The 287,231-nt window shown below is 40.4% G+C and overlaps 6 protein-coding genes and 1 long non-coding RNA gene across 18 annotated transcripts; 4 read left to right on the top strand and 3 right to left on the bottom strand.

Annotated features, from left to right (window-relative positions):
- Positions 1-57,090: 57,090 nt before the first annotated feature.
- LOC113015815 (NLR family CARD domain-containing protein 3-like) lies at positions 57,091-77,877 on the top strand. Its single transcript, XM_026158160.1, has 8 exons — positions 57,091-57,141; positions 65,356-65,399; positions 66,239-66,523; positions 68,646-70,443; positions 72,414-72,587; positions 74,185-74,358; positions 75,790-75,836; positions 76,009-77,877. Exons 2-8 carry the CDS (start codon positions 65,360-65,362, stop codon positions 76,548-76,550), a joined length of 3,060 nt encoding a protein of 1,019 aa, XP_026013945.1. The 5' UTR covers positions 57,091-57,141; positions 65,356-65,359; the 3' UTR covers positions 76,551-77,877.
- LOC113015820 (uncharacterized) lies at positions 64,372-64,902 on the bottom strand. Its single transcript, XR_003271163.1, has 3 exons — positions 64,719-64,902; positions 64,499-64,644; positions 64,372-64,416 (listed from the first exon to the last, which is right to left on the bottom strand). It is a non-coding gene; the product is annotated as an uncharacterized LOC113015820 (long non-coding RNA).
- A 7,058-nt stretch (positions 77,878-84,935) lies between the features above and the next one.
- On the bottom strand, positions 84,936-93,042 carry rfc4 (replication factor C (activator 1) 4). The gene is made up of 11 exons (XM_026158165.1): positions 92,859-93,042; positions 91,350-91,479; positions 90,277-90,355; positions 89,727-89,806; positions 89,465-89,584; positions 88,895-89,038; positions 88,686-88,806; positions 85,789-85,914; positions 85,605-85,685; positions 85,407-85,520; positions 84,936-85,290 (listed from the first exon to the last, which is right to left on the bottom strand). Exons 2-11 carry the CDS (start codon positions 91,463-91,465, stop codon positions 85,198-85,200), a joined length of 1,074 nt encoding a protein of 357 aa, XP_026013950.1. The 5' UTR covers positions 91,466-91,479; positions 92,859-93,042; the 3' UTR covers positions 84,936-85,197.
- Positions 93,043-93,851: 809 nt separating this feature from the next.
- On the top strand, positions 93,852-210,346 carry mcf2l2 (MCF.2 cell line derived transforming sequence-like 2). Of its 7 annotated transcripts, none has more exons than XM_026158154.1 (35): positions 93,852-94,858; positions 132,436-132,519; positions 137,476-137,590; positions 137,890-137,980; positions 138,475-138,588; positions 139,651-139,767; positions 139,878-140,027; positions 140,591-140,715; positions 140,824-140,938; positions 143,660-143,779; positions 143,980-144,171; positions 145,157-145,348; positions 145,436-145,622; positions 145,819-145,916; positions 146,870-146,958; positions 161,184-161,250; positions 161,798-161,913; positions 162,670-162,739; positions 164,172-164,264; positions 164,644-164,736; positions 165,925-166,047; positions 169,051-169,131; positions 172,128-172,268; positions 173,344-173,436; positions 174,941-175,019; positions 181,624-181,660; positions 181,840-181,937; positions 188,450-188,545; positions 189,697-189,795; positions 194,121-194,192; positions 194,627-194,737; positions 198,580-198,689; positions 200,833-200,948; positions 207,727-207,800; positions 209,729-210,346. In XM_026158154.1, exons 1-35 carry the CDS (start codon positions 94,780-94,782, stop codon positions 209,815-209,817), a joined length of 3,726 nt encoding a protein of 1,241 aa, XP_026013939.1. In that variant the 5' UTR covers positions 93,852-94,779; the 3' UTR covers positions 209,818-210,346. The 7 variants fall into 7 exon arrangements, with proteins under 7 accessions (XP_026013939.1, XP_026013938.1, XP_026013942.1 ...); XM_026158153.1 differs by having other exon boundaries at positions 138,475-138,594; XM_026158157.1 differs by lacking the exon at positions 93,852-94,858 and adding an exon at positions 98,910-102,127 and having other exon boundaries at positions 138,475-138,594.
- On the top strand, positions 114,922-123,065 carry LOC113015813 (uncharacterized). The gene is made up of 3 exons (XM_026158151.1): positions 114,922-115,348; positions 115,816-122,545; positions 123,013-123,065. Exon 2 carries the CDS (start codon positions 116,126-116,128, stop codon positions 120,833-120,835), a length of 4,710 nt encoding a protein of 1,569 aa, XP_026013936.1. The 5' UTR covers positions 114,922-115,348; positions 115,816-116,125; the 3' UTR covers positions 120,836-122,545; positions 123,013-123,065.
- LOC113015818 (lactosylceramide 1,3-N-acetyl-beta-D-glucosaminyltransferase A-like) lies at positions 146,968-161,177 on the bottom strand. The gene is made up of 2 exons (XM_026158164.1): positions 160,138-161,177; positions 146,968-150,854 (listed from the first exon to the last, which is right to left on the bottom strand). Exon 2 carries the CDS (start codon positions 150,503-150,505, stop codon positions 149,312-149,314), a length of 1,194 nt encoding a protein of 397 aa, XP_026013949.1. The 5' UTR covers positions 150,506-150,854; positions 160,138-161,177; the 3' UTR covers positions 146,968-149,311.
- A 10,163-nt stretch (positions 210,347-220,509) lies between the features above and the next one.
- Positions 220,510-258,503, top strand: ect2 (epithelial cell transforming 2). 6 transcript variants are annotated; one of them, XR_003271160.1, is made up of 27 exons: positions 220,510-220,870; positions 221,475-221,616; positions 223,337-223,416; positions 227,233-227,325; positions 229,810-229,992; positions 230,694-230,783; positions 231,030-231,137; positions 232,800-232,873; positions 234,413-234,543; positions 234,836-234,951; positions 235,819-235,881; positions 238,241-238,463; positions 238,648-238,809; positions 239,881-240,005; positions 240,879-240,998; positions 241,077-241,145; positions 241,345-241,455; positions 242,970-243,066; positions 243,324-243,405; positions 244,542-244,620; positions 245,167-245,286; positions 246,888-247,026; positions 247,752-247,906; positions 248,544-248,651; positions 250,301-250,435; positions 252,182-252,764; positions 257,871-257,934. XR_003271160.1 is itself a non-coding variant. In XM_026158161.1 (26 exons), the coding sequence occupies exons 2-26, from the start codon at positions 221,484-221,486 to the stop codon at positions 257,958-257,960; spliced, it is 2,886 nt and encodes a 961-aa protein (XP_026013946.1). In that variant the 5' UTR covers positions 220,510-220,870; positions 221,475-221,483; the 3' UTR covers positions 257,961-258,503. The 6 variants fall into 6 exon arrangements, 3 of the variants coding, with proteins under 3 accessions (XP_026013946.1, XP_026013947.1, XP_026013948.1); XR_003271161.1 differs by lacking the exon at positions 227,233-227,325; XM_026158161.1 differs by lacking the exon at positions 252,182-252,764 and having other exon boundaries at positions 257,871-258,503.
- Positions 258,504-287,231: the final 28,728 nt, after the last annotated feature.

The raw sequence follows: 287,231 nt of genomic DNA, 5'->3' as shown, positions 1-287,231 counted from the left end.
AGAGGGGAGTATTGTGTGGGCTATAATTATGTTTGTATATTAAATGGTAAATGGCCTGTATTTGTATAGCGCTTTACTAGTCCCCTAAGGACCCCAAAGCGCTTTACACAACCAGTCATCCACCCATTCACACACACACTGGTGATGGCAAGCTACATTGTAGCCACAGCCACCTTGGGGCGCACTGACAGAGGCAAGGCTGCCGGACACTGGCGCCACTGTGCCCTTTGACCACCACCAGTAGGCAATGGGTGAAGTGTCTTGCTCAAGGACACAACGACCGAGACTGTCAAAGCCGGGGCTCAAACCGGCAACCTTCCGTTTACAAGGCGAACTCCCAACTCTTGAGCCACGATCGCCCAAGTATAACACTTGCTGGTGAAAGGAAGAAAGCTTTATGGGGAGTTGTTTTAATGTCAAAATCGCATCTAAGTAAAAGATTAATACCGCTTAGATCGGAAAATATTTTATTTGGAATATGAAACCATTGGCTATTTTGATTTCTTAAAAATGACCTGAGCCAATTTATTTTTTGGGTGCCATTTAAACTGTCAAATTCAATAGCTTGTGATCCTCCATCTTTATATTGTTCGACTAAATTACCTAAGATAGTGGGTTTTTCACTTCCATATAAAATCAAAGTTTAGCTGGTTAATAGATTTGATTGCTGATTTAGGTACACCTAACGTATATATTCTGCCCAGAATGGATAAGTCTCTTCACTGAAAAAATCCAAAAAATTAGACAAGCAATTGGTACATCAACAGCAGATCCAGGATATGTACTGTGTCCACCAAAAAACTGTTTAAACACCATGAAACAGTTTCACCCTATTAACAGCAAAGACCTGGAGGACATCTTAGGTAAACTGAACTCCTCCTCCTGCTGTTTAGATGTCCTGCCAACAAGTTTTTTCAAAAAGGTCTCAAAGACTTTAGAGTCAGACCTGTTACAGATCGTCAACTTTTCTTTATTATCAGGTGTGTTTCCAGAATCACTAAAAACTGCTGTAATCAAACCTATACTGAAAAAGGACAATCTTGACAAGACACAAATGAACAACTACAGGCCGATCTCAAATCTCCCGTTTTTAAGTAAGATAATTGAAAAAGCAGTTTCTCAACAGCTCAGTTACTTCTTAAAACAGAATAATTGCTACGATGCCTTCCAGTCAGGTTTTAGACAGAACCACAGCACTGAAACCGCTCTGACCAAAGTGTTTAATGACATATGTCTGAATACAGACAGTGGAAAAATGTCAGTCCTAGTTTTACTGGATCTCAGTGCAGCATTTGATACAGTTGACCACAACATATTACTCAAACGACTGGAGAACTGGACAGGTCTTTCAGGAACTGTACTAAACTGGTTCAAAACATACGTAGAAAACAGGAAATACTTTGTATCAATAGGTAACTTCACATCTGAGCAGACAAGTATCACATGTGGAGTTCCCCAAGGTTCCATCTTGGGACCCCTTCTGTTTAACATCTACATGCTCCCACTGGCACAGATTATAAACAACAACAAAATAAACTATCACAGCTATGCAGATGACACACAAATATATATCACAATGTCACCAGGAGACCGAGGCCCTGTACAGGCTCTTGGTAAATGCATTGAGGAAATCAATGACTGGTTGTGCCACAATTTTCTCCAGCTAAACAAAAACAAAACTGAGGTAATAGTCTTTGGCGCCAAAGAAAAACGATTACAGGTCACCAGAGAACTTCAATCTATACATCTAAAAACCACAAACCAGGCGAGAAATTTGGGTGTAGTGATGGATGCAGACCTAAACTTAGAAAAACACATTAAGACAATAACAAAGTCAGCTTACTATCACCTCAAGAATATATCAAGGATAAAAGATCTGATGTCTCAACAGGACCTGGAAAAACTAGTCCATGCATTCATCTTTAGTAGGCTTGATTACTGTAACAGCATCTTTACAGGTCTACCTAAAAAATCAGTCAGACAACTACAGCTCATTCAGAACTCTGCTGCTCGAGTCCTCACTAAGACCAAAAAAGTGGACCACATCAGTCCAGCTCTGAGGTCCTTACACTGGCTGCCTGTCCGTCAGAGGATAGACTTTAAAGTTCTGATGCTGGCCTATAAAGCTCTGAATGGTTTAGGACCAAAATACATCAATGACCTCCTGACCCAGTATGAACCATCCAGATCCCTCAGGTCATCTGGATCCGGTCTTTTATCAGTTCCCAGAGTCAGAACCAGACACGGAGAAGCTGCATTCAGCTTTTATGCTCCTTATATCTGGAACAAACTCCCAGAAAGCCTCAGATCAGCTGAAACACTCAGTTTATTTAAATCCAGGTTGAAGACTCACCTGTTCTCAGCTGCATTTGAATAAAGCACCAAATCCACACTTTAAGCTTAAATTTCAAAACTTACATTTAACTACTGATTTTATCTATTGTTCTGATTTTATCTGTTTTGATTTTATATACTGTTTTGTTTGTTTGTTTGTTTGTTTGTTTGTTAATTAGTTAGTTAGTTTATTTGCTTGTTTTAATCAATTTTAAATCATGCTTTTTATTTGTTCTTGTTTCTAATGTCTCTGTAAAGCACTTTGAATCACCTTGTTGTTGAATTGTGCTATACAAATAAACTTGCCTTGCCTTGCCTTGCCTCTGTGTGCCCACTTATTTAAATGAGTTCTACAATTTTGCATTTTCTCCCAAACATTAAGGTTTTCTAACTCAGTCCTATTTTTAGTTATATACATACCCAAATATTTGACGCTGGATTTTACAGGGATATTAAAAGTGTTAGATATACAGGGTGGGCCATTTATATGGATACACCGTAATAACATGGGAATGGTTGGTGATATTAAAGTCCTGTTTGTGGCACATTAGTATATGTGAGGGGCCAAACTCCTCAAGATGGGTGGTGACCATGGTGGCCATTTAGAAATTGGCCATCTTGGATACAACTTTTGTTTTTTCAATAGGAAGAGGGCCATGTGACACATCAAACTTATTGGTAATGTCACAAGAAAAACAATGGTGTGCTTGGTTTCAACGTAACTTTATTCTTTCATGAGTTATTTACAAGTTTCTCTTTGTTCACAGCCATTGACATGTCGAAGAGGTTAACACGTGAGGAGCGGATCGAAATTGTGTTGATATCTGGTGAACACAGTAACCGGGTCATTGCAGCAGATTTCAATGCAAGACACCCTATGAGACCACCCATCTCCCATGCTGCAGTTAGCAAACTGCTTGCTAAGTTTCGTGAAACTGGTTCAGTGTTGGATTTGCCAAAATGTGGATGCAAGAAAACTGTCACTAATGAAGAAACATCAGTGGCTGTCCTAGCTTCATTCAGCAAGCGCCCACAGCGTAGCACTCGTCGCATGTCACTGGAGAGTGGCATTAGTCGAACATCCCTTTGGCGGTAATTAGCTACTTACAAATGGCACCCTTACAAACTCCAGCTACTGCAGCATCTCATCGAGGATGACCCAGATCGGCGCACAGAATTTGCAGAATGGGCAAAACAAAAATTGGAACAGGACACTCAGTTCACGCAAAAGATTTTGTTCAGTGATGAGGCAAACTTTTATGTGAATGGTGAAGTTAACAAACAAAACCACCGCTATTAGTCTGACACTAACCCACATTGGATGGATCCCTCCAAGACCGTTGGAACAACAAAAGTGATGGTTTGGTGTGGTATATGGGGTACAACGATAGTGGGTCCATTCTTCATCAATGGAAACATCAAGGCCACTGGATATTTGAAATTGCTACATGGAGATGTGTTTCCCTCTTTATGCACTGAAGCTGGCACGTTCCCTGAGTTTTTCCAGCAAGATGGTCACCACCACATTATGGGTGCCAGGTCCGAGCATTCCTAGATGAACAGTTTCCTGGAAAGTGGATTGGTCGTCGTGGGCCAGTTGAATGGCCCCCAAGGTCTCCCTATCTGACCCCCTTAGACTTTTATCTTTGGGGACATCTGAAGGCAATTGTCTATGGTGTGAAGATACGAGATGTGCAGCACCTGAAACTACGGATACTGGATGCCTGTGCTGGCATTTCTCCTGCGGTGCCGCTATCAGTGTGTGAAGAGTGGGAGAAGAGGGTTGCATTGACAATCCAACACAATGGGCAGCACACTGAACACGTGTTATGTGGTCAGAAACTTGTAAATAACTCATGAAAGAATATAGTTACGTTGAAACCAAGCACACCATTGTTTTTCTTGTGACATTACCAATAAGTTTGATGTCTCACATGGCCCTCTTCCTATTGAAAAAACAAAAGTTGTATCCAAGATCCCCGACTTCTAAATGGCCACCATGGTCAACACTAGTGATGTGCGGATCGATCCTGAAATATCAATTCATCTGATACCAATGATTTATGTTCTAAAATCGATTCTCACATTAAAATATCAATTTTAGTAATTTAGGGTAAATTTGTAGTTTATCACTTACAGGAACACAGTGGAAAGAAACTATAACATTCGGATTGTCTACATTCAAAGGAACTACTTCCTCTTCCGCCTTTCATTGTCATGTGCGAAATACGGCTGTATAAATGTCTCGTAGCCCCTTGGCGTGCGCGCTCACGACAATGGCTGAGCGTAACTGTGCGGACGTATTTGACCTCCACGAACAGCTGAGACGTGGTTTGCGATACATGTGGCAAAAAAGTGAGGTGTTGTGGCCATACTTGCCAACCTTGAGACCTCAGAATTAGGGAGACATTCAAAAGGGCTGTTGGGGGGTGATAAATACATCTTACAGTGTTTATTTAAAGGATAAAATACGTTAAATGTCACCGTTATTATTGGCCGGCCCGGAAACAGCGGGGGTGTCCAAATTCAGAGGCTGCTTCCACCTGAGGACCTGGCCTTCGCGGTCTAAAGAAAGCCGGGTAGTACGTCACGAGCTCCCTCGGTGGAGTGAAACTCTGCCGTCTGCTCCTTACGGTGGCCCCTAGAGACAAAGCACGTACAAACTCCAAAACACTTTCAAACTCCAAAACACATACAAACTCCAAAACACATGCAAATTCCAAAACACTTGCAAACTAAAAAACACATGCAAACTCCAAAACACGTACAAACTCCAAAACACATGCAAACTCCAAAACACGAACAAACTCCAAAACACTTGCAAAATCCAAAACACTTGCAAACTAAAAAACACATGCAAACTCCAAAACACATACAAACTCCAAAACACTTGCAAAATCCAAAACACTTGCAAACTAAAAAACACATGCAAACTCCAAAACACGAACAAACTCCAAAACACTTGCAAAATCCAAAACACTTGCAAACTAAAAAACACATGCAAACTCCAAAACGCGTACAAACTCCAAAACACATGCAAATTCCAAAACAGAACGGAAGTGCTCCAGGACGCTAGGGGCAGTGTTGAGCTCGATTTGCAAAATAAACGGCAAGTTTGTCTGTATGGGACGGTCTAGTCTCCGTCGCACGTCATACAACTTGATTTGACAGAAATGAGGGAGAACATATTTTGTTCATTTGAATGTTTGTTTCTACATGAGCTTTGTGTGATTTGATAAGTATCTCAGGCTGAGACCACAGGACAGTAAAACATGATTTTTGGGCTTCATTTCTGTACTGAACAGTTATTTCAAGATTAGTTAGTAAATAAGAATTAGCTCATGTTGTTCATGAGACTAAAGTCATATCACTTTGGTAATGTAAATATAATATGGCCAATATTATAGTTATTATATTACAGTTTTTCTCGATTGCTTAAACACTATAACCAGGCCTCTAAACTAAAATTTCAAAACCGTAACGCTATTGTTCAAAAAGCTCACCCATTTCCCTGAACTATAAACACTATTCCCTGCTTTGACACATGACTCAAATTTGGTGAACTGTTACTGCAAAACTCTACACACAAATCCCTGCATTTTACAGTGCTTACACCATGTAGTCATTTAGAAAGCACTAGCATGCAATAACGTTAACTTAAGTCAGCATAGCTTGAGCTCAATTAGCACAAAATTAACCAGGTGGAAACACTAGGAGTCAAAATTTAGCACACACCAATCAGAACCTGCGATGGATAGATAAAAGGGCCAAAGTCAGCTCATTCAGGTTTGAAACAATGGATCCAAAGAGATGCAAAGGAAGAGGACGTGGTGAAGGAGGAGGACGTGGTGAAGGAGGAGGACGTGGTGAAAGAGGAGGACGTGGTGGAAGAGGAGGAGGAGGTGGTCTAGGACAACAGGAAGGTGGTGGAGGAGGAGGGAGAGGTGGAGGAGGAGGAGGACGTGGTGAAGGAGGTGGAGGTGGAGAACGACGGCGACAAGGAAGGGGAAGAGCAAGGGCAAGAAGACAGTCAGTCTCGGATGAAATTCGAGCCACTTTAGTTGACCATGTCCTTGTCCATGGGATGACTATGAGGGAGGCTGGGCAACGAGTACAACCAAATTTGAGTCGCTTCACTGTTGCCTCCATCATCAGAACCTTCAGGGAGGAAAACAGGTAGGTGTACTTGCAGTAAGACTGCTTTGTACAGTAACGTTTAAGTTACTGAACTTATGTGTCTTGCGTTTCAGTATGTTTCCATTATTTGCCTGTAAAATGAATGTGTGACAGTTACAGTAATGAGTGCTTCTATTTTTGTAGGACACAGAGACGATCACCTGGTGGAGGCAGGTTAAGGCTTTTGTCGGAGGAGCAAGAGAGGGAACTTGTAAACATGGTAATTGCAAATAATGTAATCCGCCTGCAAGAGATTCAAAGGAGAGTGATTGAGGATGATCATCTTTTTCGAGGCATAAATGCCATCAGCCTCTCCACAATTGACCGCATCCTCCGAAAGAATCAATTCCGGATGAAACAGGCATACCGAGTCCCTTTTGAACGAAACTCTGACAGAGTGAAAAACCAACGTGTGGAATATGTTCAGGTATGAGTTTTGATACTGTATAAAGTATTGTGTACCATCACAGCATGGCAGTTTATGCTGCCATTTCAGCACTCTTGAACTGTGGTTCAGGGTACCGATTGACTCTACTGTGTTATGTGTTTTGCAGAGAATCTTTGAGATTGAAGGACGGCCTGTTCCCCATGAAATTGTCATGGTCCTGGGTCGGTGACCCAGCGCTTTTAGTTTATCATTTTCTAGATGATTGTTTAAGTTCTGTGTTATTTTCGATCTGCCTCTGAGTCTGCGTCTGTATCTGTCTGTCTATGGTGTCTCCCCATCTGTTTGTGAATCTGTCTGTTTAGTTCAATGTCTTGTCTGGTTCCATGTATCTGAGTTTTCTGTTTTATTGTGAAGGTCCGTGTCGTATGTGAATGTGATCAGTTTACGTTTCCCCTGTCCCGTCAGCCCAGATTCCTCCCAGCTGTGTTGCCCTCCTGTCTCTCATCCCCTGATTACTGGTGTGTGTATTTAAGCCCTGTGTGTTCTCCTGCCTGTTGCCGGTTCGTCTGTGTTCCTCCGTGTCAGTCTGTGTAACTCTGTGTCAGTCTGTTACCCTGTGTTCCACGGTGTCCTGTTCCTCGTCTGCGTCTCTCTGCTATTCATCATCCGTTGTCATATGCCCCCAGGTCTGTTATTTTAGTTCTCCCAGTTTAGGTGTCTTTAGTTGTTTGTTATGCCCCACTGTTTGTTTGCCACTACACCTCTGTAAATAAAACCACCGGTATCTCATCCACTGCCTGCATCTTGGGTCCTCCTTCTAAATCCACACGGCTCGCCTCGGCAGCCGTGACAGAAATAATCTTTGTGGATTTAGTCAGGTTTTAACCTGACTAAAAGAAGGAAAAGGGGGAGGAACATAATTGGCCATAGGGCTATTGTAAATGTCCCTGGTCAGCGTGGGGGGAATGTCACTATGTGCGCAGCCATCAGCCAACGAGGGGTACTCCACCGCCATGCCGTACTAGGACCCTATAACACTATGCTTCTCCTTGCTTTTCTTGATGGTTTAAGACAACATATGTTCCAGCTGGACTACAGGGAACCAGCACAGCCAGAGCAGCCAACACCACTGTGTCGTCAGCAAACTTCACAATGGTATTGGAGCCATGGGTGGCCACACAGTCTGAAGTGTAGAGGGAGTAGAGCAGTGGCGAGAGGACACATCCCTGAGGTGCTCCTGTATTAATGGTGATGCTGTTGGAGAAGCACCTGCCCACCCTCACCACCTGAGTTCTGCCAGTGAGGAAGTCCAACACCCATGCACACAGACGGCTGTTAAGCTGTTAAGACGGGTGTAGAGCTTCATTTTGACCTGGAAATAGGATGTTTGGGAAATTGAGTGAGATGTTATGGATTTGTGTTTACTCCCTCTAGACTGATATATGAAATATTCCTTTATTGGGTGAGAAAATCAGACCATGTCATAACTGCTTTAAGTCATACAGAATAGATATCAGAGCCTTAAACAGGCTGGCTTCTGCTAAATGGGTCAAACTGGGCAGAAAGTATACAAACACATAACATCCTTATAGAATATGATGTAACACTATAGATCAACTTACCTCAGAATATATAAAGCATATAAACAATTACAGCAATATGACGCAACAAACACAGCAGTGCTACTAATCCAAAACACTCAAAGCTTCATAGAACTGAAACAAACATTTATTTTTAGCTCCATTCTGCTGCTGATACATACTTTAGGTTTCTGAATATTAAACTTGTTGCTGCCTTTCATAGTGTGTAACTTGAAGGCCCTGAGTACTTTCTCCCACACTGAAAACACTGGAATGATAACATTATTTGAACATTACCTAATAGGACTGATTCAGGACAGACAATTAGTTATTTTAAACTTTTCTAGCAGTCCTTCACAAACAGGGAACAGTCTGTCTATTCTCTCCATCTGTCAGCTGCTGCTGGCTCTTCCTCCTCCTCTTCCTCACACACTGTTGAGTTTGTCCTGGTGGATCATTAGGGGTGCAAAGCCTCACAGATGATGTGCAGCAGTGGGTCCCTCAGTCTGTCCTCACTCTGGACACCTGCAGTTGTCACACATGGAAATCAAATGTGTGGTAAGCTGCAGGATTCAAACACAAGTGTAACTTATAAACACATGTTCATACTTTTATTACACAATCAGAGAGAAAGAAACAGAGAGCGAGTGCAGGACAGACAGACAGGTGGCAGTCTCAGGTGTATACACTGCTATAAAACAGCACAAAAGAAGGAGGATTTAGTGTTTGTGTTATTACGAAACAAGAAGAGTTCCCAGATGGTGCAGTGAACACATGTGTGACTCCTGTGATTAAAGCATCTTTCTTTCAGCTTAACGAGTGAACCGTCAGCTCGTTCAAACACACGTTAAACAGTGCAGTGGATCCTGCTTGTGCCGTGATATTCAGGACTGCAAACCGAGCAGCATCACTGACTTTCAGCTTGTTGTGTTTGTGGATATATGACTGACTTTAATTATCCACAAAATCATCACAATCTCTGTAAGATTAAGGTCGACTATATATATATTTTTTAAAGTAAAGGCTTTAAAACCAAGTTAATTCTGAAAGTACAGACATCACTAATGTAACATAACTTTCCCGACATGTGGCCAACAATTATGGTTTAATGTTCTTCATTAAAAAAATATTTGCACATAAATAAGTGACATAATATTCAGTACTTACTTCTGAAAGTTTACTCTTCCTCCGCTCCGCTTCCACCATTTTTTTTCGGCAAAATTATCCACACCACCACCGCACTATGAAGTCTGGGATATGTTGGGCCATGAAGGCTACACCGACCCATCCTTAAAATTCAGGGAAATTAAGGACGCATTTGAGGGCCACATTTCGAGCAGCCTTTGAATTGGGAAAGCCTTCTCTTGTCGCTGTGACGTAATCGGCCTTAAAATGCGGCCTTTAAGGCTGCAAACCCCAAATCCGGTCATTGGCACTTCCTGGCTTGTGTAGTTACTAGGTAACAAAAGCTCAACACTGCCCCTAGCGTCCTGGAGCACTTCCGTTGTGTTTTGGAATTTGCATATGTTTTTGAGTTTGCAAGTGTTTTGGATTTTGCAAGTGTTTTGGAGTTTGTACGTGTTTTGGATTTTGCAAGTGTTTTTTAGTTCGTACGTGTTTTGGATTTTGCAAGTGTTTTGGAGTTTGCAAGTGTTTTTTAGTTCGTACGTGTTTTGGAGTTTGCATGTGTTTTTTAGTTTGCAAGTGTTTTGGATTTTGCAAGTGTTTTTTAGTTCGTACGTGTTTTGGAATTTGCATATGTTTTTGAGTTTGCAAGTGTTTTGGATTTTGCAAGTGTTTTGGAGTTTGTACGTGTTTTGGATTTTGCAAGTGTTTTTTAGTTCGTACGTGTTTTGGAGTTTGCATATGTTTTTTAGTTTGCAAGTGTTTTGGATCTTGCAAGTGTTTTGGAGTTTGTACGTGTTTTGGATTTTGCAAGTGTTTTGGAGTTTGCATGTGTTTTTTAGTTTGCAAGTGTTTTGGATTTTGCAAGTGTTTTTTAGTTCGTACGTGTTTTGGATTTTGCAAGTGTTTTGGAGTTTGTACGTGTTTTGGAGTTTGCATGTGTTTTTTAGTTTGCAAGTGTTTTGGATTTTGCAAGTGTTTTTTAGTTCGTACGTGTTTTGGAGTTTGAATGTGTTTTTTAGTTTGCAAGTGTTTTGGATTTTGCAAGTGTTTTTTAGTTCGTACGTGTTTTGGAGTTTGAATGTGTTTTTTAGTTTGCAAGTGTTTTGGATTTTGCAAGTGTTTTGGAGTTTGTACGTGTTTTGGAGTTTGCATGTGTTTTTTAGTTTGCAAGTGTTTTGGAGTTTGCAAGTGTTTTGGAATTTGCATGTGCTTTGGAGTTTGCAAGTGTTTTGGAATTTGTACGTGCTTTGTCTCTAGGGGCCACCGTAGCTCCTTGCTATCTAAAATATAACAGGGCGCTGGCGTAAACTCTCAACCGTCTCACATTTTGTTTAATTAGTTTTCTGTTTGACGTTTATTCAGCTGTGTGAAAACCCCGGAGGAACCCTCCCGAGTGATTAATAAAATTTAATTTAATTTAATCTAATCTAAAAACTTTAATCTCAGCCAAACCGATTTGCTCACGAACAAAGAAAACACTGAAAAAGCCAAACAATAACATTTTTAAGTTATCAAAGTGACTTATATATCATGTTTAACCCGAGTAGCGAAAGACCGTGGGGGTTTGAAAACGATGTGTCAGTCAGCTCAGATATGTGAAGTTTACACAGCTACATTCTCACCTGAAAATATGTTAAAAGTTTTTTTGCGACCCAGAAAGAGAAATAAGAGTAATATTAAAACTAAGTAGCTGCCGCCATTGTTGGAAACTGGAATTGGCGCTATGAATTCTGCAACATGGTTTTTCAATTTTGTTGTCCAGGTGGAAAATCGTGAGAAATTCGGGAGAATGGTGGCTCTGGGAGATTTTTGGGAGGGGCACTGAAATTCAGGATTCTCGCGGAAAAATCGGGAGGGTTTGCCTGTATGGTTGTGGCAACATCACTAACCTTGTCAAACACCTCAGAGTTAATCATGTCACAGAATATGATGAGCGTATGTTGAGATGAACTGAAGAGGAGGACAGGGATAGGTGCTGCTAGGGCGAGACAGACGTCTCTCACTGAGTCCTTTAGTGCTGCAGGCAGGCAAGGTGTTCAAATAGAGCACAACTTCAGTTTTTTATTTCTATATGATGAACTCTGCATTATTAAGTGATAAGAACAAGTAATCTGATGTCCTGTAATCATTATGATGCTATAATTTGAGATACAATAAATAAAATACGTTTTTGTACAAAGTATCATATCGGATCAGTATCGTCGATACCACCCTGAATATTACTTGGTATCGGATCGGAAAGGAAATCAGTGGTATCACACATCACTAGTCACCACCCATCTTGGGGAGTTTGCCCCCTCACATATACTAATGTGCCACAAACAGGACTTTAATATCACCAACCATTCCCATGTTATTACGGTGTATCCATATAAAAGGTAAGATCTAACATTTGTTTATGTTCAGTTTTAGCCCTGAAGCTTTTGAGAAATTTTCAATGATTTGTAGAATTTTGGGGATTTCATTCAAGTCTTTTTAAGAAAATGGTTGTGTCATCGGCTAACTGGCTGATAGAGAGCTCTTCACACACACACACACACACACACACATATATAAGTGTGCCCAGTGTTGGGGAGTAACGGAATACATGAGTAACTGTATTCTGTTACAGTTACCGTTTAAAAAGGTGGTATTTAGAATACAGTTACTTTGTTGAAATAAATGGATTACACGGCGGTATTTTCCTGTTTCATATTGTGGCGGGTCAGGACTGTTTGGGTTTTGTTTGACATCTACGTTCTGTTGTTCCAGGCGGCAGCGTTACGGTTGCCATGGTTACAGGGTGATGCTCTCTCCGAGACTGTGTGTTTCCTGGGTGAGAGAGCCCCTTTTTGTTGTTGTTGTCGTGCTAAGCTAATCCGGTCGTTAAGTCTGACGTCACTAGCCGTGTCTGGGCCTAAACTCCGCTGCAGGTCCATATATCAAACGATCACTATGGCATTACTGAGAGTTGAAAAACTGTCTAAAGTCTTTCATCTTTAATAAAATGATCAGCGTTCTGCTCTACCAGGTGTAACAATTGAGTTTAACATCCAGGCATCCATGAAAACGGAATTTATGACATTTAACGGAGTTAGAAGTTAGCAGGAAGTTAACTCGTTAGCTTCTATCTAAATACAATATGGCATGTCCTGACTGCGGGGTTTTGGAAACAAATTAAAACGTACAGCTCTGTTATCACTTCCAACATAAATGAAGACAGAATACTAAACAGCAGTGATGTTTGTAGGGTTACTGAAGTTTGGCTAGCTGGTATATAATGATGTACTACGTGACCGCTAGCGACACAGCTATGTTAGCATAATATAAACAAGCTAACTTTTTTCCACTCGATAAAAGTTAACGTGAGTGTTCTCGGTGGTCAGGAACAAATGTAATCGCATGGCAGGATGCTGTAAAAGGACCAAACTTCAGCCAGGAGAACAACTGAGATAATCCATCCACAATACGAGGTTAGTCATTCATATACTGCTGCATGGGCTGGGCTGTAGTTACATCCTAAGGTTTTAAAAAACTGAGCTTAAATAAATTATTAGCGGTAATAAAAGCCGAGGGAGGTAAACAGTGATCACTGACTGTTTTAGGAGCTTTTTGAGATTAAATAGAAGAAAATACAAAACATTAAACATGTTAACAACACAAAAGCCATATTAAACGCAGACTACTTTAGGCCCGGAAGTAGGATTCGTCATGTCATCACTTAACGACCGGATAGGCAGAATGCTAAAGGCAGACCTTCCCAAAGTGTGTGTGTGTGTGTGTGTGGGGGGGGGGGGGGGGGTGCGCAGAGCCATTGCATGGGGGCACGGCATGAAAAGGGAAAAAAAAAGCAACAACAATGCTTGGACACTGCTAGCACCCACACAAATGCAAAGCAGGAGATGAAGCATAGCTGAATATGTTTCCAAACCAACTTCATTCTAAGCCAAAGACTAGAAAATATGGTGAAGCATATCTTCCCTTTGGTTTCACCTGCACAAGTGCCAAGGTAGGTCTCCCCTGCATAATTGATTTTCCCTTTGTCAGGAGCATGCGCTGGGCTCTTCAAATCACAGACAAACAGTATCCCACATTCTTGATTTTTAGTTCACAAACACTTGTTGTAATGACTAACTAATCCTGACATTTTGGAAATGTTAGCTCTTTATACAGTAAAGTTACAGCGGGATACAAATAATATCAGGCCGTTCCTTCCACGATTTGTTCCTCCTGTCTAAATCATGGACTAACAGTATCCCACAGTTGTTTATTTTTAAACCCATTTTGCACAGAGAGGCATTTTTTGAAAAATGTATTGATAGCAATGTTGAATATTATTACACAGGAATAAAACAACTACATGTAAAATAATTACACCGTGACGCCTCTGCCTTCCTAAATGAAGGGACAGTAACTGCGTGTGTATATGTAAGCATTTAAAACCTGAAGATAGAGACAAAATACTTTTAATCTGACTATCTGCTATTCTGCAATTCATCTCATGTAAACAATAACGTGGCACACAGCATGACGTGAAAAAAGGAACATACCTTTGACATTGGGTGATGAACTCTGTATTACTTGTCCACACCTAAATGCAAAAAAGGAGTTTTAAAAAATCTCAGTTTTCGGTGATTCCAAACGCTGTTTACGTGTGGACGAAACAGCTGCGTTTTCAAAAATAGCCGTGTAGGTGCGGACGTAGCGTAAAAGAGTTAGTAGTTTATTTTCTTACTACCTGCAGATTACTTGTATTTGCTTAATTGTTTACTAAATGTTTGAGGTGTGAAATAAACCGCAATGGAGCAAAATATGGGTGTGTGTGGTTGGAGGATGTGTGCACGCGGGGGCGCGAACATTTTTCTTGTAAAACAAAGGGGGGCCCAGCAAGAAAAGTTTGGGAACCACTGCACTAAAGAGTCATCACAGACATATACATGAAGGAAAAACATCACAGTGAAAACTGAACCATGTTAATCATGATACAGTCTGACTTACATTCATGTGATCAGTCACAGCCTAAATTACAGCAGACAGTTCAGCTGATGAGCACATGACTGTACAAGGGCTGCTGGGTAATATAGTTCCATAATAAGGGGGCATTCTCTACAGTAACTTGCAAAGACCACCGAGTTGGGTTCAAACATGTGTTTTTACACCAGAGTTCAGTCACAGAGCATGTTAGAGACAGAGGAGAAAATCGTTCACTTCTCTCATTAGTCTGACGTTTCCTGTACAAAAGTACATGTCTTATGATCTGAGGCTGGTACAGACTCCCTGTTAGACCTTTAAGTCTAATTTTAGAGAAGGTTTCACACACCACAGATGTTCTCCTGGGCCTTCGTCCAAAACCGGAACAGTGAAGAGAGTGACATCATCATTTAGGTGGAGCAGGAGAGGCAGAAAACCAATCAAAGATGAAGACTTCATTACGAAAAGCTCAGACCGGCTATAGAGGACAGCCTTCACTGCAGCTCTTTGAATATTGGAACTTCCTCTTCTTTATGGCTGACCAATCACAACACAGACAGGAACAACCCACAGACCAGACTGATCACATGATCTGCTCACTGCAGGTACTTTTTTTAAGGTATAGCTAAGTTTAAAAAAATAGCATATCACAAATAACATTTACAAATGTAGGAAACAGGCTGGATCTGTTTTATATAATTAATCGATCACACACCAGTGTCCCTCACACATTTAAATGTGTTAATATTCTCTTGCTATATTTGATGCACAAAAATAAAATCATGAAAAATATTGTAAAAATATGTAATGTTCTAATAATACTAATTATTACAACAAACTAAAAGTTCACATTTACAAATCACAAATTGTGACAGTGTGAACAACACAACCCTATGACTGACCTGCATAACCGCTGAGGTACAGCATCTGTAGTACATTAAAAAACTATGTTTATAAAGTCATGGTGCCATCTCACTGTCTCGCAACCACAGATGCTTAAAGCTCAGGCATTAAGGAAACAAAGGCTCTAAAATGTTTTACATTTTACTGGAAGTGTTGACAGAAAGGAATTTAAATATCAGTTTCAGTCTAAAGAAAAACATGTGAGAGGTTTTCAGGAAAGAGAAACTTTACTGACATTAGACTAATCAGCGAATCATGCAGCAGTAACTCAGTGTGTTCACTGAGTTCTGTAGACAGAACAAACAGCCCACTGAGAATCAAACCGAGCATAAGAACGGGGAAGATATTGTCAAGTGAATACCAATAAAATTCTCTGAGGAGCGTTTCCTTCCTGAATCTACAAAGAATTTTTTTAAAAGGGTCCAGCCCGGTACTATTATACTATTAGGTACATTAGGTGTACTTAATGAAATGGCCAGTGAGTGTAGTAGTGATGGCTTGTTTGTAAAAGCCAAACCGAAAACAGAAAACTTCAGCATTTTCCGAATAGCTTTGGGTCTGCTGATGATAAAGATGATGATGATTATCTAAGACTGTTTAGTTCATGGTCATGCGGGTGGATCTAACACCAGCTGTCAAAGGACAAAATAACTCACCTTGATTTTAACTCTAAAGGAAGAAAAGTGAATTACAGAGTGCTGAAAGCCTTAATCTGTGGTTGTAGTCTGTACACGTGGACGTTGCTGGAGAAGCAGAAAGCTTTGCAGCACTGTTCTATGAGTTTATTCAGATGAAGTGACTTCATAACACATGCCAGGAAGTACAGGCTACTGTAAGACAGGTATTAAATTCAGTTCTTTGCATTCTTTTGCGGCAAAGAAAGACTGGGCTCAGGGTGGTCAAAGCTCAAAAAATGATCTTTATTTTACATTCCCGGGAACGGAGAGCTCTTAGGCGCTATCATGCACCCAGCTCTGAAAACATCACAAGGTGAATGTGTATATGTCTAGTTCGGCTACGTCACACCCTAAGTTTCGATCAAAAGAACTCCTAATATGGTACCAGTTCCTCTTTCTTTGTGTCTCACTTCCTTTGCAGCTCTGCACTAAACTTCCCCTTTCTAAAGTCTGTTGCCAGGGCGACCTGTCACCCTCTGATGTAGTTTACACTCAAAGTTGGCCCTCTCTTATTAAAATACATAAAACAATATAATCAGAAAATAAGCATTATGAATATATATTTAAATCCCAACAGACCCCCTTTTTAACTAATTTTCTTAGTTAACCTAATTAACTGACTCCCTCAATAACTAGTGTGAACTAAAAACAGATATAATTAGCTTTTTCTTGTAAAAGGTCCTACATTACTTTTGTCACTCTTTGGAAACAGACTCTATAGAATTAACCCGTTTCCTCTTTAAAAAATTTACTCTTGGTTTCTTCACCCCCTTTAACGGGTAGCTCATATCCGGCCTTAACACTTTGTTTGGGCAATTTACATAACATAAAAATCCTACCAACTATTACTTAACATCTTTCAGACAATGCTCAGGTTTTTTATAAGTCTGTTGTGGCCTGTGCTGTCCTCTTTGCTGTTGCATGTTGGGACAGCAGGTTGAGGGTCACAGATGCCAACAGACTCAATAAATTGATCACAAGACCAGTAATGTTGTGGGGGGTGAGCTGGACAACCTCAGGGTGGTAGTGGAGAGGCGGAGAGTGCCTGTGGTTATGTCTTTACAGCTCCTCCATCTAATGCACAGTAACCACTGCAATAGTTACACCCTTTTGCACATGCTCTACAGATCAGAGGGACACCACAGTGTTAACCAGATATATTTGTGTAATATAGTGGGATATTTATAATTAGATCTATTTAGATCTATTTTGTACCTTTGTAATTAATTGTATTATTTAATTCAGTTAAATAAAGTATTCTGATTTTGATTCTGAATCAAGAACAAGACTAAATACACTGATTCAGTAAGCAAACCTGGACCTCAGGATATTTAAATAAGCATCACCGGGATTCAGCACTCCTACAAATTCAATTAGTCATAGATTTTAGTCATTTAAAAAGTGGGATAACTATTTAATAAAATAAATGTGTGTATGTACTGTACTGCCAGGCTGGAACTCATTACAGGTTTCCGCCCTTGGCCCATGTACCTGCGATCTATTAGTCTCCTGCTGCTCATTAACTTGATTTTAAGTGTGCCTTATAGTGCGGAAAATACGGTACACAGAAACATAAAAGAAACAAACTAGAAACTTAAAAAAAGAAAACGAAAGCATAGATAAGCATCTGCTTTTAAAATGACTGAATGATATCAAGTCATTTTGACATGTTAACAACATCACAAGGTAAAAGCCTCAATCAAGTTCTGGCAGGTTGTCTTATATCTGTCTTTTATTTACACATGAAACATTTATTTTTTTAAAAGATAGATTTGGCCAATAGGACAGCTGAAATTGCAACACCCATCTATTCTCTTCTGGTTATCACTATCAAGATTATGGGGGGCTAACCACCACGCCACCCTGACATATTTCAACAAATGCAAGATAATACTTCTGTGAAGACAATTCATGTGGCAAACAAGGACTGGATTGATTATAATGTCGATTCAATAATGCAGAGTAATACAGATATTTGCAGTCAGGTCATTTCTTTCTTTTACATATAACCCTGTCTTTTCCCCTTCAGCCTTAGAGGGAACATTCTCTGCCCGGTGATGTATGGTCCTGATTACTCCAGGTTTGTGTTCCAGAGGTTGGAGGGAGTTGGTCACTCTTTCGAGTATTCCAATGTTCACATTTTGGACAGAGATGACAGATGGTTTGAAAGAGGAGTAAAAGAAGGCATCTATGTCCACTGTGAACGACCATCTTTGAACAGAGGCGGTGGTTTACGACACCAACTGTCTGCCATCTATAATCCAGTTTTGAGATCCCTTCCCAGACACCTTAAGGCCCACTCACATCCTGGGCCATCTGACTGCAGGAAATCAAATAATAGGGTGGGGCTAGGTTTCACAATGAGCTCACCCAAAACCTTCCAGACACTTAATTTTAACCTCTTCAAGTCTAAACAGATTTACTAGCACTGACACACACAGACAGGTCTGATCCGTTTCAGTGTTTGGATATCACTCTAACCCTCCATAGTCCACTGGTTTATACAGGCTCTGGTATCACATGATCAGAGCAGCAGTTCAAACAGCACAGTAGTATACAGCACAGTAGTATACAACACTACTGTGTCCACATTAGTACTCACCGAGTAGGTTAGAAGCTGTATTTGGGAAGCTGTAAATCAGCGGTATCCAGGAAGAGAAGATCTGGCAGAATCCAAGCCTGTTTTTCCACTGTTACTGTACTGACACTGCTTTGTATCCAGATCTTTTTCTATTCTACAGACTACAGCAGCACCACCCACATAGCTACACTCTACTTTTAATGCAGGAATCCCAACTATATCACAAGTAAATTAGGACTAACAGTGTGAAACCTTCACACTGCCAGCTACACAGAGTTTCTAAAGGGCGATAAAGGAGGAGGAGGGAGGAGCTAAAGAGCTCTGTCTGTGGTAAACAGTCCGCTGATCTCTGCCTTAGACTGAATTATTTCTCACAGCTTTGCAATGAATTCTATTTTAAATTTGACAAACAGAGGGCATACCAGTGTAACTTATCTTATATTTATGTCCTTCGAGTTACCAATGAAGATGTTAAATACTGTGTAAAGTGATGAGTGGCAGACTATATCATAACACTTATTATAAAAATACATTTTGTTTATATCCCTGTATAACTTCTATCATGCATGCGAACAGGCCTACCATAAAGTCTTTTATTTTGAAAATATTTCAGACTATATCTAATAATCAGGGGATTTCAGATGATTTGTTAACTTAAGAGTCAAACAGACACATTTTTACTTTCTGTTTCCAGTTGACTGTTAGATGTCAGGTTTTGGTTATAAATACACTGAATGATCTACAAAAATTTACATCCAAAGTCCGAAAGTCCAAATTACTCCTTCCTCAACATTTGATCGTCAAACTGAAAAGGAGATTTGAAAGATAATTAAACTATGTAAAAGAGCCTAAATGCTGCCACAGATCCAACCCATTTGATTGTGTGACACCTCTTTAAAGACTTCCTGCTGGTCTTTATTTCATGTCTTTATTCTCTGTTTGTTCACTCTTTATATTTCCTTCATGTGTGTTTATCCATTTTTCTTTTTAGTTATACATCCACGGGTGTCTTGCTTTTACTTTTGCTTCCTCTTATCTGGTCACATGAGTCAGGTCAGCTGTGTCTTGTTTTCCTCTGATTACCCTCCTATTATCATGTATAGATCTTCGTCCTCATGCTCTTGTCTCCATGATGTAAAAATTATCACTGACAGAGTACAGAGCACTGTATAAATGCTCCACCTTCACAATAATAATAATAGTAATAACAAACTTCATTATTCAGCCTTGTTGTCTCGTGTGAAAGAATCAGAAACAGCATCAGGAATAAAAACACAGAAACACACGAGGAGAGTTATGTTCAGACTCAAATCTGACTGTTTCTAAAACCTCTTTGAGCTCTGTGTCGGAATAAATGGTAAATGGCCTGTATTTGTATAGCACTTTACTAGTCCCTAAGGACCCCAAAGCGCTTTACACAACCAGTCATCCACCCATTCACACACACATTCACACACTATAAACATACATATTTATAATAATAATAATAACAATAATAATGATGATGATGTAGTGATGATGAGCTCTGAGACTTTGATCCTCCTAACACAAAGCTGTACTTTAAATTAAGTCATGCAGGGATGAGTCCAGCGCTTCTGTGGAAACCAGATCACTTTATCTGGGGCCAGGTTGCAGGGGCAGCAGCCTAAGCAGAGAAGCCCAGACCTCCCTCTCCCCAGCCACCTCCTCCAGCTTATCCGGGGGAACACCAAGGAGTTCTCAGGCCAGCCGAGAGATATAATCTCTCCAGCGTGTCCTGGGTCTGCCCCGGGGCCTCCTCCCAGTGGGACATGCCCGGAACACCTCACCCAGGAGGTGCCCAGGAGGCATCTTTGTCAGATGCCCGAACCACCTCAGCTGGCTCCTTTCGATATGGAGGAGCAGCGGCTCTACTCTGAGCCCCTCCCGAATTGCCGAACTTCTCACCCTATCTCTAGGGGAGAGGCCAGCCACCCTTCGGAGGAAGCTAATTTCTGCCGCTTGTATCCGCGATCTCGTTCTTTCGGTCACTACCCACAGCTCGTGGCCATAGGTGAGGGTAGGGACATAGCTCAACCGGTAAATTGAGAGCTTCGCTTTTACACTCAGCTCTCTCTTCACCACGACGGACCGGTGCAGCGTCTGCATTACTGCAGCTGCAGCCCCAATCCGTCTGTCGATCTCCGGCTCCCTTCTCCCATCACTCGCGAACAATACCCCGAGATACTTGAACTCCTCCACTTGGGGCAGGAACTCATCCCCAACCCAGAGTGGGCACTCCACCCTTTTCCGGCTAAGAGCAACACATTCTCACTCCCAAAGCGTAACATTTTACGCTAGGTGACAAATCGTCACCATATTACGTTTTCGGCTACCCACCACGTTCCTAAATGACGACCTCAGAAAAAAGAGGAAATATGAGAACTGTCTGGACTGAATCTACACATGTTCGCTCTTTTTCTTCAAATCACTTAGAAACACGCTATTTAACACCATTAAAGTCCTGGTTAAGGTCAGGAATAAGGTTATGGTCAGGGCTAGGGATAAGGTTAGGTTTAGGGCTGGAATACAGGGCTGGAACGTCTATTACCGCGGGAGCGTCATTGCACTGGATTCCAGCCATAACCCGCCGCGTACCATAAGAACGCCGAAGGTCTCCTTTCGCGTTCCTCAGGAACGCCGCGGGATGTGACAAAACGTCGACATGTTACGCCTCGGGAGTGAGAACGCTCTGCTGAGAACAATGGCCTCAGATTTGGAGGTGCTGATCCTCATTCCCGCTGCTTCACACTCGGCTGCGAACCGTTCCAGTGCAAGCTGGAGGCCTTCACCCGATGAAGCCAACAGCACCCCATCATCCACGAAAAGCAGAGATGAGATTCTGAGGCCACCGAAGTGAAAGCCCTCCACCACTTGGCTGCGCCTAGAAATCCTGTCCATAAAAATTATGAACAGAATCGGTGACAAAGGGCAGCCCTGGCGGAGCCCACCGGGAACGAATCCGTCTTATTGCCGGCAATGCGAACCAAGCTCTTGCAACAGTTGTATAGGGATCGAATGGCCCATAGCAATGGGCCAGACACCCCATACTCCCGGAGCACCTCCCACAGGACACCCCAAGGGACACGGTCGAATGCCTTCTCCAAGTCCACAAAACACATGTAGACTGGTTGGGCAAGCTCCCATGCACCCTCAAGTATCCTTGAGAGGATAAAGAGCTGGTCCAGTGTTCTGTGACCAGGACAAAAAACCGCATTGTTTCTCCTGTATCTGAGGTTCGACTAGCAGACTAACTCTCCTTTCCAGCACCCTGGCATAGACTTTCCCAGGGAGGCTGAGGAGTGTGATCCCCCTGTAGTTGGAACACACTCTCCGGTCCCCCTTCTTAAAGATGGGGACCACCACCCCGGTCTGCCAGTCCAGGGGTACTGCCCTGATCTCCACGCAACATTGTAGAGGTGTGTCAACCAGGACAGCCCTACAACGTCCAGAGCCTTCAGGAACTCGGGGCGGACCTCATTAACACCAGGGGCTCTGCCACCAAGGAGTTGTTTAACTGCCTTAGTGACCTCGCCTCCAGAAATTGGCGGGTCATTCCCCTCATCCCCAGAGCGATTCCCAACCCCCTGAGCCACGGTCGCCCCATTAAAGAGGTCCTCGAAGTATTCCTTCCACCGCCTGACAATTTTCTCAGTCGAAGTCAGCAGCGCTCCGTCAGCAGTACATACAGTGCAGGTAGAGCACCGCTTTCCCCTCCTGAGACGTCTGATGGTTTGCCAGAATCTCTTCGAGGCAGTCCGAAAGTCTTTTTCCATGGTCTCTCTGCACTCCTCCCACACCCGAGTTTTTGCTTCAGCCACTGCCCGAGCTGCATTCCGCTTGGCCTGTCGATACCTGTCCCACAGGCTAACCAAGCCCGATAGGACTCCTTCTTCAGCCTGGTGGCTCCCTTCACCTCTGGTGTCCACCATTTGTTTCGGGGATTACCACAGAGGCAGGCACCAACCACCTTGCGGCCACAGCTCAATGCAGCAGCTTCGGCAATGGAGACGCTGAACATGGTCCATGCTGACTCAATGTCCCCAGTCTCCCTCGGAATGCTGTTGAAGCTCTGCTGGAGGTGTGTGTTGAAGATCTCGCGGACTGGGGCCTCTGCTAAACGTTCCCAGCACACCCTCACTACGCGTTTAGGTGCACCAGGTCTGTCGAGAGTCCTCCCCCGCCACCTGATCCAACTCACCACCAGGTGGTGATCAGTTGACAGCTCAGTCCCTCTCTTTACCTGAGTGGCCAGAACATATGGTCGCAGGTCTGGTGATACGATCACAAAATCGATCATCGACCTGCGGCCTAGGGTGTCCTGGTGCCACATGCACTTATGGACACTCTTATGTTCGAACAAGGTGTTTGTTATGACCAAACTGTGATTTGCACAGAAGTCCAATAACAAAACACCACTCGGGTTCAGATCGGGGAGGCCGTTCCTCCCAATCACGCCCCTCCAGGTCTTGCTGTTGTTACCCACGTGAGCAGATCTTCACTCTCCTAAACTCTGCAGTTTAGGGCCACGCAGGTGAGCAGTAGTGGGGGCGGAGCAATCCAAATATGGATGATATTGGTACCTGATGTTGAACTGGTATTGATCAGTACGAGTGTACTGTTGTTGTCAGTGGTTTACAGTTAACAAACGGTCAGGTGAATAAACAACACTGAGACACTTGTTACTAATAACGTGCAGCACGGGTGAAACTCAGACAGAGAGTCACCACGAACTGGAGCATTCGTTTATTTTTATAGGTTACATCGTCAATATGCAAATATAATCACATTTCCTGTTACGCAGGTCCTGATGCTGTCTGTGTGTAAGCTGTGTGTGTGTGTGTGTGTGTCACAAGTCAATTTCTAAGAATAATATAATGCAAGTCAACTTCTGCGGATGTGTATTTCTGTACTGGTCTCTTGCGGTAAATGTACACAGAGTCACAGGGTCAGCTTCCTGTTTCTACAGAAAACTGTGTCTGGTGAAATATGTATAACATAACATTTGAAGCATAATCAAATAAAACAATAAAAACTCCCTAACAGTTGTCAAGAGATTTATTCTAAATGACTCTTCTTCAGCTGAGAGTCTAAGAGTGAAGACACACACAGACGCTGCAGTTTTAACTTGCAAGGGCGTTTCACAGAGCGCTCACATCAGAGAGTGGGGCCCTGTGATCAGCGCCCTGTTCTTGCACTTGTCTTTTATTTATACAGAAGGAAAATGAAAATATTTGTTCAGTGGAATGCTGATACGTGAGCATGTGCGTATGTGATTGTGCGTGTGTGTGTGTGCGAGGTCAGAACTGCTTGTTCAACTTCTTACTATCGCTGTGGGAAGATTCAGATAGAAATATCAGAACACGTTTTATAAAGGACAATCAGTTCTAAGCAGGGAAAAGGTCATCATGCAGTATTCTATCACATGTAAACTTATATCATTAAAAGCTTATACTGACTACTAAGTACAATTTTCCCTTAACATTCCCTCCTGTTGTCAGTATAACTTTTAAGTGAGATATCAGTATGTAACATCTTGTTGTACATTTTCTGTCACATCATCATTAATCACACAAAGTCTTCACATTCCAGCAGGTCGGGGTCATCATCATCATCATTTGTCACGGCTACGTATGCAGCTACAGTGGAAACGATTATGCGGTTAATCATGAGTTTTAGACATGGCAGGATACATGTTCCAAAAACACAAAATAAAAGTAAAAATACTCCAACTCCGATGAGTAAGATAAGATAGAACTGTATTAATCCTATTAACTGTAAAATTTGGTTTCCAAATAGCACAGCACCGACAGAAGTTACAGAATGTGAGCAGAATACTATATATACACATATATAAATACAGAGACATATAAATAAGAGTGTACAAAAGGGATAAATAGAATAAATAAGAATACAAGGGAATTGCAAGTATTTCAAGTATTTCAAGCATTGAAGTCTATTGCACCATTGGTTATTAACAAAAAGTATTGCACAGTGAAAAGGCAGTAGTAGTCTTTTTAGCACTTGTAGCCAGGAGCCAGTGTAAAGCCAAGAAAACCAGTCACTTGTATCACGTACATAGTCCTGATTTTTGGCCTGCTGGATCCGTCTCAAGGCGTTCAGGGCGCCAGTCATGTTTGATGAGTGTACTTTGTCTGGTATGTAAGTGCAGCAGACGTTGTTGAAGAGGACGCAAAGTCCCCCTTTCTCTGCTAGTATCATGTCCAAAGCTACTCGATGTTGCATCACTGCGATCCGTAATGCATTGATTTCCTTATTCTGCTGTTCGTTGATCTTGCACGAAGCGTTCAAGAGGAGTCCAAAGCGGTAGTCCAGAGTTTCGATCCTCAGCATGTTTTTTCCGATTCCCACCCAGGGGAACAATGTGTGGAGTACTTTCCGTCCGGTAGTCCACAGTTTGAATTCCTTGGGTACTTTGCTTCCCCATATCGGGTCATGTGGATGAAGTTTAGGGAACGTTGATCTTCTTTTCCAGCGTGCTGTAGAAGTGGTGTTTACTGCGGTCATCCTGAAAGTGTGGTCTGACAGGAATATAGGAGCACATGTTCCTGTCCAGCCTGGGGGCAGTATGAAATATGCCCGTTGTCCACATAGCCAGGCCATTCCTTGCACCCAGTACGTGCCGTTAGAAGGTCCACTCATATTCACAGGGGCGCCCTCTCGGTGGCCTGCAGTTTGGTCACAGTTTGTGGTGTTTCCAAGGGGTCTGTTACCTTTCTCTTGTTTGTAGCACATGGAGTGGTTCTTCCCTGGGAGTTGGTCCAGAAACACTGGGAAGTGGATGGATGTATTCCAGTTTGTCACATTGAAATCAATCCAGAAGAGTTGATCACATGTTCCATTACTAAGTCAAGGCAAGTCCTCTTTATTTATATAGCACATTTAAAAGACATCAAGTGTCGGCCAAAGTGCTGAACAAAGGGATAATATAATAAAAGAATTAAAATAGAAAGAAAACATTTAAAAAAAAAAGAATTGTAAGACATGTAAGAGTATATAGCATATAATGTACATGCAAATATGCACATACATATACAAAACTGTACACATTCGTCTGACACTGTGGCCAGCAGCACAGGAGCACCACAGGGAACTGTGCTGTCCCCTCTTCTCTTCACCCTGTACACCTCTGACTTCTGCTACAACTCTGAATTATGCCATATTCAGAAGTTTGCAGATGACACAGCCATCATGGGGTGTATCTGGGATGATCAGGAAGAGGAGTACAGAAGTCTGGTGAGGAACTTTGTCGCATGGAGTCACACAAACTACCTGCAACTCAACACCTCAAAGACTAAGGAACTGGTTGTGGACTTCGGGAGGTCCAGAGAAGGTCCACTGCCGGTTCAGATAGAGGGGGAGGAGGTGGAGGTGGTCAACAAGTACAAGTACCTCGGGCTGTGGGTGGACAATAAACTGGACTGGTCATGCAACACAGAGCACCTGTATAAAAAAGCCCAAAGCCGACTGTACTTCCTCAGGAGGCTGAGGTCTTTTAACATCTGCAGGAAGCTCCTGAGGATGTTTTACCAGTCGGTGGTTGCTGGAGTACTTTTCTATGCTGTGGTGTGCTGGGGGAGCAGCACAGCAAAGAAGGACTCATCCAGGCTGGAGAAACTGATCAGGAGGGCTAGCTCTGTGGTCGGCATGAAGCTGGACACTCTGGTGACAGTGGCAGAGAAAAGGACACTAAAAAAACTGCTGGACATTATGAACAATGCTGGGCATCCTCTGCACACGGCCATTAACAACCAGAAGAGTCTGTTCAGTGACAGGTTGCTTCTCCCCAAGACAAAAACTAACAGACTTAAAAACTCCTTTGTCCCACACGCCATCAAACTGTTTAACTCCTCTCTGGAGGGGAGAGGGAGGGGAAACAGGAGGACAAAGGAGGGGGGAACAACTAAGCTGTAGTGCCTCTTTACTTCACTGTGCAATACCTTTTGTGCAATACTTTTGTTAATAGTCAATGGTGCAATAGACCTCAATAATTGAAATGTGCAATTCACTTGTATTTTTATTTTTATTCCTATTTATTCTATTTATCCCCTTCGTATATTTTATTTATATTTGTCTCTGTATTTATATGTGTGTGTGTGTGTATATATATATATAATATTCTGTAACTCTGTAACTTCTTTTTTTTTTTTGCCTGTCCCATTTGGTTCTTTAGCCATCAGAATTGTTGTCTGAAGACCAACAAGGATACCCAATGGATTTACTTTGCCAAATGGATCATCGTGGCATTGCCGTATTGGTCCATTTGATCAACCTTTGTTTTTATTATTTATTATATTTTATTTTCAGATGTTACAGACGGGACAGACATGAGTGAGGGATAGGAAAGGGAGAGAGAAAGAGGAAGGAAAAGAAAAACAGAAGGGGAGAGGGACAGTGAGAAGGGGGGGAGAAAAAAAATCTCCTGGATCACCTGTTGAGAGAAGAAGAATAGAAAACAAGCAAAAAAAAACCCAAAGCAACATACTAAACACAACACCATCGCATTAATCTAGCTAAGTGTAAACAGCAGTAAATACTAAATATTCAATGTTGTTGTGCAGCACGCAGGACAGACAGCGCACAATGTGCTTTGAAGTAGCAGCCAAGAAAGGTGTAATTTAAGTCTACGAGCAGTGAACATCCTTGTGCATACCTGTGTGGATCAGCGCGCTAGTATTCAAATGGTTTCCACATGTAATGGTCTGCAAGAGGATGTAGCGAGTGTGGAGATGAAATATTATTTTACATTCATAATCTATGTTACTATTCATAATCCTTATTATTACTGTTGCATCATTTATGATTTATCATTATTGTCATTTCATTGACACATTTATTGAAACTGGTGATGTTATATTAAAGTCTGTATTTCAGGTGTTAGCATAAGCACATAATAATCTTTCATTGCAGGTGCAACTGTAATCGTGTTATACATATATTGCATAATTAAAGGGTTGAAGCTCGGTTAAGTTAATTAATGGTTTGAAGCTACGGGCAGTGCGATGTCTGGCCGATCAATGGAGCAAAGTTCAAGCTGGAAGGATTGCTTATATATATACAATTTAACATACATTTTCTATGAGTGTTTAAGAAAGGAAATAAAGGCCGTGTGCCCTGTGTTATGGATGTTTGCCTGGTAACAGATGACGTAGAGGGAGGTCATGCACTTAGATTAACGACACAGACACATAGCCTGTCTGGGTAAACTGATTGCAAGTGTTGTCTAAGTCTAGACAAGTAGAATAACAGGAAGCATCTGGAGGAACAGAGGAAGTAGCGGTTCCTTTTTAGAATATGTCCTCGCTGGAGTTACTGGTCATCATAAGTATAAATATTACACCCACCTATTGTCAGGCGGGAGATGGAGCCTGATGTTTTGCAGAGCCCATTTTCACCACATATATGTGTTTTAATGAAATAATTTGTGTTGACCCACTATGGACTTTCAGTCGTATGTCCCTTCCTCAAAATTCGAACCACGACACGAGCCATAGCCCCGTCCCCCAGGGCATGAAGCAGGCATGGAGGAGATCCAGGCCCCAGACATCCAGAGGCCTCAGAGTGCAAGAGCCCAAGGAGGACCACCGGAGGGGCATCCGTGCCACCCTCATGGGAAGGGCTGAGGATCCCCAGACGAGGCGTCACCCAGTAGCCACCGAGGAGAAGCTAGAGGGGGCTGCACCGGCGTGCCCGCCGGCTCTGCCGGCAGCCAGCTGTGCCAGAGTGAACCGAGCCACAGGCCCAGAGGCCGGAGGCCCAAGGTCTGACCGAGCAACAGGCGCCAGGCCCCGCCAGGTAGCCACCGGGAGTGAGCCGGTACATACCTGAGTGCCCAGTCCCGGACACCAAGAACAACCAATGCACCGACCCCTGAGGGCATCAGTCACCGGCAGGGAGTGTGGTGAGGGGAGATAGGCCTTAGAGGGCCTGGGAGTTCCCAGAGAGGTGGAGTCTAAGACACAGACAAACAGGCACAGATAGACACAGACAAACAGGCACACACAGACACAAACATGCATTCCCACCCTCATGCACACATATACAAACACTCAGCACTCACCCAACGTAAGGATTGACATAAATGGACATGTACACACAATCACACTCCCCAAACATACTCTATACCCCGGGTCCAGGTACCCTCGCCCCCAGAGGGGGAAACAGAACCCAGATCCAAGAGATGTTACCCTTCCCCCCGTGGTGGAGGCAAGCAGACCGTCCCAGGCTCCGCAGCAGCAGGGAGGCCAATCGGACAGCTAACATCTCCTCCCAGCCCCCCCGCCCCAATGGCTAGCAGAGAAGAGAACTCTGTTACTTCTGTCGGTGCTGTGCTTTTGGAAACCGAATTTCCCAGAGGAACCCACCCCAGGGATTAATAAAGTTTTATCTTATCTTATCTTATCTTATCTTATCTTATCTTATTCACACAAAAGCACACAAATGTGAACATAGCGTATATACACATACAACACCATCCAATAAGATATGAGACCAAATAGACAGAATAAAAAAAGATATCAAAGAGATCCGAAAGCCTTGGAAAATAAGTAGGTCTTGAGATTCGATTTAAAGACTTCCAAGGATGAAGAGAATTTTATGAAGGGGGGAAGACTATTCCAGAGTCTCGGGGCGGCAATGGAGAAAGCCCTGTCACCTCTAGATTTGAGCTGGGAGCGTGGAACTGATAAAACCATCTGACTGGAGGAGCACAGAGATCGAGTGGGTAAGTGCAGGCTAACAAGATCTGAAATGTAACCTGGAGCCAAACCATGGAGAGCTTTAAAAATGAATAATAAAACCTTAAAATCGATTCTATGTTTAACTGGTAGCCAATGTAGAGATGCGAGTACCGGGGTAACATTCTCTCTCTTTCTAGTACCTGTTAGGAGCCTTGCGGCTGCATTTTGAACAAGTTGCAGGCGTGACAGGCTTGAGTGACAAATGCCTAAATAGAGAGAGTTACAATAGTCAAGACGTGACGATATGAAAGCATGGATAACAGTTTCCAGGTCTTTAGATGACAGGATATTTTTGAGTTTAGAAATGCTCCTGAGCTGGAAAAAACTGCCACGAACAACTGAATTTATTTGCTTGTCCAGCTTGAAAGTGGAATCAAAAATGAAACCAAGATTTTTTACATGGGGATGTACATTAGCTGATAATGGGCCCAAATTGTTTCTTATGAGACTAATAGAGTCCTGCTTACCAAAGATTATAATGTCGGTTTTGTCATGATTTAGTTTGAGAAAGTTCAGAGACATCCAGCAATGTATGTCGCTAAGACACTCTGAGACTTTCTGCAGTGTACTATCAGCACCTGGTTTTAGAGAAAGGTAGAACTGTGTATCATCTGCATAAGAGTGGTAAGAGATCTGGTGTTTCTGAAAAATGGAGCCTAATGGGAGCATGTATAAGGAGAATAAGACCGGGCCCAGAATAGAGCCCTGAGGTATTCCACAAGTTAGTGTAGCTGGGGAAGAGTATTTGTTAGCCAGCATCACAGAATATGTTCTGCTCTCTAGGTAAGAGGCAAACCATTTTAGAGCAGAACCTTGAATGCCGACACATGTCTTTAGACGGTTTAATAGGATTGTGTGGTCGACAGTGTCAAATGCTGCGCTCAGGTCTAAAAGGATTAAAACTGTACTTTTTCCAGAATCAGCAGCTAGAAGCACATCATTGAACACCTTCAGTAGAGCAGACTCTGTGCTGTGGAAGGCCCTGAAACCAGACTGATATTTGTCCAGAATATTATGCGTGTCTAAGAATGAGGATAATTGGTGGAGGACAATCTTCTCAAGAACCTTAGACAAAAATGGCAGCTTAGAGATTGGTCTAAAATTACCAAGAACTGACGGATCTAAACCAGGTTTTTTTTAGAAGCGGCTGGACAACAGCTTGTTTAAACAAGTCAGGAATAGTTCCATATGAGATATTGCCATTTACAATAGCAAGGATGTTGGGGCTGACTGTCTTTAGCACATCTCTGAGAAATGGTGTAGGTAACATATCCAAGGGGCATGTAGTTGGTTTCATGTGCATTATTATATCAGTGAGATGGGATAATGAAACCGGTTTAAATTCTGAAAAAATGAATGAAGATGTAGGTGGTTCAGAGGGGTCTTGGGATGGGAGCGGGATATGTGCTTGGATATCCTTAATTTTTTCAGTAAAGAATTTTTGAAAATCCTCAGACGTGTGTGGGGCAGTCTCAGATATGACTGATGTGGTGGGATGCAAGACAGAGTTGATTGTATTGAATAGAGCTTTAGGATTACCAGACTTCTTGTTAATGATCATGGAGAAATAATTTGCTCATTCTACCTTGATGGTGCGCTGATAGTTATTTAAGCAATCTCTAAACACTTGATAAGAAACGTGGAGCTTTAAGTCCAACAGCATGTGGGTTTGTGTCGTTGGTGATGATTCGGCTGTGTAGGAATCCAATGCCAGCGAAGTTAGCTGCACACTTTGCTTGAGTCTTGTTCAGGAGGGTCTCTCTGCTATTTTGCCAGCAGTTGGAGTGGTCAGAAGCACTTGGTATGGACCCTCCCACCGTGGCGAGCTCCAATTTTCCTTTGGAGTACTCGGACTGTCACGGCTGGGGCAGCAGTCGTGTTGTAGATGAATAAGGACCCAAAATGCAAGCAAGCGACTGATGAAGAGTGTGACGTCTATTTACAAGTGGCAGTGGCAGAAACAGACGACGAAGCATGAGAAATACTAACGGAAACTGTTGGAGCCAAGTCCAGGCCAATATTTTACTCAGTTACATCATGCCATATTTAAGTATTTGTCATGATCTTTAAGTTTCTATTATAATCTTGATCATTTTATGTTATAATGTAATATGCTGTGCTCCATAAATTAATCCTGCTTTATTAGTCTGTTGTTGTTGTAAAGTGTTGGTAGATGTCGTAAAGGGGTGTGTATTTGGCCCGCATGCGGAGGGGTGTGGGTAAAAGGTTAGGTAAGCAAGCAGGACGTGGAGCAACAGTTTTCTGACCGTCGCCGTTTTAATGTTATTTTTTGTTGTAACACAAAGGGAATATAAACAGAGCTCCCACCAGAGGCATTTGTTTTGTACCTTTCGATTTGTATGGAAAATAAATGTTTTGCCCCTTTTTTCCTTTGCCTGGTTTTTTGCTACCGGAAGGCATCCAAGCGACTTAACAAGAGCACGAGTCAGAAACTTTACGTTCTGCAGAAGCGGCAAAGAAGGACCGAAGGTTGCCGCTATATTAGTCAGAAAACTGCTCCGAAAGTGAGAGGATTACGCACGCGTCACCGGCGCACAGAGTTAATCGGCCCACGGCACGGCAAGGGAAAACTGGAAAACGGGACGTGAAAGAGGATGCGCTTCAGTCTTCCCGTGTTTTCCGGATCCTTTCGGCAGTAAGAAAACCCCGCATCTGAAAAGTAAGAGGCTGTGCCTGCTTTACGGTTTGTGAAAATTCCTGTATGGTTAAGTGGTACATGGCCTGTGTAAAGGATTAATTGCATTGAAAGGTTTATGGCAGCGCAATTAATATGGAGCAGCAGGAAAAAAGAGTTTCCAAGCCAACCTTTAAAGCACAAGAGGAAAAGCTTCAGCATCTTAAAGTGACAAGGAAAACCAAGTTGGGTTATCTTACTAGAAAGATAAAAGAGATTGAGGAGCTTATGGAAGATGACGGCAATTTTGAGGAAGTGTCTGTTAAATTAGCCACTGACTTCTCAAAAATATATATTGAGTTTTGTGAAAACAACGATGCAGTTAAAAATCACTTGACTGAGTCGGAACTTCTTCATGATCAGACACAGTGGTATGAGCCAAAGGCTAGCTATTTGAGAAGTTTTGTGGAGAAAGTTGAGAGATGGTTAAAAGGAGTGGAAATGCAAGCAGATGAAGCAAGAATGGTTGATGCTGAAGTTGAGCCTGCAGACAGTGCTTCAGCAATATCATCCAGATGCAGTAAAGCACATCGAAGCAGTCGAACCTCTTCTGTTGTGTCTTCAACCACATATTCTGCCAGGCTAAAGATTGAGGCAGAGAGGGCTGCTCTGGTAGCGCGTGCTGAGGCATTAAAGAAAAAGATGGAGATTGACAGACAAGAAGCTGTTCTTAAGGCAAAAAGGGAGGAATGGGAGTTGCAAACAGCTATTGCTGCAGCTAACGCAAAGCTTGAGGTGCTGACTGTGAAGGAGCCAGCCCATAACACTTCTGCTGACTTGGTCAACAAAATGGCTACCTGCCAAAGAGCTCCGGGCCAAAGTATTGGGGCCAGTTTTGGTTTGGTTCAGCCAGAACATGGAGTTGTCGGTCGAGAATGTGAGTCAGAGGTAATGCAGGGCTCAGAAAGGAGTAGCAGGCTTCCTCATCCATTGAATAAGAAGGATAATAGCCAGTCTATTACTAGTCAAGGCAGGATGGCTGATGTTAAAGACTTGTTGGATGTCATGAAGCAACAAAACGAGATTACAGAGCTCCTAGTAAAACAACAGAAAGCATCCACTCTCCCTCCTTTGGATGTTCCAGTATTCAGTGGGGATCCACTGGAGTTTGGGTTTTTTATGAAAGCGTTCGAGCATGGGATTGAGGAAAGGACAGACAGCAATAGAGATAGGTTGCGCTTCCTGGAGCAGTTCACCCAAGGGAGACCCAAGGTTCTTGTTTGTAGCTGTTCGCACATGTATCCTGACAGGGGCTACGCTGAAGCTAAGAGGCTTCTGCGCAAGCATTTTGGGGATGAATATACTATTGCCTCAGCCTACATTGAAAGAGCTCTAAAATGGCCTGTAATCAAGCCAGAGGATGGTGATGCACTGATGGAGTTTGCTATGTTCCTCACTACTTGCTGTAACACAGTAGATAGCATGGAGTACATTGAGGAGATGGATAGCCCTACTAATATGAGAACAGTCATCTCCAAGCTTCCTTTTAAATTAAGGGAAAGGTGGAGGGGTTTCGCTTGTGACATTCAAGAACATACAGCAATGAGAGCTAGATTCGCTGATCTGGTCAGTTTTGTAGAGAAGCAGGCAAAGATCGCTTCTCACCCATTGTTTGGTAACATTCAGGACACCGCTTTGTCTAGAGACAAGGGCAAAGCAAAGGTATGCAAAGAGAATGCTCTGAAATTCAAGGAGAGGGAAAGCATCTTTGCTACTAATACAGCACCTGTGTCAAACAGTGCAGAGCAGACAAAGAGAGAAAGGGAAAATGTAGGCTCTACAGGTGGAAGACAGTGTCTTTTCTGTCATAAGGGAGGACATAACCTCAGTACCTGCAGACTCCTCAAGCAAAAGCCTCACAGAGAAAGGCTTGATTTCCTCAAATCAAAGAGCTTGTGTTTTGGTTGCCTGTCACAGGGGCATCTGAGCAAAGGCTGCCAGCAAAGACACACGTGTGAGACTTGTTCTCAGAAACATCCCACCATTCTGCATAAGGAGCAGTACTCTTCTCCTAATAGTGACAGTAAAAGTATCAGAGAACCAGCAGCAAGTTTTTCTCCAGCAGCAGGCAGTGAAACATGCGGTTGTACCGGGGCTGGCGAAGCAGTCTGTGCACTCTCAATTGTGCCTGTGAAGGTCAGATGTTCAAGGAGCAACACAACAGTTGAATCATACGCGTTCTTAGACCCAGGAAGCACTGGAACCTTTTGTACAGATGAGCTGATGAGGGATTTACAGGTCACAGGAAAAAAGTCCAACATTCTGCTCCACGCCATGGGATAGGAAGCGACAATCAGTACTCATGTCGTTAAGGGTCTCGAGGTCAGTGGTTTGGATGAGGACAACTTTTTGAAGATTCCCCAGGTTTTCACACAGGCAGAGATTCCAGTAACAAAGGAGAACATTCCACAACAAAGCGATGTGGACAGATGGCCTTATTTGAAGGAGGTTCAGCTCAAGCAGATTGATGGAAAAATTGGTATGTTAATAGGCATGAATGTACCAAAGGCGCTTGAGCCCTGGAAGGTTATCAACAGTGAGGGCAACGGCCCATATGCTGTAAAAACTGCACTAGGCTGGACGATTAATGGACCTCTGCTAAGAGAAGAGGGTATTGCTCAAGGAGCTGTTGAGTGGTCACCGGTGATGGTGAACAGGATATCGGTGACAAAGCTAGAGGAGCTCTCGCAGCAGCAAATGAAGTATGACTTCCCTGAGCATGAGTTATCTGAGAAAATAGAAATGTCAGCCAGAGACAGACAATTTATGGAGTCTGTGTCACTGTCAGTGAAGCAGGTTCACGGTCACTACACCATTGGCCTTCCTTTAAAGAACAAGGGGGCTGCATTTCCAAACAACCGTGTTGTGCCGGTACAAAGAGCAGAAGGCCTGAAACGGAGGCTGTTAAGAGACAGTGAGTTTCATCAAGAGTACACAAAGTTTATGACAGAGACACTGGAAAGGGGCTATGCCGAAGAAGTTCCCGTGGCAGAAACTTGTAAAAGTGGTAGCAGAATATGGTATCTCCCACATCATGGGGTGTACCACCCAACCAAGCACAAGTTGAGAGTGGTATTTGACTGTGCATCCACGTATCAAGGCATGTTACTGAACTCTCAGCTGTTGCAGGGGCCAGACTTAACCAATTCCCTCATAGGTGTTTTGATGAGGTTCAGGCAGGAACCAGTTGCCTTCATGTCTGATATTGAAGGCATGTTTCATCAAGTCAGGGTTCCCGCTGAAGATGCTGATCTGTTGAGATTCTTGTGGTGGCCGAAGGGAGATCTTGATAAAGGCCTCAAGGAATACAGAATGGTAGTTCACTTGTTCGGTGCAACTTCTTCACCAAGCTGTGCATGCTACGCGCTGCAAAGGTGTGCTGAGGACAGTCAGGCGAGGTTGAACCATATTGCGACGAACACTGTTCTGAGGAACTTTTATGTGGATGATTGCCTGAAGTCTGTCAGCACTGAAGAGCAGGCAATCTCACTGATTCGGGACCTCAGGACTTTGTGCGCTGCAGGAGGTTTCAAGCTCACTAAGTGGATTTCCAATAGCAGAGCAGTGCTTGCGTCTATACCTGAGGATGACAGGGCCAAAGAAGTCAAGGAGCTCGATCTTGAAAGGGACTGCCTCCCTATTGAAAGAGCTTTAGGGGTCCAGTGGTGCGTGGAGTCTGACACGCTGAAATTCAGAGTTCTGGTTGAGAGCAAACCACTCACAAGGAGAGGACTGCTTTCGATGGTAAAGCCAGAAGCTCTGTCTCTGCAGTGGTAACAATGGGTCGGCAGTTTGCACCACTTAGCTAGGTTTGAGGTAGACAGATGTGTGAGACCAGTCAACCTTGGCAAGATCTCTTCAGCTCGACTTCATCACTTTGCCGACGCAAGTAAAAGGGGGTATGGCATAGCCACATATCTGGTTTCAAAGAACAATCTGAACCAGCCACATAGCGCTTTCATTATTGGTAAAGCCAGGGTTACACCATTGAAGCCAGTTACCATACCACGACTCGAGCTTACTGCTGCAGTGGTGGCAGCAAAGATGGACAGGATGGTAAGAGCCGAACTGGAGTTAGAGTTGGAGGAGTCTGTCTTTTGGACGGACAGCACGTCGGTGATTAAGTACCTCAAGAATGAAACAGCGATGTTTCGTATGTTTGTTGCCAATCGAGTTGCTGCCATCAAGGATAGATCAGCTGTCTCTCAGTGGAGATATGTGAACACCTCGGCCAATCCTGCAGACTTTGCTTCCAGAGGGCTCAGTGTTGGTGCCTTTCTCAAGGCAAAGACATGGATCACGGGTCCAGATTTCATTTTGAAACCAGAAATGGAGTGGCCAGAAATGCCAGACAGTGTATGCCAGCCAATCTGTAATGACCCAGAAGTCAAAGAAGCATCAGTATATGCTCTTGTGGTTGAAGAAGCTGCAGACGCCACCTCTCAGCTCATTCATCAGTACTCAAGCTGGCGTCGGGTTAAAAGAGCCGTTGCATGGGTCCTGAGATTAAAAGGTGTGCTGAAGCTTCTTGCTCAAAAGAGGAAGGATTTAAAAGCAAATCTCTATGATGGAAGGTTGGAGCAGGAGAAGCAAATGACACACTTCAAGGCTAACCTTCCCATCTTGCCACTTTCTGTGAGTGACATAGCTGAGGCGGAAGTGGAGATAGTGCGCTTCAGTCAAGGGCAGCGGTTTGGCAAAGAGGTTGCCAAGCTGCAACAAGGAAAGACAGTGTCAAAGGATAGCCCTCTTTGTCAGTTGTCGCCAGTTGTACAGGATGGCATTCTGAGAGTGGGTGGCAGATTGAGCAGATCTAGCATGCAAGAGGAGTTAAAACACCCTGCAATCTTGGCTAAGGATCAGCATATAGCCACTCTCATTCTCAGATCTACTCACAAAGATCTTGGGCATTGTGGCAGGAATCATGTCCTATCAAAGGTACGGCAGAAGTACTGGATACTAAGATCTCATGCTGCTGTCCGGAAGATTTTGTCCCGGTGCGTCGCCTGCAGACGGCATCATGGGAAAGCGGCAAGTCAGATCATGGCAGATCTTCCTACTGAAAGGCTCACGCCCGATGAGCCACCGTTCACAAGTGTCGGTGTGGACTACTTTGGTCCTTCGAAATCAAAAGGGGTAGGTCCATGATCAAAAGGTATGGTGTAGTTTTTACCTGCTTGACAGTGAGGGCTGTGCATATTGAGCTGGCAAATTCGTTGGACACGGACTCTTGTATTTATGCATTGCGGAGGTTCATTGCTAGGAGGGGACAGGTTCAGTTGATGCGTTCTGACAATGGAACAAACTTTGTAAGTGCAGAGAGGGAGCTGCGGGAAGCAGTGCGTGCTTTGGATAATGCAAAGATTCAAGAAGCCTTGTTGGTTAAAGGCATCACATGGATATTCAACCCCCCAGCTGCCTCGCATTTTGGAGGAGTTTGGGAGCGGCAGATACAGTCCATACGCAAAGTGCTCAGCTCCGTTGTGGAGCAGCAGATCCTTGATGAGGAGGGTCTGCACACACTGCTGTGTGAGGTAGAGGCGATTATCAATAGCCGCCCTATCTCAAGAGTCTCTACCGATCCGAACGACCTGGAGGCCTTGACGCCAAACCATTTGCTTTTGATGAAAGCCAAAACTCCGCTACCTCCTGGAGTATTCAGCAGGAGCGACTTGTACTCGAGGCGTAGATGGCGTCAAGTCCAGTACTTGGCGGATTTGTTTTGGAGACGGTGGATTAAGGAGTATCTGCTGGACTTGCAAAAGAGACACAAGTGGGCCCTTCCACAAAAAATATCAGTCAAGGTGATATTGTCCTCATCGTGGATGATTCCTCTCCAAGAAATTCATGGCTAATGGGTCGAGTGATTCAGACGTTTGAGGATGCCAAAGGTCGGGTTCGTCAAGCCAAGGTGAAAACCAGCAAAAACATTCTCCTACGACCTGTGGCGAAGCTTTGTGTGCTGCTAGAGTGTGATATGTAGCGCCCCTTCTACATATTACTCAAGAGACAGCGGGAAAGGCTGGTCTCCTACAGTGAGTCATGTGCTTGAACCTCTGACTCCATTTCCTAATCTCCCCAACATACACACATACTCGCATCCGCGAAGACATGTTCCAGCTTAAGAAGAGTTCCTGCTGTAACAAGACAAAATGAAGTTTCTGTTGGAATAAGGACATTAATGTGCCATATGAGCAGTTAAAGTACTTTGTATATTTGCCTGTTTGTTATCTGGAAGGTTTGATTTGTTGTTCTGAACAATATATAAATGTATGTGTAAGAGTAATTGTTTTGTGGCTCACAAGAACAATTAGGGGCCAGGATGTTGGAGCCAAGTCCAGGCCAATATTTTACTCAGTTACATCATGCCATATTTAAGTATTTGTCATGATCTTTAAGTTTCTATTATAATCTTGATCATTTTATGTTATAATGTAATATGCTGTGCTCCATAAATTAATCCTGCTTTATTAGTCTGTTGTTGTTGTAAAGTGTTGGTAGATGTCGTAAAGGGGTGTGTATTTGGCCCGCATGCGGAGGGGTGTGGGTAAAAGGTTAGGTAAGCAAGCAGGACGTGGAGCAACAGTTTTCTGACCGTCGCCGTTTTAATGTTATTTTTTGTTGTAACACAAAGGGAATATAAATGGAGCTCCCACCAGAGGCATTTGTTTTGTACCTTTCGATTTGTATGGAAAATAAATGTTTTGCCCCTTTTTTCCTTCGCCTGGTTTTTTGCTACCGGATGGCATCCAAGCGACTTAACAAGAGCACGAGTCAGAAACTTTACGTTCTGCAGAAGCGGCAAAGAAGGACCGAAGGTTGCCGCTATAGAAACCTAAACTGGGAAAAACTAAATAACAAACCTGAGAGCATATGTGGAGCAGGGAAATTATTTTACTGCTATTGTTAAATAATCATCATCATTACCATTGCATTAATAATATAATCTGCAGCATTGATATTGCATTCAGAGGTTTAAACAGTGTGTGTGTCTTTCAGAAAGACTAAGTTGCAGGAGTTGACAGGAAGTTGCAGAGAGTTTGCAGAAGTGAAAGCAGAGTCTAAGTTATTCTGAGGAGCAGGTTGGACGAGGCTATTTGAATTACTAGGTTATTCAAATTGTCTGTTATACTTTTATATTCTTTTATTAAGCTTTTAGTAGAGGTTCTTGATTAAAACATTTATTCAACATAGTGCATATAGTTTCAGTTAGGTTATTACACATAAGGATGAGCCTCTGGTCTGGTAAAAGGTCAGAAGTGCAACGGGTGAGATGAGAGAGCATGTAAGGTCAACACATACACACACACACATTAGTTAGACTCATTTATAGGTGAGAAGTTGGTCATGTTTGTCTCTGGAAAGAGGAACAGCGTCTGGCAGGATGTGGGGCTCGTGTTCCAGACGAGATAGAAGACAACGTTCTTTTAAATCGCGTTAAAAGTCATTGTGGTTTTGATTTGACGTATGTATATATTCTGTCTGTGACGTATGAAGGGGCGTCATTAATTCAAACCCTGATGCTATAAAAATCTGTGTATGCTTTGATTAAGTCGAAGATCAATCCCTGTCTGCGTACAGACTGGTCTTCCCACGCGTGTATTCATTAAAATCAATTGTTTGACCAAGATCTTCTGGACCTGGTTGTTTGTACTCTCCTTCCTCAATTATGTGAACCTTAACACATACAAAAAGGGCTGCGGAGGCAGAGAGACACAGAGACGGGAACAACGCACCATGGAACGCAGAGAAATGCAGAGCTACACAGATGAACTCGGACGAGCCGACAACGAACACAGACCGACACCCACTAAATATACACACACAAGGTAATCGGGTAATCACACACAGGAGGGGAGAACAGCCAGTGTTGGGAAGGTTAGTTTTAAAATGTATTCTATTACAGATTACAGAATACATGCCCCAAAATGTATTCTGTAACGTATTCCATTACGTTACTCAATGCGAGTAACGCATTCTGAATACTTTGGATTACTTAATATATTATCATGCTGTTTACAACTACGTGAATATACTATTGCTGTGATTTATTACTGTTACTGAAGGTCCGCGGCTCCGAACCGTAGTAAAAGGACCTCTGGCTAACACGTCGGGCTCGTAACCAAAAAATAGCTTTACTTTGTTGTGTGGGTCAACTTTTCTTGCGAGAGACAGAGAGAGGCGTTGAAAGGCTGCTCCAACGGAACTTATTGTTTTTGGAGGAAAACACGAACACGGTGTACAGTCGAGTCTTAATAGCATACTTACAACTGGGCTCATCAGGCACTCTTTTGCTCGATGACAGCTCGTACTTTTCCTTTTTCTCCCTCCCTCGCTCACAGACACATAACCGGTATGGCAGTCCATTCTCCCTGCAGCACGGACTACACTGCCTATGATGCTACATTCTTTAGAGCTATACCTGTAACATTCTGCCTATTAGCTTAGCACAACAACAACAAAAAGGCGCTCTCTCACCCAGGAAACATGCAGAGAGAGAGAGCTAACCATGGCAACTGTAACGCTGCCGCCTGGAACAACAGAACGTAGCTGTCAAACAAAACCCAAACAGTCCTGACCCGCCACAATATGAAACAGGTAAGTACCACAGTGTAATCCATTTATTTCAACAAAGTAACTGTATTCTAAATACCACCTTTTTAAACGGTAACTGTAACGGAATACAGTTACTCATATTTTGTATTTTAAATACGTAACGGCGGTACATGTATTCTGTTACTCCCCAACACTGAGAACAGCTGATCCTAATACACACGATGACTGGAGGACACAAGCTGAACACAATGACAACAGACACAGACCTTCAGAATAGAACAGGAAATCCAGAACACGAGCCTTCAAAGTAAAGCAGGAAACACACAGACTGATTTACAACACAACACGGGGACACAAACAGAGCACCGAGGACAGACACAGGTAGGGCTGATAAAACACTAAACTTCAGGTTCAATAAACACAAGGCACAAAAATGAACTTCAAGGAAACACAAAACACTGGGTCAAAATGACCCAGGACCATGACACGGACAAGGATCCAATCACCTGGCTTCAATCTGCAAGAAATAGGTGAAAAAGAGTCTTGCGGCAGTTTATTGTTCAAAACGACTTCTCTGTTTGTCAACAATTGAGTCATCCAATCTGCCAGGGTGGTTTCACAGATTGATTTATCTAGTGGCTTGCTAATAACTGGCAATGGAAAAGGTTGCCCATGTATAATTTCAAATGGGGACAGTTTGTTATTTCCTTTTGTTATTCTCATCCACATTCTGGCCAAGGTCTGCCAGTTTCTTCCATTGTTTTCCTGAGCCTTTGTTTTATAGTGCCATTTGTTCTCTCCACTAATCCTGCACTCTGTGGACGGTAGGCACAACGGTGTTTTAAACTGAAACCTAGTGCTTCAGATACTTTGCTGATCACGTCATTTACATAATGGGTTCCATTATCTGATCTCATCAGAGTAGGAATTCCATATGTTGGAATGAAATGGTTGCATGGACGCTTTGCAACTGAGATTGCGTCAGCTTTTTTCACTGGATAGATTTCTGGCCATTTTGAGAAAACATCTATTATTACTAGAGCGTATTTTTGAGCCCTGACACTCATTCAATTCAATGAGGTCCATGTGAATTGTATGAAATGGGTGAGGTGGTGTAGGAAAAGGTCCTCTTTTTGGCCTTAAGTTACCTTGGGTATTGTGTTTTTGGCAGGTCATTCATGTTCTCACATATTCTTTTGCTTAAGTTTCAAAATTAATAGCAGAGGTGTGGACTCGAGTCACATGACTTGGACTCGAGTCAGACTCGAGTCATTAATTTTATGACTTTAGACTTGACTTGAAAAAATGTTCTAAGACTTGTGACTTGACTTGGACTTTTACACCAATGACTTGGGACTTGAATTGGACTTGAACCGGTTTACTTGAAAAGACTTGATATTTTACCCCAAATATAAAATTTAACATGCATATTATATAGAGATTGAAAATGTGACGTCATTCACGGGTAGAACCGCAAAGGATTCTGGGAACTCGTGGCAAGAGGTACTAGCGCACGCAGGCTTTCAATTGAAATCAGTTATACAGCGATAAAAAGAAACACAAAAATGTCAAGAAGCTGTTGTATTATTAACTGCAATAGCCGGTCGCATGACAGCCACGGGAAGCCGACGGGTAAAGAGATCGGTTGTTATCGGATTATGTCGTTGAAGAGAAATTGTTCGAGCCATGTTTCCGAAGTAACAAAGACGCGACGGATGGCCTGGATTGCAGCCATTCAAAGATCAAATATAACGTCCCAGAACACTCCAGCTCACAGGTTAGTCTGCTCCAAGCATTTACACGAAGGTCAGTGTTTTTTAGTAGTTAATGCGTCATTTTCATAACATAATTGGTGATATAGGTTACAAGCAAGTCTGGCGCTGAACAGAAATTGTCGCGCTATGCTCCTTTGTTTATTGTGCATAAATAGTGAATTGTCCTGACACAATATTGCGTTTCGCTTCTGTTATTATGGTACATTGACAAAAACATATACTTTTATTCACAGGATAAAACAGGTTTTTTGTATCACTAATTGCCCAGTACGATTACAGCATACAATATTATTGTCACTGCTACATTTCTGTGATGGGTACCAGAAATTATTTCCACTACTAATTAATTACCGTTGAGCTCAAAGGTCCTATTAATAAACGGTTAACGAATGTGTATTTATGACGACAATTTGTGAGACTGGTAAACTTATGATACGTACGATGGTCTTTCGTTCTACACGGTGCATTTCAAGGTCCTGCACCCATCCGTCAGTAAACTGTACCTGGGCTTGTTGCAGTGACCGGAAGTTACTAAACTTCATGAGTGTGTGCACTCACTCCAAGAACCGTATGATTATAAATATGCATATAAATATGCTACGATGAGATAGCTGACTTCATCTAACTAGCAAATGTTGTCCAGGCTACGTTGGTGATACAGTTTTTTTTAATGTGTATGATATTTTTGTCATGCGATTTTAAAGCCGGTCCTACAACCGCATCCAAGAATAACATGCAGCTTATCTCAGAACCGTTGGTGAAAATTATTCTAGGAGCTAGGTTTAATTGAGCTGCATTTTAAAGAGGTGCAATTTCACAATTTGTGTATATTTTCTAAGTTCACTATTTTGTCATGTGTTGAGAAAAACACAGATTTTAAAATTACATGGTCTAATATTTACATTTAGCATAACTGCAACATTCTTTTTTCGTTTTTTTTTTTTTTTAAAGACTCGAAAGGACTTGAAATTCAAAGTTTCAGACTTGTGACTTGACTCGGACTTTTACACCAGTGACTTGAGACTCGACTCTGACTTGCCTGACATTACTTGAGACTTGACTTGAGACTTGAGGATAAAGACTTGAGACTTACTTGAGACTTGCAAAACAATGACTTGGTCCCACCTCTGATTAATAGTGTAAAATTGTCGGTTTATTATAAAGATCATTCCTCCCGTTGAAACATGGGCTAAGCTATGGCTCACTAGAGCGGCTGTTTTGTGTAATGATTTCGGAAGAATGGGTTTTCCTGCTACTTTCATTATGTCATCAGCGTCTAGTGCTGCTCCGTGTTTTGGCCATTGTTTTTGGTCTTTGGGTGGTGCTGCTTTTTGTTCATCCTGCAGTATAGATAGTGGAATGGTGTGATTTTCATGAGTTGTTGACAAGACTGTGGTTGCTATAGCTGCTGTTTTTGCAGCTTTGTCAGCAAAATTGTTTCCCTTTGTAATTTCAGAGTCATCCTTCTGGTGTGCTGAACATTTGCAAATTGCTAAATGTCATATCACATAAGGAGTTTCCTCCCATGTAAACAGATGTGTGCCATGATAAAACCTTCCTCCACACACTAGAAATAAGAAACTAATTTCAACCCTCTGTTACATCTTATTCACTTATGTTATAATCCAGTCATTTTTCAAGTCTAGTATCAATAAACAAATTTGCATATCAACTTATAATGCGCTAAGTTGACAGGTCAACAGAAATGCATGTTCAAAATATTATCACAAAAGAGAATTTCTTTCATACAGTAAATTACTTGTGTTGCATCAGTCAAACAGAAAGCATCTCACAATTTATTGTATTACCAACTAAATTTATTGTCTGATTATTGCTTGGTCATACCAGACTCTCTCTGTGTCTTTATTTTTTCTTCTCTGTTTTCACAAACGTTTCACCTATTGTCCTGCCCAGAATGAATAGAATGAATGAAAGCAGATAATTCACACAAACACATATTAAATGAAATAGAGAGATGCATAAAGTATATTAAGGGATATTGGCTGTCATTGTTCAGCCAAGGAAAGTGTGTGAAAAGGAAAATGTCTCCAGCTTGGGAAAGGGTGAAACTGCAGATCGCCCGCAGCCCTTGGTGGATACAAAATAAAATATTGTAATATACCATTGCTGTTATATAAAAAAATAATAGCATTAATAATGAAATAATATTAATATGAAGAGGCACCTCAGTAAGTTATGATGTGAGGTGATTAATTGCTAAAAGCAGTCTGCATTAAGCTTAAGTTTTGCTCAAACTCAATACAATGATATATGAGGTGAAGAAAATAAAGAACATATCTAAACTAATTAAGTGCATAGAGGCACTTGACCTGCTTGAAAACCTGTCATCCTAGATGAGACATTGTTGAGATATAGAGCACACCCATACTAACAACTAATAAGCTAAACCCTGTATACAACAGCTAAAGCTACAAAATTGAGAAGCTAAATTAAATATGTGGTCACTGCTAAGCTGATGAGCAAGTTTTTTAAAAACTTTTTTAGAGCACATTAAAGCACATTTTTTAGAGCAGGAGCTGCATGCTATTAAAGCTCAAACATGCAGCTGTCTGTGAGTTCAGTTTTTTTCCCCTCACACTTCAGATTTGTTTTTGAAAGCAGCCTTTTTGTGTGTGTCCTGACTTATGTGTGTAAAGCGTTCATGCCATCAGCAACTTGTTTTTTTTTTCTTTCTCTTTTTGTTTTGTTTTTTTTTTTGTTTGTTTGTTTGTTTTGTTGAATTGAAAAAATAAATAAATTTGTGATCACACTTGTGGATCACAGTGACACATAACGATTAGGCAATCAGCATTTTCAGTTGTGTCTTTACTGTTGTTCTCTGTGTAGTGTGCTGAGTTTTTTGCTTTTTGTTTTTTGTTTTTTTTGACGTGTTGCTTGAGTGAGGAGTACTGTGACTCCTGAAGTAGCTCTCACCATGCGACCTTGATGATGATAAGTTCAAAGCCAGCTGAGAGCTGGGTTGTCTGCTTTGTTTTAGGTGATAAGGCAGAAAAGTTCAAACTTAGTTTCTTGTTTTGAAAAAACAAAAACAAAGAGGTTTTGTGTTTCTCAGCAAAGAACAACTACAACTTCATTTTCTGTTTTTGAGAAAGGCGAATTTAAAATAATAATAATAATACAACAAACAAAGAGTGATGTTTTGTTTAAGTGGTGAAGAAAGCTAATACTGCAAAATACCGTTTAGTGCATGATCTGCGACCAATAAATGAAATCACTGAAACGATGCCACCAGTAGTAGCAAATCCCCACTCTCTATGGTAAAAATGGCCTGTATTTATATAGCGCTTTACTAGTCCCTAAGGACCCCAAAGCGCTTTACATATCCAGTCATCCACCCATTCACACACTGGAGATGGCAAGCTACATTGTAGCCACAGCCACCCTGGGGCGCACTGACAGAGGCGAAGCTGCCGGACACTGGCGCCACCGGGCCCTCTGACCACCACCAGTAGGCAACGGGTGAAGTGTCTTGCCCAAGGACACAACGACCGAGACTGTCCAAGCCGGGGTTCGAACCGGCAACCTTCCGATTACAAGGCGAACTCCCAACTCTTGAGCCACGATCGCCCTATGCTAAAGCTTTAAAGAAATCAATGATTTCCTGCCTCCTGCCAGCAGCAGAGACAGTTTCTACTCTACGTAGATGACATTTTAGTGACTGGCCACACAGAGGGAGGGTGTAAGCAAAATACTATGGCTGTGTTACGTCACTTGGCTGAGTTAAGGCCACAGGGTATCTTTAGATAAACGCTAATTATAAAGTCACATACTTAGGGCACACCCTCTCAGGTGAAGGCAGAAAGCTACAAAACAAAAGAAAAGAAGCTATACAAAATGCGCCACAGCCACAAAACTAAGCATTTACATTCTTTCTGTCAGTGAGCCTGAGTTATGACCTTGGCTCCCTGTTTTTCTGCCCCCGTGCAATGTGCTCTGTTGTCTCTACAATGAAAAAAAAAAAAAGAGAGAGGCCCTGACTCTTTGAACATAATATTCTCTTCATAACTTAGCAGTATGAAATGTCATGAAACAGTGGAACTCACTCACACTAAATCAGCAGTATAGGATAATACAAACCTATCTAATAAATCTATTATTTTCACATTCTTTTAACTCAGAAGTATGATGCAAACTAAAACTACATACTGATCACACAAGAAGTATGATATGGCCTACAGCAGTATCATGATTCACTCCTTTTGATTACAGGTATAATGTAATATATAACAGCATAATAATCTCAAGCACATTTACCTTTCCTAACACACGTGAGAGAAAGGTTAAGAAAATGCCCTTTTGGGTGAGAGAGGCCCAGAGGCCCTGAATGCACGCGTACTAACACACATACATGCAATGAAGAACAGCTTACACTATAGCACACACTATACATGCGCCTGTATCTCTCATTGGAGTTTGGTTATCAAATGCTGAATTTATCCACTGCTGACATTTAACTGTCCGGCTCGAAGGACCAAAATAAATGTCAAGAGATTTATTCTAAATGACACTTCTTCAGCTGAGAGTCTAAGAGTGAAGACACACACAGACGCTGCAGTTTTAACTTGCAAGGGCGTTTCACAGAGCGCTCACATCAGAGAGTGGGGCCCTGTGATCAGCACCCTGTTCTTGCACTTGTCTTTTATTTATACAGAAGGAAAATGAAAATATTTGTTCAGTGGAATGCTGATACGTGAGCATGTGCGTATGTGATTGTGCGTGTGTGTGTGTGTGCGAGGTCAGAACTGCTTGTTCAACTTCTTACTATCGCTGTGGGAAGATTCAGATAGAAATATCAGAACACGTTTTATAAAGAACAATCAGTTCTGAACAATGAAAAGGACAATCAGTTCTAAGCAGGGAAAAGGTCATCATGCAGTTGTCACGGTCCTGGGTCTTATGACCCAGTGTTTTGAGTTTCAGTTCATTTTGATGTTTTAGTTTATGTAGCCCTTCAGGTTCCTAAGTTCATTTGTAATCATGCTTAAGTGTTTCTAGTTCTTATTATTTCCCCCTCGTGTTTCCTACTATGGTAAATCTCCCCTGCTTTTCATGTGTTTCATGTCTGTGTCTTACATTGTGAAGTTTGGGTTGTCATGTCTACGTCTCATTATGTTTCCTGTTTTATTGTGAAGAGGTCTGGTGTTTCTGTGTTCAGTTTTACTCTTCCCCTGTGGCGTTGTTATGTTCATGTTGATCTACTGTGCCTTTCTGTTCCATGTTTCAGATCCCTATGTTCTGTCTCCCCCAGTCTGTTAAGTCCACATGTCTTGAGTTCCGTCAGTGTGTTTCCTGTTTTACTTTCACAGTCTGTTCTATGTTAATGTTTCTAGTTTTGCTTCCCTTGCCTCGTCCTGCTCAATTACTCTCCCACTGTGACGTCATTATGTTCATGTGTGCCAGCTGTTTCCTCATGTGTCTCCACTTCCCCTAATCACCTCCTGTGTATTTAAGTCCTCTGTTTTCAGTGTGTGTTGGTCAGGTTGTCTGTTGTTCACGCCATGTTCTCCATGCCATGTTTCTAGGTTTCATGTCCAGGTTTTTCCATGTTGTTTGTTTAGTCCTCCCAGTTTAGGTTAATGTTAGTTTTATTTCTGTTTGCCTTGCCCGTTATTTGTACCTTTTCTGCCAGCCTCATTAAACGGCTCGCTTTTTGTTACTCAAGTTTTGATCCAAGTTCCTTGGTGTCTGCATTTTGGGTCCACTCTTCACAATACATACAGTCTGCTCTCGCCAGACTGTGACAGAACGACCTGACCATGCTGGACCCAGCGGACATTTATTTCAGTGACTTTTTTGAATTCAAGATTCGTGTTACACAGCTTCGTGGACTTTGGATTATCTCCTGTGCAGGGAAGCAGGGGGAGGAGAAGGAGGCTATTCGGGCTCAGTTGACCCGGATAGCCACGGCTAACCCAGGTTTTATGGACTGCCTGCCTGCAGAGTTAAAGAAGTTTGCTACAGCCACGATCTCCTCTGCCTCACCATCATCGTCTGAGCAAGTGCCCAGTGTGCAGGCTGAATCACACCAGCCCTACGGTGATGCAGCTCTTCCTTCACCGGCTACAGGAGTAAGAGTCGGCTTATTCAGTCTCTCACCTGTCTCCATGTCCATGTCGCCACTGCAGCAGAGAAGTGCTGCGTTTCCCTCACCTCAACCGGTGGCTGCTTCCAGTGCTACATTCACCTCAGCTGTAGCGGCGCCGGCCTCCACAACCACCGCTTCCAGGAGGAGGCGGCGTCCAGGTCGTCACCACGGCTCACAGCAACATGAGGTGGGTGATTGTATCCTGAATCCACGCGTTTTTTCTAAGGACAATATTGGAACAAACACTGCCTTAAAGGTTCATGGGCATGTTTATGAAATGACTAAGACTGAAAAATCACCAGCCAAGTCTTCCACGGAATATCTTATCCCTCTGCACAACTACCTGGCATCCCAGTGTATTGATCATGCTATGAACTTTGCTTCCAAGAAGCCGAATTATAAGACATTTTGCACTGGAAGTGCTAGCCATGAGGCTCAGCTAAGCCACTGTGGGACCGAGATCCAGGCCAGGTTGGAGCCAGGGGCTGAGTTGGAGTTTGTGCAGCCTATGTCAGCGTCAGCTGGAGGGCCCGAGGAGCCCGTCCAGCCTCATGCCACGTCAGCTGGGGGGCCCGAGGAGCCCGTCCAGCACCACGCCTCGTCAGCTGGGGGGCCCGAGGAGCCCGTCCAGCCTCACGCCACGTCAGCTGGGGGGCCCGAGGAGCCCGTCCAGCCTCACGCCACGTCAGCTGGCGGGCCCGAGGAGCCCGTCCAGCACCACGCCACGTCAGCTGGCGGGCCCGAGGAGCCCGTCCAGCACCACGCCACGTCAGCTGGCGGGCCCGAGGAGCCCGTCCAGCACCACGCCACGTCAGCTGGCGGGCCCGAGGAGCCCGTCCAGCCTCGTGCTTCGTCAGCTGGAGGGCCTGAGGAGCCCGTCTGGCCACCTTCTGCTTCACCACCTGTGGCTGCCTCACTGTCACCTGGTTCTGCCTCTGCTACGCCAGGACCAGCTCCAGCCTGTGCTTCGTCAGCCGCAGCTCCAGCCTGTGCTTCATCAGCTGCAGCCTCAGAGCCTTCATCCTCGCCCGGTCCGGCCTCTGCATCAGCTGCTCCTGCTCCACCTGGTCCGGCTTCAGCCTCAGAGTCTTCGCCCTCGTCTGGCCCGGCCTCGTCAGAGTCTTCGCCCTCGTCTGGCCCGGCCTCGTCAGAGTCTTCGCCCTCGTCTGGCCCGGCCTCGTCAGAGTCTTCGCCCTCGTCTGGCCCGGCCTCGTCAGAGTCTTCGCCCTCGTCTGGCCCGGCCTCGTCAGAGTCTTCGCCCTCGTCAGAGTCTTCGCCCTCGTCAGAGTCTTCGTCCTCGTCAGAGTCTTCGTCCTCGTCAGAGTCTTCGGCCTCGTCAGAGTCTTCGTCCTCGTCGGGTCCGGCCTCGTCAGAGTCTTCAGCCTCGTCGGGTCCGGCCTCTGCCTGTGCTTCTGCTACGCCTGGTCCGGCCTCTGCCTGTGCTTCTGCTACGCCTGGTCCGGCCTCTGCCTGTGCTTCTGCTACGCCTGGTCCGGCCTCTGCCTGTGCTTCAGCGTCACCTGGTCCTGTTGCGCCAGCTGGAGGTTCAGCCAAGCCAGTCCAGCATCCCTCCACGCCATCACCTGCAGCGCCATTATCTGGTCCAGCCACGCCTGTGCTCGTCTCGCCTGCCACGACCCAGCCAGTGGTCGACGCCACGCCTCCGCTCGTCCCGCCAGCCAAGCCACCCGACGGGTCACGTCCACGTCCACGCTACCGCCGGCCGCCAGCCAAGCCACCCGACGGGTCACGTCCACACTACCGCCGGCCGCCAGCCAAGCCACCCGAGGGGTCACGTCCACGTCCACGCTACCGCCGGCCGCCAGCCAAGCCACCCGACAGGTCTTGTCCACATCCACGCTGCCGCCGGCCGCCAGCCAAGCCACCCGAGTGTGGCCAGCCATGCTTGCTTCGCCACTGCCTTCCGCATTGCCGGCCTCCAGAACTGCATTCGCGCCGCCGTTGCCGTGTGCACGGTCGGCCTCCTGAACTGTTTGCCCGTCGCCGCCGTTGCCGTGTGCACGGTCGGCCACCTGAACTGTTTTCTACGCCGTTGCCGTCCGCATGGACGGCCCCCGGAACTGTTCGACCATGGACTTCTGTGCCGTCGGCCTCCGGGCCGGCCCCCTGATCACACGACCTATGATTTTCTGGACCGTCACCCTCCGGGTCGGCCCCCTGAGGAGTCATGAACTGTTCCCTGTGCTCCTGTGATTTTGATGGACGTTTTGTTTTTGTGGCTTTGTTCCGGGCCCTCCGTCCTGGACCCCCGCCGCCCGCCCTTGGTGGGTTGTTTTTGTTTTTGTTTTTCATGGTTTCGGGCGTCTGGAATCCGCCCTTGAAGGGGGGGCTCTGTCACGGTCCTGGGTCTTATGACCCAGTGTTTTGAGTTTTAGTTCATTTTGATGTTTTAGTTTATGTAGCCCTTCAGGTTCCTAAGTTCATTTGTTATCATGCTTAAGTGTTTCTAGTTCTTATTATTTCCCCCTCGTGTTTCCAACTATGGTAAATCTCCCCTGCTTTTCATGTGTTTCATGTCTGTGTCTTACATTGTGAAGTTTGGGTTGTCATGTCTACGTCTCATTATGTTTCCTGTTTTATTGTGAAGAGGTCTGGTGTTTCTGTGTTCAGTTTTACTCTTCCCCTGTGGCGTTGTTATGTTCATGTTGATCTACTGTGCCTTTCTGTTCCATGTTTCAGATCCCTATGTTCTGTCTCCCCCAGTCTGTTAAGTCCACATGTCTTGAGTTCCGTCAGTGTGTTTCCTGTTTTACTTTCACAGTCTGTTCTATGTTAATGTTTCTAGTTTTGCTTCCCTTGCCTCGTCCTGCTCAATTACTCTCCCACTGTGACGTCATTATGTTCATGTGTGCCAGCTGTTTCCTCATGTGTCTCCACTTCCCCTAATCAGCTCCTGTGTATTTAAGTCCTCTGTTTTCAGTGTGTGTTGGTCAGGTTGTCTGTTGTTCACGCCATGTTCTCCATGCCATGTTTCTAGGTTTCATGTCCAGGTTTTTCCATGTTGTTTGTTTAGTTCTCCCAGTTTAGGTTAATGTTAGTTTTATTTCTGTTTGCCTTGCCCGTTATTTGTACCTTTTCTGCCAGCCTCATTAAACGGCTCGCTTTTTGTTACTCAAGTTTTGATCCAAGTTCCTTGGTGTCTGCATTTTGGGTCCACTCTTCACAATACATACAGTCTGCTCTCGCCAGACTGTGACAGAACGACCTGACCATGCTGGACCCAGCGGACATTTATTTCAGTGACTTTTTTGAATTCAAGATTCGTGTTACACAGCTTCGTGGACTTTGGATTATTTCCTGTGCAGGGAAGCAGGGGGAGGAGAAGGAGGCTATTCGGGCTCAGTTGACCCGGATAGCCACGGCTAACCCAGGTTTTATGGACTGCCTGCCTGCAGATTTAAAGAAGTTTGCTACAGCCACGATCTCCTCTGCCTCACCATCATCGTCTGAGCAGGTGCCCAGTGTGCAGGCTGAATCACACCAGCCCTGCGGTGATGCAGCTCTTCCTTCACCGGCTACAGGAGTAAGAGTCGGCTTATTCAGTCTCTCACCTGTCTCCATGTCCATGTCGCCACTGCAGCAGAGAAGTGCTGCGTTTCCCTCACCTCAACCGGTGGCTGCTTCCAGTGCTACATTCACCTCAGCTGTAGCGGCGCCGGCCTCCACAACCACCGCTTCCAGGAGGAGGCGGCGTCCAGGTCGTCACCACGGCTCACAGCAACATGAGGTGGGTGATTGTATCCTGAATCCACGCGTTTTTTCTAAGGACAATATTGGAACAAACACTGCCTTAAAGGTTCATGGGCATGTTTATGAAATGACTAAGACTGAAAAATCACCAGCCAAGTCTTCCACGGAATATCTTATCCCTCTGCACAACTACCTGGCATCCCAGTGTATTGATCATGCTATGAACTTTGCTTCCAAGAAGCCGAATTATAAGACATTTTGCACTGGAAGTGCTAGCCATGAGGCTCAGCTAAGCCACTGTGGGACCGAGATCCAGGCCAGGTTGGAGCCAGGGGCTGAGTTGGAGTTTGTGCAGCCTATGTCAGCGTCAGCTGGGGGGCCCGAGGAGCCCGTCCAGCCTCATGCCACGTCAGCTGGCGGGCCCGAGGAGCCCGTCCAGCACCACGCCACGTCAGCTGGGGGGCCCGAGGAGCCCGTCCAGCCTCATGCCACGTCAGCTGGCGGGCCCGAGGAGCCCGTCCAGCACCACGCCACGTCAGCTGGCGGGCCCGAGGAGCCCGTCCAGCACCACGCCACGTCAGCTGGCGGGCCCGAGGAGCCCGTCCAGCACCACGCCACGTCAGCTGGCGGGCCCGAGGAGCCCGTCCAGCACCACGCCACGTCAGCTGGCGGGCCCGAGGAGCCCGTCCAGCCTCGTGCTTCGTCAGCTGGAGGGCCTGAGGAGCCCGTCTGGCCACCTTCTGCTTCACCACCTGTGGCTGCCTCACTGTCACCTGGTTCTGCCTCTGCTACGCCAGGACCAGCTCCAGCCTGTGCTTCGTCAGCCGCAGCTCCAGCCTGTGCTTCGTCAGCCGCAGCTCCAGCCTGTGCTTCGTCAGCCGCAGCTCCAGCCTGTGCTTCGTCAGCCGCAGCTCCAGCCTGTGCTTCATCAGCTGCAGCCTCAGAGCCTTTATCCTCGCCCGGTCCGGCCTCTGCATCAGCTGCTCCTGCTCCACCTGGTCCGGCTTCAGCCTCAGAGTCTTCGCCCTCGTCTGGCCCGGCCTCGTCAGAGTCTTCGCCCTCGTCTGGCCCGGCCTCGTCAGAGTCTTCGCCCTCGTCTGGCCCGGCCTCGTCAGAGTCTTCGTCCTCGTCAGAGTCTTCGTCCTCGTCAGAGTCTTCGTCCTCGTCAGAGTCTTCGTCCTCGTCAGAGTCTTCGCCCTCGTCAGAGTCTTCGCCCTCGTCAGAGTCTTCAGCCTCGTCGGGTCCGGCCTCTGCCTGTGCTTCTGCTACGCCTGGTCCGGCCTCTGCCTGTGCTTCTGCTACGCCTGGTCCGGCCTCTGCCTGTGCTTCAGCGTCACCTGGTCCTGTTGCGCCAGCTGGAGGTTCAGCCAAGCCAGTCCAGCATCCCTCCACGCCATCACCTGCAGCGCCATTATCTGGTCCAGCCACGCCTGTGCTCGTCTCGCCTGCCACGACCCAGCCAGTGGTCGACGCCACGCCTCCGCTCGTCCCGCCAGCCAAGCCACCCGACGGGTCACGTCCACGTCCACGCTACCGCCGGCCGCCAGCCAAGCCACCCGAGGGGTCACGTCCACGCTACCGCCGGCCGCCAGCCAAGCCACCCGAGGGGTCACGTCCACGTCCACGCTACCGCCGGCCGCCAGCCAAGCCACCCGAGGGGTCACGTCCACGCTACCGCCGGCCGCCAGCCAAGCCACCCGACAGGTCTTGTCCACATCCACGCTGCCGCCGGCCGCCAGCCAAGCCACCCGAGTGTGGCCAGCCATGCTTGCTTCGCCACTGCCTTTCGCATTGCCGGCCTCCAGAACTGCATTCGCGCCGCCGTTGCCGTGTGCACGGTCGGCCTCCTGAACTGTTTGCCCGTCGAGGTCGGCCACCTGAACTGTTTCTACGCCGTTGCCGTCCGCATGGACGGCCCCCGGAACTGTTCGACCATGGACTTCTGTGCCGTCGGCCTCCGGGCCGGCCCCCTGATCACATGAACTATGATTTTCTGGACCGTCACCCTCCAGGTCGGCCCCCTGAGGAGTCATGAACTGTTCCCTGTGCTCCTGTGATTTTGATGGACGTTTTGTTTTTGTGGCTTTGTTCCGGGCCCTCCGTCCTGGACCCCCGCCGCCCGCCCTTGGTGGGTTGTTTTTGTTTTGTTTTTCATGGTTTCGGGCGTCTGGAATCCGCCCTTGAAGGGGGGGCTCTGTCACGGTCCTGGGTCTTATGACCCAGTGTTTTGAGTTTCAGTTCATTTTGATGTTTTAGTTTATGTAGCCCTTCAGGTTCCTAAGTTCATTTGTAATCATGCTTAAGTGTTTCTAGTTCTTATTATTTCCCCCTCGTGTTTCCAACTATGGTAAATCTCCCCTGCTTTTCATGTGTTTCATGTCTGTGTCTTACATTGTGAAGTTTGGGTTGTCATGTCTACGTCTCATTATGTTTCCTGTTTTATTGTGAAGAGGTCTGGTGTTTCTGTGTTCAGTTTTACTCTTCCCCTGTGGCGTTGTTATGTTCATGTTGATCTACTGTGCCTTTCTGTTCCATGTTTCAGATCCCTATGTTCTGTCTCCCCCAGTCTGTTAAGTCCACATGTCTTGAGTTCCGTCAGTGTGTTTCCTGTTTTACTTTCACAGTCTGTTCTATGTTAATGTTTCTAGTTTTGCTTCCCTTGCCTCGTCCTGCTCAATTACTCTCCCACTGTGACGTCATTATGTTCATGTGTGCCAGCTGTTTCCTCATGTGTCTCCACTTCCCCTAATCAGCTCCTGTGTATTTAAGTCCTCTGTTTTCAGTGTGTGTTGGTCAGGTTGTCTGTTGTTCACGCCATGTTCTCCATGCCATGTTTCTAGGTTTCATGTCCAGGTTTTTCCATGTTGTTTGTTTAGTTCTCCCAGTTTAGGTTAATGTTAGTTTTATTTCTGTTTGCCTTGCCCGTTATTTGTACCTTTTCTGCCAGCCTCATTAAACGGCTCGCTTTTTGTTACTCAAGTTTTGATCCAAGTTCCTTGGTGTCTGCATTTTGGGTCCACTCTTCACAATACATACAGTCTGCTCTCGCCAGACTGTGACAGCAGTATTCTATCACATGTAAACTTATATCATTAAAAGCTTATACTGACTACTAAGTACAATTTTCCCTTAACAACTGTGATCAGTACTTTAGTTTGTCTCCTGTGTGCACTGCTGAGGCTTCATCAAAGAGGAAACCTGTCTGTACGAGTGCTGCTACTTTAAAGTATCACAGCCCAGAGCAGGCAGTTTGCTCTTTTTCTCCTAAGTCACGTGACTCAGCAGCACCAGATAAGCTAGCGTGCTCTGTAACCATGACAACACACACACACAGAGCACTCAGAGACAGGAAGTGTTTCTGAGTGATCAGGCTGAAGATGAAACACAGTTATAAAAGCATATGAAAACTCATGCATGAAAATGCCGAGCTACACAAACAGAGAGAGGAAGATGGACACCCCCCCCCCCCCCACCACCACCACCTGCCTACAGGATCCCACAGGACCCCACAGACCCAGATGTCACTCGTCTTTAACTGTGACAGAGAGTATCCAGGTGATATTCGAGTTACTTTCAAAGTGCAACTAGATCATTCTTACGTGATCATTTGATCATTTCTGTTGTGGGTTTTAACTCACTAATAGTCCCAACAATAATAAAATAATATCAATAATCCAAAGGGACTAATTCAATTCAAATACTCATTATTTTAAGTATTATTATTAATTTAGCAGCAAGGCAACAATAAGAGTAAACAAAACAATAAAAAGCCAAATGAGAATTCCTCGGCACGTTTCTCATAAATGGCCAAAAGTCCATTTTGCCAGAGCCCTGAGAGTTTCCTGCAAGTTTTTACTAAAAGTCCCAACTGGTTCTTGTTCTTCAGAGTCATGTTACTGAACCAGGCAGCAATACAGGAAGAAATAACAGATTCAATAAAACTTTAGTAAAACAAGGACAGAATTTCAGATGAGACATTAAAATATGTCATTTTCCTTAAAAAAATGCTTGTTGAAATGTCGCGGCAAAATGTTGAGGAAAAGGACCAATTTTTTTAAATGGACTAACAATGAGGTGGAGTTGTTGCTGCGAGTAACACAAAAGTACAAAGTTGCAAAAGCGAGAGAGAATTAAAGAATTTGAAGAAAAGCTATCTGGAGCAAGTATAAACTGATATTAATCTTTAATAGGGCTGTCAAAATTGAGAGCAAATAAAAGCTGTATAATGCTGCTGTATAATGTCCTCCGCTATGATTGTTTAATTGGTCACATGTTTGCATCACATGACTAAAATGCGTCATTCGAAAGTCTCAGTTTTCGCTGTCCACACTGCGACGCGAAAGCACCGTCTCAAATGTATTCGTTTTCGAGAGTGCTCAGAAGATATCAAAGTCCTCATGGAATATGTGCTCTTATTGTGAAAATCCAGGGCTCTACTTCTCCATTAGAGGTAGAGCCCTGACTCCTTCCAGGTAGGGAAAACAGTTTGAATTCAAGTGCCACTACAATAGAAACATAGTGTTAGGGCTGTGACAGGACAGAAAGCCTCCAACAAACATTTCTGCGTGTTTTTAAAGTTCAGACTCCATTTCTGCTTTTACTTAATCCCAACTTCCTCATTGACGCCTCTCTGGGAGTTTCCTATTTGATCAAAGAGGAACACTTTACTTTCTGAAACTCTGTGTCACATGATCGTCTCCAGCACAAACAGCACAAATTTGCCATTCACTGTAATGGACTCACAGCTGGAGTGTTTCTTTTCCATCATTTTTGTGAGCAAAATCTGAGAATCAGCAGCAGCAGGTTTGAATTTGTTTTCTCTCAGACAGCAGTTTGTTCTTTAAAAGTTTGAACTGCTTCTGTAACTTAAAGAGACTGAAAGTTCCTTCAGGACTTTTCTTTTTCTGCTCTCTTTAAATTATTCAGCTTTATTTGAATATTTTCCTTTTTTCACTGCTGCACTCACACCCACCCAGAGGTCGTCTCACACTTTCTCCTTATCGTCTTGATGATGAACATTGTGGTTAAAATTCCCCACTAGTGTTAACTTTATTCTGATGGCAAGATGGAGTTCACAGAGTTTGTAATTGTAGAGAAATAATCAATTAATTTTGAGCATATAATCTTCAAGCAGAAACCTCAGAAAGCCTTTTGGGTTAAAAAGGTTAAAGGTCTTCAAGAGTGCCATATATTATACAGGGCTCTAGACTAACTTTTTGCCATGGGCGTACCGGTACAAAAGTTAGGCGCACACAAATTTTCTAATAATTTATATAATATAATGTGTTTTTCTGGATACACTGTGCTTTTTCAGCATTCAAAGATTGATGACACCGTGTCAGAGCACTGGCTATGAATTTCAGATGGATCAGGCCTTAACTTAACAGAAAAGTTAGCAATAGTTCTTTTCCTATTACAGCTACATCCACTTCTGTCGTCCCTAGGCTGCTCACTAGGGCTGGGTATCATCACTGATTTCTATAATCCATTCGATTCCGGTTTTCAAAGTCCCGATTTGATTCAACTTAGCCTCAGACAGTCAGAAATATTATAATTCTGATCATTTATCAGTACTGACTTCATCAGAATTGTGAACATCACAGCAGATGCCTTTGTGTGAAAGTAACTGAGAATAAAACAGAAAAACATGAAGGAGATTTTCCTGGTCTGGCTTTTTATAGCAGATAACCTTAAAAATATTCTACAATGTTCTGCATATAAAGTTTAAATTTCTTCAGTATTGAACAACAGAAAAAATAGGCTTTCTTGTCCGAGGTCATTTAAGTGAGAAAAAGAAAAAGAAAAGAAAAAGACAGCACCCACAGCGCTGTAAACAACGGTAGACTGGTGGGTAATAAGCGAATGAATAATACAGAAAACAGAGATTGGAGACGGGAAACTGTTCTTGAAGTACAGAGAGAGAGAGAGAGCGCTAGCTGTGCATGAAGTGTGATTTTAATAGTCGTGGAAGCAAAACGGCAAAATTTATGATGACATTGATCAAATGTGAAGCGCAGTTTGCTGCTTCTTTTGCTGCTGGCTCGGTGAATTTTGGTTGGAGAGACAAAACCTGCAGCTCAGAATCAGCGCAAAAAGACGTAATCACAGCGCGGACCGGACGCATCAGAATCGCTAAGCTCCAACAGCGTGTCCGTCTACGGGCCGTCAGGTAAGAAACCCGAGAAAGACAAAGTTGATTCTGATGCGTCAGCCCGTTTACGTCTTTGTGTGGAATCCGTGTACCTGCTCTCATCTGCTGTTTGGTTGTTGTTGAAATGGTTTTGTGAGCTTTAATCCGAGAATCTGGCGTTTCTGGCAAAACACAGTTATATTTAAAAGTCGATTCAGGATTTAATGAATTGATATCGCTTTATTCAAGCTACTCACCTCCCACTTCCACCTGCACTTTCAACTGGACCACGGCCAATCAGAGAGGTCCCGCCCCTTACTATCTCTGATTGGTTTAGTCCACAATCGGGGCAAAATGTGTGTCTGTTGTTGACCACAGGGAAGGTTGCAGATTTATTTATTTTTTTGCCACCCGAACAGTTGGTCGCACAGGTGCAACCAAATATTTTTTTTTAGTTGCACCACTGAAAAATTTGGTCGCATTTGCGACCAAATTGGTCGCACTCTAGAGCCCTGTTATATATTCAGAAAAGCTTTCACCTACGACAACTCCACAAACTACAACACAACATGTGTGCATGATGGATAACTTGACAGCCTCACAAATATGAAGCCTAAAATACTGCATTGTTGCAGCACATGTAATGCGAGTCAATAACAAAGGCTAAGGGATATTTGGAATTTGGAAGGGAAATGAGTGCAATCAAACAACAATATATCACCTACAGTATTATATTAATTTTATTTTATGACATCTGGCCCTCAAAATATCTGCTGAGAAAGATTCTGGCCTTTGAACAAGGTTTTGGGTGTATGTGGTCCAAGCACTAAACCTTTCGCATACATGAAATCATATTTGATTTTTTTTTTTGATTTTATTGATTAGCATTCAAATTCAAATCTCAGTGAAAACAGTGAAAAAAAAACAAAACAGTGAAAACAGAACAAAAATCTACCATAAAGAAAGAAAGCATGAGACAAGGCTAATCAAAAGGTATTGGCTGAAGCATTTGCTTATTACGCCAACCCTTTTCACAAAATATCTTTTTGTATGCAGCTCCTGTACACAGGGCTTGAAGAAAATAATGAAACAAAGCAAAAACCAAACAAACAAACAAACCAACAATAAATAAACAAAAAAAAACAAAACTTTCCACCTTAGATAAGTAACTACATCAAAGCAAAAGAATCAAGAGGTTATTTTTTTTCTCCTTTTTGCTCTTTTCATTCTTGATTTATATATTTTTCTAATACTCTATTTTTAAACATGTTTTTAAATAAGGAAAATGAACTACACCTTTTTAAATCACTGTCATAACTATTCCACAGGTTAACTCCTCTAACAGAAACACATCTCTGCTTTATATTTGTCCTTATCTTGTTTTTTTTAAAGAAATCTGTTCCCCTTAAGTCATATTGACTCTCTCTGACTTTGAACAGCTTCTGAGTACTGGGGCAAAGCAAGTTATTTTGTGCTTTATACATTATCTGTGCCATTTTATATTCAACTAAATCATAAAATTTCAGGGTATTCAGATTAATAAACAAAATGTTAGTTGGTTCTATATAGTTTGATTGGTTTATAATTCTTATAGCTCTTTTTTGTAACTTGAAAATATGAAGAGTGTTCGTTTTATGTCATGGGCCGTGGCGCGCGGGCACGAAAGGATCCAGGCGCAGACTCCGAGCTAACAGAAAGACACTTTATTGAAACAACGAAAGGCGACCCGGGGAAATTAGAGAGCAAAACAGAAACTAAAAACCCGGGGAAACAATGACACGAGGAAGCCGGGATCGGGACGGCGGGGGGCTGCAATAGAAAGGGGAGATGATTACTAGGGAGCCAGGAAGCGGGGAGAACATATCAGGACTGAGTTAGAGTAGGGGCTTACGATAGAACGGGACCGTGGGAGCTCGGGAGGGAAGTGTGGCAGTCCGTGGGGGCAGGAAGTCCGTGGGAATGGTGAGTGGGCCAGGTGAGCACCGCGAGATCCAGTTGAGCCAGAGGACAGGCAGGTAGCAGACGCCGAGTAGAAACCTGGACAGAAGTAGGCAGGTTAAACAAAGTTCCAAGCAGAAGAGAATGCACACTTTTCGTGGAAGTCTGGTTACCACTGTGGGGATGACTAACGGACTGGCGTGGAGCATCCGTCAGCGCCGGATTAAGTGGATCTCCGTGTAATCACCGTGATGGAGAGCAGGTGTGCTGGTGATGGCCCAGCCCGGGGGTGTGGCTACCCGAGCATCACGCATTCCACAGACACAGGACCACGGACCATGACAGTGCCCCCCCCTCAAGGGTCCCCACCAGGGGACCGACCGGACTGCGGCCTGCGGAGAGAAGCGCGGAGAGAAGCGCGGAAATCAGCGATGAGGGACGGGTCCAGAATGAAGGAACGCGGAACCCAGAGGCGGTCCTCGGGACCGTACCCCACCCAGTCCACCAGGAACTGCCACCCACGCCCACGCCGGCGCTCAGCCACGATGCGCCGGACCGCATAGGCCGGGTGACCGGCGACAAGCCGGGCGGGAGGAGGGGGCTCGGACGGAGGGCACAACGGGCTGCGGTGGACAGGTTTGACCTGGGAAACGTGGAACGTGGGATGTATGCGCCAGGAAACAGGGAGCTTGAGCCGAACTGCTGCCGGGTTAACAACCGCATCAACTTCATACGGGCCAACGAAGCGGGGGGCCAGCTTCCGGGAGGACACACGCAGCGGAATGTTTTTGGCGGCCAGCCAGACCTTCTGCCCCGGCTGATAGTCGGGGGCAGGGGTGCGACGGCGGTTGGCATGGCGTGTGTGCTGTTCCTTCGTCCGCAGGAGAGCTTGGCGGGCCCTGAGCCAGACCCGCTGGCAGCGCCGGAGATGGTGCTGAGCAGAGGGGACTGCGAGACCGAGTTCGTCTTCAGGGAAAAGTGGAGGCTGATAACCGAGGGATGCCTCGAACGGGGACAAACCCGTGGCAGACGAGGTAAGTGAGTTGTGTGCGTATTCAACCCAGGGCAGAAAGGTGACCCAGGAGGTGGGGTTTTGGGACGCCACGCATCGTAGCGCAGCCTCTAGCTTCTGGTTAAGCCGCTCGGTCTGGCCGTTAGATTGCGGATGGAAACCCGAGCGTAAACTAACTCTCGCGCCCAGAATGGAACAAAAGGTCCTCCACACTTGCGAGGTAAACTGTGGGCCTCGGTCTGAGACGATGTCAAGGGGAATACCATGGAGCCGGAATACGTTCTCAATTAGGGCTTGGGCTGTGTCAGAGGCAGAGGGTAGTTTCGTTAGCGGGACGAAGTGGGCGGCTTTAGAGAACCGGTCGACGATTGTGAGGATGATGCTCTTTCCCGAGGAACGAGGAAGACCGGTAACGAAATCTAATGAGATATGAGACCAAGGCCGGTGAGGCGTGCTGAGCGGGTGGAGCAGGCCCGCTGGGTGCTTAGTGGACAATTTGTTGCGGGCTCAGACAGTGCAGGCAGCCACGTACTCCCTCGCATCTTGTCGTAAAGTCTTCCACCAGAAATGCCGCTTCAGAAGATCAATGGTTCTGCTCACGCCAGGGTGACACGAAAAACGTGCAGTGTGGATCCAATGAATTACCGCTCCGTGGGCGGCAGCGGGGACAAAACGCCGTCCGGGTGGTCTGGTACCAGGGTCAGGGTCTCCCGGGAGGGCCTGGCGGATAACCTCCTCAACATCCCAGGAGAGGGCGCCCACCACACAGGTTGGGGGGAGAATGGTGGTTGGTGACGATGTTTCCGTGTTTGGGGAGTACTGACGGGAGAGTGCATCTGGCTTGGCATTCCGTGAACCTGGGCGATACGAGAGAGTGAAGTTAAAGCGGGTAGAAAACAGGGACCAGCAGGCTTGGCGGGAGTTTAACCTTTTAGCAGTCCTAAGATAAATTAGATTCTTATGGTCCTTCCATATGAGAAAAGGTTGCTCGGCTCCCTCTAGCCAGTGGCGCCACTCCTCCAAGGCAAGTTTTACGGCCAAGAGCTCCTTATCACCTACGTCATAGTTTCTTTCAGTAGGGGTGAGCCGGCGAGAGAAGTAGGCGCACGACTGGAGCTTACCTTGAGGCCCAGACCGTTGAGAGAGAACAGCCCCGACTTCGGTGTCGGATGCGTCCACCTCGACGATGAATTGTTTGGTGGTGTCGGGGTGGAGCAGAATGGGCGCTGTAGTAAATAATGCTTTTAATCTGGTGAACGCTGTGTGGGCCTCCGGGGGCCAGGTGAAAGGTACCTTGGGAGAAGTGAGGCGAGTGAGAGGTGCTGCGACGTGGCTGTAGTTTCGAATGAAACGTCGGTAGAAGTTCGCGAACCCAAGAAAGCATTGGAGCTTCTTCCGCGAATCCGGGACTGGCCACTCCAGAACCGCCTTGATCTTAGCTGGGTCCGTCTTCACCTGTCCTCCTGCTAAGACATAGCCCAAAAAGGAAACCGATGAGGCGTGAAACTCGCATTTTTCTGCTTTGACAAACAGTCTGTTTTCCAGTAACCGTTACAGGACGCTCCGGACGTGAACGTGATGCTCCTCCATGGTCCTGGAAAAAACGAGGATGTCATCCAAGTATACAAAAACAAACACGTTCAGGAAGTCTCGGAGCACATCATTCACTAGCGTCTGAAAAACCGCAGGGGCGTTAGTTAAGCCGAATGGCATAACCAAATACTCGAAGTGGCCCAGTGGCGTGTTAAAAGTGGTTTTCCACTCGTCCCCCTCCCTTATTCAAACCAGATGGTATGCGTTTCGCAGGTCCAGTTTTGTGAAAACGGTGGCTTCCTGGAGAGAGCCAAAAACAGAGTTAATCAGCGGAAGAGGGTATTTGTTCTCTACAGTGATGTCATTTAAGCCCCGGTAGTCAATGCATGGCCGCAACGAACCGTCCTTTTTCCCCACGAAGAAGAAACCCGCAGCGACTGGGGAAGAAGAGGGTCGAATGATACCGGCCGCGAGTGATTCTTGGATATAGTTTTCCATTGACTCCCTCTCGGGGCGAGACAGGTTGTACAATCGGCCGGAGGGCAGCGGGGCACCAGGTAGCAGGTTAATGGCGCAGTCATAGGGGCGGTGAGGTGGCAGAGAGCAAGCCTTGTCTTTGTTAAACACTTCCTGTAAGTCATGGTACTCGGGTGGGATGGAGGAAAGGTCAGGTGCTTGTGTCACAGGTGGGGTCGGGTTAGTTGGTGGAGCAGGAACTGCTGATCTCAGGCAATTAGCAAGGCAGAACAAACTCCAACTGGCGATCTTGCTTCCTGCCCAATCAATGTGGGGATTATGTCTTTGCAGCCACGGGTAACCTAACACGAGCGGGGTGTCGGGAGACGGGAAGGTAAAGAACGAAAGCGATTCGTTATGGTTCCCGGAAGTGACTAATGTCACGGGCGCAGTCTGATGAGTGATGTAAGCAAACACTTGTTTATTCAGCGCTGACGCAGGGAGGGGAGGTTCCAACAGAGTGAGTGGTACTTCCAGCTCTTTAGCCAGCTTTTCATCCATGAGATTCTGCTCCGCCCCAGAATCCACTAATGCGCTGCATGTGACAGTCTTTTTATTGGTTATTATGGCAACAGACACAATCAATCGGGGTCTAATAGTATTCAATGTGCAGCCCACCCGTATCCCCGAACCTACCGGTGAGCTGGTCCGTTTGGGCGAACCGGGCAGCTGGCGATGCGGTGTCCCGGCTTCCCACAGTATAAGCAGTCCCCGGCCCGAAAACGGCGTTCTCTCTCCTCCGGCGAGAGCCGAGAGCGCCCGATCTGCATCGGCTCCGGCGGAGGAGGAGACTGTGAGCGAGCGCACGCCGCTGGAGAGCTAAAAGGGGACAGGGGCGGTGACACGCGAAATTCTGGGTGCAACACGGGTTTCGGTGGCTTGGACCGCCGTTCGGCCTCCCTCTGGGGAAACAATGACACGAGGAAGCCGGGATCGGGACGGCGGGGGGCTGCAATAGAAAGGGGAGATGATTACTAGGGAGCCAGGAAGCGGGGAAAACATATCAGGACTGAGTTAGAGTGGGGGCTTACGATAGAACGGGACCGTGGGAGCTCGGGAGGGAAGTGTGGCAGTCCGTGGGGGCAGGAAGTCCGTGGGAATGGCGAGTGGGCCAGGTGAGCACCGCGAGATCCAGTTGAGCCGGAGGACAGGCAGGTAGCAGACGCCGAGTAGAAACCTGGACAGAAGTAGGCAGGTTAAACAAAGTTCCAAGCAGAAGAGAATGCACACTTTTCGTGGAAGTCTGGTTACCACTGTGGGGATGACTAACGGACTGGCGTGGAGCATCCGTCAGCGCCGGATTAAGTGGATCTCCGTGTAATCACCGTGATGGAGAGCAGGTGTGCTGGTGATGGCCCAGCCCGGGGGTGTGGCTACCCGAGCATCACGCATTCCACAGACACAGGACCACGGACCATGACAGTTTTATATGCATTACCCCATATCTCCAGACAGTAAGTCATATATGGAAGCAACAGAGTACAATAAAGTGTGTATAATGATTTTTTGTTCAGGACATGCGTTGTTTTATAGAGAATAGCAATGGTTTTTGACATTTTTGTTTTCACGTGGTTTATATGAGACTTCCAACTCAGCTTATCATCAATTATCACTCCAAGAAATTTATTTTCGTACACTCTTTCAATTTCAATTCCATTAACCCTTATTTTAGATACATTTTTCATTTGTCTAGTGCCAAAAATAATCAATTTTGTTTTCTTTATATTTAATGATAACTTATTTACATCAAACCAGTTTTTTAATATATTTAACTCCTTTTCCGCTGTAGTCAGAAGCTGTTCTAAGTTTTTACCTGAGCTCATATGATGTGAGACATGACTGTGTTCACTGTTTCTTCTGGTAAAATCATCTTCTCATGTTTTTATAGAAATATGATGAAAGAACCACCAATCAAAGCAGCTTCTTTAGCAGGTAGGAGATCAGTGGTTTTTCTGATGAGATCTATTGATTAATAGACCCAAGGTAGATACCTTTTCTTATTTTTTTGGTTTTTTTATTTATTCATTTGTCCAACAGCATTTACATCTTCTTATGTAAATATGCATGTATTTGCCTAAAACACTTTTATGGTCATCATTACATTTCAGCGAAGGACACTGTCTCAGCTGGACTCTGGACACGCACACACATACACTTACACTGATAAGCACGCACTCATCCCCCTCCCTTTCCAAACGCCTTCGATGCTTGTTTCCTGTGGGGGAAGACGGCGGGTCTGCATGCCGCGCTGAAATGGTAGTGCTGTGTAGGACGACTGCTGTGTTCCTTCGGATTACCCCCCACCCCCCTACCCAACCCCTGTGGCTTGTCACGTGCTCTAATGTTGTGATGTGGACATTAATGTGCTCTCTGTGCAGAGGAGTTTTTTTTTGCTTCCTGTTCTCATGCTGTCCTCCCACAGGTGCCCAGCGTGAGAAGAGGTCTCTTTTTTTCCTCTTGTACTTTTCCCACTGTCGTGTACTTTTTCAGTGTCTTCTCTGTAACGCTGCCGATCTCCGACTGTATTCCCATGTGATGTCTTTGTTGTCTGTGTAAGTCGGGGGGGGGGGGGGGGGGGTCCTATTCCTCTGCGGGGCAACCTGCATATGGCCAATAAAGCATTCATTCAATTCATTCATTCATTCATTCATTCATTCAATTCAGTTCTTTCAATTCATCCACATGTGTTGCAACCTGGCTCAACCCTTCTTTGGCACATGCTTAAACATTTGAGTGATAGACATGTTTACATGTTTTTATTTTTCCCATAGAGGAGGAGCTTGCCAGGGTGCGGTCAGCCTTTGTTTGGAGGGTGTCAACAGAAATCCTTAAACAGCTCCTGGAGGCCCTTGTAAGTGACGGTGTTTTAAATGAATTGGAGAAAGAATTGATACTGGAGAAGAACCCAGTCAGAGCAGATAAGGCACGCTGCTTCATCGACACAGTGAGGAAGAAAGGGGACAAAGCCAGCAGGACAATGATCAGATATCTTCAGACTATAGATCTCTCCCTTTTCTCTCAGCTGCGTTTATACTCTGATTCATCTGCTCAACAAGGTGAGGTCACTTTTTTTCTGCAAGAATGGTCTCTTTGCATGGTTTATTGAGATGTGAGAGAGTTAACCCTCACAATGTACACAATGTAAGAAAAAGGAGAGGGCAAGAACATCATTCTTTGTCATACATTTGTATTTGTTAAAGTGTTGTTCACAAAGAAAACATTTTTGAAGTGCTGTGGAGTAATTTTGAAGGCCGTCATAAATCTATGGCCAGTCTGACTACAAACTTGCTTAGCAACATGTTGAAACTGACGAACTGAAAAATAATACGGCAGAATAGGATAAATGTTGTACTTGTTTTGTGTGTTGTACTTAAAGAGATAAACAAAATTATTATACTTTAGTATTATATTATACCAGAATATTTAACAAATTTATTTTACATATCTGTTTAACTTAAAATAGACTACTCAGAATCACTCTTTGAAATACATACTACGACCACTGTCTGAAAACTTTAGTTATATTTAAGGCCAGTCGTATTTAATTGTTAAAACCATGCTAATTGATTCTTAAAAAACGTCCAAGTTTCATTCATGTGACTTGAGTGTTTCAGAAATCCTTTAAGAAAAATTATTCAATTTTAAAAGTAACAATTGACAGATCCCTATTCCCATTTAAAGTAGGAATTTAATGTGAATTGCTGAGCATTCCTTAAGATGCTTCTTTTAAACAGCTGAGTTAGCAGTAGGAGGACATTATGACACTTTATGTGATAAATTTTGGGAGTAAAATTTGAAGAAGTGGCCCAGAGAACTGGAAACTTGTTTAGCCTGGACATGTGGGCATTTCTTACCTATGAAAAGCCACAAAGCCCAATATAATTTTATAAACTTAAAGATTCCTAACAGTTTTGTGATTATCTGTAGCACTCCAGACTGAGCATCACTTTACTGAATGAAGCCAAATGTGTTTTTCATGACCTTAGGGTAAAACAAGTGTACAGAATATAACAAACCAAACACAGAAAGGATGTGAAGAGACAGGAACCTCTGACAGCACTGAGCAGCTCCTTCAGTGGGAGACTGCGGCACCCACGGTGTGGGACGGAAAGATTTCGCAGGTCTTTCCTCCCCACTGCAGTCAGACTCCATAATAAAGACTTTAACTGATCAAACACACACATCCATACATATGCAATAATACTAAGTGCAATAATCCTTTCTGTCATCGTTGTATTTTTACTCAGTTGTATATAGCATTTGTATTTGTATTCTATTTTTATCTTATTGTATATTTATTTTATTTTATTCTACTGTATATAGTATTTTATTTTATTCTATTCTGTACAGTTGTGTACTGTATTTATTCTTATTGTATCCTAATTTTTGCCTCATAACTTTTGCACTGTCCACTTCCTGCTGTGACAAAACAAATTTCCCACGTGTGGGACTAATAAAGGTTATCTTATCTTATCTTATCTTATCTTATCTTATCTTATTTAGCAACCAACATTTTCAGTCCCCCTGAAAATGCTACATTCAGATGAACAGTACTAAATTTTGGGGATTAACTTACCCGGGTGATTGTGCATGCATTAAGCATTAAGAGTTCCTTTCACTGGAACTAAGGGGCTGAGCCCAACTCCTGAAGAACAACTTGCAGCTGCTTGGTCATGGAAACTCATTACATGAAGCTCTCAATGCACTGTGTTTCAGCTAAGCTAAAGGCCGCTTGAAATTTGGAGCTATCCAAAAAGTTGGGCACCACTACACACTATATGCCTGACCATCGGCAGATGCCACTCTGTGATTTTACCTGGCCTAGCACTTTGTGGCTGAAGTGTTATCATTCCCATTCACTTCCACTTTTTTAATAGATGGCAGTGAGGAAATTTCATAACAGGACTTATTCCACATATGGGACATATGCTATCGTGGTAGCATGTTGGACCTATTCTTTCACAAGTGTTTGTAGAAGCAGTCCAGATGCGTAGTTTTATACACACGGACATGGAAGTGATTAGAGCACCTAAATAAAATCATTTAAATGAGTGAGTGGATACTTTTGGCAACGTAATGCACTCACTCACTAAGTCTTGCTTCTTTCTTTGATGTTGTTTGGACTACTTTAGAACTGACTTTGATCTGCTGTTAATTATATTTATTCTTTTACTTCAGAGGCTCTTCAAAATTGTCAGCCGAAACTTAAATCTAAACTGAAGAAGAAGTTCCAGTGTGTGTTTGAGGGGGTTGCTAAAGCAGGAAACCCAACCCTTCTGAATAAGATCTACACAGAGCTCTACATCATAGAGGGAGGGACTGCAGAGGTCAATGAGGAACATGAGGTCAGACAGATTGAAACTGCATCCAGGGAGCCAGATAGACCAGAAACAACAATCAGACAAGAAGACCTCTTTAAAGACTCATCTGGAAGAGATGAACCAATCAGAACAGTGCTGACAAAGGGAGTGGCTGGCATTGGGAAAACAGTTTTAACTCAGAAATACACCCTCGGCTGGGCTGAAGACAAAGCCAACCAGGATATCCAGTTCATATTTCCATTCACTTTCAGAGAGCTGAATGTGCTGAAAGAAGAAAGGTTCAGCTTGGTGGAACTTGTTCATCACTTCTTTACTGAAACCAAAGAAGCAGGAATCTGCAGCTTTGAAGACTTCCAGGTTGTGTTCATCTTTGATGGTCTGGATGAGTGTCGACTTCCTCTGGACTTCCACAAAACTACAATCCTAACTGACACTAGAAAGTCCACCTCAGTGGATGTGCTGCTGATAAACCTCATCAGGGGGTACCTGCTTCCCTCTGCTCACCTCTGGATAACCACACGACCTGCAGCAGCCAATCAGATCCCTCCTGACTGTGTTGACATGGTGACAGAGGTCAGAGGATTCACTGACCCACAGAAGGAGGAGTACTTCAGAAAGAGATACAGAGAAAAAAAGCAGGCTAGCATGATCATCTCCCACATCAAGACATCACGAAGCCTCTACATAATGTGCCACATCCCAGTCTTCTGCTGGATCACTGCTACAGTTCTGGAAAATATTCTGAAAACCAAAAAGGGAGGACAGCTTCCCAAGACCCTGACGGAAATGTATATCCACTTCCTGGTGGTTCTGGCCAAAGTGAAAAAGGTCAAGTATGATGGAGGAGCTGAGACAGATCCACACTGGAGTCCAGAGAGCAGGAAGATGATTGAGTCTCTGGGAAAACTGGCTTTTCATCAGCTACAGAAAGGAAACCTGATCTTCTATGAATCAGACCTGGCAGAGTGTGGCATTGATATCGAAGCAGCCTCAGTGTACTCAGGAGTGTTCACACAGATCTTTAAAGAGGAGAGTGGACTGTACCAGGATAAGGTGTTCTGCTTCATCCATCTGAGTGTTCAGGAGTTTCTGGCTGCTCTTCATGTCCATCTGACCTTCATCAACTCTGCAGTCAATCTGCTGGAAGAACAACAGACATTGTCCTGGTGGTCAAAAATTTTTAATGCACCAAAACTACAGTATGTCCACCAGAGTGGTGTGGACAAGGCCTTACAGAGTCCAAATGGACACCTGGACTTGTTCCTCCGCTTCCTCCTGGGTTTTTCACTGCAGACCAATCAGACTCTCCTACGAGGTCTGCTGACACAGACAGGAAGTAGCTCACAGACTAATCAGGAAACAGTCCAGTACATCAAGAAGAAGCTCAGTCAAAATCTGTCTGCAGAGAATAGCATCAATTTATTCCACTGTCTGAATGAACTGAATGATCGTTCTCTAGTGGAGGAGATCCAAAAATCCCTCAGATCAGGATGCCTCCCGGTAGATAAACTGTCTCCTGCTCAGTGGTCAGCTCTGGTCTTCATCTTACTGTCATCAGAAAAAGATCTGGATGTGTTTGACCTGAAGAAATACTCTGCTTCAGAGGAGGCCCTTCTGAGGCTGCTGCCAGTGGTCAAAGCCTCCAACAAAGCTCTGTACGTAAATATGTACTAATCCCTGTATTTGTAACATGAAGAGTGTAAATGGTGTTGCCTCCTTTTTAAAAAATGATATAACTTAATGATCATCAGAAAAAAAAATCAAATACTTCATTTATAGTTGATAACAGAAATTGCTACTAGGGTGACATGTTTTGGGGTCTTTAACCCACAGTGGTCCTGGGTCTTCAACCTAGAGTTCTGAGTTTTCATTGCTTGGCTCAGAAGCCTCAGCTTTTAATATCAGCCAGATGCACTGCTGAGCATCCCTAGCCTCTGGAGTCTCCATCGAATCCTGTGTTGCCTTTGAACTCGACGCTGCCGCCTGTGGTCACCATGCCACTGCCTGAACTGGAACCCAAACATGAGGTTCTTGTGTCAGTTGAACCTTGGCCTGAGCCAAAGCCTAAGGCTCCCATATCACCTGAACATGAACCAGAGCCAGAGAATCCCAACTAGCCTGCACTTGAGCCTGAGCTCACTAAATCTACCAGTAACTCACTAATTTAAGTCTAGATATATCAATATGATTGTGTTTCTACCAAGAACATTTCAGTGTTTTATTTATTTATTTTTTAGAGTTATAGTTAAGTTTTTCACCTGACCATGAATTGTAATATATGTAGACATTATTAGATTTTCCTGTCTAGGGACAAGGTATAACCTTTTGTGTTTACGTCAAAGTTGTTATATTTGGTTGTTTGTTTGTTTTTTCAGACTGAACAGCTGTAACCTCTCAGAGAGGGTGTGTCAAGATCTGTTTTCAGTTCTCAGTTCCCAGTCCTGTAGTCTGAAAGAGCTGGACCTGAGTACCAACAGCCTCGGGGATTATGGAGTGAAGAAGCTTTTAGCTGTGGTGCAGAGTCCACACTGCAAACTGAATATTCTCACGTCAGATAATATTATGTTTTGTTTTTTTAATCAATTGACAAAATTAACCAATTAAAACATTTACATTTTTTATGTAAGTTAGAGTAAAAAAAAATCACGTCTAACCTGCACAGGACAAGACAATAAGGATTCTTTAAAATGCAAGGACTAATTATTACTATTAATCCTGGTTGCATTATAACAATGTAGTCATTTGTATTGTTCATGTCTTCATTTTCAGATTAAGCATCTGTAACCTCTCAGAGAGCAGCTGTGAATCTCTGTCTTCATTTCTCAGCTACAAGTGTTCTAGTCTGAGAGAGGTGAACCTGAGTGTAAGCAACCTGCGCGCTCCAGAACTGAAACTTCTTTCTTCTGGTCTGCAGAGTCGGAACTCTAACTTGAGTAATTTGAGGTCAGATCAAATAACATTTTCTTTGTCAAAATTAATCAATTAAATATTTTGACCAAGGTCATCGACATGCTATTGTATCTTAGCTTGGTGTTAAGGTTTTCTAAAGCAGTGTTTCCAAACCACTGTGCCATGGCACAAAGGTGTGCCACGAAGATTATTTTGTTCCACCTGTTTAGTACTCTAAGCAACTGGCGCGAGTAACAGGCAGAACAATTACATTTTCTTCCACTAGAGGGCAGTACCAGTACCTGCTCTAATTGCCACTAAAACAGAAGAAGACAAAGAAGAAATTACATAATATTCACGCTGTCAGTGAGACAATGCAGCGTGTCATAGCAATAGATAAATATTTGAAAAGAAAAAGTAGTCAGTCTGACCTGGGTCCTGAAGAAAATTCCAACCCAGATAAAGGCCCTAGCATGAGTAGTGGTCAGAAGAAAACAAAAAAGGTATACTGGGGGCAAACTGAGCCAATTCCGCTATGCCTGGTGCATGGGGAAAAATTATAAATATACTTTTTGTGACATTTTTGTTTGGTAGTGTGCTGTGTCATGTTTTTAATGTGAAATATGTGCCATGGCTCCAAAAGGTTGGTAAATACTGTTCTAAAGAAAGAGGACTAAATATTGCTAAACTTCATACTGCACCATATTTGTTTTATTGTTTGTCTTTTATTTTTCAGACTGAGTCACTCTAACTTGTCACAGAGAAGCTGTGGAGCACTGTCCTCAATTCTCAGTTCCCAGTTCTCAAGTCTGAGAGAGCTGAACCTGAGTAACAATGACCTGCAGGATTCAGGAGTGGGGCTTCTGGCTCATGGACTAGAGAGTCCATATTGCACATTGGAAACTCTCAGGTCAGCATTCTAACTTTTCCACTGATCATTTAAAATATAAAATATATTATTGCAAAAAGAGCAGTTTTAGAATACATTTTTCTACAATCTGATTTCTTGAAATTAGATTTTTATCTGATCTGAGTCTCACTTCAGCAGCACTTCCATCCACTTCCATATATGAGAATTATTTTTTGAATTTTTTTCCCTGGCATTGTTGTCACATTTATCTGTCTTTAGAAAAGAAAAGAGCTTTCTTTTTTTCTCTCGTTTCATCCAAATGATCAAATTTCTGCTCTCAAATATTGAATTTTTTAAATATTTAGAGAAAAAACGCCCTAATTAACTTATACTAAAAATAGTTTTACATTTTTTATCTGTACCTGAGTGAATTTGCTCCAGGGGCTCCAGGGAATGATTATTCTAAATTGGCCACATGCCTCGTTTAAACATTGACAACTATGAATAAAGCTTGAAGCAGCGCTGAAAGCTGACAGCTCACGGATTCTGATGTTTCGGCAGGTCCGCGCTTTGTGTTTACACCCTTTTTGAGCTGATTCTGAAGCTGCAGGTTTTTATCTCTCTCCAAACAATATTGACTGAACCAGCAGCAAAAGAAGATCCAAACTACGCTTCACATAAACATCGCTATGAATTCCCTCTTAATTTTGCTGTTTTGCTTCCACCACAATAAAATCCCACTTCATGCACAGCTCTCTCTCTCTTTCTCAGTGTACTTCAAGAATAGTTTCAAGTCTAAAAATACGTTTTCTGTATTATTCGCTTGTTTTTTACGCACAAGTCTACCGTTGTTTACAGCGCTGTTAGCCGCTGTTTTTTTACTTTTTACTTACTTCCGAAAAGAAAACCTAATTTTTGCTGTTCAATACTGAACAAATTAAAACTTTTTAAAATTATGCAAAATTGCAAAACACTTGGCTGTGTCTCCAATAAAACCTCTGTAACTTTGCTTTGCTTCACTTCAGCAGCATCAGGTAATGTTCATATGTTGATCAATGGTTTTCTTTCGTTTTGATCTACTGTAGAATATTTTCATAAAATCCCAGGCCAGGAAAATCACGTTCATGTTTTTCTGTGTTTTATCTTCAGCTTCTTTGACACAAAGGCATCTGCTGTGATACTTACACCTTTGATAAACTCTTGCAAGTGTCAGCTTTCTTTTTATAGATATAAAAATATGTAAATGTACTGATCTGAATTATAATATTTCTAACTGTCTGAGGCAAAATTTTCCCGATTCAAATCAAATTGTGGATCAAATCGATTCGGGACCTTGTGAATCAGAATCGAATCGATTCTAGAAATCAGTGAAGATACCCAGCCCTAGCTATAAGGCTGTTGGTCCACTTCCCATTCCGTCTGTCTCCGCGCCCCTCTTTCCACTCCAGATTCTTTTTTTATGTCACTACTTCATGTCCTTTACTTTTGTCTTCTCTTGTTTATCTTACACTGATAAACAATTTCAGATGAATGTTGTTGGCTGTTGGTAGTTTTCTCTTTTAAATAAAGCTAAATTAAAGTGAACTGATAAAAATGGATATATGTTATTGTATCTCACAAACAGAATTGTTCATAATTTAGTTTTGTGTGTCTGCAGTCTATCAGGCTGTCTGATCACTGAAGAAGGCTGCACTTCTCTGGCCTCAGCTCTGAGCTCCAACCCCTCCCATCTGAGAGAGCTGGACCTGAGCTATAATCATACCGGGGTCTCAGGAATGCAACTGCTGTTGGCTGGACTGAAGGATCCACACTGGAGACTGGACACTCTCAGGTATGGCGAGAATGTCTGATAGAGAAAGAAGAGCTGGAAACATATTCTGTGCTCTGCACTCACTTCCTGTTTGTTTCAGGAAGATGTGACATAAACAATCACACAATCAGGAACATTTTGCTCACAAGAAAAACACACTTGAAAATGATCAGTGAGGGATCTTAACGTAGGAGGTCTCCAAGGACAATATCTTCAGGGTTAAGTTGTAGAAACAAGTAATATATATCTCAGTACACTTAACAGTGCTGTACTTAAATACATATATCCCTTTGGTCCTGATTAAGATTAGATTAATTTCAGTATAGAGGGACCTAGGGGATATTATTCAAAGTTTACTACAAACAGGAGATTATGCTGTCCTACCTTGATCACAAAAAAAAAACAAAGACTAAAATTTTATAGTGAGAGGTGTGTAGAAGCTGACAACTACACTGAGATGTTTTCTGTAGATTCAAAGTCAAACAACCCTGCAGTATTACATTTATGTATTTCTACTGCTTTTAGAGACAAAGGTCACAATGTGCTTTGAAAAGCCAATACAAACTATAAACAATGCTCTACATAAATAAAAATAGAGATGACCCAGGTGGAAGAGACAGAGGCAGAAAGGAAATGACAAAAAGGAGCGTTTTTTGGCCCAAATACAAAACTCAAAATCAGGAAACACAATGTCAATAAAACAGAAATCCAAAGCAGGTACAGGAAACACTGGGAGCTACTTGCAAACAAGAGACAGGTGAGAGCACACTACGAACATGGACACTATGACACTGAGCTGATGATAAATCCACCATGTCCAGTTGTCGCTGTCTTAGTAATTAATATAACAACTTTTAAAGAATCAAAGATGAAAACTCTTCTAAATCCATTCCAAAGAAACCTCCTGTTTCCATAGACTAATTTCCCTTCAGATGAACAGTACACTCCCTTGCAGTGTTGCACGTGAATTATACTTTGGCATCAGATTTCCATAATACCTTAAGCAATAACCTAATTTTAATCCCAAGCCCCAACCTTAAGTTAACCTGATGTTGACCTTCTCAGAAGTGTAACTACACGTCTGGTAAATATATACCACAATGACTGATGTGGAAGGTTTCAGTGAGGGGCTAAAAAGACTTTCTGATTACAACACAAGTTAGGATATGCCTCAGAAGTGTTAATCAAGCTTAATTCAGAATCAAGTCAGTCAGTCTGATTTTTGATTTCTAGATGAAATCACTGGTTGATAAGCAGTGTGAGTTACAGAAATGAATTTTGTTCCATCACTTTGTGACTGTTGTTGTTTAACTAAAAGACTTGTTAAATACTATGAAATGTTGGACTGTTATTTTATCAGTGTCTAACAGTATGTGTATGAGAGCGATGTAATGTCCATGTGTGCATGCTGAAAGAGACTGTGCTGGTCTGATCCCCCTCTGTTCCTTTCAGGGTGGAGCCTGCTGGTGTCCAATGGTTGACACCAGGTCTGAGGAAGTGTAAGTGTGTTTTTAATGTGATTCATGAAAACAAAGCAGTACACATTCAACCATCTTCAAACTGTCACATCACTTCACATCTCTGATGTCAGGAGTCATTATTAAAGTGTCCATCAATGAACATGTGATGAATCAATAACTGCAGCTGGATTGTGTTTGTTCTCTCCATCAGATTCCTGTCAACTCACAATTGATACAAACACACTACACACAAACCTCAAACTGTCTGACAACAACAGAAAGGTGATACATGTGGAGGAGGTTCAGTCATATCCTGATCATCCAGACAGATTTGATGTATGGTCCCAGTTGCTGTGTACAAACAATCTAACTGGTCGCTGTTACTGGGAGGTCGAGTGGAGAGGAAACTTTTATATATCAGTGAGTTACAGAAGAATCAGAAGGAAAGGACGTAGTTATGACTGTGAGTTTGGAAACAATGATCAGTCCTGGAGTCTGAGCTGCTGTGATGATGGTCCTCTTCGTGTCTGGCACAATAACAAACAAACACCAATCTCCTCCTCCTCCTTTTCCTCTTTTTACATCTCTAACAGAGTAGCAGTGTATGTGGACTGTCCTGCTGGCACTCTGTCCTTCTACAGAGTCTCCTCTGACACTCTGATCCACCTCCACACCTTCAACACCACATTCATTGAACCTCTTTATCCTGGTTTTGGGGTCTTGTTTCCTGGTTCCTCAGTGTTGCTGTTTTAAACTATTCTAAATTATTTCTTATAAACTTCTTCCTCTTCAGTCCTTTAACACTTGAAACACCAGAAGGGGTCAAAATGACCCCTCCCACAGAAGCAGGAAAACAATGTCCAGGGGTATCCACTGTGACCATGGCTCACAAGTAATCAATAAAAGTCTAAGAAGCTCAGAAGAAATAATTTCCTACTGTCTGGAGAAAACCGCTCACCATCTGATGGATTATTATGTTATGATGAACGCTGACTGGCCTCAGTTCAAATCACCAGGCTACCTGTTGGACATTCTCAGTGAGGGATGCATGGTAGTTTCTTTGGTCTGGGGTATAGTCTTGTTAGAAGAATAGTTGAAGTGTCCACGCCACGTCCTAGCTTATAGCACGCCTCAGAATCAGTTTATTAGAACCAGTTTAGAAACATTTCCACATAGTCTAAATTATGATCAAAGTAACTGGACCGTCCTTTTTTTTATTTTTTTATTTGTGTGTTAACTACAGATATTTAAAATCTCTGTGTGTATCTGGAATGAGTACTCTCCGTGTTTTAAGAGGGTACAGGTAAGAGCACTTCTTCTTTTATGTGAAAAAGTGATCATTTTTAAATTAAACAATTAGCATATAATATATTGATGTAGTGGTGATGGGTGCTGACAAATAACTACCTAGAAAATAAACATAAAAGCACAAAAATAGGGAAAGAAATGGGTGTGGGGGGGGCACTTCACAATTACCCAATAAGATTTATAAACAAGGTTTTGGTTGTAAACCATTAAATGTTACATGTTTGCCCACCTTCTAGTGACAGTCACTTTGTAAAACATGCAACCATATTTTTGCTTCAAGAAACAGAGAGACATACAGGTAATTTTGCATCCTAATGCATTACTGCACCGTAAACATCAGTCAAAATATTGCGTGGTATTGACATTGGCAAAAAAGAAAAGTAAATAACCAAAGAAAGGCCTCTCAAAGCTTGGGCCAGCACCCCTCTGAGACCTCCATTCTACAAAAATTGTGAGAACTCACATTTAAATCATTTGAGCTGTTTCTGTAAAACTCTGTCTTGGTTTTATTTGTTGCTGTAGATAGGTAAATGTAGCCGATCACCAAATAAGTAGCGAAAACAGCATTTCTTTTCATTTAAATCTTTTTTTTTTTTTTTGGATGAATTGTGGGAAGCTAAAACAGTGTGTTTCAGCAGAGTACTTTTTTAAATTTATTATAAAGACTTAAATTGTGAATTGTGCAAGAGTACAAATATGGACATGGATATGAAGTACTCTATTAAACTGTTACTCATAAACAACTAGACCACTTAAGTAGGATACAAGTAATTTTACTACATTTTGCAGCAGCTTAGAGGTAGTTTCCAAAACTCTGCATTATATACATAAAATGTTTGCATGTCAAAAATTTAGATTTACTGTAAACTGTAATATTTATAGAACGTAGTATTTCTTTTATATGTTTTCTTAATGTTTGTTAGCAAAAATAACTTTTTTGTTTATGAGAGAGGATGTAAAAATGCTTTCTTTTTCCCTTTCAATGCATACATACAAGTAACTAATGTATAGCATCAGATCATCTTTAGAGGTTCTTACATTGACTTGCATTAATAAATTCATTATAATAAATGCAATAATATTATTATAATATTTGGCCACCTCAGTTTAGGCGTAAATAAAGCCTAAATTGCATTTAGTCATGCTCACTGTATTAAAATGTATGGACGTTGCTTTTTGCCACTTCAAGCAGGGTTGGTCCCGAAATGATTGTAAACAGATTAATGTCTCCAGAATATGAATAACACACACATGCATAATATGAATAGACAACCACTAAATCATAAAAATCCTCAGAACGTGTGCACGTCAGGGCTGTTGTACAAAGAAGAAATTAAATAGTTGCTGGTGATAAACATCGCTTCACCTTTCTTAAAAACCAGAGTGTGACTGAAGACAGAGAGGGCTGTAGGTTATTTCAAGGTCTTGTCTGTTGTGGAAAGTTCAGAAAATTAAAGTTTTTAAAAAGAGGTTAAAAATCCAGTGTGATAAAAGTAAATAATTTTTCAGTTTATGTGAAAAATAAAATAAAAGAATTTACGTAAGTGCCAGTTCACAGTTTCAGTCGTCTCAGTAGGTTTTATACGGCAAGGTGAGGTTACACAACTATAAAGAGAAACTTTAAGACCCTTTGACCAGAAGGGACAGAAAGGAAGAAAAAAAAATACAATGAAAAATGTAAATGTTTAACATATATCACTATGAAACTTCATCATCGTGATCATAGTGGATAATGGCGATTAACATCATCATTTCTTTACCAGTGTTCTGAAATTGTTTTATTAGATATGCAAATTAGACCTCAACTGTCTAAATATGTGCTATTTTGGATACAGGAACAGAAATCTGAAAACTGCATAAAGCTTGTTTCTAAATATGTTTTCCATTTTGCTGGCTGACTAGAGTCAAACTTTTGTTCTTATCAGTTCATACATCTTAAAATGCAGTAAAAAAAAAATCTGTTTTACTACAAATAAAATTATCTGATTCTTTTATTTTGGGATATTTCTGGGTAAAAGAAAAAATAGATGTCACAATAATTCTTACAACAAGCTCAGGATTATATCTGCAGAATTAGGTATGGGCATCTGGAATACCTCATTATCACTAATAGTTATTCTACTGGAAATAATCAGTTTGATTTTGGTGAGTGTGGTGCCTGGGCAGACTGGGCTGGACACCGTATCCACTTGCTGAATTTGAATTAATCAGACAGTTACCTGTGGTCCTCTGACATTGGTACAAACTGACTCAAGTGGACATCACAAAGATGTGGTATGGAACCCAGGCAGGTTAAGATCACTTTAGTGTCTAATCTGACACACACAAAAATGTTGTCACAGATAAGTTAATGTTGAAAGGAGTGCAGCACATGTCTGAAAATGGCTTTGAAACTCTAGGAAACACAAAAAACATTGGTAAGTGCTTAATTAGAACAGTATGGTACTTTTAGGTCAGCAAGGCATAGACAAGAACCACTGAAATAAATATGAGCCCTGTAAATTTAGCTTCTAAAAACAGGGTAAAACGTAGCATGGTAAAAGGAAACTTTTGCCCTCCTCCTGCAAGAAGTAAGATTAAAAGGGGCACTTGAACTTAACAGAAAAGAGACAATTAAAGAAGAAAGTAAACATATTATGATTTCTGACACAGCAGGGAAGAGTTAGTTTGGTAGACCTTGATTCAGGAATTGAGGTGCTCCGAATCCAAACTCTGAGAGGAAACAGACTGAGCTGCCGCCATGCCAAAAGTCATTTGGAAAAAGAAAAGATACGTAATCCAGGCCTGGGAATCCAGTTATGATTACTACCTTAATGCATGTAAGATAACCAGGTGTTTACATGAGTTGCAGTAATCACAGTATTGCTTGCTGTGGCTGTAATCATATTATTAAAGTGCACAGTGTCTGACTGAGACTGATAAGCCTGGAGTCGCAAGAGGCTGGAGAACAAACTTCAGATTCATGAACACATTATGACACATGGCTCTAGTAGCATACTGCTGAGGCCAGCACTTACACAATGAAGGGAATACACGGATTAGCTAGATGCAGTGGGTTGATATATTGTTCTTTAATGCAAATGCAACCTGGTCCTGTCTGATATGATAGACGCAGGTTGGGTGGACTGCAGTCACATGTGATTTAATATCATTTAAGGCCTTACAACAATATTATTATATAGTCCTGTAATGGACTGATGAATGTCAGCACGGATAGACTCGAGATCATGTACTGGATAAGTGAGGGGGCGGAGCAAATCAAGAGGCCCTTCTGATAAAGTTAATTTTAAATAGATTATATATGCCATCACAAAAGTTATCATTATTAAGTGTTATGTAAGGAAAAGCACAAAACAAACTGTAAAATGTTACATTAAAATTGTTACAAGTAAAGTATTTAAGGTCAAAGTCCTCACAGCAGGAAATGGTCCCAATAGGAGTATGCTCTGTACACTTTACTGTACACATCCCTACAAGTACTCCGCTGGATTGAGATCGACTGTGACTGTGCAGGCCATTTGAGTACAGTGGACTCATTTGCAGGTTCAAGAAACCAGTTAGAGATGACTGGAGCTTTTGTGACATCATCCTGAAAGCATCCATTGTACTGTAAGATTGCTACACTGTGGTCATTAAGGGATAGATACAGTAGCAGCAATGCTCAGATAGGCTGTGGTATTTAAACCATGCTCAGCTTGTATTAAGGAACCCAAAGCGTGTCATTAAAATATCCCCCACACCACCAGCCTCAACTCATAATGCAACGCAGGATGGAGCCATGCTTTCATTTCCTTACATTGAATTCTGACTCCATCATCAGAATGTCACAACAGATATCAAGACTCATCAGATCAGACAATGTTTATCAATTTTCTACTGTTCAACTTTGGTGAGGCCATCTAAATTTAGCCTGAGTTTCTTGTTCTTACCTGACAGCAGTGATACCTGGCTCTACATGCTGTGTTCAGAGATGCTCTTCGACATACCTCAGTTATAATGAATAGTTATTTGAGTTACTTTGCCTTCTTATGAAGTTAAAGCAGTATGACCTCTGACCTCTGGGATCAACATGCTCACTGGATATTTTCTCTTTTTCACACCAATCTTTGTAAAGCCTAGAGATCATCGTGTAAGAAAAGCCTACTGGATTAGAACCACTTAAAAACATAAGAGCCAGATAAAAGTAATTTCTAAAAACACGGTAAAAAAACCCAGCATGATAAAGGAAAACTTGTTTTCCTCTTTTATTACACAAGAAAGAGAGACTTGAACAAAATAGAAACAACACTGTTAAAGAAAAAAAGAAATACAGTTTTGAGTTTTTCAGAGTCAGATCAACCTGTCTGAATACCATCTGGCACCAACAATCATGTTCAAAGTCATTTAAATAATTTTCCCCCCATTCTAGTGCTCACTTTGAACTTCAGGGACTCTGTCTAAATGCATTGAATTACTGCCATGTGCAGGTGTACTTATTAAAGTGGCTGGGGAGTCTTACTATAGAGAAAACATCAACTTTCTGTCTAGCTCTTCTTCTTCTGTCATGAAAATATTTACTTAAAGCAGCCACTGGGTGGCGCATTTTACTAATATTTAAAACATAAAATTAACCAAGCAGTAACATAACAGAAATTATAGAAACAATTTTGAAACATTTTTTTGAAATTAATTTGGCTTGTTTTATAACTATTCTGGCAGTGGGAATAAACTTCTACTCTGGATAAATGAATAACTGAATGAAGGTATATGGAACTATGTAGCAAAGGAAAAAAAAAACTCTCAATATGTCTTATATTTTAGATTCCTATAAGTAGCCACCCTTTGCTTTGTTGACAGTGCTGCAAACCCTTGGCCTTCTCTCAATGAGCTTCATGATGTAGTCACCTGAAATAGTTTTCACTTCACAGCTGTGCCTTGTCAGGGTTCATTTGTGGAATTTCTTGCCTTCGTAATGGGGTTGGGACCATCAGTTGTGTTGTGCAGAAGTCGGGTTGGTACACAGCTGACAGCCCTGTTTGACAACAGTTAGAATCCATATGATGGCAAGAACCAATCAGCTAAGTAAAGGGAAGTGACAGTCCATCATTACTTTAAGAATTGAAGGTCAGTCAGCCTGGAAAATTAAAAATTTTGAATGTGTCCTCCAGTGCAGTCACAAAAACCATCAAGAGCTACAACAAAACTGGCTCACATGAGGCCCGCCCAAGGAAAGTAAGACCAAGAGTCATAAATTCATCTGAGTCACCAGCCTTAGAAATCACAAGTTAACAGCACCTCAGATAAAAACCACACAGAGTTCCAGTAGCAGACACATCTCTACAGAAGAACAGAAGAACTTTGTTTGGACCAAGAAACACAAGGGATGTACATTAGACCAGTGGACATCTGTGCTTTGGTCTGATGAGTAACCCGTGAAGCATGGAGGAGGTGTGATGGTGTGAGGGTGCTTTGCTGGTGACATTGTTGGGGATTTATTCAAAATTGAAGGCACACTGAACCAGCATGGCTACCACAACATTCTGCAGCAACATGCCATCCCATCTGGTTTGTGTTCAGTTGGACCATCATTTATTTTTTAACAAGACAATGACCCTAAACACACCTCCACACTTTTGAGTAGTAGTCTGTGTGTGTTGTGTGTTTTGGAGCCTTCACTGTGGCCATAAGGTGACATTACATGAGCTAGTTTAAATTTATATAGTGATCACTTGTTGACAGATATTTCAGGATAATAACTGAAGATAAGGTTTGGTGTACCGTATCTCCTTATCTTATCTATATTTTAAAAATCACAATCTGGTAAAATATTAGTGGTGCGGGGGTCACACTTGAATCTAACATCAATAAAGTTAAGATATAGTAGAAAAAGATTTATGAGTTGTATCTTTTGATTTGTGCACCCTCTTAAACCTAAGTGAACCTGCATTTACGGCTCTATTTACAGAAGGAGACACATTGACACCACAACCAGAAAGATTTCCATTTTAGCGCGCCATAGCCACACCTCATAATAAACCAGCCCTGCCCTCTGTGGTGTTACATGCTCCCTTTGTTGCTGAGCAAGCTCCCAACAAGGATGTAAGATGTAAAAAAAAAAAACACAAAAAAACAAAACAAGCATAGATGCAGCTCTGAAGGACTCTGGTGGCACCTTGTGGCTGGAAGTATGAACAGCACGTGCTGAAAACACGGAACATGAGATGGGATGGCACAATCTAAAAATCAAACAGTACAGCAGTGATGAGTTGATACTGTGGTTGCAGAGAAGGACTTCTCATTTTTCAGATTCTGGTACTGGGTGATTATAAACTTATCACCCAAAGTTAAACACCACACGCACCATTAGGTGGAAGGGTGGAGCTTTTCTGTGTTGATGTGGGATCATTAAGAAAGTGACTGATGACAGTGGACGGAGCTCACTGCTTTAAGGCGGCTAAGCAATACAGCAAGAACTGTGCTATATGCACTTTTAGCATAGTGCCGAAATGGAAGTGGGCTTCACGCTTATAGGATGTGAAGCTGGATAAGGTAAAGAAAACAGGTGATTTGTGCTGACATTTCACGAAACTGCTGTGGTTAAAAGTAAACACGGTTTGCTAAACATCTACAGTCACTGTGCTTCTGCCAGCAGTGAAATCATCTGTAGATACCAGTGTGCCAGCTAATGTGTCTAAGCCAAACAATGTCTGACACATAACCTTGTGATGAACATTACATCATGTACATTAGTACTTTTGCCACCAGCTGATTTTTGTTTTGTTTGTTTTGTAAACTACAGCAAACTTGGTGAGCAAGATAAACCATACAGACACATTTAGTGTGTTTGGTGCTAACAAACAGGCTGAACTTACTGGCTGCTCCATACCACACACTAATCCTTACAGCACTGTGCAAAAGTCTTGAGCCATCAATTATTTCTTCATGTTTTGCTAGGGAAATGGGAAGGTGGAGCGATTTATTGAAACATCCGCAAATATATATGAAATCAAAGTAAATAAGGCAAAAACTGAACAATTTGTGCGTCCAGTTATTCTTCTACACAGACTGAACTCGTTTTTGTAATTTCTTCATGTGGTTATCCCTAGGTCCAGATTAAAACACAGAGGAGACCGGGCATTTGCTGTGGCTGCCCCCAAACTTTGGAATACATTGCTTTTGCATATCAGATCCTCCTCAACACTGGATACTAAGTCATCTAAAGACCCATTTTTATTCTCTGGCTTTTGATTCATCATGAGTTTGTTACTATTATACGTTATGATTTTATTCACTTTTTTAATGATTTTCTCTTCTAAAACACTATTCTGTTTTTTTTATGTTTATTGACTTGCCCATTGTATTGTACAGTACTTTGGTCAACACCTGTTGTTTTAAGTGCTATATAAGTAAATTTGAACTTGAACTTCACAAAGTGTTCTCCAGGTATCCTCAAAGATATCCAAAGCTTTTCTTTGGATGGATGCCTTTTGTTTCATTCTCAGTCAAGATGATAACACACAACTTCAATAATGTTGAGGTCCGGGCTCTAAGGAGGCCAATTTCATGACTGATGACGTTTTTACTGCACTGGCAGTGCGTTTGGGGTGATTATCATGCCCCCCCCCCCCCAAAAAAAGGAAAAAAAAAAAAAAAAAAAAGAAGACACTGGCAACAAAATAAAAGTCTGGCTCCTTTAAAGCAAAACTATGTTTAAATGAGAGGTGGATCAAACCTGCACTGTACTGTATTATTATGTGTCTTACAATTCAGTTAAGAAAGCACCAAGAGCACACGTCACAGTTTTGCTTGTTAACTCAACACTTTCCTTGAAGAATAAAAACAGTGAACCCCTGAAAACGAGAAAGAACTATTTATTATTTTCCAGAATTCAAAAAGTGTACAAAAGTATGTTGGATAAGTACCAACATGTCCTTTTTTCTTTTTTTTTTTTAATGAAGTGCTCTGACGTTGTTTATGAATGATCACTGTCGCCTGGTGTCCACGGTTAAGCATCCCAAACAACAATCAAATGCAGATAAATCTGAGTTAAGTGTCTCTGTAAAGCCTTTGGTCCCAATGGGAGCAGATGACCATGATGTTCATGGAAGGGGATTTAGTTGTGGGAAGCCTCCTGCATGATGACTGAACACAGACTCAACAGCTGCAGGTACTCGTCTGCACCATCTGACAGACACTTGCACACAACCTGAACCAGAGAAAAACAAACAGATCGAGTCATTAAAAAAAAGGATTTAACTTCTACATTTATTCCGACTTACTATTGTAGCTGCAAAAAAAACAGCACCGTATTATATGACTTACTGCCATCTTCTCTGTGATAGTCGACTTCTGCTTGTCACTCAGGTCCTGCTCTATGACACACTCATGAAGCTGTGTCAAGATCTGTGTGGCTGCGTAGCCTTCATCCACCATGTTCTGACAGAGAAGATGATTAAAGATTGATTGCCATACCTTTTATTTTGTGCTTAACTACCTATTTCAGGCTATTAGAACACTTACCCTGACTGCTACCTCCAGTTTTTCAAATGTTCCTCTGAAGCAGATCTGGAGCAGGTTGTCAATCATCTTGTCAGGTACAACCTAACAGAGAGCAGAAGCAAGATCTCAGATGAGAAAGACATTCTAACTACAGTTAATAATCACTTCTTGCAGTCTACTGTGATACAAATGAAGTCCAGCTCACCCCTGCTATTTCAATAACAGCACAATCAGTGATTTCCTTGTCGACATTGAGGCGTGCAGCACTTTGCAAAAATGTGATGGCTTTCCGCAGGTCACCTTCAGACACCCGCACCAAGGCTGCTATACTCTGGATTAGAAAAGACAGTTATCAGACTCCACCAGCTGTGCAAAGAAAGCAGTTGCAGTTCTGCTATACCTCCACTCACATGTTATGCAGCACATAAATGTCACTCAAATCAGACTTTTTCAACAGCGAATACATTTCTGACCATGGATGGATTACCACCTGGGAAAGGTGAGCACAGGACCAGGGACAGTGACAGTGGTGGAGGAACACCGCCAGTATTACCAGACCAAACACAGTAAAATGGAAATGGAAACTGGCTGTGCCCTCAGGCATCTGAATTACATTAGCCATTTTTTTAACATATCATACAGTTAAGAATATTCAACACTTCCTGCCTGTCACTGAGAACTCTTCTGCCTTGTGCTATTGTGCTTACGACGGGAGCAGGCCACACATACCGGTACTCTTCACAAATGTAGAGAAGTCTGCAGTCATGATAATCCATCTATTTATGTTACAATCAAAATTTTAGGCAGGAACATTCCCTGTATCTAAAATACTTTACAGGTAAGCAAAAATGTTTATACTTTACAAAAACCATCTCTTCACACACTTTGCGTTCTTTTTTTATTTGAAAATGCAGCACCAGCAAAGGATGTTAATAATCATCTACTAATACAATTAAATCAAATGTATAGAAATGGATCATGTAGAATGACTGTAGTATGTGCTTTGACCAGTAGGTGGAGCCTCTTATTGCTTAATGAAATTGAGTGACAGTGCATTGAATTGTAAATTGACTGATGTACATATCACTTTTCTGCTCATGCTACTGAACACTGCAAACTTAAACCCCAGTTAGTTGTACAGGGGCTGATGTCTGCTACACCTAAAAAAGGCAACTGCAACAATCCCCTGTTTTAAACATTAAATATTAAAAAATAAACAGCTGTTTGCTCATATACATTTGTGGACAGGCTTAACAGCCGAGCAGTTAAACAAACAGGAAAATGGGAGTTGTCTTGTTTTTTGTTTTTTTTTTTGGCCTCTGCAATCAAATCACAAGAAAGCTGGCTGGACTCAACTGGGAGTCTGCACCAAGGACAAAAACAAGACAAATAAGGATTGATTTGAATGGTGAATCATGCAAAGTTACTTCAGTAATGTCCAAGAACAAAAATACAAGGCTGGAAGTGAGTTTAATACAGTGAGCACGACACAAATTACTTGGGTATTTAAAACCTTGACTTTCTGTTGAGTCTGTTATGGGGAGGATGTGTGCAGATTTATCTTAAAATACTGGTGGTGCCAGGGTCAGACTCAATCTAACATTAACAAAGTTAAAAGATACAGCTCATCGTTCTGAGTTGAGCTCCTTACTAAACCCTGATTTGTACTTCTGTGCAAAAAAACGAAAACAAAAAAACATTCAATATGTATTTGTGGATGAGTAAAATAAATGTGTTGAAACTATACTTGTACTGGTCAACTATTTAATTATTTTTGACATTTTGTAGAAGGACTAAAATGTCACATATCCTCATAGCAGTCTCCAAAAAGACCTAAAAAGTGTGCAACTGATCATCTTTAAACCTGCAGATACGGTCACTGCTGAAGATTACAGCTTCATTAGTAATAAAAGGAAAGAGCAGACTTTCTTTTATTTGTTACATGAATCGTTTTCTTTTTGTGTGCTGCTTTTGTAAAGAAAAAAAAAACATAAAACATTTAGCAGCACCCACTGGTAGGATTATTATGTCTGGTAATTTCTTTTACACTCTCCTTTTAAGTTAGCCTCTCAGTTAAAATCAAAGAGCACTTTCAAATAATTTTTACGAGGCATTTTTCCCCATGTATCGAGCAATTAAAAAATGAACCTACACTAGAAGTGCGTAAGACATCTTAGAAATTTCTCTCAGGTCTACATTACACTATCTGGTCTTTAAATCTGATGTCATTAGCCATGTCTGGGCCCAAACTCCGCTTAAGGTCACAGTCAAACGATCACTGCTGCATCACTGAGGATTGAAAACTGTCTAAATTCTTTCATCTGTAATAAAATGATCAGTGTTGCTGCTTTACCAGGTGTAACAATTAAGTTTAACATCCAGGCATCCGTGAAAACAGAATTTATGAAATTTAATGGTGTTAGAAGTTAGCAGGAAGTTAGCTCGCTAGTTTCCACTTAAATATAATATACCATGTTCTGACAGAGATTTCTGAAAAAAATTAAGATGTACAGCTCTGTTTTCACTTCCGACATAAATGAAGACAGAAAACTAAACAGCAGTGACGTTTATAGGGTTACTGAAGTTTGGCTAGCTGGTATATAATGATGTGCTACATGATCGCTAGCGACACAGTTATGTTAGCATAAACACAGATAGGCTGGAGGACGAACGCTAACTTTTTTCCACTCAATAAAAGTTAACGCGAGGGTTCCCGAAGGTTAGGGACAAATGCAACCGCATGGCAGGATGCTGTAAAAGGACCAAACTTCAGTCAGGAGAACGACTGATATAATCCATCCAAAATACCAGGTTAGTCATTAATATACTGCTGCATGGGCTCGGCTGTAGTTACATCGTAAGGTTTCAAAACCTGAAGCTTTAAAATGAATAGTGGTAATAAAAACAGAAAGGCCGACCACTGTGATCACTGACTGTTTTTAGGGGCTTGTTGAGATTAAATAGAACAAGATACAAAGCATTAAAACGTGTTAAAAACACAAAAGCCTTATTAAACGCTGAGTCGTTTGGGCCCAGAAGCAGGATTCATCACGTCATCACTTGAAGACCGGATAGCAGCACAATCATTTTCTTTCTTCCTACCTCTTTGGTGTACTTGAGGTTCTCCTTTTCGCATATCTCTAGTAGACGTTCTTCCTGGATCTGATTGGCTAGAGGTTTGAAGCGAAACTTGGAACACCGAGAAGTCAGAGGCTCAATAATCCTAGAAAACACACAGACATACAAGCAGGATTACAATAACTGTGTAATCTGTGTGTTTAATTGATTCTGAGCAACAACCCACAGCAGACCTGCTTATATAGTTACAGATGAGACAAAACCGAGTTGTGCGGGACTCCTTCTCCATGGTCCGTCTGAGAGCAGCTTGAGCTGGCGCTGTCATGGAATCGGCCTCATCCAGTATGATGATCTTAAAAGGAGGACACGACTTCCCGCTGCAAATGTAGCAAAATAGTGAAAGTTTCAACATTAGTTTGGACTTTACTGACAGAGACTTTGGTACTTTATTTCAATAATTATTCCAAAAGCTGTTCTGTCTGTAAACTGAGTTATCATCAGAGCACTGCTGGCACCACTGAAATGTGCTTTATGACGCACAGTCACTTTACCTTTATAGCCAAAAATATTTGCATGTTTTAAAGGAAAACTGTACATACAGGAACTTATTCCTTCAGTTTGTGATTGGCTCTACAATTAGAGGATGACGTCTGATGTATGCAGAGCTGAAAACAATCCCAGTTTGCCTTTTAATTCACATTTACCAATTTATAAATGTGAGTAACCTCGTACAAAAAAAACCCAAAACAAAAAATAAGTCTAGCTGTTTTCTTATTATCACAAACTGTAAAATGCTGACTCACTCTGGGCGTGTCCCGGCAACAGTGAGCTGAGCAAAGTTTTTGACTTTATCTCTGACGACCTGGATGCCTCTTTCATCTGAGGCATTGAGCTCCAGCACCCTCTGCCTGTACAGTTCTGGACTGAAAACAGAGACATGAGTCAAATATGAGCAGGAACAGTGCAAAGAAAAAAGGAGAGAGATCAACAAAGGTTTAAAAACTATGATGAAGAAATGACTGATGTGAAATCTCTTATCAAATACCACACATACAGTTTACCCACCCATAAAGTTCTCTGGCAGCAGCTAAGATGGTAGAGGTCTTTCCTGTTCCAGGAGGGCCATAGAAGAGCAAGTTGGGAAGCTGCAATTTAAACACAGATCCAATGATACTGTGCCTTTATGGCCTTGCAGAATGTGCAAAATGAGCACAAGTACAACCCGAATACAAAAATATTGGAAATAACCATGTTTATACTGTATATCTGACAACACACTGCTACATTGTGACAAAGCAATCTGACACAAGTTCGAAAACATTCTTACAGTATACGTGGTACATGCACGAGAACAAAAACACACTCATCTCCTATCAGGTGATGGGAAGTCTGCTGACTAAAGTTGTCTGTCAGATAAGAGAAATGTTTACTGTCCACTTCCACCCAAAACAACCCTCCACATTATGATCTTGAAAGGCTCTGTTCTGAATCACAAGATTAAAGGGACCAAAAACCAGAGTGTATGGCATTTTCATTGTCATCAACAAACCAAATGCAGTAATGCAGCCAAGGCTATAACCCCCCCCCCAAAAAAAACCAACCAAATGTTACTTACATCTGCTCCTTCCAGAGACTTCTTCAACACTGCTACAACCTCCTCCTGAAAGGCCACCTCATCAACACACTTTGGCCTGCTGGAGTTCATTGAAGAAAGAGGAAAAAAAAAAAACAACTGGTTTGAGTACCTCACAAGCTTCAATATCAGCACAGGCTACAGATTATATATAGACTCCAGAGAACTGTGCAACAACAAAACAGAAGCACTTTTAACCGCATCACCGTGAAATATTTGTTCAATTTAAACATCTGAAAGTCAATAATATGACTCACTATCCATTACATTTCACATTGTCTTGCCTCTAAAATGACAAACATGACCTTATATCATAATTTAGGTGATAATTGTGTGTTAAACAAAAGTTTCACAAAAATATGACTTTAGATTATTTTATTGTCATTAGTCAACATATCGCAGAAGCACTGCTGAACAAAATTACAAAAAGAGAAGAACACACAAAAAAAAAGGATCACAAAGACAGAACCAGGTTAAAATACTGTAGTGTAATTATCTATTACACAATAACTGATAGAATAAAATATATTAGGATGATAGTGCACTGCATAAGAATATTAAATAAATATATACATAATAAATAATACATTTGTGAAATAATGGCAGTCAGTTAAAAGGACCAGAAATTCTTGTAAAGATGGGAAAGGAAAAAAAACAAAACAATGTACGTCCAACTGTTTTATTTGTAGCTCTGTGGTCACCCTCCAACGCACTTACATGCAAACTATGTGTTCCATGTTTGGGGGATTTAATAATCATTTTGAGTCAAGAAACAATCCTGAATTTCACTGTGACATCAAAAGATGATCAAAATGTAAAAATGAGACACATGACGCTATTATTCATTATGCATTTTACAGATTAAACATTTCTGTAAATCAACCCCAAGACTAAAAAAACAAAACAAAAAAATGTTGGATTTTTATGGCAATACTGAACAGTCCCCCGGTTAAAAGGCGGTTAAAAGTTTTGTCCTGAAGGATTCTTGAGATTCCTGTAACTCTGTATAGTTAATCAGATGTAGTGTACAGTACACCTTTGTGGGTCATACTTACTACTTTTCTACCCAAGGAACAGCCTTGGCTTTCTTCTCTGCACTGGGTCCAGCCACTGCCTTATCTTTCTGAGGCCTGGCTGCCTGACCTGTTGCTCCTTTCAAAAATGCTTGCATGACTCTTCTTTATTCTGTTAAAATGAACATACAAAATGCACACACTATAATTATTATATCATAATTATACAGAGGTAGGGTAGGTTGTAACAATATTTTGGAAACAAAGATAAAACAAATGTCCAGCACTGTGCAGAATTCCATCCTGTACCATGATGTCCACATGTAGCTGCCTTGTTTAATCAAGCTATTCTCGTGAAAGCTGCAATATTCAAAGACATGTCACCTAACAAGTAAACCATAACATGCCAGAATAATTGAAATCCAAATTATCAAGCCAATTATGAGCTACATCATATATGCACCCCTTATTTCTAATCCTGTTCATTCAAGTAACTTTCAAGAAAATGAAAGCATCTTTAGCTCCAGCTCAGCCTGCTGTCTTTTTGTTAGTGTCACCATCTCCCAACCATTGATTACGGAGTAGTGTTGGAGACAAAGTTAGAGAGGGAGCCAAGTTAATCAAACAAACAAAACCAAAAGAAAGAAACAAAAAAAAGCAACATTTTACAACTTCAACCTAAAGCGCTCCATCTATGCAAGATAGCATGGGTGCTGTGTAGGAGTAAAGTCAGTTTCAGTCCACTTCTGTCAGTTTGGACAAGTGCAGAGACAGTGGATATCTAGGACAAAGGATGCTGAATATGGAGCTAGCAGAAAGGAGGAAACAAGGAAGAACACAGAGAAGGTTCATTGACGTAGTGTGGGAGGACATGCAGAGTTGAAGTGACAGAGAAGGATGCTAGGAGTAGGGAGAGATGGAGGCACACTGTGGCGACCCCTAAACAGTGCAGCCAAAAGAAGAAGAGGCACGCCTCAGAAAGATCGCTCTGTTGTACTGAAAGATTTGCTACAAGTCTTTTTAGACCCGGTATGCACAAGTATGAGTTAACAGATCGTTTAAAGAATGGTTGAACGACTGGAGAAAAAGACATAACAATCATTAATCGTTAACGTCAAGCCTTATTTCATTCGTTGGACAGTAAACGTTAAAATTTGACATCATAACGTTGGGATGCAAGAGCGGCACTTAAGAAATTTAACATCACAACAGACAGAACTGTATTCATTATGTAGCTCGCTAATGAGAAAGTGAAGTTAGTGGTTTACTTTGAACAGCAGAGACAGCTTGACCCAGACATCACTGGTGTGTAGCCCATGTTAGCTGCGGTTAGTAAACACTTAAAGAAATATTTCCACGCCGTCTTCCTGAACATTAAATGGCATTTGGCACTGTTTTTAGCATCATAGCACAACTTATCATGGAAGCTAACGAGGCTAGGTGAGTTAGCCACTGTGCTTACTATGAGCTAATAACATTAGCCCCGTTGTTAGCTCCAAAGGGCCGCCTTGTGTCTTTTTTCATAAACATGGACCGCTTTAGAAGTCTTACCTAGGGCGGAGTGAATGAATATCTAAAACTCCAATAGTAGTAATAATAATTCTGGCAGCTGGCTCGACCCCTGTCTGCTTAACTCCGTGTCCTCAACAACGTCAGTAAGTCTTCCCGCGCTAGCGGCCGAAAACACTTCCGTCGACGTTATTGTGTACCTTCCAATCATATGGTGCGGACGCCGCTCGTTTCCTTAGTCACGTCTCCTCCCATCCCTTTCTCCTTTTGGGGGAGAGGGGCTTTTTTTTTGTCTCCTTTTCATTCTATATCCTTCATAATTTCCCGTTATTTTCGTTTGGTTTGTTAATACGCAATATTTCCGCTTATATTCTAAACTGTTAAATTTTAGACAAATAAACCAATAAATAATCCGATAGTTTAGATTTAATGATTTCATCTGACAAAAACAAACACTGTGTAGTCATGTTCCTAAGAAATACAGGATTATGTGCTTTGTTTTGTCTGCCAGTTGATGGGCCATTGATCTTGGCTGTTTCTGTTGTACAGCCTGTGATTGCCTGCAGAGAGAAGATGAATGAGTAGCAAGAGCACAGATGTCTCTGGCTAATAGACAGTCCCAGGAGCATACAGGGCCATGGAGAGATGCTAGAGCCCCTTACATTGTTTGGTTCTGGCAAAATGTGGAGCTGGATTAGCAGAGCGGCTTTAGTAGCACCGAATGACTATGTGAAGTGAAAGCGTAAATGATTTGTTTTGTTCGTGCTCTTGCGTGATGAGTCGTGTGAGTTATTTAATTTAACACGGTCTTTTTGATGGCTAAATATGTAGGGTTTTAAAAATGTTTTATGTTATTTTCCCACATATTTAACAAAAACAGAATATATATATATTTTTTATAATGTTTAATTTGATAATCATTGTGTGTTCCTGGGGCTCCCCTCCTCTTACAGTCCAGCTCCAGGCACCAGGATTTCTCTCTTGGACCTATTAACCCCCACCCCACCCTCAGCCAGCTCTGTGTCTCTCCCTCCGCCCTGCAGGCAGGTGAAGCAGCCTTCTGATTCGTTTTCCTTCTGTGTGACTCAGCTTCTTTATGAGAGCAAATAGAGCATCATCAAAGCAGCAGCACCACTGATTTCCTGCCCATCAAGCTTGAGGAGTTTCCCTTTCAATGGAGTTGACTCAACTATCTCCCCTGGCTGAGGAGCATTCTGTCTTTTCCTAGGTTAGAGGTGCTGTAAATATTTACTTTTGTTCTATGAGGATTTTTCTGGTTTTCAGTTGGGGCTTGGAGCATCATGACAAGGAACGGTTGGCTCTATTCGTGTCTGGATGGCTGATCAATAATTGGATGTTTTTACTTACAAATTTTCTGAAAATGCAGTTTTATTTTTTACTATTGGCACAGTTTTCTGACTGATAGGGTGACAAACAAATTGCCTCTTTTGTTGTCTTTCCGCTTGACTTGTTCTGGCTTTTATTGTTTAATTGCTTAACAGTTACCTTGCCATTGTTTTTTACTGAACACTGACTGGCAGATTATCTTGCTCACCGTTCAATTGACTAAGCTATTTTATTTTCTATTCTATCAACCCCAACTGGGTTTTTTTTTTGGTACTTTATATGTGCCTTACTAGCAGCGTGGTTATTTTATACGTAGACTTACTATTTAGCTAAGTGGCTGGGAGTGGCATCAACATTATCATTATCCCCAGGCTTTGTGGCTGTCTGTGATGGTGATAAATGTGAGGAAGGACTTGGAATAAGAGTATAAATAAGAATCAACATATATGAGGGGAAGAAAGGGAGACACAAATCTCAGGGGAGAAAATTGGATTAGGGAGCAAAAGCAGGGGAGACTGTCTGGGGTGTAAGGGTGACGAGAGGAGGCGTGGCAGCAGAGAGAGAGAGTGAGACGAAGAGAGATCAAGAGAAGAGTGGATGCAACCCACACCCTGAGATGCTGTGCTGGCTGAGAGAGGACGAGATGTCGGTTCAGGAGCTGCTACAGAGGGTCGAGTGTGTCATCACTCATGTCGGTAAGTCATCGTATATCTTCTCAGTTTCCCCCCTTTGTCTGTCTGTTCATGTTTCACTCTCAGGTGGATTAATTAGAATAAGAGGAGCGGATGTTTTAAACGGTATCCTCTCATGGGAAATTCTAAGGAGAGCCCGCCTCTTGGAATATACCCTCGTTGTGGTGAAAGATCTTTATCTATAAATCTTTGACTTGTGATTAGGAAGCAGGGCAAATGAAATGGAGGCAGGGAATTTCCATCCTCTCATCAGGACCACTGAGTGAAGAGGGATGCGATGGGCAAGAAGGAACATGTGCCAAAGAGTGTAGCAGAGAAGTCATTGGGTTCAGTTGTGATTTTCAGCAGCAATCAACATTTTTTTTAAATTGATTTTTCATTTCATTCTCATTTTCACTGGCATACATTAACTGTTTCCTTTGATGCGAGTAAATATTACTGAGACCAGGATCTTATTTTCTTGTTTTAATATGAATAATGATGATACATATTCAGTCTTCCATTGATATTGTCCATTTAAGTTTCTGTCTTGTTACCTTTACTCAGTTTTTTCATTGTGCCTTTTATTTCCAGCTCTCCTCTTTGCCCTTCTCTCATAGTAATCACTTCTTTTCCATCCCGAGTTCGTCCTTTCTCTCCCCTCTGTGTGTCCTTCATTCTGCCTTCCATGTAGTTCAGTCCACTCAAACCTTTTTTTCTCCTTGCACTTTTCTCCTCATTCATCCATCATTTTTCATCCTCCTTCTCTCTAATTCCGCATCCGGGTTGTTTCTGGTGTGGAAGTAGGTTAATGTGCCACGCTGGAGACGGTTGCATTGCACAGTATTCTCCATTGCTGCACTGCCTGCACTGCACAGTAGCTAAGAGAATGATGGGTAGGGGGGCGGAGGGCAGCCTGTGAAGAGTGTTACTATGGAAACTGGCTCTGAATTAATTTACTGGAAATCATGCTCGCTCAGTATGCTGCCACCAGTGTTTGCAGCACAGATGATTCTGTAAAGGTGTTAATTTAACTGGATATTGTTATATTCTTCACCTGTTTTTAAAAGATTACTTGTTATACCCATTATATAATTGAGAAACTATTGATATTGGTCTCATGCTAACCTGAGTGTAACTTAATTTTAAGTCTGCACTCTGAAGTTAATTGATTTACAGTAGTGTGACTTGTTTCAGTCCAAAAAAGAATGACACGAAACTACAATATGACTCTGTGAACTGATTTATGTCTGCACATCATTAATACACAGACCCAACCATCAATGATCTTTCTATGCAGCTAATTTGTCATTAATAAAATTTGTTCATTATTATTATTTTTTGTTACTTCAGGCCTTTCAGTTCGGTCTTAAAGTTATACATTACTAAAATTTCATAACAAATATTGGATGTCCAGTTAAAGGCCTCTCTCTGTGATTGATGATTACAATTAACCTTAACCCCACTTTTTAGAGGCAAATAAAAGGAATATATATTTTTTTCAAAACAACAAAAACTGCATAGATTCACTCCAAGTACTCCAGTTTTCTCCGATGTGTGTTAGGTTAATCAGTGATTCTAAATTGACAAAAGTGTGAATGTGAGTGTGAATAATTGCCTGTCTATCCGTGTTAGCTTTGCGATGGATGACCAGTATCAGTGTGTGTCCAGTGAAAGCTCAGATGGGCTCCAGTCAAAGGCTGCAGTTTAACAGTCAGTTTACTTAAGAAGGTTCCTAATTGAGTGACGTGAAGCTGGAAGCATCTGTGTGAGAACGATAATAAGAGCTGGATGAATTCTCTAATTAAGTAAATGTGCTGCATTGCTTCATGTATGGTCCCCTTTAGCACTGGACCATCCTTTATGAAAGGTGAGAAAATATTGCTCTCCCACAATTCAAATATGCATTAACAGCTCATGAAAACAAACTTTTAACATTACACTCAAGCTACACAGATTATCATGCAAATTACTGCAGTTTTTTTCTTTTTCATACTGCAACTGCCTAATATGCATTTATACTTCTTTCAATAATTTGTTTAACTGTCAACTAAATGAGCATTGTGCTACTTAACAAAATTACTTGGGAGATGCTGAAGCTTTAATAAAGGCAAGACTTAAAGTGAATCACCTCTTCAGCGGGAAGGGAAAGTATGAGTCGATTGCTGAATGAGGCAATTTTTCCTAATACAGCTATTCACTGTTACGACTGGTAGGCTGCTATATTCCAGTGTTGCATAAAAAGCATGTTATCTAAGATGAACCTTTTTGGAATTCATCTACAGGACTCTGTAGTTTCACCACAGCAGGCCCATGTTAATAAATGCAGTTGAATTTCCTGAGCACTGGATTTCAAAGTTACTATGAAATCGCCATCATTCTATGACTTTATAATATTTCTCACCAGGGTAAAGTGAAAGTGATTACCAAAAAATATTGGTGGTCATTTTTTTCACTATTCCTTTATGAGTATAAACAAAACAAACTATAAGGGCTTTTGGTGATGTAATTCCACCTCTGCTTATTGTTATTAAAGGAATGACAGACACTCTCTCTAATTTTCTGTACAGTCATTTTGAAGAGAGCTTGTTGGCTTTTCACCTTTGATATTGTGCAGGCAGCAGGAGGAGGAGAAGCCTCAAATGGCAGAATATAATTGATCAAAGATGGAATCAATTTTCCTTGGTGTGTGTTAGATCAGTAGAGACAGATCATGAGAATGTACTGTACCAATGTTATAAGATGATACTGTTTGACATGAATTGGGTTTCAGAGCATGCAGAAACAGAGGAAGAGCCAAACAGTTTCAGGCAACACTTTCAAACCTTATCTGAACTGGTGATGTCATTATGAGCACATATAGGAGGTGACTAATGTTATGTTAGTCACGTTGCATATTAGCTTGCAGGAGAATCCAGGGATAGTTGTAACGTGGGTCAGTTGTAGCACTTCCAATTTCTCCAATCAGAGCTAAGTGTCAAATGATGTGATTCATCCTGTACATGCCCAATTCATTTCTTCTATCACATGTGAAAAATTAGCACATTTTGGCAAACACAGACAGTTTAAGAAGAAAAAAATTAATTTGTATGCAAAAAAGTATGTTTTTTTTATTTCAACTTTATGTTAATTTCTAATAGCATTATCTGCTTTGCAGTTAAACTCATCAAGCTTAAATTATGTTATTTGTATGTCTATGGGGATATATTCTGTGTAGGTCTTTAGTGCTAATGTTTTAGCCGTTGGCTGTAATGTTAGCTAGTTCATGGCTATAGGAGTCTGGGTCAGTTGTAACAGCAACAGTCTGGGTTAGTTGTAACAATAATGCAGATGTTACAACTTACCACACTATTACTTTAACTTATATTAAACAAGTTGGGACAATGACACCAGCAGAGAAAGGTTCACTGGTCACCTTTGTATATGCGGTTAATGCCATTGGCAACACAGTTCCTCCAATGTTTGTGTTCCCACGTTATGCAGACCACTTTGTCAGAGATGGGCCAGTAGGAAATACTGGTAGTGGAAATAAATCAGGATGGGTGCAAGAAACAGATTTCCTCATCTTTCTGAAGCACTTTGCAAACCACACCAAGGCAAGCCATGAAAAAAGTAATTCTTCTCATGGATGTTCAAAAGCTAGATTTCTGCATTCTGTCACACACACATAGCTACATAAATAGTTCTAAGTGCATTCAGGTGTTGAATAAAAAAGATTACATGTTAAGATTTTGTCAGTTTTTTCACCCATGGATATGTTACAACTAATCCAGGCTATGGGGTCAATTGTAACGTTTCACTCTTTGTGTCTGAGACCACACCATGCAATGAGTAATTGTGCTGCAGAGAAAATAGCTGTACTATTTAATAGCAGATATATGTAAATACTTTGCATTACATTTTGAATCCACTACCTTAAAAGAGCTCCAAGCTACAGACAGAAATGTCAAACGTTATGTTACAACTATCCCCTGTTTCCCCTACACAATTCCCAGTTGTTTTAATTATGAGTTATCTTGCCAACAAAATGCCGACCTGTTATGGATCTGTGATTCCTCTTCTCGGTTGAAGTCTTTTCTACATAACTGAGAAAATGTAAATCTTATTGGATGACTGTTGTACACAGCTATCTGTCACATGTCAAATAAATAAATTAAAAACATTTATATAATTGGAAAGGATTAAATAGAGTTAGGTGAAGTCATTTGGGTATACCTCCTGGTCTACCTCCAGGTGTTTTGGGCTTGATTGAACTTGAAGAGACTATGGAGCAGGCCCAGGACATGCTGAAGAGATTATGTCTTCTGAGTAGCTTCTTAATGCCTCGCTTTGCCCCCTTAAAAAAGCTAGGTGGTCTGTAGTGTGTGTATGAAAATCGCTATATATCATTTATGATATTGTATTGAGTTTATGGTGCTAGGTTAGATGTTTATCCTTACAGCTTGGAACTCAAATCATAATGTGGTCATATATGTCGTTTGGTATAAGATACAACAGGGCAGAATTAGCAGTATTGTTGCCTGGCCTTTTGCTTGCTGCATTGTATCTTTCTGGAGATTCATCTAACATTACACTACCAGTTTTCTGTATTTGACAGCGTTCACATCTTACATGTCTTCAGAGGTCCGCTACTGAAATCTCAACTGCAGCCTATTGATAGCAGCTCAGGATTTGTAATATTATTCAGAGGCCTCCTGCCTGAAACCCCTGTCACCCACCCAAGCTTCCAAACAGCGCCAACCTTTGTAGTGATGACGTTAGCACTGTATTCTCTCTGCTTCCTCTTCCTGTATATGATACAGGAGTGGAGGTGGGGAGGGGAGGCACACCATATCCTTTGGAAAGTGTCTTTCTTTCTGTCTGCTGGACAGAGGCCAGCTGAACGGTCCTGCTCACAACAATAGAGCTGAACAATAGCACAGGAGAACTTTCACAGTTTGGCCTAATTTTTTTACAGAACAATTTTTAAGAGGATAAATGCTGAGCAGGTCAAATGAGCCAAGGTCAAGTGGTCTGGTCACAGTTTCAGTGTTGACTACAGGGCAAACTCGTTGATACAACTACTGTTTTCCTTTTAGTTTTTCATTTTGAAAACTTCAGTTGGCTGGCAAGATACTTGATAAATTTTGAAAGGTATTCCTGTAATCACAGTGTTCCTTGGAAACGCTCATCAGGACATGTGAATCATTTCATAGTTTCACTTTTAGTTTTTTGCAGTTTATCAGGAACGCTAACTGTTTTGCTTTCCTTGAAAGTTCTGAAATGATTTCACCAATAACTTAACTGGTAAACACGCCGAGTGAAAGCTTGTTTTTTATGCTAACAATAAAGTGCTAAAGAGAACAGAAAACAACATCTGTTCCTTTTCGATCTGGGACTGGTGGGAATGCCATGTTCATCAATTATTCAGATTGCTCTAGTGCCTGGTCTGAAACGTCAGTACTCAGTAATGTGTGGAAATGTCCGTCTTGTGCATCCTGGACTGTCACTTTAAGATAGTTTGCTTGCGTCATTTCAAGTCTATGGTGATTTTCTGGTTCCAGTAGGAGAAGGTCATTGTCAGTGAGCTAGCCAAGGCCTGCAGTGACATAATCCATGATGTCAGCGGTTAGAACAGTAGTTGACCAAAAATAGACTTTTTTTTTAATGGACCAGCAGAATAAAAGCTCTATTCTTTTTGTTGAAATAGTTTTGAAAAATGCAATTCCTACAGGCTGCTCTAACTGATATACATGCAGCTCATGTAACCCTAGCTAACACTTTCAAACACGAGTGGAGAAAGATTCAGGCTGATGCGTGAACTGTCTGAATGGAAATACTGTATAAGGCTAGACTGTAACACCAGAGGTTTCTGAGAAAAGTCATTTTAAGAGTAACTTATGTGAACTAGATGTTAAATAACACAGTAAGTAAGAAACTTGGTTACATTTTAGTAAAAAAATATTTCTCCTCCACAAACTGTCCAGTCACACAACACAAAAAGAACCAAGACAACTGATTTACAATACCCCAGAACTTTTTTGTCGCGTGTCCTTTAATGAAGAGTCCTGTAGTCGTGTGGAAAGGACAAACATTTCTGAGAGGCTGAGGTCACTGACAGATATTGGCTGTTGCTGATGACTGTAGTTGTCTTGGTCGCAGCTGATTAGCACTCAGTGGTTTTTCTCATCTTCATGTGTGAAAAGAGAATTAAAGGAAAGGAATTAAACAGGTACAATTTAGTACGATAAAACCTCAAATACAAGTAATGTGTCACGCCAAATTGCAGTAATGCATCCTCCTCAGTCACCTTAAATATTATATTTTCATGTATTTTTATATGGAATGAAAAGTTTTAACAGTCAGAAAATATCAACATTTAACCTAAAAGAAAAAGTCTGATAAACTGCCAAAACTATTGTCTGCAAGGAATATTTATTATATATCACATACATTCTGTAACACACTTATTAGACTATTTGGACACACGCGCCACAGCCTTGACCCACTTTTTGGACACAACCCAACAGATGTGCATGTAAATATTCGCCATCTTACTATTTTATATCTTCTTAACATTTTTTAACTAAGAAATTAAAAGTATCCGAGAAGAGGTGGAGGGAAAACACTTATTGATGGATAACCAACATCATACAGTTTTTTCTCTTCTGAATAATGTAGTCGATGCAACTATATGCATCTTTGACTCTGAGTGTGACCAAAACCTGTCTAATTGTGCTGTTTTACATACATGATCAGTTCAAAGTCTAAAGCTTTGTCTATAGATAGGGCGTGGCAGCCATCTCACACGCATCCATAACTAGTGAAGAAACAATGTGGAGAAGCCTTATAAATCATTTGAGAGGAGGGGGCATAAAAGAAGCAGGACGGGGGGAAAGGAAAGCTGGGAGTAAACATGGAAGGATGCAGAGGAGAAGGGAAGTCCCCGCTGCCTGATGAGAGTATTGTTGAGGATATTTGTGTAAACTGTGGTAAGAACTGAGCAGCTAAGCTGGTCACAAGGCTGCCAGGAGAGGCTCAACCCCCCTTTTTGACGAAAACACGAACATCAGCACACACATATCCATACCTCTCTGCCGTTTCTTGCTACTCTTACACACAAAATGACAAGGACTGGGCCTGAAGTACCGAGGAAAACCAGACAGCCCTGAGGAGTGGACTGTAGTATCACCAGATCTTTGTATGTGTGTGTTGCTGTGGACATTGGACTGGATGTTGGTTTAGCGGTGTGGCTCAGCCCCTCCTGTGCACTGTGTCACAGAAAGATCAGCAGCAACATGGGATCAGTAATATGTAAGTGACTGTCATATCGACTGTAGTGACTGTGTTATAGGTGTGTGTGCTATATAGCTTTGACTTAATCCGTACTCAGTAAAAAAGAGCTTTAAAGGGTCAAAGCCTATAATAATGCTGCTTCCTTAGTACCACCTTGTCAATGGTAGTGATGGTCATACACACGAGTCTGTAGTGGTTTGTCAGGAGTGGGAGTGAAATGGACCTGCAGCTTATTAATACAGTTTTGTGTGGTAAAGTGTTAGTCTATCCCATGTGTTTGATCTTGTGAAATATAAAATACAAGCAGGTAAGCTACATTATTGTACATGCTAACATTTTCATACATGGTGGCGGCACGAACACAGTTTAACAAAGTGCAGATTTCTCAGTTTTTGCTTATTGTGACATGATAATAATAACACATGAGAAACTAATGTAAAACACTGATTGTGAGACTGCATAGAGATGGAAGAGGGCAAAATAACTTAAATGGGCACCTGAATAATAATAGCTTATGCAGTGGTGAGGAGTTATTGAAAGAGTCAATTTAACTATAACAGAAGGTGCAGAAGTTCTATTTGAAAAATTAGCTGAAAAATATGTTTTGATTTGATTTGATTTGATTTTATTGATTAGCATTCAAATATCTCAGTGAACAGAACAAGGATTATCTGAGGTCACTGGTGCTTCTGTGATTCTCGCTCAATCAACAGTCCTGTTATAAGCTTAAGAATTTGCTAGCAGAAGATTCCTCCTGAAGTCCAGTACCTAAAGCATCCACAAAGAAGGGCTAGATCAACTATTAAGGATGAAACAGGAAGCATGCATGGATATCACAGGCAGATACCCACAGAACGAACATAAAGTGTGCATCTTGGGCAGTAAAGGAGAGAATAAAGGGAACAGCAAGCCTCTCCAGGGGAATTAAAGGAGCTGGCTGACATCAAGAGAACCAACATCAATTTTTCAAAAAGGCCAACAGAGATACTCGACTCATAACTGCACATGAAAAAGGTATTAAGGTTAAGGTCCTGTAGAACTTCAGTTTTTAGACTGAAAAGAAAGCATTCCAGATACAGCTGACTGACAAAGGACAGCAGAGACCAGTTATGACAGTCAGAGGAAAGGGTAACCTTAGTGAAAGCTAAAATCCTCACAGGCAGGTGTGACAGGCTCTGTCATCTGTAATTTAAATTTGACCATTGGACCTTAAAATACAAGATGAAATTCAAATTATTTGAGATGCAAATTTATCATGTAATCTAAATACGCATCAAAAGCATTGCGGTTTTGCAAAAGAATTTGTCCTCAAAAACACACTACAAAAAAAAAGAAATGCAGTTCACATCCAGCAATGATGTGCTGGTCCTGGTGTTTCTACACAAGAAAAGGAAGAAACAGAGATTCTGGGTTCATCCAGTTCTCAACAGAAGGCAACAGCAGGGAGAATCTAATGGTTTAATCCAAGAGTTGAAGTTGAATCACAGCTGCTTTCATGCATTTGCAGGATGTTAGTCGGGCAGTTTGATTGCTTGTTGGCAGAGTTGGGATCACATCTGAGGAGACAGAGAAATTATTTTACAGATAGATCGGGAGCAGTGTCGAGCTGTATGTGTGAGATAAAACAATCTTATTTTACAATTTGCATATTTGATTGCATCACCACTAGATGATGCTCCAGCTGGTTAAATCTGTTTATTTGCATGTGAAAAATCTGAAAAACTGAGCTGAGAAATGATTTCATTTCAATCATTTCATTTGGTAATGAAGTGAGATAAGGTATTTTGAATGTCTCTCATTATTATGAATTCTCAAACAAAACAAACAAACAAAAATGCCAACATTTAAAAAAGGTCTGTTTTTCTTTGATTCTGTACTCACAAACTAATTTCAGGTAATTCACTTGCCAGAAATAAAGCACCATACAGCAAACCTTTAAATGAGATGCTTATGGGATTTTAGCCACCTCCAAAAAAACTTATTTTATTTTATTTAGTGCCTTGAAAAGTTACATGAGCTGATTTTTATCTGGGTAAAAACTATAAAAGATTAAGTACAGTGTGTACCTGAATAGAGTTCACTGCTGTAATCCACTTCTACGATAGCTTAAAATAAGACTTCAGCAGGTAGAGCTTTTTTCACCATATAAATAAGCTGTTTTCTCACATGCATTTCAGTTTAGAACTATTTTAGACATTTCAAGGCAGTGCTCTAAGTGTCAGAATAAGTCCTATCAGGCATTACATGGTTTTTACTAAAAGTCTGTATAATGTCAGACGGAGCCTACGCAAGAATAGATCAGGTCATTCTGAGCAAGAGAATGTCTACACTCTTCCTGGTGCCTTCCCTTGCCTATACCAAGCAGCATATTTCCAGTAGTGAATACATGTGCAGATAATCCCCAGCTGTGTGTTGCATGTGAAAAAAGACTATTTTTGACAATGTCTCAAAATGATTCTCTTGACTTTATCATAGGTTGGTGATTGTGTTTAAAAGGTTTGCAGTATATTGTCACATTACAGCAAGAGCACAGGTGTGACCGAAAATATTACACCTACATGTCATGTGGGTAAGCAGCCAGGATGCTGATGTTTTGCATACTGGCTCACTGGAAACAATACTGTATTTCTCCACAGTATCCTTTTTTATTTGTATTTTTGTTGTTAATTATTTCACAAAATTACACAAAATCTCTCAAAATTAGGAGAGAAGTGTACAGGGTAGAAAAGAACCTCTAATAGAGTCTACATAGAGTGTAAACTCCCTCCTTCACAGCAGGTCTGTGATTGTAACAGGTGTGGGTGTATGCAAATGACCTGTAATAGGCTTTACCCTGTAGCAGAGATTATGACAGAGAGCCAGAAACAGACATAGACAGAAGTAGAGAGGTTACAGGTATCTTGTGGGCTGTACAGGGACATGCAACAAACAGGTCCAGCAGCACAGCGGCATAGAAAACAAAAAGTGTGCATTTGTGTGTGTAACAGACAGGAGAAGCATTAGACAAACATGGATCACCCCCCGCTTCTCTGACAGAGTCAGTGGGGAGGCAGGACAGGTAGATACCATAGAAAAGAATATGCATGCAGTACAACCATGTAAGATTCAGTTTATTCTGATTACAAACAGAATCTTGAGGAAGGCTGTTACATCAGACCTTTGGATCTTGCTTTACAAGTTGTGGTAAATATGGACGTTTATGGATCTTATTCCACTGTACGGATCTCCATTGCTGAGATGGAATCTTACTGCAGCTTCCTGGAGGTGTGTCAGGAGACTGAATCAGCCATACTAGGAAGTATGTAAATCCTCTATGCACCATTACATTCTTCTCTCAACCCTTTTAATATGTTACCTTTACACTACTATACAATTTTGGTTCAATACAGCTTTGGAAGTGATTAGAAATTTGGGCACTATAGCACTAATAATTTGGCTTGAAAGAAGCAAAATTACTTTGACAAACAACAATGTAAAATATGTTTTAACTGCAGCTTATAAAGTATGACTCTGTGTGTATGAGACAACTGCGCAGAAGCAGCAGAAAACACAGAAATTCAGTTGCTGTTTGGTCCTAGTCAATAAAATCTTAATGTCTTTATTAATAACAAAAAATAATTTTACACTGTTATTGTTGCTGACTCATGTTGTAGTTGCTCATATCAATCCTGCTGTTATCGCCTGTTTATTCAATTCTAGATGATGATGAAACCTGTAAACAGATGTAAGCAACAAAATCTTCAGATCACATTGAAAGAAGTTGGAAATGAAGCTTGTTTGTTGCCGTCAGCGGTTTTAGGAACCTTCCTATAGAACAGCTAATGTTAGCATACTAGCATGTTGGTAATTAATTTCATTTATAATCTTTAGTAAGTTTGTACAAAAAAAGAGAACTGTTCTGAAAATATGGCTGTTTGGAGTGCGTAAGCTTTGCTGCAATTTCTTAATAAACTTTGTACAAATTAAAGTTCTACTAGAAGAATCGATACTTTGCTGAAGTTATTTGATCATGCTGCAGGTTATGCTCCTAAAAATGGTTCTATGTGAATTGTTGGGTTTCATATTTTCACCAGACTGTGTAGAATCCTCTATGTCTCTAATGAATGGGGCGTTCTAACCTATTCAAACATGACAGTGTGCAGTAGTGTTCACAGTTTTAACACACAAAAAGATGTATCTAAAGAAAATTTTACTTTTCTGATGAAACAATTTGACATTGATTAAAGCAGCACCAAATGAACTTCGATTGAGGATTTTTAATTCAAATTATCATGCAAAATATATAAAAAGTGATGATTAATGCAAGACACAAACAAAAAGTGAACAGAGGTGTTAAAATCCAACAAAGAGTGAGAACAACAAGTAAAACTTAAACTTTAATATGTAAATGACCATTATTGTCGTAATCCTAATAGCAATGAAAATGTACAAGTGTACAAGATAAATCCAGTACATCATTTTCAGCTAATAGGAGTTCCCTAATTGAAAAATGAATGCACACACCAAGAAAAAAGCTTTATAGTTTCGTTTAGATGAACTATTCTGGCTGAAGAGTTCATCGTTCTGTTGTTAGAATATGTGCAGGTTCTTTTTTCTCTGTCTAATATCCTTGATTATATGTCACAGAAAGAAAGAAATGAGCTCCAGTATCTATTGTTTTTTTGTTGCCATTAGTCTTCCTATGCAGATTTTTTTGGACCTTATCACAGAGATATTAAGAAACAGTTTCTGCCTTTCCAGTTTATTAGGTTTTTTTTTGTCTTTGCTTGCTGCCAAGGCAACCAATATGGGATCTTTACATTTTGAAGCTGGTCATTAAAATTGATTTTTGAATGATAGGAAGCATGTTTGTTCATGCAGAACTCTTTAACATTGGCTTTAACATCCTACTTGTTGGTTGAAACCTGTGATTTACAGTAGCAACAGAGATGTTTCTGTGCTCCCATTACTCAACATGTGTGCTGACTGATGGACAAACATCAGAGTGCTTTGTTTTGTCAGTCGCTGTCAAGTCCAAGATCAAGACCAAGCATGCTCGTATTTATGGCAACAACAACAAAGATGGCTACATACCAAATGCATATAGAAATGCAGACGTTGCAAGATGCCCCAGTGTTCATGGTTAAAAACAGGATCAGGCTTGTGACTCATTATTAGCAGTCCACATTTCATGAGGTGATAATGATATTCATTGGGATAATGTATGTGTGTGTCAGGGAATGAGAAACAGAGAAGTGTTATCAGCGGATCTGTCACTGGACATCCTCTGATTGTTTTCTTGTGCTGACGCCTTCTTCCTGAGAACCAATAGGAAGCCCCCCCTTCACCTAGACCTTGAGGAACAACAACCCAAAAATAACACAGGCTCTGCATCATAATTGTGTATTTGTGTTTGTATATGAAAAAATCTGTTTTGTGTGCTCCCTGTATCTGAGATTGACAGAGATCAAAGAGAGATAGGAAGCTGTCTTAAGAGAGTGTTTGATAAACTTCTGCATGTTTTCACATGTGATATAAAACCTTTTATTAATGGAAACAAATTCTTACATATCATATGTTTTTCATCAAAGACGTGCAGGTATATTAAAATTGGTTTGTTGCATATTCACTGTTTGGCAAACATTTTAAATTGGAAACCAATATAAAGTCTGTAATGAGCAGATCTTCACAAATTAATGCGGTTACAGCATGAACTTAAAGAAGCAGGGGCAGCCCACTACTTCCACTTAAAAACGGTAGCTGCGAGTATAATGTGGGTCTACTCCAAACACACTGAACTCATTCATGAGACCGCTGTTATCCTGCTTCATGCTGTTAATAGAGACTCTAGTCTATGTAACATTCCGAGTTCACATCACTGCTAAGAATTACACAATTTAACATCATGCAATTACCAGATAAAATCCAGGTTTCATCTTCACCTCTCTGTCTTTCCATTCTCTCGATCACCATGTGCGCATCATTTTTCTCCGCTTGTCCCTGCACAGATACTTTTTTTTTGTCATTTTGCCTAGAAAACATTTAAACATCGCATCAGTAAATGAAAATTAAAGTCCTGGGGCACATAATAACAGTACAGTAAATATTCTGCTTGGCTGAAAGGAAATGTTTCACTTTGCTTATGTTTATTCTGATATATTCATTGTTGCAAAGCAAGTTTTTATGCAATCTCTTCCCCTTTTTGAGCAAATTAACTGAACTTTAATCATATACTATATATAAAAGATGACTATAACAATTCAGTCACTGATAGGTTTGTGGAGTGTCAATTTTTCAACTTTGATACTTTCATGTGTACAGTATATATTTAAATGCGTGCAACATAAGGGATTGAAATATTGTGATCTTTGGGGACTGACTCACATTTGGAATAAACTCCAAGTGCCCATTTCCCATTTCTCCAAGTTGCAGTGTTTGGCACTTCATTACTTACAGTGTTGGGAAGGTTACTTTTAAAATGTAATCCACTACAGATTACAGAATACATGCCCCAAAATGTATTTTGTAACGTATTCTGTTACGTTACTTGATGAGAGTAACATATTCTGAATACTTTGGATTACTTAATATTCTATCCTGCTTTTTACAACTACATGAATGTACTATTGCTGTGTTATTATTATTCAGTAATAATTATTATTATTACTGAAGGTTACTTGCCATACCAATACCAACTAGATTTTTAATTCTTAATATAAAATGAATAACAGTAGGGTGGACATTAGGTAAGGCTGCACTTTTTGCAGCGATCTTGTATAGGAAACTAAATAAACAGGTCCGCACCTCCGAACCGTAGTAAAGGGACCTCTGGCTAATACGTCGACGTTCATGTCGGGCTTGTAGCCGAAAAATAGCTTTACTTTGTTGTCTGGGTCGACTATGCCAGCGAGAGACAGAGAGAGGCGTTGAAAGGCTGCTCCAACGGGACTTATTGTTTCGGAGGTAAAGACAAACACAGTGTACAGTCGACTCTTAATAGTTTACTTACAACTGGGCTCGTCAGGCACTCTTTTTGGCTGCAGTGGTTATATTATATTGACCATCTTCCATCTCCCGTTTCTTCTCGGTGACATTTCGTACTTTTCGACTCTTTTTCTCCCTCCTTCGCTCACAGACACATAACGGGTATGGCAGTCCATTCTCCCTGCCCATGAGGCTACATTCTCTAGGGCTATGCCTGTAACAACCTGCCTATTGCCTTCATATTAAATCATTTTGTGAATATTTTTTTTAAAATGTTTCTTCACGTCATTATGCGGGCCGCAAGTAGAGGTGACATGGGCCGCGAGATTGAGACACAGGCATTAGACCCTCTTAATGCGTGTCTTGTTTAGGTTTCCACCGGTGGGGAAACCAAAAATAGAGAGGGCATAGCCTAACATATGAAACAGGAAAATACGGCCATGTAATCCATTCATTTCAACAAAGTAACTGTATTCTGAATACCACCCTTTTAAATGGTAACTGTAACGCAACACAGTTACTCACATTTTGTATTTTAAATACGTAACGGTGGTACATGTATTCCGTTACTCCCCAACACTGATTACTTATTTCCTTTCTAACCTGCTTCATTTGAACACTTTCCTTTTTTCCCCTTCTTTTTTTTTCAGAATCAACATAAAGCCGAGGCTAGCATGTATCACAATCTGAATGAATCTGAATCTGACTGTGCTGCTTTTTCACTTCCTTGCTCAGACTTCTTGTTTTTGAGAACCTTTGTACAATGTGGAAGAATCATGAACGCACACACACAAATGACATGCCTGGGAATGCAGTAATGTTTATCCACTTGTAGGAAGTAGGTCACAAAATACATGTAACAACTGAACAGGCATTGTGCTGAAAACAATGTGTACAAGTTCACATGTGCACTTGTTTATGTGTGCACGTGCAGTTTTTATGTTCCTGCTGTATGTGGATGTCAGTATGTCACTTCCGTGTTTTCTCTTTGTGTCTGCCGCATCGATCTCTGTGTACATGCATGTATCGATCCGTCCATTGTCTTCTACTTCATCTGCTTATCCAGTGCATTGTTTCAGGATTGATACCAAGATTGAGATTACTTCATTACAGATTGTTAAGTTAAAATGCACATTAGAATAAACTAAAACACATCATCTCGTCCACATCTGCCCCTGATCACCAAACCTGCAGTCTTTCATCAAGTGTCCTCTCTGCTCCACCTCAGTCCACATTCCTTCGCCTCACATTTACAGAGAATAGTTCTCCACACTCTGGACTCTCTAGTAAGTTCCCCACTGCTTAGAACAGCCAGCAACCCTCGAGGTTCTCCACACGTTTGGGCAGACACTCCCAGCTCTGCCCCGCTGTGCTCCAGCTCAAAATCACAACCTCATTCCATCAGTAGTTATTCATTTTTCATCTAATACAGTCCCATAAGTGTTTATTTAACAAACAAATCTAGTTAGCTCTGGCTTGTGTAATAGCAGTATTTCATTCGTTTTCATAAATTGAATTAAAAATGTAGCTCTCAAAATGGATTATAGAAACATCAAAAAAAATTTCAGCCATATGTTTAGAAGTTTGATTGTAACAGCTACCAACTCAACACAAGTAAAAGTTATTGCTTTACTCGTGTAAAACTATATCTAGAGTTTAACAGTGAACACTACAGTTAATTGAACACCTAATTTCTCTCTGAATAGATATGGCAAACCAGACATTCATGTTTCTAGGAAGGCAACAAAAACAACTGTCCGAAATGCTGAGTGTATAAATACAACCAATACTGCGCTGAAAGATCAGGGTCAAAAAAATCTTTTTAGTGTCAGATTACTCTTGAGTGGAATCAAGCAAAAGAGGTATTTCAGTAATAATGTCTACTTCCACATGTTGTCCACATTTGGCAGCCCAACATAACTCAGGACTCATAAAAGAGACACAGACATAACAGCACAAAGATTCTGTGGCAGGAACATGGAGCCTGCAAAAATGAAGCACACATGATCAGGGCAACATGCATACACACATTCTGTCTCTCTGACACACACACACACACACACACACACACACACACACACACACACACACACACACACACACACACACACACACACACACAGCTGCAGCTCCACTCTATATTTTCCTCTGTGTTCCTCCTTCTGTCTCTTTCTTCTGACGTACGCTCCCACCCCGTCCTCTCTCTGTGGCTTCTTATAGGCTGCTCACTGCTCATAGCTGAGCTGTTTTACTACAGCTGGAGCTGGAAAAACTGACCACAGGCAAACCTAACAACAGTAACACACAAACAGTTCCGGGACTGCTCCGGCTCTGTGTGTGAGTGCGTGTGACTGAAATGCAAGAAAAGAGAGAGAGACGGAGATTTGTTCGTCTGGATGTCTGGAACAGCCTGAGATGATGATGAGGAGGATAATGAAGAAGAAGCAGCTGCTGTTGACAGACCGGGGTTTTGTTACTGGATGTCTGACTGGGTTTGGATACTATGAGTTTATTGTCATTTGATGGGATTGCTGGTCTTTCTTGGAGGATTTACTTTTTCTCCTGCGTGTGTGCTCCTGCCAGGAAGGTCTTGAGATGAAAAGCATCAAAAACATAATAGGTAATTTTCACACACACTGGACGCCTTACAGGATTAGTATTTGTCTGCACTTTGCCACTTTACTCCTCTCAGAATCAGCCATTGGATTCTCTTCTTCAGTATTCAAAACTTTTGGTGATTTGTAGGTTTGTAGCTTGAACCTATTCGCTGGAACGCTCAAGACAATTTAATTACACAGCAAAAGCAAGACACAAGTAGGCAAAGTTCTTTGTGTTACTCATGCATGAGGGAGGCCTGCCTGGAGCCAAGTGTCGTTCCACCCACTTGACCTCCGTCAGACTCTCAGCCAGGTTCCCCACAGCACTCCTTTTATTGTGGTTACATGAATATGCATAGGTTCATTAACATATGACGTTTCATATAGGTATACATGTGGACAAAGAATACCTTGTCGGTGTGTGTCGTGTAAGTGTGTGTGTGTGCGTGGGGGGGGGGGGGGGGGGGGGGGGGGGGGGACCCTGTGAAGACTCCCCAATGCTGGTGCCAGGAGTCTAGCGGTACATCTGAACAATAGGCTCTTATACTTAACCAGATACAGAGTAGGTGTCCTCCTATACCATAAACCAGTAAGAGCAGATATAACCTCTCTCCTGACCTTAAGACGTGTGTGCATGCCAGAGTGCTCTGGGAGGCACACAGAGTCTCCACAGACTGCTAAGGAGCAAACCTCTACCAACATGACATTGATGATAAAACTCTAAGCATATATGAGTAAATATTTCTAAGCATAAATGACAATCAACAATATAAACCTAACATTTGGAGAATAGACCCTGTAGCTTTTCAGAAAAAACATTCTTTTCTGTAAATCATAGGTTCAGTGATGCCAAAAAAAGGTGCTAATGCTTAAGGCATTTTATTTTAAGATTAGAGGAGCTACAAAGTGGTTTTACCTGGAACACTGACAGCTGCAATTCCAGGGCTCCATGGTGCTGTAAGCTCACAGGAAAATCAAAGAGAGTGGAGGAACATAACAGAAAAAAAAATTCCTGGTGAGTTCTAAGAAATACCAAAAACAAGCTGCACACACACTAGATTATTTTATAAACTGACTGTGGCGAGGCTGGCACTACACACTGCAACTTAAGAAAGCACATGCAGGAAGGCTAAACACAAGCGAAACACAAGACTTAATCAATTTGAAAGAATAAAGAGAAATATACAACTAAATCCACATTAATGCCTTTAAAACACCACTTCTCCTTACTACTTTGGCATGCAGCTTATTCCAAGATAATTTTAATGCTTTTATGCATCTCCTCTCTCTTAATGTTGACTCTGGACAATCAATGATCTTGAGGACAGGACTCGATGGAGGTCGGAGCAGAACTGCTTTTTTTATTGAAGAAGATAGTTTTTGTGACTCTGACAGTTTGGTGTTACTTTTCAGACACCTTCCTGGTAAATGCACAATGGAAAAGAATCTAAAGTTCCTAAAACAACAGTATTCTACAGTAATGTAGACATTATTAAAAAACAAAGCCTGAAGAATTAGAATCTCCTCAGTCCGATTCTTTTGAACTAATAATTATTAAAAGGTGGTGTAGTTATTCTAAAGACATTTTGGAAAGTTAGTATATTCAGTTTGTCCATTACAACATACATTTATGAAACAGGTGCTAAAAGGTGGGTTTGATTCCCAAGTCTCAGGCCAGTATCAAAATATTAATGACTATATTTGGCTATCCATAGGTACTCTAGTCCTTTGTTTCTGAAAGATAGGAGCAGAGTCACTAAACAGCTGTGCTAAGCTGTACTGATCTTTAAGATCTGTAATGGATATATAAAGAAGAAATGTGAATATCCTCATAGATTCCTCCTGGGAATCTAGCAAAGAAGTGGTTCATTATTATTAGGCAGCCCAACGCATTAATCATAAAAAAAGGCGAACATAACAGCACACAACATGGAGTGTGCAAAACGAAACACACATGACTGTGGTGACAATGTGTGAGAGCATGCTGTTTAATCCCTTTCAGAGCAGATGGATTAGGGTCACAGCCTAGGTGTGTATATTCTAGCAGTGTGTGATAGTGTTGGCTCCATATTTTTGTGGCTGTGTGAGAAATTACTGGCCACCTTTTGGGTACACTGAAACTCCTTCACTCAGTGCTGTGATCACTTTCATGTCTTTTTGGTATTTTAACAAGAATTGTTAACATTTAACATAGTTTAGATATGTTAGTGGACAGAAGCCATTTTGTCTGTAATCAAGGCTTTAATGACATGAATTACACTGGACAAGTCCTTTCCAGACAAAGTCAAGCTTGTCTTTTCCTGCTTTGGTAAGACCTCTGGGTCTGTGTGACCATAGCTGACCAAACAAAAGTGCATAGTCAGGGGATCTTACAAAAAAATACTGCTTGGAATGGGGAAATATTTCTAAAACATTTTAGCTAGCAGTGGGATTTACTAGTGACATGTGCAGTGCTCATGATGACCTGGAACTGGATGAGGGGTTAGGAAAATAAATGGATGTTTTATCCATAGACTGTATATGAAAAGTGGAGATAGCTTAAAAAACAGTGAGTTCAGTACAGAAGTGCTTTGGAGCTGCGTTCTTCTACAGGCCAGCAGGGGGCGACTCAGTTTGTTTGCAAAAGAAAGTCTACGGAAAAAACAGGTCCTGTGATCTGTTATATCTTCACTCCGGGTTACTAGTATAACAATGATACTCGGACCACGACGTAACTTGAGGTATTTATTATAACGGCATAACTTAACATGGAGCTAGCCCGAGCGACAGCCTAAAGCTGGTTTCCCATAATGCCTCTGGGCATGACCGCTACGGGTCCTGTTATAACCCAAAATACACAACATCTCCTCCCCTCTTACAAAGGATGTACTACGAAATAAACAGGTGATCTACTCACAAACTTCAGTCTTCACTGGAACATGACAGTAATAGCCTCACAAACATTTCACCTCTTATTAACTGTAAGGTTACAATACCAACTCTTTTAATTGCTATCTTGGGGAGTGAGGGTGGACTACCTCAACCTCCCCCATGACCCATGGGGATTATTCTGCCCCGTTCATTTGGGTCAGGTGCCATCTAATAACTCAGACGAACAGGCGGCCGCCGCTCTCTGTTGGGGTATCGGCGGTGTGTGGTAACGTCAGTCTGTGTGCTCTCTTGTGGAGCCTTTGTTCCTGACACCAAAGATGTCTCAGTCTCTCTTACAGTCTCATTTACAGGTGGAACTACTGTTCCTGATGTGGTGGAGTTCTCTACTTGTGTGTGTGAAAGGGCTGACGAGTCGATGAATGCATTTCCAAGATCTCCGCAAGTCCCTGCTGCAGACACTGGTGCGGACCAGAGTAGCTGATCCACGTGTCTTCTCCACACTCCATCGGCCACCTGAACTGTATATGAAACTGGACCAGTTTGAGCAATGACAGTTGCAGGAACCTACTTGTCAAGTCAAACCGAGTAGGAGGTGGAGAGCCCTGAGGAAAAAAAGTAAACGGGACAGACTGGAGGGCGGAACTAATCTTGTGTCTGGGTTTCTGTCGGGAAGGAAAAAGAAGGCGAACTGGGGAGCAACAGGAAGTTGCCACTTTCGGGAAAAGCCCAGCATAATTCTTTCAATAAGTTGTTGCCAACATGAATATTGTGTGGAACTGAAGTATCTACAAAGCCAGGGAGGCAGCCGGTAAGGGAATGGTTGCTGACTATGGTAAAAGACTTTGAAGCGAGTTGCTAAAGAATCGCGGCTGCCGCTAGCTTACGTAGCATTAGCACTGTGCCGTGAGTTGGTCGCCTGTTTACGAGCGGCACCATTGTTTATTGTTGGTCTGCATATGGAAGACTGTTAATGCTTGCATATGGTTAAGAGAAGCTGGTTATAAATACTATTGTTATTGCTCAAGTTCTAATGCAGATTGATTATTTAATTTAGCACTTTAATAGAAAGCAGTATTTCTCAAGGTGTATGTACAATTGCTAGTGAATTACATAATTTGAGCATTTAAAAATACTCAAGTAAATATTGTACTACAAAGCTTGCGCACTGCATTGATGTGTTTAAAAAAGAAAATGTATTTGGGATTGTTTACAATATTTGCAGATGTGTGATAACAAACATAATTTGTATTTTGGTTTTTTGGTTTGTATTTAAAGGTTTTTCACCTATGGCTGACTGTGGCCGAAAAGAAGATTAAAGAAAAGGAAAACAAAAGATCTGCCTGGTCATTGAGTGAAACCCAGTTAAACACCTGTGGTAGATGCATCAATCCCTTTCAAGCGGGGAAGCTGCACAAACTTAGAGAGCTTGACAGTGAAAAACCGGGAAATCAAATCTGGGAAAAATGACCTGGAGTCCTGGGATAAGGGAATAATTAGTGCAAAGAGGAAATTTGGAGAATCCCTCAAGTTGCATGTGCCATTCCCATTAGTAAATAAACCCCAGTTCAAGCCTGAGCACACAAAAATGGCAGACCAAGCTGCTGGGAAGTCAGTTGAACAACTCAAAGGAGTGAGGGCAACAGCCAAGAGATCATTCTCTCGTCTGGTTAATAGCATTACGAGGACGCATGAGGATATGACTGAAGAAGAACTCAAAGACAGTTTCAATAGACTGACGATGGAAGCAGAGAAAGTCATGGAGGCCAATGATGATCTAGAGGCCGGTTTCATTACAGAGCTAGAGGCAAAGCCTGACACAAGTGAAGCAGCTGTGCTGACAGAACAGCAGAGAGCCGACTTAGCAAAGACTGCAAGTGAATGTGAGTTAAAACTGAAGGAAATAAAAACCCTAGTCAGAGAGGCTCTCTGGGCCAACTTTGGAAGTGCAGAATTGTCCACAGCACTACAGGCAGCAGAGGCTGAGTGTGAACATGTTGCTGCCATTACGCCTGACGGTAATTATGAAGTGTATGATTTCGTTCTTGGCCACCTGAAAGAACTGGTGGGAGTGGCAAAGGAGAGGTATAGCAAGTGGAAGCATTGGATCCCATCAGGTATTCGGAGAGATCTTCAAAGCAATATACAGAAGCTGGAACTCTGCGTCCCCAGGCTGGTTTCCAGAAAAGCTGACTTTCTGGAGATGAGAATAAAGGAGGATGCTGATCACCTGTCATCATTGCCAGTTACCTCCAGCTGCCCCATGCCAATCATCAAGCTGAAACCAACAGCACTTCCTAAGTTTCTTGGAAATAAACGAGACTTCCACAGATGGAAGAAGGAATGGGAGGTTCTTCAGGGGCAGGCGGAGCCATCTGGTTCGAAAGAGATCAAAAAGTTTCAGCTACTTGATAGTGTGGATGAGAAAATAACGAGAGAACTTCGACTCACCACTTACAACACTGCAGACGGCATCTTTCGTGTTTTGGAGAATCGGTTCGGCAATCAAACATCAATTGCTATTGAAATAGTGGAGGAGTTACAGAGAATGCCAGCTGTCAAGAGCCACCAGCCAAGAAAAATAGTGGAATTAATTCAAGCTGTGGAGAAGGCACTTCAAGACCTGGTTGACCTTGGTGACACGGGAGCCATAAAAAACCCACTAGTGACAAAGTCAATCGAAAGTAAACTTCCGGAAACACTCAAAAAGGAGTGGCTTATTTATGTTGCTGACAGTAGAAACACGGTCACCCCAGAAAAACGATTTGATAGTCTTCTGGAATTCCTCAAAGAGCAAGAAACCATATATGAACAGCTTGATCATCTGAGAGAGGAAGAGCCAAGTAAGCGAGAAAGAGTGGAGCTGAAACATTCCAGAACCAAATTCACCAAATCAGGTAGTGATGAAGGGTGTGTGGTCTGCGGTGATGGAAAGCATAAAAAGAAACTCTACTTCTGCAGGCAATTTAAGACATTAAAGCTTGCAGAAAAGAAGGCCGCAATTAAGAAACTAGGCGCATGCTGGAGTTGTCTCGACGTTCATGACAAAGGGTCATACTGCAAACCCACTTATCTGTGCAAAAACCCAGGCTGCAAAGAAGCACACGCTGCGGAGCACCATTACTACCTATGCCCTAATGCTGAGGTGAGGAAGGGAAGTGCAGCAGGGAAGCAAAATAGATCTGATCCAGAGGGAGGAAAGGTCAGCAGGAAATGTACAGAGGATCAGGAGGAGTTCCTCAGAAAACTGTCACCTGAACTGGCAAGAGAATGCAGGGATGCGTTTTCAAACACTGCATCTAGGACATGCAGCACCACCAAGGAGCAGCCAGGCCTCCTATTTGAAGGTGGGCTTCGAGAGCTGCCAGTAATCATGATGCTCCTTGAGGTCACAGCTAATGCTGGGCAAAAGATTGGGACATTAATTGACCTGGCTTCTGACACCAACTATATAACCCACAGGGCTGCAAGCAGTCTTAACCTAAGAAGTGAAGAAATCACTCTGGTTGTTCATGGAGTAGGGGCAATGAAAACGCACGTGAGAACAAGGCGGTATCTTTTAAAGATCCGAGTCAGAACGCCTAGAGGCACCCTTAGGTCACACCAACTGGTCTGCTATGGACTCGACAGCATAGCAGAAGTCCACAAACATGTCACACCGAGTCAGCTACAAAGGTTCTTTCCGGATATACCACTCAACGATCTTGTAAGACCGAAAGACATTCATCTGCTTATAAGTCATAAAGAAGGTCGGCTAGCGCCTCAGAGGAGCAGAGTCATCGGTGACCTTGTGTTATGGGATGGGCCACTTGGAAAGACAGTTGGGGGAACTCACCCTGAGCTCTTCGAGGAGCTTACTGTCTCTGCCCACATGTCCAAGACACACTTTGCCAGGTCAATGAGAGCAGCAGCTGTCAAGTATGAGGAGCTCATTGGCGAGGCCTCGGACCAGTCTTCAACAAGGAAGCATGTTCCTGCTAAGCTTCAGAGGTCAAGTACCTCAACCACCAGTCGAAGATTCTTAGAGTGGTGGAAGTGGGATAGTATTGGTGCTGCATGTGAGCCAAAGTGTGGGGGTTGTCGTTGCGGAAATTGCCAGCCAGGTGGGAAAGAAATGACACTGGCCGAGGAGAGAGAGCTTGAAATAATAAGAGAAGGACTCACCTATGTCACGGGTGATGGCCACAGCGACGAGCCACACTGGCATACCAGATACCCTTGGGCTGAAGATCCAGTATCCTTACCAGATAACAAAAAAGGAGTTGAGAGCACATTCCTCCGGACAGAGAAACAATTGGCCAAGGAGCCTGAATGGAAAGCTGCTTATGCCGCTCAGGTGCATGACATGGTGGAGCGTGGAGCCGCAGTCAAGTTGTCCAAGGACATGATCAGTAACTGGGATGGGCCAGTGTGGTACGTGAGCCACCTCATTGCTCCGAATCCCCACTCTGTTACAACTCCAGTGAGGCTTGTGTGGAATAGCAGCCAGAGGTTTAGAGGTGTGAGCTTGAACGACCTGCTAATAAAGGGTCCAGATGTCCTCAACCAGATTCGAGCAGTTCTCCTCAGATTCAGGGGCGGAGTGTACGGAGCCCTTGGTGACATAAAAAAGATGTACAATTCAGTTTGGTTAGAAGACAAAGAGATGCATCTGCATAGGTTCCTCTGGCGGGACTCTGAGGATGACGAGCTAGAGGAATATGCCATCACAAGGGTGAACATTGGAGATAAACCGGCAGGATGCATTGCACAGCTGGCAATGCGTGAAACTGCCAGCCTTTCTACCTTTTCCCACCTCAAGGAGGAACGTCGTGTACTCCAGCAAGACAGCTATGTCGACGACATCCTTACCTCTCACAATGACATGAACCAACTAGAAGCCATTACGGAGAACATTGGGCGGATCCTAAAGGCTGGAGGATTTGAGCTGAAACCTTGGGTCTTGTCTGGTCAAAGTGGGAGGAGGAAGCGCAATGACGAGGGTGAGAAAACAAGAATGAAAACCATTGTCCTACCAAACCAAATGCGTGACGAAGAAAACAAAGCTCTTGGTCTGGGTTACGTAGTGGAAGAAGACAAGCTTCATGTCATGGTAGCAATCAACTTCTCCAAGAGGAAGAAAAAGATGCGAGTTGGCCAAGACCTTGCCCAGGAGCAGATTAAGACCCACACGCCAAACCCACTGACACGAAGAGAGCTTCTCAGTCAAGTGTCAGGGTTGTATGATCCAGTCGGTTTGGTCACTCCTGCAAAGCAAAAAGGAGCAATCTTAGTTCGCAGGGCATTCCAAGAGACAAAAGTAGAAAGCTGCTTGGTCAAGGACACTTGGGATATGGCGCTCTCAGATGCCCTGAGGGAGGACGCCATTAGGCTTTTTGAGGAGTATGCCCAGCTCAGCAAAGTCACATTTGCAAGGGCGCTAACTCCCCCGTGCTTCACCGAAGAACCCTGGGCAATTACTTTCTCCGATGGAAGTGAGCAAGCCTATGGGGCAGTGTTGTACTTAAGGTGGAATTCAGATCAGGGCCCAATCATCAGGTTGGTGGAGTCCAAAGCTAAGTTAACACCATTGGACCACAAAGGGGATGTTGTCAAAGCAGAGCTGTGTGGGGCAGTGTTTGGCTCACGCCTAAAGAAATACTTTGAGGCGCAAAGCCGGATTCAGGTTGAGAGGTGGTATCACTTTGTCGATAGCCAAACCGTCATTGGGGCAATACAGCGGGAGAGCTATGGGTACCAGACCTTTTTTGCAAATAGGATTGGAGAAATACAGAGCAGCACAAGGATTCAAGATTGGTGGTGGGTTCCTGGCCCTCAGAACATTGCGGATGTAGTCACAAGAGGAGCTAGTCCCAGGGATCTAGATGAAGACTCAGAATGGCAAAATGGTCCAAAGTTCTTGAGTTTGCCGGTGTGCGAGTGGCCAGTCAGGTCAGCTAAAGAGTTAGCCGCCACTGCCAAAGAAAACGTCAATAAGCTGCAAAGAAAGGCGTTTGTCGCTGCCTTGACAAGGGCCGAGATAAAAGGGCAAGAAGAAAAGCGAAGTCGGGCTGAGGCCCAGGGAGAGTGGCGAAGGCCACCTGCGGGGTCAGTCATCAAGAACCTTGTAGATGTCAAGCGGTTCAGTGACCTAACTCGATTAGTTAGATCAGTTGCTTGGACTTGGAGAGCAGCTAGAAAGTTTCTTGGGGGACTTCCATCTGCAAATGACCCAAAGTGGGAGGCAGTCCCGTTGGCAGGAGTAATTTCAGTGAAGGAACGTGAAGATGCCCTAAGAGACATCTTCCTTGCAGCATAAGACAGCGCTGTCTTCCCAAGCACTACTACAGATAGACTGGTTGTATACAAAGACCCAAGCTCTGGGCTCTTTGTTTGTGGCGGCCGAGTGCAAGCTTTTAAGAAAGACCAGGTTAGTGTTCCCATCTTGGCTTATGATGCTTGGATCTCTACACTGTTGGCTCGGGAGGCCCACAATGAGAGTCATGAGGGAGTTGCTGGGACCCTGCTCAGAATGAGGAAGAAAGCGTGGGTCATAAGAGGGAGAAGGATTGCTCAAAAAGTTGTGGATGGTTGTGTGGTTTGCCGGAAAGCAAAAGCACAGAGTTGCCGGCAAATAATGGGCGACTTACCTCCGGAAAGAACTCAACCTGCTTTACCTTTTGAGTTCACAACAGTGGATCTCTTTGGACCCTACCAAGTGAAGGATGACATCAAGAAAAGAGTCATGATAAAGGTTTGGGGGGTTGTATTCTGTTGTATGGCCAGCAGAGCGATTCACACGGAGTTAGTAAATTCCTTGTCGACTGAAGGCTTCTTAATGGCTTACCAGAGATTTACAGCAATTAGAGGACATCCAAGAAAGATCTGGTCAGACCCAGGTACTAATTTCGTAGGAGCAAAGTCTGTCTTGAAGGAACTTTACGGATTCTTGGAAAGTCAGAATAAGTTTGTCTTGGAGGAGACTGCAGCAAAGAATGGAACAGAGTGGATGTGGAAAGTAAATCCGGCTGATTCCCCACATAGAAATGGAGCTGCTGAGGCTGCTGTGCGCATTGTGAAGAGAGCACTCCAGAGTCTTGGAAGGGAGTCTGGGCTAAGTTACAGTGAGTTCCAGACAGCTCTTCATGTGGCAGCTAACCTTGCAAATGAGCGCCCGATTGATGCCAGAGTACAGAGTCGGGAAGGTTGCATTCATTACGTCACACCCAACAGTCTTTTGCTTGGTCGAGCATCTCAAAGTGGGGACTTCAAGATGTTTGACTTTTCCGTTTACCCCTATAAGAGACTTCAAGCAATCCAGGCAGAAGTGAGCAAGTTTTGGAGGTCCTGGAGCCAACTTGCTGGCCCTAATTTGTTTGTAAGGAGCAAGTGGCACACTGCACACAGAAATGTCACTGTTGGAGATGTCGTCTGGTTAAGTGATCAGAATGCGCTGAGAGGGCACTTCAAAATGGGCATAGTTGTCAGCACTAATCCAGACAAAAAGGGTATTGTGAGGGACGTCAATGTCCGGGTATGCCCAAGTTACAGTGGTTCTGTGGCTAAGTCCTTGAGGGCGGAGGACTTAAGCTCTAGTTCAAGAGGAGCGACTCCAGTGGCTCAAGCTACCATCCTTCATAGAGACGTCAGACGTCTAGTTGTTCTGTTACCTGTGGAGGAGCAAAATGGGACCAAGTCGTCAGTGTCATGCTTAAATGGGATGAGTTAAACTGCGGTTTGCTTGTGAACTTGGCGATCTCCTGTGTTCCAAGGGAAGATCGAGTGGGAGGTGTCAAGTCAAACCGAGTAGGAGGTGGAGAGCCCTGAGGAAAAAAAGTAAACGGGACAGACTGGAGGGCGGAACTAATCTTGTGTCTGGGTTTCTGTCGGAAAGGAAAAAGAAGGCGAACTGGGGAGCAACAGGAAGTTGCCACTTTCGGGAAAAGCCCAGCATAATTCTTTCAATAAGTTGTTGCCAACATGAATATTGTGTGGAACTGAAGTATCTACAAAGCCAGGGAGGCAGCCGGTAAGGGAATGGTTGCTGACTATGGTAAAAGACTTTGAAGCGAGTTGCTAAAGAATCGCGGCTGCCGCTAGCTTACGTAGCATTAGCACTGTGCCGTGAGTTGGTCGCCTGTTTACGAGCGGCACCATTGTTTATTGTTGGTCTGCATATGGAAGACTGTTAATGCTTGCATATGGTTAAGAGAAGCTGGTTATAAATACTATTGTTATTGCTCAAGTTCTAATGCAGATTGATTATTTAATTTAGCACTTTAATAGAAAGCAGTATTTCTCAAGGTGTATGTACAATTGCTAGTGAATTACATAATTTGAGCATTTAAAAATACTCAAGTAAATATTGTACTACAAAGCTTGCGCACTGCATTGATGTGTTTAAAAAAGAAAATGTGTTTGGGATTGTTTACAATATTTGCAGATGTGTGATAACAAACATAATTTGTATTTTGGTTTTTTGGTTTGTATTTAAAGGTTTTTCACCTATGGCTGACTGTGGCCGAAAAGAAGATTAAAGAAAAGGAAAACAAAAGATCTGCCTGGTCATTGAGTGAAACCCAGTTAAACACCTGTGGTAGATGCATCAATCCCTTTCAAGCGGGGAAGCTGCACAAACTTAGAGAGCTTGACACTACTTGTGTACTCCTCGGTACTTCCTGGCCTGCACTGACTCGCCGGTGCTGAAGACTCTGTCCTTGACCTTTTGACCCCTGTACCTGATTTGTTTCTCTTGTTGTTTTTGTACAGTGTCCTTCACAGTTGAGGGTTTCAAAAGATCAAAGGTAGTGCGCAGATCTCTTTTGAACATTGCGTTGGCAGGAGATGTCCTTGTGGTAGCATGTGGACTATTCCGGTAGTTAAGCAGAAACTTGTGCAGTATCTGATGCAGTGCTCCTTGGCCTTGTGATGTTTTCAGTGCATGTTTCATTGTCTGAACAAACCTTTCTGCAAGACCATTCGTTGCAGGATGGTATGGAGCTGACATAATGTGCTGCACTCCATTAGCCTGTAGGAAAGCCTCCATTTCCTGTGAAACCAGTTGAGGTCCATTGTCAGAGACTATCTGAGTAGGAGATCCAAACCTACTAAACATTTCTCCTAGAGCTTCTATGGTCTTTTCAGTGGTGGCTGATTTCATTATGGTCACTTCAGGCCATTTACTGTGTGCATCAACAGCTACAAGAAACATTTTGTCCTCGTATGGACCTGCAAAGTCAATGTGTACCCAATGCCATGGCTCCTGTGGGAACTCCCAGGGATGAAGAGGAGCAAGTGGTGGGTTGTTCCGGACCATCTGACACGAAGAGCAGTTCTTAGCAATCTCCTCAATCTGTTTGTCCATATTTGGCCACCAAAAATAGCTTCTCGCTATTTCCTTCATTCTCACTATTCCACTATGTCCTGCATGCAGTTGCTTCAACAGTTTTGGTCGCAGTGACATGGGAATGATGACTCTCCTCCCCCACAGCAAACATCCCGCCTGAACAGGAAGCTCCGCCCGCTTTCCCAGGAAAGCCTTCAGGTCTACACCCTTACTTGCAGGCAGACCCTTAATGATCCAGTCCAGCACTGCTGCCAACACAGGGTCATTTCTGGACGCCTTTTTCACCTGCACAGCCGAAACAGGTGCTGTCCCTACCTCCCTGAAGTAGAGGATCTCAACTGTGTCAGAGACGGGTTTTTTAACAGGAAGGGGTAACCTGGACAACCCGTCTGCATTGCAATGAGACTCCGATTTGCGATACTTGATGTCATAAGAATGTCCTGACAATATCAACGCCCACCTCTGGAGACGTGAAGCAGCAAGAGATGGAATCCCTGTATAGGGTCCCAGGATGGTTGTGAGAGGCCTATGGTCAGTAAACAGTGTAAACTTCCTACCGTACAGGTACTGGTGGAATTTCCGAACACCGAATACAATGCTCAGCGCCTCTCGTTCCTGCTGAGCATAGTTGGACTCTGCTGTGTTTAATGTCCTTGATGCGAATGCAATTGGCCTTTCTTCGCCATTTGGGAGAATGTGGGAAATCACTGCCCCCACCCCATAGGGAGAAGCATCACAAGCAAGCTGAATTGGGAACTTGGGATTGAAGTGGGTTAGCACCTCAGATGCAGTCAGTGAATCCTTTGCCTTTTGAAAGGCCTCTTGGCAGCTTGCTGTCCACTCCCATGTTTCTTCCTTGCGTAGCAGGTTGTGCAGTGGTTTCAGGAGTGATGCCAAGTTGGGTATGAACCGTCCGTAGTAGTTCAACAGCCCTAAGAAAGACTTTAACTGACTGACATGTCGTGGTGGGGGTGCATCCACGATTGCTGTGATCTTCGAAGGTGCAGTGTGAAGTCCATTTGCATCAATCACGTGCCCTAGATATTCCACAGATGACTGAAAAAAGTCACATTTCTCCTTACGGACTCTCAATCCGTATTCCTTCAGCCTCTGAAGGGTCGCATCCAAGTTGCGCAGATGCTCTTCATCATCTGCTCCTGTACACAGGATATCATCCAGACAGCATTGCACACCAGGTAATCCGCTCAGGATTTGATCAATCGCTCGTTGAAACAATGCTGGAGCTTATGTGATGCCAAAAGGCAACCTGCAAAATCTGAAAAGTCCCTTATGTGTGTTAATAGTCAACATGTCACGTGACTGCTCTTCAACGTGCATTTGCAGGTAAGCTTGGTTGAGATCTATTTTGCTGAACTTTTGTCCTCCACTCAGACCAGCAAATAAGTCATCAATCAGCGGAAGGGGATACTGCTCTGCTGTTAATACAGGATTCACGGATACCTTGAAGTCTCCGCAGATCCGGATTCCGCCGTCCTTTTTAGGAACTGGAACGATGGGCGTGGCCCACTCGCTGGTCGTAACCGGCTCCAGAACCCCATTCTTGACCAATGCGTCTAAATTAGACTCCACTTTGGGCCGAATGGCGTACGGCACAGGTCTAGCCTTCATAAAGACTGGCTTGGAGTCAGGCTTGAGATGCAGCTTCACTGTAATTTTTTTCATGCTGCCCAGTTCCTCACGAAAAACCTCCTGGTGTTTTCCCAGTATGGCCTGTAGCTGAGAGGAACCATGCGACAGCTTTCTCACTCCTTGCCAGTTGAGTCTGATTGTTTTGAGCCACACACGTCCCATTATAGCAGGGCAGTTCTTCTGCGTAACATACACAGGCAGCTTAGCAGTTTGGCCATTGTATTGAACAGTCACCTCTGCCATTCCTTTCATAGGCACTCGATGTCCAGTATATCCTTTAAATACTGTGTCGGAGGGTTTGAGTGGAAGGTGCTTCAGACATGTCCTATAGACATTATATGACACTAGTGATGCTTTTGACCCAGTGTCAATCTGCATTTTTACAACATGTCCCTCCAGTTTGGGCTTGATCCAAAAGCCGTCTGAGGTTTCATCCACCTTCAGTAATCGCACAGTATTTATTGCAGACAACACTTCTTCATCTGAGGAGTCATTTGCTCTATCCTCATGAAGCTTAACTGTGTGAACATGTCTTTCTTTTTTGAATCTTGCAGTGCCTCTTTTATTTCCAGGCTTTGAGTCCTTATCCTTGCACCTTTTGTTCCTGCATGCCTGTGCTACATGACCTTTTTTTCCACAGTTGTTGCAATCCATTTCTTTGCACCAGCAATCACTAGCAAGGTGTCCTAACTTGCCACAGCGGAAGCATGGTCCCTGTGCATTTGCTTTACCATTGTCTAGTTTGTGTACTCTGTCTGTAGCATGTAGCGCATGGGCTTCTTTTGATGCCATTTCCATGGTCACACTGATATTAATTGCCTTCTCAAGAGTCAAGTCACTTTCCGTGAGCAATTTCTTCTGTGCAGCTTCATTTCTTAAACCACACACGAGTCTGTCTCTTAATGTGTCATTTAAAACATCTTTAAACTCACAGTGTTCAGCTAATTTGCGTAACGATGCAACGAACATTGTGACAGACTCACCCTCTTCTTGGTTTCGCTTGTGAAACCTGAACCGTTCAGCGAGCACGAGGGGCTTGGGCGAGAAGTGTTTGGTCAGTGTGTCCACGATCTCTGTGAAACTTTTATTGCCTGGCTTTGCTGGCTGTAGCAGGCTCCTTAGCAGGGTAAAAGTCTTTGGGCCTATCACACTCAAAAAAATGGGCACCAGTTTAGCATCCTGTATGTCGTTAGCCGCAACGAAATATCCAAAACGCTCCGTATATGAGCTCCATTGCTCCGTGCTTTCGTCGAAGGGACCGATAGGGCCAGTAACTCCAGCCATTACTCGGCCCCTGGTTGAATGGCACTCTTCCCCTCACAACTGTTCCTTTTCGTAACGTCTCTTTTTCCCGTTTACGTTTGGTTAGCGTCACTTACGGAGTCTGCCTTCGTCGTCCTGTCCGCTGTACATTCCTCCCTCCGGCGCCGTCTAACACCAAGTCAGTACGAGGCATCAGCAGGAAAAAAAAGTGTAAAACTCCAAGCGGACTGCAGCGTCGGTCCAGACGTCCTCGTCGCCACTTTTGTTAAATCTTCACTCCGGGTTACTAGTATAACAATGATACTCGGACCACGACGTAACTTGAGGTATTTATTATAACGGCATAACTTAACATGGAGCTAGCCCGAGCGACAGCCTAAAGCTGGTTTCCCATAATGCCTCTGGGCATGACCGCTACGGGTCCTGTTATAACCCAAAATACACAACATGATCCATGCCCTCAGTAAATACTTTCCCGGTGAGTTATGAGATCAGTCCCTAGTTTCACTTCATAGAGAACAAAACATTATGCTCATTTTCTACATTATAGTCCCCATTAAGCTCCACAACAACAATAGTTGGTAGTAGTTACAATTAGTTGGTAGCCCATTACAGTTTAAAAAGCTAATTTTTCAAATCAATAGGCAACGTCCATCCTTTAAACACAGGTTTTGGTTTGATCATTATGCCAGCTCAAATTATAACTCCAGCACTATCTTACATTGATTATGGTTCATGTTCAGTCTGCCAACCTCAGGACTTTGGTGTCATATCCTTTATCCTGGTTTTGTTGAACAAGACGCTGATGTCACTGTACCTTTACTGTGTTCTTACATACACAGAAGAAGAAAGTACAATAAATACTACATCTATTACATGCACCAGTGGGACTAGATGTAAAAGGGGAGTGTAGATATAACCAAAAATCAAAATTGCTTGGAATATGCCTTGTTGTTTACACACTGCTAACACCATCTGATCTCCATCAGAGCACTGACAATATATTTTGTTAACTTGCTGCTGGCGCAATGAGGACTTTGTCAAACTGAAAAAATGTCCCACCCTTTGAAGTAGGGCTGTAAGGTTTGCAGCTTTCCTCATGGGGCTATAATTTTGGTCATATTGAACAGGAGCTGCTGCCCAACATAGAAACAGATGCTAGTGAACCATTTAATTGTAGTAGTTCAACATATCTACAGAAAACTTTGTTAGTTCCTGCGTGTTGTTGTCCAAGCTTAATCTCCCAAATTAAGAATTTCACTGGTGCCATTAGAGTTCATTGCGTCCTTATAGGAGTTCTTCCTGCACGTACCCTTTGTCTCCTCGGGACTGCTTCAGTTTCTAAAAACAGCACTTTTCTGTCAAGCCTTGAAGTGGTCATGCATCACATCTGTCTTCACCACTCCTTTCTACTTTGATGTTCCAACAATACAGAACAGTCTCCCTCGTCGGGTGCCTGACCTAGATCTGATTGTATAACACTACTGTTCTGAATGTTCTTAGACAAAATTTCCTATACTTTTTTTTTTTTAAATTAACCTGATCTTGAAAACTTTGTTTTTTTATTTAAAATGATATTAAACAGTGCAACCACTATATTAAATTTACCACAGGGCAAAAGTTTGCATTGGATGTTTGTTTTATAAAATGTTTTAGAATAGACACTTGTCACAGTGATGGATTGATAGTACACAGTGTTTAGTTTTATGTAGCCAGAGCAGTTTGCACAAGTTGCACAAGTATAGCAAATATTAGATACTCCGAAGACAAGGTTTTGTTTTAAGAAGACATTGTTGTGTGTTCTTAGCAAAATCAACAAAATCTTATAAAACATTTCAGGATGCACTCGTCTGTAACAGAAGCTGAATTTTTAATATCCTTGGTGTGTCAGTAGAATCAGATAGTAACAACAGAGGTACATTGATGATGCCTCCATTAGCGTCCACTACCAGCTGTTATGCTCTTCTGCTTCTGTCCCCACTCCCATTAGCACAAGACCTACCCAAGCATGTTTCAGAGTAATAAAGTGCAGTCAGTGTAAATGCATGTCTTTATTCTCTGTAACAGAGAAAGGCTTGTTCACTGCACAGTGCACTTAGAGCTTTACCCTGCAGGAGAACCATAATAAACATTAAACCAGAGCAGGAATACATATCCTTAAAGCCTCGTCTAAGAATGCTTTGTTCCAGTTCCTTATAAATGTCATATGAACAGCAGTCAGAAATGGATAGCTTTAGAACTGGCTGCTTAGGATGAACATGTGATGTGCAAAGAAAAATGGAGATAAAGGTCCCTAAAGTCAGCCTATTATTATGTGTTCTGCCATGTATGCTTTTGTCTGTCATATAATTACTGTTCCACTGCTGTTTGATCATATTAATGCTGGTCTAAATTATAAGGCTTCAGATTGCTTTAAATGCTTTGCTTCTATGTTTGAATCTTTATTCATCTGAATTCTATTCAGTTTTATTCATATAGTGCAAAATCACAACAGGAGCCGCTTCAAAGTACTTTATATTGTAAAGTAAAAACCGTATAATAATACAAAGCATATGGATCACATTTGTATGACGAATCCCTAATATGGTCATCTCAAACACATACTGTAGCTCTGGCTGAGAGAACAAAAGACCCACCCACATACTCTTTAAGCCTTTGTGAGGGGCTGCTAATTAAAAGACAGTTGGGTTAAGATATGAAATGTTAAAATGGCTTGTTTCAGACTGAGGAACTCAACCAAAACCCAAGATAAGATAAATAACAATTGCTTTGAACTGCAGATCACACAAAGCTCCTATAGAGACCATAAAATATGGACTTATAAGTCTATTTCATAGCAAAGATGTTCAGTAGAGTTGCATATTCTATTTTGGCCCGAACTGATTAATTCTTGGCTCTTTTTGATTCATCATAAGACATATTATCTTAATGCTAAATACAATAAAATGTTACACAAAGGGACAATTTTACATCACTGGTAAATATACACTTGGCTGGTACATTTTAGCTACTGGAAACCTTTGTTGGCGAAAAGTCACTTGATGCGTAATTTGTGAGAAAAGTTCTACTTTTTCTACTCAAGATCCACTTTTCTTTTCTCGAGTTGTTGGTAAAAAATCATTCAAGTTCTCTTTGAGTTTGCATATTTTATGTGAAACGTTTTTAGGTTCACATCAGCAATAATACTGGTGTACTAACAGAAATGTATGGGAAAATAGCTCAGTAGCCTAAGGTCCATGTTTGAGCATTCAGCCAGCACCAGTTTAGGGCAGTCAGCTTAAACAGTAAACTGCTTTGATTCAGTTTTTATTATAAATTGAATTTGGAGTACAGCAGCAATGCCCCTTTCCACTTACACGTCCTAACAAGTCCAACAGGTAGAGAAGATTGTCAAAGATACGGAAAATCAAATAACAAAAATCAAACAAAACAGTGTCAAATTATATTATAACACCTTCCTGCCCCCATTTTGTCTGTTTTTTCCTAAATGAATGCAGACAGATACTTTCTTATTAGTCTCTGAACCCCTGACTGATTCTGCTGACCTTTGAAATGGCCAATAATGTTTATGCTACCTGCAATCAATTTTCTCTATAAAACAATGTCTTTAGATTTTTCAACTTTAAAACATATCAGAGGATTTTTGTGCTTCAAGTTCAGAGGTATATACTGATGTTTTATGAAAAAATGTGTGCGTATATTGATACGTGCTTACCTCTCTTCTGTAGGTAAGGTCACAAAGTGTCCAGCCTAGGGACTGTACTTTTTATATTAATGAGTGAAATCTGTTGTTGGCCTCAACGCCTTTCTGTGGTATCTGTTTTGTTTACTTTTTACTTCCTTATTATGCATACCTGTATCTGCAGTTAAACTCAGAAAGCAACTTGTCTGGATGAATGTCATGGATCGCTGTGTGGCAGGCAGGATGAGGACCCAATCGCAAAACTCACAGACTCAGGGGATGAACTCAAAAAGCAGCTTTATTGCTGACAAAGGATGACAGGAAATACAAAACTAAACTGGGAAAAACTAACAAAGCTCACCAAGGAACACAGGGGAATCACACACAGCATGAGGGAGAACACGACACAGAACTGAGGGAGACGCAGACATAAATACACAGAGGGTTAACGAGGGAAGTGGGAGCACACGGGGAACACAGGTGACACTGATAATCATAACAAGACACGGCAGGAGTGAACACCACACTGGCGGGAGACGGGCAAAGTAAAACAGGAAGTACAGAGGTTCAGACAGGAGGAGAGAGAGCACGGGGAAAACACAGACATAACGGGCTGAGGAAAACATAGAATAAACACAAAGAGAGACAAGGGCTCATGACTACACAGAGGGGCACACAGGGGGTAAGAGTCACGAAGGGAAAACACTTAGGGAACAACACACCAGGGCAACTCAGGAAACATGGCCTAAATAAGGAACAAAATACAAAAATACATGAAAACTAAGAATACTGGGCCAACATGGCCCAGGACCATGACAATGAAATGGTTGAACGTGGCTCACAGTGTGTTTGAAGATGAAAATTCTTTCAGTAAGATGACAGATTCAGGACTGGAGTGATAATATCTACCTGTAGAAATGTCTGCTTTCCCTATTTCTCATTGGTACAAATACCCATTAAATTGTTCTGCGACTTACATTGGAGACTCCTGAAGTATTCATAATGCATCATGAAAACCTGGTTAATCAGACTCTGCATGGCATAGATGTATTTTCCTTGTATTGTTTCTAGTTGCCTGCTTCCATTCCACATCACCAAAGAATTACAAATGGAGCTAGGTGCCTGTCTATTCAGAGGATTACTGAGAAGCTTCAGGTGCTCAAGAGTGGTAAAGAACTGCTTGCTAGCCAAGCCTGTCAGGTCTCACCATTGTAATTCTCTAATTGCAGAGCGCTTACGTGAGTTAGCCCTTGCTATTGTCAAACTCATGTCACAGTTGGTAGTTGCAACGGCTACCAGACGTTGCAACTACGCTACCAGACATCCAAATCTTACTGTGGTTTTCTGCAGTGCTCCATGAAATAGCTACTTCATAGCTTTATAACTTTATAACTTTATACTCTAATGTGATTTTGTGTGCTAAGCTGCTAAGCTAAGGTTAAGCTTTTGATCAGTCAAACTAAAGGCTTGCCTTTTTTATTCAATTTATACGGAAGTCTGTATTAGCTCCTCATCTTGCAATTCATGACATGACTGGAAATCTTTATTCCGGAGTTATCTGCTAGAATAGAATAGTCATTTTTGGCTGTTTTGTTTTTAGGGTCCATTTTAATAAATATTAATTAATTTGATATAAAATTAATTTTACGTAAGTAAAATTGTGCTAGCAATGCTACAACTGAGCTGCACGGCTACCAGACATCCAAATCTTACTGTGGTTTTCTGCAGTGCTCCATGAAATAGCTACTTCATAGCTTTATAACTTTATACTCTAATGTGATTTTGTGTGCTGCACTCTAGCCTGTTTTCTTTGATCTCCGATTAAATGATCAACTGGTCTTATGTGTGGCCTTTTTGATTTTATATTGTAGTATAATATACTTTTATATCATATGCAGCTGATATATGATATATGATATCTGTAATGTCTTTTCAAAATAGATCCATGGATAATTTACCGTTTTTTGCCTCCTTTCAGATGAGATCATGCAGCAGGACATCAGGCCCCTGCTGGCCGTAGACATCATAGAGCAGCTTCACCGCCAGTTTGCCTCGCTATCTGGTAAGTAACCTGCAATGTTCTATTTGCCCTCATTCCATATCTGAAGTTCATGTTAGGTGGAGGTATTGAAACAAAACTCTGGGTGGGACAACAAATGAGCCGTTAAAAGGAGACAAATAAGGAAAAACAGGAGACACAACAAAAGTAGCAAACACAGGACAGAGTATCTGTTAACTCATGAATACTGCTATAGTACCATAACAGAAACATTAATAATCACACCATTATCATTACTAGCTACATTAAATCCACAGTTCCGTAAATTTAAGAGAAAAATATTGCACATATTTAGTCTTTTATGGCCATTATGTAACATGGAGCACTAATTAAAGCCTTTTTCATTTTTTATCCCTGACATCCTGTTACAGTACCACTTCTCCCTGTGCCTTCATGCTTACTGTAACTAAAGCTTCGAACCCAAATTGATTTTAATGATTTTGATATTTCAAAAAACCCCAAAAACATTCTCAGCAGTTTTTTAGCTGATGTTCTATTTTTGTGTTTTGTATCACAAGTTATGCAAGTGCCAGAAGAAAGGACTTCATGTGTAACTCAGCTGCTTCACTCTCTCATGACTTTTTATTCTTCACCGAGGAAATCACAAGCAAACGGATAATATGAGGAAACCACTGAAATCCCTTCAGCTGACTTGCTCACTGATTCTATTTGTTGATTTTTTAAAAAAAGAGGAAATCTGCTGGAGTGATATGTAATCATGATTCATTTAATTCCACAAAACACAGCAGTTCACTGGAGGTTTATATACACACAGATCTTCCTGTCCACATGTTTTGGGTTTTCTTTTAATTCCCCCTGGGGATTTGGGGCTTTTGAAAGTTCATTTGGCATTTTCAAGTTTGCTATGGCACTGAAACCTTATTCTCTTATTTAACAGTATTATTATATTCTGTCCTGGCATCTAGGTGCAAGTATCTGCTTTCTTGCAAACACACAAAATGGAGCTTGGTCAAAGATAGTGGATGCTATGATCTCGGGGGTTTTTTATGTTGTGCTTAAGTTGGCATTTGAATTCCTTATTTAAGATGTTCTCTGTTTGTTTTTAGGCATCCTGAGCTTTAAATAGAGTTAATTTTGCCTATATTTTCCATTTCACTGTTTCGTTATTGTTGTTACTTCCTGTTTTTTTTATGGTAGTTATTTGTCTCCAGCTTTACTGCCCCACTACCTGTCTTGTTGTCCTTGATTACTTTGACCTGCATATCCTGACTCTTCTGTATCCAGCTCCCTGATTTCCCTTTTGTCCTGACTTTGCAGCACTCTTTTCTCTACCAGCTGACCTACCAGTCTCTTCCTGCCTGTTGCCTGTCTATTTTGTGGTTAAGCTTTTGATCAGTCAAACTAAAGGCTTGCCTTTTTTTATTCAATTTACACGGAAGTCTGTATTTAGCTCCTCATCTTGCAATTTAAGACATGACTGGAAATCTTTATTCCGGAGTTATCTGCTAGAATAGAATAGTCATTTTTGTCTGTTTTGTTTTTAGGGTCCATTTTAATAAATATTAATTAATTTGATATAAAATTAATTTTACGTAAGTAAAATTGTGCTAGCAATGCTACAACTGAGCTGCACATAACATGTTGTGTAATACTGATTTATTAATTCAAGATTTCATCCAACACACATCTTCCAGGGAACTGCTTCCTCCAGTTCTTTATAGGCTTCAGATAATAACATCTCAGGGAAATTGGCTGCAATAAAGATAAAGTCATAGCACAAAGAATTGTGTAAAAACACGAGCCAATAAAAAACCAAGAATGAGTAGACCACCAGACACTTTCAAATTCTAAAATGTAATATACACATTAATGTTGTATCACCTTTTAAACTGAGAGCTCCATACGTGACAGAAGAAACATGAGAAAACATAAGCATTTTGTTTGCTTTTTGATTTCTTAAAAAAATATTTGAACATTTTTTTACAGCAACTTAAAGTTCAATTTGAAGCCTTAAAAACATTTAAGTGCTATATGTTTCTTTGTTTCTTTGTGTTATTGAAAAGCTTTTCATTTGAGGAAGTGTGGATTTGAACTTTGTTGCTGAGACTATTGATGAGGAGAACATTAGTGGATGAGCAACTCTTAAAATGAGTTACACTAAAAGTAATATGCCATACCTTTAAAATATTGAATTCAATTCTTTTTTTCTTTGTTTTTTTTAGTCTAATTGGCACAAACACCTAGTTGTGCAGTCTGCTGTTACAAACTCTTATGAAATAATTAACAAGAGTTGTTCTAAAGAGCTCACCAAAAGCTTTTAGAAGTCATAATAACTCACCCATGAAGTGGTGGACCATATTAATCTACAGAGAAGTGTTACAGAGATACATAGTGTGAAAAAGTCACAGACATCCTAAATTCAGTAAATGCAAAGATTCAAACCTCCTCTGGTATTAGCATCAGCACAAAAACTGCCACCAGAAGCTTCTTGGCATAGGTTTGCATGGCCAATCAGCTTCTGTAGGTGTAATGCGTAGGTGGTTCACTACATGTATTTGCACATCATAGCTCACAATGATAAGCCAATGCGACCAGTTATTAACTAGCATGGAGCTGGTGGAGCATTGCTTTTAGCATCCCAGCATTCACACTTGGTGCCCTCAGACTTTTCCAGATGTGCTGTTAGTGGTGACACAGCAGTCTGTGTGGTTCTCCAGGGATGCCTCTCATTCCTTCTCTCAGTCGTCTCACCAAACAGCCAAAATAACTGTTTCCAAAAGTTCCTCTCTCAGCATTACTTGCCTCTAGAATTACATAAGGGTAACACAAGTCTGGTTCATAGTCCTCACCACATGTGTGTGCCTACTGTGAGTGTGTGTGCCTTCTCAGTAGGATCCAGGTTTAAACGCTATGATCATTTGGTTTGCTATTTTTGTCTCTCTGTATACACATTTTATATATACATGAACTGGAACCAGTGAGGGTTTCCTTTTGCCAGAGACCAGTTAGGAAGTATACCAAACAATTTCATGCCTCTTTTCTTAGAGTTTTTATGATTTTGTTTTCCCTCATGGACAGCTGCAGGATTTGTTGCATTCTTTTGATTCTCCTTAAAAAGTAAAGGGGAAACACATCACTGAGTGGTCAGTGTAAAACCCGTCACTTTTTCTGGGTTAGATGACCTTTGCACTACTAGCAGCAGACAAGGAGTTGCAAGCAGGAAATTGGAAACATGCACATTTCACATACTTTTACGGCAGTAACTTTATTAGGGAGAATTAACAGAGTCTTTTATGTTCTTAGAGAGGAAAATGTATATTTTTGTGGAGTGTAAAAGGTTTTCAAAATAGTGTTTCCTTCTTTCTACAAGTTTCAGAAAGTTGATATGACTATATCTGGCAGACATAAAGCATTATTTGAGTCATTTTAATTTAATTTACACTACTGGAGCTCTGTTTTGGTTGGTTCTCCTTAGTGGGAAATATGGGTTCTATAACATCTCATAATGTTTTGGGATTTAACTAATAACACTGCAGCACTTACCTGCCTTGCCTAACAGATGTTTTTTAAATGCCAGTATCACAGATGTCAGACCATGACTCCCACTTTCTTCCCCTCCTGCAACGTGTTGAGTATAAACTTTCCATTCTCAGCAAGTTAGTTACATGTTTGTGGTTGAGAGATGCTGGTCAGACAAAATTCTAAACCAACAAAAATATCCTCAGATGTGCTGATTCAAGGTTATGCACAGCCCTTTAATGTCTGTATGAATGTCTGTAACTTTTAGCATTACAAACACTGTTCGTTTTTTTCTCAAGTAGCATGCCGTAGCAATGTTTTATTTGTCAAGCCAGCAGATTTATGGCTCATGTTCACCATCTAGTGACATTTCGAGAGATGTGCAAGTATTGGATTTTTCCAATCTGTATCTGCAACTAGAAGTGTCAAGACTACTGGTTGCACACTGGCTCCTTGTAGGGCCCTTTTATAGATCTGCAAAGGTAAAGCACACTGATGATCAAATATAGTAAGCCACAAAAGCCTTGATTACGAGACAGAATTAACAATGAGAACACACAAGTTTGAAAATAGTATACGACTAGTATTTTTAGACTTGTGTTTTGCTTAGCATTTACATTAGCCAGTTTAAGTTTATGAAATAATCATGGTTTGAGTTCAATAATTTCTTTTAAATCTTGAAACATTATTTAGATTATGGTTTAATGGTGTTTATTTCAGGTACATCTACAAAGTGTTGCAGACATTGAACAATGACACTAGAGGGTTATCCGCTGTAGTGAAATGTGACATGAAGAACATTAATTCATAGTTATATAGTGCTTTCTAGTCTTACTGACTACTCAAAGCACTTTTTTCACAATACAAGCCACATTCAAATCTCAAGAAGACTGAAGCACACAGCCTCATCCACAGCAAGGACCAGTAATTCATGAGTCAAGTATAAGACTACCCTGAGGTCTTATACTTGACTCATTGAACAGTTTGGTCTTCTTACAGTTGGCAATGAAGACAAAAAGAGTGAAAACAGTAAAACCAAATCTGTGAGAAGTGTAAATAAAATGTTATGGTTGGACATATACTAAGAACACAATGTAGTTTAACTTTAATTGAGAGCCTAAAGGAACAAACATAGTACTGAGGTGTTAGAGTTGGGGTGTTCCTCTACCATTTTACATTTAGTAGAACCACATTCCCAAAAGTCATTGCCCATTCCCCATGTCGCTAATTTCATCTGGGTGCCTGTAATACGATTCCTACTGGGAAAACAAAACAATTTCATATATTCTGATTTAAATGGTGTCTTAACTTTCATTTCAGATATCTTAAATGAAACACAATTTCATACAGCTGTGATGGAGGTTTTACAGATGTCCGCATTTCAACTTAAAGGGAATCCTTTAAGTTATCAAATGATAAAATGTCTTGCAATACAGTTACTGCAGTTATTGATTTGGGTTTATTTTTTCTGTGCTATAGGAGGGCGAGGGAAAGATGGTGCCCCCATCATCACTTTCCCAGAGTGCTCAGGCTTTAGCGAAGTGCCAGAGGAAGATTTCCTCAATGTAGTTACTTACCTGACCAGCATCCCCAGGTATGTATACTCACACACAATTAAAACTAATAACGAGAAAGATCATAAAGATAAAATTCCATTTGATTCAAAACTATCCCCACAGGATCACATTTGATCCTGGGTGCTTAAACGTCTTCACTGCTTCATCTCAACAGTAATATCATAAGGCTTTCTGGAAATTATGCTTAGTGGTGTACTAATTGTGTATTCCTTGAAATGTGGACAATTCTTGAGTTCTGTATTTTCCGGAGCCTGAAACCTTTGGGAATTTGATTAGCATGGCCTATAACTTTAAATTGTTTTCCTCCTCTCTCCAGCCTGGATGCTGCAAGCATTGGCTTCATTATCATCATCGACCGGCGGAAGGACAAATGGAGCTCAGTAAAGGCCTCTCTATCCAGGATCGCTGTAAGTTCAGTGAGATACTTAAATCACCATAGAAATATATACAAGGACCTTTTTAAAATGTTTCTTTTAAGTCTTTGTGTTTCCTACACAGGCGTAACAACCCTGTGAAAGCCTCATTTTCTTTTGGGCCCTTACCGTCACATTGTACCAGAGCAATGGATGGATCACAAACACATTCATTGTAGAATTCCTCATTTAACAATCAATTTCAATGCAATGGCTTGTAGTACACACCTATATCACAGCAAGAGTGCCTCTAGAACAAATCTCTTCGCTCCTTCCTATTTTAAACACCATTTTTACTATCAGGCTCAGTGAGCTTGAACTAAAATGGGCAGATCTTTCATAACATGCTTCTGTAACAAACTAATTATGACCTGCAATAGTTTTATACCAGAAGAATATATTTTAGCTTGTTACAAGCAACTTACAGATAACCATGAGAATGAAAAGATGCAATATCTTATTTTAAGTTCATTTGTTATATTTTCCAGGGGGCATTCCCAGGAAATCTTCAGTTAGTGTTGGTGCTGAGGCCATCCAGGTTCTTCCAGAAGCATATAGCAGATATTGGGATCAAACTACACAAGGATGACTTCAAAATGAAGGTACCGGTAAGCATGCAGGTGTTTTATTCTGAGCCAGGGTATGGTTCTGAAACAGACACCTAAAAGAGAGACAAAAAGTATTCCCCATGATAATAGTTAGCTTTTTTGATATACTGAAAGAGAAAACATGTCATCCAAACACACAGAGATGCTATGCTTTAACACAACGAGGGATTTTTTTTCCATAGAACAATTCCTTAAATTGCATAAGGTGTGATTTTTTTTTTTATCACAGCACAATTAAACCTAACATTTCAATAGCAAAGTATGAAAAGCATCAAGCATGCACCACCCACCCATCCATCCATCCATCCAACCATAACTCCATCCATCTATCAGGAAAACTACACTTTCCTCTCCCTGGCCACTTTCTCCAGTGTTTCCTGGAGGACTCCAAGCTTGTTGAGAGATGTTATGTCTCTTTTGTAGGTGTTAAACATAACTATAGCTTTTTATCCTTTGATGGGCATGTCAGTGGTATCAAAACGATATAAAAATACTGACAAAGACAGACACAGTGGATCAGTTGTCAGAGTTGTGTAACATAACCAGGTCTTCCTCAATCCACTGTTTTGTTAAGATAAACACTGTGTCACATTTTTGAAGGACTGAGCAACAGTGAGCAAAGAGGTTTGGTGGGAAAGAAAGACTGGCTGCTTTGACAGGAAAATCACACAACAGGAAAATTGCATTTATTTTTTGTGAGGGAAATCATTTCATCATAGATCTTAGGTTTTAGCTAAACAAGATAAATAAATTATTCATGAATACATATTTTGATACTTATTTTCAAGTCAGCACCTACAAATGCATCTCGTTTTTTAAAATTGTGTATGCAAATGTAGTAATAAAAATAATAACCCCTTACTTATATGGTGCCTTTCAAAGCAAAGTTTTGAAAGGTACAAAGTGTATGTCTTGTAAACCAAAATGTTTGATTTCCTATTTAGTAACTTACCAGGCAATGCTTCCCATCTTGCAACAACATTGACTATGAGAAGTTGTTCTACCAATTTTACTTAATAATAATGGAGCACGTAAAGCAATGCACTGTGTTTGCAGATCGTGATGCTGAACTCGCTGTCTGACCTACATGGCTATGTGGATAAAAGCCAGCTGACCCGAGAGTTAGGAGGAAACCTGGAATACTGTCACAGTCAGTGGATACACCACCGAACAGTGAGCACTGACTTACTGTAGCATTCAATACCAGATTTGACATTATAGCAGGTGTATGGTGAGCTAGATTAGAAGACATTGCAGAGTAACATGTGAGTCTGTTTCCATAGGCCATAGAAAATTTTGCCATGACAGTGAAAACCACAGCCCAGATGTTACAGAAGTTCGGGACAGACCTAGCAGAGACAGAGCTGCCCAATGACGTCCAGTGCACCAAAGACCTCCTTACAGCACACACCGACAAACACAATAACCTCAAGGTAATGTGGTGCATTAAATATGCTAGGACACACACACACATATTAACATGAGACAAAGCAAGTATTTTTACACTAGTATATCTGGTTAGCACTGGTGCCTCACAGCAAGAAAGTCTTGAGTTCAATTCCACCATCACGCCATGGTCTTTCTGTGTGGAGTTTGCATGTTCTCCCGGGTCCTCCGGCTTCCTCCCACAGTCCAAAGACATGCAGTTAGTGGGGTTAGGTTAATTGGAAACACTAAATTGCCCATAAGTGTGAATGCAGGAGTAAATGTGAGTGCAATTTGCTGTTAGCCCTGCAACAGACTGGCGACCTTTCTAGGCTGTACTCTGCCTCTCGCTCTAAGACAGCTGGGATAGGCTCCAGCCTTGGAATATTCTACGTGACTGACTTTACCTACTTCAAATATCAGTTTTAAATGCAAAAGTGTAGATGTCTTTAATTCCTCTACTACATGTACTTGGATATTTCTGCTGAAATAGGAACTTGCACAGATTTGCAAAAGTTTCTCTATGATATTAATGTTCTGTGATATTAATGCTTCTGTTTCTGTGAATCAGGATGAACTGAGGCTAGCTGTGAAGCAAGGCACCACCTTGTATAGTTGTATAAAAGATCAGTCAGCCAAGTCAGAGGATCATGAACTCAACCCTGATGAGATGGAAAACCAAACTACTGTGGAAAGGTAACAAACGACAAAGACTCCTTTATAGATGTCATGCACACTGTATATTGTTATGTATTTTGAGCAATTATGTACCAATTCTCATTACATTTGTAATCTGTGTTTTAGGCTTTTGGCCCAGCTAGATGAGACAGAAAATGCCTTTGAACAGTTCTGGAGCAAACACCATCTCAAACTGGAGCAGTGCCTACAGTTGCGTCACTTTGAGCAGGACTTCAGAGAGGTAAAGTATGCCATTGCCATGCAGCCTTTGGTTTTTCATGTGAGGTACTGCAAGTAGACCAGTGGAAAGGGCAATGTTTCGCATCTTCACATATTACAATGAGTGTATGTCCTCTACATTTCTAAAAATGTTTTTTTAATATCACATTTTTATGAAACAACTTGATCTTGGGATAATTTAATGCAGAGAGAACAGGGATGAGTGAATCTTTCATTTTTACAAATAATGTTTTGCAGAGGTGGCCCCTTGCTGTGTGTTTTCCCTCCGCTCTCTCCCCACCGATGCGTACACTGTCCGGTCTTGTGGTGTTTGTTGTGTCGAATCTAGCATAGAATACGTTTAGATCCTCACACAGAGGCCGTGGTGTGCTGATTTTCCCCTCTTTAGTCTGTGAATGTGTTTAGTCCCTGGCACATTCTCCCACGATTGTGAAATTGCTGTTCCACTTTGTCCCTGTACTCCCGTTTGGCTGCTTTAATGAGTTGGTAATTTGCGTGTTTGTAGTCCAATGTGTTCGCGGAGGCAAAAGCAGTGTTCCCTGCCGCCAGTGCAGTGCAAACATCACTCTTAATCCACGGTTTTTGATTTGGGTAGACTTTTAACTGTTCTGGGTGGGACGACATCTTCCACGCATTTTCTGATAAATCTGTAGACTGAGTTTGTGTCCTCATTGATGTCGTCAGCAGCCATGTGAAACATTCCCCAGTCCGCGTTATCAAAACAGTCCCACAACATGGACTTTGATTGGTCCGACCAACGGTATAAACGCCGCCTCTGGGTGTGCGGTTTCCTTACTGCTAATCGCGCTGTACAGTTCTCTGCATGTTCGATCAGTGTCGGCTTGTGGGGGGGATGTAAACAGCCATAATAATGACTGCTGTAAATGCTCTCTGTAGCCAGAATGGCCAGCACTTAATCATCAGGTACTCCAGGTCCAGTGAGCAGAAGGAGTTAACCGGGTGCACGTTGGGGCAGTCACATCAGCTGTTGTTGATGCACACACCACCGCCTCTGCCTTTCTCAGTTTGCTCCTGTGACCAATGCGCTGCCCCGGTAGTTGTATGGCGGAGTCCGATAGCCAGGTTTCTGTGAGGAAGATCACGCAGCAATCCCGCATCTCTCACTGGAATGAGATCCGTGTCCGAAATTCGCACAGCTTGGTCTCCAGAAACTGCACAATAGCCTGTAATAAACTGGAGAGCGGTGGTCTGTTAGTGGGCCATCTCAGTCGAACCAGAACGTTGGATCTTCTGCGTCGGCGTTTGCGGCCTCCTCCACGGGGCCAGAACAAAGGTGTCTCAGGCAAGATGAATGGGGGGTTGCAAACTTGAACTCAGGTAAACGATAAGAAAATTCAGCTCTCAGGCCCCCTCCTTGATTCAGAGATGGTCTTTCCCTTTTCACGTAAATGGCCTCCTTGACTCCACGCTCAAACCAGCGTTCCTCCCTGTCCAGGATGTGTACATCCTCATCCTTGAAACAGCGTCCACTGGCCTGTAGGTGTAAATAGACTGCAGAGTCCTGGCCTGACAAGGCAGCTCTTCTGTGTTGTGCTAAAGGGTACATCTTTCGCCATCTTACAATGCTGTGATTGCAGCCATTACCCAACTCTCTGTGAATGGTACTCATGGCCATTGATCAGTGGGTTTTGGTCAGTGGGTTTTGGTCAGTGGTTGTTGATCAATGGTCATGAGAATTTGCATAATTAAGATTAAGGAACTGACCTCCCAGCTCATTGTTCCTTCAGGTTCAGTCATTATGCAAATGTACTGTTTATAAGATTGGGGAAACCTGCAGTCAGCTGAGACTGAAGACGTCACTTAGATGAGTGACGAAACGTTTCTCCCACAAAACGCTACGTCCATTTAGTTCCTTTTATTCGGTAACTAGCCAGAAAGTAAAAAGCAAGAATGCAGTGAATGAGTGAGCAGAGATGAAAAACTATGGGGACAACAGGGCAGATACCAGTTTCTTTGCTCACAGCTTACATCACTGGCACGTCTCCAACCTCCTAATAAAATAGAACTGTTATTCTCAGCAGTCATCACAGCTTCTTCTGGTGTAAAGCCAAAGACACCTTTTGCATAATGATAAAATCCAAGTGCCTTCAGAGGGCTATGCATATACATTCATAATACAGAGACAGGCATCACTTACTGCTATCAGTCAACATGATTAAACTAAAGTTTTAGATTAATTAAACACACGAAAACAGCAACAATAAAGGGAAATATTAACACCATGTGCCCCAAAAACCTTAATACCCCCCCCCCCCCCCAAAAAAAGTAAGAGTAACCCGACGTACAAAAATGGAATAAAATGAAATTACAGTTGCTACAGTGTCAACAATAGCAAGTACTGTTGCCACCTTCTCCAAGCAAAGCACAGCTCTGATGCAGTTTCCACACTGATTAATATATAATACAGGCAGCCATGGTGTAGAGGAAAATACAGTCAGGGCAGAAAGAAAGGACCACACTGCCCCCTGCTGATGAATACTGAGATCACAGCCCTACTGCAGAATTCTTACAGAGCTACCAAGATACTGCTACTGTTTAATGTTTAAGCTGTGTTTTTACATTTAAAAAAAAGTTTTACACAAACTAAAGCAACAAATGTAATTCGTCGTTTGGTTTGTTTAACACGAGCAGAATAGATAACGAAGTAACTCAATGGTTCTCACTGCTTTTTCTCTGTTTCTCTCCAATCATTGGTGATCAGGTCAAAGTGTCTCTCGACAGCTTGATAGACAGTCTAAACAGCCTTTCAGACACTGGGGATTGTGTGGCCAGAGTTGAAAAAATGCTCAAGGAGCTAAAAACACTGGAGGAGAAAGCTCAGGTTTGTAATGGCACAGTTACACACACAATAGCACATAATCATTTAATAATATCGAATCATTACAAGTAATTTGGTTTCTTGTTAAAGCAATCATCATGAATCACTTTAGTAGCGTTGTAGAGTTACACAGTTGAGTGTGGATACCCTGAAGCTTTTGTTTGCACAGCTTAATGTATCATATTTAATTGATTTTCTTCCAGGCCACACTGGAAAAGGCACAACTTCACGCACTGCATGGTGACCAGCTGATTCAGAGCAATCACTATGCTGTGGACTCCATCAGACCCAAATGTGTCGAGCTCCGTCGTGTCTGTGACGACTTCAGCAATGAGGTCAAGAAAAAGACAGATATTTTGTCCAAATCTCTGCAGATACACCAGGGCATAGATAAGGTAAGGATACCATGTGAGTCGTGTACATTTACAGATGGCTACAAATCCAAAAGTTTGACTTAACACAAGCCAGATGAAATGTGATGAATCTGTTCTTTGGTTGTTGTTTTTTTAATCTTTTCATTAGATAATTCTGGACCAAAATGTCCAGACAGTGGGACATGTTGTAAAATCACACTGACATATTTACATCTTAGAATGTCACGGCCTCTATTTGCATCCAGCAGATGGCGCAAGCATTGAGTTAAAGTTGTTTAATCTTGAGTCTCTGGCACCTAAATATAATGTAAATATTATTTTTTACTCAATGTTCTTAGTGAAATGTGCTGCTGAGCACAGCTTTAATTCCAAATTTGGTTCAACTGTTTCGATATTTTAAAATGAGTTGAAAACTGCTTGGACTACTATTTGATTAGATAAATCTACAATTACATAATATGTGTTCTACATTACACCTGTGACTCGACTGGTGTAATGTGACTCTTCCAAAAAAAGAGCTGATGGTTGTTTTTCTGTTTGAGTAAGGTGTGGACGGATCATTGTTTTGACTGGGCCATCTGTCCACACTGCAGCTGTAGACATATTCAAATAAACCGTCATTAACACGCTCATCACCGTGGCTTCAGTTCTCCCGGTTGCCACAAGACCAACTATTGCAGTCATTGTGTTTAAATATGAAAATCTAAATCTATTCTAATCTTATCGTACAAGAGCACTCACCATCGGTTTGACCAAATAATCTTTTTAAAGATAAAGATATTAAAGATATTAGAAGACTGACAACTTGACATAACTCAACAATCGAGGATTTTATTACCTGCATAACAAGTTTCTACAGACCCAACTGGGATTTTACTTGCAGTATTTTCCTCCTACTACCCAAATACAGGACTCTTACACTGTGACACCATATGTGAAGGGATGATTATGTTTTCTAAAACTGAATTCTTGGCTATTTGCTGATGTCATTAGATGTTGTGTGCAGGTTAACCAATGGTGTGAGTCTGGGATCTACTTGCTGGCATCCCAGGCTGTGGATAAGTGTCAGTCACAGGAAGGGGCAGAGTCAGCACTGACAGACATCGAACATTTTCTGGAGTCAGCAGAAAAGAACCAACTGACTGAACTGAGGAACCTGCACAATCAGTATGAGGTTGTCTTGTCAGAGGATATCAAGGTACAGTCCACAAACATAATACTTTGAAAGATGTTCTGTTGCAAAAATGATGAGGACAAAGGTAGATGTATAGCTTTTTACTCACAGGGTAGTGTACTGAAGGCGCTAAAGAGACTGGAAGATGTTCAGGAGATGTTTGAAAAGCGGCATCTCAGTCTGAAGAGACTGTCAGCTAAACAGACAAGGCCCATCCAGCCTGTTGCTCCACGGCCTGAATCCTCCCCCAAACGGCCCTCAGTGAAGAACACCCCCAGGACTGCAGGAGGCCAACAGCGTAATTTGATCTTTGTGTTTTCAGCTAATTTAAATGAAGATATGTTCTTTTGGTTTTTGTCTTAACTGTAAGCTTTTGCAAGACTCTACAACAGTTAGATTAATCTGAAGTAATGCAAAGACTACAAACAAGAAAACACACAAACTTTGAAGAAAGAAAGGATCAAAGTTACCAGCGTGCTGTCATCTTGTTTCAGCTCTTGCTCGCAGAGCTTCCGATAATTCTAACAAACAGCAGGCTGAAGCTGATCTCAACAAGAAGAAGAACATAAGGAAGGCAAAGGGAGGAATCAAGGTAATGTCCTTAGGCTACACTTTTAAATCTCACTGAAACAGTAAAACACATTTAAAGTCCTGTTCATCTGTCTTTGACCTCATTTCCATTGAATTACATTTCATTTCACTCTGAAATGTGGTGGTAACAACAAACACAACAAAACTGATGGACCCAAACTATTTTTATTGGCTAAGAAAGGCTCTACTTTCAGAAACTTACCAGTTATTCATGGATGCACATAGGAAGCACAGTTGTTCAGTAGTCGGTACTGCTGCCTCACAGAGGCCCCTGGATTGTCTATATTAACACCTTTATTTCATAGTTTTTTTATTTATTTTTATGACTTTTAGTATTTTGAGTGAAAGAAAACATGAGATATGTGAATGGATCTACTTCATCATCTTCTTTATTCCCACCAGTACAGGGCAGAGGGGTTGACTGGTCACACATTTTAATACTCAGTCCAAAAGTGTATGCCAATTTGGTGGTTGACTGTGCACTCGTATAATTTATTTTGTGACTCAAGCTTCCTGGAGGCCTGATGCCAAAAGAGCACAAACTCTTCTGGTCATGTTACATGTCACACAGTCAGTTTAATGAAGTCGTGGAGTTTTCAGCATACTTGGTCAAACACTCATCCCTCTTTGAAACCGTTTTTTTTTTTCAGAAGAAAAAAAAAACAATAATGCTGGTAGATATTCTTCTGAAAAATTTAAATCAATCATACGCCAGACACGAATGCTGTTTTTGTATAATGTTGGCAGATATCTGATCCTTCCTATAGCAAAGATATTTTACTGTTAAAAGGAGTTTTCCTCGACACTGATGCTCATAAGGGTATGTAAGCTCAGTGAGATTTTCTCTCTGATATTGGAAGGTATTTGGAGATTTTTTCTTGTAAAACACAGTGCTATAAAAACAAAAGAACTGATTCATTTAAAGCCACTTGTGCATATATTTGTGTGTTACAGATTGAGGTCATGCATGAAGAAAGCCAAGGAGGCTCCACACATGTTGTTGTGACAAATGAGACTGAGGAAAGTCTATCCAACAGACGCAGGTAAGGGGGGATAATGTCGTATTCCTGCGATTATAACAAAAGCACATCTTTTACAGCTGCAGTTTATTTTATGGCATAATTTTATGCAGTGTACTATACTCTTCCCAAGGATAGTGCAAGTATTTCTGACATGGTAGAAAAACAGTTAACGCCCAGATAAGTCCTCATAATACTTAACAAACAATATATATCCACATATCCTTTCAATCTTTAAAAATGTCATTTCTCAATCCAATATGTGTCTTGACCTCTTGAAACATTGATTTACTTGTAAACAAACTAGTGGTACTAACCCTAACTGATGTGACCATAATTGTTCCTATGTGGTTAACTAATATGTACCTTAAACTTTCCTTCTTCAGGCAATAGATAAGTAAACTTAAACTTTGATACAGCAAGACAAACACATGTCAAATAAGAAAGAGCAGGTAATGGGATGTAAAAGGTCCACAATGAAGTTTTGTTGGTGTTGGATTTTATTTAATTTCTTACCACCTCACTTATGCTAGCCTTATGAGTAGATACATTATCTAGGTTCAAGTAAAATAATAAGTAGATCCTATGTGAAACTGATTCTGAACTATTGTTTTTTTTTATTTAAGCAAAAATTCTATTAACAAAATTGATACATTCAAAGAAATGTCACACAAAAATTACAACAGCATTCAATTTCAGAATTTAAAAAAAGATCAAACAGTATTATAGAAAAGAATGCAGTCTCTCCTTTTATCACACTATGAAATCCATAAAATTATAATGAGATTTTTCGGCTGGGATTAGAACCATCAATGTGTAATTTCAACCAGAAATAACTTAAACTAAAACACCCTTTGTTGCCCAAAATTAATGTGAAAGGTTTGGCATTGAGTGCACAGGTAAAGGCTAGGCATTTTGGAATAATGTACTTGGCACAGACAAGTCAGTTTGGGGTCAGTATATCAGAGACAGGTTTACTGCAGACTTTTTCAATCTCACTCCTGAGGTGTCAAATACTCCTGCTCGGAGTGGACACTTAGACGTCACATTACTTACATACCATCTTAGCTTCATTTTTCAGTGTGCATGTAATCAAATAGACTTACTCCACATACAAAAAAGGCATTGTGAGATTGTGGTTAAATGTTTTGCTTTGGTAACCCTGTGATAGATTAGGGTAATGACAGCTGGAATAAATAAAGCAACTATAAATTGTATAAGAGCTTAAAAAATGGTTGGATCGATGATTTGCTTAGGTGTTGCTCAACTATCTAAAGGTGTCTGAACAGTTTTCAGACACCATAAAACTATGCAATCTGCAGATTTCGAGATATTGTGAAACCTGCAGATTGAACCAGAAGTAAGTATTTCAACAGGTGAATCGTTGTAATCACACTTGTAAATCCAAAACAAAATCAGAAAGAAAATGAGGTAATTGCTATTCAAAAGTCAAAGCCTTGCTCATAAATCTGTCCAACTACATTATGGGTTGGTTATTTGTTTTGGCTTCTGACAGTTACACATGAAAAGCTTCATGGGTCTAGCTGACTAACCTAAACAGAGTGATCAATAAATTAAACTAACTTAATCTTTAGACATTACAGTTTCACTGGAGCTTATTTATAGAATACACAGTTTAACAATATACAGGAAGTCAGGTGAGTGCAATGAAGTTATTAAGAGTGAAAGAAGGAATGCAGTTAAGAAGGCAAAAATATAAATTAGCAGAAGTCCTGACGTGGCTACACTGAAAATGCAGGCTACAGCAGAATTACACAAGTTCGTCATAATTTAGCACAATCTGGCAGGCCCTAATGTGTGACACACTTGATTGGCTCTATGACAGTTAATTATTATACATATGCATCAAAGTAATAATCACAGCATCACAAAAAACAGTGTTTTCCAACAAAAATCAAGTTGGTCCAGTTATCCTCTCACTTGGCAGCTGCATCGTTAATATGTCTGGGTTTAAATTTCAGAGTTATCCTGATACCCTTGTCTTATCTATAAATAATTAAAAGGCAAAACTATCAATTGCCCCAACACAGAAGAATAATCCAAGGCTACTTAAGTCAACAATTTTGATGTTTGCTACCACTAATTTATGGAGAAGACAAAGGGAAAAGTTATTTCGTTGATAAGTGCTTTAGTAAACTACTGCGGAAAGTAACATAAAAAAAATTAAGGGAACGCAAAGGGAAGCTGCACATCAGTGAAGCCTGATGCATCTGGACATGAATTTTGAATGAATTTAATTTCTTAATAGATCTTCATTTCATTACAAGACAGCACACAACGGCAAAGGTGAAATGTGTCAGACTAGTGCTGTTAGGTAACATTGTTTATAACAGTGTTTGAGACCCACAACGAGTATTCATGTAAAAGCAGCACTACAGGAGTAAGTGTTCTGATAATGTGGCAGACATAGTAGCATCACTCTCACTGCTGTGCAATAAAGGTTACCTAGTATTCCCCTGGTGCTGCTGTTCTCTCTAGATTCTGTTGCTGACCGCCACAGTGAGCGCATGTCAGAGATATGATCGTGTGATGTGATCATGTGGTCATAAATGCAGGGGTGGTAAGGAGCCTTGCCCTCCCCTGAAAAGTAAACATGCTCCTGGGGAGAGACCCCCATGGTCTTGGCACAGATTCCCATAAAGACATCGTCAATGTACATAGAGGAGTTCAGCAGCAGAGTCGCCTGGTAAATTTTAGCAGCTACATCCCCTGAAACCACATACCCTGCTCCAGCAGTGTAGTCTGGGTAGGATGGCCAGGGATACAGATCATAGGGAATGTGGTATTTACTGTATTTATAGCGAACTGGAGGTGATCCCCTGTGGACATGCCCCACCCATAGGTCTTTAGCTCCTGATTGACTCCTGAGAATATCCTGTAAATACTTTACCAAATTACGCATATGGACAAAGATGTCATCATCCGCAGACATGACGAAGCGTGCCTGAGGGCAATATATGTGCCTCCAGTGGAACTGCTGGATCAGTTTGGTAGTCAGGTTATAAAATGTGTCTACAAAGTTCTGCTGGATCAGATCTCCATAGACCTTGTCCTCCTTCAGCAGTACAGTCTGGACCTTATATCTCTGTTCGACATATGGATGAATGCCAATGGCGAACACCAACCTCATATTCACCCCCAGTTCTGCCCAAACAAAGCTCTCGTTTCCCCATGTGTCCCTGATGGCTCGGCGCCGCTCAAAGTTCTCTGGTGATGATTTTACAAATAACAGCAGAAAAACATCATTTAAACTCTTCCCATTTTCCCCTTTGCATTTCTCTGGGTGGTTGATGAGGTATGAATAGTTCACAAATCCACCAAATACCCTGTTAGAACCACCCTTTCTGTAATGATGATTGGAGTTGATAGCAAAAGAAGAATTGAGAAAATCATAGCTGTTGAACAAGTACCGGTGGGTGAAGGATCTCACGTGGCTGACTGCATGATGGTCCAGCTCTTCCCAGTAAACCATCACCATACAAAGCAGAAGACCTGTGGTCAGCAGTTGCAAACACTGGCACTTGTGGATTCGACGGAAGTTCACAAACATCTTGATTACTGCTTATTTCAGCTGAACACAAACAATATATGCCCCATCTAATAATATTCTCTTCAGCCTCTTTCCTTTCTTTCTTTCACTTGTCCTTCAAACTGGTTCCTTTTCCTCATGATGAAGTCCAGTGTGGTTGCTCTATTACTGATCTTTCTCTCCTGTGTAAAAAAAAAGTTCTGCTTCCTTGGTTGCAAGCTGTAACTAACTGGTGTTGGTTCAAGCTGTGTCAACCATCACTTCCAAAAAGTCTAACATGCTACTTCTCTTTTGACTATTTAAAGTTTCCAGTTAGTTCAACTTCCATCCCACGACTTTAATGTCTGAATGTCCTCAGGCCACATGACACCTGAAAAAAAAAAGAGAAAAACAAGACTAAGATAAAACTTTATATGTGCATATATTCTGTTCCATAGTATAATTATGCAGAGTATCCTTGCAGTTCCTTGGCAGTTCAATAGTCAAAATCAGTTTAATTGTAAAGTTGTCTTCAATATTGTTTTTTTGCATAAAATATACCACAGTTCCCAATAAAAGACAATGTAAAAATGTGCACCTATGGAAGATCTGCCACTCAGGGTATGTTCGGACTTTATGAAAAACTGAAAACAACATTTTTGAAGTATTGTGCATAAACAATATTATTGAATGGACACGGGTAAAAACGCAGCTCTAACAAATTGTAAAGTATCATGAGCTGTAGTGCACGCAGCCGCTCCACCTGCTTGAAAACTTGCAGCCTAACCGGATCAGTCAGCTGGCAGTTAGGAACTTCCTTAGTTGTGCGTCTGTAGTTAAACATAGTTAAAATGTTAAAATGGTTAGGCGTCAACACCACGTGGATTTTGCACACGTTCTTTTACAGCTGCTCATTATTGTTTTCTATATTTATTTTGGATATGTTTGCGACGAGGGCGTGAGCGTATGGTTTTTACACATGTGGAAGCATTCAGATTTCACGACGTGGTTTTGCGCTGATATCATTAAACTTTCCTTGAAGTAAGTTTTGTATCAAAAGGTGTTCCGATGCAGTTTATTTGGGGTCCTGAAGTTGTTTTTTCTGTAGTATTACAGTGTTAGCACCTGGATAGGCATGTTTCTTATCACAATGTTACTACAGAAAATCCGCTGTGATTGTGATTGAATGCTCGTTTTTAATCCAGTGATAGTGACGACATTTAGTGCTGTGGTTGGTGTAGTGTGTATTTAGAATCTATAGTAAAGAATTTATAGTAAATGTCCACACCTTACATAATGTGTAAGGTGTGGATATATATATATATATATATATGGACATTTACTATAAATTATAAAATACAGACAGAGGGAACACAGGCAGGCTAAAACAAAACCCTAACACATAGCAAACCTAAACAAAAGACATAACAGAATAAACAAGAACATAGAATAATATAAAGAAACACAAAACACTGAGTCGTCAGACTCAGGACCATGACAGTATCTGGTACAACTAGTTTCTTGGACCCTCTTCCTTCAGTTGTTGGACCATTAGCCAGCATGTAAGGCATGTGAAGTTATAACATACAATGAGAAACAAAGTGAAACATAGTGTTAAAAACTATGAAGTGTGTACTACAGTCACTATCTGCGGTTTTAACATTGTATTTTGTAATCTTTTATCTCTTTTTTCAAGGTGGGCTATAGCCCACTTGTCAACCAATTAGGATACCAATCAGACGGATATATCAGCCACGTCCACAATTGCATTTGGGATGTTGGACTGCATGGGAGTACGTCCGCAGTGGTTGATGCTTTCATAGCGATTGTAGCCATTCTCCAAACCGTTTTGAATAACGCTCATGGATATCAATCATGTCAATTTGCATGATAATGACAGAAACTGACCTCACCGCTCATTGTTAGGCAATGGAAATTATTTCAATCATTATACAAACATACTTTTTATAACTGTAAACTGGCCAAGACTCAGGAAGTCACTTGGTTGAGTGACGAAATGTTTCTCCCACAGAAAACACTATGAACTAGTTGAACCACGTCAACTTTCCAGGATTTCCTTATCTTGATGATTGAGCATGAGATATTATGGCTTCAGTTTCATTCCTCTTGATATGACTAATACCTTTCATTACTATTGGCTGTAACTGTTCCTAAGCATTTAACATTATCATGTAAATTGTAATGTGTTTTCAGTTGGCTACACACTCACGTCTCTTCAAAATTTCAAATGGCATTTCTATACTCTAGCATGAAACCTTCTAGCACACTCGGCATTTATACATCCTTATGTGACAACAAGCTCCCAGTTCCATTTGAGTCGTGACTCTGCATTTAAAAGGCCAATATTTAGGTGACAGTTGCTAATTGATTAGAATTTACTTACATGACTTGTGTAAAGATAATTTCTTGGCAAATGAAATAAAAACAGTAGAAATGGCACTTAACAATTTTTTTTCTTAATTCAACTTGGTTAAAGTTGTTCACTCAGACACAAAGTGCTTTTTGCCAACTGATTTGACTGAGTTGATTGGACTTGATTGTGCTAATAGTATTTCAGTAATACCTGGAATTTTTTAAAAAAATGTAACAACTGTGCAGTTCTAAAAAAAAAGGATGTTTATCATTGCACAAGCTCAGGAATTACTATCTAAGACCGTCACATCAGTAGCTTCATGAAGTGCCCTAGTTGTAGCATAACAACTACTGTACAACTCAGTAAAATAAACTACAGTGTTAAATAGATAAAGTAAGCTGGTGTTTGAGTGAGTCTTATCACAAATTAACTGAGCACAACTGACTGGTTTATTAATGACCTCAATTGCACATGGCTGCTCATAAAGCAACCATAAACGGCATCCTTCCCCTTGCTCTCGCTCTCATTTCCATTGAAGTCTTTCATTCTTATGTGATTTCTATTATTGCTGGTCAAAATTTCAGAGGTCGTGAAGGGTCAGAGATATTTTTCACTATATTTTATCTGGCATTGTACAATCAGATTTTCCCATGTAAATACACAAGAATTGTCAGTGTATATAATAAATCGCTTGTTAACAACACTGGCTAACTGATTCACTCTGCAAACAACACACTGAATGTAATTGCCGAACCAGCACAAAGACCTATAATAGAGGGGGTTTAGTCCAACACAGCCCCTCAGCAGTGAAGCTGCTGACGTCTGTGAATGTTGCTACATAACAGTGTAAACACATATTTTCGCTGCAGCATATTTTTACCTTATTCAGTCAGGATGAGAAAACTGAAGCGCTGACATCCTATGGTCTTGTGATAACAATGTACCATGATATTATCTAATACCTTTGTACATGAGGGCTCATCAAGCAGTAATTTGTGCATTTTCATATATTTAAATGGTGCTACAGGAAATAATTAGACATTCAAAACGTTAACTTGGAAGAAATCTTCAAATAAGGGATAAACCTGAATACATAAAATGAAACCATGTCTGTAGAATGACCCTCAAATTTGGAAAAGGTCAGATAATATTAATGGCTAACTGAAGTCCTTGAGCTTTGAAATGTTCAAAAAAATAGTTCAACAGGCAAACTTTTGTTAACAGATAATCTTATCTAAAAAAAAAAAACCCAGTTTGGGGCCTATGTTGGATCGTATTTCCATTGCTAGCATATCTTTCATGTTCATTTTCCAGAAGAAAAGGGCTAGGGATTTTAATCATAATAGCTATAATACTAATTCAAGTCTCCCTCAGCTTCTGTTCTGAAAGTTATTACATACTTATAGATGCCATAATTCTAGATATCAGTAGATATTAATGCTCTGGTGTTGCTGTTTGAAACCAAGTCATTGAGAGGGTTTTCTCCCATTACCTTTTTTGTGCTGGGAAATGCAACTTTTTCAACCTGCTAGAATTACAGGAACAAGAACTGGAGTCTTTACTGCACAAATTTTTAATAATGACTCAGTATCTTTGTATATACTGATGGTCACATCTTTAACTTTTTTCAAAAGTCAAACGTCAGTGTGTTCTGTGAAAATGTCTGTAGACTACTGCTCATAAATGTGTTTGACTATTTCTCACAAACACTGCTGGCCTTGTAAATGAGGCGTTTTGAATTTAAGCAAATGATGTATAGCAATAGAGGGTTGGTGTACAGACTCCAGATTACATCTGTAATCTGAGCACACAGTGGTACATATATTCAGTTTTACAGATAAATGAAGGTGTGCTTGTTTTTGAAGGTGCACAAGGACAAACAACATAAAGCAAAAGGCTGGCCTTGTTTTTTTATGTTTATCAGCAATGTGAGGGCCGCATCAAACTTATATGATCCAGGGGATGTGTTATATTGTAGACCATGTCCATTTTTTTCCATATGCACTCAAAACTTGTTAATTCAACCTAGCTTAATAGTCAGTTCAGTGCTGTGCTTTTGTTAGATTTTGTCAGATTTCCATTTCCCATATTTTCTTATTTAAAAGGCAAACATTTGAAGCTTTTTGAACTGAGGTCCGTCATTAAAGGTGATGTGAATGACACCTAAAATTGAAATTTGGTGTTTAATTTCAGAATTAAATAAGTACCGTAATTGTCGGGCTATAAGCTGCTACTTTTTGCACAAGCTTTGAACCCTGCGGCTTTTAGTCAGGTGCGGCTTTTCTATGGATTGTCCATGATTTTTGTCATATCGTAAGAGGATTTGTTTTGTTTGTTCCGCTGTTGTACGGCACTACGTTGCCTGGCAGAAGGGCATGTGATCAGACACACAGTATCGGGGTTCAAGAGTGGTATGTTGGTCACAACATACCACTCTTGGCCGTACGAAATAGCGCGAAAAACAAACTTCAAAGTAGCGCTACGCGTTCAGCAGGAGGCGTGGATGATGAGCAGCGATAAACTTGCGAAAAGCAAGTTATGCTCAACTCCACCAGTGGAATCTGACAGCGTGGAAAAGTGTGAAAACATCCATGATCACCAACAGATTTCGAAGGGCTGGACTGCTGCATGATGGAGAGGAGGACACCGCCACGGCCCTTCTGAGGGTGTTCGACTCTGACACTGACAACGAGGATTTGTATGGGCTCAAAATGTGGTCATAAATATTTTGTACTTGTAAATCAGTTTTGTATGTGTAAATAGAATTTGTGTGTGCATAAAAAAGATTTGTGCATGTAAAAAAAGATTTGTGTGTGGACTTAGCCAAAAAAAACCCTGCAAGTTACAAGTATGAATTTTGACCCTATTTTTCTTTCTTTCATCTGATTGGTCAATGTCATGTCAATCACAAATGTAACAATCCAATCAGAGAACAGATGGGTTTGGCTGTCAGAGGGGCGCTTTTTTGAACTGCAGGGCCCTATTTCAGGAAGCCGGTTTAGTGCAAACTCTGAGTAAGTATACCCTGAGTTAACGAAAACTCTGGGTTTTCGGTTTCACAAAGCGAGTTTAGATTAATCCCGAGCGAGTTACTATGACGACACACTCCGTGAAGCTAACCTGCCCCCTAGCAGGTTTACTTCAACTAACCCTAACTTTCTCCGCCTCTTTGTCGGAAACCTGACTGTAGGAAGTGTCAGACATGGCGTGCCCCTTCCTTGAAGAGCCAGTAGATGTTGAAGCCCAAATTCTCTGCAGAGCTCTCCCCCGGGAGAGAGTGATTAGAGCGCGTTTGGACATTTTATCATTTCCTGATGATTTTCTGTGTGAACGTTACCGTTTTTCAGCACAATCTATAATTTATTTGAATAACATCCTCAGGCCTAATATTGCTCATGTGACACATCGCGGACATTCTGTCAGTTCTGTACATATTATTTGTATTGCACTTCGGTTTTTTGCAAACGGGAGCTTTCTGTATAATATTGGTGACGCTGAGCACGTTTCCAAGGCTACCGTCTGTCGGGCAGTCAGGAATGTTACAGTTGCACTGAAACGTCTCCTGCACTCGTTTGTGGTGTTCCCCGGTCATAGACCCACAAGATTTATCAAAGAGGGATGCCACAAAATTGCAGGTAGCAGGATGAACAAAACTTAATTTATGATGTGGTGATACTTGAACTACTACTTAAATTTTACATTTATTTTCAGGGTTCCCAGGCGTGATTGGCTGTATAGATGGTACTCACATTCCAATCATTGCTCCTTCAGTAAATGAAGGAGACTATGTGAACAGGAAGTCTTTCCACAGCATTAATGTACAGGTACATAGTTCCCTGTAGCATTTCAAACTAACAAATTATTCCAGTATAGTAATGGATGCTAATTTGTGTTCTCTGCACTGTGAAGATCATATGTGATGCTGCCAACATTATCACAAATGTGGAAGCCAACTGCTCAGCCTCTGTGAGTGGTGGTGGTGGAGGACCCCCACCTGTTTTTCGGGCCTCCGCTTTTTTTCTGTTGGCTATAACGGGTCACATTTGAGCATACAGAGTAAGCAAATATGTACTTGCAATGTGCTCAGATAATTTCAATAAGTGCTTACAGAAAGAAAATTAATGTAGCCTCTAACTGCAATTGGTTTACATGGGACAAACAGACCAAGCACTATGGCTCATAATACAATTACGCCTTACCTGTTTGGACTATATTTTTACATTTCATTTTTACTTGCTGCCAGGAACGTTTGGGGCCTGTTGGGTTGCACCTGCGCTCACATCACATCACAAAATCAAATGTATAAATTAAAAAATAAAATAAAATAAAATAAAATAACGTGTTATATGGGTGGAAATCCCTAGATCAATGTTTAAATTAACACTCACGCATTGACTCTGTCGGCTATGTTTTGCCATGCATGCTCCCTTTCTTTTGCAGCTGAGGCTGTGTTACTTTTTTTCCGCAAAATTTGCATGTTATCAGCATATGCTGCAATCAGAATTTCGGCCTCAAGCGCTGTAAAATACATTGACCGCGCCTTCTTTCCCTCCGTCTCCATGGTGACTCGCTTAATCTGTGCTCCACTAATCAGGGCTTTATGTATCCTCGTGCGCGCGTTTAACTTGGGGTTAAAGCAACTCCGCGTTGATTGAACTAATTGTTATCAGCCTTTCTGAAACCGAATATTCCGAGTTGGACAGTTCGGGGTTACTCAACCCTGAGTATCGTTTTTCACTCTGAGTTTTCTAAACCGGCTTCCTGAAATAGGGCCCAGGTCCTTGAAGGGTAATACCGTTTGAAGCTGGAGGATCGCTATATAAATATCGGATAGCAGTTAGGTCCCCTAACTTTCAGTAGCTGTTGAAAGGAAAAAGTTGTGGTATGTCAGTGGTTAGAAATACCATTATTATTTTAGGATTAGTTTAACACAAAGTCAGGGCTGACCCAGGACCATTGCTGTGAGTCGCAGTGCGCAGCATAAAAGTCCTTTCACATCGGACGCAGGATGTGCTGCTAATGCTAACTGCTAACTAAAAGCAAAGGATCCAGAATTTGTTACGCTGGCTGCTGGGCTCTGTGGGTTTTTGCAGCAGCTCTACCTGTACTAGATGCACCTGCTCCTTGTCTTTTCTATCTCTGACTTTATGTCCTCTACAAGAGTTTGTTTTTTTTTTGGTTTTTTTTGCTAGTTCTTCAAATGTTCAATAAAAACATGTATGCTAATTCATAACGAAGAAAGCTTTGTGATGAAGACTGTCATTTCCAAAACACTGCCCGCCCCCCCGCGGTCCACAGCGCTGTTGAAAAGGCTGTGGAAGTCCCTGTATTAAACACGTAGACCTGTGACACAAAAATCACCAAACTTGGACGACCACAGACTGTTTTCCTTCATGATGATGAAGGAAAACACTGGTTTGGCATGTAAAAGGGCACCTGCAGTTCAAAAAAAGCGCCCCTCCGACAGCCAAACCCATCTGTTCTCTGATTGGATTGTTACATTTGTGATTGACATGACATTGATCAATCAGATGGAAGGAAGAAAAATAGGGTCAAAATTCGTACTTGTAACTTGCAGGGTTTTTTTTGGCTAAGTCCACACACAAATCTTTTTTACGCACACACAAATTCTTTTTACACATACAAATCTTTTTTTACACACACACAAATTCTTTTTACACATACAAAACTGATTTACAAGTACAAAATATTTATGACCACATTTTGAGCCCATCGATTTGTTTGGTTTTGAAAGTGACAACGAAGGAAAGAAGCTGAGAGTGGATGACGTAGCCATCCTGAGCCTGTTCGTATCCAACACTGGAGAAGAGGACTTGGGTGGTTTTAGTGCGCAGGAAGATGGTGGTGAATGACTGACTTTTCTTCCTGTTAAAGCTGTGTCACTGCACCTGAGCCTAAAAGGTAGTCCGAATCTACTTTTCTGGTGTGCTGTAGGTTATTGTTATGTACTACATTTGTTATTCATTTATGAAGCACAGTACATGTTTCATACTTGTAATTACTGCTACTTGTACATATACCTAAAAAGTTATGCAAATATGTACCCATAACTCGTTTTTCAAAATATTAATAAAAGTGATGTCTCCAAACAGCCATCTCTTTCCTGACAATTCCCTTTGTGCATATTCTCTTACATATGATAAGTCAACATTGAAACACCTGCGGCTTTTAGTCAGGTGCGGCTAATGTATTTACAAAACAGGATTTTCCCCTGATTTGAGCTTGTGCGGCTAATATTCAGGTGCGCTTTGTAGTCCGGGAAATACGGTACATAAAGTTAGATAAGTTGTGATTGCCTGCCTCTATTGGGATCATCATCCTTGCAGTTATGTAGAAACAAAGGGGGAAATGAATCCACATTCTTACTTTTGATAAATTTGTTACTTCACACAGCTGACCTGCTGAACATAAAGCAAAGCCAAATGTCACGGTTATGGGTCATGTTGACCCAGTATTTTCAGTTTCTTATGTTTTTTGGTATTGTTCTGTATTGTGATTTATGTCTGATTCTTTAGTTATCCTGTTTTGATTATTATTACAAATCTGTGTCAGTTTATTCTGGTCTAGGGTTTAGTTCTTAGGTTTTGTGTCCCATGGTTAGTATAGGTCTAGTTCTGTGTCTGCATCTTTGTGAGTTGTTCCCTGTTTTATTTTGAAGGGCTATGTCTTATGTCAGTGTGTCAAGCTTCGCTCCCCGTGTCTCGTTAGCCCTAATCTTTCCCAGCTATGTCTCCCTCTTGTTTTCCATTCTCTGACTATGCCTCAGTGTATTTAAGGCGTGTTGCTTTGTGTCAGTGTTGCGTCGTACCCTCAGAATCACCTGTGTGTTCTTGTGTTAGCAATCTCAGTTTGATTCATGTTTTGTTTTGCGCCAGTAATAAAGCTGTGGTCTTTGAGTTGCATTCAGTGTCCGAGTCCTGCATTTGGATCCTCACTTCCGCCTGCCCGCACACAGAGCCCTGACACCAAATACCAAAAGTTGTGGAAGTAGATGCTTCTGTAAATTGATACCAATTTAAAGCTATTATAAGTTACAGATATCAGTATTCTAGGTGATGTTTACTGTAAATTGTACAATACAGCACAATTTGTGCTTTTTTTCTGTGGTGTTTTGAGTTCTAGTATTTGCCTGTATTTACTTTACACATTGAGCTTTGTTGTACTTTCTCCACCTCTCTGAGTTAACTACTACAACCTGATACCTGTATCCTTGACACTATTCTGCTATTACACATGCCAGTCAGCAAGCAAGCTCACATACACACTGTTCCTGACTTACCAGATCACTCAAGCAAGAATCCACATACCCGTCGAACTTTATCTTCCTCACGCTTTCCAACTGATTTTGTGTTTCTTGTTTTTCTACGATTTATTTCTGTTCATCAGCTTTTTCTGTTGTCTTCTTCCTTTCGGATTTTCTTGAACTGTTCAGCAGAGGATGGCTTTAAGTGTGTGCACTGTTTGCCTTGGAAGCTTCAGTGCGACAAAGAGAGCTTGAGAGATGGGAGTGTGTCATCTGAAGTGGGAGGAGGATAGATGGTGATAGTAGTAGTAGGTTTTAAATGACACAAAGACTGTAAATGTATTATTTCCAAATCGACAACACAAATTGAACCAAACTAATTTTATGTTTATGTAATTTTTTTGTTACTGACCCCAAGACATGTCCTTACATAGCTATTTCAGCTGTAAATAACTTAATTATGCATGTCAGGGGGAGGAGAAGTCATGTGTAAAATTGCACAAATCAGAGTCAGTACTTATCTTGTGAGCAAGTTGTAAGATAGGATTCATACACATTCAGGTAATGAGCAGACAAGTCTAGCCCATTGTGCTCCTACACATTCTTAGATATAACTAAGTTATAGGAAGTGCTTCAGTTACAGTCTGAGGGCTTTTCCTGAGGCCTGTGCTGTTGTAGCACAAATCTGTAAATCTAGACCAATGACAGAACAGATAAGTCTGGGAGTTTTTTCATACCACTTGGCATAGACATGTTTTGGATTCCTGTCATGGATTACTCAGTGTCTCTTGTTCTAAATACTGACTTCAGATCAATCTTTAAAATGCAACACGCATGGACTTGTAGGAGAGTAGACATAAACAGTCCATGGAATGTCAAGAAATCGTGTAGTTGAATAAAAATCTACCCTCTGCCCACATTGGCTACCTATAACTAATTTTATAGCAATTAACTCAGTGCATCAACATCAGACTGCAAATACATACAATACATGTGAAGACTGGTGAACACAAGTGACTCTCTGTGCTTATTTTTTAGTTTAGTCAGTGTGATAAGAAAAAAAAAGTTTTTTCTGTTTGCAGGCATATCATGACTGAACTAATTGAAACAGAAAGGCTGTATGTTGAGGAGCTGCAAAGCATCATGGAGGTATAGTATTTCAAGTGACTGAGATCTTTGTATCCATTTTACATGGTTGTGGCTTATTTGCATCCAAAAAGCTGCCGACCTGAACTGCTTACTTGGAATTGCACCTGTTTTACATCTTGAGAACAAAGCTACTACAGTAAACAGTCCTTAAATCTTCTAATCATCTCCCAGAATTGTTATAGAATTTTAAAAAGTTCTTTAACTGTTAAAGGATCATTCTAGGTAGACACAGTTTACCTATTGTTTTCATACACATTGGATCTAGACTGACATTCTCTCAGTTTCCTGCCACTGCAAAAGTAGTGCAAAGAAAATGTAAAGAAAAAGCAATGCAGAAGTGACTACACCCTTGTACAATGCTGTGGTATGTAATGCAGTAAATGTAATTCGTTTCTCAATCAAAAAAGGAGCAGTGCAAAAGTATTTTTTTAGTGTATTTGTTTTTTTTATACTGATGTCTCTGAAGTGAGACTGACTGATTTTTACATTTCGCTGTTGTTTCTTTATTATTTCATTTTTTGAACCTCCCTCTCACCCTGATTCCCAGGGTTATTTTGCAGAGCTGAATAACTCTGAGCTTAGCCACCTCATGCCACCATCACTGGAGAACAAAAGAGATGTGCTGTTTGGAAACCTGCCGGAGATATATGAATTTCACAACAAGTAGGTGGAATTTACTTTATTTTGCCATTGGCCTCGACATATACACAACTATAACTTGGAAACACTGATGTCAGCAAAGATATATCACAGAAAACTGTGATATATGAACAACTCCTCTTTTAAAGGATTACCAGATGACTGGTAATGTGCCTTCTCTTAAAGTATCTTTTGCCTGGAGAAACATATTTCACTTGATGGCAAATGTGCATCATTCAAATAGCTGTCAGTTTGTACTATTAAATGATATACCGGTTGCACTCAGGTAATCCTGTAATTTTAAACCAAAAGCTCTCCCTAAAGAATTTCTAAAAAACTGGACTAACAGGAAGTCAAAGCATGCACTGCACACAAACCACACCTCCCCATTGCTTCTTGTTAAGGCAATCATGTGTGGTTCATATCAGTATATGTATCTCTGTGAATTTATTTAAATATCAAAACCTGAGAAAATGTGTAAAATGTATTTAAAAACAGAATACACTAATTTGCAAATCTCATGTTTTACTGACAGTAGAAAACAGAAAACATATCAAATGCTGAGAGATTTTATTATTTCATGAATTCAATGGTAGTACGACATCTCTTAACAGATCACTTTGATGATTAGTTAGATTTACCAACTTAACTAAGATCTAATTAAAAGACTAAAGTAACTAGACCTAAAGATTATGTAATTTGCATACACCTAATTAGTTTTAAGTAATTGGGATGCAATGTGTATTGTTTTCTTACTTTGTTTTCATGTATTTTCTGCAGGACATTTCTCATGGAGCTGGAGAACTGTGCAGAGAAACCAGAGCTGGTTGGAACCTGTTTTCTGAAAAGAGTGGGTATTTAGAAATACCCGCAAGTACCTGTAAAAGGGTTTATATTAGTACTTCCTTTACGTTAGTGGTTACTTTTTTCTCCATGGCTATAACAGTGCACTTTTAACAGTACAAGGAATAACATAATATATTTTGCTCTTACTTTAAATGCACCCACACCAGGGACACTTGAATACTTTTCCTGCCATATCTGAGAAACTAATGACATAATGGAAAAAATATGTCTCTCACTAGCAATATTTGTTGTTCTTTAATGTGAAAAAAAATGTCCAGCCAACAATTCACACATTGACAGAGCAAACATTTGTTCCAGTTTCCAAGTATCAACTCCTCAGTCCAGTGAACCAAATGCTGCTTTGAAATATGAGAAAAGGTACCCGAAGGATCTGAGGACAGGAACTAATGAAACCTTTAAGGTTTTGCAGGTGAAACTGAAAATAGACACCCTCCAGAATCAGGTGTCTGGAAAATGAATTCCTTGCCAGGACCTCAGGTTGTAAACCTTAAACGTCTTTAAGGCTGAGACGTGGCATGGAGATAGCCATTTTTTTTTTTTTTTTTACAAAAGAAGTTAAAGGTCGAGACTTGACAATTCTTCAAAAATAGGCAGATAAAGAGTAATGAGATCTTCATTAAAGGTCTGCGGGCTAACAGGCAAGGAGTCTTGATTACTGGCGCAAATTCGCACTTCACTGGGCATGTAGAGAAAGTAAGGAGAAGCAGATTTTTGTCACAGATGATCTATTCATGGGCTGAGACTTAACAACAATATAGAGCAATGATAGTTATTCAAAGCCATAATCTTTTGTCATCTAGTTATCATTAGACAGGTAAAACCAGACCTTCCATTCTTTGAAACAGGGAGATCTGATACTGTGAATCGAATTTGTTCATGCTTAGCATTGACATACTTATTGTGTTGTCTTTGGTTTGTGTGAAATCCATCAACAGAGACTTAAGAAAACACACAAAGCTGTAAGTTTTTATGTTAAAAAACTATTTACATAATAGTGAGAAGTTACTGCACACATAATCTAATTTCCCAAGTCGGGGAGGAGCCAAGTCTTTAACTTACAGATTTGAAGTTCTAAAAGTACTAATACACAGAGACTTTAGGTGAGCCATTTATCATAGATCTATCATAAGTCTAGTTTTTTAGTTGGAACCTTTTTCTCCAGGTTTTAAAGTCCAATACTTTGTATTGTTGTACGGTTGTTTTTATTCAGATAACATGCGAAATTACAAAGATGTTCACTCTATTTTTGCACAACAAATTTGTTGTCTCGATTCATATCCTAGAGGGTTCCTTTAATATTCATATAAATTCATAGAAAGGTGGCAAACTTTTAAAACTAAAGATTGAATTGAACAGAAACTGAGAAACCAAATAGCCTTCCCTCTTCTCACTTGGACATGTGTTTGTGCTCTCAGAAAGAAGAGCTTCAGGTGTATGAAAAGTATTGTCAGAATAAACCACGCTCTGAAATCCTCTGGAGGCAGTGTGGGGACAGCCTGTTTTTTCAGGTAAAACACACACACACACACACACACACACACACACACACACACACACACACACACACACACACACACACACACACACACACAATTTCAGGTGACTACAACTGTTAGTTGATTTCTACAACTTCTTCTTAACCTAATCTGAGATGGTAGCTAACTTTACAAATCTGTTAAAAAACTAGGCCGAACCCTGAAGTTGTTTCACTGAACCCTCAGTAATGCTTCATGCTACTGGCCTCTGAGAAAGACTTTAGAGCACAGCACCTACAATGTTGGTGTTCTGTTTGGTGACTTAACCTCACAATGCAGCTGTAACACGTTAGAGTTTGATGAGGCTTCACGTGCCACTTCTTGATCAACAACATTTGGTTTGTGAGAACAGGAATGCCAGAAGAAGCTGGATCACAAACTGTCTCTGGATGCCTACCTGCTGAAGCCTGTCCAGAGGATCACCAAATACCAACTCATGCTGAAGGTGTGTTGTGTGGTTATAAGATGTAATTTAAAAGGAACTAACCAATTAGTTCAGTACATTAATGTTATTTTTTATTCTTTGTATTTATTAGGCTAGTTATCATGCTTCTAATAGATATCCAGTCTCTATTTACCATGAATAATTTAATTTAAAAGATAATTAAACAACCAAGTATTTGATTTTTCTTCTTTTTTTGGTCAGCCTAACCAAAAAAAAAACATTTTTACTTTTTATAAAATATAACAGAAGCAAGAATATGAAAAACCTTTTATTAGTCACTTACATTTCATCCTGAACCTAAAGAAAAACCTTCATCACCACTGAAGCTTGCTAAGTCATTGATTTCATTTATTTTAAGTAAAAAAAAAAAAAAATTCCCATTGAGTCAATTGTTGGTGAGAATGGAAAATAAATAAAGAAAAAGAAACCTGTGACACAACCAGAGTGATGGTTTATTCAATACTAGAGGAACTGTTCCTGGAAAATGAGCTGATATCCACAACGTGATAGCCCTGTTATCTCAGTCTGTGTTTATTATTAATTCTGCCTTTCACCTGCATCTTCTCTCCTCCCCTTCTCCTCTCCTCCTCTTTGGGACTTTAGAAATATTGATATCCAGTCAATTCAGTCCAAATAATTATACTATTCGCATAACCCAAGAAATGATATGAACTGTTATATTTATGGCAAGAAATTTGCCATTTTCTTAAACAAATGTTGGGTGAAATATTAGCCATGTTCAATGTAGCAATGTGGAACTGTTGTAGCATTTCGAACAATCTGATGGCTTTTTCATTGGGCCAATGGCATGTCCTGATAAGAGGGAGATATAAGAATCGACCCTATAAGTAATAATAATAATAATGATAATAATAATAATAATAATAATAATAATAATATTAATAATAATAATAATATTATTAATAATAATAATAATAATAATAATAATAATAATAATAATGATAAGTGCATGTGATTTTTGTTCCACGTCACTGTTAGACAGTAGGGTTATATTTCTGATATGGACTGACAAAAGAAGGCGGTCCTAAAGATAGGGAATTTGTCATTAACTATGATTCTACATCAAGATTGACATAAAGTTTATTTGCTCCTCTGTTCTTCTCTTTCTTTGGTTTGTATTTTGTGCCCTTGATCTTTCTAAACCACTTCCACTTTCCCGTCTAACAGGAGATGTTAAAATGCAGTAACGGTGAGGGGATAGCTGAGTTGGAGGAGGCTTTAGCCACCATGCTGGACATCATTAAGTCTGTCAATGACTCCATGCACCAGATAGCAATCACTGGCTTTGAGGTCAGTGTACAGTAGTCATCATCATCATCATTAAAGTTCTGAATGATTTACACTGTGAAAACGAACTTGAGTTAGAGGGCTGTTATTCCACTCTCGTTACTCAGCCTCTAATTCACCGTGTGATGTCAACTGACTTGACTTTCTTCACTTTAGAGCAATCAGATTACTATAACTTGTCACCTTCCCGTTGTGGTACAGTCATGTGAAAAAGTGATCTAATGGAAAGTGTTTGCTTTCTGAAATATTTTAGTGAGCAAAATTGGAATCCTCTTTGTCATAGAGCCTATTGATGAACAGGAAACACTGAAACACGTGTTCCAGAATGTGGATGATGGACTTTTTCTAAAAGTGTTTTCCTATGTTTTCTTTCCTATGTTTTTGGGCTTGCTGTGCCATTTGAAAGACTTTTTATCCCTGCCAAGAGCGTAGTTCAAGAAACCTGGAAAAACATGTACATCATAAGATGGATCTATTTAGTTATGCAGTAGTACATGTTTTTGTGATTAAAGTCAGTATCATGTAAACCATTTATTCCCATTAAAACAACAACAAACAATGTCTGTTGCTTACATTTTTAAAAGTCACTGGTCACACCATAAATTTAGTGTTAAAACCTGAATCAAATATGTTTAATCAGCAGATTTTTCTGTTTTTTTCACACTACTAATGCTATTCTTTTCTATTACAAGTTTAGCACTGAATGTACCTAACTAGGGATAAAGTAAAAAGAGTTTTTGGGCAAGTCTCAACAGCTTTTGCACACCCGGGCCCTATTTCAGGAAGCCGGTTTAGTGCAAACTCTGAGTAAGTATACCCTGAGTTAACGAAAACTCTGGGTTTTTGGTTTCACAAAGTGAGTTTAGATTAATTCTGAGTGAGTTACTATGACGACACACTCCGTGAAGCTAACCTGCCCCCTAGCAGGTTTACTTCAACTAACCCTGACCTTCTCCGCCTCTTTGTCGGAAACCTGACTGTAGGAAGTGTCAGACATGGCGTGCTCCTTCCTTGAAGAGCCAGTAGATGTTGAAGCCCAAATTCTCCGCAGAGCTCTCCGCCGGGAGAGAGTGATTAGAGCGCGTTTGGACATTTTATCATTTCCTGATGATTTTCTGTGTGAACGTTACCGTTTTTCAGCACAATCTATAATTTATTTGAATAACATCCTCAGGCCTAATATTGCTCATGTGACACATCGCGGACATGCTCTCAGTTCTGTACATATTATTTGTATTGCACTTCGGTTTTTTGCAAACGGGAGCTTTCTGTATAATATTGGTGACGCTGAGCACGTTTCCAAGGCTACCGTCTGTCGGGCAGTCAGGAATGTTACAGTTGCACTGAAACGTCTCCTGTACTCGTTTGTGGTGTTCCCCGGTCATAGACCCACAAGATTTATCAAAGAGGGATGCCACAAAATTGCAGGTATCAGGATGACCAAAACTTAATTCATGATGTGGTGATACTTGAACTACTACTTAAATTTTACATTTATTCTCACGGTTCCCAGGCGTGATTGGCTGTATAGATGGCACCCACATTCCAATCATTGCTCCTTCAGTAAATGAAGGAGACTATGTGAACAGGAAGTCTTTCCACAGCATTAATGTGCAGGTACATAGTTCCCAGTAGCATTTCAAACTAACAAATTATACCATTATAGTAATGGATGCTAATTTGTGTTCTCTGCACTGTGAAGATCATATGTGATGCTGCCAACATTATCACAAATGTGGAAGCCAAGTGGCCAGGCTCTGTGAGTGGTGGTGGTGGAGGACCCCCACCTGTTTTTCGGGCCTCCGCTTTTTTTCTGTTGGCTATAACGGGTCACATTTGAGCATACAGAGTAAGCAAATATGTACTTGTAATGTGCTCAGATAATTTCAATAAGTGCTTACAGAAGGAAATTAATGTAGCCTCTAACTGCAATTGGTTTACATGGGACAAACAGACCAAGCACTATGGCTCATAATACAATTACGCCTTACCTGTTTGGACTATATTTTTACATTTCATTTTTACTTGCTGCCAGGAACGTTTGGGGCCTGTTGGGTTGCACCTGCGCTCACATCACATCACAAAATCAAATGTATAAATTAAAAAATAAAATAAAAAAAAATAACGTGTTATATGGGTGGAAATCCCTAGATCAATGTTTAAATTAACACTCACGCATTGACTCTGTCGGCTATGTTTTGCCATGCATGCTCCCTTTGTTTTGCAGCTGAGGCTGTGTTACTTTTTTTCCGCAAAATTTGCATGTTATCGGCATATGCTGCCATCAGAATTTCGGCCTCAAGCGCTGTAAAATACATTGACCGCGCCTTCTTTCCCTCCGTCTCCATGGTGACTCGCTTAATCTGTGCTCCACTAATCAGGGCTTTATGTATCCTCGTGCGCGCGTTTAACTTGGGGTTAAAGCAACTCCGCGTTGCCTGAACTAATTGTTATCAGCCTTTCTGAAACCGAATATTCTGAGTCGGACAGTTCGGGGTTACTCAACCCTGAGTATCGTTTTTCACTCTGAGTTTTCTAAACCGGCTTCCTGGAATAGGGCCCAGGTTTTCAAAATTTAGGTTTAGAATAACTCTTCAAGTTTTAGCAGGTTTAATGGGAATCTTTTGTGACCTGCCATATTCAGGTCTCCTCATAGATGATATCTGGGCTAAGATGTTTGCTCTGGCAAACATCCAAATTCCTTCTTCCCTTAAATGAGTTGTGATTGACTGGGTGTGGGTGGGGTTACATATAACTGGGGGTATCTTACCAGCGCCAGCATGTGCATTCAGATCATTGTTAACACATGGAAGTGTTGTACTGTTCATACAAAAAGTATGCTTAAATAATGAGCTTTTGTTGCCAACTTTTTGTGCCATAACTGAACTGAAGCTGTATTAAAACATTTACTACTGCGAATAGTTATGCCCCCCCCCACCACCACCACCACCACCACCACAAAAAAAAATGTGTTTCACAGATCTGACAGTCTTTTGATGTTTGCAGGGAAATCTGAGTGAACTGGGGAAGCTGCTGATGCAGGGATCCTTCAATGTGTGGACTGACCACAAGAAAGGCCACAGCAAAGTAAATTCCCACACTCCTGTTTTACCAGTGTTGAATATTGCCCTATGGATGTCCTGTCGTTTACCTTAACATTAGTTAGTCGCAATGAACAAGTCTGGATACTTTACATTCATTAAGATGCAAGAAAAATAAATACATCCTTCTTAGCTTTACATATTTCAGAGTGAAATAAAAGCAAATAGGAGACCAGTCTGAGATTACCTGACTGGTTGTCGAGTGGTTGCTGGAGACTGCTGATTGTTGCCAGTGGAAAACAGTTGCAAAGAGGGTGCTGCTGTGAACAATTTTATGCTGCCAACTAGGGATGGGTATCGAAAACCGGTTCTTGTTGAGACCCGGTTCTCACTGTTTCAATTCCTTGGAATCGTTTGCCATTTTTGCAAACGATTCCCTTATCGATTCCAGTCGCCCCGAATGACGTCACCACGTTGCTGAGCGTCATTTACCTGGCAGGAAACACGGCGCCTAAGCGGCTCAAACGCTCAAAAGTTTGGTTATACTTTATGAGAACGGATGACAACAGGGCAACTTGCAATACTTGCAAAGTAGATATTTCATTTAAGGGAGGAAACACTACGAGTATGCAAAAGCATTTGCTCACAAAACACGCGATGACCTTAAATGAATGTTGTGTTTTTAATTCCGCTCCGGACTCGTGAATCTCAACCCAGCAGCAGCGGTAACATTTGCACGTCCTCTCCCGTTAATGCGGCAGGTAAATAATCAACTAACAGTGCATATTATGTTAGCGCGATCTGCCTTATTACAAACCTGCCATTACTGTGCATTTAGGTGACCATGTTGAGAGAGACAGACAGAGTCTGGCTGGCTCAGATGCTGGCAGTTCTCGCTGCAGTCTACCGGTAGCGTCTCCTTTCAGGCCAGGATAGACGAATGTCACCCAGCAGTGACTAAGTTTGTGGTCAAAGGCTTGCACCCATTTGCCACAGCAGATGCCCCGATTTTTGGTAAGTGAATGTGTTTAATTGTAGGCAGGGCCATTACTGGATATTCTTGTGTAATTGCTGCAGAATAATTTATGTTATACTTTGTTATTGCAACAGAAGAATATTTATTTTATTATTTTACATTTACAATTTTTTTCCCGGGGACCCTGTGACACCCCATTAAAGAGCCGTAGGCTGGATCTCTTAAGATCTCACTGCTGGATTTGTAAGGCCATGTTACTCCTAAATTTCTATCTTGTTTAAAGAGAAGATGTAAAACAAAGTTCTAAGCTAATCGACCTTAGTGTTCTCCTTTTTAAAAAAGAATCGATAAGAGAATCGATAAAGAATTGAATCGTTAAACATAATCGAAAATGGAATCGGAATCGTGAAAATCTTATCAATACCCATCCCTACTGCCAGCAACTACCAGTCACTTATGGAACACATTTTTCCATCACAAGCAGAGGTTGCCAGATGATTGCTGACAGGTCTCTAGGCTTAATTAATCTGCAGCTACAGTTTACCTTTCATAAACAAGGCTGTGTATGGCCTTTACTGCAGAACCTCGATCACTTTTTTTTTTCTTTTCAGAGGAAACAGGAGCTCTATAATTTGATGTGTCAAATTATGACAATCACTCTAAAACACTTTGTGGAAACCGGATCAGTTGTGTCCAAAGCACAACCAAACCATAAGCAAGCGCATCTAGAGAAGATCATCACGCTTTCTTGATGAGAAATGGCAAGGCACCTCTATCATTGATACAGAAATTGCTAAATAAGGAATGCAAGAGCACAGCCAGCAGGAGGCCAAAACTCAGGGCTAAACCATGCCAGCATTTCATAGCGAATCATTGGAAAAAAGGACGAGCGTATTTAAGATGAAGAACATGTATTTCATTTCCTCTTTTTCAACATAAAGAACCATCATAGCATTCAAGTTTGTCCTTGGAAGCATTATAATGCAATACTGTTTTGCAGTTTATGTTATCAGTTGATGATTAATAACCGAGACACAATGGAAGCGAAGCTAAAGTGGCTCGGAGTGATGCAGTCATTAATATTTACATCTATAGCTAAATACAAACCCATCCCAAGTGCCTTTGATACTTTGTGTGTTCAGCTCATATTGTTCTGCTCCAGTCAGTGAATTTCTGGTTGAGTCTCATTTCCATTTTTTTTTATAGCTCTGCTGTGGTTGCCAAATCTGTTGTGACCGGCTATTCAGTTTTATTTATGTAGCACCAGTTCACAAACCAGCCATCTCAAAGCACTTTATATTGCGGAGTAAAGACCCTATAATAGTACAGCAGCTGGAATCCAAACAATCAGATGATCCCCTATGATCAAGCATGATTGAGGGTTTGAGGAACTACCTTTCAACAGGAAGTGTCCTCTGGCAGGACCAATGTAAGGGGCAGCCATTTGCTTCAACTGCCCGGGGGCTGCAGCGAAGAGTACCAGAAAAGACAGGCATACGTTTCAGTAGTTTTTTATACACATTTTTACCAACAACATCAAACCATATGCAAGCACATCTAGATATTTGATCAAGCTCTGTTGATGAGAGATAGCAAGGAAACTCTATTGATATAGAACATACCAGCATTTCATAGCAAAAGAATGAAAGAAAGGGTACGTGGCAAAGAAGAGCATATTTAAACTGAAGGACATGAATTTCATTGCCTCTTTTTCAACTTAAACAGGCAGCACAGCATTCAGGTTTGTCCTTGGAAGCATTATAGCGCAGTGCTGTTCTGCTGTTTATGTTATCAGTTGATGATTAATAACCAAGACACAATGGAAACAAAACGTAAACAGCTTAGAGTGATGCAGTCATTAACATTTATATGTATAGCTAAATACAAACCCATCCCATGTGCCTTTGATGTATTCAGGTTTGTTCGAACATTTTTTTGTTTGCTTAAATAATAACAATATGAGTGATGCTACAGGGTCATCTGTCATGGGTCTTTGTTGACATTTAATTTCTGAATTTTACACAGTTATTTACGCATGTGATAAGTGACAGATTACCTGCTCTTAGGTGAAGGACCTGGCGAGGTTTAAGCCTATGCAGAGGCATCTCTTTCTGTATGATAAGATGCTGCTGTTCTGTAAGAAACGAGAGGAGACCACTGATGGACATGAAAAGACCCCGTCCTACAGCTTCAAACACTCACTCAAGGTCAGATAACGATGGGGATGTGTGTGGGTTAAGTGTGCATAGCCTGCACTTTGTTTGAATGAATAAGCCTTTATTTGTCACCTGCAGTTGCCTGCAGCGAAATTAGACATCAAACACCTTCTCATTTAAAGCTGATTTAAATGATATATTGGGATCTATTGAACTCTAATCTAGATTAGAGTTCAATAGGTCCCAATAGTTGTTATTTATCCACTACTGGGGCATTTTTATTTATTTATTTATTGAAGAACATCAACTAATTTGTCTTCAATAGTTCCTTTTAAGTATTGCAGATAAAGATGATGCTTAATTTTAAAAAGTACCAGATAATGCACATAATTATGCAAATAATAATTAAAAGCTGTTTTATAAAACAGACAAAAACCAAACAGATTTCATTAATGAGAACGTTTCAGAACCACTAGGATAGAGTAACCCTATTAATACCATTAAAATACATCATTTTGGACTTAATGATGGTTATTTGAAGCTATTCTACTGTTTTTTAAGGGAGCAAACCTTTTAACTGAATATTGCTAAATAGCCAGTGGCATCCACTAGTAGTTGTACAGACTTGTTGCCTGTGAAGTCCTGTAGATAGTAGAAAGGACATCTAAGCCTCAAAGTCTGTAATAGTTTAATTTATCTAAAGGTATAAGATTAATTCAGCTAAATGCATTTGTCGTATTGTGGGTGAAGAGGGGTCAGCAGTTAAGCTCATGATTACCACTATTATTAGTATACCCCTACTTGTTATTATGATAAATTCACAGTTGGTATTTAAATAGGAATCTCAAAGCTTATTCACATTACTTTATAGCATGGCAATACTTTGGGAATACTGCTAGCCTGAGACGTTTAATGGCTTTAGTTTATGACTCTGGTTTGTTAATGTCCTGGAAAATAATTATCACCTTAAGTGACTGTTATACTTTGGGAGCGTTGTGACGAATAACATATAAAATGCGTATTTATTGTGTGACTGCTAATGAAAGAGTTTTTTTTCTGTGCATCACTTGACAGAGTTCATCTCTAACATACTGAATCTCAGTGTCTGTGTCCTGTTTCTGTTCAGATGAGTTCTGTGGGGATCACAGAGAATGTCAAAGGTGACAGCAAAAAGTTTGAGGTTTGGTACAACGGCAGAGAGGAAGTTTACATCATCCAGGTATGTTGATGCAACCTTTCCTTTCTGCTTTATGTTCAGATTCATTCAGCTTACCCTTTCCTCTGAAACTGTGATGGAACCCAGCTCACTTTATTTATTTGGAGCAGTACTACATTTCTACCTTTTTATTTCTGATTTTACTAAAAACATCTACTTCTGGTCTCTTGTCACATTTCTTTTGTTTATTAGCTATTCGGTCAACAGGAGCCTTCAAAATTCAGTCCTCTTAAACTGTATTAGGCCATTCTTTTAGTAAATAAAAACAACAATTTTTGGTTTCTTCTGCTTCCTGAAACCATTAATCATGTCACAACCTAAACAGTTTCTTGGCAGCTGGTTGTGGGACTTTTTTCTAAGCTTGGAAGTTACTTTCATGTTGCTGGGTCTGAAATACCAGCAACACGCTCAGACAGAAACTGGTTCACCCGAAAGACAAAACGCCAAAACACAAACTTAACAATGTGGTGTATGCTGTACAGTGCAGCGAGGAATGCTCAGACCTCTACATTGGAGAGACCAAACAGCCACTTCACAAGCGCATGGCACAACACAGAAGAGCCACCTCCACAGGACAAGACTCAGCAGTCCATCTGCATCTTAAGGATAAAGGACACTCTTTCGAGGATGCCAATGTTCACATTTTGGACAGAGAGGACAGACGGTTCGAAAGAGGAGTGAAAGAAGCCATCTATGTCCACTGTGAGCGACCATCTTTGAACAGAGGCGGGGGTTTACGACACCAACTCTCTGCCATCTATAATCCAGTTTTGAGTTCCCTTCCCATACGCCTTAACGCCCACTCACATCCTGGGCCATCTGACCTTAGGAATTCGCATGATAAGGTGGGGCCAGGTTTCACAATGAGCTCACCCGAAACTCTGGCTGATTATGACCCACACCCAGTTTCACACCTTGGCTCAGGCGATTAGAGGATCATCAGGGGGTCCTTTTGTCCCTCTGTGGGGGGATACTCCCACTAGGTTTATATCTGGGACTCTCCACTATTTGACCTTAGAACTGAAGAAGCTTCTCGGATGAGAGGTGAAACGTCATCAAGCAACTTAAAGAAGTCCAGACGCTTTTCTTTGCAAGCTCCTTTGACTACGATGACCTGGATGACTGAGAACCTTCACAGACACATTGTAGATAATAATGACAGAGGCTAGGGTATTTATGAAACTGCTAAATATGTTTGTGACTGCTTTTTAGAAGTCTGTACATTCATGCATATAAGAACTGGAAAATGATATCCTTATGGCAATGAATTCATATAAAGCATAATGTGTCTAATTTATTGCTTAATGTGACCCCCTGATGTAATTTCAGTGAAATATTCTTCCTGGAAGAAATCCATGATACACAAGGTGTGCTCTTGGGGGCAGTGTTGCACCACACACCTCTCCAATCAGTTTCTCACTCAGCATTAATGTTAAGATGCTTTTGTTGTGTATATGTGCTTGATTTATCTTTGTGTGTATCTATGTATGTATTTATTCCTCCCTAGGCTCCTTCCATGGATGTGAAAAATATGTGGGTGTCAGAGATTCGGAAAGTTCTTACAGGCCAGCTGGAAGCATGCAGAGGTATGTACACACACACACACACCTTTTCATCTGAGAATAATTCTGTTCGTCTGTGTTACCTCATCTTTCACAGGATCACACTTCAGTCCCAGCAGGTGAAGGATGAAGTTTCCTCTCTGCTCGGATAAGTTCACCTGTTAGCATCTGTTAGATTAGTTAAATCATAACTTTTTGGTTTTAGCGTGAAAACGTTTACACTCACACATTCTGCTGTTGTGCCATTGTTATTTTTTTAACGTCTTCATGGTACCTCATGCGTTGATGCACACATTCTAACGAATGAATGAAACTCAGACCTTGAATATATTTATTAGAACTTAAATATATAAAATGACATCAAAAGAAAATCCACATCAAAGCAAGAAGATGTGTGGAGCTTGCATGTTCTCCCCGTGTCCTCCCACAGTCCAAAGAAATGCTTGTTGGTGTTTCTAAACTGCCCATAGGTGTGCATGTGAGAGTGAATGGTTATCTGTCCCTCTGTGTTAGCCTTGGTGACATGTAGCCGTTCTACAAGTACACTGCATTAATACACCATGACAAGCTTTAGCTGCTACAGCACCTTGTATTCAAACAGCTGAGTACTGTCCTTAAAGGATCAAGCATTGTTTTTGACTTAAGTCTTCTGTAGTTTTAAACCTTTATTTAGGTTCTGACCTGACATAAAACTTACATGTAGTTCGAAGCAGGCAATATAATTTTGTCTGTTTTTATACGACTTACATGAAACAAGCAGTGGCTTGCTTCTATATCAATTTTGCAACAAGCTGTTTTTTGATTTTATACAACGATGAAGAACTGAACTGATGAAGAATGTAGAGCACAGCTGTCCCAAACATTCACACTGCATGCTGACTAAATGACCCAGATCATTTAGTCAGCATGAAGTTCAATCCTCTATAAAAACATGAACAATTATAGTTCTGTATACTGGCTTCTATGATAGGGGTACCTGTTGGTTTGATTAACTTTTTTTTTTTTCAAGGAACATATTTGCCTTGCTCTCCATTTTTTAACACACTGTGTCATTAATGAAGGCTGTCAGAAAAATGATTTATGTCATCAGTTTTTTTATTTGCTATCGAGCGCTTCTTTTTGTTTCTAATCATGTTAGATTGCTTAGTAGATGGAATTCCATCGAAGACATTAATATATCATCAAACCTCAAATAACCATGTCCAGAGCCGCTAAAAAATGTTGTATAGCATACAAATTGCAATCTAGGTTCTGGTACTTCTTAAATCAAAATCAAAAAATCCTGACCTCATTTTAATTTGGCTGATCTCCTCTTCAAAGTCACCTTTTAGCACACCTCGACACGGCAGCAGCTATTGTAAGATTATTCTGTGGAAGCCCATTTTCTGTCCCTGTGGGCCCATGACATGAGCACTGGAACTGTTCCAGTGTGGCAAAGTGGCCAATCTTCAATCTGAATTATATTTTGGAAAAGAGAAAAAAAAAGTAGTTAGTAGCAGTAGTGGGTAAGTCAGCTGGTAGGTGAACATTGTGTTGATGTGGGCAAAAAGTCCCTGATTTCAGTCTGCTATGTGCTATTATGTTACAGTAGTGGTACAGTTCTTTTGCGTTGATAGTCTTTGGATAGTCTGTCCAGTTTTTTCTTCAAGGGAGAATCTGATGTATCTCATGATCATCCGACTGCTGTTGGATCTTTCGTGTATAGTTTGAACAGTAAAAATCATCAGCATCAAAGTCTGGTCGTTTTGACACAGAAGTTGATGCTTACTTTTCATATTAGTTCAGTGGTCAGAACAGAACTTGATATAAAAGTGTGATGAAAAAGTGGACGCAGGAATGGATGTGGGAAACAGATGCAAGAGAAGTTGATCCTAAAGGGTAAATCAGAAAAATTATGCTTTATTTTTTGTATTCTCTTTTGCTTTTAATAGCAAACAAGCAACATTATGATAGCACTTTATATAATGTATGATATAAATTGACTGATATATCTAAAATTAGTGGTTCTCCTTTAATATCTAACAATTTCACTGGCTGATTTATTCAAATTAATTCATCCTCTTGGCAAAAGTACTAAATATTCTACAGTTCCAGATGCTCAAGTGTGAGAATTTAATGCTTTTGTCTCCTTTACATAATTTGAAAATAAATAAATAAAAAGATCTCTGTGGTTTGTTCAGACAGAATAATTTGAAGAGCTGACTTTAGGCACTATTTTCTGACATTTTATAAACTCAAAAAAATAAAAATAGAAACCCCAAGACAACAATATGTGCTGAAAATATTTTTTATCAATATGAAGCAACACCAAACAATGAGAAAACACAAAACCACATAAACACACGTACACACAGCAACCCACACCCCTCTCTCTCTCCCTCAGTCCTTTCTGTGCCAGTCAGTTCTGCACAGTTCTACTCTGTGGTCCTGACTGACAGCTAAGGCACACTATGTGAGCTGCACACTCTGCCCAGCTGACAACCTGTGTGTACCTGTGTCTGTGTGTGAGCAGACTGGCTAATAGCACACCATTCCTGTCATGAAGCCTGGAGAGTAGAGGCTGTAGGAGGCTCTGACGGTCCAGCGCTGTGAGTTAAACCTCAGACTCCATGCGAGGAAAGACAGAGAGAAGGAATGAAATTAGTCCAGGAAAAAGGGAGGGAGGAGATGGAAAGTGATGGGGAGAAAAAAAAGAGGAAGATGGTGGAATGATGTGAAGAGAGAGACAAAGAGACAGAGATGGGCAGAGAGAGTCCAAAGGGATTTTCAGAGTGGAGATGGAGGTTGAGAGGCAGCTCAGAGGGAATGAAGGGAGGCTTGAAGGGATGAACATGAAAGGAAGGAGGGGCAATTGTTAGAAGAGAGGAGGGTGGCGAGAAGGAGAAGAGGCATAGCAGTCATCTCAGCTGTGTGCTTGAGAGAAAAGGAGGAGAGATAATAGATGTGATAGGAGAGCGAGAAGAGGAAGGGCTGGATTATAATGTGACTGATTTAAATCATTTAAATCAGGCCACATAATGGCAAATAGGATCTTAGGACAAAATTATTTAAACTCAAGGTCCTGCTTTTTCTGGCACTTTCTTCCAACAGTTAAAGGGCAAAAATGTACTTTCATAGTCATTTCCATGACAACTGAACTCTAGCAATGACCACTGTGTTAAAAACTGGAAAGTTAAAAGTTCACCCTTGATCTATTTCCAAGGTCAAGAAGGATTTTATGCACTACAGAAAGGTTTTATTGTATATTTTGGTGCGTACATTCTACAATAAATGATATTGTCGTGCTTACTTGGTCAACTTTACTCAGTGAAGTCTAAGCAGAGTTTAGAGTAGAAATAATTTTGCTTAAGGAGGGAAGTAGAACTGAACTGCTGTTCCATGCAAGCAAACATAATCTGTGGAGACCAAGGCACACAAGTCTTTCACATGATGAGTCGTGATGGAAAATCATTTACTTGGTGAAGAAAAATGTCTTTCTGTCTGCACAGCAAGAAGGGAGGCGAGTGCATGTCTTCTGGTCAATGACTATGAAAAGGCTTCATGATCACTATTTCAGAGATGTCAGCACACCATGCCAACCCTGGGTTAAGCTCAATAAAATCATAAAGTCAGACTGTAGTCGAGAAAAAAAATGTAAAAATGAAGTGAGGATATTTTTTGGACTGATTTAGAAAAAAATCATCCCGATAAGCACAACATATAGGGGTTAGCCTATACAAACAGACCAAGTCATACCACTGTGTTATCTCACAGGTTTTTAGGTCTCTTATGGTGTGGCATCTAATGGAACAGTATTTAGCAGGATGATGATCCTAAAAACCGAACAAAGGAACGAAAAGTGCTTTAGATGTAGAAAGATGGCTAATTCTTGACTGACTGATCTCACCAACCAATGTGCCCATTAGTTAGTTCAAGCATAGCCTTTAAACTTCCCATTACACATCTCATATACCAGCTATTACACAGTTGCTGTTGTCTCTGCAACCTACTTTGCAAGTCAAACGTACCCATCTCCTCCCTTTTACACCATTTCTGACGTTTGCGTATAGTGCATATTTAATACTTCCTGAGCTTCTGAAGAAAACAATCGTCTTTTAACTAAAGTGGTCCTAGCAAAACGGCTCATTGGAAGCAACTGTGATTAGTGATTAAAAGAATGTCTTTATTTTAGAAAATGGCAGCCGAATTATAAGTATGGTTAAACAAAGTTTTTGTACCGCTGGAATTATCTCAGTATGTATCTTACCCTATATTCGTCTAGATCAGGGGTCAGCAACCTTTAACACCCAAAGAGCCATTTGGACCCAGTTTCCATGGAAAAGAAAACACTGGGAGCCGCAAATACTTTTTGACATCTAAAATAAAGATAACACTGTTTTGCTTTGTATAAACAACTAAAGTGTTTTGCTTATGAAATACATTAAGTGCTACAGAGAAAATAACATTTTATTTATGGAATGAACACATTTTGAACTAAACTAAAAATATAACAAAAAAGGAAACAAAAACTGTAGTGAGCCGTCATCCTTATGTCACCTTTGGGATTTTGCAGCCTGTAGCGGAGCCTTGATCTGAATATTAAAAATAATTGGAAAAAAGCACTATGCTGCTAAAAAATGAAAAATAAGTATTTGCAAAATATCTGCATAAACATTTATTTTACGTGGTTAATGTGTGTGGCAGGGCGTGGTCTGCAGTGCCGCTGCAGGGGAGGTGGACATCTGCAATCAAGCCTCGCCGGCTTAAATTCTGTGCTCTCTCTGCTGTTGTGTTGGTGTGTGTCGGGCTGCGAGCTGCAAAACTACAGCTGGCTGTATGGCTACAGCAACCATGTGTGAAAAGTAGCCAATAAAGAAAAAAAGCATGTTCATGTAAACATCGTCAGGTGGTATGTTGACAATGGGACTTCTGTTCCTGACCGTCTGCGCACAGCGCCTGCAGAGGCGTGAGCGGTGTTTGTTTTTACCACTTGGCCTGCCTGGGGTTGAAAGTCTGCACGGCATTTCGGCAGGTATGGTTTCTGTGAGTGTGACGCTTATTTTGAGCGATGAAAAATAATAACATAGTTTTATTTTTATATTTCAAGATCACAATAATCTTCCAATTTAGAACTACAAGTTAAAAAGAACTAACACAAATGAAATACACTTCAGTTAAATACTTATAATTATTTTCCAAACCACGTGGAGCCGCAGTATAAGGACTAAAGAGCCGCAGGTTGCCGACCCCTTGTCTAGATGAATGATAAACATGGAGGATGGAGTGTGCATCACATTATAAACTTTGCCATATGCATGGTGTTACTCCTCATTTAAACTCTTGCTGCTGCTGCTGCTCTCTTCTCAGACTGTCTACGCACAATATGACTAGCCTTTATGAATAAAACATCACTTTGTCCATGATGAAAAAATAGATGCTTTTTGCTGAGTACAATATTCGGTGCTATGCTGAGTCTGCACTTCTCCGACAGGCTCATTGGTTGCTTGGTATAAGAGGTAACAAGCCAGATCATTCACAGAGCTTGGTATTTCACTTATGTGAGCTATCCATTTGGCCAAGGCAGCACCTCTTGTGTACAGTTATGTTACTAGATGCTTCTCTAGAGACTTCCTGCCTCAGAGCAGGATTCTTGTGGCAGGCCAGAATTGTTAACGTTGCATTTATGAAGTCTGTTGATTAGATGTAGGTGATGTCTGAAGCTGCATTCCAGGAACTTAAGTGTTTGGATTTTTCTTTCTTTATAGAGCCCGAGCAGGATTTCAGGATATCAGTCCAGTAAAAGCAGCTTATAGAGTTGACACAGCATTCTGGGAGAATTTAAGCATTGAAATAACTCATGAATTATAGAATAAAAGCTTCCAGTTGTAAAAGATGCCAGCAGCATGGCTCTAAAGGATAGGCACTGGAAATAAAGCTTGAAACCTTGATTTTTTATAGTTTTTCAGAAAACTAGATGGTGTTTTGTATCTTCTTCTGTCTTGTTCTTTTCTGTTTGGTCTTTCTGATATCATCTCTTGACTTGTGTAAAGAGGACTTGTACTGTTGTAGTTCTTCTGCCGCCATGTATTCAGTACAGTGCAGGACACAGATTCAATAGGACCAGACACCAGTGGAGGATTACAAACAAGACACAGAAGCCACCTCAAGGCCTGCATGACATACAAAATCCACAGTGTGGTACCAAAGAAAATATTTGCTAAGAGAAAAATAATGAAATGCTGCCTCTGCTCTGGACAGCAGGAAGAAGGAAACATCGACTGCTTCTAACAGTTAAGATGGCAAAACTGAGCAATTTTGTTAATAAGCAGAGTTTTAATGAATTCAGCAGCTTTTTTCTCAAAAGGGAAAACAAACACAGGCACAGAAAATGGCGACCTTAGAGTAGCAGAATATTTTATGGAAATGCTATCCAAGCCAATTCCTCCTATTCCATTTACCAATCATATTTTACTCATTTACTAAACCAAGTCAAAATCCCTCACGTACCGATGAGCAAAGTAGCTTTGAGCAATGTTTGGGGCCAGATGCCTTGCTCAAAGGTAGCGATTCCAGCAGCAAATCCTTGTTTTAAACCTCACGGTGCTCCAGTTTGACCATCAGTAATTTTCTGTTTCTCTTACATTCACAGAAGCCAGCCAGCTCAACATCTATGGGGCCCCTATGAGGTGAGGAAACAGAGAATCACACAAATTAGAAATTAATCAGCAACCATGATGACCAAGTTGCAGAAAATCTGAAACCTTCTCTCTGAATCTGAAAAAATCTGCTCTCAGAACAGGGATGGAAATGACAAGTGGAAATCTTAGCTATTTCAGTTTCTCACTGATCTGTCTACTCTCAATAGGAATGTGCGGAAGATGGCACTGAAACACTCTGATTCATCAAGCCCAGAGTCAGGCTTCAGGAGGTCCAACCCCAGCCCTAATATGAGGCAGAAGAGAGGTGAGAGCTCACTTGCCAAACTAACCAAAAAGTCAGCATCTCGTATTACTTCCAGAATTGAGTAAAATGAACTGTAGATGGGGTGATGTGTGAACCTTGAGATTTCAGATTGCAGTCTCCATGGAGTTATTGTAAAATGGAAGAACGGGCAAGGTTACAGCACATGGCCTCTCATGCTAACATGCTGTTCATGCACACATAGTCTCCTCTAAATCTCTGTGCTGTACTTCTGCATGTAGACTCTTAGCCAAAAACAACCTTTCCACATGCAGTTAGGTCAAAAGCATACAGAGAAGCTGTACAGCCTCCTCACACAGAGATGCACGCACTAACACAAATACAATGCTGTCAGCCGCAGTAGGGGATAAGATAACAGGTGCAATTTCAAATTGTACCTGTCTCCTGTGAGAAAGCCCTCTGTGCTGCTTTCTAGTGTGTATGGCTATCAGCAGTCTATCAGCAAGGGTTGTTGATCAAAGTTGTGTCTGTGTGTCTGTGTGCCAACACTAACTCAAGGTGACAGGAAGCATCCCCTATGGCCAATTCCAGGGAGCCACCTTGTCTCTTAACACCCCTTTTTTCTGTCTTTCATCAGTTCTTCCATGTCTCACCCCTTTATCCGTGCTATCTATTTATCTATCACTTTCTTATCTGTAGCCTTTCTACAATGCCCTTTATATCACGCCTTATCTTGTCTTTTCAGTTTCCCTTTATTACTTTAATATCTAAAGTTTGCTGCATAACATCAATATATCAAATTATACTTTTAAATATGCAGCAAAGGTCCAGTAATTTTACAAGGCTGTGAAATATGCTGCTGAAAAGACTGTTGATCTGCATGCAGTCTAGCAGTAGCTATCCTTGTGATGGAAATCTGTTGCCAGCCACAACTGTCATGGTGTCCCACGTTGTCCTTCATTCATTCTGTTTGTTTGACACTATCTTACTCTACTGTCGTTTAAGACATACCACTCCTACCTGTCCTACCCTCCTGCCAGTATTGTCAGCTGAGTGCCTTTCTACTCACCTCTTTCCACTTCGCCAATCAGTTACCGTTGATTAGACACATCATTTGTCAGAGTGGTCTGCCAAAGTGTTGCACTATTCCTTAGTCTGCTTCTTAACCCTGAGTAAATCCTGGAGTGTTGTAAGCTCCCTCTTCTTAGCTGCCTGGTATTCTATTGCTTGTGAAAAAAAACTCGAGTATTAACCTTGCCTTTTTTTGGTCAACGTGAAAAGGGCCATATCTGTGTTTGAGCTCAGGACCTTCTTGCTCTAAAACAGCTGTGTCAACCATTGACCCACTGGGACTTTCTCATTATAATAGAGTGACATGGCAGTAAAAGAAGCCTGAATAGAAGTCTGTATCATTATGAGATGAGCCATTAATGGAGCCAAACCTTTGTGAACGTTGCATTTTAGTGGTTAAACTAGAACTTACAGTGGAGAAAAGCTTATTAAACCTCATTATAGGGTGAAGTCATTACATTTTTGAAGCTCTATCTATCAGATCTGATTGAAGGTTCTGGCTCTCTATTCATTCAGATAGAGACTTTAAACTAAAAAAACAGCATTTTTCCCTCGAGGCATTACCAAGTTGGCTCCTAAAAGCCAAATCTTGCTTCTACAAAGACTTTTGTCATGCATTGGCGTTACAGTCTGGCTTGTCTGGACCTAGGCAACACATTTGTGCAAGGAAGGTGCTGCTCACTGAAGTGCATGTGTTTCAAATCCGTAAGCTGCGATTTCCCAGATACCGAGAGTACCTCTGGATCCTCCCTTCAGCTCCAGAGAATTTTTTGGGGGGTGAGTCGAGAGTGTGCCAGCCGTTCCTGTGTTTCCTGGCATTTAGCCGAGCTGAGTGGGAGAGGCATTCTCCATTCTTCAGCTTTTGAAATGATCTAGTGTTATTTAGTCTGACATTGCTGACATTTTAGTGTTAAAACCCTCTAGAGACTGTTTTTGGAAAGCTATGCTTCTGGATATAAGAAAATCAGAGTGATTCTGACAAGGCCTCAAATAGACAGAATAATTCAAATTTAGCTGGTATAGTGTCGACATACTCTTGGAGTGAGTGGGGGCCGATGTCAAAAGCATCCCCTAAGTCCTAAAACACCACTGAAGGTGTGGTTTGCCCTACAGCAGTTTTTCAAAGGTAGGTTTCAGTAACTTAGTAAGTGTTCACTGTTTCTGCTTTCTTTTTATGGATTTTCTCCACCCTGCCATGCTCTCACACTGAATTTTCTTTACCACTCGCACAGTCCCAAATGCTAGCAGGAAGTTAAAGGTTAGGGAATGCTGACAGTGGCTGCTGCTTTGGGTATCGCCCTTCAAATGTGAGGCTGGCCTCTATAATAATAATAATAATGGATTGCATTTATATAGTGCTTTTCGAGACCCCTCAAAGCGCTTTACAATTCCACTATTCATTCACTCTCACATTCACACACTGGTGAAGGCAGCTACAGTTTTAGCCACAGCTGCCCTGGGGCAGACTGACAGAGGCGAGGCTGCCATATTGCGCCATCGGCCCCTCTGGCCATCACCATTAGGCGGTAGATGAAGTGTCTTGCCCAAGGACACAACGACAGAGACTGTCCAAGCCGGGGCTCGAACCGGCAACCTTCCGATTACAAGACGAACACCCAACTCTTGAGCCACAATCGCCCCGCATATTATAAAACCAACCTGTCTGTCTCCTGCCATCCATTGTCACCTCCTGCTCTATTCTCTCTTTCCCCTACTTCTTTATGTTTCTGTCTTGTGCTGTTTATTCCTTCTTCTGTCAGCTTCCAGCCATTTACTTTTCATCAGTCATCTCTCTTTAATTCACTCTGTGCATCCCTTTTACTTCTCCTTAGTTCTCACATTCCTTCTCGTCTTTGATTCTTACTCAGTTTTCCGTCCTGGATTCCTTCTAATCCCATCTATTTCTTGTTGATAATGCTTTGCATTGAACTGTTATCTGAGTGTAGTTTTATGCTATGAAGTTTTCCTAGACAGACTGAGCAAACAGAAACACTTTGCAGTGACATCTCAGTGCTGATGAACTGCTTTTCACTAATGATTACCCAGAAATCACAGCAGTGATGTACCGTGTGTCACGGTACTTTATCGTCACCAGCTGTTATGTAGTGTGGACCAGAATGTTGCTAAAAAAATTCCAACAAAAATGAAAAAAGCTACATTTAGCTGCTCACAAGGAGTACCAAAAGGTTCAGTTCGATTCAGTTTTATTTATACAGCGCCAAATCCCAACAACAGTCGCCTCAAGGTGCTTTATATTATAAGGTAGATCCTACAATAATACAGAGAAAAACCCAACAATCACATGACCCCCTGTGAGCAAGCACTTTGGCAACAGTGGGAAGGAAAAACTCCCTTTTAACAGGAAGAAACCTCCGGTAGAACCAGGCTCAGGGAGGGGCAGCCATCAGCCGCAACTGGTTGGGGTGAGAGAAGGGTAGCGTTTTCAGATGCCGCATCTGACACAACCCTCAAGGGATTTGTGTTCAAACTAGAGATGTTTTAATTGTTAGGTAAATGTGTAAACTATTGCACCATGGAGTGAAAAAAAAAATAGGGTTTTAAATCGCATGGCTTCTCATATTTCTGATAGTACAGCAAAACATGTGCTATGGTTTTATCTTCTCTACAGTAATCCCCAGTGTGGTGTTTTCTTAGTGCCATTAAAAATTGCATGTATAGGCAAACAGTGATTAGGTGAAATGTGAAATGTGGTGTTGGCTGGGCATACTTATCCCACACAGTAATTAATAGTGGGCTTGCTACATGCACTAGTTCTTATATAGTGCTTTTCTACTCTTAACTGAGCGCTCAAAGCGCTTTTATACAACTTGCCTCACCCAGTCATACAAGCACTTTTTTCTATGCTTTTCCTATGTAAGTTCTTTCTATCTAACATTCACACATTCATACTCTGATGGATGCATTGGAGAGCAACTTGGGGTTAGCATCTTGCTCCATGATATGTGAAATGCAGACTGGAGCTGACTGGGATCGAACTACCAACCTTCCAATTTGTAGGTGACCTGCTCTACCTCCTGTTGCTTATTGAAACCCATATAAGGGTCCAGCTCACTATCCTACATAATAATAATGATAATAATAATAATAATGCTGCATACAGTGACAATTAGAAAACCTTTACAGAATTAACAGTCAAAAATACAAAATAAAACTGAATGTACAATCTTAACAAGGTGTGTTTTAAGAAATGGTTTAAAGATAGAAACAAAGAATACTGTGAATGCAGTGTGGGAGAGCGTTCCAAAGATATGAGGCTGAGAGCTCTGAGGTCCGTGGTAGTCGGACCAGCACTTAGCACTTTATCATGCAGACTTGCTTGAGCAGTTAATCAGGCTGAAAGGCTCATTGTGAAGGTGCAGGAATATATACACTTGTTTTAAACTAAATACAGTATAAAATATTTGATTGCAATATTTGTCATGTATTAGCAGCTCTTTTGTTTGAGTGACAGCATGGACTCTGCAAAATCTGACAACCAATCTCGAGTCTCTGTCTTGGATTTATCAGTAAATCCTTTTTCTTTTTTTAGCAGGACTTTTGCTGATTGCCGACCTGCTTTATTTATCATGTTTATTGTGTATTTAAGATGAAGTAGCTTTTCTGGTCTTCAGTAAACAAAGCTTGATGTATTGATCTTTTGATGGTGTGAGCCATGCACTGCTCCCTTAGAAATCCTCAGTGTAGCCATACTTTGGCTTTGAGAAAGCCAGCCTTTGCTCAGAATAACAATGTGACTACTGACAGTTTCACTTAGTTCTGATGCCATGTTTCCCATGCTTAGAGTGCTACTTGGTAAGCAATGTTCCACTAGAAGCATGAGGCACATACATCTTTCTAATAGGTGAATATAGGGCTTTATGTGTACAAGCCCCTGATGAGTTGTTTAAATCCATGGATCATCTGAGCAATGCTTCATTGGACAAAAAAAACCCCCACATACAAAAATATGACATTTTTTACAAAGCATACACTGTAGATAAAAGATGTAATTAACGGTTGCAGCGAGCACTTTTAGGCCCACAGAACCAGAGGCTTCAATTTTATACAGTGCATAGTCTATGTACAAAGGAGTGAACATGGTCAATGACTTCTAATCTGCTTCAGTATAGCTGCTGACCTAGAAGCAGTGGAGAAACTGAAATATTCTTTTCATTTTACAGGGTAAAAATTATTGTGTGGTTATTATAAATATTTCAAGACCCTGAAACATCTCGCGTTTACATGAAAATATGTCAGATTTTGATGGGGTCTCAATCCTTTTTTTGCTAAAACTCTTTCACATTCCTTAAAAAAATGTCAATTATTGAGTTTCTCTGGACTGATGGCTGTGGTTAGGGAACTTTAGCCATAGTTATTATCTGAGGAAAGTGGCTCAATGTGTTATGTGTTTTCCAAAAAAAAAAAAACCTCTATGAGGGGAAAATTGAACAGATGTGAAGTGAAGACTTTCATCAAAATCTCCATTTTTGTAAGTCTATGTTTTCATTGTTATTGTCATTTATCTTGTAGTATTAGCTTCTCTTCTTTGGACATAGATGATCCATTCAAGGTTTAAGATGGAAGAATTAAGTCCCTCTTTCACTTAGCTTCCTTTGGCCAGTTGTACCGTTTAACTTCAATGTTTAATATGACATAATTTCATATTTCAACAGCACAAAATACAGATAATAACAAATAGTAATAATCTATAGTAGATTCCTAAATATCAGTCTTAGGAAACAATCTGCTTTTATGACAGACTTTTCTGCTTTCCATCATCTGCACAGTAGTTGGAAGAAGATTTGACTGCCTCACATGATCGAAAGCATCTTGGACAGAATGATGATTTTACACTTTGACAGCAAATGATAAAAAGGTTATCTGAAAGTCGAACCGTAAGTGAGTCAGAATAATGAATGAAAGTTGCAGTGTATGTGAGAAAAATCCTTAAATATCCTGCACGCTTTGCATGGAAGATTGCATAAAATTATCTGCATGCCAATGTCACAAAGTGATGGACAATTATGCCAAATTCTTTCAAGAAGTTAATTCTGGTAAACGAGCCACTATTGACTCCGAGTCCAAGGATACAGTACATTAATTTTAATCTGTTGATATTATTGTTGAATAAACAGTTGAAAAAGTGTTGGCAAATATGTCTTGTGGTGTAGTTCAAGTTTACCACATGTGAGAGGAAAAATCTCTTTTAAGTATTTTATTTTCTAAGGTATAAGTTTGACGTAATGAAACGTTGACTTATGGGGAAAAGGTATGTGTCTCCATATGGTACAGTATACTTGCTTCATAAACAACCTGCAAGTGTTTAGTAAGTCTGCAATTCAAGTCAAGACAAGAAATACTATTAGAGCACTTTGACAGCCATATAAACCCTTTGCATCACTTTATTCTTTTCAAGCAACGCTCAAACTGCTTCTTCTTTCTCTAATGTACTAACTTCTGCTTAATCTTGCTTTGCTACGTAGCTGACGCTTCAGCCAGCCAGTCAGGCTACTCGGCTGTTAATGCTAGGAAGCATTTCACCTTGCAAGGACTTTCCAACAGGAGGTCTCTTCCCGCAGGTAACAGCAATATGCCGAGTGCTTGCTAAATCCACCTGTATCGCCATCTTTATCATCATCACTGGCATCTTTGTCAACATTATCATCTGTTGTTTGCTCTTTTTATCTATAATTGCTGTCACGATAATGTTGATCGTAATGATAATTGTCATCATCATGAACGGCAGCAGCATCTGCCCTTTGTAGTCTTTTCGCTCCGGTGCATGCCACGTAGTTCTTGCACGGATTTCTCTACGTGCATTGCAGTGTCTGCCATATCTCACATAATAAGACCGCATCTCCATCCACTCCTCTGTCTGTGCTTTTATCTGTTCACGTCTGTGTCATCGGCCCCTGCTTGCACTGCAACAACTGTGATTTAGAAAAGAATGGGATGGAGTTCTGTCGAAGAGGCATGATTTGACAGCAGGTGATGGACAGATGAAGACAAAGAGTAGCTGGGCAGAAATATATGGTGAAGCATTACACGGCATTTCACCTCACAGTACCAAAGCCCTCTTGACATTGTAATATGTTTAAACATATCTGATGGAAGAAGAGACTTGTTTTGTTTCACAGCAGTATGACCACACGGGTACGCTGATGACACAGTTGGAGGAATGAGAGAGCAGTTTTGAAAGACGGTCAACTCCAGTCACGTTTAAGTCACTAGACGGCAGACACGTCGACTGATAGAAACCTTTCTTTAAAATTAGTGAAAACTATCCCACTGTTGTGTTGCAGTGATGTTGCATCAGGTAAAACAAAACAAAAAAAAATCATACTTATTTCATTAGTGATGACTAAGAGGGAATCCTTCTACTTTAGACTTTTGTATCAGTCCAATTTAATTTTTATTGGCATGTCTAAACTTAGATTCTGAAAGTAAAATCTTAGTAAACTCTCAAAACAATCATTTTTCTTTCTCAGTTGCATTTTATGGTCTTTCCTAGAGAATGTATAGATGATTGGTTATTAAAATGGCAGTGCTAAGAAAGACCGTGAAGGCTGCTTTCTCTTTGTCTTTGATTTGCATTCTATTTAATGCCCAGAGTCGCTGTCCATCCTCCTCTTCCTTGTCATTTCGCCTCTTTTTAAATCCCGTTACTAAAGCTTTCTCTCCCCGTGCTTTTTCCTTTCTTCTTTTCCTCCTGACCCCTTTCCGGCTTTAGAACCTGCTGCTAAAGAGGCTGAGGTCCCCCGCCGCTTCTCTCTCACTTCGTCTCTTGCTTCCTCTTCCTCCTCCTCCTTCGCTACACGGCGCACAAAAGGTACCAGCCTTTGTAGTTCCTTCCTGCTCTTTACAGCCTTTTTCTTATTTTGATCACATTGGCTGCGTTGTTACTGATGTGCATCTCAATAGGTTGAATTCTAATTATTACAGTAAGTAGTTGTGAAGTGTCAAACAAAAAGGATGCATTGCTATATCGTACATATTTTAAAGTGAAAAGAAATTACATGTTTTGTGGGCTGGATCAAAAAGGAAGAATTGAACATTTTGCATTTTTAATATCATTACAATGGCGGTTGTTTGTTTTCTTTATTGCCAGATTTTGATTTGATTTGATTTTCTTTGGTCCACCGTACCAAACCTATTCTCCAAAAATACAGATGCAGGGAGAGGTTTGGAGAACTGAATGTTTTCACAGATTTCAGCAGAGATTTTCTCTCCACACTTCTTTTCCTCCAACCAGTCGAGGCAGATGGGCACCCTGTCTGAGTGTGACTCTGATGGAGGTTTTCTTCCTGATAAAAGTCAGTGGTTTTTCACCCCTCTTGCCAAGAGCTGCCCAAGAGGAATTGTAAGAAAGAGCCAGGGTCCACTTTTCTGTACAATGAGAATTCAAGTGAATCGAAACCGTGACAAATTTGTTTCGTATTGAGGTTATTTTAATGTTTTTCATTGTATTTTAAACAGGTGACTAGGTTATAGTGCATTGCCACACACCTGCCAATTTGTTTTGGGGTTTTGTTTACTCAGCTAAAATAGGATATATAATTAAAGATGTGTTTTAAACATTAACCCATAATTTCACCTATGGAGAAAGGTGGGCTAGAGCTTACCTCTCATTATATCTGAGAGAGCCTAAACATCCAGTCTTTTGTGTGATTTACAGAGTGCCAAACAGAGTTTCTTTGTGTGTCTTTGCTAACAGTAAATCATTTCTAATACAGAGCAACATATGAGTTTGATCAGTACGTGTATGTGTATCACTCCTGTAAGCTTACAGTGATTCTGACCCACAACAACATACAGACTTGAATCTACAGCTCACTTTAGAGTTCTTGCTCACGTTTCTCTGTTAGCTACAAGCATGGATACATTATGCGCATTAGCTTGCCAAATTAGCTTCCATATGCACATCCCCTGGGAGACAAGTGCACTTCTAGTATCAGCTTGCTGGCTAAATAGCAAATTAGCTGGTCAGCAACTTCACCATATTCTCCTCTCTTGAGATTTGATTCATGTCTGATAGAGAATTGCTAAAAACACAATGAGAGAAAGAAGAGATGGACGAGAGGTGGGCAGGCATTCAGTACAGATACTTTTTTTAAGCAACTGTAATGAAATAAGAATTTTGATAAGGTGACATTTGGAACGCAGGGTGACATTAAAAGTGGCAATAGAAGTGCAATATCTCTTACGAATACAGATGAGACACTGATTTTCAAGGAGGCAGAGGCAGGAAAAGAATTCAAATTGAACTTAAAAAAAAACTATTTCCATTCAGTCTCACTGTCCTCTTTTTATTGCATTTCTTTTATTATCCCTCATGCAGCTGAGACTGACCGATCAGAGCACTGCAGGCCACAGTGCTCAGCGGAGGTCTGAGCGTGGCTGTTGCTTTTCGGCCTGTATTTTTAATTCTAATCCACACTGTGTGCTAAGCAAGGAACAATATTACTCTATATTGCTTGATATTGTTGAAACAGATATGAAAATCTGTAGCACTACCGTGTAATTTTAATTGCATGCAGCTTTATATTTAAAACTGAGAAATGTGAATTATGAGTAATTGAACATATGGGCTGTATTTTGTTCATCACTCCCTCATAGCGCCTAAAACATTTTTGTAAGATAAACGTGTGGTTTCCATGAAATACAAGCAGGAGAACAGGTGTAAAAATGAAAATGAATGAAGACTGAATTCCATTTAGAGACATTATTTTTACGACTCTGCACTGTTACGTCTTCACTGGACAGACCAGTGCTATCATTAATGTATTTCATAACACTTGTGCTTTTTTCTGGTGTGATAGATATCTGATATGGAAGCAAAAAATAAATAAATAAATAAATGTGGTGTTGAGGCAGTGTTTTTACACAGATGTTAGTGTTACCATGCTGTGTTTCAACATCATGTCTTTATGTTTTGCTTCTAAGGAGCCAGGTTTTATTTTTATCTTTTAAAAGTGGTCTTGTAATAGTTCTTCAGCCCTTCTTAAGGTCCCTCAAAGTTTCTTTGGATGTTTTTTCAGTCATTTTCAGTCCCTGTCTCTGACTGGTGTCAGAGGAATATTTTGGGTTTTTTTTAAAGCTGCTTAACACTGACATATGAATCATTCAAGAATAAAAAAAGACACCCAGTTGAAGGGATGAGCCAACGTTGTGTCTACAAAGAAGCAACTTTAAATTGTATCTTTGGGCATTTTCTTACAAGCAGCCTTTCACAAAAACACATCATTTGTTCCCATTTCTTAATTTGAATCTATGAAAAATGCAAAAGATAACACAGTGTGACAGGCATGAAATAGTATTTCAACAGCATGATTCCCAAAGAGATATTAGCCAAAAATGTGGCGTGTGTGGGCTTCCTGTGCAGAGAGTCCTCAACACACTTGAGGAAACGGGACAAGTAGAGAAGATGAAGCGAAAGGCCTAATAAGGTATTTAAGTCATGTCATTAAGAAATAGGAGGTAAACATCTGGCCATTCAGTTGATACATCTAATGTTCAAAGAACTGTCAGTAGAAATAGTCTCAATAGAAGGGTGGATGTGGAGAAGCCATTTTTCAGGAAGGGAGACAGGGAAAAAAGGCAGAAGTACTCCAACATTTTACAAAAATTTAACTAAAAATCGGAGGTAATAGGTCTGATGGAGGGATTCATTCAATTTTCAAATATAAGCTGTCGATATGTTTATCAAAGATCAGAAGAGAGGTTTTAGGTTTTTCATTTCAGCCACTGGTCTTGGGGATTTTGTCAAAATTAATTAAATTATGAATGTGTAAAGGTACTGTCAGATTGTGATCCACTGTATAACCGCCTGGAAGTTGTGTGATTAATTTTTTATCATCACAATGATCCCTAACACACTGACAGTGTATTAGAAGAAATGTCTGGAACATGCAGTAGAACACGATCAGTCGTGGCCTATGACTCCCCAGAACTCTAACTCAACATTGTTGAAGCAACATTGTCATTCAAGTCAAGTCAGTTTATCTATAAGCACATTTAAAAACAAGACACGTTGACCAAAGCGCTGTACAAACTGGAAAAACAATTGTTGGATCATATTGACAGAGAATGGAACAAAACATAGTCAACAGGAGAAGAAAGCTTGCTTAAGCGACTTCAGAGAGAGAGTTCTTGCACAGTACTGTATCAGTAACTACTTGATATAGTTTTTATCTAAAAAAAAGTTGTAGAACTCTTAATCATTAAGTCCAAGTAACATAAAGTATGTATTGTATGATTGATTGTGTCTATTACTGGTAAAAACTAGGGACATGCATACACGTCAGGGGGATTCAAAGCCAGCTTACTCCCTGCAGTGCACAAATTATCACCAGTGGGTAGAAGACATGTTTCCATCTGCATACATTATGGTTGGAGAAACTCACGTATCAAATATGATACCAGGCACATTACAATATTACATGTGGGGCTTTATAGTACGTCAATCAAAACACATTTTCAGTTTGATTTTGTATGTGCAGATTTGTTTTTCAATGAATCAATAATTATAGATGTTTTGTGGTCAAAGGTCAAATATTTCTCACAAAAGATGAAAAAAACAATTCAAACACAACAATAATGTTTGCCAGCATTAAAGATTCAGAAAATACTTTAGTTACAACATATGAGAGATTACATAAGAGTCAGAAGCTACCGGTAACCATGTAGCCTGCATTCTCAGGTTTTAAATGAAGCAGCTGCAGCATCAGTTCTATATTCTGTTTAATTATGCTGATGGTCATGAATTAAACCCTGAAGAAAAGCATCCATTTCATTTATTCTCCAGCAAAAATAATTTTTTTAAATATAGCTGGAAAGATGGAAAAATAATTTTTTGTCAACTAATTGCTCTCATCTTTAGAAACTCTGTATCCAGGTGCCTATTACTGCATGGAAAATATGACTCTTTTCTTTAAAAAAAAATTAAAGTCATAATGGTCTTAAGATGATTCAGCCCACTTATGGCCTATGTCTAAATGACAAAATGGTTTTTAACAGAAAATAATATTACAGCTTCCTAATGTCTAAAAGGGGCTTTAAAAGGTTGATGAAAGGTGATTTGGGATGATGCAACCGTCTTTCTAATATGCTGGTTTCTCATTAATTCTCTTGTTGCATGTTATTTCCTCTGCCCAGGTCCCCTCTCTGCTAGCATAAAGAGCAAAAGGCATGAAATAAAGAGTGATCCCACTCCATTTGGTTATGAAGGTACAAGGAGAAAGATGTTATTTCTTGATTGACTGTGCTTCTTTATTTCTGGATGATGTGTTTCACCGTTTGTAGTTCCATTTCGTGCGTGCTTTGGTGACTTGTAGGTGGTTTGTGATGTTCTTTTTGTCAGTGCATGAGCATCAAATGAAATTGGTATCATTTGTGTGTGTGTGTCTGTGTAGCTTTTGTGTGTTTTGATCACAGATTTTCCCTGGTAGTTGTTTGGTGTTTTCTGTTGCTTGTTTTTTTTTTTTTCTCGTTGATTCTGCATGGATACAGTTGCATGGTTTTCTTATTAGACAGCACACTGACTGGATGTAATTGTGCAACTTTTAGAAATTGTGCTTTTTAAATACAGGTTTTGGGTTTTTGTGGTGCAGTTTAACGGTTGTGATGACAAAATTGGTATAAAGCAGTTGGCTTCCCTCCAGATACATTGCGCGGCGCTATGGCAGCAGTCAGGAAACGTCAGAGTATGACTAGCAGCACTTCTGCTGGTCCTGGTGGCACCTCAGCTGTCCCTAGATCCACTTCCCAACCAGGTAACTACAGGGGAGGATTCATCTCCTCCAGTCACTTGAGAGACTATCATCCTGTGGAGTTGATTTCAGTTTTATGTGAAAGTATATTTTGTTTTTTGTTTTGTTTTTTAATTGTCCTCCTTTTGCATCGCATTGACTGTCTTCTTTAAAAACATAAACAGAGGCTATGTCTGTCAAATGGCTTCAAACTACTGACCAGTCCAAGTGTCCTTGTAATGATGTGCTTTCGTTGAGAGTTTTTATTTTTCTACTCCCTTGTTAAATAAAGCTTAAACAAATTTAAGAAAGAAAGAAAATTCAAATGTCAACTGGTTTGAGGGAAGTGGTAAAAACCTTTCATAAACCCATCAGAGGAACATTTTTACAATGTTAATAATTTAACATGATTAATTTCTTCTGTCTTCCTGTGCACATGCTCGGCCTTGTATAATCTCCTCTCCAGCTTCTCTTAAACGTAAACCTCTAAATAATCAAAAACAACATGATAACAGCACCTATGGCTGTTTCCTAAGCAGGAACAGAGACCCATTTAGAGGCAGATAAGAAAACATGTGCCAAAGATATATTATTAAATAACAGTTAACCTTCAAATTTTAACTTTGAAGCCTTTCAGACAGAAAATCTGTACATGCGACCACATCGGCTCCAAGGCTAAAAATAACTGTTGAATGACGACAGTGTTGGGGAGTAACGGAATACATGTACCGCCGTTACGTATTTAAAATACAAAATATGAGTAACTGTATTCCGTTACAGTTACCGTTTAAAAAGGTGGTATTTAGAATACAGTTACTTTGTTGAAATAAATGGATTACACTGCGGTATTTCACTGTTTCATATTGTGGCGGGTCAGGACTGTTTGGCTTTTGTTTGGCAGCTACGTTCTGTTGTTCCAGGTGGCAGCGTTGCTGTTGCCATGGTTACAGGGTGACGCTCTCTCTCTCTGTGTTTCCTGGGTGAGAGAGCGCCTTTTTGTTGTTGTTGTTGTTGTTGTTGTTGTTGTTGTTGTTGTTGTTGTTGTTGTGCTAAGCTAACAGGCAGAATGCTACAGGTATAGCTCTAAGAATGTAGAATCATGGGCAGTGTAGTCCGTGTTGCAGGGAGAATGGACTGCCATACACGTTATGTGTCTGTGAGCACGAGGAGGGAGAAAAAGGAAAAGTATGAGTTGTCATCAAGCAGAAACGGGAGCTGGAAGCATGTAAATATAAAAATAACCACTGCAGCCAAGAAGAGTGCCTGATGAGCCCAGTTGTAAGTAAACTATTAAGACTCGACTGTACACCGTGTTCGTGTTTTCCTCCGAAACAATAAGTTCCGTTGGAGCAGCCTTTCAACGCCGCTCTCTGTCTTTTGCAAGCATAGTTGACCCAGACAACAAAGTAAAGCTATTTTTCGGCTACGAGCCCGACATGAAACCCACCTATTAGCCAGAGGTCCCTTTACTACGGTTCGGAGCCGTGGACCTTCAGTAACAGTAATAAATCACAGCAATAGTACATTCACGTAGTTGTAAACAGCATGATGATATATTAAGTAATCCAAAGTATTCAGAATACATTACTCTCATCGAGTAACGTAACGGAATACATTACAGAATACATTTTGGGGCATGTATTTTGTAATCTGTAATGGAATACATTTTAAAAGTAACCTTCCCAACACTGAATGACGATATATAGATGGGATCTGATGTTGAAGCCAGATACTAAACCAGTAGTGATAAGATAATGGAAAACCACAGACTTGAAAACATACCGAATGTTTGATATGAGTGTAACAAACAAGTGGTTGTTATAGATCACAAAAGAATTTGAAACTGCTCAAAATTATGCAGAATTATTGTAGGCCATATAAAAATGAGAAGGAAAGAGGCTTGTGACCACATTTTGATGACTATTTTGTGCCTTCAGAGATTAAATAAAAAGAAAGAAAGGAGGATAAGAGAGCTTATCACATATGCTGACTCTGGCTTTTTGTCCATAAGTTATACAGCTATGAAGAAAGACTGACTGGACAACGTAGCTACATCATTTCTCAAAAAAGGGGGAGATTTTGCAGCGTTTAGCCTAATTTGCCATACAGAAGAAATGAAGTTTCCCATAAACACTGTGAATATAAATGGATGCTTTTGTTTTCATTTCATTTTGGTTTTTGTGCGTTCCTTATTGTGTTTTTTGTTGTTTTTTCCTTTTTGAATTTTGGGGACTCACTGAACTCAGCATTCTGTCAGAATTCATCAAGCACAAATAAGCTGTTGTGATTTGGTGCGATATGAATAAAATTGAAGTGAATTTACAAATAAGAAAGTTGGTTTTCAAGCAGCCCTGTCTTGAGATGAATTTCAAACCTCAGCAACCGTAAAATGGAGACGGAAAGTAGATGTGCAGTGGAAGAACCTGCTCACTCCACCTAAACCATGAAGAAAACAGATACTGTTATCAAAGTTAGGTCTGATTATCACTACTGCCTTTGGTGGGGTGTTGTGATGGTGTTAGCTGTGACGTCAAATGGAAAATACCTGGTGCTGGTGGTGACAGACTTGAAACATTCAAATCTCCCTTAGTTTTATAGAACCACAAATTTAATATATAATTCCAAAGGTTTTATATATATATATCTTTTTTTTTTTTTAAAATAGATCAATAATTAATAAAAGGCTAGTGCAGTAGTTTTATCAAGAACAAAAAGAAAACTGCAACGAAACTTAACCTGATTAAAGAAAAGGTATAAAATATATTGATAAAAAGCTGATAAAAAAATAAATAAAAAAACTTTACCGAAAGGAGTAAGCGGCTGCTTTCAGAACCACACTGCTCAATTGCTGTCAAAGCAAAAGGCTCTTTGGCCTGGCCCTCTCTTCTCCCCCGGTCTAAACACCTCAGTGGCTGATTGACTGAGTGCACTCAGCTGTGCACAGGACACTGGCTCCACAGGAGCAGATGCAGTACCTGGAACAGGACGTAGAGAGAGCACAACACCAGCGGCGACTCACAATAGATCTGCGGTGATGTAACAACCAAAATCACATCTTAAGAGCTTTATTCTTTATTTTTACAAAGCACTTTACTTCAACAAATTGTAAAGTTGAAGAATGATGCTTTACAAATGCCAAGCTCTCACAGCTCCTTGCACTATTATAACTGGTGAAGCAGTTTTGGAATTCAAAAGCCTGTGTTCAAAACCCAGGCGTGTGAGAGTGAGTGTTTGGACCCACTGTGCAGCTTTTAAACTGTCTTAAACTGATGCTGGGATAAGCACTGTGTTTTTGTTGTTGTTTGTTTTTTCTTGTGTTTCTTTCTTTTTTCTGCCATTGTGGGAAAAAATGTTCAAATATTTCCCGTGTTGTCATTGAAAACCTCTTACTTTTTTGCTGCCGTTCAACAGTGTGCTGATAGATCAGCAAACTGCACCAGTACTCAAAAAGGTTGTGAGTTCAATTCTTCCCTGAGGCAAGAGTGATGTCTGGATAAGCAGTGTAATCTTTTTACACTGATACCATAAATATTAGACTTATTTTAAAATATGCATGCGCTGTATGTGCTGCTTCAGTCATATGCTAAAGTCGTTATTAACGTGAGAAGTATGGGTAGTGACAGCCTCCCTTGTGCAGGCTGCGACTCGTACGGGGATTGAAGTCATCCTGAATGTGAGAAATTTGGCTTGAGGTTGAATTCTTGGAAACGGAATCATCAAGCTTTCACGATGATGTAACCAATTATTTGACTGCACAGCAACATTACTTTCCCGAAGCGTCATCACCTGCCAAGATGCATATTAATGCCCTCCCTTGTTTATGAGTACATTTTTAATGGTAAATCATGTGTATTGATTCCCCTCAGGCTGGGCCCAGCGGCGTCTTCTTTCCATGGACACAGAGGACTTTGAGACGATTCCCTCCAGCGCAGAGGAATCCTCCAACTCTTCAGACGAGGAAGGCAACAATAAAAATGTAGGCAACATTTAAGTCTGCTGCCCACATCAGCTAAAAAATGTAAAGAAGTGAAGCTCAGATATGATTTGCTACATCACTGGATCATTTTGAAACTTTATTTAAGAGTGAAAGTTAGTAAAACGGAATGTTGCAAATGATTTTGTCCAGAATTGAAACCAGGTGTGACAATTTCAGCAACAATTAGCATTATTAAACTTTTGCCCGAGTGAGGAACGTAACTCAACTGCACTCATTCGACTCCAGCTGAGTCATGTCAGCTGTCAGATAAATCATGACATTTTATGATCATGAACCATCCCCCAACTGCTATACACTCATCTCTCATTGCCTCTTCACCCATTCTTCATTTTCCCTTCTTTTTCACTAAATCCCATTTCAATCCCCCTAAAGGAGGACCCCTCCACAGCTTAATTATTTCCCATGTTCTCCCTTCTTGTTAGCAGCAGGCACTGACCACTTGACATTTAGGAAATGAGGGGAAGATGAAAAAGGGGTAGGATTTTAACTGCACGTGTCTGCCGAATATGGCAGCATTCCCACATCCATTATAATCTGTGTGACGTACACGCACGTGCACACTATCGACACGAGGGCTGAGCACGTTAGTGATGCAGGGAATGTAGCAGCTTAGAACATACATTTGTAGGACACTTTATTAGGTACTTAGCTAGATGTAGGATGGACTACATTTTCCCGTCAGAACTTCACAGTTGCTGCAAATTTGTCAGGTGCATGTCCATGATGTGAATCTCCCGTTCCATCATATCCCAAATGTGATCTGCTAGATTGAGATTTGGTAAATGTGGAGGCCATTTGAGTACAGTGAACTCATTGTCAGCTCACGTCATAAAAGCTCAGATGATCTGAACTTTTATGACGTGGTGTGTTATCCCGCTGGAAACAACCATCAGATGATGGGTAAACTGTGGTCATAAAGGGATGGACAAGATCAGCAACAGTACTCAGGTGGGCCGTTGCACTTAAATGATGCTTCTCAGCAGGTAATAATGGGGCCCAAAATGTGCCAAGAAATCAGCCCCCATTCCATTACACCACAACCACCAGCCTAAACTGTTGATACGTGGAACCATAATGTCTAAAGCATGGATCTTTCTGCTCAGGTCCTGCCATCCAAATGCTGTAGCACAAAATCAAGACTACTCAGATTTGGTGTTTTTCAGATCTTCTGTTGTCCATTTGTAAATTGCCTGTGTATATTGTAGTGTCAGTTTCCTGCCTTTAGTTGACAGTAGTAGTTTTCTGTTGCTGTAGCTCATCTATTTCGAAGTTCAGTGTGTTGTGTATTCAAACGAGCTCTTTTTCATACCTTGGTTGTAATAGTTATCTAACACACTGTTGCTTTCTTATCAGCTTAAAGCAGTCGGAGCATTCTCCTTTGACCTCTGACATTAACAAGGCACTTTCACCCAGAGAACTGCTGCTAACTGGATATTTCTCTCTTTTTCAGACCATTCTCTGTAAACCCTAGAGGAAGTTGTGTGATTAAAATCCCACTAGATCAGCAGTTTCTGAAATACCTAGACCACCCCGTTAACAACCATGCCACATTCAAAGCCGCCTAAATCACCTTTCTTTCCCATTCTGACACTTGGTCAGATCACATCATGTTGATCTTGTTTTGGGTTGCTGCCATGTGATTGGTATATTAGACAAGAGCATATCTGTGTTAACAAGCAGTTAAACAGATGTACTTGACAAAGTGGAGAGTATGTTTGCATCATGCAGTCAATCACAATTTAAATTGTGTTCATCTGCAACAACAACAACTAAATAATCCCACATGTGGATGCAACTCAGATAAGACAAAGAAAAAATTGGGACATTCAATCCCTGTGGTGTGCATGTACCTAAAGACCCTATAAATCTTATAATCATTAACTTATTTATTACTATCTAGTACTACAAGAATAGCAAAATAAATGAAGTCCAATGTCTTGTCATTGGTATATTTAAATTTAAATGCTTTTATCTGCTGTCTTTGTTTCATTTAGTAGGGTATTGTTTATTACTCAGCAGTTAGAGTAGAACAGTACCACAGTACAGTAGAACAACTTTAAGCAGTAGCTTAAAGTCTTGGGATTGGCTAAATGTTGAATTTGAAAACCATTTCTTTCTGCAGGGTGACAGCAGCCGTTTCCGAGTACAGCTAACATACGAGTCTCGTGATCCGCAAGACCTCTCTCTGGAGACAGGTGACCTCGTCCAGTTTGTGGAGGAAGCAAAGAATGGAAACTGGTATGTTTTTGTTTGCTGGCTGAACCACAGGATTATTTAGAATGTCGCCCCCCCCCCCCCCCACCCGCCATCCATTGATTGGCTGCTGTATACCCTCCACACAGCCCTCCCTTCAAGTTTTTAAATTTCTGTTTTTAAGATATTGTATTCCTAAATAAAACTGAGCAAACATTACAGGGAATTTTACAGCATATACCTTTAGGGCATTCATGTTGCAAAAAAAAAATAAATTGCTTGGAGAATGTTTAAATATTTGATTACTGAGGGACCTAAACAGTGATGTACAAAAAGTGTTGAAAGCAGTATTTTGCATAATTGTGTGGCAACACATTTTTAGGTAATTTATGAGGTGTGATCAAAAAGTTCTGGGAATGGGCCTCTCAGCAGGTGGCAAGCAAAGATTGTGTTGATGTGACTGGAAAACCTTTCAGAATATACTGTGCCAGCACACTATCACACTCTGGCAAGCACCAGTGTTCTGGTCAGTTTCTCCCTCAAGCGTTATGAGGGTACAGTAGAAGTCCATGTTGACAGCCTCAACCTGGAAGATTAATTCATGGTGCACAATCCAGTGAATGTCGCAAAAATAATGAGCGCTGCCTGCTCTCGGTCCTCACCCGAAGCACTGCCTCAGGGCTTGGAAACTGTGGACTCTTCCATTGAAACCTCAGTTGTAACTGGAGACCCAGTTCTCATTACCAGTAATGAGCCTCCACACGAAATTCATGCAAGTTTGTAAGAAAAGTTAACATTGGGTTACTGCGTATGTTTGAGGATTGCAGTAAAACCACAGAGTGGAATTTGGCCAGTGCGAAGGATCAAATCCCTTATATAGATCCAAATGTGGCTTCCTTCAAAAGGGGCCAAATTTAAATAGGGTAGGTTTTGTTTGTTTTTTTTAAAGGCCAGTTATTGAAACCTTTTGTTCACACACAAAAAAGACTGCACATTGAGCTACAACACCTTCTCTGCAGCTCATAAAGACATGCCATACCCCCAAAACTCACACTTGGACACCTTAGACCAGATGTCCATCCCTTGTTGCTTAGAGCCTCTAATTTGATTGTTTAACCAACTTTTGAGAAACTACATTTTCAACCAGTTTCAGCAGAGGTGGACTGTTGGTTTCAAAAAAGTTCAGGCCTTAGCTTTTAAAAGTTAGTACCTGAGTCACGGACACCATGGCATTCCCCAGCACCCTTATTAACCACCTCCAGTCGCTAGAAGCTTAGTTTATACTCTGTTTTCAACACAGACAGAAGACCTGATGGCCGAGCAGCCATTCTTAGTATATTTTCTTGAAGTCCATTTGAACTCCAGTGCCTGGGGTGCAGGCACAGTTTGTGCATTGTAATTTTAATTCTCTGTAGAAAAGTCAGTGCAGTCACAAAAAAGCCAGACAGGCAGACTGCATGCACAGACCCTCACACTTGTTGTCTGATGATTAAATTTAGGTCGTTTGGACATGAGCACAGCTAGGTGGACTTGTGGACATAGTATATACAGTATAATGTAGACTTCAAAAGGTATTTTCTGGGATAGCACAATAGGTCATACAGTAGAGGTATCAATGTTTCTCCAGAAATATATTGTTTGCCTCATTGCTATTTAGCCTGCACTAATCATCCAGCTATCAGTTCTTTAAAAATGGAACCATTCTGTGTCCTTTTATTCATGCATATCTGACACCAAAATCGTGTGCTTGATTGAAATAGTCTTTGTACCAACGGATTTCTATGGAGCTATTTTGTTAATTGTAATTGTGAAATTACCAGTCATTTCTGACAGTGTGTCTTTGTGTCACCCTCATCATTGTTTGTCTTTTGTCTGTTCAGAAAGCATCAGCACAAAGACCAGTAAGTGTTAAAAAAAAAAATATGAAAAAAGCTGTTAACATCCTGGTGCAAAAGCTGTTCTGCGCAGTGGGAGTCTTTTGTAAAATAACCCATGAACTTGGGTACTTTTATGGCTTGAAGTTGGGCTATGGTTGCTTTGATTAACACTGAGCCTACCAGGTTTCATTATGTCTTTACAGCAGTAAGGTAATAGCAGTCTACTCAGCCTACAACATAGTGGATGAGTCCGACTACCATCACCATGGGAGTGACAACAGGCAGCAGCCACTTTATGGGCTGATAGCATTTGAAAGAGGGGAAAAGAGCAGAATCAGATAAGCTGAATCTATCCTTACTGACAAAGTACCAAGGAAAAAAGAAAATGAACCTTTCAGAAAGGCAATATTTCCATGCATAGCCCATGTGTTTGAGTGTATGACATTGAATTATTGTTATTGTTGATCTTGTGTATTTTTGCATAAGAATTTTGCAGTTCCACTGCTATCTGTAATCATTACCCACAGCACGGCTTCCCTGTTTAAAACTACCTTCAATTCAACCACATTAATCAAACAAGCTCAAGAGAGGAAATGAGACTTGTGCAACGGGATGCTTCTTTGCTGCCCTGTTCTATCTTCACAAGGATTAAAGGCTGAGAGTGACTCACAAGGAATTAAAATTTCATTGACTGTAACTTTATCCTGATGAAGCAGTAGGAACACAACAAAACGTGTGACTGTTGCTAAATCAAGGAAGGTTGCAGAAAACAATGGCTTCAGATTAATAATAAATCACTGTTTGATTCACCTCACCAACACCATCTTTGCTTTTGACCTGACAGGGAAGCAGCAGCTACTGCCTGCTTGGATGAGCAGCCTCTAGAAAGTGAGCTGAAAGAATGTTTTGAGCTCATGCAAGCTCCTTGCATTAGAAAGTGATTAATAGTCTACGAGATAAAAGCTCAACTTGCTTTAAATATGCTCATTTTTCATCACCTCATGCATATTTCAGCCCTTAAAACAGTCTCCTGTCGACTCCATCTATGGATTTTTGCCGCTAAAAGGTCTCAGTCACTCATTCTCATCTCTGCTCTACGCTTGAGGAACATGAAGAATTCATAAGTTTTCTCTTTTCTTTGGTTCTATTGCTGTCATATAGAACACGACTGGCACAAAAAGGACTACTGCAGTGTCATATAAAACTCGATGTGTCCTGTATACTAATATATGTCCATTCATTTGTGTATGTCTTTGTTTACCTGGTGCACACTGTTTTTGTGTATTTAGATTGTCCACTGTGCATTTGTGTTGTTATGATTGTGTATGCACTGCTGAAGTCAGTTTTTCCAACAGGAACAGTACCATGCTTACTAACATACCCCCCACCCCCCACCCCGCCCCATGAGTGTCTTGCACCTTTCCAGATTTAGGCTTTCACTTCACGTCTGCACCACACGCAGTGTTCCTGTCCCTGTTCCTGTGGGTTTGTGTGGTATATTTGTCTAAAGGCTAGACAGCACACCCAGCCACACCCTGTCAACACTAATTTACATATGAGAGGAATAAACAGAGACGTACTTCACTCTAATGTGAAAGAGGAGAATCAAGAAACAGCTTCCCTACATCCTCTGTCAAATCTTCAGAACTGCCCATCCAGTGAAAGCCATTGGCACCATAAGTCCAGATGGAATTAGTCTGTTGTCATACTAGCCTAAGGATTGCCATTCATGTCAGATTACACCTTCAGTGTGCACATATTCTTTTTAAAAACATTCATTAAGGCTTTACCTGGTTCACCTAATCATAATTTATTTGCAAAATTATGGTAAATATACCATAAGTAATATACATATTTCAGATTTCTAGTATGGTCTGTTAATATGACTAACTATATAGTAAGCTATGTTATGTGTCAGATAATAACTTTAAAAAAGCTCACAGGACTTGTAACCTTAAAAAGAAAGAAAATGGATTTTAGGCTCGTGTCTTAAACAGATCTCCTGTCTCCACTGACAGTAATGCATGTTTTGGCCCAGGTGATGATAGTAGTGGGATGCATTGAATGCACAACAGTCATCTTTCTGTCTTGTAAACTGTGTGACCATCACGTTCATTTCAGTGTTTATAAAATGAAAGTTATTATCGATCTGTCTTGGTTTTTTCAATATTTGGCCTAATGACTCAGTTTTCCTGCAGGCAGAAAGCCAGTGCAAAGATAAACATAGTTTCCTTGCACAGGTTGTCATAGGAGCAAATAGGATACCTTGGAAACAATAGGTGAAGAGATGATTTTTTAAATATAAACCACATAAGCATAACCTGGTGGCCTGGCAGTGTTGCTAATGTCCAGTGCTGGATCTTTTTAATGCAACTGATCAACAACGGTAGTCTTCACATAAAATCTAAATCTTTATTGCAATTATACTAAAAATACAATGAAATGATATATGGTTCCATTCAGTGCAAAGAAAGCAACCTAACTATCTTAAACTTTCATTCTAAGAACAAAAAATTAAAAAGAAGAATTTCTAATAAGTAAATATAGTATAAAAATATAAATAAATATATATGCTGATGTTTATGCATTTGTGCTTGAGTCATTATTGATTGCACAGGTTAGTAAGGCGGGCATACCCTTCAGTTTTCATTTATTGTTTATTACTTATTATTGCAACAGCCCTGTGATTTATGCTGTTTTTCAGTCTTTGTTTTAGCATTCTGAAGAATGCTAATAACACTGATGCTCATATTTCAACTACTGTCTCTAATTTGAGGGAGGCACATGTTTTTTGCAAGGCTGACACAGTAGCAGCTTCAATTATTATCTAATTTTTTTTTTTTGTAATAGGATGACAGAATTTGGTGTGAGGAAAGACAGGAGGGTAATGACTCACAACAATTATCAGGCCAGCCACAAAGCTCATCAATGAAAGCTCAGAAAGAGTCCTGATCACCATCAAACAACAGTAAACTGCATTTATTTTATGTTAAGACGCTACTTACTGTAAAGTTCCTACCTTGCCACCTTCAACACTAAATAAATCAAAAGATGTGTAGAAGTTTAACAATGTGAACCCTGCTTGTGGCCATGAAAAACATCAGCAAACACTACGCTGCAGCACATGAGTCAGTTTTGTTCCCTGACTGATACATTTCATTGCAGTTTGGCAGTGCTGATTGCTGAATCAATGCAAGCACAAATAATGTCTGGGGGAAAAGCTGTTATCCTTCATATTTATGTGCACCACAGACATATTAATGCTTGATGTTACTCATTCATAATACTCTTCCAACTTTCCTGTGCACTAACAGCATCCCAGTCTGCACACCCTGTATATCTTTCCTGAAGAGGTCGAAATAGTTTTTCTGCTTGTAAAGAAGTCCTGCACAGCGTGCCTGCAGGGACATTTAAAAGATCATTGCTACAAAATTTCACTTACACCATGCAAAAATAAGCCTTTGGTAAAAGTTACTATGGTTCTGATATCTGGGATTAGTAGCAGTGAAAGTCATGATAAAAGGAGTGTGGTATTTTTTTATTTTTTTATTTTTTAGCTAACTTTATAAAAACGCTTGGTTGGCTAGTAGTAGTTCACTGTTTTTATGAGGACCCAAACAGTAAACGGTAAAAAATAAACACATTTAATGTTAATTTTGCAGGATTTATTCCCCTAAAAGGCCTTTATTGGTTCACTTTTTGTTTTTAGTTTGTGTAGCAGCTACCAAAAACTCAGTAAATGACTATAAATTCAGAAAAAGGTCAGTGTAACCCATGCAATAATTCATTTATTTAGTTTCGATATCATTCTTCTTATATATAGGGAGATTATTTTCCTTTGAATTGTATGGAGCTACCAAAAGGTCACAGTGGGATTTTTTTATTTTTTTATTTTTTTGCATTACCTCTCAATAACATTTGCTTTTCTTCTGACTCACAGAGAGAGACTGAGCTGTATGATTATACAGAAGCATGTATTATTTAGTAGGCCACCACTGGTTGTGACAGCTGCAAGAATCAGTGCACCCTCGGCTGTGGCTGCCCTGTACCACCGCATCTAGAACGAAAACACGATCTCTTACTGACTGCTGCTGAGAAAGTCTGTAGTTTCAGCTGTGACTGCAGAAGTGGAATGACACGGCTGTCGCAGTGATTGTATTTGTGTTCATTACTGTGCTATCGTTTTTATAATTATGGCTTAAATTCGTTTTTATTTAATAAGTGAAATAATATGCACCAAGGGCTGTGTGTTATGCTGGAGCTACTGTATACCTGAACTCTTGTGCTTCACATGGTATGACTGCAAATATATAATACTATGTATATTTTTAACTTATTCTTTAAAAATAAGTAATGAATGCAAAATCATCAGGTGTCTCTCTGCACTCTGTGTTCTTTTGATCGGCACACTAGCTACACATATGGATTAAAAGGAACACAAGAATAATAAAAATGCTTCTGAAAGGGGCTGTGACCTTTCACAAGCTGAGCAGAATTGTATGCTTGCTGCTTTACAGGTATTTCATTTACAGTTTTTGACATTAATATAATATTTCAAATAACTTCCTGGCAGAGCCTAAAATAAACATTGGTGACATTTTGAAATCTATATTAAATAAAGTTCTAGCATCATTAGTCATGATTTTGTTTATGCTAAAACCTTCTTGTTCCCCTGTGCTGTCATACTTGGTCATTAATATGAACAGGCATTATCAGGATTCACTGAGAATTCACCATAACAGATAATTTCGGATTAACTTATATGGTTAGTGGCTTTAATCCACAGACTTATTTTCCTGTAAAGTTATTATTTTTGTTTTTAACTTCCTTTGGTTCAGCAGTTTGCTTCTGGAAATGAATGACCTATAATAAAAAAGTATCGCTGCAATTACCTTACTCCTGTGTTTGAGTGAAGACCTTCCTCTCTATTGTGTTTCATGTCCTAGGCTAGTCAAGAACCTTTTAACAGAGAAGACAGGGTTGGTCCCATCCAGTATACTGCAAACAGCATCAGAAGGAGGTCACTCAATTCAGTAACAACACTGCAGCTTCTGACTAACCACTGGCAGCTTTGCTGTAACACACTCACTCACCACCCCCTCCATACCACCCATTAATCCCACTTCATCTGCTCCTCTCCTCACTCTCCGATGTTAGTTGCACCAAATTAACTGGGTGGTCCACCTGCTGTTGGAGAGGAAGGAGAAAAGGGATGAAGTGGAGGGGGATGGAAGAGTTTTGGCTTGAATGCAAATGCCACTGACTGAAGCACATTCATCTCTCTCTCTCTGTCTCTGTCTCTCTGATTGATGTTAGATAAAACTTCACTTGTTTTTTTGAATTGTCAATTTTAGGTAACTGATGTTTAGATTCAGACTTTGATACCATGAAATTAATAATTACCTGGGACATGGCAGACTATTTCCAGTTGCAACAATAAAGCTGTTACTGGCTTTCAATCAGGTGCTTTCACTCGTCAACTCTTTAGAGCAGTTAAATCAAGCTCTTTGTCATTTCTCCCACTTCGGGCAGGTGTGTAGAGTAGGTATACTTGACTAAGACCCCATAGAGGGAGGCTAGTTATGCTACTCCTGGGCAGATTCTGGGTGGAGCATAACTAAGTGAACATGAGCCAACCCAACTAGCATTAGCATGTTGCGGTTTTGCATAAAGTGGCTCCTGCTGCTAGTCATGCTCGCAGTATAGTTGTAATTTGAAGAATTAACCAGCTAGCTACTATAGCAGCTGGTTACAACTAGCACTGTTTCTGTCACAGATATCGTCTATATTCACTCAGCACACATTATTTTCTTTCCTGTATATCTATTCTTTCTTCCATCCCATTTACATTTGACAAATAAACAGAAATTTCTCACGGCATGCTCACGAGGTTTGTGGTGACACGCTTTGTTTGACTAAGATGTTTTTAGTTTATGACAAGAAATTAAGCCAAAGGAGAAACTACTAGAAATCTTATCATTTATATTTGCTTAAAATGCATTCAAATAGTTTCCATATACTTGCCAACATATTTTTAAGCTGACTATTAGTAACATTTTCTGGGCATTAACTATCAGATACATCCATGTAAATCGGTAGCGTGCTGCAAGTAGCATGAGGAGTTTTGTGATTAATATGATTAACATACCAGCTACACGTGATTTAATGTTAATTTATATTTGGGGAAATGCTTATGAGCTCCTCATACTTTATAACCACATAGAAAGGACTCTATACACAGCTTTAATATATTTCTATCTTTAACTTTGAGCACATATTGTTAATCTTAATACTGGGTTGATGAGATCAGGCATTCATAGACAAAGTGTATGCTTTTCCCACAGGATAGACCCTTCTATTTTTCCCCTCTCTCATTCTTTCCTCATCTCTGTCCTCTCTGTCCTTAATCCATCTCCCTACCATCTCAACGCTCCCATGCCGACTTGAAGGCTTGTCCTTGAAGTGTTTTTTTTCTTTTTTTTGCTGTGGCCTTGCTTGTGTTGTTATGGTGTGTTCCCTCTTAAAAAGAACTACCTCTTCTGTCAGGTCACTTACCATCATCCTCTACTCCTTTTTATCATTTTCCTCTTTGTTTCTGTGTTTTTTCATACTTAAGGCAGACCCACTTCCATGCTCTAGCAGTTGACCTTCAGCATTTTAGTTAAGTGGAGCCCATTTACAAAAAGCTCTCTTCACCTGTCTGCACTGAGTGCCCTTATCTGCCTTCCCTATAATTTTCTATGCAACGAACTGGCTGATATTATTGCAGAGTCTGAATATTGCTCTATTATGTCTTCTTTTTTTAATGCTTGATTTTTTTGGGGGGTTCTTTTTTTATTGGAACTGCAGTCTGGGCTGTGCATCCTCATTCTTAAGTGCTGTTTGAATTTTGAATACTACATTTTGTAATGGCATCAACATTGACTTGATGCTTTCTTGTCTTTGCAGATATCTTCAGTGATCTGTGTACAGCAGCTCTCTCCGACTCTGAAAATGAAGCCAGTACATGGGGAGATGTGTCTCAGGACAGCAAATAAACATGGATGACCACTATAGTTCATTATATTTAACTACAAATATGGCTGATGACTATAACTGTAGGTTTTTTTAACTGTAATTTCCTAAGCTGGACAATTCTAGGTTTTCTACTTGTAGCTCTTATTAATGAATTTGCAAATATGGCCTGCTATTGTTTTTCAAATGTAGTTTTTTTTTAGAAAAAAGCCTGCCTGAATGCCACAGTAGGAAAGCCATATAAGGTTTTTAATTCAAGGAAGTGCCAGCATGTCTCTGTGGGGAACTGAAGCTTTCATGGATGCTGAACTGAAAGTTAAATCATTACTTTCTGTGGAGAATGCTGGATGCCTGGAAATGTAAAACCTTTTCTGACCTGGATAACCTTAGGGAAAGTGACAATTTCCATGTGCTGGTTGTAAGCAGGCTTTGGGGAGGCGGCCTGGTTTGCTGTTACCCTGCACTGAAGCAGAACTCTTTAAGATCAAATTCTTACACTGATGCCCAAATGTTTCAGCATTTCATGTTCAAAATATATATAATTAATTGCAAGTTGTTTTCTTTGGTTTTCTCAATCCTAGTGGAGCACGCACACGAATTATATCAAGTATAGAGTTGCTTCAGAGACTATTCTGACTACTCCTATGTTTTCACACTCGTACAGGTTTTCAACCACCATCATGTGTGTCCTTTGCATGTTTTCCCTGTGTTTGCGTGGGTTATCTCCGGATACTCCAGCTTCCTCCCACAGTCCAAAGACATGCAGTTAGTGAGGATAGGTTGACTGGCAACTTAAATTGCCCCTAGGTGTGGTTGCAGATGTGAATGTGAATGCAAATGGTTGTCTGTGTCTATGTGTTAGCCCTGCGACAGATTGGCCACCTGTCCAGGGTGTACCCTGCCTCCCGTCCTAAGACAGCTGGGATAGGCTCCAGCCCCCCTGCGACCTTGAAACGGATAAGCAGAAGAGAACGGATGGATGGAAACTTAAAAATCAAATATTACAAAACCGTCTTTGTCACTTTTAAGTTTGCTTTGTTAAGTTTCCGCAACCATTAGACATTAAGTAAATTTTCCAGACACCAAGCTACTTCTAAGTGTGTGGGAAGGGTCCATAGACCATGTAGATTGTTGCCGACATGGTTCATCTTTTGGCGGATTCTCCCATCAGTGACTGTTCTCACTCGGTTATGTAGTTTGCCTGAAATTATAACTTTAGGAATTGCTGGATTAGTTTTTTTTGTTTGTTTATTTCTTTGTTTTTCCATTTTACAATATTTAATGGCACTGAGGTCAGCTTAATTAATAAAGAAAAGTCTGATTCCCCCCCCCCCCCGTGTATATAAATTCCTTGTGTATATTTAAATCTATTTAATAATAGGTCAGTGAATGGATCTGAATACTTTCTGAAGTAACTCTATTGTTTCAACTTCCCCACTGTCTGTTAGACTCACAAACAATGTGTGTAATTTGCCAAATGGCTGGAAATTACTCACCAAACAACCAGAGAGCTAGGGCTGAACACATCGGTTTGCTGAATGCAATAACATATGAATATAGCCTTTGTTTTTATGTCATACGGGGACAGAAACTGGAAGAAGACTTGAAGTCAATTTGTCTTCTGGTAACAAGTAAAGAACTGTGCAGATTGTGTATCATTAACTGTCTAAAAACAGCTTTTTGCTCCATGCAAAAACAAAGTTGATGAGAGTGGTGTGTTGATGAGACCTAAGTGCAAAGAGAAGGCTGTAATACTAAAAGAACTCAGCAGAACTGCAGAGTTGGATGTCACTAGAAGCAAACCCGTTTAATTTACACATATCTGTCTCATTGTTCATATAAAATGCATTCATTTGTTCAGTTTTAGTTCCAAAGTCTGCTGCTGTATCAGGGGTGCAAAATGTGGGGAAAAGTCATTCAAGAAGAATTTCCTTTATCAGTTAATGATAGCTAATTAATCAGAAAATACATGAGAAGTAAAACAATCATGTTTTCCATTTTATGCTCTATATAGCTTCAATGAATAGCACACAGAAGAAGTCAAAAGGCTTTTGATGGAGATGAAGCATTAATGTTTAAGGAAATGGAATTATCTCTACGATGTGTTGAGCTGCATGCCACCGAGATAAAGTAAGACTCATTTTTACATAATGAGATTTTCACTACCAATCTTGTTAAGAACATTTCACATTGATTCCCTGCATGCCAGCTGCTATTCAAAGACAGGACTTATGGTATTCATACATAGTTTCTGATTTGTGTGCATGCACTGTACAATAGCTAGAAAATGTGCTTTCTAAGCAATCTAATCCCAGATATGAGTTTCTGCAAGGGTGACTTCATGCCACTGTGAGAAAGCTCATTTTTAAATTGAGAACATTCCAAATATTGTATTAATTTACGCTCACAGATTCCCTATTGAGGAATTATTTTATCTCTGTGTTTGTGTTGCCTTAACTAATTCGTAGAAGCATACTCACTGAGAAACCCAATTGATCATATTCCAACCTTGGAATTTATTGAAGGATTTAGTTTTTCTGCTGAATCCAAGCAATAGTTCAGCTTTGCAACATGTTATTGGATTCATGAGAGTTGTTTGAGGTCCAGCTGAAAGTGCTTACACCCGTGTTTTTGCTGCTGAGAAGTTAGCATATGTTCCCACCTTCAGTTTTGTAGGTGAAATGCATTTCTCTGACAGATAGCACTCATGCCCTTTTTTCTCCCCAAAGTAAACTTCACTATGTTGTAGAAAAAGTCAGGGAAGTTTGTTTTTCTTTTTTCAGGGAAAATATTTTTAGTAAACAGCACCATTTTTTCTAAGGTTTCATAAGGTGTATAATGTTTTTTTGGTGTTGTTGTTCTTTTGGATCTGTAGACTGGACATAGGACTTGGTGAGGGCCACGGACGCATTTGACAAATGTAAACAAACATCAGTGTTAGCATAATTTTGAGGGATCCATTTTATGTATAACTGCTGTATTGCCGTACTCCATTGCTCCCTCACAGGCTTTTCAACACTGTATTGCATTTCTACTGCTAGGATGAATTGTATAGACTAGTCACTGCGGAAGCAGAACTGTAGCTGCAGATAAATGGCATATTATATCACAGCAAGGATAATGCAACACAAACGCTGCCATTCTGTCAAATGCTGCTGGCATTTCACACATGTACATCATGTCCCTTGGTTTGATGCCTCTGTGAATCAGCCATAAAGATATTTGAGACTGAGAGATAACTGTCCTTTTCTAAACAAAGAACACATCTGGAAGTTAAAAATGGAAAGCCATAAGGGTGTACTCACACCAGGCACAGTTTCCTACTACCATGCCTGGGCACAATATCCCCATTTCCTCACTGCCCCATGGTCATGCTGCTCTTAGCAACCTGGTCCAGTTCATCTCAGTATTTCAACTCAACTCTTTCCTGCTCACTCTGTGCATCATTCACACACACTTTTGAAAACAACGTTTAAAGAGCATAATGAGGTTTGTGATTTAATGTAGCTTAAAAGCAATATTTTGGGAGTTATGAGAAACTGCCCCCTCACATGCCTTGCAGATTACCTTACATGGTGATTTTTGCATAAATGATGGAGTTCTTTCTTGGGTGTGGTTTAATGATCGCTCTAGGTGGAATCAAGTACTGATTAACATACTGCTTAATATAACTGATACTCTCATTTTACTTGCACATATTGATTTAAGGACTTGACTATGTTTGACAAAGGTTGTGGTTTAGATTAAATATACCTCTTCATTATCTGAAATCTATGCGTTTAAAAGAAAATGATGGTTACCTAGTGTGGTTAAACACGTGAAATGGTATTTGTAAGTATGTATTATATGTAAATAGTTTAGAGTAAATTCATCTCATAGTTGCCATATATCTATATCATTGTAGCACCAACAACAAAGGAATTTTGAATGTATGTGTGAACTGCCAGTGTCTTTGTCAAAAAGGCATCATTTGACATCCTCTGAATGAGAACTGGCTGGAAAACGACTTATTTGATTTTCATTTAGATGGTAAATCTTAGAAATGGAAACAAGAAAACCAAAAGATATCAAACAGCAAAGTCTTCATACAATGCATGTTAGAACATAAGATTGAACCTTGTTACAAACCACAAGTAAGTAGCGTTGATCAGTCTTTGAAAAGACAAGTTTAAGATGAGCAGTGGATGGATAGATGCTTAGAAGGGTTCATGGGTGGATGAGAAGTGAATGGATACATGAGAATTCCAAAGGATGGATGAGAAAAATTGGCTTGACAGACTGCTGTGTGACGGGCGAGGCATGGATAGATTGTTGGTTAGAAGAGTGAATGGACAGATTTGACGACACTGTAAATGGGTTAGCATTTGCAAGAGAAAGCAAAACTAAAGTGAAGTTGATATGCTTTGATATTCTGATTATACAGAAATGCAGTCCTCTTGAATATGCTGTATATTTTGTTCATGCTATGTTTAAAATATATCTTTGCAATGAAAATATTTCTCTTGTACTGCCATATTTAAGCATATTATAGAATGTATCAAGTCTGTATATTGTATCTGTCATCTGATGTACATATTGCATTGCTTTGTTGTGATAATATGCATTTGCAATGTAAATTTTGTCACAGTTTCATTTCTTATTTCAAATATATTCGATTATTCCTAACTTAGGCTAGATTGTTTTACTTCTGCTAAAAAAAAAGTTTCTACATGTGCAAGAAAAGTATATGCAAAGTCTTTTTATAAAACAGGATAATTTTACTGCTGGCATTTCACAGAGCAATCTCTATTTCAATATCTGTTGTATTAGGGTCTCTCTCCCCCCCCATTATTCATTAGAGAAACCATTTTCACCCAGTAAATTAATGTAATCTACCAAATAACACACAGCAACTTTGGTAAGCACAAACAGAAGGTTCCAATCTATAAACGAAGTGGCTTTGTTTCTGAATGGCCTCAAAATACATTGTTTGCATCTGTCTTGGGAATAATAAAGATTGTGTTGAAAAGTCCACAGATTGCATTTACCCCACAATCAAAATGAGCAAACAAGTCGTTTTATTTCTTTATTTGATTTAATTTATTAATTTGGTGCCAAATCCCAACGATTGTCATCTCAAGTCACATATAGTTATATGAAGATCTCCCTCATGAGTAAGCAGTTAGAGGCAAAACTCCCACTTAAGAGGCAGAAACTTCCAACAGATCAAGGCTCAGGGAGGGCAGCCATCTGCCATGGCCAGGAAGGTTGAGAGGAATGAGAAGAGAGAAAAGAAGAGCACAGAGAGAACGTAAGCACCAGTTCCACTAATGTAACATTTTCCCAAACTAAAAACTATAGCAGGAAGTGCAGGGCTGGTCAATTGTTCCTGCTTTATAACTATAAATGTAGTAAAACATATCTTTTTAGCCCATGACACAAACTAAAATGCTGAGAAAATGTTACTTACAGTATATCATTAACATTAACGTGACTGCAGCAAACTCATTCTTTTACAAACCTCTAAGAGGAAATCTTTCCCAGTCATCACTGATGTAATTGCAAGGTATCTATACATCCTTGACATTTTTTTATTGTCAGTTGTCAATGTAGATTCATCAGAGGAGTAAAACACATACATTCTACTTGTACTGTAACAGGAAATTTGCCGTGCCTGTAAAAGTAGTTGGATACAGCCTCTTTGTTATCGGTTGAACCGAAGATTGAACCCTGTAGACTAATAATTCAGCAAACATAAGCCCTGAGACTAAGAAAAAAAAAGGCACAGGGAGAATATAAAGGAGATGTGATTTCCAACACCTCACCATGTTCCCGATCTACCAGACAAGACTCGTGTGAAGAAAAGATGGGTGTTCAAACAAGATGTTATTAAAGTCTGTGCCAGCAGGCGGTGAATTCAGGGGCTGTCAGAGAAGAATCCTCTGCTTGTCATCGCAGCTTGTTTTATTTTGATTTAAAACTGTATTAAAATGATTTAAGGCTGTATTGAAATGAAAGGCAATTATTGCAAGTTGGGTTGTTAAAGAGAAAGACAAAGAGATAAAACAGGCAGTATCGTCACTCTTCACACATTAAAGTATGTGATGAAATACAAGCATCATGAAAAGCCCTGGTTTATTTCTATTCTGTTGTCAGTGATCGGTGGCTTCTCAGGTATGTTGGAGGGTTGGCATTGCATCATTATCATTCAAACTGAGTCTCTGATCCCCCTTCAAGAGGAAGAGAGCAGGCTATTAATGTTAGACTTGAAGCATAATGTATTCTCTCTGTATTTGACTGGTGTGAACTCTTTTTTTTCCTATTCACTACCCCTAGATGAAAACATAATTTAAAGAGATAAGATGAGTGTTTTAAAGTCTTAAATGCTCCAGATTGTCTTTCTGGCCTCAGACATTGACATGGAATTAAGTTAGGTTCCCATTTTTATCAGAGTGCTCGCGGGTGTCTTCTAAAAACATGCATTATGCAAGAAACATAAAGAAAGAAACCAACTAAAGTGTGTATATTGCTTATATTTAACATTCAATATACATCTTGAACATAGTCTCGATCAATTCTTCTTATTAAAACTAATAAATCATTATCTGAATGCTTTCTAATTCCCAGTAATAGTTCATCTGCTTTTTAGTGCAAGTATCTAATAAGCCATTTAGCAGCTTGCTTAATTTAGGCATGTACACATGGTCGAAAAAAATGGCTGAAACTAAAGAGCAGCATCAGAACAGGGAGAAAAAGCCATGTAAGTGACTTTGATCGTGACATGGTCGTTGGTGCCAAACAGCTGGTGTGACCTACACAACTATCTCTAGGGTTCACAGAAAATATTCAATATTCTTAGAAATCAGAGGTGAATGATAAGGCTGCTTTGAGCTGACAAGAAAGCAACACAAATACTGTAACTGTTACAACCAAGACATGCAGAAGAAGTTCTCTGGCTGCACAACAGAAGAGACAATTAGAAGACCGCACCATGTGACCCTCATGTCAGCTAAAAATTGGACAGTAAAGTTTGAAAAGATATTGCCTAGCCTGATGAGTCTTGATTTCTGCTACAACATTTGGATGGTAGACCTTGAATTTGACATAAACAAGATGACAGCATGGATCCATCCTGCATTGTATCAATGGTTTCACTTGTTGGTGGTGTGATGGTGTATGGCATATTTTCTTGGTACACAGCAACTGAGAATTTTTGAAATGCTAGATCCCACTTGAGTATTGTTGCTGACCATCCCCATCTATTTATGACTACAGTTTACTAATCCCCTGATGGCTGCTGCAAATGACCTCCACAATAACAAGATCGCATTCCAATAGAGCATCTTTGGGATGCGGACGAACATGGACGAAACTTTCTGATGAATGTTTCTAGCACCTTCTTGAATTCACAGACAACTCTGTGGATTCAAACAGTTCTGGCAAAAGAGGTTCTCACCCAGTACTAGCAAGGTGCACTTAATAAAGTGAATGTAGAAATCATAAATAAGAAAACTATCAGGAAAACATTTTTCTGTAAGTTTATGGTCTCGGCCTCTAGCTTCACATCTTCTTCAGTGCACTGTGATATTCATTTTTTAAATAATTGTCTATTTTGCATAAAGTGGTCTTCTGCTGTTATAGCCCACACACCTCTAGCTACAACATTTTTCCGTTTTTTGTTCACCACAATCCCAATAAGTAGTTACCTTTCTGTCACCTATACCAGCCTGGAAACCTCTGCTATCAACTATCCCTCCACAGAACTGCCACCCACAGATTTTTTTTCCCCCACAGGAGAGCAGCGGTTTCAGAAACACTGAAAACAACCTGTCTGTCTGAATATGTAGGTGTGCGTTCATAATGAAGTACTTAGGTTGTGGGTGACAGAGCACTAAAGAGAGGGGACTGAGCTTGAACTTTAAAGGTTTGAGGAAGACAAAGCTGCATAGAAGAAGATAAGGTCCTGACAAAGCTTTGTTCTGTGGCGTGAACCTCCTGAGGGCTAAATACAGAAAGACAGAGACCGAATGTGTGTGTATCAGTTAGATGACTGCAGGAGTGGTTCGACAGCTCAGGAATGCGAAAAGCATACTAAGGCTCTCACAAAAGTCAAAGCAGTGGAAGAAAAACAAAGGAATTGCTGGAAGTCACTGTCTTCACTGTCTTCCAGACCAAGTGCTGCTAGCCAAAGGGCCACTGATGTGTGTGTGTGTGTGTGTGTGTGTGTGAGAGAGAGAGAGAGAAGGAGTCTGAACATTTCATTGGGAAAAATATAAAATAAATGTATTTAAATTTGTTTTCCAAGGGAAAGAAAGATGTGGTGCATAGTTCAAACACAGTTCATTCATGTTAGTTATTGCTACTTTTTAAGAGGAATCGTATTGTGGTTATAAGTCACTGGAACAAATCCAATGTTATGCTAAAACAGCTAAGTAGTATATTGTGGCTGGAAACCCAAGCAAAGCAAAGCTAATTTGCAAAGTCTTTTGCTGTTAGTGAGTGTGCTCTTATCAATAATGAATCAGTAGTGGTTCAGGTTAGAGTTCCTCTCCTCACGTTGAAGAAATCCCTGAAAATCTAACTCATCAATTAGATTTTGTTTTTGATAAAAATGTTCATTTCATATGTTAAAGGATTTGGATGTAACTCTGTATCTTTGCACCCTTTAGTATGTGTGGATATAATATTAGCTCAATATTAGTTCTATAGGGTTCTACAGGCTTGTCCCTAGTTTATTATGTAGAAAACCTTGACTGTCTGGATCTGTATATTTGGGAGTGCAGTCGGCATAATTTCATTCCAAAGTGGAAATCCTCACAAATGACAGTTAATGCATATTTTGCTCCCAATATGTTTTAAAACAATGTGGATGTAAAGGTTAACAATTTAATTTCATTGGAGGTTTTTTAAAAGAAGGCCACCGGCAAAAGATAAATAAGTTATTTTTCTGCTGAGAAATGAGCGTTGTCCCCTTCAATGAAAAATGAAAGGGATATATAACATTCTTTGGGTACCATGTATGTCTGCATATACATATGCAGATACTATATCCATAGACAAGAGACACGATTCTTGTAACCAAAGCCTTTCTTCATTTCCATTTGTGGTCTGTTTGCTGTCTGAGTATAACTGACAAATTACATTTTCAGGCTTTGAGTGCCCGCAGGCAAATAGTCTGTGTGTAGAGCAAAGGAAGAAGACCGGCCAATATGCAATTTCAAAACCATCATTTATCATGACAATGATTTAGCTTTTCATCAGTTTTCTTCAACTTTACTTTCATCAACATTAAACTGTGGACAATGAATTATACTTGTATACTCGTTAGTCAAGATATGCGCTGGCTGTACCTAAGCCCCAAAATATTTGCTGTTGTCCCGAGTCATCAGATGAGAGTGGATGGGGTTGCAGATTTGGAACCATGGCCACTGGGAACACTTGAAAGTGCTAACACAACAACCACATCATTTCTATCAATGGAATGATCCACTTTCCTGTCTAATGGTCCTATAAGAGTTTCCTGAATCATTACTGCTATGAGTTTTGCTTTTTTCTGCTTAGCTAATGGCTCTTTTGTATCTTTTATAACCAGAGGAAGTAGTGTCAGATTACCCAGATAGTTCCTTCAGGTTGTCGGTGGTCTGTGTACTGTTGTCGAGACCCACAAAGATTAACCAAATATCCACACCATTTTGAGTATGGCTATATAAACCCCACAAACCCACATCCAAGGCAGTCCCAGAGGAGAGTTCTTTGGATTACCTTGGAATAATTATGAAAACAAGTTAACTATTAAAATAATAATAGCTTAAAAAGTGTGACATGCTGCATATGATACTTATGTATAAAGCATAAAATAAATATGTTGGACTGTGCACTTATGAGGATGGATTTGTGTATTTGTGTGTGCATATGTATGAGCCTAACCTAAGGAGCTAAGGCATAGGGGTTAGTATTTTCCTGGGAAGAGTTCACTGTCAGTGTGAACACTTTTGCATTGCTTTTCTTTTTCTCTCTCTCATAATGGAGAGCAAGCAAAAGTGTGAAAGGAGAATTACAAACATTTCACACATATTTTATTACAGAGCTGGATTTTGATATAGGATACACCCATGGGTTATAGTCACCAGCATAAATGCAACAGGGTGTGTTGTTTTAGATCATTCTGCTATGTTAAGAATAAAATAGCAAAAAACCCCAAAACAAAACAGCAACAACAACAAAAGCATTTTCAGGACTGCACAGGAAACCAACAGCTGTGTAGGTATGCATGAACACATGAAATTAATGCATTTCACATTAAAATTTGTTGTCATTATTAGTGGGTTATGTTTAAACTGTTTAACTAATATTTGTATGTCAGCAGTAGGCCTATCACATGTCCCATGTACTGCTTTGGAATATTTTTTTAAAAAAATGCTGGAATAAATAATCAGGATCTGCAGAGAATTTAAAAAAAAAATATTTTGGAAGCAACGGTTCAGGTTTATTTCTTAAATTAAAAACCAACACAACCTATGTGGAGAGAGAGCGAGAGAGAAAGAGACTTTGAACCTTCTTTTTTGTAAGCGATTCAGTTTCCCATGGAACCTGAATGTAACATCACTGGGTGTATGCAGAGTGCAGACTGTCTGCATACTGCTGTTGTGCGCATCGTTATTTGAATGAGCGGACCAATCAGGGGCCTCGCTGGACGGAAGCGTTCAGCTTCCTGTCACTCTTACCCAATCAGCGCGCTGTCCTGTTGTTTGTCTTGCTTTTTGAATTGAGCTGGAGCAGCACACTGACACCGTCTCTGCAATAGTGTCGAGTAGTTAGCTGTCAACAAACTGAAGTAGTCATTTTGGACTATTGTCATTTATAAAGACCAACATGCATTGATACTAGACCTGTGATTTTACGGAGCGATGTTACAGCTGTTTTAAAGAGCGTTTTGAACCGAAGAGGAATTGTGACGAGTTCTTAATTGTGTTGTTGACTTACTAGCTTGGTGGCTAGCTAGGTCAGCTAGAAAGCTTGTTAAATATTACTGATTCAGCGGCCAGTTGAGATTCATTAGCTAGTTTTTTTTTTTTTTAGAAGGCATCAAAACAGTCGGTAAGTCTGCATTTTTATTACTGTACTTTTTGAGAGGCGCCATGTTAAATATTAAACGTTAGTAGCGTAAATAGCTAACGTTAATTGAGCTAGCCCTTTTTTGGATATCATCTTCCTTTGAGTTGTTAGGCTTATTCTGCAGTAATTTGAACTATGCTATTTTTCTAGCTCTTGCGTTTAAATCTAAATTTAAACGCAAGAGCTAGAAAAATGAAGCTTCTTTATAAAATATGTGTTTAACGGTGTGGGTTTGAAAGGGATTGTTGTCACGATACTTTTTGTCCTCTTGCAATAAACACTAACATTGGATTCTGTTTTTAATAATATTTCCTTAATTGCTTACAACTTTTATAAAGAAGAAGTTTCACTGTTAACAGCTTTTATGCCAGTTTTGTCCAAATATGTTGCATTGCCTAGAGTTGAACTTAACAAGCACTTCTAGTGTCTGAAATCGTGACAAGTTGTGCCACTTTCTTCAGTTGACATCTTTCTTCTTACTTTCCTAGTTGGTATACCTCTTTTCTCTAGCCTTTCTGCCTCGTTGTGTTGTCTCTCTGTGCCTCTGTTCTACCCTGTAACTTCTGAAAGTTTGGTGCCTCCTTAGGTTCCTGCCATGGCTGACAGCAGCATATTGACTTTAGGGACAGCTCGGAGTCTGTTGGTGGATTCTTCGGTCTATGATTCCAGGATTGCTGAAACCACCAAGGATCATGTATTTCTGGGCATGGGATGTGAAGATGGGGAAGGTCAGTGCATACTTTCTTTTTTTCTTCCTTGCCTAAATTTCTAAAACAGACTCTCAAAGTCAAAATGCAGCTAAGTGATCTTCAGTTTTTTCTCCAAATCAAGTCTTTGGTTACAACAAAGAAATCTTATAGTTAACATTATGCTGTAGAAAAACAAAGGCAAAAGTCACTAGTCCTAGAGACTTAATCTTGGATTTATTGATGCATTCACTTCACTCAGTTGTCACTTTAGTTTCAGCTAGTGTAACCATTTAAATACAACATCACTGAAAAAAAAATTGTACTGTTTAGTTCCCATGGAGTAGGTAAGATTTTCCCATTACCTGGACTTTGATCCTGTCAAAGGTTGGGTTTGTTTTTTTGCTCTTTAGTTTAGCCTACTTGATGACAAATGCATGGGCAAAATATTAAAATTACTTTTAAGTACTCAAAATTAATTTACAAGAGTCACAGTTTAAAATAACTAATGTTAAATGAACACCTCCTTAGCTGTTGTGTTATGCCTCAGGTACTGTGTGAAACTATTACTGTGTACACAGGGTAGTTCTGTTAAGTCTTAAACCTCCTATCCTCCTGTCCTATCCTCACATCTTTGTTTCTGTTTTTGAAAATTTGAGGAAAGACAGTTTTCAAGAAATCAGAAAATCTTTCCTCTAAACTACTCACTAAAGCAACATCTGTTTTTGATTGTCTTTATAAGGCATCCGTGTGCCAAACCACACCCGACGGTTATGCGAAAATAAGCGAAACTTGGCCTGGCCCACTCAGTACATTTGCCAGGGAACCTCAACATTACCTCAGGAGAGCAAGTGCTTATGTTTTTTATTTATTTAGTTCATTTTATTTTTTGTGGCTCATCTGTTCACATTTTTCCGTTTATTACAATTTACTCACCACTGTCAGCCTTTCACATCAAAGCAAACACCGAAAGTGGCTCCATTACTTCTGGTGTTTGGCATATCACCCAGTTTCTTTAACTTGGCACAAACAGTATGCATACTAAGGACATGCTTGAGGCGTGACTATGATATGTCAGTGTGGGAGCCTAGAGATTTCTAGATACAGAAGCAGATCTGGGCACTAATGGAGAATATTTCTATTCCAATGTTTTGTTTAGTTTTTTTTCTTTCCAGTACCACATGAAATTTAGGAGAAACTGTAGTGACTTAAGTACCCCAGTCACAAGTATAAATGGCTTAGGCACCATATTGATGCTGGTGATTGCAGTGAGCAATCCACCAGCCAGTGTATTGGTTTTAATAGAACCGGTTGTTCTTCCTCCAAAGTTACCTACTGACTCCTGAATTTTCCTAAAGGGATTCATTTGACTGTTAAATATGACTTTTTTTGAAAAGCTGCAATAATGAAAACTTGCAAATAATAATAATTAATGATTTCCTGGTTGATTTTTATTTATTTATTTATTTTTATATGGCTGGAGGTTGGGTACAGGTAACTGTCAGGGTTTGGATCAGACACTGATAATAAGCTGCAACTGAGTTCATTTTAGGCTTGTTTGACTGTCACTCAAAATGAGAACGGAAGACAAAAACAACAACTTTTCTTCTCCCCAGAGACAACCTGCTGCCTTGATCAGTCGCTATCACATGGTTCCACATTCTGCTTTGTGTGTATGTGTGTGTGTGTGTTCAGTTGTTCTTGATTCTCCTTTCCATTTTCCTGTTGCTCACTCTGGCTCTATTCTGTTCATCTCTGTCAGATATGCTGCCAAAAGTGGAGACACGGGTTGTTCTGGTGGGAGAAGCAGGCAGAAATAGAGAGCTGGCCAAAGCACTGCAGGTACATCGTTTTCTCTCAACCTTACACTTCCACTGTGCATCTATTAAGGTTGCAGACCTCCATGATCTGAGCTGGTCAACATCACTGTTCTGTGTTTTTTAAAAAACAAACAAAAAAAGTAGGTCACAGGCCAATACACTGAATCCACTAGACTTTTGTCAATGTGTGGTGTTAGCTGAAATGTTTGGCAGAATGGCCTTGTAATTTATCCAAATATCAGATTTCTTAGATTAGAAAGTCTTTTGGTACAGCACAAATTGGAACATGATGGATGGGTCCTATAGATGTCTTGAAAATGCAAATAATTGTGGCACCAGACTATACGCGTCTGTTTAATTAGATTTATTCTATGTAATTATGCACAAATCAAGAAACATGGCATGTCATTAACTGGTTCATATACTGCATATTTACTGTGTAAATATACATTACAGTACTGTGTAACTGTAGCTGAGGGTGTTCTGACCACTTTTATCTATTAATGAATGACTTGTTGTCTTTTGTCTTCTATTTTAAAACTAGCGTAATATTGTTATTTGGGCTGAAACGATTTATTAAGCAGCCTTGTCCATAATGTTGTCATAATTTAATGTGGAACCAGGGTCTGTATACACACAGCGAAGAGCAAAGAAGCAAAGCTGTTAGGCGGTAACTCCGGTGGAGTTTTTCTAGTGCCCAAATGATAGCGCTTGTTTTTGTCATCCCTATTAATTACTGTGAAATCCTTCATTAAACCAACTGTTTAATAAACTCTAACATAAAGAAACGTGAACTTTGTAAATGCTCCAATCCATTGCCGTTTGTAGTTAAATTAGGCAGCTTGCTGAAGGCTGACAGCAGCCATGCAATTTTACATGGCAGAAATACCTGTAAGCAGAACAAAAAGGGGAGAGTCTAAAGGTGGGTGAACTAGACCATATTTATTCCAAGGATTTTATAACATTTTTCAGATAACGATATAAATCACAAATATGTAACATTTTCTATAAATTATGTGAATCTCGGGCAGCTCGACTTGAGGGAAGTGTTTCCAGCTGCGCGTAGTGTACCTGGAGTCGAGTGTTTTAACCGATGCATGAAACGATACATTTTTAGACATAAGTTGTAACAGCCGCCGTTTTCTTTGTGAGCATTTATTACACGGCGTGCTGCGGGGAAAAGCCTGCTCTAACGTTTGAGTCTAAGGTTTATTTTTTAGCACCTGGCGGCTCTTTTTTAATTCTCATCCGTAAATAATCTGCTCTTTCACGTGATTCAGTTTATTTTGAAAAGTCTCAACAGGATCTTGAGCTTTATTGTGAAAGGTTTATGTGGAACATAAACAAGCGGACACGCGATGGTGTTACCGTCGTTGTTGCTAACCACAACGCATAAAACAGGCGCTTGTCCGTCAGTAGTGTGGTTATATTAAATATAAGAGAAAGGGAAAAAGAAGAAATAAATATAGCCACTACAGTGACCATCAAAAGGATGAAAAAATATTGCCATAAACAGTTTATTTTGCGACACCACGAAACAAAGATAGCGTAAAATGAGTAGTTTCGTCATCCGATATATATCGTTATATTGAACGTCAGTTTAATGTCTTGTTTCCAGCAGAACAAAAGTTTGCATCAAAGCACAGGGCAAATGTCAAAATGCTGATATGCTCAGTTTTAGTCACTGCAACCATCACATTCTCCCTTAAAGGCTTATAGACACAACCTCACATCAACACTAGCCAAATCTATTAAGAAGACAGAGTAAAGGTAATTTAAAAAAAAATAAAATCATTTTTTAACCCTTAGTTTAGGTTGCTTGTATGTCTTATTTTATTTTACTTTGACCTTGGACTGTCTTAGAGGTTATATATTTTTGCATTTAAGAAAATGTTTTCTTTAAAAACAAAATTCAATGTGGCTCATAAATGTAATTAAAGGGTTTACGTTTTTACCCCTCAGCTCTAAAAAGCTGATTTTGTACACAGGTAAACTTAAAAACCTTGCAAGTGTTAAAATGGAAACCAATAGCCAGTTAATTTAAAAAACAAAAAAAACCAAAACCCTGTGTATTTTCTCTTTTGAATGTTTATTATTGTTCACTAATTAGACAAAGGTATTTTTTTATCTAATTAATCAATGGAATAATCAATAGAATGCTCAATTGCTAAATGTCATATTAACTGACTGTTGCATTTGTTTAAAAAAAACAAAACATGATTCATTTTAGGACATTTTTGCAAGCAATGAATCATTAATGATAAAGAGGCAGTTGAGGAATAGGTTTTAATTGGTTTTAAACGCATTACCAGAGGCGTGTACTCTGATACAAGTTCATCATAGTTGGCTTTTCTTTGTGGATTCTGTGTATGTGACCTATGCAGAGTTGCTTGCGTGCTGTCCTCCATAAAACCAGCAGCGTGTTGCCTGATGACACTATGCAGTTGTAGAATAATTAGTTAAAAAGTCTGACTACAGGAAAGGGGGCAACAGTGGATTTCTTTACAAAGGATATATGTTTGGAGGGGCGTGGGGTGCTGGTGAAGTCAAAAACACGAAAAACATTGAGCGTAGGCGCAGTGGACAGTTTTATTGTTTTTAACACTCGGTTTCACTTTACTACTAAAAAAATGTTATTTACATGTTATGTCTTAAGCTTCTGCCATGGAAATCTGATCTTTGTTTAAATTGTAAGCTGTTTCCTCAGGAAAGAATCTTTGTTACACTTGGAGCACACTTAAAAAAAAAAAATTACTGAAAATGTATTGCTGCAAGTTGATTTCAAACGGTAACTGTGAACATAATCCAGTTAGACAAGGTTATGTTTTCATAAGTTGCCATGGTTATCTAGCTGGATACAAAGAGTTGCCTTCATGACCCTCAGTACTGTTTATTTAAGCTCCAAGTACATACCTGGCTTACCCATTCATTTTCATATACAACTCTGGGTGTGCACTCATTTAAAAAAAAAATAATAATAATTTGTGAGCAGTTAGTCCATGTTGGATTTAAATATTCTGTATTTTTTTCATGTGTGCCGAACCAAGCAAAGCCTGGAGTCGTATTTAAATTCCTTTTAACAAAACAAAAATATGTTGAATAAACAAAACGCTGTACCCCGTAAAAATGTGAATATAGGAATATTTATGTGTCTAGGGCATGTTTGTGTCTGCTTCAGTAAGCTGCATAGTTGAAATAGCAGAGTCTTTGAGTAGCACCATATGAAGGTGATTTGGAGGCGTGGCTGTAGACTAAGTGCTGCTAGAATGACTTCCTTCCCTGGTCTCCTGAGCCCTGTCACTTTTGAAGGCTCCTTTCTTAAATCATCTATTTCTCCCTGCCAATCCTGTAGCGCAGCCACATCCAAAGACATCTGCCAACAGCTCCATCAGAGCACTCCCGATTGCCTGCCTGACCGCCCGCCGCCATTGCTCAGTCATCCCACAGAACAAGGCCCCCACCACCACAATGTCTTTACTGTTTCTGTCCTCCTCCTCTCTCCTCCTCCCATAGGGCTTTGAACTTTATATTAATTTTTAACTGAAGTTTCTTCTTCCACCCTGCCTACCCCCTCTGGAGCCTGATATTTGTTTGAAGCCACTGTCTTTGCAAGGACACAGACTCCGCCCTGTCTTTTCCTCACTTGCTCCTTGCTGCTTCCATAAACCCAGCCTTGCTCTCTGTTTTTCCTCATGTGGGGTTAATTTGTATGCATTTGTCTTCTGTCTCAACCTTCTGTCCTTCTCATGTTTTTTTTTGTTTGTTTTTTTTTTTTAAAAATGCTCTTCATCTAAATGCCAGTGTTTGACATCCACTTCCTACTGGTTGATTTTTACAGGCCATCAGAGTAATGGAGGTACCTGTGGTAAAGATAAGAAAAGGCGAGGCGGGTGCCGAGGAGAAAATGATGATAAAATCTATAGTCAATATGGTATAGTACAGTGTCTGCGTATCTGTGTGACTGTCTGACACTTTGATGGGAACTTGGGGAAGTTCTGCATGAGTCTTAATTCACACTGGGTACTCATTCAATCATGGTGCATGTCTAACTCACTGATGTGGAATTGATTTGTGGGGTGAATATTTAAAAATAAGGGATGTAATTGTTGAGATCTGGATCAGCAACTGGAATAGAGATTTGCACTCAAATGCAAATTCCGGCTTCTTGGCTGAGAGATAATATGAAGTCATTTCAAATACTTTCAATTTACCTCAATGGCATTTGAAAATGGTTAATTTCCTGCTGCTAATGGAGACGCTAGAGTTGCAAATGGTGCTATGAAAATCTGTTTGCACACAGAAAAATAAGTGGACCATGCCCTGCAGGGGCATTAATAGTAATGTACCCAAGAAGCTGTGAGTTTTGAGTGTCATCTTCTGTTAAAGACATGGTTTGAAAAGTTCAGAAGCATGCAAGTTTGCTTTCTTTCTCAATGAAATGAATAGATTGCAGCCTTGTGTCTTTATGGAGCTTGAGTCAGGACAGGCTGCAGTTACATTAACCTGGGAAGTCTTAAAGCTCAGGGAAACTCATTTTCTTTTCTCATCAACAGTACTCTACTCAACTTTCTGAAAGTGTGTAACTTGCACAAATTTTTTTTATTTATATATATATTAAGGGTGCAACGATACTCGTATCGATATTGAACCGTTCGGTACAGTGCTTTCGGTTCGGTATGCATATGTATGTTTTTAATTTATTTGATCAACTTTCCTTCTGACGATGCTGTCTGTGTTGAGCGCTCAGTGGATCTGCGCTCGACAGTGCAGCCTAGGCGGAGTAGTCGAACGCAGATTCACTGAGCGCAGGGTAAGCTCGGGAGACAGAAGTTAAGCTCTCCTTGCAACATGGCAAATTGAACCTCCCCCACCCTCATTCAGATCTGGTGTTTGGAACTATTTTGGTTTTCATGTGACTATGACTCTGAAGGTAAGCGCGTCATGGACAAAAGTAAAACAGTATGTCGGATGTGCCATGCAATTCTCAATTACATGGGTGGGAATTGGTGCGTTAGCGCAGTTAGCTCGTTAACGTGTTGGCCGTCCAGCCCCACGCACGGGGCGATCCGCGGTAGCTCGTTAACGGAGATTTGCCGTGTTGTGGCGTTAACGTCATTTCAGATTAACGCTGACAGCACTAGTGGGAACACAACAAATATGACTGCACATTTACACCGACATCATCCTAGTGCAAAGACAAGTGGAAGCCGACAAAAACAACAAGCACGCATGCTACAAACTTTACCAGAGTCATTTAGACAGCCGTTAGCACATGATTCTCCTCATGGGGACCTGATATGTTTAATATGCTGCTGAGAATATAGCCCAGAAGAAGCGTATAGTATAGCTTTTATTTTGGAAAGAGCCATTTCTCTGTAATAAACTCTCTTTTCCAAAGATGAGTGATTCCTCGATCAGATAGATTTTTTTTATTTTTTTATTACTTTGTTGTTTCAGCAACATTAAATTTAAAAACTGTACTTTTGAGTTAAAATATATATTTATAATAATATATTTATAATAAATGACAAATTAAAAAGGCATGAACATTTTTTTGTAACGAAAAAAATATTGAACCGTGACACCAAAGTACCGAACCGTGAATTTTGTGTATCGTTGCACCCCTAATGTGTATATAGATAGATATAGATAGATAGTAACATTTGAAAGAAAGTATGACTTTAGTATTTTTTCATCAACTGGATTTTTTGTTTTTGTTTGTAACAGGCAGGTTTAACAATGGAGTAAATATGTATGAGTAAGCCAAACTGTTAACTTGCAATTACAATTCGCTCTCTCCTCCAATGTCGATGGGGCAAAAACAAGCAAACGAACCCCAAAAAACAAAAATGCACACATTTTTGGAGGTTTTGTACCTTTCGGCTTGCATTTGATGGTATGGCTAACTGATGTATGTCTCATATGTTTTATAGAGCCTCACCTCTACAAGATCATGTAAATGTGCCATTGAATGGGAGTTAATAGGACTTGTTGTGTTTATTGAGTCTAAGCAGAGCAATTTTTTTTACTGCTGCTAAATAAATGGCAGGATCCAAGATTTCCCAGAAACACTTTGTATTCTCTGAGTGTTTCTATTGACCAGTTGATTATTTTAGAGTCATAGCAACCTGTTAACATATATCAGTAAGGGCTAGGGTTGGTGTTACAGTTGTGCCGATATTTCTTCTAAGATTAGCTGTAAAGACCAAAATTTCTTGTTATTGAAGAAACAAAAAGTTATTTTTTTCAGTTCATTGGATCAGCTAACTTGGACTAAAATTATTAAACCTCACTAACAGACCTAAACACTAACAAGCCTATATGTAGTGTTTTTGTGCTTCTGAATTACACATTAGACTTCACCAGTCTGCCACACACTGATCTGTAACTTCATTTTGTTGTTCTTCCTATTCAGGACATCAACACCCCATTCATAATGACAGATAGCGTCCAGGAGTTTGGGGATGGAGAGAACACTGAGTTTGAGACGGTGTTTGTTCTCACACAATTTGATTCTCCTGAATACAACTACCTCTACAAACATGAACACCGCATTGTTGGGCCTCCTGTTGTGCTGCACTGTGCTGCGAAGGATGAAGTGAGTCTTTGATTGACAACAGATTGATTTTATGCAAAGGTTGTGGGGCATAAAAAGTGTCCGTGTAGATTTGCTGACAATATTATGCAATCAAGAAACAGTTCACTTCATTTTCTCTAGAACAGCATCTCCTCAGCTTCATCTAAAACATGGCTTCTGGAATTCAGCAGATATTTACGTCTTCACTCTGAAATCCTCGCTCGGGGAAATATGTTGTCTGTTTGTTGTGTGGGGGGGATCCAACGGAGATGGCCCTGAAATGGAACTTGATTTAAAAAAGCAGGATGCAGAAATTGCATTGTGACTCAGAACAGGATGATGAACAGGAGCAGCTCCTCCCTGCTGTGCCGTCTGTCTGACAGACTTCACACAGGATACTGTTGTCGAACGATATGCCCCGACTGTGGCTGCTATCAACAAGACGGAGTGCATTTGTCAGTTGAAGACAGCGCACACATGCATGACTACAATTCAGAGCATGAACGAGGTGTACCTGATGACAAGGGAAATGATGTTAAGCTATTGTGCAGTTACAACAGGCTGCTATCTGAAATTAGTAGTCACTTTTACTTAACCATTGCATCCTGCATGCTCTGGCACAATTTGTGTTGTAGATAATGTTTAAATATTGTTAAAGGAAAACTTAAAATTCGAATTTGTTATTAATTCCACTCTTTAATTTTACTGTTTCTTTATCGTAGCCTCTCCAGTTTTCATGTCGACCTCTCTACTCCACCACCATGTTAAACCTGTCTCTGTGTTTCACTGGATTCAGGAATAAAGAGGAAATGGTGAGTTCATGAAGCATATACATGGCACTATCTGTTTGTAGTTCTGCTAATAAACAGACAAAAAAACAAAAACCTCTTTAAGTAGAAAAGTTAAATTTCTATCCAACACTTTACACGTGGTGTGTGAGGCCAAAGTAGTTTCTGCTATCATCTGATACGGTGTAAATTAGATTAAAGAACTTCTGGCCTTTCCCACCTTGATATTAATTTTTGTGTTGACCTTGTGGTTTTTCTTTGTTTTTGTAGAAAAACTTGGTGAATCTGGTTCATCACATGGGTGGGACCATACGGAAAGACTTTAGCACAAAGGTCACTCATCTTGTTGCATACTCCACTCATGGAGAGAAATACAGGGTTTGTATATACTTTTCCCCTCCTGTCTTTTTACTCTCTGTGCATCCAATATTAATTGCAGTGTGTTGAAGGGATGAGCATTAATTGACAAACTTCTTAACCTATTATATACTCTTTGTTGCTTTTTTTTTTTTTAAACCTGTTAAGAGACAGCACTTCCAAAGGGGCCTTTTTTCTGCAAAGGAACACTTCACTTTCTAGCTTTTGGAGACTTGATAGGTGAACCACCACCAAATACTATCAAGAGAGATAACTGGCAAATTTTTCCCTACTCTGAAACCAAAGAAAACACAGTGAATCATTTTCTTACAAAATAAAAAACAACAACTCAGAAATAAGGCATGAAGTTTCTGAATCGATCTTCAGTTTAGTTCTGCAGTGTCTAGCTTCAGTGGTTATTGTGAGTAACCGGAGGCGTCACATTCTGCTGGATGCCCCTGATTTGCATTAAGTAGCCTTAAACTGGGGAGCTGGCGACTCATTGCCCTGGTGCTCAAAATAACGCATCAAGGCTTGCATGGAAATGATGGAGCCTACGCACATGTTCTTGACTCCATTAGAATACATGTTTAGAAGACAGGAACATTATTTACAGCTTTTGCAAAGCTAACAAACTTATTATACTTTCTGCTAAATTGTCATTGTTTTGATGCATTAACTAGAAGGATTAAAAAAATAAAAATAGAATAATTATGTTACCCTAAACATGGGGAACAAAATCTACCCTTTTTGCAACTGAAAACAGAGCTATATGTCAAACTGAAGTCAAGATACCAAAATAATTGAAGCAAATATATATATATAGAGAGAGAGAGAGACTTGAGTGACTTATTTCTTCCTCCTGGCTTTTTCATTGTACACCACTTCTTTTGACTGTGAAACACTGCTCTCTGCTTGAATAAATAGAATGAGCAGGACTGATGTGATGCCCCCCTGCAACCTAGCTTGAATCCTAATGTCTGGGTCTGTCAGAAAGTTGTAATTTAATTGCAGTTAAACAGCAGTTTTCTCTGTTTTGTGCCCTCCGTGGGGATAAATAGAGATCGATGGGTGGGCGGATGAATAGGTTGACACTTGTCATTCTTGTCGTTTTTCCGCTCGGATGAACAGATGCTTGATGCTGTTCTGCTTTTAGTCATCCTCACAATTATTTTCTTATTAATCCATTTCTTCCTTTTCTCTTCCTTCACTGTTATTTCCTCTTTTCAGTTAATTTTTTCATTGTTTTGTGCTTTTCTTTCTCAAAGTACTGTGAAGGGTACATTTTGTTCTAGCAGAAAAGACAAAATGCAGTGAACTTGTTGTGAGAGGCAGTCAAGGCTGTTTTCCATTTGAAAGTGTGACGCTAACTTAAAGAAAAAAAACTGAATTGTTTCAACCCCAGACACTTTTTTTATATTGTGCCTGAAGTAGAAAATGTTTGTACCTGTCGCGTTTTGTATTGTGGTTCTGAGTGACAGGGCGATCAGGAGTAATGAAAACAGATGGGAGAGGTAGTTATGCTGTTATCAGTGACAGCAGAGCTATTTGACGGTCTTTTAGTTGCAAAATTGTGCCTAGATGAATGTCATGTCCTTCTTTTTGTTATTTCTGTCATTTCTGCCTCATTTCTTATTCACCAATTACCCATTTGTGTTCTCCTCTGCTGTGTTTTGTCCTTAGCTGGCAGTGTGCATGGGGACACCCATCCTCACTCCATCATGGATTCTTAAGGCCTGGGAAAGAAGAGATGATGTGTAAGTTGAATGTTGAATACCATGTAAAGGACATGTGCTTCCAACACATGCAGTACTTTGGTAAAGCAGGTAACCAGCTAGTGCCAGCCCATCCTCTCTGGGCTTTCAACGATCAGCTGGCCTGCTAGCCAGGTTGCTATTGTGGTGATCGTCACCAATTCTAGTAGCTGCTTCCCCGAAGAGAATCTCGCCCTAGAGCTGGGACTCAAACCCTGCAGCTGGCTAAAATAATCATCATCCTCCTGCTCTGAAGATTCACTCTAATTGGCAGCTCACAATGCTTATCAAGTAAACAGGAGGAATTTAAGAACGTAACATGGTATTTAATTAAACTACAAAAGCCTGTGAACTAAAAAACATGTACAGTGGTCTCGCGTTTCTCGTGGGAGTTCCGTTCTAAAAATGACCCGTGATAGGTGAGATCCGCGAAGTAGCCAGCTTTATTTTTTACGATCATTATAGATGTTTGAAGGCTGTAAAACCCCTGACTACACACTTTATATACTTTTCTCAGACAGGCACGAACATTTTCACACTTTTCTCTCTTGTTTAAACAAAGTTAAAAACCTTGTGAATCAATGGTATGGAAGTAGCGGAAGCAAGAAGAATGAGTTAAGTAAAGTTTGACTTTTCTGACTGTTTTGTTTCGCTTAATGCGCCTTATAATCCGGTGTGCTTTATAATCTGAAAAATATGGTAACTTCTACCCTCCTTTAGCATGTCTAGAAGTCCAAATTTTTTTGCGATGGTTAGCATCTTCTTTGGTTGGTTAGAAAACTTGCAAACATACAGCACATATAGCACTTCAGAGTCACACTGCTAGTGATCGAATCTTTTTTTATTTATTAACCTTTATTTAACCAGGAAAATCCCATTGAGATTAAAAACCTCTTTTTCAAGGGAGACCTGGCCAAGATCTTTATGTAAATTTGACAAGCTGAACACATTCTGTACTTTACAGGAGACACGGCAGGGATGAGATTGATTGACAATGGTCTACAGCCAATCGGGACGCAGAACACAATGTGCTGTTACAAAAAAAAATCATGCATAATTGCACAAAAATAAATCAGTGAAGCCGCGAAAGGTGAACCGCGTTATAGCAAGGGACCACTGTATATGTATCCCTCCCCCACCATAAAGAAAAATCTAAATGTGATTTTTCCCATCCTGAAATGGTATAAAACCAGTGCAAGCTAACAAGCTTTGTTGTTTCTGAATTGTTTCAAGCATGTTCCACCACTGTCTTCATGATGGCAGTGCTGACAAGAGTTCAAATTGGCTGATAATAAGCCATGTCAGGGCATCAAGCGGATGTTTATTACTTTGCTATGTGCCCAGAGGGGATAATTGTAAAACTGTCTTGTTTACTTATTGCTATGCATGATTCATGTCACCTATTATATACTTTGCATATCAGTGTTAGTTAAGGAGCCATTAGATAATTATTTTATGTTTAATTGCATCGCACACTACTGTTACTTACTGCACATACTGTTCAGTGCAGTAAAGTCATTATTAATTTTATTTTTTGTGAAGAAATTTCCACGCAGGTGACGAGGAGTTTCGAACTGAGTTCAAAGTGCCCCCGTTTCAGGACTGCGTTCTCAGTTTTTTGGGGTTTTCTGAGGAAGAGAAGGCCAACATGGAAGAGAGGACTCTTAAACACGGTCAGTGCCACATTTTATGAAAGCTTCATACAAAGTACACTAAAGACATTTAAAATCAGTTTGAGCACCCTCTACTACAGGAAGGTTTTTTGTTTAAAGCCGTGTGGAGAACTTGTGCAGTTTTTCTACAGTTTCTTGTCTGTAATCCCAGACTGGCTCCATATGACTGAGTCTTTCTGACCCTGACTGTAATTTAGAGGTTATTGTCTTATGTTCCAGAATGAATCTGTGATAAGGATTTAGTGTTGTGTGCATTTTATTTATATAATCTCCTGGTTTTTCTTCATGAAAGGTGGCACGTACCTTGAGGTTGGAAATGAAAGATGTACGCACATGGTTGTGGAGGAAAACCTGGTAAAGGAGCTACCATTTTCTCCCTCCAAGAACCTATTTGTGGTCAAACAAGAGGTAGGCCTTTATATGTTTATTTTCTAGTCTTTGGCATTGATTTTTACTTAAAATAGCCTTGGATAATTATTGACATTATCATGGAATGACACACATTATAGACTAGAAACTATCTACTGATGGGATCACACTAGCTTTGATGCTTTTTAACGTACTGATGTTCTGACCCAGAAGAAGCTATTACTCAAGGTAACAGGTAGTCATTACTCTATTATTACTACTTCTCATTGGTCAGCCTTATATGTCATTAAACTCTGCCTTCAATTTGCTCTAAACTGCACATTTAAGTTTTTTTTTCTCTGTTTGCTGCCATGTTTTGTTGTTATTCTTTAGATCAACTACTAAAGCTGCTTAACATCACCCAACAAGCTATTAAAAGTTCAGAACAGCATCTCATACACACAGTAATGTTTCTATGCAACTTCAAGACAAAAACAAGTTTGATTGGTAGTGGCTAAGACTGTCCAGACATGGCTGAATAATTAGTGTCCACTAGGGTTATGTTGCAGGAGGACAGGGACACCAGAGCAAAATAATGAATGCTCTGAAACAGAGTAATTATCTGATCAGGATTCTGTTAAGGTTAAATCTCAGTCAATACTGTCTCTGCTTCCCCCCTTTTCCTTCCGATGCTGTCAGAGAGGGGGTGAAAAATAGAGTTCCTCTTCCAGTGGATGAAAAGGTTAAATCACCTACATAACTTGGTTTGCCTGTATTGTTAACTACACAGTCAATATAGTGGTATCATTTTCTTTACTTTGTCAGTTTTATTGGTTTCAAAGGAAAGGGTACGATATTAAGTATTGTTAATCTTTTTCTGTCTTTGTCCTAACTCGGGTCAATAAAAACTGCTGTTTCTTCTCGCAGTGGTTCTGGGGAAGTATTCAGATGGATGCTCGAGCTGGAGAATCCATGTACCTCTATGAGAAGGTGAGTACATGATTATTAAATTATTATTTGCGTATCTATAAAAGCAAAAATTATGTACACAATATTTATGTAAGACAACAAACGGTAAATGGAGGATTTTTTTTTTTCTAGATGTGCAAGTACAGCATACAGCCAGTATTTAGAAACAGTTCTCCTATTTGTTTTTTAATTCTAAGCTCTTTTATTTGTTTACATTGTCCCTGTTCCTGTTTAAATACTTAATTTTTGTTAGTTTGATGGTTTTAGCTTGCATATTCCTGACCAGTGGTAAACTGCCATCTGTTCTTTTAACCCTTGTGTGGTGTTCATATTTTTGTTACTCAGCCAGTGTTCATGGGTCTGGTGGACCCGCTAGAGTTTTGGCTTTTGAAATTAACACTATCAAACAATTTTATGTTAAATTACTCAACAGATGTTCACTTCATCCCAATTACAAACCATATGAACAGCAAACATGGTTAATTTTTTCCCTTTACCTTTGTTAGATCATATTTATGAATTAATGTGCTTCTCGTTTTTTGTTTTTTTTTATAAAATGTTATAAAAAAAATAAATCAGTTATAAAGTGGAGTGAATGGAAAGACACAACACATTTACACGTGAAGCAATATGTTTCACAACTAAATGGGATCAGCTGCTCATCAATGGTGACATTAGGCCCAGGGTTGTAAAACAGGGGGAGGTGGTGCACACACTTATCCCACACTGTCCAAGCAGCTAGCTTGTCTCTCTGCCGTCGAGCTGGTCTGTCGTCTCGGTTATCAAAACGGATAATCCTGGAAATTTTGTGGAAGTTTTCCAGAGACATTGATGCATGGAAAGGTTCGTGCCGGTTTCTGCATCCCACAGGGATTCTGTGGATTCCCCTTTGGACCTGAAAACTCCTGCAAGGATAAGAACCCCAAAGTAGGCCTTTGGGGTTCTTAGATGAATTTGGTCCATCTCCTTCCTTCTTTCCAAAAACACACCTTCCTTCTAGATTACTGCAATCCAGAATAATTTTCTGGATGGAATCTGGGATGAAAAGCTCAAATGAAGACTTGACGTCCTGCACATGAGTAACTGTCAGCCGTGTTGGCCCTGCCTTATCACAGTAACAGCTCTGCATTTCTTGGGCAAGAAGACCATCCAATTTCACCAGTTACTGACATCCATATTCCTTCACTTGCTGTCTGGTGGGCTTGTTCTGGTCCTGGAGCTGGCTGCAGATGGGGTACTCGTCTTCGTTTTGTTACTAAATGGTGCTCAACCTCATCCTCTTCTTCAAAGTCACTCTGAATTTTCAGAAATTTGAAATATTCTGAAACCTCTTTGTCAACATCATCATCCGAAGCTCCTCTCTCTTCCAAAATCAATTGGATGGCCCTCGCAGCAGATAATCTTTTGCCATCTTGATCAGTTGTGATAAAGAACCACACTGGCAAAGTCTTATTTATAGTATTATGCCCCTAATTAGCAGGAGGGACAGGGAATGAGAAAATAAAATTTGGATCCCTCAAGAAAGAGGGTAAAATGTGTGGGAATGTAAGAGCAGACGGTGTTGATAGTTGAATTTTCAACAATGTTGCAACTTTGTGCGGGAGCAGGAGGGGAAGAAAACACTATCAGCAGCACCAGAAAGGAGGAAGACAGAGTGTGGGAACACAGGACCTACACTTTCAACACTTTTATTAGACCTGGGTCCAGTGGACCCGAACACCTTGTATGTAATGTAAATGCGTGGGGGGAGGTACAGTATGAGGTCATTGAAAATTAGTTCGGATTTATGTTCTTCACAGAAAATAAGCCAAAGCCAATGAATTTCAGTTTGAAAAAATAATTAATTGTTTAATTTTTCTTTTGAGAAAAACTGAAAACAGGTCTCACAGACCCGAACACCATACAAGGGTTAAGTCTTGCCATATTAATTCTTACCCCTTTCACTTCATTATGGAGTTTCCTATCACTCTCAAGCTTTATGCTGGATCCAGATTACACAGTATTATCACAAAACTAGCTGAAGCTGTAAAACAAACAAATAAATAATTATTTGAACATTTAAAAACCATGGCTGCCCTACATGACAATCAGTGCTTCATCTTGGACTTCCTCACAATATCGAGGAAGCGACTGTTGTGTCAAAAAACTGTGACAACTTCCAGAAAGTGTCCATGACAAACTGTAAAATCTCAGTGTACCTTTCCACATGCAACATAGAAATGAGGGATAAGATTAAGTGTAGATGATCCATACTGGCCTTTTTGTACTTCTCATTCATTTCATAATTTGCAAGAAATGTTCATGACCTTTTCATTCTTTAGTTTTTACATAGGTTGCTTTGTGTTTACCATGAGCTTTCTTTTTCCTCTCTGCACTTCAGAATGACAGCCCAGCTATGAAGAAAGCAGTGTCCCTCCTTTCCCTCACCACCCCAAACAGTAACCGTAAGCGTCGACGTCTGAAGGACACATTGGCTCAGCTCACCAAAGAAACAGAGATCTCTCCCTTCCCTCCGCGCAAAAGACCGTCAGCAGAGCACTCGTTGTCTATTGGTTCACTGCTGGACATCTCTAATACTCCAGAGACATGCAAGGCTTTGGCAGGTATTGATGGGAGAATGGATGACAGTCTCTTTTATGCAACTCTTAAGCAATTATGTCATATATACATTTTGCTAAATATTAATGGATCCCTGCAGGCAGTGTTTGTTTTTCCCACCGTAGTTGTGCTTTAGTTGAGTTTTTCTTTCTTCAGATGAAAACTGTACACAACTCTTCTTATTTCCAGAAGACAGAGTAGGAGAAAGTTTTGTGGCCAAGACTAGGATAGGAAGAAGGAAAACCAGGGAAAGGAGTAGGTCAGACAGGGAGGAGAGGAGAAAAAGGTCCCATCTGACTACAAATGCTTGTCAACAACCAGAAGAAGAGCAGCACCAGGGAACTTATGGAGGTTTGGATTTTGAGCAGGACAGTGGGGATAGTGGTTGGCATTAATTAAGAGCTATTACAAAGTTATTGTTTGATGGATGACAAACTGCTTTTATGGTAATGTAGTTGGTTTTTATCTGTAACACAACCAAATTGTTTCTGATTTTTTTAGTTATATTCTCAATCACTCCCAGGCCAGCTGAGTGTAAAGGAGTACAAATGTGAAGTAGTCACCAGTCACCAGTTTGTCACCCTCAAACAAGCCAAGGTTTAATTTCTGGATAGCTCAGTGGATAGTGTAACTGTGCATGGCTTAACTATAAAAACCCATAATGAAGAGATTACAAGTATCATTGTATACAAAATGAAAATCTTAAGCACTGCAACTGACTAGTCACCAAATATTAGAAAATACTAGCCATACTTCCACTCAATGCAGTACCTTCATCTAAAGAGCATAGTTTAATACTTTAATTTGGCTTAAAGTGTTTGGGGGGATAAGATAAAAGCAGAACATGTAACAGATGTCAGATGGGGGGGGGAAAAAGCCATTGGCAGACATAAACATAACCGCTTAGCTCTGGGACGTTCAGCTTCTGATATCTCAGTTTTAGGAAAAATGCCAAGAAATTTCTCAAGGAGGTCGTCTTCACAGTCAGCACAGAGCAATGTAAGACACGTTTTGTGTGAACGTCTGACTCTCGATTTGGCAAACGGCATGTTCTCTAACGTTGAGAGCACTGGCTTGTAAAGACCAATGAGGTCAGCCAGGCCATGTCAAAGGAAATAATTCTTTAAAGTCAAATAAATATATTTATTAACTCTGTGTACCAACATGAATAAACCAAAACCTGTTAAAAACCTATAAACTGTGTTTTTGCATTTACATACTTTTCATTCCATTACATACATTGTGCCATTAACCCGCACAACAGAATTGCAGTACATAAAAAATATTTATAATAATAATTTTGTTTTCAGTCATAGTTGTTAACAAGCTATGATAGTGAATGGACACCTGGCACTCTCTGCCTGTACTTCAGTGCACCATTATAACCTTATGTCTTCCTGCCTGGCTTCTTTGTTCCTCCAGAGAGTTCGAAGCCTTCTAAGAGTTCAACTCCGGTTCTCTCCAAGCAGTCAGCCAGGTGGCAGGTCTCCAAGGAGCTCTACCAAACTGAAAGCAACTATGTAGACATTTTAAGCACAATCCTACAGGTAAGTGTGTGTCTGTGTTCACATGGTGTGCACAGTTCTAATATTTCCCCCTCAGGTCAACCTGTGTGTTGTCCCTGGCGACAGTTTGAGGCTAAACTATAATCATTAAAGGTTTGTATGTGTGTATTTGCAAGCTGCAACTTGGCCTGTCTTATCAGTTGGTCCCAGCAGAGAGTCAGACAGCTGACCAGTGAGGGAGAAAATGACCTGCCTGACCATTTCTCTCTCTGTCTCCGCTTGAGAATCTTTTACTCTTTTTTTGCTTCTTTTCTTTATCTTCTTTGGATTTCCTCCATTTTGATGTTGCTTACCTTCAGGTTGCTTCTGTGGCTCCTCCACTGTGATTTTTTTTTTTTTATCTTTATCAAAGAAAAACAGCAGAAACTGACTCCATTATCCAGAGATTCAGAATTTCATGCATGCCTAAAAAAGATGTAGTGCTGTTTATTACGGCATGTTTCATTGTTGGGTCATGTTTCTTTTTCTTTAGTATTTATAGATAATTGGATTTCATTTTTCAACCTGAAACAACAATGGCACAGTTGATTGGAGATGGGAAAAACAGATAAAGATAAAATGTATTATACCTTTTCTGTTTTTTCTCACAAGTGATGTTCACATTTACATGAATTAACTTGGACACAACATGATGGCATAAAAGCTTGAAAATACTAAAGCTTCAAGCCATTTTCTTCATGTATGATTAGAAGACAATTGAAAAATAATATCCAGAAAATATCCCCATCTCTGGGTACGTTGCTCTGGATTGTCATTTCATCTAAAATGTTGGTCTTTGATCTTTTGACATGTGAATCATTCTTGGTTCTTCATGGTGTATAATAAAGTATTTCCCATATTTACTTTAATCTTTAGCTTTTCAAGCATCCATTGGAAAAAGAGGGACAGGTGGGTGGACCTATCCTGGCTCAAGAGGAGATTAAGACAATATTTGGCAGCATCCCAGACATCTATGAAGTTCATACCAGAATAAAGGTAATGTATCCCCAAACGTTTGTCTTATGCAAAAATCGGAGAAAAGTTTTGTTGTTAACCTTCTGGTCTGTTGATCAGAATGATCTTGAGGAGCTCCTCACAGACTGGTCAGAAAACAGAAGTGTTGGAAACATCATTCTGAAATACGTGAGTTTCTACGTGTTTATACATGATGTATACATGCTATAAAAGTTCACACATGCTTGGTGGTCAAGGCTGGTCAAAGTCAGAGAGAAATAATATCGGCGTCATGGTGTGTCAAATTACTTAATGAGACTAGTATTTTGGATTCTCACGTAAACTTTATTCTTCTGTGTGACTCTTCCTTTTTTCCCCTTCCTTATAGTCTAAAGAGCTGGTGAAGGCCTACCCCCCCTTTGTCAACTTCTTTGAAATGAGCAAAGAGACCATTGTTCGGTGTGAGAAACAAAAACCACGGTTTCATGCATTCCTCAAGGTATGACCTTTTATGTTTGTGTGTTTTTTTGCCTGTCTAGTGGATTTCATGACATGAGCAAAAAAAAAAATCTGATACATGAAAAAACCCCAACTTGATTAAAATGTGACAGATGTTTGTATCCACAGCCTTTTGACTGTTTACCACTGCAAATACTAAATCTTTCAGAGGAAGTCACATTATGTCCCCTTGCACCTGTCCATCTATGACTGACACTGACTCTTCAATTTTTATCAAAAGTACGATCCTTCAACTTGAGTTTTAATTTTGAGAATTTGGCAGGCAACTCCCTCCCTGCAACTTGCCGAATCTGGTGAGTGGGTCAGGTGGTGAGGTGAAGATTGTGTTGGTATGCATAAAAGACTTTTGCTTTCATTGTGCACTCAACATGGCGCACACCTTCAGTTTAGATTATTTCCTCTGAATGTTCACTGTCACATCCCAGTAGATTTTGCACATTATAGTAGAATCTCTTGTTGACAGTCTGACCCAAGGGGACAAGTTCACAGTGCACAACGAATGCTGAGAGGGGGGAAAAAAAAGAGATAATGTGACCATACTCCCAGTGTCGCTCTTCACTTAATGTGCTACCCTCAGGCTTATAAACTGGACTCTTCAACTGAAAATTACAGTGGTTGTAGCGGGAGACCAGACTCTCATCACCAGCAATATTTCATCTCATGAATTCAAAACAGAAGCTGATGTTGGCTGTCTGCGTTGCAGTTTCACTGCAGACCTCGAACTTGCGCAAACAGTGCAAGCGGTAAGAACTGAGCTTCCAGGGAACAACATAACAAAAGCTGGCACACTGGATGCTGTCTGAACATGATGACAAGATGACCTTAAACACCCTAATTTTACTGGCCTGTTTCCAGAATTTTTTAATCACGCCTCATAAGTCTAAAGACTTTTCGCTGGCTTAGAAAATCAGATTCTCAGAAGAAGGCTCACAGATTAATAAAACATAAACACCACCTCAGATTACCTAACTATTAAATTGTTTAGTACTTGCATAGCATTTTTCTACTCAAGTACTCAAAATGCTTTTATTACAAGCTTCAGTCACCCATTCACATACACATTGATACAAACACTTTTTATGTGCCTAAGCTCTTTTAACTTAACACATATACACTCCAATGGCTGCATCAGGGGCAGCTTGGGGTTCAGTCTCATGCCCAGAGATACTCCAACAAGCTTGACTACAGACAAGAGGAGCTGGGGATTGAACCACCAACCTTCTGAATGATCAACCTGCTTCTTGAGCCAGGCCTAAACTGGCTTTCTCCAGTGCATGTAAACATATAAGCAACAGATAAAACAGACATAGCATTTATTACATGTGTTGTGATGTGGACATGTCCTTGTTTTTTATGTTTTGGTTATTTATTTATTTATTCTTTTATTTTATTAACTTTTTAAGAATAAATTTTCCAGTTATCACGTAAATTAGGATTTAAATAACCAGCAGAAGTCTAAATCAAGCTTCAATTTTATTTGCTTCCATTATACAGATTAACCAGGCCAAGCCAGAATGTGGCAGACAGACACTGGTGGAGCTGCTCATAAGACCAGTACAGAGACTGCCTAGCGTGGCCCTTCTTCTTAATGGTAACGCATAAATATATAACCCTTTGTCAAAATAGTTTAGATGAACTTTTTGCAGCAACTCTCCTTGTCTTTTTTTTTTTTTTTTTTTTTATAAATCTTTCCCCGTCTACATCTGCCACCATTTTTCTTTATGTCCTGTTGATTCCCTTTTGTAACTTCGCTTCCTCTGTTCTTTTCTGTTCATATTTCTGTGATTTTCATCTCTTCTCTCCCGTCTACTTCTTACGAAACTTTTTCCATTCTTTTCTCTATTCCAGACATAAAGAAACATACATCGGATGACAACCCAGACAAGATAACACTGGAGAAAGCAATTGAGTCTCTGAAAGAAGTCATGACGTGAGTTGGCGTGACCTTAACCTTGCTTTTGTGACAATTTCTCGGCTAGCGTTGTTTGATCATTTATACATTTTAACACTTTCTTGTGAATTCTCTTTTATCATAATGAGTCTTGACCATCATGCATATTCAAATTGTAGTAATTGACCATTGTTCAGTAAAGATTCGGCAATAATTGAAGCTGTTCAAATCTTGACACATCTGAAGAACTGCTGCAGATATTCATGGAGCCATAGTCTGAAAAAACAGCTACCTTTTAATACAGGTGTATGCTGGTAAAGCATGAAATGTGCAATAGTAGAGAATAATAAAACCGTTTGTATAGTCGTGGTTATGCTACTTAAATTAATTAGACTTGGCAGTTTAACTTTAAGGTCACACCTCTGGACTTTGATCATCTCCAGCCGGAGACGCATTCTATCCAACAGTGCAAACATCTGTGATAACCAGTCTCATTTTACATTCTCATGTGGCTTTAACTGGGTCAGATGTTCTAAACAGTTGGCTATAATAATATCCCCTGAAATTAGCAGAAGTAGTCTGCAAGGTGGAATTCAGTGGAGTGCCACCTTGTGAACTTTTCTTAATGCTCAAAACAGCATTTTAACCAACAGCCAACTGGGTTTTTAATTTTCTGTTATGTACTTGTCCAAGAGAAATGTATTCTCTAACCATTTCGAAGTACTTCACCTCCTCATTACATTCCTAAATGTCCAGCGAACGCACAATCGATCCAATACCGGCTTCCAGTGACTGTATTTGTCAGTACTCCAATATCGGCATACACTGATGCATGGATTCATAAAAGGAAAAATATGCAGCACTAACATGATTTAATACCATTTAAAGGGACCTTCAAGACGGAGGAATGATTTCATATATTGTTGACCTTTTTTTCCCCTAACTGGCTTAACTTTTTGTTGCAGTTGTTAGCAAATTGCCGTGTTCTGTATTTGTGGTTATGATTGACTTTTATCAATAATTAAAACGGAAATAAATACTATCCTTGTAAAACTAAGACAGTTGATAAATTATGAAGCAATTTTGCTTTTTTCCAGTGGCCCACTGAATGATTTTGATTTTTTTCTTTTCTTCTTAAGCATTAATCACATTTTTTTTGATGTCTCTCTTTTTAGCCACATTAATGAGGACAAAAGGAAAACTGAAGGCCAGAAGCAAATCTTTGATGTTGTTTATGAAGTTGATGGTTGTCCTGTAAGTTTGAAGATTGCTGCTGTTTACCTGTGTGTGATTGCTACACTCATTTTAGTGCAGATTGTGTACTAATTCATTTCTATGCAAAAATATTTTTTTAAAAAAATTGTGACGGTGAACGTCTGTCTTCTAGTTTTCCTCCAGAAGGCAGGCCCTAACCACTAAACAGACCAGGCAGTCAATTTCAGTCATGTGGAGAGGAACAATAGTATTTGTACTTTTGCAGTTAAAATGTAGTTGTTTTATAATGCATCCTAATGTTTTGGGAAGTGGGTTTGTAAGAATAATAATAATTTAACATTTTAAAGGGACTCGAGAGAAACCAAAAATAAACCACTGGCAAGTCTAAATAACCTGTAAGTGCAAATGGGACCTTGACAGTTTGTCTTCGTCTGTGTCAGGCCTGTGATTGGCTGCCTGTCTACGGCTACTACCATCTAAACTATGAGCTAGTTGAGCTGTTGGACATGCCTGCCTCCCTCTTTAACATGCACTCACCATTTTTCTCTTCACCTTCTTGCTACTTATTGTGCTTTCTCTTTCCAGGCCAACCTGCTGTCCTCCCATCGTAGCCTCGTTTACCGAGTAGAAACCATTGCTCTGGGAGATCAGCCATGTGACCGTGGTGAAAATGTCACATTGTTCCTCTTCAATGACTGTCTTGAGGTGAAAATGCATCAACACACGATTAAAGTTTTGGTCATTCAAAGACCCAGATTCACACTTATTAACCCCTGAACCCACTGTCAGTGTAAAGGTTACCTTTATCACACCAGATCTGAAACCTAGGCTGTATTTAAATCTACCTTTGGGCTTAATTAAAAATGTATAAACATTTCTTCATATTTATATGTTGTTAGGTAAAGCTCTTTCGCAGCTAAATTAATAATTTCAGTTCAGGTTTATTTATATAGCACCAAATCATAATAACAGTTGCTTCAAGGCACTTTGCATTGTAAGGTAAAGATCCTACAATAGTACAAAGACAACTGACAAAACCCCTATGAGCAAGTGCTTCGGCGACACTGGGAAGGAAAATATAGGAATATATTGCCACCTGTTGCTTTGGCATGTTCCTAGCAGCGTTTTGCTTCATTTTTGCATTTACGTGTGGACGGGATTATTTTTTTTAAAATGAAAACGGAAAATCTCAGTTTTCAAAAATACCCGTGGACGTAGCCTCAGATGCAGACATTACCATTTCTTTTGTCTGTTTTTTTGGACTTATATGAACCTACTTGAGACAATAGGGTGACAGTGGAGTTTGAAATTGATACCGTAGGTGTTTCTACTAGGGGCAGCACTGGCAGCAGTCGGTATTTTTAATTGGGTAATTACTCCCTGTTAAAACACTTATTGTAAGTGTTGGTCTGCTATTGTGATTAAGAATAAGCAAATGATACATTAATAGTAATCGGTGCAGAAGTCATGGTCTTTCAGCTGTAATGCGTGGTTTAAAGTTACATAGTCATAGTATGATGCAGATTCTTTGTCACACAGGGGGCCGGCTAGATATACTTTTGCTGTTAGTGGTGTTTTCCATCTGTGACTTTAGTCTTGTCATATTCTTTTCAGAATTCTCCTAAAATATCCCTTGCACCCAAGATTGCTTATCTGGCCTTGTATATGTTGAGCTGTTATGTTTCCCAACAAAAATGATAAAGATAAAAAGAAGCTAAAGGCTTCAGAGGTTTTGGGAGAGTCTCTCAGCGTGTCTCAGAATATGCTGTGCAAGTCTCTTGCCAAAACAGGAATGTGCAGTCTATCACTGCTGACACAAAGTGTGTGTGTTAATTAGCAGTGGGTCAGCATGGGAACATGGCAGGCAATCATGAAAGAGACGAGGTTAGCGGCTGCGCTGATTCAGAAGTGTCAGTGACGCCTCCTAATGAGCCTGTCTGTGTGTGTTCAGCAGCTACACTGTGTGTGTTTTAATATATAGAATGGCCATTGTCATGGGTGGCCTCACTACTCTCTATCATCAGCAGCCATTGATTAACTCTTGACCTGGAATGTTGCGTTGTATTTTATCCTCTCCCACATCTCCCTCCTTTCTTCTCTGCCTCTTCTATCTTCCTTCTCATCTCCTAATTAACGTGACATTAATGAGTTGCATCGTTTACCTCTATGAAGGCATCATTGATTTATTGCCAAGCAATCGATAGCAACTTCACCCACATACTGCAAAATGCACCCACACTCAAGGGATGTTACTTTGAAGTTGACTTTCACACTTACCTGCAAAGTTGGTGTCTGCATCTCTACAGATTGCAAGGAAGCGACACAAGGTGATCAATACGTTCAAGAGTCCGCTGGGACAGACGAGACCACCGCCCCCCCTGAAACACATAGCATTAATGCCGCTGTCTCAGATTCGACGAGTGCTGGACTTGCAAGACACAGAAGGTAAAATTGGCAAAATACACAGTTGCATCTTAACATTTCATCTACAAGTCATCTCAGTGTCCATATGATCAGTCGTAAGTGGAGCAGAAGATTAAATAATTTCATTTCTAAGTTGTATTTTTGAAAAATCCTGTATTGTGCTTGATAAAATTTTAAAGAAACTGTCAGCTTCCAACTAACTGAAAATGTTAGTTATCTTTAATTAATTAATGTAATTTGTTGTTTTTCCCTCAAACAGTCCATCTGAATAATCACAGCTTCTGTTTGTTGTTATAATCAATTTCCTTCATTTGCTTTTAAGAGAGTACTTTGTTTACTTGCACTGCAGCTAAAGAAGGACACCCTGGCTGTAGAAGTACAGAGCTAACTAACTTTAGAAGATATCCACTCAGTCTGTCTGACTTGGACGCTGAAGCCTCATTAGATGAACTTTTGAATATTCTTTTGCACAAGATGACTCTGGCTTCTGTAACCCATCACCCCCAGCAGTCTTAAGTGTTACCATCATTTCTTCCTGCTCATCTCTTTTCAACAGTTTCTTCTCCCATCTCCTCTTCCCACACACTCCCTTGATCTTCCTTTTTTCTTTCTTATATCTTTCTCTTCTCACCGCCTGATTTCTTTTTTCTTTTTTTAAACCCTCTTACTTTTGTCACTGTTAATTATCTTCCCTCTTGCACCGTCACTGTCTGTCCTGGTCTCACTCTTTCAATTCCTCCCTTCAGAGTGTGTGAATGCATTCGCCTTGGTGGTTCGCCCTCCGACTGAACAGGAGAACTTGTTGTTCAGCTTCCAACTGGCGGGAGAGGAAACTGTTAAAAGCGCCTGGCTGCGAACACTTTGCCGCCATGTAGCCAACACCATCTGCAGGGCTGATGCGGTGAGAAGCAGCACACTCGTACATAAAGAGAAAGAAAGCAATGGAGGACATTTTTTGTTCGAATGTATTTGTTTCATACATTTGTATATGAGAAGACAGGGCATGTTTATGACATGCGGTTAGATGTGGGAATGCATATCGTAGTTATTGTTCATGGAAACAAAAATGAGAAATTACATAAAAGATTAAGTTATTTAGTGCTTGTGGAAAATGGTAGAAATCAGACTTCTCTGGTGTTGATTAAGCTCATGCATTGTTGAGCTCACTGGAAGATGTTAATTTGAGATGCTGCAGTTTGCAGAGTACTCAGCAGGGGGCGATGTTGGCATCTGTTCTGCCTAAACGGCACACAGCTGCATTCCTAATGCTTTTTTCACTGGGTCAGAGCTGCAATGTGAATACCAATGAGAGGACTTCAGTTTGTTAAAAAGCCCACTGCAGGGTAAGGGAGAGAAGGAAATAAAGACTGTGTTAATCCTCCTCCACATACCAGCCTACTAGTTCGACAACAGAGTAAAATGTATCCATCTGTACTGATTACTTGAATTGCACTCTTCAGGTCATGATTTACTATACTGAGTTTGGATCTTTTTTTATTTATTTATTTTTGTATTTTGTCATCTTGTCTTGCAAACAGGAAGACTTTATTCAGTGTACAGACCCAGACTCACTGCAGGTCAGCACCAAGGATATGGACAGCACCTTGAGCAAAGCCTCCAGGGCCATCAAGAAAACCTCTAAAAAGGTAAAGGTCGAAGAAGTGGCTTTTAATAAGGAACCCTTCCAATATTGACCCCTAAATATTAATGATTTTAGTGGTATTGTAAAGCGCTTTGGGTGCCTTAAAAAGCGCTATATAAATCCAATCCATTATCATTATTATTATTATCATTAATATTTGGTGGAAGGCTCCAAAAATTGACTCAGCGGGAGGAAAGAGATGGGCAACATGAGTATAAAACCTTGCATTCTTAGCAATTTTTATTTATTTATTTACTTTTTTGGATGTTCTAAAGAGTAAAGTAGGTGTGATGGAAATAGAAAGGGCTAAGAAAAAGACAGCAGCACGATGCAAAAACCGTGCAACTCGTTTCCCTCTCTGATGTCACACCTGCTTTTGTGGAAGATTTTCTTCTGCTGATGCCCTGCATGTTTGAACCTATAGCTCAGGGAGTTTTCTCTAGCTGCAAAGCTTCAGAAGCAGGTTGATCAGAAAGTGCCAGAAATGGTCCAATAAAAATCAAAAAACATACCTACTTCATCTCAATCACCTGTACTGTTGTTAATATGGCTGGTAGTAACCTGGAAGTCCCTTACACGTCTCCTTGCACTTCTGTAGTGTGTGCTGGATTTATTCCAGGGTGTCAAAATGGTCATTTTTCAACTTGATTTTTATTTTTCAGAAATGGATGAAAAGCTTGTTTTGGCCAAAATAAAAAAGTTAGTTTGAAAAAGAAGCTTACGTCTGCAGTCATGTTTGATTGAACTGCAAAGTAATAGCATTGTGGATACTGGAAGGCCTTCTAGAGTTATCTGAAAACAGTTGGTGTGCTGGGATCTGTCTGAACGTGTCTGAGTAGATGATCTTGAATGGGAGGTTGTCAGTTATTGTTTATCTGTTAGTCCAGGTTCTATATACTAATTTATGTTAGTTTTGACACAGTATATGATAATGATTTAACAAATTGAACAAAATGTAAATCAAAGAACACCAAATTACCAGATGTTGACTAAATGCCTGCTCATTAGATGAGCAATGGTTTTTGTTGTGGGCACTTCTTGTCATAAGTGTTTTTGTAATTATTGAGGCCTTTGCCCTTTTTAAAAAAATGAAATGTGATCATTTAACAGACCGTACTTGATAATGACAGCTTTTACATATTTGTACCCATGCTCTGCCTGGTACAGATGCTTCAATGCCAGAAAAACTGCACACAGGTTTTTTTCACTGCGTTTGGAAGAAATAGATCCTCTAGTTATGCAGGTGGCTTCAGCAGTGATGGACACTAAGAGCAAATGCAAAATGAGCTACAGCTACAGATACTCAAAATGAAGTGGCTGAAAATAGAACCTGTTGAATGCAAAAATATCATGCGGCGCCTATGACAAAGATGAAGAGCAGGTGTTCTAGAAGTGTTAGTTTTCATGGTGCAACAAGTGGACAAAAGTGGAGCTTTGTTTTTTTTTTTTCTTTTACCATTACAAATATGACAGAGACCTGCCAACAAAACTGAAATTATTGACGTTTCGTGTGTGTGTGTGTGTGTGTGTGTGTGTGTGTGTGTGTGTGTGTGTGTGTGTGTGTGTGTGTGTGTGTGTGTGTGTGTGTGTGTGTGTGTGTGTGTGTGTGTGTGTGTGTGTGTGTGTGTGTGTGTGTGTGTGTGTGTGCACTAGGTGACAAGAGCGTTTTCTTTCACCAAGACCCCAAAGCGTGTGATCCAGAGGGCTTTCATGGCCAACAGTCCTTCAGATGAGAAAAGCCAGAGGCTGAGCTGTGAAAACCGCGTCGGCAGCAGCACCACGTTGGCTGTAAGTTCATTTATCTATATGGCGTTATTAAGTCTGGTACTAGCTAACACAAGGTGTATTAATGATGTAGCCAAACTGAGATCATCTAATTTCTTGTATTATAATACTCACATTCACCGTCTGTATAACTCAGTTACTACATTTTGGTGTGTGTACGTGTGTGCTAAATGATGAAAGTGATGGATACTAAGAGGTTGTCCGTCTCTAACAATCTATCTGTCCACCTGTTCCTTATTGCTTTTCTGTTTTCTCCATCTCTCTCCCTTTGCTGAGAATCAGGTAATTGATCTCTCCATCAGACCCATCCAATTGGTGTCAGTTACTTTCATCTAACTTGATTAGAAAGCAGAAAAAGGGCTCGCGGTCTTAAATGTGCTGCGACTTTCTTCTCTTTGGCAAAGAAAAATAGTCCTATAATCTTCTTTCTTGTTTTCCTTTTTGTGCGCGTTTCAGTGGTTAATTTAATCGTAATGTATTCTAAAACCCTTGAGTGTGTAGTATTGGTACAACATTATCACATTTTTACCTTTTTGATAAGTATCTCGGGTAACATGCCTCTTTTTAATGGTATATGCATGTAAATGCAGACTGCAGAGTAATCCATGGGTAAATGCTCAAAGCTTATCGAGTCAGATTAATGGCAGTATGCAGAGTTCCTCTTGTAAACAGCAAGTGAAAAAGATTTTAGAAACTAGACAAAATATAACTTTTGCTGCTGGCTTATGAGGACTAGAGATTTATATGTCATTATTTTATTTATTTATTTATTTATTTTACTATTTTTTTAATCCGATGGAGTTTCTTTCCTGTAACCCCATAAATTATTTTCAATAGTGGCTAAGAATAGTTTTTTGTGCGAGGTGTTGAATGTTATCTTTCTGACTGAACAAAAAAAAAACAAGCAAAGCTAGTATTTGCACATTGTGTAGTTAGAAGAGATTAGGATTTAGTGACTTCTACCAGAAGTTGGCATTGCAGATTGCAGCTAAGTGAACTCGCCTCAAGGTCCCAGTATACCTGCCTTGCTGGTTGCTTTGCACACCGCCAGTAATGCTATTGCACAGCCGCATGCTCACTGTTGTGCTGCAGTATTCTCCTGAATAATGGGTGTCAGAGAAAACCTCTTCGTCAGTGCTGATAAATGGAAGAAATCACAATTGGAAGCAAAAGAGTTGCTTAGGGGGGTTTGTGTGAGGTTTTGTCTTTCCCCCCACAAAGTCTCATCTTTTCAAACTGTTGCAAGTTTGAAAAGGTGAATCTCTGAGCTTGTATGTCATATGTCAACCCATATGTCATTAAAATGGCAAGAAAACCGACACAAATGTATGGTAGCGCCATAGGTTATAGAAATTGAGAGGTGCTTGGGTGACAGGTGGTGGATGTGGGATCAGTTTGACGTCAACTTTGTCGTACAGTGTCATTCGCACTGTACGATGCAGCATGGCAGGTATAATGGGGCCCTTGCCTTTCCAGGCATATAGGAAAACTCATCTGTTCTGTAATGTAGAACCACTATGATACTACATGGTAGGATTTGCCTTCAGATGATTATACACTAATGAAAACATGATTATTTTCCATTTCTGCCAGTTCATCCACAAAGAAATCCTATAAACAGCCTTCAGTTACTGTACTGATCTGTGTTTCCTTGTAATGTTTTAGCTCGTCTGTTTTCTTGCCGTCCCCCCCCTTCATTAAATGTAAAACCCTGCTCCGTTTGTTTCTCCCTTTTGTTATGTACTTTAGATGCCTCGCGCTGCCTCAACATTCAGTTTGAATGATTCTACCAAAAGCAGTGCCGTGGTGCAGCGCTCTAACTCTCTGGACCACCCTCCAATCAGATTCAACATCCCTGATCGTATGCGAACCCCCTGCACTCCCCCCAAAAATCCTGTCCCCAAAATTGCTTCTGAGTTGAGCCAAGACCCCTAGCTTAATGCTTGCTCTGTCACCAGAAAATCTAAGCCCATTTTTAATGATTCTTTATTTAATCAACCAGCACTAACTCATTCCAGCCTCCCTGTTTCCTGGGAGTCGTCCTGTTTAAATCCTCCCACCTCTGCTTCTACTTCAGCTGTCCAAAACTCCACACAGCTCAACTCTAAACATTCCCGATCCAAATCTCGACTACATTTGTCCAGACCGCTGCCCTCTGTAGGATTCTAAGCAAGCTCCCCAGGTCCTCAACCTTTTAATGCCAAACGTAGGGGCTTTCCTGAGTCATGCAGAAATCCTCAAGTTCCCATGGATCCACAGAAGGCTGTCGTGACCAGTCCTTGCAAAGAGACTCTGCTTTAAATGATCGCTGAGCTTTGTCCTGGAGTTTGACGTGAGCAGACATTATTGTTGTTGTTGTCCACTTTCAGTCTCGGGTGCACCAATTCATTTTCCATTTTAAACTAATCCTCATTAAACTGTCTTGGCACATTTGCCTTTTTAATATCAGAGTATCACTGGTGCATTTCTAGTCCCAAATCAACTCCTTAGAAGCTGAGACCCTGCAAAATGAAAAATACAAATAAAAGATTTGCTCCACAGCCCAAGTCGGATCGACACAGACGAGATTCCATCAGTTTGCGTATAATGCTTCTCTCCACTGGAGATTGGTATAGGTGTAAAGGGTGGAGATTTTAAGGGTTGATTTGGAGTAATTTTTCTGACGAATTTCTTAGATTACAGAGTGGTGGTGGTGTTGGTGGTGGATGGGAATATTCACCAGGTGGTGTACAGTGTACATGTTAGTAATGAGCAGGGGTCACGAAGAGCTGGGACTGTCATTCCAGATTGATACCTCTTATTTTGGGGGAGAGATTTAGATGTGAAGTCTTGATTTCACAAACAGATTGTTTCATTTTGCATTGAGCCAACTCATGAATATTAAAAAGGAATGATTCAGTTACCGTTACAACTATAAGACAGGATGATTTGTCTCTTATCGATCTTTGTTTTGATCAAAGCCGTTCTTTTTAGTGCCACTTGAAGAAAATATCAAGAATAAAAATCAAAATGTCAAAGTCTTCAGTTTTTGTATGCAGTGAGCTTTGTGTATTTGGGCTAGTTTACACACAAACATGACACTAAAATTAAAATGTCAATGTATTCACAATGTCAGTGTGACTTTTTATGTGAGCTTTAGTGTTTAGTGGCAGGTCAACTGTTATCTGTAATACATTTTAACCACATGTGATGCCTGAGTCACTAGGCACACAATGCCTCATATTAGCTGAAGCCATTTAAGGACCAGTATGAAGGATTTTTGTGGCATTGAGGTTGCAGACACTCGTGGTGTTGCCCTTACCTGATGCCCCTTTTTTCTGGCACATATTCTACAGAACTCGATTAAAATGCACCGTTTCGTCTCTGGTTTGTGTTTGTGCTTTGTTTTGGGGTTTTGTTTTTTCTTACATGGGCATTTTGCTCAGTCACAAATTGTCAGGTGGGAAAGAATTGCAAATCAAGTGAGAATTGCACTGATGCAAAAGGAGAATTCCTTGATAATGATACCAGCTTTTTATAGAAAGTGTTGTTTTGATTAGGTGCACTTAAAAAAAAAAAAAAAAAAAACACCCATCGCATCTTAAATGCAGGCATCATGTAGATAATGATACATGTGTGGCAACATTCCTGCATAGGCAACCCAAAAGCAATGAGCAGGGTTTTTGTTTTTGTTTTGTTTTTTTCCTTGAATCTGCCATCATTGTTTTGCTAGAGCTGAAATGAGAAACTATAGATACAACAATAGTAGCTGTTGTCGAGTGTATTCAAGAAGTGTCTCTTCTGGATCAAGAAGAAACAACTTTATCGACAAAGAAAGCAAAATGTAGACACATTTGTACCTTAACAGAAAGCTTGAAATACTTAAGTTTTCACAGGGAAAACTGACTTATAGGCTTGAAATATTTTTGAATTCATTGTTTTGGTTCTCACCATTATCATACTACTTGTAGTGATCAAACTAATCAAACTAAAACTTGAAGAAGTCTTGATTCTTGAAACTTCAACTGCCCTCACAGATTGGGATAACAAAAAAAGCTTCTGTATCACTGTTATGATGAACTCTGCTTAATTTATTCCAATAAGAGACACATCTATGCAAACTGTAATGTTTAGAGTAAAAATGCTTTGTATGACACTGGCGCTATATCACTGTAAATAGGCGTAAATCTACTGATGTGCATTTTCACACAGGGTATTTGGAAAAACTGTGGCTCTGATGAAATGCTTATAAAGAGCACTTGCCATGTGTGTAAAAGCCAGGTGGAAAGCTGCTGAAGTGTGATTGCATTGGCAAAGGTTGCACATCTCAATTAGTTTGGTGCCAGGTTTGGACTGAAAGGCATAGAGACTTGAGTAACAATGTTTGTCTCTTTGCATTCAGTAATTAAAATGAGGCTGCACCACATAAACTAAACTTTGTACTTGGTGCATACGCGTACGCACTGACTCACATTCCCAGTCTTAACTCTGAGTCAAGCTTGAGTATACAATGCCTTTAGAAAGTATTTTAAGTACGTCTTTGCAGGCGTTGTTTAAATTAAAATTGATTTAAAAGTTGTTAAATACCAGTGTTGATCACCAGTCTACATCCAGCAAAATGTATATGAGTCTGTGAAAAGCATTTTGCAACAAAGAGAAATTGCTTTAAGAACACAAATTTTAGAAGAAACACACTCTGTCTGGTGCTTAAACATATTAAATAGAATATATGTGAAACGATGAGGAAAAATAAGATGATTGTCTAGTAAAATGTTTGAGAACTCCAGAACAGACAAGTCTACATCACCTGGCCTTATACCATCTATCAGTGATTACCTCTGTAAGAGATTCTATGAAGTACTTGCTTGGGATTCTGCATACTTAATGTGAATGATAAATTTAAGAATTTACAATATTGTTTTCAAACTGTTGCTGTGGATTAATGGGCAAACATAGAATTTATATCAACTTCATTATATCAGATTAAGAACTATGCATTCAAAAACTGAGAGAACCTGAATATTTTCTGAATTCAAAGATAACACAAGTAAACACAAAATGCAGTTTATATATAAAGGTGTTTATTAAATATTTATTATATATTTATTAAAAGAGAAAAAAAAACCTAAGCCTGTATGGCCTGTGTGGAAAAAGTGATAACCCCCTAAACCTAATAACGGAAGTGTTTGATAACTGATGATTCTTTTAGCACTGTGGAGCAATGTTGGCTCACTCGTCTTTGCAGAATTGTTGGAGTTGTGCCACATTGGATGGTTTTTGAGCATGAACTGCCTTTTTAAGGTCATGTCACAGCATCTCAATCGGATTCGGGACAGGATTTTGACTAGGCCACTCCAAAGTCTTCAATTTGTTTTTCTTAAGCCATTCAGGGGTGGACGTGCTGGTGTTTTTCGGATCCTTGACCTGCTGCAGGACCCAAGTGCGTTTTCAGCTTAAAGTCATGAACAGATGGCTGGATACTCTTGTTCTCGATGTTTTGGTAGACAGCAGATTTCACGGTTCCATTTACCACAGCAAGTCAAGGTCCAAACAACCCCAGACCATCAAACTACCACAGTCGCCATATTTTATGGTTTATATGATGTTCTGTGTCTGAAATACTTGACCTCTTGGATGAGTCGTCATCCAAGAGATCATGAGTGGTAAACCTGGGAAGGTCTGTTACTTTGTTAGTTTGTTCCTGAATCTCCTGGGATTGTGACATGATGTCTGGCTTTTGATGATCTTTTGGTCTACTCCACTTTGTCAGGCAGGTCTGATTTAAGTGATTTCTTGATTGACAACAGGTGTGGCAGTAATCAGGCGTTTGGGTGGCTAGAGAAGTTGAACTCGGCTTTCCAAAGACGTGATACACCACTGTCAACTTTTCACACAGGGCAGTGTAGGTTTGGATTTTTCCCCCCTTAATAATAAACATTTTCATTTAGAAACTGCATTTTGTGTTTACTTCTGTTACCTTTGTCTAATATTTGGATTTGTTTGATCTGAAACATTTAAGTGTGACAAACATACAAACTGTACATGTAAGCGGTTGTAAGCTGTTTAATTATCCAAATTGCAATTTCTGCAATATTTTCAGTTTATTAGAGCTTATTGCTTTGTTTATGTCAGCTTTCAGTGATTATGTAGTGATTTCATTGTACACTTGTAACAATGAGTGTAAAGTAATTGTAATCAGGAAAACAAATGCAAGCAGTCAGATAATCAACAGATTATCTAAATTACCTTAGTGGGAGGTGAAACATTAAATTGCCATTTAATTGTGGGAAAGGTTAAATATCCAATTGATACAGATCTTCATTCATATTTATGAGTACCCAAATACAAAGTCTAATAATAAACATTTCAAACTGCCTTCTCAAAAAAGAAAAAACTTGGTACCTGCAAGAATTGATTTCTTCATATTTGAATAAAAACTAAGGTGATTACCACCTCTTGCAGAGCTAATAATCATACTGAAAGCACCGTGGAGGCTACTTGGGCAGTTGAAAAACCCAGTTACTAATAACTGCTTGCCCTTCCCTTTCTTGTCTTTTAGTTTGATTGGTTAGATTGTCGTTGTCAAGATCTTCAAAATTATTCAGGTGCTTCTGGTCTTGTGGTTAGACACTTCACTCCCATCCTCTTGGACTGCATCTGGGGATGGTCCTTGTTCTGCGCTGAAAATCAACTGCAGTTTGGAGATTCAAGGATTTTCTGAAGTCATAGATCAACAGACTCGAGGGCTATTTTGTTTTTTATTTTCCCTTCTGTAGACGTCTGTACTGTGGGATGTGTTTTTGAAACTGAAGGAGTCACCTCCTGCCTACGATTAGACTGGATTTAATAATGCACTTGCTTACTGGCTTCACTTTTCAGGCCCTTTAACGCCTTTTGTGGTTTGTTTGTTGTTGTTTTGGTTTTTTTTAGTTTGTTTTTAAATGGACAGTAAGGGCAAGTGCAATATTTGGTCATCTTTCCCCCTCACCCCCAACAGCCAGTTCTGGCAGATGACTTGTCCCTCTTTGAGTCTAGTTCTGCCAAACGCTCTTCCTTTCTGCTGTTGCCAACAGATCGGTTCTGTTTCTAATATTTTAGCATTTTCTTCATATAGAGCACCTTGAGGTGTCTGCTGTTAAGGTACTATATAAATAATGTTGACTGTGTACAAACACATAATAGGTAAAACTGCCATTCTCATATTCCCTTGCTGAAACCTATTTTTCCAAGTTGTATGAAATACCTCCACCCATATTAGATTTTTCTTGTAGCAGATCCAGTTTCCTATATGATAACAAGCTCAGTTACAAACATAAATATAGAAAGTAGTGTTTCAAGAAACCTGAATCACTCTTTAACAGGGATGTTGTGTATTAACATATAACTAACTATAAGTACTTTTTCTTCCATGTCTGTCATTTTCTTTTAAAAAATAAATAAATCTCTCTTCCATTTACAGGCACACCACTCACCCTCCATGGTCCATCTGCCTACCATGTTTGAGAGGAAGTATCACACATTCAGTCGTTCCACCACCCACCTCTTCTGAAATGCTTCTGTTTGAAGGCACCAGCAGGAGTCATTGCTAGCCTTTTCCACCTCGTTTTCCTTGACTGACACTAACAGCAAGATTTGACCACATAGGTCGATTTGCATAAAGTTAAAGCTACCTGTAAATACGACAAACTTATATTTGTCCAAACCGGTGCTTCAGGCTTACACAGATTTAGCCTATCCAGAAGAAATGGCTTTAAGCCATCATAATGCACTGAATGTAGGGACTTACTGATATTTGCCAGTATCAGAACTGTCCTGCAGCTGTCTGTGGCTTCCCATCTGAAATATGAGCAGCAGTGGGGGCAAGCTGGTCATAATTTTTATGCTTTATCCAGCTAATATTAGTCATTTGCTGCGAACTTCCAGGACTTCCTTTCTTTTTCCAAACTCACAATGTTTGAATTGAGACTGCATCACTAGGGCCTAACTGGAACGGTACTGTGCCATGTTTGTGTTTGATAGCCACTGCTTTGGTCAAGTTTGACTTAATTTAAAAAATATGAAGGACAAATTTTTAGTTTTTCTTGACATTTTCTGTGTGTGTTTGTGTACTAGTTACATTTTCAGTGTTTCTGTTTCCCTATTCAGCTTCCTGATTTCTAAGCAACTGCTCAGTGCCGTTCGTGGTTATAAGCATAGACCAAGTTTCATCATGTTTGTATACATGTGGTTTAAATGGGAATTTAATCGCATCTACGTTTGTTGCTAAATGCTATGGTAAAATAAATTAACATTAATTTTGAAGTTAGGTTTTTTATTTAACAGGGGAAAATAGTTAATCTATTGTGTTGACTTTTTTTGCCCTTCAATGTTATGTTTTTGTTTTGTTTTGTTTTTTTAATTAACTCACTTTAACTGACAATTGTCATTGTTTTATTGTAGTGTTGTAGATTTTCTCTCTCCGCATGTAATAATATTCTAATTAACTCACCTTGTTAATGTAAACTTAAGCTTCCAGCTTTTATAAAGCTTCTATTTTAACATTTGAGAGGTTCAGTTCCACAGATCACAACCATATGTTTCTTCCCAGTACACTTGTACCTGTTTTAAAAGCCTTTTTACACAACATCTGTATCTGTGCGTATATTCGAGAAATGATGCTGCCTTGGTGTACATATTTATTCTTAGTACTTTTTTTGTGTTTTGTTTTTTCCCTGAATTACATTATTTATGTTTGTTCTCTCGTATCTTTAAGGCTCTTCTCACCAAGCCTAATCATTTCTACTTCTTTTATCTCAACATTAAATGCACTTAAAAATGTATGTTTTCATTTCATGAAGATGTAGGGGTTGGTGGCTAAATACGTTAAGTCATTTGTGTTAAAATAAATTTATTTACTATATCCCTGAAAATGTTCATGTCTCTGAATAAACATGACAAAAGTTAAATGTAACGCATCTTAAACCTTTAAAGTCAAGTGTATCATATTTGAGCAGTGTTTTCTTTTTTTTTCTTTTTTTCTTTTTTTTTTTGTCCCACCAGTAAAAACAAAAGAACACGATAATTAATAAACTGGGGAGAATATGTAGCAAATATGATGCAAGTTAATCCATATGTAAATTAATATTTAATTTATGTGGTTTTTGTAATTCATCAGAAGGTTGAGTAAAAAAAAAAATTTGGTAGTTATTTCATGGTTCAGGTTTTAAAGGATCAAATTCTTGTCGTTTTTACAAAAAAAATAAAATAAAAAAACCCCAAGTCAAGCTACTACTAAATGAGTTTCAGGGCTTGAAATGCTCAATTCTCAAAATATTCACTTGAAGGCCTGTTTATCATTTGCATACTACTTTGAAAGAAGCTCATGAATGTTCCTCAGCACTCATCTATACTCATTTGATGTAGGAGTTAGTTTAGAAGTTTCTGGATCCCCCTAGACAAAAAGTGCCTTTCCCCTGTTTCCTTTCCCCCTTAAATCAGAGCTGCTGCTTTAAATTCATTTTTGAACCAACAGAATCAGTTGGTTCTTTGAAGAAAGTAAATCTAGTCCAGAAATACTGACAAATAGGGAAAACTGGATAACCAGGAGGTCTTTTGCTTAAGGTGAGATTTTTAAATGTGCACAATCTGGCAACAATGAGGCCAGTAAGCAGCACTACTTCAACACTGATCTCATATCGATCACTGATGACTAAACTCTACATGTAGGTTTTCCACTGCAAGAACTGGGAGCCTGCTTCACAGACCATAGCATAGCATTAGCTCTCTCCCCTTTACAAAAATGTGATTATGCCATTAGTATCCATTCTCCGTGGTACTCTATTGTAAAGCTGTAATTGTGCCTAATTACTTAATGAATTTCTTTAAAGTCGTCCCTTTATGTTAGCAGTTGTGATTTGCTGGCTGTTAATGTTCATGAAATCCAAAATAGCAAAGCCAAAAAAGAAAAGGCTTTCTGAACTTTGACGCAGCTTAAAAGTTCTAATTAAAAAGATGCTAAAATTCTCTCTGAGTTCATACTCCCAGCACACACTCAGACCTCAGCTGCATGTCCTCTTGCCCTTAGCTTAACTATAATCACATTAGCTACCGCAGACTTTCTCACACTGAGTGGAGGTGCGATTTGAATGGTGAACATTTAATTTTAGCCACATTAGTATTTCATGTCATGGCAGTGGGTTGAGAAGGGTGTTCCTGTTTAGTGCTCTTTACGTGAAACCTCTTCAAAGTATTAGAGAATAATCTGTCTAGTCTGGATAAGTGTGATGCGCCAGTCTGCCAGCTAGCAACTGGAGGTGGTGTCATGCAGGCCGGAGGCAAGGCGAGGCTGGGGAATAGCCACAACCAAAAGCCACCTCTTCATGGAGGACACTCACTCTTTTTATATTTGCCTTTACCTTCACTTCAAAGTAACTCTTCCTGGCCATTTAGGGATGAAACAAAAAAAAAAAAAAAAAGGCATGCCAGAAGAAGTTGGTGGGGGCTGCAGTTGGAGTTTTAAGGGTCTGCAGAGGCTAAGCTACCATCAGAGCAGATATATACTATTCAGCTCAGTCTACCTAAATGCTGCAATTGGGAAAGAATTCTTCATGGGAATATTCCGTACTCTGCATGGATATGAGAGAAATACATTTCATTCTACAAACGGATTTCATAGTGGAGACACAACCAGAAAGAGAGAGCAGTTTGACATTGAAATTCCTCAGTGAAATGTGAAGGTGTGGAAATTGGAAGTGTTTCATATAAAGGAGTTCCATGCTGTGAGAGAAGTTTTCGTTTTCACTCAAAGTTTGTCTTATTGAACTGTGACCCAAAACTTTGCCTAACTTTTACAGAAATCTGGGTGTGTTCCAGGCAGGAGGATTAGGAGTTTTGGGAATATGAAGCACACACACACACGTCTGTAAACCCCAGGTCGCCAAGAGAATTGATTGGGCATCGTGTTGTCCATAATGAACATGAATGAATGAACTGCTGTCAGTGTTTGTCCAGCAGGTGCACCAGTCATACAGGTCCATTGGCCTAAAAGTGTGCCGTATGTCAGATAACCAGTACAGTCCTCTATCCTCTATCACAGAAAAAGCTTCCACATTTCTGCTTAATGCTGCTGAACATTGTTGCTTTTGGCTCTTAGAAACTCAAACATTTAATGGAAACTGGCAGTTTTTATCAGATGAAAGTTTATATGAAAGATGGTTCAATGCTTTGTTATTCATGGACCTTTTAGACCAAAGGCAGTCATCAAAAGACTCTCTTTGACAGCTGTAGATGGGATTTTTGTGTTGTGTTATCGTAGCCCTTTGTTTTTGTAGGCAGTGACAAAGAATGGCGTGCTTCAGACCAACTTGTCAGTTCTGTCGTAAATCTAAAAGTAGAGAACATTTCAGATATCATGGTCACCAAAGCTGAAGAAAATGTATGAACTGATGAACAAGTGTATAAAATAGAAGTTTCTTTTTATCCAGCTGAGTGATCAAGCCAGTTAAACCAATTTAAATCCTGCCAGTAGAGGCAAAACACTACACACCTGCCTGTGCCGGAATAGATTTAATTTCCAGCTTGTTTGTGTTTGATTTGGTTCAGGCGATACCACATTTAACTCCAACCATATGGCAGACAGGTCAGGTGGTCACCACACAGAAAATTCACCCTCAAATTGTGAAGTGCTGTCATAGCAAAGTTCCTAAATCAATTCATTGTGTTCTGCTAGTGGCAACTTCCAGATTTCTCCCAGGACTGAAGAGGATATTGTCTCTACGGGTCCCTCTAATAAGGCTCAATGAATTCATCTGGGCTGAAGACTTAATTAGGACACGGTCCTATTTTTCTCTTGCACTGTCACTCAGAGCGCTTTTGTCCTTTATTTCAAGTCTCTGAATATTTTTTTTTTTTGTACTGTTTCATCTGTGCTTTTAAATGAATTTTTCAGCTGAAGCGATGAGCTGAAAACGATGACACAGGACCGTCTACTGGAGCCTCACAGGAAGAGATTCTGGAGATTCAGAAATGACTGTTGATCGCAGTCTCAAATTAAGCAGAATGACTGTAGCTTCCAGGTACTTCTGAGCCCTTAAACAGGTGAGAATCACTGCTGGGACCTAGCTGTTTACTCACTACAGAGGACATCAAAGGAAGAGAGAAGCTAATGTTATTTACATGTTTTACCATAGTAATGATAAGCAAGAATTGTAACAGTATGTGTGTACGTGCATATAAACTTGTTTTGGCATGTTCTTCATGATAAGCTCATAGCTCAGAGGGAATTGCAAAACACAACATATCCATTTCCATCCATTTCAGCAGATCTCTTATTCAACTTTACTGCAAACATGCCATTTTTTCTTGCTCTGCAGATACCTGTATACAGTGTAGCTACATTTGAAGTGATACTGAACAGGTAGCTGTTTATCATCTAGCTTCATATTTGTGACAATTTCTGAAAAAAGATATTTGTTGAGAGCAATAAATTGGAAAAAGGGGGATGAAGGATGGAGAGAAGGATGCTCTCCCCCTGAGGTAACACTGTGTCTAGAGCTAACCAGATATCTATTTACATAAGCTAGTTGTGCAGAGTGAATACAGCACATGCTGTGCAAGCTTGCCTGCTGGGTATTTACTGCAGGTTATAGGACCTTAAGCCGCTCACTGTGCGATTTCAATAAGAATCCTCTGAAAAATGACTAAAATCCACCAAGGATCTCCGTTTCCACAAAGGACAGCAGCAGCTTACCAGGAAAGAGATTTAATTCAAATGTACTGCCACAAAGTCTACTGTATATTTGATGATGCCTACAGTAACTGCATACGTTTTTGGACAATGACACTTTTTAATATATATATTTTACTTTACTATTATTATTTATTTATTTTTAAATTTTTCCCATGTTAAAAAAAAACATGTATCAAGAATATAGTTGTATTTGTTTAGGAATTATGGCAATTTTTCAGATGCAAAACAGTAACTGGACAAAATAACAAAATTAGAAATATAAGGAATGTTTTTAATATTGTGATAAAAATCCTTGGTGCTCAGTGCCTCCCTAAATCCAGAACCTGTACTGCTGCCACCTTGAGCTGTTGCTTCTTGGGCAAGATACTAACCCCAAGGTGCTCTCCAATACGGCAGCGGAGTATCAATGTGTGTGAATGTTAGATAGCAAACTTTTACATAGAAAAAGCATGAAAAAAAATGCTGTATGAATGGACGAATGAGGCAATTTGTGTAAAGCGCTTTGTGTGCACTTTTTTAAAAAACGGACCAACCAGTGTGGTGTGATTTTTGACCCCTTTGCACATTATGGTACTGCAATGCAATGAGGTTCTGCAGTTTCAAAGAAAGCATTATAGCGAGACAGCTTACTCAGAAGGTCCTTTGTGTCCTTACAAATCTATCATTCTTTCTTAATAAAGTTATAAGTGGAGACCACTTCAGTGCTTGCTAATGGATTTTTAAATGATGCTTCTTTTATTTATTCTTGAGAGTACCGGATGGACATGCTAGAAGTAGACGTGCTGGATATAGGATACAGAAGGGTTTGGTTCAAGCTGTACCACTGTCAAAGCAAAGCTATCTTAACTTTTGCTTGACATGGGTGCTGGCTGGGCTCTCCCTTTTAAATAGGGTAAGGAGCTCGGTCATTTGAAAGGAACTGAGAGTAGAGCTACTACTCCATATAAAAGGAGCCTTTTAAGGTGGTACAGACATCTGATGACGATGCCTCCTGGACGCCTCCTAGGTGAGGTATTATGGGCACGTCCTACTGGCAGGATGCCCCAGGGCAGATCCAAGTCTCTTTGGAGAGTACATCTTTTGGCTGGCTTGGGAATGTCTCAGTGTTTCCCCAGATGAGCTGGAAGAACTGGTTGGATCAGGGAAGTCTGGGCTTCTCTGCTGAGACTGATGCCTCCACAACCCGAATTGAGATAAGCAGCAGGATGGATGGATGGAGCTGCTGGCTTGAGAGTGCCAAAGTGAATCAGACTGTAAGAGGTCTGTCTAAAATGGTAATAAGAAGAAGAGGAGTTGCATCATCTTACCTCCACTGCAATCCTATCATTTCAGTCCACTGAATATTAGGGCTGACCATTGCTAAGGTGGGTTGACCATAAATTGGGATTTTTAGGTTTTTAGGGTTTTTTTTATCCCCATACCCTACACGTGTCAAAGTAACCACAAGCAAGCTACTGAATGTTATGTGTTTTTCATGCCTTCAGCTGCACTTTCTGTGTGTGTGTGTGTAAGTGAATGAATATATGAGAAGCACATTTTAATTTTTCTGTAGAACCTCTAAAGTTAAAAAGTGTTATTTAGTTGTAGACATTTAGTAACAGAACATTAATCACTAAATCATCTCTAAAACTCACACAACTTTTGCAAAGGCAGACTCAAATGGAGATGTTATTGTACACATAACTCACACAGATTAGCCAAATTAGGGCACAGAGAATCAAATATATGGACCAAATGGATTTACAAGAACCAGTGTTGTCATGAAAGAACATGTTGGTCCTTTCTCAAGCAACAATGAAATAGTCCAGTAGCCCAAAATGCCTTACCTGCCAAAAGAGAAGCAAACATAAAGATGGCTGAGAACTCTTATCAGAGGTAACCAGACCATTCCCAGTGTAGATCTGTATAGTGTTCTCTTGTTCCAAATGAAGGATTGGGAGACAATGCTTGGTCTGGTCCTTTTACTGGCATTCTGGTTAAGATAGTAACAAAGCTCAGTGGTGTCCAGCTTGGCTTCCTTGTTTACAGATAGAGAAAAGAAGCTGCTCAGAGTTTTTGTTTCAGTATTGAACTACAGTTTCTTTGATAACCAAAACATCTGAAATATAATCATCGGTCTTAATGATTTAGAATGTTTTTCTTTTTAAAATCCTGGTAAAGCACTTATGTTTTTGAGAATTTGACCTGATGACCTCTATTTGCATGAAACTGTGATATAAATGATCAAATGCTCATTCCCTTTCATAAACATTCAAGGTGAGGCACTTGACATCCATCCCAGAATATGTTTTATAACCTGCAGCCCTTCTCTTGTTAGAAGCACGAAGCTGATGCAAAAGGCACACGGCAACATGCGAAGACAGGACTGTCAAGCTGATCAAGTGCACCAAGGCTCGAGACGAGGGTAAAGGAGGACTAGACTGACACAGGATCATCTGTGTGGTTTTCTACCTGTGTGCTTTGTACAATACGCCCGGGAAAGATAAGGTCCTCTAATGTGTGTTTGTTTTTATGAGTCACTGATTAGCATTCAGTGCAATGGTGACACACGCACAAATGTATTCATATGTAAAGTTCTCACTGCTCTTCCTGTAAGCAAACACATACACGTTCTGTTGTTCTTCTTCAATTTGTTCTTTGAATACACACAAAAGGCTCCATCCTTCTTTATCTACTCGCACAGCACGTGCATCTTCCCTTCTGCACAAACACATTTGCACACACACTCATGCTTTTTTTTTTTTTTTGAAGTGTGAAAAGGTCAGTGCTCCTAGGAAGCCGCACTGCCGCTGCTGAAAGTCGAGACGCAGCAGATGAATTGACCTGTCATTGGCTCAGTGCTTCAGTTCCAGACGAGATCTAACTGATGGGGTGTCTGTTTCTAATTTTGCTCTCTGCCTTCTTGCTGTAAAGCACGCACACAGTGTTTCACAGTGAGTGTTTTTCACTTGTTTTCCTCAGGGACTGCATTTTTTTCTGCTCTGTGAAAGGATTTGAGAGAAGTGCCTCTTACCATTTGTATAGATTTATTAATAGGCCAGGTGTAAAGCTACAGCTACAGCCAATGACACACGGTCATCAAAATAAAGAAAGCTTCATCTTTTTATTCCGAGGGCGGGTAGTAATAAAGCTTCAATTCAGCTTCAGTGTCTGCATGGAAAGCATTTATGAAAGGAAGCGTTAATGTGCATTATTTAGCCATAAGATTGAAATTCTGACCGTAATTATGATTCAGCTTGTGAACTGAAATATTCACAGCAGATCTAATGGGAAACTAGAAAAGTACCGTTGTTGAACCAAAATGTTTACATTTTTGGGGGGTTTTGTCACCTCATAGTAGCTGGGACAGGATGCCAACCCCCTCCTCCAAGTAACCTCGAATCAGATAAGCAGAAGGCAATTGATGGATGGGTGGATGGATGGGTTTTGGTTTGGTATTTTTTCCTTCTTAGAATTTGTTCTCGTAAACAGTTGTAACTTTGGAAAATAATGCATTTGTCACACCTTTTGTCTTCTGGCAAAGTGTGCTTGAATGACAGAAAAGTGAAAAGTGATGTTGAGAGGTGGTTTTGAAGCTCTGAGAGCTTGTTGAGATCTGATAAGGAATTTTGAGGGAGTATACAAATACATACGGATATATTTGATCGGTTCTCAAGAGAATTCACATTGGGATTTTACCTGCAGTGTTAGAGGTGTGATCTAAACAATAGTAGGATCTACCCAATAAAAATCAAATATCATATCTGTTAAAAATTTCTTTTGTTTTTTTCCGTAGGTCTCATTGATCTTAGCGCTTGAAAAAACTAGTGAGCATACTCCTGGTCGCTCTCTAGTCTCAACTGAGAACTGTTGGGTTTTAGCTGGAGACCCAGCTTTCAGCAGCAGCAGTGACCTTACACACTTAGGAAGATACTGGCTGTCTAGCTTGATTAACAAGATGCACCTGTACTATGATACTGAGCAGGAGTGATTTGGATTAATGAAATAATGTGTTTAAACAAAATGTACAGCAGACTCTTTGGAGTGCACTTTACCGTAAGCCCACGTCATTCAGTAAGCGCAAAATGGCACAAAATTACTTTACATTTATCTAGTTTTCATTTTGGGGGGAAATTTGCAAAAGAAATCAAACTTTCTTTTAAATGCGAACACATTTATTACTGATGTAAAACGTGATATTTTAACAATCTATGTTTATGTCACCACTGGATTATGGAGCCAGCTTTTCATATGTAACATCGAGGAACATCCATGTTGAATGTCAGTAATATTGGATGTGGGGTTTATGGTTTTTCTACAACACTTTGCTCTTCTTACATTATATTAAGTCTCATAACATGACACACCATATACCTGTTTCCACCTGTTTCTTAATGTAGCATCTTAGCTGTCCTTCTCTTCATGTTTACAGGGTGAATAGAGAGTGAATCAGTATTAATAAAAATGGTTTCCACCCATTTCGTAATTGTGTTTTTATCAAAAGCCATTCAACCAGCCATCATCAAACTGCTTATTGTCTGAGTGTGTGTGTGTGTGTGTGTGTGTGTGTGTGTGTGTGTGTGTGTGTGTGTGTGTGTGTGTGTGTGTCTGTGTGTGTTTGAGGGAAAATGAGAGAGAAAGAGATGAAACATAAGGATGCTAATGGTTTATTGATGATGTAATCCTGGAGGGGCCTATTGAAGTTTTTACGCGTCACCACAAGGGGACGAACAAAGAAAGACAGAGTGAGAGACGGTGAGTTAAACCTTGATGTGGTAATGAGTTTGGACCAAAGGACAGACAAGCTGGGACCACTTCTGCTCTGTAACATCATATGACCTTCACACCTAATACACCTAATATAATAACTTCCAACATATTTCTATAGGTTATTATACATCCAGCCTCTGATGGCTGTATTGTATTGGGCTGGATGCTCTATTTCCTCCCTCAGACGCACGCTGTCATTTCTCTTTTTCAAATTTGTTTTCTCCTAAAATGGACTGAATATAGTTTCAAATATGTCTAACTCAGGCACCAGCACTCCCAGCATTTTATCCGGGTATTTTAGATGGATTGAAAATTAATTTATAAATATTTAAAATGAAATTTTCTTTAGTTTGGGACTAAAAGTAATTAGTGATTAATATGCTGCCCATTTCTTCACTCATCAGGTTGATCTAAAAACAAAAGAAATTGTAAATCGTAGAAATGAAACTGTAAACTGCAGCAATGATTTGCTCTTTGCAATGGGAATCTAATTTATATAAAATTATATTTTATATAAATTATATATATACATTTCATCACATGCAAACTCAATGTGCTTAACTCAGAACATAAAAGCCCATGTAAGTTTACAATTCCTAAAGGCAGAGAAAACAGCAAAATATAATAAAACAAGCAAAACAAAATAAAATCAGACAAAAATAAATATATCTATTGAGTGTAGGTATGTGTAAATTAAAAGGTTTTTAGTGTTTTTAAATTTATGCAGAGATCTAATTGATCTCATGTCTGATCTCTCATCAAACAACCTTTTTCAGAGACTTGGGCCACAGTAAGCTTTATCACTTTCAGCACTCTTAGTCTTAGTCAGCCCACTCTAATCCTGGGAACAGTCTGCACCTGAAAACCTGAGAGGTCCGACTGGACTGGAAACAGCAAGTCAGTCCATTGAGACTCTTATGAACCAGTAAAAGTATTTTAAAGGTAATTCTATATTGCACTGGGGGCCAATAAGTTGGTCAAATGTCCATGTTTTTTGTATGTTAGTGTATGCTACAGTATGGTACTGCTTGGTAGTGTGTTTGTGCCGCATTCACCTTTGCAGATGAACATGCTATACTGTTGTATTTGCCTTTTAACCTGTGGCAAATCTTTGCACAAATTTGCATTTGGGCTCAGTATAATGACATCGATTGTACATGAAAGATAGATGTTGCTCCCATGACACTACTATTACACTAGTAAGACCCAGATACAAAACCTCAAGCTTAGCATCTTCTTCAATGTCATCTCACTGTTTTGAAACCAGATGTGATGAGAGATGGGTGGATATGACAGAAAAACCAAGGACACTGCATGCCCATATGGTAGCAACCTGTCAATCACAAGAAATGCCCAATCTTAGGCGTGCCCTTCTTTTTGTCCTTCTAAATATTAACAGCGGACATAATTTCCAAAGTGAACAGTGTCGGATTGAGTCAGACTTGAAAGTAGGGATGACTTTATGGTTATAAAGTTATCCATTTACTGGTGTCAAGGTGCATGGAACCTGATGTATTATTTTCTACAGAATTTTATGAAATCAGACTTTTCATTTCAACAGCTGCTATCCCCTGCTGGGGTAGAATACACATTTAAAGGACTTGCATTGGTTTCACATTGCAGATCCAGTACCTACAACTATCTTTTATACACTCTCTGGCCTTCTCACTGCACACACCATGCAAACAGATACCAACTGAGAGCCATAAATCAGCCTTCAGTGCGCTGCAGTGGTGTCCCTGTTTTCTGGTGTTTTACCACCTAATCTGAATCTTTCATGATATTCTGTAGCATTGTTTTCCTCTGATTCCTTTGTTGCAAGATATACTGTATGCAGGTCAGTAACGGTGAGTCAGGTTCAGGAGTTCCAACTATACTAAACAATATAGATGTAGACTTGATTGAATGGAATTCGTATGTAACAGCTGAACACTATTGTCTGTTAGCATGACAGTGCTGCAGACTCCTGATCTCAACCCCAAATTATTCCTTTAATTGAAGCGAAACACAGAAGTTATAATTTTGAGACGGCATATGTGTGGAATATTTGGTCAGTTTTTTCCTTAAATTTTTATGTCTCTAAGTCAGTCCTTAAATAACTTATTTAATGCTAGGAAGATAATGCACTCATATTAGGTGGCCTTTAGACTGAATTATGGTTTAATTTGACTGGTTAGGAATGTAGGAATTCAAGTATGCGAGGTAGTCACATCTTCAGGTTTTCTCAGCATGTGCAGCATATAAATGTCTCTAGATTTGCTGTCTAAGTGCTTGTGCAGAAGCAGAAACAGGCAAGGATCCAACATGTAGTCTGAGTGCAGCTGCTGAGACATCGCAAGCTTTAAAAAAAAAAAAGAAGGTACAAAATGTGGCCATCAGCCAGAAATCCAGTGTTGCTAAAAACCAGTTGTATGTTCACCTATTATGGGCTGTAATTAAGCAAAGATGTGACAACTGTAGTCTTTACAATCTTTTTCCTGTTTTGAGATGGTAAACTATGAAATGACACGATGTAAACTGCTCACATTAGAATGTGGTTCAGTTATGTTATGTAACAACAGTCCTTTTTTAATTAAAGCCAAGTGTTCCCACACTTGTTCTCTCGGGAAATAAAAAAAAAATCTTTAACTCAATGCACGCATAAGGAAGCATTACTTTACATAAAAATACAATATATATAATATAATTTATACTTACAGGATATATTGTCGTCATCTTCTTCTTCTTCTATCACACCACCCTCTTCATATCTTACTTCAGAACGGAATCTGCCTGGTAGCTCCAACTTTCTTGAATACATCCACTATCCCTCCTATGTACATGTCAAGACCCTCTCTACCTTGCCTCTCAGCTGATTTACTGATTTTTCATCCTGTTGTCCTGTTTATGCCTAACAGAAATCCTCAGAATCATGTGTTTTTCTCAGTGGCACCATCACTAAACTATACAACAAAGCAGGTCTCACTACTGTCTTGTAAATCTTCCTGTTAAGTCTAATTGTCAAATGTTGTCATTGGGCTTCTTAAATTTGTAAGTCTGAGTTCAATCTATGGGATCAAGACATTCCTTTGATCCTGACCACCTCTCTAGCCACTCTGTGCTGGGGGAGGTTTTATTGTAGATACATCCTATCTGACAGATCTGTTTCTTCTGTTGTAAGCTTCCTGCTTTTATGACCCTTTTGGTGAGCAGGAGGTCACACACACACACACACACACACACACACACACACACATTCTTGCACATGCATATACGTGCTTACACATACACACACATAGTGCCTTGTCTTAGAACCATTGGGGGGTTTACAGAGGGAGGTGCTTGTGCTGTGATGTTTATTGTAACAGTTTGTCAATAAATAGCTGCGAGGGAAGCTGCTCTTGAAAGGATTTTGGGCATGAGACAGGTTAGGAGCTGGTTCTTTACCAAAAACTTCCCTCGTTAGCGAGTGAAAAACCATTTGAGGATGTTCTGTTATGTCTTGTTTTCTTCATGATGAATAAGTCTCTAAACTAGCGGGGTTTGTGGAAACACAGACCCAACACTTCCAATACACTCTTGCTGCTATTTTTCTGTCACAAATCACTCCAACATCCATCCCCACCCTATCTGCACTCTGATCTTCACCTCTCTTGTGTACCACCTGTTGCGTCGGATTGTTGATCCCAGTTATTTAAAATTGTCCACCTTTCATTATCTGTACTCCTTGCAGCTTCACCTTCTCACACATGTGTTTTGTCTTGCTTCTACTGACGTTCATTCCTCATCTCTCCAGTACATACATCCACTGGGCTCTCTTCTACCTGCTCCCTACTCTCACTTGAAGAAATGAGTGCATAGCACTGCTGACTGCAAACAGATGGCCTGACGATTGTAGAACGTTTTTCACTGACAAATAAAAGAATTGTATGAACAAATTATCTTGACCCATTTCTTTTAAATCTGGTGCACATTTTTCCCTTCACACTGACTATTCTGTGTACAAATGAGTAAATGATGTACAGTGTGTTTTTCAGTACTTGACACTGAAAAACAGGCAGTGCCAAAGAGCTCACTACTCTGATGCTGGTATGATGCTGGTGTTGTCAGCTGCCACAAAGAGCTGATGTGATTTTCGCACTTATGTGAAACGGCCGCAATGATTACAGCCGTATGTTTGTGTAAATAAAAACTGTTAGGAAGCTGATTACAGAGAGGGAAGGGATTCTGAGCACTGGGCCTCTTCCCAGGGCCATGAATATTTGATTCCCTCCATTGTTCAGGAAAAAATATTCATGAAATCAGAGCTTCACCTGTCCCCTTTCCTTCCTCTGATGCGCTACTCTCACCCTCCTCTTCTTTCCCTCAGCTTCTCTGACCCCCTTTCACCTTTCATTGCTCTATGCAGTTGACACTCCCCAACCCACCCCACTCTCTCTTTCTCTTGCTGTTGTTTTACATCTTGGCCTGGCTCCAATCTCCTCTCCAGTAATTGCCTCATCCAAAAACTTTCTGCAGAAGAGTAGAGGAGCTTTGTGCGCTCCTTTGTGTTCTGACGACACTGATTGTTCGCAAATGAGCTGGCAGCACATTCATTCAGCAGGAGGTGATAAGGAGGTCCTGCCAGAGGCCAGAGGACAAGGGGAGATAGGAAGAAGGGAGAATGAGAGAGGGAATGGCAAAGATAGAGAAGGGGGAGCAAGGGGGATGCAGGGAGAGAGTCAAAATTAGGTGGAGAAAAAAGTGAAGAGGAAGACACTATGGTAGAGGGCAGGAGCCAAAGAAGTGCTTACTTAAAAAAAGACATGAAAGAATCAAGCTGTAGTCTCCCAGCACAACCAATTAAATGGATGAAAAGCAGCTGTCTTAGTTAGTAAAGTGAGTATTCTCAGTCCACGCTTTTATTGAACACCATCAGACTGAGCTGTTCATTTTCAGAACTGCAGATTACTAGAAATTTGACTCTTTTTTCAAATCTTGTTATGTCTATTGAAAGCTATGGCTTAAATGGATATTTTGCTATTAAATATGACAGAGGTTCAACAAGGTGCTGTTTTTACTTATCTGGTGAAATATTTCAGTGTTTAGTCGGCAGTTACACACGGGCCACAGAATTAGCACTCAAATTCATGGTTCACAGATGATATATTTTAATCACTTTGGCTGATCCCCTCTTGTGCAATCAGCAGAGAATTTTGGTTCGAAATGAATGGTTGTGATTTAATGAACGCAGATTTCCATGAAATTCTTGCAAAAATTCATGCTTCCAACAGGATGATTCACTGACTTTGATACGATGATGATTTGTCATCTGTTGCCACAATGACATTGACATTTTGGTTATTTATTCAGACAATTATTGATGAGTAAAATTTTAAATTTGGTACTTGCTGCCAACAGTATTTGGGTAATTCCTTTAGAGAAGGACTCTTGAAGGACTTGTCAACGTGTTATCATTCTATAAATGAAACTGGTACTGGTTCACTGCTTCTGGTTGGCTGGCAGGTGCTCTGTTCTGCACCTTTTCTCTTCTACTTTCTTTATTACGTTTGTTTGCTTCCTTGGTTCCTGGGGGCACATCTGGAGTTTCGTTTGCTTCCTTTAAACTGAAAAAACCAATCACTGCTTGCGAGCGGCTCTCCCCTGTGTTCTGACCCTTTGTTTATATCAATGACGTTTGCTCAAGTTTGCAGTTCTCCTGTCCCTCTTGTCTGGCCCCACCCAGCACCATGGACCAGCTCTGCAGCAGTTGTTGAGTGGTGCGACTCCTAGTTGGTTATCAAGAGCAAATTGATGGTGGTGACCTTCTGCACCACTGTCTGTGGTTCATCAGTAAAAATCATAAAGGAGTACAAGTACTTGGGGACCATCTTCAGTGACCACCTGAGGTACTCCTCCAACACTCAGGGGTGCCACCACAGGATCTCCCTCTTTAAGAAATTGAACTTTTCTCCCAGTAATAACATCCTGGTGACCGTCTACCAGAGATGGCGACTTGCACTTAGGCTTGAATTCTACTTAAGTTGCAAAAACCAAAGACTTTAGATTTGCCTTGGAGCTTGTAGCCACCACAAAATCAAAACGCTGGCGGCGGCTGAAGGAGCTGTGTGATTTGTTATTGAATTTAGGTACACTTCCATCCTTCAGACTACAAACAAATGAATGACAGCTTGCAGTGTGCTGCATTAAGATAACAGATGCAGATTCAACAATGTCCAGTTTCATAAGTCATCTCAAATCACACCCTAGAGGTCAGTCACTTAGTATTTGGCTCCTATTGTCAGTTCTTAAACCAACTAGTTATGTCAGCCGTAGTTGGATTATATCTTCATTGTTAATAGCATGACATTTTTCACTTTTATTACTTTAACGTGTTACTGCTCAGCTTTAACTTTGGCTGCCCATATTTTTATTTCATAAAAGAGCTAAGATGTTGCAATATTAGTTTAGAACTATTCCTCTCAGAACAACTTAAAATACGTTTTACATGAAAATGTAAGATTTATCATTCCATGGTTTTTTTTATATGTTTATCTGCAGGTTTATAAAGTTCAACAAAGAAAGAGACACGTGCAGAGGGACGGAGCCGCATTGACTCTTTCCTAAATCAAGTGTTTACTGAAATATTTCAGAGCTTGTCTTGGTAGACGTGTGGAGAGCCACCATACCGGACAGCAGTAGTGGCAAGGAGGATCGGAAGGCTTTTTCATCACCTGCTAAAATTCCACATCTCTTCTCTGGCTACGGGAAGAAAGCCAGCTAAAGAAAAGGGTGGCCCATGACTCATCAGGAAAGGATGAACTTATTCACTACATCAAGGTGGCATCTTATGAAGTTGAATGTCTGGCAGCCTGGTAAATGTATTAAAAGGTCTTTCTAAGAGTTTATCATGTAGCTATGAAAATACTTGCTGTACCAGCCACCAGTGCACCAGTCGAGTGGGACTTGACTTGGACTTCCAAAAAATGACTTGTGAACATTTCTGCCTTCTACCACATGACATGCCATTTTCTATGGTCTGCTGGTTCCGTTCCATCACCCAGCAGTAAAAGAACAACTTACACAACATTCCCAATGTATGTTCCAATATTATTAGACTTACTACCTGTTCCCTGACATCTGTATATGGGCTGCAGGTTTGCGCTGGCTGCCCGACTTCTCAAGGACTCCTGAAATGCTCTTTTTCCTGTATTTTAGCAGCTGCCATCTGGTCGCAGACTCCACCGTCTGGCCTGTAGGAGCAAGAAGAGAGAGGGACCTTAATTCCTCAAGCTGTTCTCCTCCTCAACTGTCATAACCCTCAAGGATTTATTTTTTGGTTTCACTTTATTAAAGGCACACACGGGTCCATAGCAAATAAAAATAAATACATGCAAAATACATAAAGAAGAAAAGAAAATATAATTCATCAAGTGACGAGAAGGAAAAAAGTCCACACAAATTCTTTAAAGACACCCTTTGTATGTACGTATGTATATTATCAACTTTCTGCAAGTGTAATATTTTTGTCAATATTTCTCATTATTTCAAATTCGTGTCATATATATTTACCACTACTGGCAGCTCGTTCTTACTATCTTTATTATCATTACCATCACATTAACTTATTTATTGTATACAACCCGCTGATTATCGCTTTAATTACTGTATATTAGCTGCTGCTTTAGTGCTGCACTGTATTTCATTGTATATGTTGCTCTCTGCACTCTCAATCGCCCCGTGGAGATAAATAAAGTTACCTGAATCTCAATAAGCAGCTTGTTTTTTACTGATTTGACAGAAATTCTTGATCAGCCATTTTAAGCTGCAGTCGGCCTTAAACTGATTCAGAGTCTATTGAACCTATTGGCAATATTAGTGTCACTGTTACACTAGTATTTATTTAAAATGGCAGTTAGGTTATTTGATTGTGGTTATGTATGTATTAAAAAATGTTTGACAAAATTACAACAAACATGAATGGTCAAAGCACAAGGTACATTTTTTAGGCTTCTCTTTGCTTTTTACAAGCAAGAGCAGAATTCAGCTCCCCTGTCCCCTGTTCATGTTCCACAGCTAAAAAGAAAAAAGGCAGGCTGTTTAGTTGGATGTTTCCACTTTTATACTGTGTGTCCAGATATACCCAATCAGAGAAATATGTCAAAGCTTAAGGCTCTGTAAAACAGGAGGTGCAAAAAGCTGAGTTTGTCCTCTCCTTTGTGCTCAGAAATGATTATACAATAAAGTTTGACTTCTTTTATTTTCGCTACCATTTAACACACACACACACACACACACACACACACACACACACACACACACACACACACACACACACACACACACACACACACACACACACACACACACACACACAGTGTGTTTTAGTGCACTACAAAAAACCTTGTTATCTGAATATAAATTAACAGCATTTCTTTGATCTTTTATTAATGTTTCCTCCACATTTGTCTACATTGTGTAGATACATACGCGTCTGAATTCTGATTGTAATGTACCCCAGGGTTTCTCAAACTTTTGATGACTGAGTGGCAATTTAGGAAGCCCACATTGAAGGTTACGGAAGAAAAATGCACACATCAAAGTGTTACGTTTGTGTTTGGGATGGTTTTGTTCAGGAAATGTGGTTTATGTTCGTAATCATCATTTTTGTACCATTAACTACTGGTGGGGTGACATTTCTTGTGTAATTGCTAATGTTGGATGTTTAGCAATGATGGCTACAACATACGCGTTAAAATGTTAGATAAATGCAGCTGTACTCTCATTCTGTGTGTCCCCCCCCCCACACACACATCAGTGGCTTAGGATTTACAGTTTTTTACAGACGCTAGGACACATTTCTCAATACTTAGGTCACGTTTGCAAAACTCCTCACACAGTGAGCACAACAGAAGTCTATGTGGGCTAAACTGAGGACCAGTTATCATTGTTTTGGCACAAAATGCATTCAATGACTGCATCTCTCAAATTTCATGAATTATCTTCTCACTCAGACACAACAACTGCCAAAAATCTTTGTACGTACAGGACATTTTGCATGTGCTTACATACTGTTTTCAAAACTGTTAAACTTATGGCCAAAACAATAACACAATGCAAAACTTGAAAAGACAGCAAAATCCAACAGCAATATTTTATTGAAACATATTCTAAATCTAAAAATGCAGTTTAACCAGCCACAGCTGATTCCCATTGTAGATGAACCTCTACACAGGTGTTACTCCTTCAATTCCATTACAAAAGGAGACAACTGCTGAATAGGTTTGTTTTGTGACGTAAACATGGACCCAGCCAGAAATGGAGAAGTGGCTCAAAGAGGAAGAAGAGTGGCTGGGAGGGGGCGAGGAATATGTATGCGTGGTGGAAGAAGAATAAGAGGAAGATCAAGAGCTGTAGTCTCAGATGAGATCAGAGCTACTGCAATTGATCATGTAGTAAATCATGGTCACTCAATGAGAGAGGCTGGTCAGAGAGTGCAGCCAAATCTGCAACGCTCTACAGTGGCATCTATTGTTAGAGTTTTCCGGCAAACCAACAGGTAACTTGTATTCTGCAAGGGCATTTGCACATTTCAGAAGTAAATAAGCTTTTGTGTAATTGTTGTTGCATTCCTGCTTAGGACTCAACGGTTACCTCACACAGGAGGGAGAGGACGGATGTTCACTGATGTGCAGGAAACTGCCATTGTTGATATGGTCATCAGAAACAATGGGATAAAACTCACTGAAATTAGACAAAGAGTCTTGGCAGACAACGTTACCTTCGCAAATATTCACAGTGTAAGCGTAACAACAATTTCTAGAGTCCTGAAAAAACATCAGGTCAGGATGAAGCAGTTGTACACTGTGCCTTTTGAGAGGAACTCTGAACATGTCAAGCAACTCAGGAACCAGTATGTCCAGGTAAGATCAGAATAAAATACAGATCTGTTTTTGAACAAAACCAAACACACACAAAGACAATTATACAAATTTACTACTGTAACAGCTTATGTTGCCTTGTGGATTTATGTTAGAGAGTCATGGAGATTGAAGGCAGGCAAACGCACCACATTTTCATCTTTGTGGATGAGGCAGGTTTCAACTTGGCCAAAGCACAGCGACGAGGGAGGAATGTGATTGGGAAGAGAGCCACAGTGAATGTCCCGGGCCAGAGGGGTGCCAACATCACAATGTGCGCAGCAATATCCACTGATGGACTGCTGCTACACAGACCACTGATTGGGCCATACAACACTGAACGGCTCCTTGCGTTCCTGCATGATCTCTATGGAAGGGTTGTGCTAGGTGAGGAAAGGGATGCGGAGAGAAGGAATCAGCCAACATTTATAACTGTATGGGACAATGTGGCATTTCATCACTCCCGTGCAGTCACCGAGTGGTTTGCAGCCCATCCCAGAATGGAGTCTCTTTTCCTCCCACCTTACTCTCCATTCCTCAACCTCATAGAGGAATTCTTTTCCTCATGGCGGTGGAAGGTTTACGACCATCATCCACATGATCAAATGTCCCTCCTGGATGCAATGAATGCTGGATGCCTGGACATATCAGCAGAAGATTGCCAGGGATGGATCAGGCATGCCAGGAGATTCTTTCCTAGGTGTGTTGCCCTAGATGACATTAGATGTGATGTGGATGAGAACCTGTGGCCAAATGGAGAAGACCGGGTTGATGTGCATCAGTGGATGGTGTGTATATAAATACTTGTATTTTGGGATTTCTTAGTGCAAAAAAATAAAAATACATAAACAAATATTAACGAATTCTGCATGATGTCTGATTCATTCCAGTAACATATATTGAAATTATAAACAGAGATGTGTCCTTGTTTTACACAAGAAAACACTGTGTAATGCTACATGTTGTTAGTGTTTTTTAGGTCATTGTTTTGTGGGTGACAAAGTGTGTTTGTCGGCTGTCAACCTTTGCTAGTGTTCTGGAAGAATGAGTTTATTTGAGACCTGAATAAAGTGTTTTGGTAGTTGTAGTGCATTTTGAATGTGAAATGAACTGCTTTGCCAAGCTGACGGTCAGTTAGAAGGATTGTGTGAAGAGTTTTGCAAAAGTGACCTAAGTATTGAGAAATGTGTCCTAGCGTCTGTAAAAAACTGTAATAGGGCAGTGCAAAAAGTTTGCAAAAGTGGATGTGAAAAATCTACAGTGTGTGCCATTGTCATCTTTGTTGTTCAGCCTGCTGTAGCTTCAGACTGGATTTACTTTGAAATTCAAACATAACAGACAGAAATACATAATTGGAAATGTCAGATTGAACCATAGGTTAGGTTTTTGCTTTTACTACATATCTTTGAATTGTAACGCACGTGTATTGTTTGAATATTTTTTGCAAGAAGAATATTCACAAAGAAGAGGTGAAATAAATTATAACTTCAAAATAACAATGATGTACAACACTTTTCTCTGCTCTTGTTTTAATAAAGTTTGAGGACTAAAATCTGGAGAAGGCTGCAGAGACAGTTCTCTAATGAGCATCAGCCAATTATAGCTCCACTCCATCTCTCCTGCTCTCGATTACTTTACTGTGATTTAATGCAGTCAAGTTGATGATATAGTCATTGCTATGTACTTATTTTTCATTTTTCTGCTGTTAAACAATGTAACAAGGAAGAATTAGCCCAGTGATTTAATGGTGGCACAAATGTTATCCAAGCTGGTGCAGTGCGATGAGAAGAAAATCACTTTTTTTCATAAGCACTACATAATCAGAAGAAATCAACATGCAAAGATGAATGATAACAGCTGTGTGATAAATTAACATTAATAATGAGATATTACAAGAAAAAACAACTTCACTGCCATGCAAAGAACCCAGAATCAAGCCTCTAAAGTACATGCTCTCTTCACCCGTATGCATTTTAGCTATTAGTACTTACTTTTTCACAATAGACATAGTATGATAGCTCTTCATAAGGAACTTTATAAGATCAAAGGCTCTATAAGGTTGACTAACCACTTAAAGTAAACTGAGTTCTGTGAAAAAATTCCATCCACTTCCACTCTGTCTTTCCTGACCTATGATCTATTGCCAAAGCAGGGATGGTGGAAATACAGTTAGTTCTATAATTTGTTTAACAAAGATGAAATTTTGCCTCTGTACAGATTCACAGTGGATTTCAGATCAAACACAAACACATTTGCGGCCAATAACTGTCTGAAGTCGACACGTACTGGGCATGCACTGGTACTCTGCTTCACCTTTACTGTAGCCACCTTCAGTTTCAGTTTCTTGTTTGTGCGTCTCTCTGCATTCAGATTTGTCTTTAATAACTGAAAATCATGCTTTATTGGGTTGAGATCAGGTAGCTGACTAAGTCATTAAAATATCCCATATATATATATATATATATATATATATATATATATATATATATATATATATATCCCATTTCTTTGCACTGGGAAACTCTTGGGTTGCTCTTGTTGTCTCGTTAGCAGAGCATAGCTCTGTACACTTAAGATTTCATCCTGTTACTTCTATCAGCAGTCACATCATCAATAAACAAATTGCAGTGCTGATGCAAAAACATTGCCTCTGTCATGTTTGACAGATGATATGGCATGCTTTGCATTATGAGCGGCTTCGCTCTTCTCTAGCCGACAGTATGAAGTTATATTTGCTTCACATTCCCTGCATTCTTTTTATGAACTTAAAACTTAAACTATAACTTAATTTGAACTTAAATCTATTCATATAGTCTTTGTCATCTTTAAAATGATTGTTATGTGTGTATTCTTCTCCCTGTCTTTTTCACTAACCTAGTGAGTTTTTTGTGCGGCCTGTTGTCCTGGTTCTGAATTAAACAATATGATAGAACAAAAATCATTGTTTGGCCCAAAGGGAGGTACTACAACTTTAAAAAAGGACCAGAAATGCTAGACTAAAACATTCATATATTAGACAATAAAACCAGCTATGCAAAAACAACTCAACACTTCTTGTAGGTAGTATACTCTGTATGAAACTGTATGGGCTAGTAGTATTGCTTGATGGCAGTAACAACTTACATTTCCTCGATTTTGTTTCCAGTTTAACTGTTAATGTACTTTTCTATTGTGTACTGTCTTTGTAAGATGGTGTACTTGCTGAACTACTACTTAGTTTATCCTTTACATAATGTAGTACATGTAGTCTGTGTCTTGCAGCACTTGAAATTAAATGTTAAGAAGTTCACCTACTGTAACCTGTACTAGGCTCTTGTATTGTTTCACCCAGTGAAGGAAACGGAGGCCTTGCATCAGCCGTTTAATCCGCTCATTAATTATACATGAAGCTTGCAGAATTATAATAATTGTTTACCAATTGGAAACCACCTTGGGCACAATTAATCTTTTTAAGATGCCAATACAGTAACAATGCCAACACAGTCTCCTCCACTATGTCTCACCACTCGATAAAATGCCACTAATTTATTCAGCTGTGAAATAAATGCATGCCCATATTGCTGATTGCCTCAGTGTATATCATGGCCATCCCGCAGGATTAAGAGGAGGACGGGAAAAGGCACAGAGCTGAAAAGCGAAGCATGGGCAGACAACGAGGTCATTGAAACAGGACCTCTGGGCAAACATATGTAAAAATGTGTCCCACACCTCCTACATAAGGGTAAGGGCACAAATTTAGAGAGACATAAAATTAGTGTTAACAGTCTTCTTTATGCCTATTAAATTTTTTTTTTTAAATGTGCATAATTTTCATCATTGCCATATTGTTGAAGCATTTTTATGCCTCTTTGTACACATATGAATCTTTTTGTTGTTGCTGTTGTTTCTGTGCCTTTGATTTTGTATTTGTATCCACTTTGTATTTGTTCTTTTGTACTTTGTACTATTCTGCAAAAATTCTAATTACTCATTATGACAGGGACTGATAAAAACAATAATAGACTTCTATATCCAGGTTAGCATAATTATTCATTTACTAATGGGAGCAGTATTGTATAGTGGAGGAAACAAGTAGATCTGTTGGTGTGATTATTTGGAAATGGAAGAAATATAAAATGACCATTAATTACCCTCAGTATGTAGGTCCATACACGGCCTTGCCTACTGGTGTGAGGATGATCATGTGAAAGTGGTGGATCAGCCCAAAATCTACAAGGGAGGAGCTTGTTAATGATCTGAAGGCAGTTGGAACCACAGTCACCAAGAACACCACTGGTAACATCCTATGCCATACTGGACTGAAATCTTGCAGTGCCTGCAAAGTTCTCCTGCTCAGGAACACACATGTACTGTATAGGCCTCTCTTAAGTTTGGAAGTGAACATTTAAATGATTCAGAGAAGGCTTGGGAGAAAGTGCTTTGATCAGATCAATCCAAAATTGAGCTCTTTGGCATCAGCTCAATCCACCACGTTTAAAGGAAGCCAATAGATGGGGCATCGGATGAAGCCATAAAGACATGGGATGAGAACCTCCTTCCCTCAGCCAGAACACAGAAAACAGGTCTTCAAGCTGGACAATTACCCTAAATATACCATGAACGCAACAAAGAAATTGTTTAAGTAGAAGCACATTAAAGTCATGGAATGGCCAGTCTCCAGTTTTCAATAGTCTAATAATCTGTGGAGAGAGCTAAAGTTCCAAGTTGCCAAATGCAAACAAAGAAAACCAAAGGATTTCGAGAGTTTCTGTGAAGAGAAGTGGCCCAGAATCCCTCGTGAGATGTGTACAAACCTTCTAACCAACTATAAGAAATATCTTACTGCTGCGTTTTCCAACAACACTTTTTGCACCAAGCACTACATCATGTTTTCCTTGGGGATAAAATACTCGTTTCAACTAGTGACATCTACCACACAGTTGAATGTCTTTTGTGTACTGACATTTTTCTGATCACCACAGCTGTAAAGAGCTGCTGAATTGGATCACATTTGATTTTACCAGTATAGATCTGTTGAAACTGACAGCATCTTTTGCTATTTGCAGTCCATCCACCTCAAGGCTGAATGTGTTCAGTCTATCTACAGAACTTTCTGTGAAGTGTCGCTATCTAAAATATTTTATCATTATTTGGATAAACTTTTCTTGACATCACCCAAAACAGTGCATGTGATAATGCAAATGTGTTGGCCATTTACATCAAACTTCTGTTTATCATTAACCTGCCAGTTCTCTAGATCAATGTCCATGTAATGTTGGATTGTTGCAATTTACAAATAGCATTACATAGCTGCTAGAGAGTGGGCATCATGTGGGCTGCCTCCTGAATGCAGATCCCTCACCTAAACCTAATAGATCAAATGCATGTGGAGTACTTGCTGTTCGATATTAGGACAGACAACCCTGGAAAACATCCTGATCTTATTCTCCCAAAACTGTTCAAAGTTCTTGTGTGGAAACAGCCTAATATAACTAATAATATGAACCAGAGCCTGAAAATAACATGACACATTAGTTCAATGTGTCATCCCTTCTATAGATTCAGAATATAAAGTGGACACAGAAAGGTAAAACACGAGAGACAGAGAGACCGTGTGTTGATGTCACATGATGCAGTGTGATTGGAAATTCCAGTTGCTGAGTAACCAGTGATTATCTGCTGGGCCCAAGATTCTGTTTTAGTGAGCAATGTCTTGTGCACATAAAGTGGTAAAGTCGGAGCACATTCTCCCACTGTTTTCTCCAAGTAATTCCTCCAAATACAAAAATGTACACAGCTATACACATGCATGAACACAAGACACCCGGACACTCAGCAGTTACTTTCAGCTGTGTCAGGAGAAAGACGGGCTGCTTGATGTGTATCTGCCGAAGGTTTCAGTCCATGGGAAATGAGCACGGCTTGAGTCTTGTGGAGCAATCAAAACCTTTAGATAGGCTATTTGTCCTCTATCTGACTGGGGAGAACAGTAACACTTTGCTCAGTATTGATGAACAGATGCTAAGATCCAAAAACAAACCCATTATTAACTGTTGCCAAAGGCTGGAAAGACTAATTATAGAAATTATATTCCCCATTTACACTGACAGCACATTGTCCATGATAAAGTGCATTTGCTTTCTTTTTATTGACATGCAACTTGGGGTTTCCTTCTGGTAAGAACAGAAGGCTTAATTTATGTTCAAATTACATTATCAGCAAATCTGTTATTAGTTCACATGATGGTACTTATTTCATAGTAAAGCATCGAATGGGACACTAACTCAAGTCTTCTACAGTTAGTTTTTTCTTTACACTAAAATTCATCAGTCCATTCAGAGATCTCTGCAAAAGTAACAGACTCTTCCTTATGTGTGACAACGTCATTAAAAAAAGTGATATCAGAAAATATTATTCAGGATTTTTGAATTTGTGGCGTTTACCTTTTAGTAGTTCACTTTAAATTGCCACATTTGATTTTAACATTTTAACGACGTAAAGGAGGCAGACTTCTCAGGCTGTTTTTATAAATGTCAAAATTATAATGAAACAATAATGACTATTAGTCATAAATCCTCTTCTTAAAATAAACCTAGCACAAAAAGGAAGAAAATTTGCATTTGGCTGATTTCATATTTCTGTGTTGTAACAATGCTTCTGGGCAATAAACCTCATACTGTTGGAAAGCCCATTTATTTCTCCTTAAGTGGTGCTACATTTATAAGGGATATGTATTTGTTGGTTGAGCAGCAGAGTTGAGGAAAGGATTTTTCATGGGCGGAGCCACATACTCAACTGCTCAGTCCAATGGGGTTTGTGGAAGCAGCCATGTTGACCCAATACAGTGAATTCAGTGGCTAAGATGGACGTCGGCATTACCGATGAGGTCTGAGGTAAACAGTGACAGTGATTCACTGACAGCCTACATGGAAAGGCTTCCAGAGTTAATTGTGCTACAGTGGCCACCGTAGCAAGGATTATGCACTTGAACTGGGAGGGGCTAAGAAGCAGAACTCAGTTGACGGAAATCTGTAATCTACTGACACCTAATGTTGTACACACTGTAACTTGTAATTTGCGCATGCAATGGAAAAGGAGCTAGTGAGAGGAGAAGAAGAGGTGCTTTTTTTTTGTTTATTTTACTGTCAAGATCACAGAAATACCAATGTTCTGTTGAAAAGTCAGACAAGTGGAAAATCAGTTTTTCAGTTCTTTTTTTGCTTAATATTTTTCCATCGCAAGGCAATACAAAACGCTTCATATCAGCCAAAAAAGAAAGAAAATAAAAGACTCAAGGATAAATAAAATAAAAGCTTTAGACATGTGAATAAAAAATAACAGTAAAGGAGATGTAATCTTAATTAAAATCTACCGTTAAAAGAGAGGTGTTTAGCTTCAATTTAATTGTAGCCTTCTGGTAGTTTGTTCCTGAAGGCATACAAACTGAAGGCAGTTTCACCATCTTTAGTAGAGGATTCAAAAATGGTCAATATGTCTGAGATGTAGAGTTGGATGTCTCGAGATCACTTTTACGTGGTCTTGGTTTCGACGGACTTTTGTCTTGGTCTCGGTCTCGCTCTCTCGGTCTTGCGTTCTCAAATCGACGTACTGTTCGGGAGATTTGGAGTCAACCATCAGCAGAGCAGGGGGGCGCTTACTGGGCTTAAGCCCAGTAAATTTTTTCAGAAGCATGGGGTCTTTCGGAGTGTAATTTGTTAGTTAGATGCCTGACTGACAACTGTATAAAACAAAAAACACACGAAGCACATAGCGCACCATCGTAAATTCCCCCTAAATTTGGTATGATCCGAGCTGGGCAACTGAGCACAGCACTTACACATGTGAGGGGGGAGAAGCTGCTGCCTGCGAGTTTGCTGTAGACAGTAGTGATGGGATTTCCGGCTCTTTTTAGAGAACCAGCTCTTTCGGCTCGGCTCACTAAAAAGAGCCGGCTCTTTCGGCTCCGAACCGGCTCTTCAGGTTGTTTTGTTGCTTTAATTTATTTATTATTGACAACAATATAAAATTATGCACAAAAGGAATTACTAATGCAAAAAAAAAAGTGGCTTTATTTATAATATATGTTTATATATAAATATATGCGGTGGCCCCTACAGACAAAACATGTACAAACGCCAAAACACATTTCTAGCATGAAGTGAACTTCCAAACAGAGCTACCTAGATCACTTAAATTACACAATCGAAAGCATGTGTGTATTGTTTGTGTATTTATACACAAGCATTCATATATATTCAAATAATAAAAAAAAAGAAAAAGTTCATTTACCTGTTACTACCACACACCAAATCTGGTTGTTGGTGCTTCCTGGCTTGTGTAGCCACTAGCTAACAAAAGCTCAACACTGCGCCCAGCATCCTGGAGCACTTCTGTTGTCTTTTTTACGTGTTTTGAAGTTTGTACGTGCTTTGTCTGTAGGGGCCACCGTAAATATACTTTTATTTATTCACGCCACATAAAATGTAATAAATAAATCATATAATACAAAAACCAACTATTCACATTTCAACTTTTAACTATTTAAATTTTCAGCTTTTTCCTTTTAAGTGAAACAACACGAAACACTGCAAACCACAACACAATTAAATATAAATTAAAATATGAAAACAAAAAGAAGATGCACATTCTCTGTCATATGGACCTGCATGAATAAACTTTTAGAATCCTTTATCATCTGCAACTGAAAATAGTTGTGGATGATTACTATACCTTTCTAATGTGATGTTGTTGTCCATGGCTCTCTTTCTCTCTCTCCCTCCCGTTCTGTTCCTGTGCTACTGTCATTTCTACCCTCACTTAATTTCTTTTCGCTGCTCAGCTCTCACACAGTGGCTCAACTATGCTCCAATCACTCCATATTGTGGCCAATTACATGTGAGGATATAGGATAATATCATTATGTGAAAAACAGAGAGGGTGAGAGACGCGACAGTCAAGTGGACCGTGTGTCTGTCCTCTCAGTAAGTGAGTGAGACAGTAGACAGCGGTGAGGAGGGCTGTGCGACAGCAAAAACACATAAATATGCCTGACACCCGTAAACGAAGCAGCATCTGGCTGCAGTTTAAAGACTTTTTTGTCTCGGTCTTGGTCTCGTCTCAACTTGGTCTCAGTCTTGGTCTTGGTCTCGATACCCTCTGGTCTTGGTCTTGTCTTGGTCTCGGATTAGGTGGTCTTGACTACAAGTCTACTGAGATGTACTGTCAAAACCAATTATGAACAAAGAGTAACATTTTAATTTCAGTTAAGTTACAGCCTGGTATACTGTGAAGTGGGTTTTTTAAAAGGATTTTTCTGTCTTTAAGCAACAGCATTTTAGATCAGCTAAAGCCGTTTTCACTTCTTAGGTAGACTATTGCAATAGTTGTCATGGTCTGCGTGTCTCCCCAGCTGGCTCAGTGCCATATGTTTTTGTTATTGTTTTTGCCCTCCTCCTCTCTCTCTCCTGTCCTCTGTCTGCCTGAGCGG

This window comes from Astatotilapia calliptera, chromosome 23 (genome assembly GCF_900246225.1).
Source record: "Astatotilapia calliptera chromosome 23, fAstCal1.2, whole genome shotgun sequence".
Classification (NCBI taxonomy): Eukaryota; Metazoa; Chordata; class Actinopteri; order Cichliformes; family Cichlidae; genus Astatotilapia; species Astatotilapia calliptera.
The sequence above is the reverse complement of the archived record's forward strand: the minus strand, read 5'-3'. Positions and strand labels throughout refer to the sequence as shown.

What these genes read in the sequence shown, in the direction of transcription:
- rfc4 (XM_026158165.1), bottom strand. Translation starts at nt 91,465, where the DNA reads ATGCAAGCATTTTTGAAAGGAGCAACAGGTCAGGCAGCCAGGCCTCAG. An exon ending in GTTGCCGGGACACGCCCAGA is followed by an intron (nt 89,039 to 89,464) that starts GTGAGTCAGCAT and finishes CTACATTTGCAG; the next exon opens with CGGGAAGTCGTGTCCTCCTT. An exon ending in ACCTCAAGTACACCAAAGAG is followed by an intron (nt 85,915 to 88,685) that starts GTAGGAAGAAAG and finishes TTTCTAATCCAG; the next exon opens with AGTATAGCAGCCTTGGTGCG.
- LOC113015813 (XM_026158151.1), top strand. Translation starts at nt 116,126, where the DNA reads ATGGCAGACCAAGCTGCTGGGAAGTCAGTTGAACAACTCAAAGGAGTG.
- LOC113015815 (XM_026158160.1), top strand. Translation starts at nt 65,360, where the DNA reads ATGATGAAAGAACCACCAATCAAAGCAGCTTCTTTAGCAG. An exon ending in TGATTCATCTGCTCAACAAG is followed by an intron (nt 66,524 to 68,645) that starts GTGAGGTCACTT and finishes CTTTTACTTCAG; the next exon opens with AGGCTCTTCAAAATTGTCAG. An exon ending in TGGAGACTGGACACTCTCAG is followed by an intron (nt 74,359 to 75,789) that starts GTATGGCGAGAA and finishes TGTTCCTTTCAG; the next exon opens with GGTGGAGCCTGCTGGTGTCC.
- LOC113015818 (XM_026158164.1), bottom strand. Translation starts at nt 150,505, where the DNA reads ATGTTTGTGAACTTCCGTCGAATCCACAAGTGCCAGTGTTTGCAACTG.
- ect2 (XM_026158161.1), top strand. Translation starts at nt 221,484, where the DNA reads ATGGCTGACAGCAGCATATTGACTTTAGGGACAGCTCGGAGTCTGTTG. An exon ending in AGCTGGCCAAAGCACTGCAG is followed by an intron (nt 223,417 to 227,232) that starts GTACATCGTTTT and finishes TGATTTTTACAG; the next exon opens with GCCATCAGAGTAATGGAGGT. An exon ending in GGACTTGCAAGACACAGAAG is followed by an intron (nt 247,027 to 247,751) that starts GTAAAATTGGCA and finishes TCCTCCCTTCAG; the next exon opens with AGTGTGTGAATGCATTCGCC.
- mcf2l2 (XM_026158152.1), top strand. Translation starts at nt 105,299, where the DNA reads ATGGACGTTTATGGATCTTATTCCACTGTACGGATCTCCATTGCTGAG. An exon ending in GCTTCAAACACTCACTCAAG is followed by an intron (nt 172,269 to 173,343) that starts GTCAGATAACGA and finishes GTTTCTGTTCAG; the next exon opens with ATGAGTTCTGTGGGGATCAC. An exon ending in TAGATCCACTTCCCAACCAG is followed by an intron (nt 194,738 to 198,579) that starts GTAACTACAGGG and finishes GATTCCCCTCAG; the next exon opens with GCTGGGCCCAGCGGCGTCTT.